This window comes from Notothenia rossii (genome assembly GCF_949606895.1).
Source record: "Notothenia rossii genome assembly, chromosome: 4".
Lineage (NCBI taxonomy): Eukaryota > Metazoa > Chordata > Actinopteri > Perciformes > Nototheniidae > Notothenia > Notothenia rossii.
In genome coordinates, this window is record NC_136902.1 from 75,683,346 (window position 1) to 75,971,703 (window position 288,358).

Consider the following 288,358-nt stretch of genomic DNA (forward strand, 5'->3'; position numbering starts at 1 on the left):
TCCACTGCGGGGAATAAACAGAAGGGCAACCAGGCTGGCAACCATGTCTTCTTCGCTGCTTTTTTTGTATTTTGTGGCAGAAGTACAGCGCCAATTACAGGCCCGGCATATGTACAACAGCGGGTCGAGCAGTGTCGTGTGAAAGGACACGTTTATTGAGCCGTATCCGTGTGAACTGAAGACTTTTTTGATATCGAATTTGGTTCGTTTCCGTTTCGTTTGCATTCCTGTGTAAATGGGGCCTTACCCCACAAGTGAGAAGAATCATTCAAGAGGAAAAAAGGGAATTTTGTTCACACACTCTCACTCCATAATCGTCCAGGAGCGACGTTTGGTCAGTGTCCCGTGGCGTGCAGTTGTGACGCTCCTAGGCTCCTTCAGCTTCATTAAGGGACGCAAATAGCTTTCAACTGATTGCAATGTATTCCCATCTGCGGCGGGATTTGACGCTCATGGAAGCACGGCATTCGTTTGTGTCGGCTGCCCTTAAAGAGCAACTTCCAGGTTAAAGACACCTGTGAATAAATGTGTAGGAAAATGATGAATACACTAGATTTTCCCAAAAAAATACAGAAATATACACTACAGTGACATCTGGCGTCGTTTTTGTAAGAAATGTAAACTTCCGCATAAAAAAGCCTCGGCACATGACCTCCCGCGTGTGACGTAACACGGGGGAAACAAGGGGGAGAGCGGCTAGTGTAACGTATTAATAAAAACATGGATCCCAATGCTAGTTTCGACACAGAAGACACATGAATATTCGAGTGCATATGACGGACCACAACCTTATAATTATGAGCCTGCTAGGCGTCCAAGAGACCAGGAGCAGCCAAGGATTAGAAGAAATAACGGCCACCGGAGAGAAATTGAGCTGTGGTGTGAGGAGAACCAGTGGAGAACTGGGCAGCTATCTTGGTGAGTGACCGGCGTTAGCTACAGAATGTTAGCTACAGAATGTTAGCTAACGTCACATCACAATATTGTGAAGTTAGCTATCATATATCAGGCTATAACCAGTCTATGGCTATAACTAACGTAGCATTGATAATATAGTGTAGCGATCTGCATTTATTGTTCAAGTGTTCTGTTAACTGTTTGTGTCAGGCTTCTGTGAGGAGAGCAGGTAGGGGCGGGGTTGGGGAGCAGAGGGTTTGGTGTGTGTGTGTCTGTGTGGGCGCGTGCAGGGGAGTGAGAGGTTGGCGCGAGAGGAGAGAGAGTGAGAAAGGACGGATGAGAGACGTTGGTTGTTAATAAACCTCTTTAACTTGAGAACGCTTCACTCGTCATTCCGACACGTCCGGGTGGACGTTACATTGGTGTCAGAAGTAAAAAAAAACAACAAAAAAAACAGAGTTTTATCCGCTAATCGCCGGTAGCCGCAGCTAGCACTGACTCGGCTAACGTTAGCTCTGCTTCATCGGCGGTAAATAATGGAAGCACAGATGAACCGGACCGGAGCTCGTCCGAAAGTCAAGGAGGAGATGGATGGCTTATGGCGTGACTCAGAAGACAATTTATGGCGTGAATTAAATGCTGCTGCCGGTTTCGACTCGGCCGGCGGGAAGCGGCACGTCGGCGCAGGGACCTCCCCCGGGAGTGGCGCGGCGCCGGTTGTAAACAATGATGGCGGCGCCCGGCTCCAAGTTAAAACACCGAAATACAACGGTAAAGCTGACTGGGAAGCCTTCCATGCCCAATTTGAACTGTTATCACGGGCTGTGGGCTGGTCTGAGGACAATAAGGCGCTCCAGCTGGCCCTGTGTATTACAGATGAAGCTTTATCCTGTTTGCTACTGCTCAGCCCGGCTGAAAGAACTGACTATGGGGCCTTGGTTGGGGCTCTGAAGCGGCGGTTTGGACAATGCAGCCAGCCTGGGGTGCTGCGTTCGGAGCTGTCAAGCAGACAGAGACAGCCGGGTGAGCCGCTCCGCATATTGGCTAATGACATTGAAACCCTGGCGAGAAGGGCATACAGCCACATGTCCCCTGAGGTGCAGAGCGAGCTGGCTAGGGACCAGTTTATCCGGGCCATAACCCCCAGGGAGCTGCGCGTCCAGACACAACTGGCACATCCCCGCTCTCTGCAGGAAGCACTGGAGCTGGCGTTGGAGAGAGAGGTTGTAGGAGGGGCGGCAGAGAGCACGCACACGGGAGGCGGCCCGGTTGTGAGAACGGTGAGACAGGAGGAGCCAGGACAAGAGAAACCAGCATGGGCGGCTGAGTTGACTGAGCTAATCCGTGCTATGGCACTGCAATCGCCGCAGGGCAGCAACCGTCCTCGTCGGGGTCCTCTGGTGTGTTGGGGGTGCGGCCAGGTCGGCCATATTAGCACAAGGTGCCCCATGAATGCTGATATTCAGGGAAACGCCCCCGGGTCTGTGTAAATGGGACGTCACAGACCCCCACCGTTGGGTCCCATCGTGCCTGGTCTCCAGTGGACAGAGCCCAGCTGCACGGAGGGGGGAGCGGGGCTCCGCTTCCCCCAGAAGCAAACGACATCGCAGAGTCTGTGAGGGTGGTGGGCTGGACTCACGCGGGGGATTTCTGCCATGTCCCCGTCACCCTGGCAGGGGCCCCATGGACGGCCCTTGTTGACACCGGCTCCACAGCAACACTGATGAGACCGGACGTGGTCCCAGCGGGGACACGGTTGACACCCACTCTGGTGAAACTGCGAACAGTAACCGGTGAGCTAGCCCCTATGCTTGGGAGAGGGGTGGTGGTTATACAGGTGGGGGGGCTGTCAGTGTCTGTTAAGGTGTGGGTTGCGGCAGTACAGGACTCCTGCATATTAGGACTTGACTTTCTGCGGGTTGCACGCTGTGTGCTAGACCTGGGGAGGAACACGCTGGCCTTTCCAGGGGGTCCCACAGTTGAAATGGTGCACCCCACACTTGCCACGACACCACACCCACCTACATCAAGAGTGACTGAAACACTTCCCCCACCCCAAACCCCCCCCCCTTCAGCCATGCCCCCTGTCATCAATGCTAACCCCAGCCCCAACCCCACACCCCGTACTCCAGTTGATGTACGGCCCCCGGCCCCGGAACAACAACCTGCAGCTCTAAAGGGGGACAGACGGGCGGCAGTGAAGGAGGTGTGGAAACGCAGCTGTGATGACTTAAAACCCGAGCAGCGGGAGGAACTGTGGCAAGTGCTGTGGGAGTTTAAGGACATTTTTGCTCTGACAGAAGAGGAAGTGGGCCTGACACACCTGGTGCAGCACGATATCGACACGGGCGACGCACGGCCCGTCAAGACACGCCCCCGCCGCCTTCCCCTGGCCCATCAGACAGCAGCAGACAGCGCTATTGATGAGATGCTGTCAGCTGGCATTATTGAGCCCTCTGACAGCCCCTGGGCCTCGGGGGTTGTGATGGTCAATAAGAAGAAGAGTTCAAAGATGAGGTTTTGTGTGGACTACAGACCGCTGAACAGTGTGACCAAGAAAGACTCATACCCGCTGCCCCGCATAGATGAGTGTTTGGACTTGGTGTCTGGCTCATCCTGGTTCTCCTCTTTAGACCTGCGCAGCGGGTATTGGCAAGTTCCCCTCAGCCCAGAAGCCAGATCAAAGACAGCTTTTTGCACTGGGAGGGGGCTGTGGCAGTTTCGAGTCCTCTCCTTCGGCCTGTGCAACGCTCCGGCCACGTTTGAGCGGCTGATGGAAAGGGTGCTCGCTGACGTTCCCCGACAGGAGTGCCTGGTCTACCTGGACGATATCCTGGTCCATGGTAGCTCCTTCCAGGCGGCTTTAGGAGCCCTGCGGCGGGTTCTACAGAGGATAGCAGCAGCGGGGTTGAAGCTCCACCCCGACAAGTGCTGTTTCTTGAGGAGAGAGTTGGAGTTCCTGGGGCACCGAGTCGGAGGAGAGGGCATCAGCACGCTGGAGGAGAAGGTGCGGGCAGTAAAGGACTGGCCAGCCCCCATCAATCTGCGGGAGCTGAAGAGCTTCATTGGGTTAGCGTCGTACTACAGGCGGTTCGTGCGTGGCTTCTCTTGCATAGCTGCACCCCTGTTCCGCCTGCAACAGAAAGACTGTGATTTTGCTTGGACTCCAGAGTGTGAGCTGGCCTTCAGCTCTTTAAAGAAGGCCTTGACGGAGTCTCCCATCCTCACTCCCCCAGACCTCAGCCTACCGTTCGTCCTGGATACGGACGCCAGTGACGTCGGGATGGGGGCGGTGTTGAGCCAGGTGGGGCCTGGGGGGGAAAAAGTGGTGGCGTATTTCAGCAACACCTTCAACAAAGCTGAACGGCGCTATTGTGTGACACGCAGAGAGTTGCTGGCAATTGTGAGAGCAATCAGCCATTTCAGGTACTACCTGTGTGGCCTGTCCTTCACAGTGAGGACTGACCACGCAGCCCTCCAGTGGCTGATGTCCTTCAAGGAGCCCGAGGGACAGATTGCACGCTGGCTAGAAGGACTGGCGCCGTACGTCTTCACAGTGGAGCACAGGGCGGGGGTTCGCCATACCAACGCTGACGCCCTGTCCCGGCGCCCCTGTGCTCCCAGCGGCTGTCGGTACTGTGAAAAGAGAGAGGACCAAGAAAAGGAGCTCTGTGCAGAGGAGGAGCGAGACCACAGGCATAAACCAGCCGAGCCGGTCTGCAGAGGTGCACGGATCATCGACTCACCCGAATGGAGAGCGCGGCAGGAAGAGGATGCTGACCTACAGCCAGTGCTGAGGTGGGTGGAGTCAGGACAAAAGCCACTGTGGAATGAAGTTGCTGGGTGCTCGCTTGCCACCAAAGGACTGGTTGCAAAGTTTGAGGCTCTCCGGACGAAGGATGGAGTGCTGCAGAGAGCCTGGAAAGAGCCTGCAACGGGGGAGGAGAGGTGGCAGGTGGTGGTCCCCAGGGCGCTGAGGGAAGAAGTGCTTAAGGCCTCCCATGGAACTACTGGGGCAGGACACTTTGGGGTCTCCAAAACCTTGCGTCGACTCCGCCAAAGCTGTTACTGGGGCCAGCTCAGGAGAGATGTTGAGGACTTCTGCCGCCGCTGCGACCTTTGTACGGCGTACAAAGGTCCCACTGATCAGTCACGTGCCCAGCTTCAGCAGCTAGCGGTGGGGGCCCCGATGGAGAGGGTGGCGGTGGACATAATGGGCCCATTCCCGTGCACAGAGAAGGGGAACCGTTACGTCCTGGCCGCCATGGACTATTTTACAAAATGGCCAGAGGCGTATGCTATACCAGACCAGGAGGCGGTGACCGTTGCAGGTGCCCTGGTGGAGGGCATGTTTGCCAGATTTGGAGCGGCCGAGGTCATTCACAGCGACCAAGGAAGAAACTTTGAGTCGAGGGTGTTCGCCGCTATGTGTGACCGGCTGGGCATGCAAAAGACGCGGACTACTCCTCTGCACCCGCAGAGTGACGGACTGGTCGAACGGTTCAATAGGACTCTGGGAAAACAACTCGCTATCCTCACCGCGGAGCATCAGCGTGATTGGGACATGCACCTCCCTCTTGTTCTTTGGGCCTACAGATCGGCTGTGCAGGAGTCCACCTCATGCACACCGGCCCTGCTCATGCTGGGGCGAGAGCTGCGGACACCAGCAGAAATGGCTTTTGGCCGACCCCCCGACACACCAGCGGTTCCTCCGGGACCGGAATATGCCAGGAGGCTCCAGGATAGAATGGAGTCAGCACATGCCTTTGCCCGCGATCAGCTGCAGAAGGCGGGCATGAGACAGAAAAGAAACTATGACACGAGGGCTAGAGGGGGGGACTTCAAGGCCGGGGACCTGGTGTGGGTGTATAGTCCAAGAAGAAAGAAGGGCCGGTGCCCTAAGTTGGACTGTCACTGGGTGGGCCCTTGTGAGGTGCTGGAAAAGCTGGGAGAGGTGGTCTATAGGGTCCAGCTGCCGCCTAGAGGGAGACGGGTGGCCCTCCACAGGGACCGGCTGGCCCCATACAGAGGCGATGCACATCCGCGGCCTAGACCCCCAGCATCGTCTAGGAGAAACCAGACAGTCACTTCCCCCGATTCACTGACTGTGTCCCCTGCTGACCCCCCACATTCACCCCCACCCCCAAACTCACCCCCTGTTCCGGGACAGGATGTTCCAAGCCGGCGAGCGCAGCCGCCTGTGTTCACTCCAAGGCGGCCTCAGAGACCAAGAAGAGCCCCGGGCCACCTCAGAGACTTTTTATGCATTCCCTCGGGGCGAGGGACTTAGTAAGGGGGGGGCAATGTAGCGATCTGCATTTATTGTTCAAGTGTTCTGTTAACTGTTTGTGTCAGGCTTCTGTGAGGAGAGCAGGTAGGGGCGGGGTTGGGGAGCAGAGGGTTTGGTGTGTGTGTGTCTGTGTGGGCGCGTGCAGGGGAGTGAGAGGTTGGCGCGAGAGGAGAGAGAGTGAGAAAGGACGGATGAGAGACGTTGGTTGTTAATAAACCTCTTTAACTTGAGAACGCTTCACTCGTCATTCCGACACGTCCGGGTGGACGTTACAATAGTAACGTTACTGGCAGGACTGTTGATACTGATCCATAACAGAAACTAATGCGCAGGTATCAGCTGTATCTCGCGTTACATAATGCAACTCCACACCACGGTGTTGTGTACCGGAGGAGAGACGCGAGATACGGCTGATACTTGACGATCTGGCGGAGAAAGGTTGTGGAGTCTCCGTTGATATGCCGTTGTAAATGGCTTGATGGAAAGCAGGTGTGTAGTCGGGGAGGGTGCACAGCTGATTGCAGCAGGTGAGTGGAGGTTGAGCCGGGAGCCAGCAGTGACAGACACCACGCACACACAAACAACACAGACAGGGGGAAACAAACAAACACAAAGGAGACGGCTGGAGCAGTACAGCCACCACAGCGTTACTTAATGCAACTCCACACTACGTCTTACGGTGCCGTGTACCGGAGGGGAGAGAGAGAGAGCAGCGAAGGTAGGTGGGGGGGGGGGGGGGGGGGGGGGGGGGGGGGGGGAGAAGTAATACGGTTTCCTGATAAAGCTGTGGAGAGTATGTGCTGCAGGGAGGTGGATGCACAACGCACCCAGGAACGAACGCTAGCTCCGGTCCTTTTTACTGTGGACTCGATGTCCTGACAGGCTGGTATTTGTGCAACCTGCACAAACACAATACTACACCATCATTACAAATGGTGAAATACAATGTAAAACTACCGAAAAATACCAGCTCACTAAAACACAACCGCTCAACTCAACGCAACTACTAACTATACCCGCAGTCAGAGAGCGGAGATGTTTCCCCTTTGTTATGTAATATGACGCTTTTGACGTATGACCTTAAAAAAAAGCCGTTTTTAAGAGCAGAGCTCAAAATTGCTCCTTTACCTCTGAATTCTTGCCCTTATGTCTCGTAAAACATATCAAATATTCACTTTTTTAATTGTAATTTTCAAGCAAGTTTAAGCATAAATGTAAAAAAAAAAAAAAAACCTGCAAGATGCTCTTTAAAGGCAATGTGAGCGCCCATTCCCATTGGAGAATTGTACACCCGGAAGTAATTTTACAGTGATATCTGCACTACTCATCAACTAAAAAACACCAGATTATCCTTGTCAATTACACAACATTGATTGGTTTTAATTGTGTGCAATGCTTTTGTATTTTTTCCCCTTCGATTTGGAGAAACAAATATTTTTTCGGAGTAAAGGATGGCAGAAGAAACTACACTACCCAGAATCCCCAGCTATCGTTTAGGACTACACCATGTGCTCTGTTTGACAAACCCCGTGATTATAGTTCTCAAGCTCTGTGATTGGTTGACCTCCAACTGCATTCCATATGAAAAAAAACGTTTCGTAAAAGATAAAATCATACTTTATTCAGCAGTGCTAGCTTTACTCTTTGAAAGTCATCACATTAATGCATTGTAATAAATGGTTTGGCTGCATTAAATATATTACACATTTGTCGTAGTTCTTTATTTTTATTTATCTACAGCGATCAGGCTCAGAATAGACCGGAAACTATTCTTTTACCGTTCAGTTTGAATTTCACAATAAAGTTAGTAGTAATATTTTGTTTTGATATTATTGTTTTTTATTAACTACTAGACCGCTGGGTCATGTTAAGACCATCTTTTCTGTGTTGCTGTGGGTTTTTTCCATCGCTTTTCTGTTACAAATATCAAAACAATAACTAAATATATCCGTCGTAAACTAAACCAGAAACAGCAGTATATGTTATTTTGTTAACACTGTAAACATGACAGCTTTTTAACCCAAACCACCTACTGGTTAAAGCACGTTATTACACGTTTAGAGTAATGCAATGCAGGTAGACTGTGTTGCTTATTAATGACTGTTTAAAATGCCTTTTTGTTAATGTCTTATTATTATTAACTACTTGTTACTTGTTGCTAGGGACGCTGCTATCGATATTATTTCTGTTATGTTGTGTAACTGTTTAATGGTGTTATCTTTATTGCTACCACATAGTGTTGGTCCACAGCGCAAACGTATTAGTTTAACAAAATCCGCATCTAAAATTGTGGCATAGATAGCCTACGTTATTTTCCCCTGTGCAATTCTCCATTTAATCAACAATAACACATAATTATCCTTGTGTTTATATATTTGTTTGATTAATAAACACAAGTTGGAGTCCGTCAGGACCGAGGGTCGGAGCAGCTCATTTGAAACTAAATACATTTGCACACATCTTGTGTCCATATCTTTCTGTTTTTGTGGTCATGCCACGGTGCATGAATGCGCGGGTCACGGTCAAATATCTGGATTAAGAGGTTGCTTTTTCTTTGCACAGCATGAAAGAAAGGCGAAATGAATGGGCTGTGATTTGAGTTTTTTAAGCAGACGTTGAGTTCAATCATTTGTACGGCCCTCGAAGGATGTTGTAAAAATTGAAATGGCCCTTGAGAGGAAAAAGGTTCCCCACCCCTGCTTTAAAGAATATTACACCCGGAAGTAAGTATTCTCTCCGCTTCGCTTGACAGACCCTGTGATAGTCCTCAAGCTCTGTGATTGGAGAGCGTGCTCCGAGGGTTACGCCGAGCGTCGAACAGCACTTGAAATGGGATGGAACCACGGCAGACTGTCCAAAACTGGATTTGAACGTTTCAATAACATGCTTTAACCACCAGGTGTCCCTTTCTATCAGCTGTGCACCTTTATGGTGTAAATACAGCCTATCTACCAATTGGATCAAACGTTTTCAGTGTTTGCGGCAGTTCCTCATGTTTGTCTAGAAGTCTTCTCATCAGGGCTCTATAAATAGAGAACTACGGCAGATATGTAATATTTAATGCAGCCGAACCGTGTATTACAATGCCGTTAGGTGATGACTTTCAAAGAGAAAAGCAAGCACACTCGGAATAAAGTATTATTTTATTTTTTTCAAATGTTTTCGGTCTGTTTCCGCTATTTGTTAATGACGATATGATGTGAGATGTGAGACTGGAATTGCACAGGGGAAAATAACGTATCTTTAGATGCGGATTTTGTTAAACTAATACGTTTGCGCTGTGGACCAACACTATACATTGACGGGGAAGGGGGTAGCACTAAAGATAACACCATTAAACAGTTACACAACATAACAGAAATAATATCGATAGCAGCGTCCCTAGCAACCACCTTGGTAACAATGAAAACGTCCTATGGACGCAATTTCCTGAAGTAATCTTCGTAATAACTAGCAAACTAAAGATCATGTACATCCACTGCACACATAATCTGAAATAACAACTCATATTTCTCACATCAAATGACATCAAAACGCATTTTGATGGCCAAACCAACTTTAAAATAGGCATTTTCCACCAAGAATAAAAAGAAGTTCGGCCATTTTTTTTTTTTTTCTGCAGGGAGATATTTGAAGATCACGTGACATATACGCCAGCCATTGGAATCAGCGCCATGCTGATTGGAATGAATGGTGAAAAAAAACGGGTTATGGCTAGAAAGGATCCGTCTAGTGTAAAACTATCGCGATAGTTTGCAAGTCACGTGGCTGAATGTTTACGTTTGGCAGGCAGCCTTTCAGTTACGATCGTTAACATCAGTGAGCCACAGCAAATGATGGTGAGAAGCTAAACCATCTATTAATTATGTCAATGACAGGGAGTGTGATTGTTGAAATAGGGTGTTAGCGGTATTGCTGTTCAAAGAAGAATGACAGCACTCTAGATCACCAACACTATGGTTTATTTTTTATTCACAGGCAAGTCAACGTTGTCGCAGTAAAAGTCCCAAGATGGCTCCTGGTGCAATACAATGTTTCCTTTCAGTGTTTTATTATTATGTCTGATGTTTCTCTATTAATATCACTGCTGCATTAATGTGTATGTTGCATGTTACTGCTGAAGATGTGTTTCCGAGCCGCTCCAACGAGAGTTACAACGAGAACATGATGTCATATTTATGTAACCGGCTGTGTCTGACTCTGCGTTGTGTTGTGTAGAAAGACGACGACCCAGACGTGTAGCTTCATTCAGGATGTACATTTATTTTCACTCCTGACGAAACAGCGACAGAAAGAAAACATTTCTCCAGTCAGTACTCTCTTTAACGTGCCCCTCTCCCACAGAGATCAGTATCAAAAGGGCATAACGTAAAAAGTAACACAACATACCTGACGAAACAGCGACAGAAAGAAAACATTTCTCCAGTCAGTACTCTCTTTAACGTGCCCCTATACAAATTAAACAACACAGAAATACATTGTGAACACCCGTGAGACACTACAACAAAAATAAGTAATAAAAAGTAACTTAAAGTGCATAAAGTCGACACTAAAACACGGAAATTGCTTCTGGCTGAAGAGCCGCCTACCTCTCCCACAGAGATCAGTATCAAAAGGGGAGAACGATGCATGAACCCCGCGAAAAAAAGGGGAACAGTGTCACATACATAAGGAACGTAGGGGTACACGCTAAAATTATAGTTCCACATACTGATGTGAGTCCTACTGCGTCAGGTATTAACACAAGATGAAACAAGAATAAACACAGATTTTGTGTAATTATATAGACATATTTACATAATATATTATATACAAATGAGACATAACTGTCCCTGTTACACTCACCCCGCTAGAATTATGCAAAATTCTGGGTCGCAAAACAATCCACATATAAACACACTGGCCATTACAACAAGCAACAAAACCATATGAAACAGCAATAAGAGCTTCCTACCTAAAGGATAAGAGAATGAGGGACTCGCTTGGGCCCAGCAAGAACCCACAGTACTCTACAGACAAGGTGAGGTGCAGTTTACACCCCACACCCTGGCCAAACGATGTGGATGAGCGAAAAATAAAATAAAAAAAGGCTCAATACAGCAGTATATCACCAGAGCACAAATAATGGCTAACACGCCACATTTCACACATTAATAACAGCACGCGGCCTTATCTCAACCCTCAAGAAGTGACTCAAGTTGTGCCATGGACTCAATGAAGCGGCGCACAGGTCTAATGACTCTGCCGAATCGTGAGGTAACCTGGCCATCTACATGTGATGCTTGACGCTTATTGGCAGGGGGCCGTTGTGGCAGAGGAGCTGGGAAAGCCATTGGGGTCTCTACAGCAGTTGCAGGGTCACTAGAAACGGGGGTGACCAACACAGAAGGAGGTGGTGGGTGGTCTGGATGAACAGAGTCATCAAAAGGGGACTGCTCAAGGACCCATGAGGCGGTGCGGCCATCCTCCCCGTCAACATCCGAGAGGGAACCAGCTAGGGATGGCCCAGCTGTTGCAGCTGCTGTGTCTAACTCGGACACCTCTGTCCCATGCCAATCAGATGCCGGAGCGGTATCGGTCATGCTAGGGGTAGGTGCGGGCACAGGAGCATCATCTTCACCATCCGAGGCCTCCTCCAGCGGAAGGAAGTTGACTTGCAGCAGCAGGTTTCGGTGAACAACACGCTCATGTCCCTCTGGATCCCTGATCCGGTATATATGGAGGGCTGGTTTTGAGGCCACCACAGTGTGCACAACAGGCATCCACTTGTCAGAAAGCTTGCATTTTCCCTTGGCGCCTTTGTTCGCCAGCAGCACCTGGTCACCGACAGACAGAGGTTGGCCCCTGACCCGTTTGTTATACTGGTCACTCTGATGTCTCTGCTCCGCTGTGCAGTTTTTCTGGGCCAGTGCCATGGCACAGTGCAGGTCTTCCAAGAGGGATTTCACGTAGGCATTGTAGTCACACACAGTCACATCATGAAGTACATTCCTGAACAGAAGGTCCACTGGCAGCCTTGGGATTCTCCCGAACATCAAATAGAAGGGCGCGAACCCAGTGGTCTCATGGACAGTGCAATTGTACACGAAAGTCATTGTCTGTATTATCTGCGGCCACTTCTGTTTGGAGCGAAGTGGTAGAGACCTCAACATGTTGCCCAGGGTGCGGTTGAACCTCTCTGTGCCGCCGTTCCCCATAGGGTGGTAAGGTGTGGTGTGGGACTTGTCAACCCCTGACAACTGCAAGAGCTCAGCAATCAGCTCACTTTCAAAGTTTGCTCCCTGGTCAGAATGAAGGCGCTGAGGGAAGCCATAAACACAGAAAAAGTTGTCCCACAGCTTCTTGGCTACTCTCTTAGCTGTCTGATCCTGGCAGGGGAAAGCATGTGCCAACTTTGTATAGTGATCGGTGATCACAAGAACATCCACAGACTTGTTGTGACGGTCTTCAGCTGACCAGAAGTTGATGCACACAAGCTCCAGAGGGGCAGAGGTCTTAATGCTCTCCAGTGGGGCTCTTGCGGAAGGTTCAGGAGTCTTGCTGAGAACACATCTGTGGCAGTGCTTCACATGATTGCGGACATCCTTCTCCATGTCGTACCAGAAGAAACGCTGGCGGGCCAGAGACAGTGTGCGGGGCTGACCTTGATGGCCAGCATGGTCGTGAACACCAGATAATGCATCTGCCTTTAGCGACTCCGGCACCACGAACTGGGACCTCTTCTGTCTAGTCAAGGGATCTTTCGTGACCCTGTAGAGGACGCCATTCAGAAGAGTCAGTTTATCCCACTGCTTCAAGACTCTCAGAGTCGGCTGACTCTCATTGTAGCGTTCCCGTCTGGAAGGCCTGCGCTTCCTGTCGACATAGAGAGCGACCCTGGAAATTACTGGGTCCTGTTGCTGGTGTGACTGCAGCTCAGAAAGAGATAGGGAATGCAACGTGTCCTGGCCAGGTGGTTCAAAGGTGGTGAGGTGATCAACCAGGGAGGCTGCACGCTCCCTAGGAGCAGAGTCCCACTCGTCCAAGGAGGAAAGAAGAGAAGAGACCTCATCCTCAGACATTGAACCTTCAATGGCGTCAGAGTGAGATGGACCCTCCAGTGACTGTGGTTGGCAGGTGAGGCGGAAGGCATCTTGCACAGACCCATCACTGACGTCACAGACCTGGTCCAGTAGCTCCAAGTAGGGTTCAAGCAGCAACCGTTCCCTCAAAGGTTTCACGAAAGGGTCTCTGCTGAGGGCATCCGCCACCACGTTCAACCTGCCGGGAATATGTTTGATTTCGAAGGAATACGGAGCCAACTTAGCAACCCACCGCTGCTCACAGGCGTCAAGTTTCGGCTTGGTCATGATATATGTGAGAGGATTGTTGTCTGACCAGACGGTGAATCTGTGACCCTTGAGCCAGTGGCTAAACTTCTCACAAACCGCCCACTTTAGAGCCAAGAACTCCAGTCTGTGTGCAGGATAATTGAGCTGGCTGCGACTGAGAGTTTTGCTTGCAAAGGCGATGGGTCTTGCCTTCTCCTCACCAGCAGAAATTTGGGACAGTACAGCACCCAGACCATCAAGGGAAGCATCGGTGGAGAGGATGAAAGGCCTATCAAAGTCTGGGTGTGCCAGCACCACGCTGTTGAGGAGTGCGTGTCTCAGATCATCAAATGCCTTCTCACAGGCAGGGGTCCAATCCTGAGGAGTCAGTTCTCGAAAGGTGCCAGCTCTTCTCCGACCGAAAGAGCCCTTGGCTTTCCTCTTCTGCCCTGCAGTTAAGGCGTAGAGTGGCTTTGCGATGGAAGAACAGCCAGGAATGAAGTGTTGATAATACAGCACCATCCCGAGGAAAGACCTGACCTTCCGCTGAGATGGGGTGCAACCGTCGTCGTTCATGAGATCCTCCTTCCCGAAAGCTGAGATGACCCTCACCTTCTCTTGGTCGACTGAGACGCCACTGCTGTCTATCACGTGACCCAGAAACCCCACAGTCCTGCGAAGGAAGTAGCACTTCTTCTGAGACAGCTTCAGGTTGTTGGCTCTGAGCCGCGAGAAGACAGTCTCCAGCCGTTTCAGGGCTTCCTCCTCGGATGGAGCAAAGACAAGCAGGTCGTCCAAATAACAGAGGAGCCTGGAGAAGTTCAAATCACCAAACACACTCATCATCATCCGCATAAAGGACGCGGGACTGTTGCAAAGACCTTGGGGAAGTCTGTTGTACTCATACAGGCCTAAGGGTGTTGTGAATGCCGAGTACTTCCTGTCAGACTCATGGAGGGGGATGTTGTAGAACCCCGATGTGAGATCCATGGTGCTGAAAAAGGCGTTTCCACCAAGGGCAGCAAGACAGTCGGCCTGGTGAGGCAGCGGGTGGGCGTCCTTGACGGTCTTGGCATTAAGCCAGCGAAAGTCAGTGCAGATCCTTAACTCTCCTGACTTCTTCCAGACAAGGACCAGCGGCGATGCATACTCACTGACTGATTTACTGATGATGCCTTTCAACTCCATCTCAGACAGCACCTCTCTCAGTTTGTGATAGTGTGCTGGAGGGACACGGCGATAGGGTAGCCTGAAGGGGTGATCATCAGTGAGATGAATCCGGTGGACGAACTCTTTCGCTTCCCCACAGTCCAGCTTGTCTTTGGAGAAGACATCCTGGTAAGTGAGCAACAGTTCAGAGAGTCTCTTTTTCCATTCATCTGACACCGCACAGCCTTCGAGGTCGATGTCTGCCAATCCACAGTCTTTAAGCTGCTGAGCGTGGGTAGAGCTGGCATCTGAGTTGGGAGGAGGGTCAGCTGCCTGACTGGTCTGTGGCCTATTCACACCCTGAGAGAGGGGAAGGTCTTCCATCGCGACACAAGTAAACACATCGGCCACTTTAGCATTGCGGCGTAGTGTCACGGGACTTTTGGTTGGGTTAAGGACCTTCATAGGGACCCAACGATCTCCCCACATGGGTGCCACAACCCGTCCCACAATAATGTCTTTGGGGGCTGAACGGGAGGAGGTGGGCTCCACAATGACAGTGCTCCCAGGGGACACAGGAACACTGCCAGGTAGCTTTCCCCACACCAGATACTCCTTCTGTGGTGCTAGAGTGATAGCTTGCCGTAGCTTGACCGTGCCAACCTTGTCAGGCAGTTCAGGACCAGACCAACGAGTGATGCAGCTGAGCAACTGAAGAAACTGCTCACAGTCGGGGTCTGAGGTGTTGGACTGGATGAGCTCCCAGTACTTCTCATCAGACTTCATCCTCTGTAATATGGGCCTGATGACGTTGCTACCAATAATGAGTTCGTCTCTCTGCCCTGGGACAAGGAAAGTTGGCACAATGAATTTAGAACCGTAAACCTCAATCTCCAGGTCATAGATACATCTGGGTTGTGTCATAAGGCCACCACAGCCAACTAGGACCACCTTCTCTGGCACAGGCTGAGGACAAGGGAGGACACCAGCAGCTCTAAGATTGGACTCTGCCTCTTCGCTGAGTGTGCATGACATGCTCCCTGAATCAAGCATCCCCCTTAAAGTTGACTGACCCCCTACTAACACTGGGGTATAAAACAAGTCATTGGCTCCTTCAACTCTATGTGAACCCACAGCAATCACAGTTTTGTCATCAGGAAGATTACTACAGCAGTTCACATATGTTGATCTTAAGTCATTTTCCTCACTGAGGGTGTCACTAGTGCCGCCCATGCTATCCCTCTCACTGCACGGGCGGGCTAGTTTAAACCAGCATTGGAGGGAGAAGGTGGCATGGCTGAGGAAGGAGAGGCCTGTGGGCACTGATTTCTTATGTGACCAGGACTGAAGCAGTTAAGGCATAATCTGTAAAGCCTGCAGTGTGCATGGGTTGAATGGTCCCTGGAGCCACAAACCTTGCATGGAAAGGACTCAGATGCCTGCTGGTAACGGGGTCGACCATTCTGACGGTGGACTTGTTGGTGGTTGCCTGGCTGACCATTCTGACGGTGGGCTTGTTGGTGGTTACCTGGCTGATGGTAGTCTGGCCTTTGACTGGTTGTAAGGGAAGCGTTGCACATAGCCAGAACTCTGTCAAACATTGCAACTACCTGTTGAACACCAGCGTCGGTAGTAGGTGGGTTGACGGTGGTAGGGGCTGGGTCAGAGACAGCAGAGAGAGGCAGGGATAAGGGGGACACTTGGGGACTCACCCTAGCATGGTCTGGCTGAGGCTGACTGTAAGCAAGGGCAGTGGCCGGTAGAGAGTTGGGAGGGGGGTCTGGTTGGTGCGCTAATGAGGCCTGAGACATCCCCAGATTGACAGGGCGAAAAGAATCAGTCACAGGGCTCTGACTATAAACTGACAGACCCACCACATTATGAGACTGCGCTGCTGTTTTTCTCACATTTCTCATATGGGCGTCCAGACGCTCCTGAACCTCAGCCATGGTCCACCGCTCAGGTGCCTTCAGTTGGAATGATATGGCGAGACTGGGGTCAGGACAGTGATTAATGAACATCAAGACCACTTCTGCACTGGGGTCATCTACACATTTACCTCGCCTCCGGAGGCACTCGTCCGCAGCATCTATTGACTTGTTAAGGCGTATCCAATAGTCCATAGCACTTTCACCAGCACGTGGAACAGTGCCGTAAAAATCTTTCATGGGCAAGTTAGAGTATGACAGCTCACTAAAGTTACCCTTTAATATGTCAAACAGAGCTGTGGGCAGGTCGGTCGCACTCAAGTCAGGTCGGCTGCGGATTGACACTTTCACCACATCCCTGGCTTTACCTGTTAGTCTTGACATAATCAGATCAAACCTTTCTACGTGAGTGTCACATTTCACTCTATTCAGGTAACATCTCATCATGTCCTCCCATTCATGAATAGAAAATACATCAGCACGATCACCCCTGAAGTAAGGCGGAGCCTTGGTGTCTGACTGCACCACAACCTTCAATTGAGACAAATCAGCCTGGTGGGACGGGTGTGGATTGGTGGGAGACTGAGGCTGGGCAGCACTGGGCTGGTGCATGGTGCTTGATATGTTCTCACCTATCTGTTTAGCCAAACTTGTTATCATTTCCCCAAAAGCTTCAACAGATACTACTTGTGTAAGTTTACGGTCTGGCTGCATAATAGGTGTGGAGCTTGCAGCAGGTATTAATGTCGGGTTGAAATCACTAGCGAACCCAAATCTTTCACTACCTTTAAGTCGCTGGCCCCTCCCCAACCCAAATGTGACATCATGCCCACTAACATCCATATTGTTAATGACAACAACAAAAAAATCCCACAAAGCAATCAAAACACAGTTTAAAGCCACCCACAAGAGATAAAACACTAAAATAAAATAAAATGATAAAACACAGATAGACAGATATACTCAGTGATAAGTGTCCTCTCAGACTCAGTGCATCTCTCAATTTGAATATGTACACTGTCCCTTTAACGCACCTGCCGTCGCAGCAAGAGAGGGGGAAAAAAAAAAAAAAGAGGAAAAAAAAAAACACACACTCCAGTCTTTCCTTCTTCCCGCCGGTGGGCAGCAGCTTTACCCCGGGGACCAGACGGCGCTGGTCGCGGATACAACGGGTCGTCACGGCACCAAGTGTAACCGGCTGTGTCTGACTCTGCGTTGTGTTGTGTAGAAAGACGACGACCCAGACGTGTAGCTTCATTCAGGATGTACATTTATTTTCACTCCTGACGAAACAGTGACAGAAAGAAAACATTTCTCCAGTCAGTACTCTCTTTAACGTGCCCCTCTCCCACAGAGATCAGTATCAAAAGGGCATAACGTAAAAAGTAACACAACATACCTGACGAAACAGCGACAGAAAGAAAACATTTCTCCAGTCAGTACTCTCTTTAACGTGCCCCTATACAAATTAAACAACACAGAAATACATTGTGAACACCCGTGAGACACTACAACAAAAATAAGTAATAAAAAGTAACTTAAAGTGCATAAAGTCGACACTAAAACACGGAAATTGCTTCTGGCTGAAGAGCCGCCTACCTCTCCCACAGAGATCAGTATCAAAAGGGGAGAACGATGCATGAACCCCGCGAAAAAAAGGGGAACAGTGTCACATACATAAGGAACGTAGGGGTACACGCTAAAATTATAGTTCCACATACTGATGTGAGTCCTACTGCGTCAGGTATTAACACAAGATGAAACAAGAATAAACACAGATTTTGTGTAATTATATAGACATATTTACATAATATATTATATACAAATGAGACATAACTGTCCCTGTTACATTTACACAAGACGGATCCTTTCTAGCCATAACCAAAAAAACGGGGTTTGTCAAACAGAGCACAAGGTGTAGTCCTAAACGATAGCTGGGGATTCTGGGTAGTGTAGTGTCTTCTGCCATCCTTTACTCCGAAAAAATATTTGTTTCTCCGAATCGAAGGGGGAAAATACAAAAGCATTGCACACAATTTAAACTAATCAATGTTGTGTAATTAACAAGGATAATCTGGTGTTTTTTAGTCGATGAGTAGTGCAGATATCACTGTAAAATCAATCGACAGTAAGGGGAATACTTACTTCCGGGTGTACAATTCTCCGTTATCCAATGGGAATGGACGCTCACATTGCTTTTAAGGGCAGCCGACAAAAACAAATGCCGTGCTTCCATGAGCGTCAAATCCCGCCGCAGATGAGAATACATTGCAATCAGTTGAAAGCTATTTGCGTCCCTTTATGAAGCTGAAGGAGCCTAGGAGCGTCACAACTGCACGCCACGGGACCCTGACCAAACGTCGCTCCTGGACGATTATGGAGTGAGAGTGTGTTGATTTAGTTAACTATCTGGCCAGCGTTTGACAGGAGGGGAGAGGGCAAACGTTCAAACAAGCCCCACACATACGGATACAAACAGGCATGTAGATTTGGAGCAGCAACATCCCACCCTGCTTCAGTTTCCTGTCAACTGCTACAATAGTATCTGCCTGCAAGCTGTGCAACCTAACCCTATCTTATCAACTGCAGGCTCAGACACAGCCACAATACTCTGCGGTGTGTGTGTGTGTTTGCCCCAGGAGGCATGGGGAATGAATTCACTTCACAGGAATGCACAGCTGAGTCTGAGTGTTTTTACATCAAAAACACCACTGTATGTTTTTAGTAAACGATTGCTGCTTCTCCGTATTTTTCTATTTACTCTTGTTTAGCATATTTTACTATCCTTGTTGTGTTTGAGGCTCATCCGACCCCACAGCTGTATGTGCAGAGCAATCATAATAACTGCAAAAGCAACTTTTCTTTTTTTAAACTTTTCTTCCTTGTATTCTGACCTTATTTAAACCCAGTATGTTGAAGCATCCACAAACTTGGCTTGTACATTTATAGCACTACACCATAACAAACTTTTTAATAGTAAATAAGTTATTTGGGCCTTATATGAACAAACATTCATTTTATTTGCAATCACAGAAAAATAAATCTGATATAACGCTTGAAGTCAGTTAAAAGCCCAGCAAGGCCTGACTGCCTATTATAGGAGTTGGGCCTGTAATATTTATTATTAAAACTTAAACAGAAATCTAAATCATGTTGTTAAACGTGTCATGATATAGAGAACCGCAGTGAGGCGTCCAAAAACCCGGAAGTAAGTTAGCATTTTTAGCACTTCCGGTTCCTTCGTCAAAAAGCAATGCATTTTTTTCCATAGGGTTTTGGAAAATAGCTCGAAATAAGGTCTGTGGTTGACACAAATTTAAGAGATGAATGACGTTTTGTTCTACGACATTAAATACATGAGTAGTGACCCCACTGGTGACTTTTGAAGAGTTTGCGTGTCTGAAAAACGATGGTTGTTACCGAGTGGCTGAATAGGACTACAGAAATAGTCGAGGCCGTTGTACGTCATTACACCTAACACGTAAACACTCCCGCTAAGTTTGTTTTCCCCTGTGTTCTGCTTGAAAGCAAGTACATGCCTAGTTTTACAAATTAAACAATAATTAATTACCAGTGTTTTCCAATTTTACTCGGCAGTTCGTTTCGTTAGCTAACGTTAACTAAAGCTAGCGCTACTAGTTAGCTACGCAATAGTTTGTTGCTTTGCTCCGGGTTGCAGCCACAGGTCTTCGCATGAAACGTGCTTGTTCTATCGTTTCCCGGCCAATGTTGTCCAAAGGAGAGTCTGGATTCGTGCCATGAGGTAAGCTGACGTTACATTTTTGTCCATGTCACGGTGAAATGTAAATGATGGGTAGTGACTGTATCGCCGTTTTAGAGATGGCGCTGCTGAAAAGACCGCAACACAAGTAAAGATAATGAATACATCCTATTAAAACCTGTGTGGCTTATATGATAAGTCTAATTAGTACAAGCAGCATAACGTTAAATCACATGTACATTTTACATTTATATTCAATTTAATATCCCATCCCTCACATACTTTTGTATATATAATAACTTATATTTTGTTTTTCTTGTTATGCTGCTGCAACACAAACATTTCCCAAATTGGGATCAATACAGTAATATCTTATCTTAATTAATTAAGAAATATAACTATTATAATTAGTGTAGCAGCTGACACCTATTTTCAATATGGATTAATCTACCATTTATTTCTTTAGTTGAATTTTGATCTATAAAATTGTCAAAATAGTGAAAATGTTCACGAGACTTATCAAAGTGCAAGGTTATATCTTTAGATGTTTTGTTTAGCCTATGTACTGTATGTCTTAATGCTCTTATATGTGACGGGGTGACTTCCATGAAACTAATATTTTATATCTTCCCAACAGACGAGCTGACAGGAAACCTAACACTCTAACAACCACAACATCCTCCACTGAATGCATACGTTTAGCTGCCTTTGGCTTCTTCCACTGACAGGGGGTGTCAGTGCAGCTGAAATTGTGGATGGCAAAGATGGCTCATGCAGCCACATGACTGCATTTCTATTCTCCACATGGGCATTCACACTTTGTGGAGAGAATTCCCTCTTCTCCTGTAGATACCTGTGGTGGTGGGATTGTTTTATTATTTACTACAGAAACAGTTTTTATCCACCATGTTTAAACGAGGCATCGCTATCATGTATGATACACTCATAAAACAAATCTATCAGTGGCCGAGGTACTCTAGCTGCTGCTTATTGTAATATCAGATGTTATTGTTAAAGGAAGCATGTTTATCTTGTCTTTTGTTCATCAGTCACAGGAAAAAGTGTAGAGGGAAAAGACGAGAAGGCCAAAACAGAATAAAGCAGTTTCAACAATGTTTTTGACAAGATGTTCTCTTTTTTAATACTGATGTTCTTTACAGGACTCAACACTCATTGACATAGTGTAGTTACAGCTCGTTATATTCATACTGAACTAAAACATTTCTATTACTCATTGCGCATTTCATAAAATGCACGAGTTGTGAATGCAAAAAGTGCATGACAAGATATGTTTACCTTCACATAAAAAGTGCTAGGTTAATCCTTTAGTAACTAGTACAAATCAATAGGGCAGCATTCCTATGAAGGAAAAACTGGACTTTCTATTGTAAACATTTTCATTCAATATAAAAATCTATCGAGTAGAAGGAAACGTGTGCCCGGGATAAAACCAACAGAAGAGCACCCTTGGGTGCAAATAAAAAATGTTAAAATTAGTTACAGTACTCTTTTTATCTTGTTTAAATATTTTCTAGTTCCTTCAGCAGCTCCCTAAAACTTGTCACGTACCACAAGGACTTCTCCTTAACCTGCGGCCTGATGACATTACCACCAAATCCAATGAAGGCGTCCTGAGGATGAAAGAGAACACTAGTCACAATGTGTTACAAAATATCATCAATCACTAATCAAGCAGGCACTTGCACACAAATGAAACTATGGAGTTTTCACTTACAGCAGGAGGGCATGCCTCTAGATCTGTGGCCCCATCTCCGATCATCACCACACAAACCATTTTGTTCCTTCAACATACTGATGACTTTCCCTTTTCCACCACCCTCAGCAGTGGGCTGGCTCTCATCAAGGACAGCATACTCTCCTAAAAAACACATGATTTAATTTAGTAACTTAAAGTGATTCCCCTATAACAAGCTGACAGGTGCATACTGACACAGGTCGAGTCAAAAATATATTTACATTTGTAATGCCTTCCCAATTGTCCCTTTAATTGTTTATAGCCTACTGTATGTTTATTTCATGGATATTTCTGTGTTTTCTGGTGTGTAATATTTGTAATCTTGGGGCCTCTTCTCTTTAACGTCTACATGCTACCACTGGCTCAGATAATGAAGAACAACAAAATAAGTTACCATATCTATGCGGATGACACACAAATTTACGTAACCATTTCACCAGGAGACTATGCTCCAATTCAAACACTGAGTAAGTGCATTGAACAAATCAATGACTGGATGTGTCAGAACTTTCTCCAATTAAACAAAGATAAAACTGAGGTAATGGTTTTTGGAGCCAAGGCAGGACGTTTAAAAGTTAGCGCTGACTGAGCTTCAGTCTGGAATGTTCAAAACAACAGATAAAGCCATAAATCTAGGTGTAGTCATGGACTCTGACCTGAGTTTCAACAGTCACATTAAAACAGTTACTAAATCAGCTTACTATCACCTAAAGAACATATCTAGGATTAAAAGACTAATGTCACAGCAGGATTTGGAAAAACGTGTCCATGCTTTTATCTTCAGTAGACTGGACTACTGCAATGGTGTCTTCACAGGTCTCACTAAAAAATCTATTAGAAATCTGCAGCTAATTCAGAACGCTGCTGCTCGAGTCCTCACTGACACTAAAAAAGTGGATCACATCACTCCTGTTCTGAAGTCTTTACACTGGCTTCCTGTGTGTCAAAGAATAGATTTCAAAATACTGCTGCTGTTTATAAAGCAATGAATGGTTTAGGCCCAAAATACATTTCTGACCTCCTGCTAAATTATGAACCATCCAGATCTCTCAGGTCTTCAGGGACGGGTCAGCTTTCTGTCCCCAGAGTCAGAACTAAACATGGTAAAGCAGCGTTCAGTTATTATGCTCCAAATATCTGGAACAAACTCCCAGAAACCTGCAGGTCCGCTGCAACTCTTACTACTTTTAAATCCAGGCTGAAGACTTTTCTTTTTGTGACTGCTTTTAATTGAACTATTCATATCTTAGACTGCACTGTAACTTTTATCCATGTATTTTTTCTTTTAATCTTTATTTTATTAGCTTTTTTTAAATTTTATTTTCTTAATGTCTCTCATTTTTTGTAAAGCACCTTGAATTGCCTTGTGTTGAAAAGTGCTATATAAATAAACTTGCCTTGCTTAATAAAGATTTCATGTGACACATAAAATGGATTTGTTGATGGGAATTAATGTGAATAAATTAACTCTAGGTTAACGGTACTCTTGCTATCACTACTCACCGACACTATAAACCTTGTCCCTCATGCTAGCCCTGACAACACCGGTAAGCACACCTTCATCTAGGCTGCACTGTTTTACGTGTCCTGACTTGTAGTGGTTCTCTCCTATCTACACTCTTCTTATCATCTTTGTAAAACGATATCAGACTGGTAATTGACACAGCCACGACTTCTAGTTAAATTCAGTGTGGCTAAAATGAAAAGCTTTGTTAAAATATGGAAGCGCGCGAAAGTCAAAGTCAGCTTTGTACATCCAGAAATCTGGAAATATCATTTCCCACAGTGTGACATGTATACATAAAACAAAACAAAAAGGGCCTAGATAAACGTGGTATACATTAAACAAAACAAAAAGGGCCTAGATAACCGCGGTATACAGATTAAAATGTTAATATATTTAAAGTGTTCAAGTCAGTTGAAACGATCTTAAGTTGGCGTGACGTTGAAGTCGTGCGACCCTGCTGCTGTACTGGCTTGTAGTTCGTCTATAGCATAACGTTAGCATTTTGCTTCTGGCGACTAGATTTATGATTCAAAAATTATAAAAGTAGGGTTGACATGTGGAGATTATCCGGCTTAATAAAACGTGATCCCTCTCTTAAATGTGTGTCAACCACAGACCTTATTTCGAGCTATTTTCCGAAATCCTATGGAGAAATTGCATTGGTTTTTGACGAAGGAACCGGAAGAAGTTTACTTCCGGCTTTTATGACGCGTCACTGCGGTTCTCTATTAGGATAAGTTATAAAGCATCAATCTGATTACAAATCGTTATGCCCGCAGCTTTGTCTTTTAACTATAGGCTGTACAAGAGTTTTACTGTGTTGTTAACAGGCTCCTTTCTTTCCATTAGTTCATTTTAACTGTGAATCTTATCAGCTTGTTGTCCTCTGCTTATGCATGCACTTCTCTGTAACTGCAGCTGTTACATTCTTACATATCCATCTTGTCCTGGCTTGAGTACTTTCTGTTCACCGCCTACGGTTCTCTGAAAATAGACAAATAACCCGTGCGGAGACTGAGAGACACATTCAGAGCTCTGCACCTTCAGAAACACAAAATTGCCATTTGCCAAACACGGTACCAACGCCTTATCTTCTTTCTCACATTTCCCAAATGTTTTGAAGTGTGCACCATCTATGAACATGAAAGACTGAAACCTGAAGAAAGAATCGTTAGTCAGAAGTTGAAGAGCAGATATGAGGCAAATTGTCGAACCACAAACCCTGTCTTCTATTTAAAGGTCTCCATACTCAGCCTGGAGCAAAATGTGCATCACATCACCTGTGATATAAGCAAGTCCTAATCAAATATAGTGCTGAACTGGTTGCTTGCATATTAATGCTTGTAATGTTTTAGACTGCTTGTATTATACAACATATGTGAAGTGAAGTATGTGCATAGGTTGCAAGTGTAAACCTGAACTAGCAAATTAGTTGGAAATGAGCAGCTAATTGTATGTCCAGTGACAACAACTTTACTGTGTTCAAAAGAATGTGAAACTATCACCTATTCTGTAACATACAAGGACAAGAAATGTCCCTATTCTTACACAGAACCTGAGTATCTTTTCCAACAATCTGCCTTGTCTGACTTTTCAAGAAGCATGTGGCTAAATGATATCCACCTAACCTTTACTGACTCATCGTAATGACTCTAATTGCTCTCAGAAGATCTCTCACATTGCATCCTTATTCCTTAAATGATGGCTGGTAGAATTAATGTGCTATCTATTATATAGAGTACAGGCACCAATTTTTCAGAATTTTGCACCGTACGGTTAGCCATCATTTCTGTGATCCAAAAATGAAAGCCTAATCTGAATTGGCAGTCCGAGTAAATTGAAACATATTACAGTATTACTTTACAAACCAAACACAGTAATATATACCATATAGTAGGCAGGTCTGTTCTGGTACATGATACCCACAAATCACAGTGTAATTATATACTGTACACGGAGGGAGTGGATGGAGATGCAACAGACAAGTGCAGACAGCACCAATTAAATGCTGGTTTAAATGTGTTGTTGTCATGGTGACTAAACTAGAAGGCTACCTCTGAAATTCAGTTTCATATTAAACGCCGTTGCTTTTGTTCCTGTGCCCGTCTCTTTATACTTCACCTCTGTGTGTGTGTGTGTGTGTGTGTGTGTGTGTGTGTGTGTGTGTGTGTGTGTCACTTCTTCTTCCCAGTCTTTTCTGTCTGAAAAGCATCAGGAACAGCCCCAGTTAACCGGCTTCAAACTGCCTCGTCTCCTTCTCCGCCCCTCTCTTTGTACGTCTCTTTCCATTTCTCTTCCAGCTGTGCCCTCATCCATGTTACCACGTCTGACAGTTAGCACACATTGTGGCACAAGATGCAGTGGGGGTGGAGGATTTGTGCCACGGGGGTTTACAGTCTGTCTCCCCCCGCTTTTGTAAAGAAAACACCATGTTGTTTACCCTCGTGTTCTGAGACAGAGAGGTAAATGTTTCTTTATGTAATCTGTCTAATCAGTGAGAGAGCCTGACTAGAGGAGAAGCGTGGGAGCTTTGGAGTACTTTGATTTGAGTGACCTTGCCTTTTCATGCTGTCTGGCTCTGCTGCGAGTCCACACAGGTATAGCAAATACACAGACACAGCCAGACAGAACATTAAAAAATCAAACATTAATGGCTCATAGCAGTGGTTTTATAAGTTTGAGTTTTCTACAAAAAAATCATGTTTGGTTGCTATTAACAAATGCATTGTCTGTTTTGAATGTATTGTTTTAAAAATATGCATGTATCCATTTCTTCCCATACAAAAATCACTTAGTAGGCACCTGCATACATTTTTGGACTCTAAATCATTGCACTTATACAAAATAATTACAGTGTATCAAAAAATGTGTGTTGTGTTGTTGCCGCTGTATGATTATTTAGCTATTGGTGGTTATTGCCACATTATTTTTCAGTGAAAACAAAAAAAAAGGTTTAAATGTTATCATAAGACTGACTTGATTTTCATTGTGGAGCATTACACAATCCAAGCACGTATTTTGAGCCAGCAAATTAAACCACTGATTTCCATGGAAACTTAAGGCAGAAATACAGGATCGTTTTCAAATGGTATGCTGTAATCGTAGTCGCAAACAGACAATGGGATATGCGAACCCATGATTTGGTCCCTAGAATTGTTAAGTTATGCAATAGTTTACGTTTTAATTTTTTAACAGAGAAAAATGTATCACTTCCTGAACCACCAAAGTAGATAGATACACTTCCATATGGGTGGTTACATGTGTGGGAGGAAAGCATGAGTTTACTTCAGCTCAGAGAAGGCTTTATTACTCAGGTCGGCTGGGGGAAGTTTGCCCTCAGAGAAAGGTGGAAAGCATTTGATTTGGACAAGTATAGGCAGGCAGAAAGCAAATCAGCTGAGGAGGAGGAGGAGGAGGAGGAGGAGGAGGAGGAGGAGGAGGAGGAGGAGGAGCAGGAGGAGCAGGAGGAGCAGGAGCAGCAGCAGCAGGAGCAGCAGAAAGACTGACAGATGAACACTAGCCAGGCCGTGTATCGCTGTTATTCAACAGCAGACAGTGCAGACTAATTACAATGCAAATTAAAAATACATTCTACTGAGGTTGGACAAAGTGTGTGAAGCATATGTGCATGTGTGCGTGTGCGTGTGCGTGCGTGTGTGTGTGTGTGTGTGTGTGTGTACACGGGTGTCTCTTCTGCCACTACATGTGGGGTTTATCTTTGCCCAGCAGGCAGTGTTGTACCATATGGTCCACAGACTAGATATTCCTAAAACAACACACAAACTCAATCCCTCACTCACTCACTCACTTAGACACACCCACACACACTGACTCAGAATCAAAGACACATAGGCTCACACATAAACGCCGACACACGACAAAAATAACTATTGGGAAAAATAAGAAGAGAGACAGAGAGTCATTGGTGAGCAAGAGGCAGCCATCTGCCCATCTTAGATTGCTGAGAACCACAGATCACAAACCAAGTCTTTATTACACAACAAGCTAACACTGTGCTGAGTCAAGCAATGCATTACATCCCCTTGCAAATGTGCAAAGAGTTAGGGATTCACAAGAAAAATGAGGAAGGCCAAAGGGAAGTGGGATAACGAAGTGATAACCCTTCAGACTTTTGTTTATTTGCCAAACAGGAAGTTTGCAGTACACGAAAACAGGACAACATGGCCCTCTGTATTCCCGTTACACAGCAGGACCTCCAAGGGGGGCTGGCTGGAGGGCCACTAAGCACCTCAGAGCCCATTATGGTCTGGAGGCTTACACAGCCTGAAGAAACAGGAATAAGAAAGGGAGGGGGGGGGGGTGACATGTTACGAGCATTCAGAGATGTGCACTCACTCTAGGCAGGCGTCATTTGCGTAGGTCCATTCGCATGTGTGTCGGAAAGCCCTTTGTCAAAGCTTCAAGGCTACTGCATGCGGGGGTTCATCAAATCCACAGGATAAGTGACATGCTGGAATCTGTCTGTGTGTGTGTGTGTGTGTGTGTGTGTGTGTGTGTGTGTGTGTGTGTGTGTGTGTGTGTGTGTGTGTGTGTGTGTGTGTGTGTCAGGGTAAATAAATAAAGAGCAGTAATGACTGAGTCATATGATCCCCCTGCGCAGTGACACTAATGGCATTAGCCTGAATGAGAGACCTGCTGCGTGGCCTCCTCCCGTCCCTCATATCCCTGTTTCCTCCCCTCTCTCTCTTCCTCTTCCCTGTTTCCTCTCCTCTGTCATCTCCAGCTTGTCTTTGAAACGTTTCCCTCACATGCATTTCTTTGTTTTTGGCCGACGGTTGCTGAAAAGATTTGGCCTACTACTAATTGGATGACATCTTATAATGGCTTACAATCAACACACTCAGTGTTAAACATCCGAGATATCAATCAATTTTTTCAGTATTGGAGTCAACTCGCAGTTCCAAATTAAAAGAGGATCAAGGGAAGCAATTAAGAGACTCAACATGAGATGCGCCTGTTAGGAATTATCCTTAGAATTCACAGGGAATTGTTGTTTTGATCTCAGAACAGTAGTTATTTTACATGTGTATAACAGCTTTGAAGACATACTGATTATGGATTTTCATCTTATGACTTATTATACAGAACACAAATAAAAGGAAACGTTTTTTTCTAGGAAATATGCTTATTTTCTTTCTTGCAACGGAGAAAAAAATGATACTTTCTGACGTGTGTGTGTGTGTACGGTAAACAGAAAGCCTGCAGCTGGTTAGCTTAGTTTAGCATAAAGACTTAGCCTTACTCTGTCCAAAAGCAACACATTTGATCTGTAACCCCCTCCAAAGCTGATTAATCATGTTTAATCTGTTCAAATTAAAACAAAAGTCGGGGGTATGCTGGACTTGGGCACAGGGAAGTTTTAGTGTTGTTACATCATGTGCACCCAAAAGAGACAATCCAGAACGCAAATTATAACCTTTGGATTAGAAACTAGTCTAGGCTGGATGTAGCCTTATATTTACCTTGTTGACATGTTAATAGTATTGATCTTATCCATGAACTGGTGGCTATAAAAAAAAAAAACCTGGAGGTGCAAGATGTAAAACATATGACTCTTGCAGCAAGCAGCTAGTCAATAGTTGACTTGCCAAAGTCTGGACAGATGGTCCTACAACAGGTAATAAAATAAATGAAGAGAGATGTGAGTGAGAAGTAAGTGGGGAGCCTAGGAGGAAGAAAAGAGTGAAAGGAAAAGGAAAAGAGCAGCACAAGGACCGACACTGAGTCACACAGCAGGACAGGAAGTCTTACATGGAGACACCCTTCCTTCCTGTCAGCTCACTGATCACCAACAGTGGACACCATTCAGTCACACATCACATGACACATGGGACACGTATTATGCTGGGTAGCAATGTGCATTGCACTTTGTTAAGGAGTTGTACTACTATGTATTACCCATAGTAGAAACTGCAGCATTGAGTCAAGCACTCTCACACACACACAACACCAGTCAGTAGGCAATCTTTTCAGGGAACAGTAGCATTTTCTCACCTTCTGCTTTCGATTGAAGTGATGATTCGATTGTGATGATGAAAAAATACCCAGGAGGTATATATTTTATTATTCTCAGTGTTTTCTTTTGGTAAAGGCCTACAGGCAGCAGGATTAGGACACACTGAAGTATTAGCAGCCAGAGTGCATTTGAGCCCATTGATCAGCAAAATACTTTGTAACCAAGCACAGAGTGCCAACGGCAGAAAGGGAAAGGAGCATTGAGTTCCATTTATGTGAAGCTCCCATCTGTTAACATGCTTTTCAGTTATCTCATTGTGCCTGTAGCCTAGCAATACATTTGCATACGAGCATTAGATGACTGCAAATATAATTTTGACAGCTTCGAAGAAAAATGAGCGGGATTTGATGTACTATTCACAGGCAGACACTGGCTAACTTAGCTCACACCACTAAGTGTGATCTGTCATAATTGAGGAAGATGGCAAATTTGATACCACGCTTCATTGCTCCACTATTGCACCCAATATGGCTGGAGATGTTGCCACTTCTTATTTAAGATACCTTGTCGAGTTATTGAAAATTATTAACACTTTGGAGAAATGTTTGATGAGTTTTTTTGTATGTTGTCTAGCATGTGCAATAAGGCCCAGCCAGGAAACATAAAAGAAGGGCAAAGGGCAGAGAAGAACAAGTCTGCAAGGCTGAGTAAAGTATGTTTACAAAGTTTCAAAAAATGTATTGTTTAAATAGCCTTTTTTCATGAGGAAGGAAACACATGTGTTGTGTTGTTGTAGCGAAACACTGAATATAACATAGATTTAAGAAAACCTATTTAAGTTAGACCAACATATCAATGCAACAAGTTTTCTGATCAATGATGTCAGAATTACGTCTTTCTTTCCGTAGGTCCTAAGTAAAACCGTTAACAAAGCAAAGCAGTAATGGAGCAGGATACAGAGCACAGGGATGTGGGTCAGCAGACTGGAGATTCCCACTGTCACAGGAGACTTCCCCTTCCATAGCTCCACACAGGATATGAGCAATTTCCTCGGAGCCTAGCTTCTCCAAAATTCCCAGAAATAATTTCAATGCAGAGGGTCATATCTGGGGCATCTGCTACATCTACCACAGAGTATAATGTAACTTATGTATGATCATTATGCTGTTGCATGTGTGAACAGTTAGCAATTGTACATGCAGGTGTGATTGCACACACACTCTACTTTGTCAGCACAAACATCTCCCAGTGGTTTCACTGAAAATGAAAGAGCCCAATGTGTGACTCATGTTGTAATAACCTGATGTCATGTGTTAGCTGCAGAGGTATGAATGTTTGCTCACTTCCTGCTGCAGTGTGTTGGTGTGTGAGACAGATACTCTGGCATTGTGGGTGGGGCTTTTGTGTAATTGTACAGGCTAATCTCAGCTGTGCAACACACTGATTTGTCCATGCACACTTCCTGTCATGACCATATTTGGAAAAAGTTTCAGAAAGGTAAATAAATATGCTTTGACACCTCGGCTGTTCATTGTGTAAATATAGATAATTACCTTTTATTAGAAAATAGTCTTTACGATTTACAAACTTTCCCAGATTTGTGTTATGTTTTTTAAAGATTACAGTTCATCTAAGAATGTTATGTATTGGAAAATAAGAAACCATTTGAAGTTAATTCTGAAGAAATAATACGACTGTCTATTTCACTAAATTGTAAGGGTTTATGTGAGTTGGTGTGCAGATTCAATTCATGCACATTTGAATTTGTTTCAATTATAGACATAGAATTACTACATGTATTTGCCTTTTTTGGATGCCACTGGATTACTTACTGTGTGAATGAGCCGATTTTTTTTTTTGGTAATGTGATGATTTTAGGAATGTTATGAACATGACACTTTGGCACTGTTAAGGCTAATATAACCATATGTTGGTTAGAAATTTGAGAGACATCCATACTAACGGCGACTATAAGGACAAAATGACCAACACATATATCCTGAGAGCTCACACAAACAAGGCAGTACGGGAAATACACACATACAGTACTTCTCACTATGACAAATTCGGCTCTTTCTGTAGCTGTTATCTCCCACAAGGTTTCTTTTTTCTACTCCCTAGTTGCTCAGGTTATAAAACAGTATTGGATAACAGTGCCTCAAGAGAAAGGTTTGATGATGAATCTGGACTCATAACTTGGGGGAGGAGGGAGGCAGGCAAAGAGAGGTATAAGAGGAGAAAATAACTATATCAACAAACCTAAACAGGAACAAGGTATCTATATAAAAATGCTCTTCCGGTCTCACCTCACCAAAGAAAACACACACCCTGAACTGAAAAAGCACAAAGTAACAAATTCCTAGAAAGGCATGTCAACCCAGATTGTAGTAAAGAGGTAGCGTGAATGACAGGATGTACCAGAGTAATGATGACAAGACGCATAAACTCAGTGAGGAGGGGGAAAAGATGATGGAATGAGAAAAACAAGTGGGGTTGAAAATGGGGGAGGAAGGTCACGGATGTCATAACGTGTTAGTCAGAATGCTGACATTGCCGTGGTGACAGGAGGGTAACACTAGGGTGGTGGGAGGCTGTCACATGACCCAGGACCAGGCCCTGGAGAAGGATGCCACAAACCTTTTCCTGAGCAGATAGGGGGAAGGAAAGGAAAGGAGGGCAGGAAGAAGAACCTGAGCGCAAGTTACGTGCACGTGATAAAGTTCAGCTCTGAACAAAGCAGGAAGCAGAATAATGCAGCGAGTGAAGACAGATTTCTTTCACAAGAAGGCCAAGGTTCAGATCACACTACATCAAGCATCCTGTCCTGCTATATTGTCCAAAGCTCTACATTTACTCCCTCAGGAGCCATGTTAATATTTTCACCAGCTTTTAACTGAGCCTAGTTATTACCCTGTTGACTAGTTTGAGGTGTACGCATCACATCAATACTAGAAAGGATTTAAATTCAGATAACTGCTTGAAGACAACCAACTGAAATGGCTAATGTTAGCTGGATTATAGAGTATCCCCTGACCTCGTAACATTCTTGCAACATTCCACAAAATAAAACAATTTACCTCAATTGACTAAACTTAAGGCCAATAACATTAGACCAAATAATAACAGCACAATTTGATTTTACCCACTGATTATAAACTGCATAAACTCTGAAACTTACTTTCCGACATGCATGTATAAGAGATTCACTCTTCACTAAAGAAGGTCATTACAGACTTAAGGGACTTCATTGGATGGTGCTACAGATAAACTAATGTTGACCAGCTATAAAGGGATGTAGTAAATCCCTTTAAAACTAGCTCCTAGTTTTAACCAAACTCAAACCCAATCCTCTGCCAGAGATGCTGTTATGTTGCAAAATGTGTTAAATGTCCTTGTAGTGGGTGTTGCATAGTTAAAGGGTGTTGGTATTATTATATCATACACAGATTCTCACCAAGGAACTGTCACAACCAATAGTTTCTAACTTTTCTCTTCTATCAAAATCCCTCACAAAGAATGGCCGGGTCCAAAGGATGTTGTTTGCCCTTCTCTAAATATGGCCTAATGCATCACTTCTAAACATCTGTTGACACAAACAAACAAGGAAGTATTCAAGGCCATTCACTTCTTGTAAGTCCTCTGACAAAAGACGTCAGACTGTCATTCAACTGAGAAACCATGCACACACAAACCTCAGGAGCTACATCTGAGGCCTGCTGCAGAGCACCAGCAGCAAAGTCACTGACGCAGTGCGTGACTCACTCAGACCAAAGCTAACAGAGATGTTATTGAGAATGTATATACATCTCTCGAAAACCATATATACCAATACAGAAATATCAAACTGCAGCCTGCCATGCCTTCACATGTATGACCTGGTTTTTTCCCACCATAATTAAAACCCTTATTGCAACTGAGCTCAATTACAAATCGAGTCCTTAAGCATTCCTTTTCCTCACAGTGAACAAGTGAACAAAAGCTATTTATCATCCACATAGGGGACTTTGCAAGTAATTAGTCCTGTCTGTCTGACTAGCTCAATTGGCCTAGTTTCCTATTCAGATGGAGCTTTGATGCAAACTAAGGCAACGGTGCTATGATTATCTAAAGATGGGTATAAAGAGCAGTTGGACTGCTTGCCAAGTGGGATCCATCTTGTGACAGAGCGGGGAGTGTCTGGAGGCCTGTATAGACAAACCATGCACTCTCGCTGTTATCCCTTATCTCAGCTGATCTCTCCTTTTCTCTAACTTTGTTTGTTGTAGCTTCTTGGTGATATTCTTCTCTTGTCTATCAGAGTGGTGATCAGAAGAGAGAAAAAAGCCTTGGGAACAACAAGGGCGTTATTTCCAATCAGACTTGAAGGACAACTGCAAGGCCAATGCCCTGAAATTAACCACAAAGAGCACATGAATGCCACTTCTTGTCACAACTTTCTCCCCTGATCCATCTCTCTTTCAGTTCAGGCTAAAGGCATGTCCAGACACTACAGTTGAAGGAATGACAGGAATGAGAGGAATTCTGGGGCATTCCCATCTCGGCACAGTCAGCTCTCTGAATGAGAAGGCCGCTCCCTGATTTACTGAGAGGTGAATCAAGACACAAATGGATAAACAGTCACGGCAGTTTTAACTCTTAACTGACACTTGCTATGTCCGGACGAGATATACAATGAGAAAATTAGTTCACACAATCAAGCCCACTCTAGTGTATGGAAAAAAGCAGCAGAGCAGCAACATTACTGTAAGATATAGTGAAATCTAGATATTAGAAGTTCCCTCACAATCTACTTTCAACTGTATGGTAAGATTTTACACTTAAATAAAGCATGGCCGAACTAAAATAAATAGTCAAAGTCTCATGGGCTAAGTAATAAATGGATAAATATGAAACTGACAACCATTGTTCCTGTGAGTGACAACCGAGGAGGTGAGTGACCCCTCTGCAGCTTGTGTCTGCACAAAAACTTGGTGTAGGAATGCTGCAGGAATCTAAACTGCAGTGGCCTTAAATGTGCACAACGTGGGTTAACTGCAGTGTGTGTGTTCATCTGTGACTGAAGGAGAGAAAAAACAAAGCTAATTCAGCCTTCTAGCCTAAGACAAACAACGAGTGAATGGTCATTCCTGTGTTGTTATGGTAATGGCTAACAGCTAAATGACTGTGACACAAACTATAAAGTTAACAATATTGCCGCATATAAACTAAATGGTCAACAGTCGAAATGCTTATAGAGTCAAATGGATTTCAGAGAGCACACTGCCATAGAGTGCATAACACGCACATCTGCCAAGAAAAACCAGGCGAAAACCACACTCTTGAACACAACAGAGCCTCAGAAATAGCATGATGACGCTGGGAGAAAGAGAAGTCTGTAATTCAGCAAAGAGCCTATATAGTGATTAAGTCCCATGTAAAAAAATGCAAACACACACCACCCACTCTCTCTGGCTGTGTAGACACACTTCCTGTCAGAGCAACCGCTACCAACAGCTAAATATAAAGAGAAACAGCAGACCCTTTGCAGCAAACAATACATTTATCCCTTATCTTAAACATTGAAAAAATAAATAAATATTTAGTTATTTGCAAACAAGGAAAGGCAATTATTTGTCTAAGGCTGTACAAATCTGCCACCCACAATTATCATCAGGAATAAGCTAAGAAAGTGAAATTGCACTCCCTGCCTTAGCAAAGAAAATATATGTTTATGGCAACGGAGTGGAAGATGATCAAAGAGACCGACACCCTCCTCTCGTACAGTCACCCTTCCAGCAGTGACTGAACGCCCATAGGTCACGAGGCCACCCCCAGCAGCCATACCACATCCCAACCCCCCTTAACCATGGCAACCACATCACATGACTATCTCCCATGACCAGCAACCACTGACAAAGCAGGCCATCCGTAAACCTGATCATAACCGATGTCCTGTTGGTTGCATCTGAAACCAATAGTTATCCTCATTACATCTGTTACATTAAAAATAAAAACAACACTGAAGAACGCAACTACAAAATACTAAGACCTAATAACTAATATGCTTAAACCTATTAAACTCAAAGCCACACGAAGAGTCTACATTGGCGCTGAGTTGTGCAGAATTAAAGGGCAGGAAGTGAAACTTTTACCTTCTCACTTTCTACAGAGATAAATCAAAGGAAACAGGAACTCGACAGGCCCCTTTTTTTCCAAAGGGCAAATTCTTCAGCTATCAGATGTTTATACCACAGCAAGAGACAGAAGCTGCGCAACAGTCAGAGATGGAGGTGTACACGTACAGTATCTGGGGCATAGCTGTAATAACTTCTCCCTCTTATCCACTAACAGTTAGCAATATTATTTAAAAAAGGTAGAGTTCCAGTTCAGGACGGTTCATGTCTAATCAAGCAACCTGTATCAGTGTCTTGGAGGAAACCTGCCATCAGTTTTGATTTTAAACAGGTGTGAACAAGCCACGGCTTGTGATAGGTGTAAGGAGGATTTGAGACCTGCTACTATCAACAGCCAGACAAACACAAAGCACATCTGGACTAAAGCTAATGCCGTCAGCTTAGGGGATAAAAATACAGTGTGGGAACATGGAAATGTTTTCTACTAACACACAGAAAGAATCGGCAATCACTGTAACATATGTCATCATAAAAATCTCTTTTTAATACCACAATACTAATGTTGACCCCATTTGCCCAGCTCTTATGTACATTACTCTTTAATTGCACCTGTTGGATGCCATATTCAAGCTGAATTGCTCCTGTACCCTGACCTCCTCATGCCCCACAGTCACATGGTGCAGGCAAGGCCAAAGATATGATAGCATCGCTTACACTGGCTAACAGGCACAGATACCCGGCCCACAGAGGGGTCCGAGTCTGTGCAGGGTGGTGACAGGCAGACACATATGCTCACACTCCTAAGACACATACCAAAACACAACATATACACAGTATAAAGCTTGAAGATCAGCAAATATTTACCCACAGAAAAACCGGACTCTATAAGTAAAGCTTGTGTTGTGTTTGTTTACTCCCCCGCCCCAAGCCATACTGCGGTCAGGCAGCCAGAAGGGGCTAAGTAATCCCTGTAGGTAAACAGAAGCGGATCGGGGCCTGCTCAGTTATAACGGCCTCTCCACATCACACACACACACACACACTGCACCCAGGCTGAAGCTCTGGGCTGAAACACTGCTACACCCACACAGTTAAGAGACATTTCTCTCGAGCAGCACAGCCTGGCTTTGGCTATCAATGCACTGATAGACTGACAGACGGATAAGATAGACGCATTTTGCTCTTGATGACATTTTGTTGCTGAATATGGTTAAGGTAAAGCAAATCTACGAATCTACTCGGGTAATTTACAATTATCTTTACACAAATTCCTGCTCTCAGGAACGGCACATGCGCTCCATAGCCTGACAATAACCATCCTTACATTACCAGTGTCATGTTTGTAAACAATGCAACATACAAGGTTACGAGGTTAGTTAGTCATCCATTTTAGAATTAGTCATAACATGTGCACACCTTAGTCTGGTTTCTTTCAGCTTTTGATTGTTCACATTCAACACATGCACAGTAATCTCAGCGTTAACCACACGGAAGGTTTTGTGTTTGTGAAAAAATAGCACTACAGGGCTTTTTGTCCGTCTGTGTTTAAGGGGAAGTCCTGTTACTGTAAACTATGCATACAACAACATTTCCTTTTTTATAAACTGTATTACTGTGTTTTTTTTGTAGTAAACTGTTATTGTTGCAGTATGTAAATATACTAAGCTATATTAAGTAATGATAAACTGTTACCTAAACTGCTCATGACATCTTTGTTTAGGATCAGCAAACTAGCAATTAGCAATTGTGGACACACAATGAAACAAGTGAACAAAGAGAAAACACAGCATGGTTTCTTTAAAAAAAAATGCAATTTGTATTAAAAGTCTTGTTTTTAAAATTGACAGCCCATCGTTAAATGGCTGGTCTGAAATTCATCTTACAATCAGGTTAGATTTTTCAACGGTACATCATCACATTTCCTGTTAAAAACAACAAAATAAACATAAACAGAATTTGATTTAAGTGGTCTGGAAGGTAAGCGTTTGGTGTTGTTATCGCGTCTAGGGTCATTCCAGTACCTCTGCATTTCAAGAAATGTTTGGCCAGACTAAGCAGACATTGCAAAATGAACACCTTAGACTTAAAAAAGGCCAACGTAAAACATACAGAAAACCGCCATTCCATTAACAAAAAGCCTATTGTAGTTTCTTTTCAGCCTCCACCCCTACGAGATTATCCAGAAGAACAGTTCCCTAATTTGTGGATTGCCATGTTGAAGGGTTCTTTTGGTGATATGTAGGTTGGCACTAAATCTGAACCGCTGATTTGTTTAGGAAAGGCACTCGACACAAGGGCGATCGGGTCCCCATGTCACTTCAGTTAAGGTCCTCTCACACACTAAAGAGGAGATGAAGAAAAAAAGTGGCACTCATCACATTTACTCCACCAGCAGATAAGTGGGGTCAATTTCTTTTGACTTTGAAAAAAAAAAAAATTGGATTTGGAGTGTTGTGGAACGTCGCTCCGATAATGGGTTAGGGAGAGATATCACCAAAAATCTTTACCCGCCCCAGACTTTTCAGTTTATTTAACAAAATATACTCTATCTCTCTGTCTTCTTATACAGAAACATCAATTTATGAGTGTCTTTTAAGTGTTGCCCTCCATTTCTTTTCCATTGGGGTTTAGCTCCAGTTGTGAATACAGTTGGAACTGGTGAGGGGGTTGTTGCTGAAACTCTGGATCTGACACTGTGTTGACATCAATGGTGGACACTGATCGTGCAGCAAAGATACTCCAACCCAGTAGAATTCCTGAAGAGTGGACCCCTCCCTCTGAGTCTCAGTTGCTCCCCTCCTCCTCCTCTCGTCCCCCTGCAGCATTCCTCCAAGGCCAGGGTGAGAAACGAAGAAGAGCTCAACAGTACACACTCGCTGCAACACACTGCCACAAACAAAAGATAGGAAGAGCCATGAATGAACTACAACAACCTCTGACAAAAGTAAAAACACATTTCATTTATGGCTTATTCTGGGAGTCTTGAATCTAGGCCATAGAAGAACATCGGAATCTCCTGACTCCTGTTAACCTCATTCTGGAAAGTACAATTTGAGCTGTTGTTTAAAAACTTCAGACTATTGGTGTAAAGATTAAACTACTAACCCTTATTTAAGTAACTCATAGCTTGTCCCTCCAGTCCAGACACTTCCCCAATCTGCTTGGCAAAACAATAGACTGCAAGGTTCCTACTGTATGTCACAAGTGAAAACTAACACTGAGCTTGTATAAACGAGCACTGACATTTAAATGAATACACAAAAAGGCTCAAATTAAGCCCAGTTGAGCATACATCCGGTATGTCGCAGTGCATTTATCTATAGGCTACTTAGTATGGACATGTGCTGAGAAAGGATTTCAGTAAAAGTAGCCTAGGTTACTGGTGGTTACATAGTGTCAATTAATATCATTCATGTCAGCTTAACATTTCAAGTGTATGGTGTCTCAACTTACCATTGCAAACTTAAAACCGAGCAAAGAATAACACTTTATGGTTGTCCTTTTTCTTAAAGAATGACACAAGACGAGCAGCACTGGTCGTCGCCATTTGGTGTTGAAGAATAGTTCATCTGTCGGACAATCTCTGCAAACAGTTCGTCCACCGACGTTTTATTTTTGGCAGAAGTTTCGATGAACGGGCAGTTCCATTCGTCCGCCAGTGCCTTCCCCTCAACGGACGAGACCTCCCTCTCCCCTTCCAGGTCCACTTTGTTTCCAACCAGAATCATGGGCACTCTCTCGTACCTTTTCACCCGAATGATCTGATCCCTCATAGGCTTGATGTCCTGGAAGCTTTGCTGGTTCACCAGGCTGTAGACCAGGATGAAACCCTGCCCGTTTTTGATGTACAGGTCTCGCATGGAGGCGAACTGCTCGGTCCCCGCCGTGTCCAGGATCTCCAGGACGGACGGAGAGGAGTCCACCTCGATCTCCTTCCTGTAGAAATCCTCTATCGTGGGGTCGTATTTCTCTATGAAGGAGCCCGTCACGAACTGGACGGTTAACGCGGATTTCCCGACCCCTCCGGATCCAAGAACCACTACTTTGTACTCTCTCATGGTTCTCAGCAGACAGTCCTGCTTCCTCTCCGCTGTGAGCTAGCCGCCCTGCTGGGTTTCAAACCGCTCACCGCTGCGCCTCCGCCAGCACTTTAGTACGGGCTCTGCTCGGTGGATACGGGGCGTTGCCCTCAACTATCGCTGTACAGGGGGTAAATACGGCTGTTTCGCACCCACGCTCAGCATTTCTATTGTGGCATGTTGAGTTCCCGACGACAGCCCAGCCGGTTCTTGAGCGAGCTTCCCCCGTTTTCGTTCAAGTAGCCACAGTGCGCCCGTTGCTGTCTTTGCTGGAGTCAAGTCAAACATTTCCGAAACAATCTACTTCCGGTTTGAGCTTTCACAATAAAGGTTTAACGACCTGATGTGTCGAAGTAAATCCCAATATGTAGAGCTAATTAAATAAAACAATTCACATGCTGCTTGTGTAGAAACAATGTGCGTAGTATTATCTCTAATTATTACACAGACGTAATAGCGGCTTATCACATTATTGAAATAAATATACAGGCTTTATTATATCCGGTATGGTTCTTGCTAACTTTAGCTAACTTGACGTCGTGATCCCTCTGTGCTTCCTGCCCACACTCCGCACGCAGTCTGCGTCCCACGTCACTCAATACATACAAGTGTTTAGTTAAAGGTGCAGTCCGACTTATCGCACTGTCAGCCCGGCTTCGACTCAGTACCCACGACCTGCTGCCACACCTTAGTTTCGACATTACTGATCCTGAGGTTGACTACTGCTTGACTCATTTGCACACAAGTTACTGGAAATACCTATTTGCTGCAATGTGGGCTGTGAGATAAGGTGTGTTGCTTAACCCCCAAAAGCAATTCAGGGCTTATCTTCTTAAACTCCTGGTCCATCATGAGTTTCAATATTTCCAAAAACACAATTTAATTCAGTGTGTATCACAAAACAATATTTCACCTAAAATGTTAAACATTTTCCCAATTGTGGGATAGTGGATATGCCTACTGTTAAAACATACCAGCAAGTTCTGATGAAAAAACAAGAACATGGAGGATGAACTTACAATTACAAATCACATGAAGCATGACCCCACATGACACATCATAAGGCTTTTGTCTTGCATTCCCCTACACTCGTGTGCATATTTTATTTTCTTGTTGAAACATAGCACCATATTTATCTTAATTTCCCTGTTCACTGACTTGTGCAATCGAGCCTATTTTCTTTAGTCTGTCAGATCAATATCTCTACCACAGGCAGACATGTCAGGAAGAAAAGTTTTTAGTTTTTCTCTCCAACTGTTCTGACATTTGAAGTTATTCCTTGACTCCATAATTGTGGTGTAATCTTTAATCCAAAGGAAAATACATTAATAATAATAACTTTAATTTATATAGCGCCTTTCATTAACCCAAGGTCGCTTATTGGTAATAAAATCAAGTATTTAAATCTTCAGATATCCCCTTGTGTGTGTTCATGTGGGTGTGTGTGCATCCTAACATCCACTGGTAAATAGTGAAACATTCACTGTTTCTAATCAATGCCCGTCAGCATAGCGCAGTGATGATTAAACCACACTTGTGACCTCATCACCCCGAGGGATAGCTGGGAAAACTCTGCTGGATCAATAGAATCTTAATTCATCCACAAATCACAAACAGTCATAAAACACACACACGTGCAGTGCGATTACACCCATAAATGGGGAAGCACATTTGTGAGTGAGTGCATTGATTGTTGAAGCTTTAAGAGAAAATATTTCCACACATCTAACACGGAAACAGACATTCATGGGATTTTGGCTCTAGTTTGAGTAATAGGTGAGACATGTGGAGCAGCTCCTCATGTGGGCTTTCTAAGTGCCCTGCAGCCAGCCCCTCCCTAAATTGTGTTAACAAACAGCAAGTCAAAGTCTATATGAAGACAATCAGCACTCTGCCCCATGGGGAGTGAGGGTAAGGTGAACTTTAGCCTTGTGATGTGTATTGTCACATCTGTGAGAGTGATCAGCCTGAATGTAAAACTAGGCCATCCTGTCAGAGTTTGTTTTCACACACCACTGATAATTAGATATGGTTACTTAATCAATTAATGTTATGCCAAAACACCAAGGTGCATTCTCCACAACAAACTAACAAAGAGATGTTTGATAGTGAAGGGCGGTCTCTCATGTAGTTGTCATGGTGTTAAGTACCTCACTCTGTCTTACATAAGTTTGGTGACAAAAGACAATATTTGCAGGGGGATTTTTGTTGCTGAATTATGACTTGATGTTATTAAAAACAGGTTTGAAGTTGTTCAACTTGTATTTGCCAAATACATTAGAAAGTTCAAGACTCAATACGTCTTTTTTTTTTTACAGTAACCATGTGAACATTTAAAGAGGTGTGACTGTCCCTCTACTGCTGCTCAGCAGGGTATCATTATTGTAAGTCGCTTTGGATAAAAGCGTCAGCTAAATGCAATGCAATGTAATGTAATGTATCACAGATATGGATTTTCAGAAAAAAGTAACTTTCATGTTGTAATGTTGAAGCATAAATACATGATTAGGCTAGTTCAGACTGCTGAGGCCTCATAATAGCTTTGGCCGAACTTAAGATTTTACTTGCAATTAACAAGGATTGTAGACATTTCCCCCCCATTTCTTACACTTTATGGTCAACTAGGAGGAGGAATGATAACAGCAACATTAAAAGACCGGTGGATGCACTATTTCAATGCACATATGGCCATGTGAGTAAACCCTATAGTCCTACATGTATTTGTCTATATTTTTGGTTGATTCAGAGAACTGGGAACAAGCTATAAACACACATTGTTGTATCATCAACTGTAAGTCGATATTGTAAACCTGTTGGCAAACACAAGCTTTTATACACATCCAACAGATAAAGCATCATCAGCTTTAACCTGAAGTTATTATAATAGCGATCTAGTGAAAGTACCATAGGTCCAATATTCTCTCTCCTTTTAATTTGAACTCTTAACATAAATCGTATGCTTTTTAGCTGCTTAATACTCCAATATGTTAACTTAAGATAGTCACTAACTCTTTCTGTCTGGCTCCTATGAAATAGAGATTTGTGTAATTCTCTTAATACTTTAGCTCTCCTTGTTACAGCTCCTTATAACCTCCACCAAGGGGCCTGGGCTCTTTGCTCCTGACCAGCACTTTAATCTCATATCGTCCCTATAGCATGAGCTAATTGAAATAGCCTGAAATAGCCCAAAGATGGCCCCTTTGTGATGTATTTAGTAAGAGGTGAACGTCTACAACAACAGAATAAGATGTAGTGTGAAAGGTCTTTAAGTCCTGTGAGAGTGACTGAAGAGACTAATTCAAATGTCTATGAGACTAGTGAGCTAATTAATGACAGAGATAAATACCCTCCAATGTTTTAATCCCGCAGGGACTGAGAGGCTTTTTAAACACAATGCAGGCTGTCATCTTAAAATAAAAATACTTGCGCCATTGTAAGGCCTATGTGGTTAAAATGCAATGTTTATGGCCTCCTGGCTTTGGATTATTTTATTATAAATTCTTCACAATTTTTCCACTCATCCACTGTGGCAATGTGTGTTTTGATTTATGAATAATTCAGATGGTGGGATATGCCCATTCATCGTTTCAATAGCATCAGAGCACAGTGTAAACAAAAATGATTCCCAAAGAACATACTGTGATTTAGCTGTATAAAACCACATGTATGAAAAAAAAAAATGTATGAAAGCAATCTTACACATATTGTTTCTTATTAAACAGTATTACTAAGTGCGATGGATGTTAAAATGTCTCAATGAAATCCTCTATTATCTTTTCCTTTTTCAAAAGATATTGTCTTCACAGTTCACAGAACCCATGTGATATGGATTTCTTTTTAGAAAAAGGGACAGTTAATTATTGACCTTGGAAATACTACACTGAACAAAAATATAAACGCAACACTTTTGTTTTTGCTCCCATTTTTTCATGAGATGAACTCAAAGATCTAAAACATTTCCTGCATACAAAAAATAACCATTTCTCTCAAATATTGTTCACAAATGTGAAAAAATCTTTGATAGTGAGCACTTCTCCTTTGCCGAGATAATCCATCCCACCTCACAGGTGTGGCATATCAAGATGCTGATTAGACAGCATGATTATTGCACAGGTGTGCCTTAGGCTGGCCACAATAAAAGGCCACTCTGAAACGTTGTGAATCGAGTGGCCCATGGTGGTGGTGGGGTTATGGTATGGGCAGGCGTATGTTATGGACGATGAACACAGGCCACTCGATTCACAACATTACCCTAACCCTAACCCTAACCCTAATCCTAACCCTCACACCAGATACTGACTGGTTTTCGGACCCCCCCCAGACCCCCCCAATAAAGCAAAAATGCATGTTTCAGAGTGGCCTTTTATTGTGGCCAGCCTAAGGCACACCTGTGCAATAATCATGCTGTCTAATCAGCCTCTTGATATGCCACACCTGTGAGGTGGGATGGATTATCTCGGCAAAGGAGAAGGGCTAACTGTCAAATATTTTTTCAGATTTGTGAACAATATGAGAGAAATGGTTATTTTTTGTATGTAGAAAATGTTTTAGATCTTTGAGTTCATCTCATGAAAAATGGGAGCAAAAACAAAAGTGTTTCGTTTATATTTTTGTTCAGTGTAGTTTGGCAAAATTATCTTAAGCCAAACACAGGCCTTTCAGCTAAAAACACATTTGTTTACCAGTATTAGCTTAGAAAATGTATACAAATTGCTTGTTAACACCATTTTGAGTTGATTAAATGTTTCTCTCCACTTCAACAAATTACACATGATTTCTCCTTTGGCCCTCAAAAGCCTCAGCAGTAAAACAAATGTCCTCTCCAATGCTTGTTGACCGTCCTTTAAACAGTTCTGACAGAATTTACTTGCAGCTTTAGACCTTTTTGAGATTTTATTAACCTCAAACATATGTAGCCCAATGTAAGATAAAATACTTTGCGTTTCTTAATTTGTTGGTGAGTTCCTTGTTGGCATACGAAAGGTATTTGTTATACGCATCCCATGTAACATAAAAAAAATATTTTGGGCAATTGCTTGGTGGACATTCTACAGGGAACACAATGTGAGCATTTAGAAAGATAATTTGGCTCTTATTATTATTATTTGTTATTGTTTCTAACTTTTCCTGGCTAAAAGGGTTGGCAGCACTGAAATAGAGCAGTTCTGCCTCTGTGTTATTCATTGTGGCTCTTTGTCCAGCGGAGGGCAGCAGAACTACATCCAACCTTTTAAATGCACTGGCATTTCCTCCATGAGTTCAGATGTTGTTCAACAGCTCAGGTGAGAAAGAGTCTCCACACTGAGATGAGAGGGCAGTGAAATGTGCAGCGTATGTGTCATTTTACAAAAAAATAATACCCATGGAACATTTCTGGGAGTTCACATGAGGATCCAACACTAATGTGTGGTGTTTTGATTTGAGATTATATAGCATTCATATGTAAAACAGCTTCACAATTCTCAAGGGGAGGTTATAAAATGCATTGCAAGGAGGGAATTGAGGGAATCTTGCTGGATTCAGTATTGTCCAAACAGCAGAAGGAATGAATACAAAAGGCTGTTGTTTTGTGTCAAATGCCATTATATTCTCCAACAGCCTGGAGGAATGATAGAAATTGAGGCACACCTTTTAAACCAAACTGATTGCAAAATAATAATAGAGAGAAAGAATGTGGGATATAAAATAAATTGGAGCAAAAAATATAAATCTAAGTTTGAAATAAAAGGAATGGGTGACAGAGAAAAGACACAGGGTCTTTCATCCAGCCCACAAAGGCAGCCTTTCATGTGTGGAATTTGGCCATCATTAATAATACATACAGTTCTATCCAGCTCAGTACAGTTGGCTGCTGGGGGTCAAAGTTTGGGGTTCAGAGTCACAGTAACCCTCATCATTACAGAGAAGAGCCTGACATTCACACTTCCTCTCACCGAAGTTGATAGGGGGTTTGTATTAATGAGGAATGCCGTAGGCTAAGCGAGTGTGTTCTTCTCACAAGTGGAGCTTGAATGTTGTCTATCAGGCAGATGTGAATATTCTAGTAATACCCAGATGACATTCTGAGGAGCCTGATGTCGACAGTTTAGTGTTGTGACCAGGGAGACATGGCAGAATTCCAGCAGCAACGTAATTACTGCTGCTGCTAACACAATGGGAGCAATTCATCCATTAAAATAGGAAGTATGTTAATGTGTGCGTGTGTGCGTGTGTGTGTGTGTGTGTGTGTGTGTGTGTGTGTGTGTGTGTGTGTGTGTGTGTGTGTGTGTGTGTGTGTGTGTGTGTGTGTGTGTGTGTGTGTGTGTGTGTGTGTGTGTGTGTGTGTGTGTGTGTGTGTGTGTGTGTGTACGTGTGTGTGTGTGTGTGTGTGCAGGCACTCATTCTCTAACCCACTCCACATACATACACTCACACAAGTTTTAGTAAATCGGAATTGAAATTGCAAAGGCTCTAAGGTCCACAGGGATTTTTCACGGAATACCTAAAATTAATACAAATAAAACGCTTGACTTCCCGCCTTAGGACTTCCTATTGCCATTCCATAAAGTGATTGGGTGACATTTGGAACATTTCTATACTTATAGGACAACAGTTGAGTGTTGAAGGATGTATGTTCACATGAGCACTTTGAGATTTGAGTTTTCTTTGTAGTTCAAAATTGACAAAACACAATTTAATTTCATCAGAACTCTTTTTGGAGCTGAATATATAGGTTATTTAGTGGGAATGCTGATACAGCATTCCCACTATCTGTTATGCTACGCACGAAATTCTTTATTATTCCGCCGGGTTATTTTGCACCTCTTCTTCTCCTACATTCCACATCGCAGAAACTCCGTTCAAACATTAAAACTTTCAGCTCGGTCGGGAATCGATGGCTATTACTTTTCTTATTCATAACTTTCATAATTCCAGAGATACATCCCATAATTCATCACATTTTTAACATGGAAGTCGATGGAGAAACTCTTCAGACTTGAACAATCTTCATGCAACTTCAACTGCTCACTGCTCCTTCATACTTTCACTCAGAAACCTGTACTTTACACATCTTTCTGACATTATTCGTGAAACACAACTTTTAAATCTGATTCATACTTTTAGAGATATTAAACATTGTTCAGACCTTGGTAAAAAGGCCTTCTTCAGATTTTAGAATGCGTGATGTCACAGCTAGATTGGAGGACAGATTTAATTTTGCCATCATATTTTCTTTTAAACCTGTCATAATTCCCAAACCCTACATTCCTGAGACATAGTTGTTCATGAGAAACGTAGGAAAACATCTCATAGCTTTAAAAAAAGAGAAAAGCAAAATAATTAAACAAAAGGCCTCTTGAGGGCATGAAGTGACAAAAACTTTCAACATGTCTCCATTAAACCCCATTGTAAGTTCAGCCTCATCTTTCCCCACCGCAGCAGCTGCACACCTTTAGTTCATCTGCCAAAAAGGCCACATTATTACAGTTATGTACAGTTATAGTTGTGACGCGCCGAGTCTCCTTCAGCTTCATAAACGGACGCAAAGAGCTTTCAACTGATTGCAATGTATTCCCATCGGCGGCGGTATTTGACGCAGGGAAGCACCGCATCGGTCCATGTCGGGGGCACTTAAAGGCAATGTGAGCGTCTATTCCCATTGGATAACGGAGGATTTTACACCCGGAAGTTATTGTTTTTTATTAACTAAGAGACCGCTGGGTCATGTTAAGACCATCTTTTCTGTGTTGCTGTGGGGTTTTTCCATCGCTTTTGTGTTACAAATATCAAAACAATAACAAAATATATCTGTCGTAAACTAAACCGGAAACAGCAGTAGCCTACATTTTATTTTGTTAACACTGTAAACTTGACAGCTTTTTAACCCGAACCACCTACTGGTTAAAGTAGGTGCAACTTTCCTGCAATGTTAACTATGTTGAAGTCACAACTGCACGCCATAGGACCCTGACCAAGCGTCACTCCTGGACGTTCAGGGAGTGAGACTGTGTTGTCTGGACTGTACACGTCATTAGCTCAAATATAAACACCTGTGTCATGGGTATGGGCATAGATATGTCTCATAATTATTTGTGTGAACATAAAAATAATTTGTGTGTAAATATGTGATTTGTAAATGTAAAACACCATCCACAAATGCATTTTAAAGATTTGCAAACTCACAAATACATTTGCAAGTGTAAAACGGATCTGTACGGAGCCCTGGAGGGTTCATTGATAGAAAAATAAATAAAACGTGGCCACGAGTTAATAAAGCGTGGCCTCGTTTTATTTAAACTGAGGGATTCCTGTCCGTGACTCACAGTATCTGCTGCCCACAGCTGTTTTATAGAAGGAAAACCTCCTTCACTTTGTGAAATCTCTGCGGCACCAGTGGCCTGTACTACGAAGCAGGATTTGCTATTTACACTATTCATTCATGAAGTATGACGCTGCGCTGTCAGCACGCGTCTCCATGTTTGCGATTGGTCAAATGTTGCTAACCCCGTCCCTCTCACGTGAACGCGCTCTCAGCCGGTCAGAAACCCTGGTTGATTTAGAGTTGATAACCAGCTTCGTTTGACCGCTTAGCGACATCGCGTTTGTTAGGGTTAGTTAAGCCGGGTAAATCGAACATATCCAGGGTATTTTGAACTGGCTTCGTCGTACAGGGCACTGGAGGCAGTAACGTGTAACTCAGCAGAATCTGAGAAGAGCAGCACCAGCTGCAAAGAGCTGTGCCTTTTACTATTTACTTCACTGCGTTTCCCTTCATTAGAACAGCTGAATAGAGATCGAGGCTGCTACGTTTAACCACACACACCTATACACACATCGAACTACCAGAGAATTCCCCCTCGTTTTATGAAGGAGATGTCCTGTCAACGGGTCCTGTGTGTGTGTGTGTGTGTGTGTGTGTGTGTGTGTGTGTGTGTGTGTGTGTGTGTGTGTGTGTGTGTGTGCGTGCGTGCGTGTGTGTGTGCTCAGCTACCACGAACAGTAATTTACACAAATCTGGTTCTCCATAGTTATATGTGTATTCCCAAGTGAAAGAAATTCGTTTAATCTTAATCTCGATGTGCTATAGTCCTGCCGGAGTGCACCGGAACGAACGATACTATCATAAACAAATGCCCCCACAGGCGCGCGCACACACACACACACACACACACACACACACACACACACACACACACACACACACACACACACACACACACACACACACACACACAAACGAGGCCGCGCTTTATTAACTCGTGCGCACGAGTTACTAAAGCGTGCGCACGAGAAGGTATCTCGTGCGCACGAGAAGGTATCTCGTGCGCACGAGAAAGTAAAACGTGGCCACGTTTTATTTATTTTTCTCTCTATGAACCCTCCAGGGCTCCGTAGATCTGCAAATACGCTAAATATTTTCACATAAAAAAAAGATCTGTGAATATCTCTTTAACATTTACAACTTTCGATCAGGCATTTGTGAATCCATTTTGTATTTGTCGACCAAAAATGCACTTGCAGATCTCAAATCTCTGCTCGTGGATCGTCTTTTTACACACACGGAATTTTGAGACATATTGTCCGGCGGTGGCTAAAATCTACTCGTGTCACTCGGTTATTTTCGGAAACCACGTGATGGCCTGCTGATGACGACATTTCCGCATGATTTCAAAGTAAGAGCATGATGGTTTGTTTAATGCTCTCTTTTTTTATTATAATGAACAGCGGAACGTTAGATGCTGTCTTTATCACCATCATCATCATCATCATCATCATCATCATCATCATCATCATCATCATCATCATCATCATCATGTTAATGTGATACAGTTAGTTTGTGTTAGTTTGTTGGTTCAATATACAATAGCACTTTCGTTGATGTTGAAGTACAGGCTATACGCCACTTTCGGGTCCCGGGGGAGCAGCTGGCAGTGAAGCAGCCCAGATAAAACTCTTTCTTCATTGTTTGTTGTGTAAGTCATCTAGTCAATCAGAGAAAATCAGGACAATCTGAGGTAGAGTTTCAAAATAAAAGACCTTTTAAGTCTCATATATGAGCTATCATCCCTCTGTTTTTAGATAAGAATAAAACAAAAACTATCCAGTATCAAAGACTTATTTCACTTCAGGGTGGTAGCAGGACACCCCATCTAATCACTCAGAGAGAATCTGGACAATCTGGTGTACAGTTTCAAAATAAAAGACCTTTGAAGTCTCATATATGAGATATCGTCCTTCTGTTTGTATCCAACAGTTCACATGTTCGAATTACTTTGAACCAGAATTGTCCCCCTTTTTTCTTTAACAGTGAAGAAAATTGGTTATGTTAATGATATATTGACCGCAAAACTCAAAATGTCCCCGGTTTTAATTTTGAAAATCTGGTCACCTTATCCTCATATCTGTTCAGAAACTAGACAAAAGTTAAACAACTACAAACCACAGACTGTCTGTATCATGGCGAATACAGTCGCTGGTTTATTTATGTCTGTATAGGCCGTTGTTGTGAGTGTGGACAGTCGGAGCATATACAACGTTAGCTTAGCCATTCAGAAAACACGCATTTTAAAAGGTTTTCGCCTGCCGTCTTGCCTGCAGACTTGTCAAAGCATTAATTCATGATTTTTACTAAGCGCTATCAGTATGTTGTTACTTCGGCATCATTTTGAAACGTGTATTACAATTAAATCACAGTAAAATATGTTCATTTTGTTGTAGTTGCCAGCGATTCTCTCACTAGTTTAGCATACTCAGCCCGGTTGTTGGTCCGGAAAGAACCTAGATTTTGGAGAGCCAGAAAACTGAAAAAGTACCCGCTAGCCGGAACTATGCCTAGTGGAAACGCGACCAAAATGGGCCGGGCACGGCACGCTTAAACCGCGCTCCGCGCTGTAGTGGCAATGCACCATAAAATGCATGATCTGTTTGTATTTTGAGCAAAACACATCATCTTTTTATATATTTTTATTTATCTGAGACCCATAATATATGCCTTAAAATAGCATGATAGGTGCACTTTAATACAAATGATCAGCTAAACAGCTTGAGGCTGTTGGATAAGATTACAGTGAGTGTTCAGGCTCCGAAGCTTTAAAGTGTATCACCCAAAAGGTAGAATGTTCCCTTTAAAGACTACAATATTAGTTAACAATCCTAGTTCAAGGACAACTTTCAAACCTTTTCAGGAGTTTTTAGTAAGCGTGTGCGGTTTGTACAGCAAGATGAGATATTGATCTGTTGACATGAACGCTTAGCAGCTGTTGACTTTATCCATAAAATCTATATGACTTCTCAAGACGGCTTAAAGTTATGCATGGGAGTATTCTTGACCTTGAAAATAACAGTTTGACAATGAAAAATCAGGGACCACCTATCAGCTTTTTCCAAGACTTTAAGCCTTGTTACACTGTCTATATTAGGAGGTCTTTCTGTAATACCTTAAATCTGTCATCTTAAACTCTGTCTGTGGTTATTTGTTGTTGTTGTTGTTGTTGTTGTTGTTGTTGTTGTTGTAACAATAATAGAAAAATGCACAGCATTATTTGTGATGACATTTACACAGTTGATCGTTTTGTATAGTTTTGCAGTTATCAAATAAGTTATCTAATTTCACAGAAGATTAAACATGCAAGGTTAATCTGTTAATTCAAGCTTTCCGGTGGGCCATGAAAGTGATGTACATTGCCAGGACCCTGATGCAGCCATCATTCCTTTTTCTTATAACCTCTGTCAATGCGGTTATGTTTTCAGCTCCGGTTGTTTTTGTCTGTTTGTCTGCAATATCACAAAATAATACTAGTATGACTTCCTACATTTCGAAATGGGAGTATACGAGGAGAATGTGAATGCACCATTGGCCTTGGTGGATGTCTGTTCTTTCTATACTAATATGTAAAAATGACTTTTGTCAAAAATGGCAATGGAAAGTAAAATATCAGTTGACTGGAATTTTCAAATTAATTGATTTCGAACATATTTATTATGAAAGTGGACCCAAACTAGACGTGGTTGGAGGTCCAAATTTGATTTAAAACATATCTAGGTTAGTATTGATGTGACCCCAAACCCACCGTCAGTCCGTCTAAATCTTGGAGTACAACTTCTATGACTCATGGTGCAGCCACCCACTGCTGTCCCCAGCCTGATCAATATTCATTTCAAGTGTGATATCAGCAGGCTAAAGCCACAGGTACTCAGGCCGGCTCCTGCAGCCTGAAAAAGAGAGCACGGCCAAGGCCAGGACCTGCTCAGTGAACCATGCGGATGGCCACTCAATCATTACCACAGTCCCTTGGCTAAGTTTAGCAGGGAATCCAGGACAAGTGGATCAGTTTACAGACACTCACACAAGCATATATACACACACACACACACACACACACACACACACACACACACACACACACACACACACACACACACACACACACACACACACACACACACACACACACACACGTAGAGGGGAATCCCAAACAGATTAATCAAAATGTGGGTACAAACTGTACAAGCTGTGTGAAGCAAACGTTAACAGGCTGTAAGTAGATTCTCTTGCAACTAATTTCAAGCTGTTATTGTCATCAGCAGCTGTTTCACAATTACCCTATATTCCTCTTTACTGATTCACAGCTCCTTTTTAAAGCTCACCACTTCCACTTCATTTGAACTACATCCCCATTTCACTTCTCTGTCTGACACAGGCCGTTGAGAGAGACACCACCTTGCACTTTTATTTTCAGACTGGCAAACCCCTCCAGACAAGAAATTACCAGAACACATGCGCAAGGTAAGTGTGTATATGATGTGTGTTGGTGCATGTGCCTGTATGTGTTGCCATTTTTCACCTCGCCTAACCCAAACCATTAATCATTTGCAGCAATTCAGTAGCCACTACACTCTCACACTTGCCAAAACAGACATATATGGACACACACACACACTGACACACACACACACACACACACACACACACACACACACACACACACACACACACACACACACACACACACACACACACACACACACACACACACACACACACACACACACACACACACACACATTGAGCTGCTAGAATTAATAGGGTGAGGCAGCAAAGCAGGACAGGATAATAGAATCTAAACAACAAGGCTGTAGGGAAAGAGAAAAGAGGAAAGGAGAAATGGGAAGGGGAGGCGTCTGGACAGAGACAATTTATCATTGCAGGAGGTCAGAGAAGTGGAGGTGAATTTGTGGCGGAGAAGGAGAGGTGAGAGGTCAGATTGATAACTCAGATTAAATGTTGGATGCAGAGAAATACAAATTTCGTTTTGTCCAGGTGGCATTCTCATAATGGCATTCTTTCCCTCTAAATGTGCATAGGTGTTGGTGCAGCAGTTTTAAAGAGCACAATGTTTTGTCAGCCATATTCTTGAGAAGACTACACACTCCACACATGTTCATATCTTTCTGCTAATGGAAAATGGATAAGAGTGTTGGCAAGTCAATATCTGTAAATGCACATGTGGACTATGGATCACAGAAAGAAAAAAATGTAAGAAAATGTGATTACAAATGTCAAATACAAATGTGGAAATTACTTTTGTTTTGTTTTGGTATTTTTAAAGTATTTATTGACTGGCTTTAATGGATTATTTCTTTTTGCACCAGGAAGCTGTCACAACCTTATCTCTGTTTGGATTGATAAGCCCTGCCTTTGTTAGACTTTTAACACACCCAAACCAATACAGCAATAAGATAACTGAGAGTCAGCTGCTAAGCATGCAAGTTGTATCTCTGTCGAATTACCTGGAAAACACGCCTCCCAATGGTAGCTGGATTCTAGATTAAAGCATCTGGCAGATCATTAGGCTCACATGCTGGCTGAAGAACAACACATAGGTTACAATGTAGAAGCATTCAAGGCCAATGTGCTGTAATCTACTTCCCAAGCACAAGTACGGTGAGGGGGAGTGACAAAACAATGGAGGCACAGAAAAATAACTTTGAAGTGATTGACTTTGAAGTAGCTAAATCACAACTAGAAAATGCATCTCCTGCAGAAAATGCATGTGAATGCTGTAAACTGTGAACATTTGTGGCTGAATTTAGCTGAAAATGCAGAAAAAGCTGAATATTTGATAAGTTGAATGTTCTCTGTAGCTGCTTTTAGCTACAAAAACCAAGTAAGTGTGTTGCTGAACTTAGCGGAGAAATGCAGAAAAGTGAAATGATTTGAATCAAAATTGTTACAGCTCAAATGCATTGCAATGACTTTGTTGGAAACTTGAAAGTGAAACGTTAAACTGGAAAAGTAGGAAAAATAGTGAAGAAGCTAAATATTTAAAAGAAAAGGTTTAAAAAAGGTATACACAACAACATGTATAGCCTCAATGTCCTGAAATAGCTGAATAAATTAATAGTTGAATGGTTTCTTCAGCTGAAAGTAGGCTGAAGGAGTTAGATATTAAATGTAAGTAGTAGTGAATGAATGTTTACAAACACCTGTGTGTGTAAGCCCAGAGGCCTGTACGACGAAGCCGGTTCAACATGAGAGGCAGGTGGCGCAGTGGATAGAGCCTTGGTGTTGGGATCAGGGGGTCACAGGTTCAAACCCCAGTGCAATTAGCATGTCGTTGTGTCCCTGGGCAAGACATTTCACCCCAAATTGCTCCTTTGGGGATTGTCCACAGTATTGAGTATGTAAGTTGCTTTGGATAAAAGTGTCTAATAAGTAACATGTAATGTAGTGTAACATAACCTGGATATGTTTGAGTTAGCCGGTTGGCCTAATCCAAAACATGCGGTCCTACGATGTGGGTTGTCAAGTGGATCGCTCAAGCCAGCCGTGTCCTATCTAGTTAGGTGCGCGTTCACATGAAAGGGGTGGTATTTGGAGCATTCGACCAATCACAAACATGGAGAAGCGTACTGACAGCGCAGCGTCATACTTCCTGAATGAAAATTCAACTATAATATTAGACAAATATTAAACTTTAAACATCCATGACTTAAACACTTTATCCAGGATAAAAGCCACATAGTTGCACCTGCAAGGTGAATACAGCTGGTAAAAGAAAAAGTGTTTGAATGCGTACATTAACAGGTTTATGATATCACTGCCCCGTTTAAGACACGAGTGGATCTGACTTTAATTACATTTGACTCGAGTGTTTCATCAACTTAATGTGTTTCTTAAAATAATACTTCTGCATACAGTATGTGACACTGTAAGTGTTGCACGGCCAGATACGGCTCAAGAAGCTGACTCAGATAAGGAAATATATGATACACTATTAAAACCTGTGTGGCTTATATGATAAGTCTAATTAGTACAAGCAGCATAACGTTTCACCATGTAACTAAAGATTGTAGTCAGGGAAATCAGTTTGACATATTGAACTAATAACACATCACCTCTGGCTGGCAGAGAACTCTCTGCTCCATAGCTTCTCTTGGACGTAAAATCACATGTACATTTTACATTTATATTCAATTTAATATTCCATCCCTCACATACTTTTGTATATATAATAACTTATATATATTTTTCTTGTTATGCTGCTGCAACACAAACATTTCCCAAGTTGGGATCAATACAGTAATATCTTATCTTAATTAATTAAGAAATATAACTATTATAATTAGTGTAGCAGCTGACATCTATTTTCAATATGGATTAATTTACCATTTATTTATTTAGTTCAATTTTCATCTATAAAAATGTCAAAATAGTGAAAATGTTCCCGAGACTTATCGAAGTGAAAGGTTATATCTTTAGATGTTTTGTTTTAGCCTATGTACTGTATGTCTTAATGCTCTTATATGTGACGGTGTGACTTCAATGAAACTAATATTTTATATCTTCCCAACAGACGAGCACCTAACACTCTAACAACCACAACATTGCAAAGGCGAGTAAATGTAAATTAAAAACAATTCAACATTTTTTTATTTCTTCTTCCTTGCAGTGAGGTGAAGCTGACCTTGTACTTGGTGCCAGTAAGGATGTTCCTCACGCAGGCTGAATGTTTCTCCTTCCTTACTGACACAGAAGCCCTTGATTTGCAATGCTTCACTAATTGTCATTTCCCTGGCTCCGTAGGGACACTTTACCTCCAGCACAGCGGAAGACCCTACCAGACCATCTGGAGATGCCCCCAACAATCCTGACAGGGAGAGCCACAAATCTGACTCATGGATCTGCATCTGAGTTGCAGTGGTGAATGCCCTGACACCCTCACATTCATTCATAGTCCCCCACTGTACAGACAAAACACCATCAAGGGCCTGTTGTTGCCCTAGCACCCTGGCAATAAAGGAAGCAGTCACACGCTTTGACCTCAGGACAGCTCCAAAGTTGCTGGCAGTCAACCTTCCTTTCCTGAACAAATGCCAGTTTGGGTTGGTTCGCTGACCAGTGGTAGCCACCTGAATTGCCCTCTGTTGCTCTTCAGACAATGCCATGCTTGCCACAATTGCCTCAGGTCCCTGATGCCCAACAGATTTGATAATTTCAGGAACAGTAAGTGTTTCCAAGCTGTAGTGTTCCTCTTCTGGCTCGGGGAAGAGAAGCCAAGAAATTCCTGAGAACCTGCCCCCGAGTCTGTCCCTCAGCCAGTCACGATCTTCGGAGGTGGGCTCTCTTGTCAGCGGGTTAAATTAGTTATTGGTTTCAACAGTCACATTAAAACAGTTACTAAATCAGCTTACTATCACCTAAAGAACATATCTAGGATTAAAAGACTAATGTCACAGCAGGATTTGGAAAAACTTGTCCATGCTTTTATCTTCAGTAGACTGGACTACTGCAATGGTGTCTTCACAGGTCTCACTAAAAAATATATTAGAAAGCTGCAACTGATTCAGAACGCTGCTGCGTGAGTCCTCACTAACACTAAGAAAGTGGATCACATCACTCCTGTTCTGAAGTCTTTACACTGGCTTCCTGTATGTCAAAGAATAGATTTCAAAATACTGCTGCTGTTTATAAAGCAATGAATGGTTTAGGACCAAAATACATTTCTGACGACCTGCTAAATTATGAACCATCCAGATCTCTCAGGTCTTCAGGGACTGGTCAGCTTTCTGTGCCCAGAGTCAGAACTAAACATGGAGAAGCAGCGTTCAGTTATTATGCTCCAAATATCTGGAACAAACTCCCAGAAACCTGCAGGTCCGCTGCAACTCTTACTACTTTTAAATCCAGGCTGAAGACGTTTCTATTTGTCGCTGCTTTTAATTGAACTATTCATATCTTAGACTGCACTGTAACTTTTATCCATGTATTTTTTCTTTTAATGTTTATTTTATTAGCTTTTCTTTTTAATGACTGATTTTAAATGCCATTTTCTTAATGTCTTTCATTTTTTGTAAAGCACTTTGAATTGCCTTGTGTTGAAAAGTGCTATATAAATAAACTTGCCTTGCCTAATAAAGATTTCATGTGACACATACAATTGATTTGTTGATGGGAATTAATGTGAATAAATTAACTCTAGGTTAACGGTACTCTTGCTATCACTACTCACCGACACTATAAACCTTGTCTCTCATGCTAGCCCTAACAACACCGGTAAGCATACCTTCATCTAGGCTGCACTGTTACGTGTCCTGACTTTTAGTGGTTCTCTCCTCTATCTACACTCTTCTTGTCATCTTTGTAAAACGATATCAGACTGGTAATTGACACAGCCATGACTTCTAGTTAAATTCAGTGTGGCTAAAATGAAAAGCTTTGTTAAAATCTGCAAGCACGCGAAAGTCCAATTCAGCTTTATTGTCAAAAATTCGACATGTGTTATACATCCAGAAATATCGAAATATCGTTTCCCACAGTGTGACATGTATACATAAAACAAAAAGGGCCTACATAAACGTGGTATACATTAAACAAAACAAAAAGGGCCTAGATAACCGGGGTATAGAGTTTAAAATGTTAATATTTTTAAAGTGTTCAAAGTGCAGTTTCAGTGCAAGTCAGTTGAAACGATCTTAAGTTGGCGTGACGTTGAAGTCATGCGACCCTGCTGCTGTACTGGCTTGTAGTTCGTTTATAGCATAACGTTAGCATTTCGGTATTGGCGACTAGATTTATGATTCAAAAATTATAAAAGTAGGGTTGACATGTGGAGATTATCCGGCCGAACAAAACGTGATCCCTCTCTTAAATGTGTGTCAACCACAGACCTTATTTCGAGTTATTTCCCAAAATCCTATGGAGAAATTGCATTGGTTTTTGACAAAGGAACCGGAAGAAGTTTACTTCCGGGTTTTACGACGCGTCACTGCGGTTCTCTATAGCGACACCATGTTTTATGGCGAGGGATGTGTTTCCATGGAAACGGTGAGATCTCAGATTTGGCGTAGAGCTGTTGAGGCATGGACCGGTGATATACAAGTGAAGATTGTGGGACGATTGGACCGTGTCGATTGGACTTACAGCGACATCCTGTTCCATGGCGAGTGGTCTTTTGCCATGGCAACGGCATTTGATGACATCCCATAATACGCTTAGATGCGTTGATGGCTGCATTGTTACCAAACCTGTGAAGTTTTGGGCTGTTTGGAGTATTTTCACTGAAGTTATGAGAAAACCATGTTTTATTCAACACGTTCTCACTCCCAACCCGTCACATGTTGACGGACGGTCAGGGCCCCTCCCCGTCACTCTATTACGTACAGGGTACCCCTTGGAAGTCAGTTTTCAACGGGCAGGGCATCCCATTGACTTGCAGAGAGCTCCCTGAACATTGGTAATAGAGGAGTTGGGATCGTGGCGAAATGCTCTCCGCAGATCCATTCTCACAGCGTTTATCAACCTTGTTGGAGATTTGGAGGATGTTGAAAACCAACCTCGTCTCCGCGTGTCGTTTGATAAGCTGGGTGAATTCGTTAAAAAGGAGGGATTAAGAAACACCAGAATACAAGTTAAACAATAATCCTGCTTTTAATGATATACAGTAACGATACAAAATACAAATACAAAGAAATCACGAAGCACTCTGCAGAGTACTCCGGGCTCAGGTTCTACCACGTGTGAGACAGGTCTCAGGAACGGCCGGTGAAAAACAAGAGCGCGAACCAAAGGAAAACACAGTCTTTCATACTAAAACACAGGAGGAGGAGGTGTACGTGCTTTCCCCCAGAGGTCATCTTATTGGCAGAGACCAACACATGGCCTGTCGCACCCAATCAGTGCGACACAGCAGCTTGTAGCCAGCACACACACATCTCCTTTATGGCCCTTGGTCCCTGAGTCCATCTTCCCGCCTCCTGACTGCCACACACAAGTTAAAAGTATGTTTTAAGATATAGTTGTTATAGTTGGCTAAATATACGTAATACATGTTAATTACTTTCATATCAATAACAACGAGGAACACATTACCTATGCTCTTAAGCAGTATTAGAGATGCTTTTCAAATAGTCAAACTTCTCACAGGCTTACCTATAGCCCCTCCATTTGTTTGAGCTATTGTTCACATCTTTACTTCAAATAAAAGGTTTCACATTGTATATTTCCAGCTTCCTTTACACATACTGCTATTATTAACACAAAGTAACTAACCACACACCTCTATTGAAAACAAGTCGATTCCCCTGACAATTGACCTGCTGAACCTCTTCGGAATGTGTCCCTCCCCCACCTCTCTCGTCCCTGTCATAAAAACTGCTTCCATTTCATATAGAGTAATAAAAGATGTTTAAGCTAATTTCTCCACAATGTTTGTAGCCATTTAGTACCCACACATGAAAGAATAAGAACAGAGGTATAGTTGACCAGTAATCATGTAGCAGATCTATTTACTGCAATGAAAACACACACACACACATCTGCTTCAAGCCTGTGTAAGCACCCCCTTCTTTTACGAGGGGATCATTCCAGCGTCTGGCACTATTCCCAAATATGGTGTCCCCTTCTCACCTCTCTCTCCATACACAAGGACTTCACCTCAATATATTGGGGGAGGGAAAAGATACTTTGTCCTTTCTAATTTAACACACATGAATATAAATAAGGTGGCATTAAAAGGAATATACCAGATTTAACTTTCCTGTCATACCACGTTACTTTAATACTTCAAATAATTCAAATAATCCTTCAATTCCCCCTTTTTGGTCTCGCATTAACGAGACCAACACACATAAGACATTTGAAACAAAACTACTGTCCTTCTTTAATACTGTGTCTGTCCCCCTTCATTAAACCTTTGAGAACAGAAAACAACCTCCAATGACAGTGAAGAAACTATCAGAGTGAGAGCCTGAGTGCCAGACGGCAGCATCCTTGCGTGTTGTTGAATCATCAGGGCCCCCCCCCCCCCCTCAGCGGAATACGCCAACAAGGGCAGCTGATAGGGAGGGGGAGATGCGGCCTTTCCTTCAAAGGTGGAACTGATGAATCTGATCAGAGAGAAGTAGACTCCTCTGCTGCCTCGAGAAGTCCCCCAGCCCGCTGACGCCTCCTTCCAAGTCGTCTGCTGTAGGGATGTCCGCGAGGTCCTTCTCCTCCAGTCCGCTGATGCCTGCTTCCAAGTCGTCTGCTGTAGGGATGTCCGCGTTGACGATAGCCAGGTCCATCCTGATGTCCTCCAAGGTCCTAGCCGGAGTGTTCCTCGCCGCACACTGGCTCCAGTAGTACCAGATGTCCCCCTTTGCTCCTCGGCGGACGGCATGAGATGTCCTCTGGGTCACTCTGTAGAGGCCGGAGAACCTGGGGTTGAGTCACGTAGGCCTGACGACCTTCAGCCAGACGAACTCCGCTGTGTCGGCCTCCTGCTCCTCGGGTCCCCCTTTTGGCGTCAGCAACCTGTGTGGAGAAATCTGATACCCACCCCTCCAGTCTACGCTCAGTGCTTCTGGGCCCTCAGGTGTTTGACCCACCGCTGGTAGGCCACTTCAGAATTCTAATACTTGGCCTGTGTCAACAAAATAAACCCCAACATCTTCAGGTGAACTAAATAACATATCTCAATAGCTCTGAATTCCTGACAAGCATCTGTGTTATTATAAATGAAATCTTTGAGATCCCATTTAAAATCTAAATATAATATGAACTGCTAACGTCTCTGGTAATGGAACACACTAATATTATGGATTAAAAACAACTAAAATCATGATACTGACAAAGTGAATAATTTCCAGGCGAGACTGCTTCTACCTGTCCCTGCTTGGATATTATCAAGCTGAAAAATGAATACAGAAATCCAACATACTGTCATCAAATGTCTTTCTATTATGACTTTAAATTAAATGTACATCCCCATAATGATCTAAACAGTCTATGGCTTTTACTTCTTTACCAGGCTAGTTACAAGATGTTGTCTAAATTAAATTCTATCTCATTACATTACTATGTTTTAACTTAGCTGTAATATGTTCTTTCTACATTTCAAACCTCAGTTACTTTAATACCTGTTGAAATATTACAAAATTGTTTTCATTATCACAGTTCACCCTCTCATTCTCATTCTGGAATGACATCTCTCTCAGTAGCCCCTTGGCCACTGATTCTGCATCTGTGTTACCTGTTATAACTCAATCAATATTAGGAACATGTCAACATTAATCAAACATTATCTTATCCCCAGATAGGGAGCAGGTTAAATCTAAAACTGTCAATCAATGGTCAGATTGAACATCTGAGTTGGGGCGGCAGGTTTCTTCCAGTCCCTAAATGAAAATATCCCACACTCCCCCTTTTTACACATGTAAACATGTGTAATAAAATCCTGTATGGGAAGAAAACCTTCAGGTAACCAGTGGTTATAAGAAAATACCAAACATCATTCACAAAAGTACATCCATCATTTTTCACAGTAAACACTCCAGGGAAAATAAGTGTTCATTTCCAGCTGGCAGTCCTAAAAGAAACAGAATCTTTAGATTTTAGTTTGAGTTTTACATTTGCAAACCGCCAACTCCTGTGGGAATTAGAAACGGGTCACATGTGCATTTTTCCAAATGTGTGAAATCGTAGGAAACCTGTGTTTCCCATGGAGCTCCAAAATAATGTATTAGTCTAAAAACATGCTCGGTTAGTTATTGTTTTAGAATCATGCAGTTACACTGATCACATGCAGAAATTCATTCACACCCACACTGTCAGGTTGTAAAGTCAAGTTTGGTCAGCCCCAGAGTCAGTCATTGATAGTGCTTTTCTCAAGTCACACTGTCAGTCAGGGTCAAAGGTCATTTGGTCTCAGTTTCATTGGCCATGTGTCGTGCTCTGCAGAGACTTTAATATTCTACTAGCTGGAGTTGTACTAGTGACATCATTGTGTTGATGTCAACCAATGCAACAAAGTTTTTCTCGTGTTCGCAGCACCATTTTCTTCAGATGTTTAACAAACAAATGATCAATACACTTTATTAATATACCGCCCCTAGGAAACACAATAACAAATGTTCTGACAAATGTTCATGCAAGGCATTCTTAAGTGAACCTGCAGAAAACGGCCTTTTGAATTAATATTCCAAATTAATCAATAATAATAATAATCCATTTTATCAATTTGTTTACCCTTAGAAGTGAACATACCTCATAATGTTACATCAGGATGTTAAACTAAGCTTTGGCCAAATCGATCATTATTACTGTTTCAGATCTAACTGGAGGTTGAACAAACAAAATCTTTTTTTTTGTTTTGTTTACATCATGTAAACCACTAACATATTTCCCAATTTCAGCATCAGCCTTGTTACTCTCAAATTACATCCTAAATAGGAATATTAGGAATGAAACAAATATTTAATCTTCAGAAATGTTCTTAACAAATAGAGAGTAATGCCATCTCTCTATCTAGTGAATAGCCAACATATTTAAAAAATGTCAGATATACAAAAATAAGCCTAAATACTCTTTTACTATCAAAGTCTAAAGCTAGACCTAAGCTGAACAGTTTTGGTAATTGAAAATGTAATCTAGAAAAAAACAAAACTGGACCTGTGTTCTTATGTGTTCTTCAAAATACATTAGTAAATACCTTGTGAAGTATTCACAATATAACTAATCCTCTCTAGGATATGAAATCCATTCATCTTTAACCAGATACTATTTCCCTATTTATTTTTAGTTCATGATAATAATGGTATAACGTCCACACGTTTACCCATAGCTAGTCACTATGTCAAGATTATCATGTGTGACATAATAATCAGATGTCTTGTTTGCCAAACAAGGATATTAAACCTTAACCCTTTCAGCATTCCAGACCATCATTAAACAATCAGCCTCCTTTCCTAAACACTAAGCATATCGTTCTACACCACCTTCTGATAAACTCTTGCACAGTTATGCTGTAAAATCATTGCATGATTTATTCAGAGTCTGAACAGACTGAGACCAGCCTGTCTCAAGATCTTGTCATATTGAGAACAGTCAATGATTCATTGTCCTCTTCAGCTGTAGTCAGTGGCAGGGCCCCCAAAAAGCTAGAACCGGCCCTGGTCAGTGGGCTCCAAGGAAACTCTCTCTGGCATTGTGATGTCCTGAGGGGGAAGGGACCTCTGGATCAATGTGATACAATCAGCAGACACACGTTGTCCTCTGTGCCGCAGAAATCCCCCAAAACTGCAGTACCTCTTCACACCACGGTTGCCTTGACAACGAGGCACAAGCAAACTTTGAAACCCTCCTCTGAGATGTGTTCTTTGCACAGTTCTTCTGTTTGCAATGAGCAACTTTTCACCAACACCCTGATTCAGAGTACAACCCAAAGGTGGCGCACAACTATCCAATGCTGCTGTAATCACAGCAAATCAGCTACTGAGAAAAACTCAATGTAAATCTCTCCCCCAGCGGGTGACAAAATAAAACAGCTGAGTGTCTATATGGTCAGGAATGCTGAAACATGTGAATGTTAAACCCATTAATGGTAACAGTCTTCCTATTCTTCATTACTTCAGTTCTCAGTTAATAGGCAAAACAAAAACTTTTCTTAACCACTATAGATTCATCTTTAATCTTCTTGCTTATTCTATTCTTTTCAAATTGTTTATCTAAGTTGTGTGTTACAAGCATGGTTAGATTTGTAACAGAATACAAAACTAACTGTATCCAGCGCTATATATTTAAAACAAGTAATCTGACTACAGTTAATGAATATATTTTGGAACACTTAAAGGAATTATTACAAAATGTAATCTTCATTATTACTAAAGCTGAAACCTAAATAAATCATCACGGAACATTTTTCTGTCCTTATTACTTAATTGTTTCAATAAAAACTAAAAGCATTGTGAAAACTCCCATTTTTGAGAACATCTCTCAACACTTTTATTCCATCTAAGCACGAATGTTTATGACAAACTCGTCCTATTAATCCCAAACGGTCTTTAATGGTATCTATTGTGAACTTTCTTAATATTAATTGTAAATGCAACGTACGTTCTCTTTAGAACAAAGACAGGATAGTTGCAGCTGAAACTGGTTAATAGCAATGTTCTGTTAACCTAGATAAGCCTGTTGTTCTTATATCTAGTAAATATATTCTTATTTTATGTTACTCCCAAAACAATATGACATTTTCCAGAATAGTAGTAACTCTATATAACCTGTACTCTCTCTATACTTCTTCAAACCGTCTCATTTCTCCTGTCTTTCTGTCTCACTGCGCCCTGCAGCTGCCTCCGCTCCAGCCCCTCACAAATCACCCCTTTGTGAAACTGTGTGAGATGGCTGGAGCAAAACCTCGTGCAGGACCTCTGTCATGCTTAAACATGAACAGATTCCCTCTGACTGACACATTTACAAAAACCTTATTTTTACTGTCTACTTCTTCTTCATAAACTAAAAAACACCATTGTGGTGAATCGTTTACGTTTTCCGTTTCCTATCTACTTTAAACAACCCTCAACTGAGAGTAACTGTATATGATAACAACTCCTAAATAACCTCTCAATATATATATTTCTTCCAATGAGTTCGTTATTTCATGTCTAACAAATGTTCCTCTTTCCATGTCGTATTCTAGATGGAAAAATCCACCTATCATATTTAATTTGAATAAAACCTTAACTTTAATGTACTTCATATTCTCAGTAAATCTCTCTTTACTTTCCCCTAAGGTTACTGTATGTAACATAATTTTCCTTGAAGTATAATTAAGTACAATCCTTAGTTAATGATAAATACCATGAAATTCACAACGCAATGCAACGGTATCAATCAGTTGTGAAAGACTATATTTAAATAACAGCAAATCATTGTTTATTAATTTCAATATATCTACCACTTCAAATCACACCTTGATCTGTTCATTTTCTATGTATTTCGCTCCAACTTCAGATCACTAGAGAAAAAAGCAAGCAGACACACTCCGGGCTGCTGCTGCTGCTCTCGAGAGGAAAAAGGGTGGGGGGAACTCTCACAGACAAATACTGACACCCCCTTCTCTCTCCCCCGCTGTAGCTCTCAGCCTCTCCTTTGGAAAAGGGGGGGCTTCTTTCAACAATTAACACTTCTGCTATCCTTTTATTCAATTTTTTTTGCTTGAACCCACTGTCCTCGTAAGCTCTTAACTCACGCTCCTCTCGTTAAAATTTTCCCTTCATTATGACTTCGTATCTATTCATCTGACTTAGGCTGTTTCTGTTACCAGTCAATATTCACAGACTTCATATCTATTGATCTGACTTACTGTCCTTGTTACCAGTAAATATTCACAGACTTCATATCTATTGATCTGACTTACTGTCCTTGTTACCAGTAAATATTCACAGATTCAACCCCCACAGAACAAAGGATTAATGAGGTCCGGTCACTTCAAAATTGCTTTTTGAAGGTTGCGTTACTCTCCTTTGGATTTTACTTATAACTCAACTTCGATTCCTATGAACCTAAGAATTGTTATTCAGATTCGTCTCCTGGATGCCGTCTGAAAACGGTCACTGGACGTCCCCCAACGAGTCTTCAGCCGTCTCCTTTCTGAAAAAAGTACGGGGCCTTTCACCTTCGTCTTACATACCTCGTTGATTCACTTTTATGTTATATAACTTTCCTACCTATCTAAAATATGTATTTGTATATTCCACCGCAACAACTATGACACCGGAATATGTCTCTGACAACTCTAAAATTTAGTTTAGCCAATTACAGACCTTCGATAGAAACAGGCTTGTCTGCTCACCTTTCAATTGAAGGATCCTCGTTTTAGTTGTCAGAGATTATTCTAGGCCTCTTCTCCGGACCATTCGTCCGCTTGCCGCTGGTGGTCTCTTCCCCGAAAACACCCCACTCAGAAACGTCGGGTCACCACTTGTTGGAGATTTGGAGGATGTTGAAAACCAACCTCGTCTCCGCGTGTCGTTTGATAAGCTGGGTGAATTCGTTAAAAAGGAGGGATTAAGAAACACCAGAATACAAGTTAAACAATAATCCTGCTTTTAATGATATACAGTAACGATACAAAATACAAATACAAAGAAATCACGAAGCACTCTGCAGAGTACTCCGGGCTCAGGTTCTACCACGTGTGAGACAGGTCTCAGGAACGGCCGGTGAAAAACAAGAGCGCGAACCAAAGGAAAACACAGTCTTTCATACTAAAACACAGGAGGAGGAGGTGTACGTGCTTTCCCCCAGAGGTCATCTTATTGGCAGAGACCAACACATGGCCTGTCGCACCCAATCAGTGCGACACAGCAGCTTGTAGCCAGCACACACACATCTCCTTTATGGCCCTTGGTCCCTGAGTCCATCTTCCCGCCTCCTGACTGCCACACACAAGTTAAAAGTATGTTTTAAGATATAGTTGTTATAGTTGGCTAAATATACGTAATACATGTTAATTACTTTCATATCAATAACAACGAGGAACACATTACCTATGCTCTTAAGCAGTATTAGAGATGCTTTTCAAATAGTCAAACTTCTCACAGGCTTACCTATAGCCCCTCCATTTGTTTGAGCTATTGTTCACATCTTTACTTCAAATAAAAGGTTTCACATTGTATATTTCCAGCTTCCTTTACACATACTGCTATTATTAACACAAAGTAACTAACCACACACCTCTATTGAAAACAAGTCGATTCCCCTGACAATTGACCTGCTGAACCTCTTCGGAATGTGTCCCTCCCCCACCTCTCTCGTCCCTGTCATAAAAACTGCTTCCATTTCATATAGAGTAATAAAAGATGTTTAAGCTAATTTCTCCACAATGTTTGTAGCCATTTAGTACCCACACATGAAAGAATAAGAACAGAGGTATAGTTGACCAGTAATCATGTAGCAGATCTATTTACTGCAATGAAAACACACACACACACATCTGCTTCAAGCCTGTGTAAGCACCCCCTTCTTTTACGAGGGGATCATTCCAGCGTCTGGCACTATTCCCAAATATGGTGTCCCCTTCTCACCTCTCTCTCCATACACAAGGACTTCACCTCAATATATTGGGGGAGGGAAAAGATACTTTGTCCTTTCTAATTTAACACACATGAATATAAATAAGGTGGCATTAAAAGGAATATACCAGATTTAACTTTCCTGTCATACCACGTTACTTTAATACTTCAAATAATTCAAATAATCCTTCAACCTTTTTCTTACTCAATATCAAGCCACACTTATTGTTTTTACTTCTTTATTTTAATTGAATAATAAGACTTTTGTTGCCGTCAGTTATGGGGAGAGTAGGGGCTCAGAATACTGAAATCTGTATTGTTTCATAGTTTTTTCCTTCTAATTTTGTATTCTTTTCTAAACCACACACTGTTATTTACACAACAATAACACATAATTATCCTTGTGTTTATTTGTTTGATTAATAAACACAAGTTGGAGTCCGTCAGGTTGCTTTAGAGAATTTTACACCCGGAAGTAAGTATTCTCTCCGCTTCGCTTGACAAACCCTGTGATAGTCCTCAAGCTCTGTGATTGGATATTTGAGTGTGCGCCGAGGGTTACGCCCTTCACGCCCTTCCGTCGAACAACACTTTGAAATGGGATGGAACCACGGCAGACTGTCCAAAAACTGGATTTGAACGGGTCCACCCCGTCCCCCCCCTCCCCCACCCCGTCCCCAGAACTACACATGCTGGCTATTGTGTGTTTTGCAACATGATATGGCACGTCTCTACTGGGAATTGTAGTTTTAAAAGACGTTTTCGTATTTCCCATTATAAGAAGTTGCCAGTATTAAACTGTGTACAACCCTGGAGGTTTAGGGGATAGGAAACACTCAAATTTAAAACATATAATTAATAAATGGGTGAAAATTGCTTGTGCCCATAATGGGCAGAATTAATATACCCACATGACAGCTAAGGTCAGAAGAGCTTTATTTAGCAGCTGGTCTTATGTCTGTGACTCCTCCTGTTGTTAATTGATAAGCCTGAAACATGCACTTGTCAAGGTTCAGAGGCAAATCTGGCATAGCCATCGATCATCTTACATTACATTGCATTTAGCTGACCCTTTATCCAAAGCGACTTACAATAAGTGCGTTCGACCAACAAGATACAAACTTGAAGAAAACAGAATCAGTAGGCCTACATCAGGTTTCATAGAGCTAAAACATTTCTAGTGCTACTCAACTGGCTTTAGATAAGCCAGCCCTTTATTAGTATACAAGTGCTTTGTTAGTAATTATATCGCTCAAAGTGGAGTCGAAAGAGATAAGATATACTTTATTGATCCCAAGTTGGAAACATTTGCGTTACATCAGCATATGTAACAGTTGTAAATATGCAGTGGTGTTTATTTGTAAATCATTTAGTATAATCACACAAATTCTGCGTTTTACATTTAATAATTCTGTGTTCTTTATTTATTGATTGTTCAATACCTGACAAGGTCGGAGATGAAAAACCTGGGTCGCAGGTTCCTCAACAGTGCATTCCAAGACATCTATCAATATGTGTGTATACTCCACCATTAAACTGTCATATTCTGCACATTTCTTATACTATCTACATACATCTTATAAGAGTATAATACATTATGTATAATATCAGTTAAAATAAGTGCTTAAACATACAGTAGGCTACAGTAGTTAGCATTGCAGGAAAGCAATATATTAGTACTTTGTCAGGCTTAATATGTATACCCCCAAAGCTTTTTTCTTATTCAAAATAAGACCTTAACCTAAAGTATTCTTTAATGTTTAAATAAAGCCTTATTAGTTTGTCTATCTGTGTCTCCTATTAATATCTAATAATAAAAATAATACATTTCAATAACGTGCTTTAACCACCAGGTGTGCCTTTCTATCAGCTGTGCACTGTTATGGTGTAAATATAGCCTATCTACCAATTGGATCAAATATAAAAGTCAGCCGAATTAGTATTGATACTGCGAGGAGACTTATTGTGTGAAGAGAAATTGAAGATTTTGTTTGATTGCTGATATATTTATGATCCACGTCACATATTCAGTTTCGGCGGCAGTTCTTCCTGTTTGTCTAGAAGTCTTCTCATCAGGGCTCTATAAATAGCGAACTACGGCAGATATGTAATATTTAATGCAGCCGAACCGTGTATTATTAATGCCGTTATGTGATGACCTTCAAAGAGAAAAGCAAGCAAACTCGGAATAAAGTATTATTATTATTTTTTTTAAATGTTTTCGATTTTCACATCAACAGGAGGTCCGGTTAACTATAATGTCCATGCGCAACAATACCCCAACCCATAGATCCGCGGGTGAATAATAATCACCACATTATACTATCCCTTCACATTTAAATTTAAATGTACATTAAAGTATTTCGTGAGGCCTTCTAAAATGTTTTAAAATATAATTAGGGTTGTAGTTGAAGAGTTTGTAAATTATTGCGTTGCGCAATCGCACAACGGCACGTCCATTAATTCCACAACCACACACATGGATTAACATCGATTTAATACATTAAGGTAGCCTTTGTTTCTGCTAAAAGAGGTGTCGACCAGCTGGGGCAACAAGAAAATCGACGAAATCGAGTGTGACTATTACAAAATAAATAATTATTATATTAATATTGACAATAACAACCGACTGTCGGGGAGCGTTCTCATGGCGTCTATTATCAACGCTATGGGAGGTCTATGAAGGTCTATGGGACGCCCTGCCTGTTGAAAACTGACTTCCAAGGGGTAGGGGGGAATGGGGTAAGTTGAGCCATTTTTTAGTTATGCTGTCCTCTAATCAAGGAGAAACGACACATAGTAAAAATGAAAACACACACCTATAATTCAGGATGTCTCCTAGCAATGGCAATGATAATAATTAATATTTGATCAAGGGCAGTAAAAATATTACTTCTTAAAAAAAAAAAGTCTTGTGGCTCAACTTGCCCCAGTATAGGGGTAAGTTGATCCAGGTCAGGGGGTAAATTGAACCACTGTTCAAACCTGGGCATACCTGTTCAAACCTGGGCATACCTACAACAAATCTTAAAGGTAACTATAAACAATAAATAACAAACCAAATACAAGCCTAGTTTTTCCAATATTTTTAATATACATTTCGATTGAATCGATTGATTTTTAAAGGAAAAGTAATCTTGGTGATACAATTTCATACATCTTACCAATAAAACACAGGGTAAATTCAACTTTAAATGTAGCCTACAATGAGCTCTTATTATCAACTTGGCCTACTTTCATTCATTTCTCCATTGAAAAACTGGCTCAACTTACCCCAAGGCCCATGGTTCACTTTACCCCATAGCCACCATTTTAGAAAAAATAGCCTAGCATTACAATTCAGAGTCATCTTTAGCTTAATGATTCACATGGTTTAATACGCTGCCAACACATCAACATATACAATATATGTCTTTAAACCTGGATACTTTTTTTTTGACATGACAGCCGATATAGCTGACATCTAGAAAATGTACTTTGACAAGCAAAAAACGTTGTTTTGTAAACATTTTTACTTACCAGACCACAATGAGCATCTCTTTTTCACAGGCAATGAGAAATGGGTGGAGCTTGCATAATTTCTGGTCACTTGATTACAACTATAAGGCGTTGCCTGGTTACAGGGGGTGGTTCAACTTACCCACTGGCTCAACTACCCTTCTCCCCTACCCTGTACGTAATAGAGTGACGGGGAGGGGCCCTGACCCTCCGTCAATATGTGACGGGTTGGGAGTGAGAAAGTGTTGTTTTATTACATTACTCTCTCTCTTCTCTTGATCGCCCTCTCTCTCTTCTCTCTCTCTTCTCTCTTCTCTCTCTCTTCTCTCTCTCTTCTCTCTCTCTCTTCGGCATATGATGATGACACAGGACGTAGAGCTGTTGAGGGCAGGACCATTAACCTTTATCTGAAGTCTGCTGCTCTGAGCATGTCAGTTGGAGCGATGACATCATCGTGTTCCATTACACAGGTGTTTATATTTGAACTAACGAGGTGTGCAGAGATCACAGGTTTCCATTGTTCTGAATGAGAGATAAACCTCTTACATGTGAATGTTTTGTGGAAGAACTGTAACAGATATCTGTGCAATTTCAAAACGTGAAGCATGTCAAGGAAGTTGAGTATCTGAAGTGTAATTTTTGTGTACTTTTGGGTTAATAATGTGGCCTTTTTGGCAGTTTAACTAAAGGTGTGCGGCTGCTACCGTGAGGAAATATCTGCCTGAAATTACAATGGGCTTTAATGGAGGCATGTTGAACGTTTTTGTCACTTCATACCCTCAAGAGGTATTTTCTTTAATTATTTTTGCTGAATTATTTGTAATTTCTCAAGCTACAAGATGTTTCCCTACGTTTGTCATGATAAATGATGTCTCAGGAATGTAGGGTTTGGGAATTATGGCAGTTTAAAAAATATATATGAAGGCAAATTTCAAGATTTTCTACCCTCTAGCTGTGACATCACGCACTCTAGTTAATGTTAAAATCGGAAGAAAACGTTGTGTTTTACACGAATAATGTCAGAAAGATGTGTAACATTTTAAAGTTGGAATGAGGTTTCTGAGTGAAAGTATGAATGAACAGTTAGCAGTTGAAGTCGCATGAAGATTTGTTGAAGTCTGAAGATTCCTCCATTGACTTCAATGTTAAACATTTGATGAATTATGGGATGTAACTCTGGGATTCTGAAAGTTATGAATGAGAAAAGTAATAGCCATCGATTCCCGACCGAGCTGAACGTTTTGATGTTTGAACTGAGTTTCTGCGATGTTGATGAGGAGAAGCGCGGCAAAATACCTGCGGAATAATACAATTTTCGTCCGTAAAATAACAGTTAGTTGGAATGTTGTTAACAGCATTCCCACTAAATTAGATTGAAAAGGATTTGTTAGCCCTTCACTAATATTTGGGACTTCATCATTTTTTGAATGAATAAAATAAGTTGGCATAAAAGTACTAATGCATACCAACATTTCGAATTTTAATTCGTGTTCAGTGTTAAGCCTTCACTAATTAACACCTTTTTACTTTGCTTGAAAACTTATTTTCATAAATATCCCTTCAGGGTCATACATTGGGCTTTATTTAAGATGCTTTGCAAACTAAAGAGTGGTTTTATAGAGACCGATCAATTCAGATCTAAACAAAAATGGATTTTCCTGGGATGTTGTAGCACAGGGTGTACTGAGGCCTTACAGAAACACAAGCTTTTGTCTTACCAAACACAGCTCTGGATCTGCATGACCGCAAGCAAAGAGTGGTGAGGAGGAGTGAACCTGCGAAGGCGAAAAACGACCCCTCTACTTCCTTAGATGACATATATGGCTATGTTTGTTCGATTCTTTCATTATTCACCTGCTGTATATAGAAATGCCTACACACCACTTGTTTTGCAATGCTCTTGTTCCCTTTTGGTTTCATAAACACGGATTCCCACTCTCTGTAACGCACACACTGACACACTGTGAACATGGAGCAGTGATGTAATCTGCCTGTGTATAAACTTTGTTCTTAAAAGATGTATCATCTCCCCTGCAGCAGGGCAGCAGTCAGACTGACTGGTTGCCAGCTTATAAAAACATTGGACTTTCAGTGGAGTGCATAGTTCATCACTGTCACAACAGACAAACTGCAGACAGAGAATAGCTTGAAAATAAGTGTCTTCTTTCACATTTTTAACAATGTATTTTTTTTGTTACGGTTTTCTTCATAGCGGGGTCTTCAAATGGAGCCCTTGGTATTCATTTTTTTCAAACTTAATTTTGGGCAAAATTGTTTTGAGAAAGTATTAAAAATGCTTGTTTCTTTTTAGCTTCGCAATGCCCAAACGATGGCCATTGGTCTTATTATATTTCCCTTGGATTTGAACATTTATTTGGACATACAATCTACAATTCAGGCCTGGAGAAAAAAGTTCCATATTTTAAATCACATATGATATGATTTGAAGGACTGATGATCAGCTTCATTAAGTAAAGGTTTGTTTGAACCTTTACTTCTCATAAAATTCTCTCTATTTAACTATTGTGACCTTGATCTAATTTCTTCCTCTCTCATCATTCACTAACTAATCTGTATTTCCATTTCACAGAACAGCAGGTGCCCTTTTATTTTTAGCTCTACACTTCCTTAACACTTCCTTTCTCTTTCTCCTGCAGCTGTTATTTTTATGCCCACAGCACATTTTCTTTCACATGGTTCTCAGCTTCTTGTTCTCACACCTTGTCTTATCTTTTCCCTCCTCTATCCTCCAAAGCAGAGGCCACATTTGTATTTAATCTCAGTTCATTTCAGAGCCAGCATGTCTGCGCGCTGTCTGACAACGCTCTGTTATCAAAACTGTCAATTCTGATATTAGTTAAAGGGCATGACCTTTACCTTGTACTAAATGCATATAACGAGGGGTTACATATCGTAACCCTTGTTATATAAGCACAGGCGGAGCCCTCTACTGGACTCTATGGGTACTACTCCTTGATCATATCATGCAAGCATTCATCCACTGAGACTTCTATAAACGTAGCCGGCCCCGGGGCAGGCCTACCTGAATCCGCGTCCTACACCTCTCTTCAGCGAGCGGCATAGGACCGACAGGGCCCCGAGTAGAGGGCTCCACCTGTGCTTATATAACAAGGGTTACCATACGTAACCCCTCGTTATGTCTCTCACAGGCTCCCCGATGTATACATGCGCTGTCGTCCAACAACACCATTCCACCCCACTGCCCATGACCGGCTTTCTGGTTAGCAGCCGCTGCACCGCACCCTCCTCTACCTCGGTTGTGACCGTGTAGAAGTACCAGACAATGAGGAGTCATCGTCGTATTCCTCCTCCGTGAACGTGGCCACCCGGCCCCTCGGGGTGGCGAACACGAATGGCACCTTGTCATCCTGTTCACCCATCTCCACCACCTCGAGGTCCTGATCCTCCGCCTCCTCCGGCGGGCCAAACTTCACCCGGAAATGATCCCCAAGATGTCGGCGGCTTAGCCAAGGGATCATCCGGCATGATATGATCAAGGGGTAGTACCTATAGAGTCCAATAGAGGGCGGAGCCTTTGAGAGATATAACCTATATTTCATAAAAAGCTTTAGTATGATTTTGACGAATGAATATCAATATTTAGTACATCAACAGCGCAAACACACTTTTAGACTTTCAGACATCTCAGCCTCTTTTGTTCAGGTCAAACCAATTGATCTGATCATACCCCATTGTATGAAATCAAAGGCATACTTTTTGGATGTCAGCCGGTAAGCCGATCGTTCAAGTTGATCGATGGCGACGCCAAAAAAGTGGCAGAAAATCAACAAGAAGCCAGACAGGAGTGGCTGCAGAGATATTGATCATAAACCTTCTGACAGCTGAAATATGACAGCCCCGCTCTCTCAGACTCCCACTCCAACTTATTCTTTCCATCCCAACTAATCCTTGCACATTATATTCTATATACAATACCATTAGAGTATTATTGTTACTGGCAGGGGCCAAAGCCTTAAGCACAACTTAACAGCAACCCATAGAGTTTATAATGATGCCATTTAGCATTAAGTGCAAACCATCTTTTAACTATAACAGAGCATGGAGAGTGTCTTTTTTTTTTTTATATCGGTAAACATGTTAGATCAAGGTCTATATTTAGCTTTACTTTATATACAGTAGGCCAGGGGTTTTCAAAGTGTGGGTAGGTGAGCCTCCCCTCAGAGAACATAAGAACAGCCGCGCCCCCCCTCCCAATTATTATTGATGTTATTATTATTATTGTTGTTGTTGCTATAATGCAGGGGTATTCAATTGCATTTCAAAGAGGTCCAGTAAGAGAAAATGTAATTAAATGCTCTGTTTTTACTGTCTACCTTCCGCCATTTGAAATTACTCCGACTGTTTCTCTCCTCTTGTCTCGTCTCTGTGTGTGTTTGAATCTATCGTGCTGACTGCACCGATTTGATTGGCTGAGTAGCGTCACCTCCTTAAAACATTAAACAATAACTTTTTAAAACATTTTTATTTTTATGTTTTAAACATATTGTATACAACTCCCCCACTACTTGGACTATTCCTTGCACCCCTCTAGAATAAGCCCGAATGGTCTCAACCATATTGCATCAGTAACGTGCACTTGTTATTATAACAAGATCGCAAAGACACTGGTAGCTATCGGAAAGTTGAGTGTTGTTCAGTTTGTGTGTTGTGGAACATGCGTGTCCGTGCATGAAAATATACCACACACCCAATTACAATTGCATGTTCAATTCACTACCCTGGAAGTTAATAAAGTTGTTAAAGTTGGAACAGCCTGTGGACAGCCGTTCTTCCTTGCATGTCAGTCGCCGACACATTCTTACAGAGGACAGGCACATCTAGCTGCAGCACGACCCGTATATTTCCCCACGCCGTGTTCTCAAGACATATTTTTTTTAACATTTTCAACATGGTGGATAAATCCTTATATGCTCCCGGCAACACACTGAACGTCAACTTTGCCTCCTTATTACACTCACCCCTACTTTAGTGGGAACAATGAGTCTGCGTCTTTGATGCACACAGGAATAAACGCAGATCAAACTCTGGCTGCAGCCTTGACCGGTACTTGCTTTTGATCAAAGTCAAAGCGGAAAAACTGCACAAACACAGGTAGGTGGAGGTGAAGGGAATGAGCACTTTTACAGCCTTTTTGGCGAGGTGGGGGAACTCGGTCTCCACAGACAGCCACAAGTGGGCAAGTGTCACTTTACTCGTCTTTTTCTCGTTCTTTTGTGTCTCACGCTGCGCCTCCCCTGAAGCTCTCTGGCGCCCCCCAGGGGAGGTGCGCCTCACACTCTGAAAACCGCTGCAGTAGGCTTTGTCTGACAACATGATGAACATGAAGTCATTACATGCGGTCACAGTAAGCCAGCCTCAGAGGTGACAGTGGACATATTGCCCTGAAGACACTCCATCTTTTGAAATGGCTTTTACTGTTGAGAGCGGCCACACAGGTCATCTGTAGTTTTGATGCGCCATTATTCATGCTGTACATTGTTTTTATCTTGGCAATATTGTTTTAGATTTTAAGCTTCAAATTCAACAGACTGGGCGGTCATTATTGTATTTACCCTATGCAACTTATTCAAAAAAGAAAACTTCTCACTACTCATACTGTATTTTCTCCCTGACATTCCTGATATGTGTTTTTTTCTTTTTCTTTTTTAACACAAGTAGTGGAAGATTTATTCAGATACCTCACAAAGTAAATACAATGTAAAAATACTCTGCACTTTCACAAATTACACATTAAAGTTGTATAAAAGGACCAGGTATGTGATGCTCAGTTTAAACATCAGGTTAACATCGGCGTCACTTTGTTTGAAAAAAATATTCAGATTTCAAAAAGCAATACTGCTTAGCGCTCCCACACACAACATACTGTACATATGTACATACATATTCTAACAATTATTTTGTGCATTATCTAGTGCAGTATCTATGGTACGCTGTTGAAAAGTGGGAGCAACAATTGCTTTACTATTCTCTATTCAATTATTACTAATAATAAACATGTTGCAGGTCCAAATTGCACCACTTGGGTTACCAGAAATACACCCAAAAAGTGTGAACAGTCCTCGAGATTGTACATGTTCTCTTGTGCAAATAAACCTGACTCAAAGTTTACAATTCTTTGCGCGCTATTTTCAGAACATTTTTAACAAACAATTCTAATTGCAAAATTGGCCATTTCTAAAAATGGTAGGGACATATGTCCCCAGCAACCCCAGAATGTGACATTTAAGTCTGGTAGCTTTTTCAATCATCATCTGTGAGTTTGACAATTAATCTTTTTGTATTTGTTCAACTGCAACCACTTTCTCACTGGTTGCCCCGCATTAATTTGTGTTGGTTGGCAAGTCCATAAAATGCCATGCACATTCTTACCTGTGGTGTTTAATGAGTGCGGTTCCATTGTCTCAGACTGATCATGCATTCGATCATGCATCAACAGCCTGTCAGTGAGATGAGAGCCATCCTTACCTGACAAGAAATCTTTGGTCTATGTCTTCCGCTACAAGTACACAACTGGAAGTGTTTTCACTTCCATACTGACTTTACCATATAAGTGCAATAACGCTCTGTTGTTGGTGTTGGACGGAAGGTGGATGCCTGATCAGGGAAAATAAACACATGATAATATATCTAGGCGTAGCAGTAGCACAGTGTCAAAGAAAATTTCTAACATGTTTACTTAACTGCAACAGTTTTAGAAAACATGTGACTTCTTTTGAAAAAACGGTATAGTTAAGTATACAAACACAATACCTTCCGCCTAAATAGTGCATACTGTTTATCTCCAAGTGCTGTGCATTGCCAAACAAAATTCAGTGTAAAGTAAGATGTAAAATCTGAAAAATGCTTATAATTTTAGGGTTTATTGGGGTTTTTAGGGCATGATTCACTATAATGCTGGCCATAGTGGGAACTTAATATTCGTATATCTGCTCCAGTGGTCTTTACAGCTCTGTCACATGGTGTCTGTGGACCCACTGAATTTTACAGCTTTCCCACATCACTGCGATCATGCTGTCCCATGATTGTTTGTATCATGAGTTCCTCACCAAATACGAAATGCTTTTTGATCATGTTCGGGTTTTGTGTGGTTAGCGGTAGTTCTTGGCGAAAGCAGGTGCCCCTGTGATAGATGTGGTTGTGCTAGCTCCCACGGTATATCTCCAAGAACAAAGCTCAGTATTTTAGTTTAGCTGTCTCTAATGTGGGCCCCCCTGCCACCAACCGTTTCCTCGGGAAAAACAAACACAAACTTTGTTCTCCACAGATGCCATTACTCTGCACACTTCACTCTTCCTTCTTTGTCTTCCCAACACTTATGCAAATAGAATAGGTGGAAAATTGCAGGGAAGAAAAAGGCTTTTTTCCAATTCTAGATTCAGAATAAAGCGAGGAGGATGTGAAAGAAAAGAGGTGAAAGGTGGCTGAGAAAGGAGGGAGGAGATACTGGCAAACATCCCAGCTTTCTGCAAGTCAAGATTTGACACTCAGGCTCAAAAGCTCTGATTTTGGCTTGAGATTTAGTTTTGTCTGAATATAACCTTCCTTTAATCAAATCAAATGTACAGGGCAATAGAATATGTAGCATATAATACAAATAAACAGATATTAATATTCCTGTAAACTATGTCCATGTCATGGCAACAACTAGTGACAGCTATAACAGTCACCTATTGAAGAAGGGCTGCATTGCCTTTCGGCTCAATAACAGGGGCGAAAAAAAACTTTCTCTCTCACACACACACACACACACACACACACACACACACACACACACACACACACACACACACACACACACACACACGCACACACACACACACACACACACACACACGCACGCACGCACGCACGCACGCACGCACACACACACACACACACACACACACACACACACACACACACTTGTGCGCCAAGTCCAGCCATGCAGTTTGCACCTCAAAGCCAGGAAATCAAAAGGCGTTTGTTTTCATGGACCCTGTTAAGAGAACGAAGGTTAGTTGGTTTCCTGTGCCCACAACATGGCGCAGCTCCGGGGTTCTGGCAACAGCCTCGCACACTTGTCTGCATCAATAACCCCACACTATTGTGAAAGACACAAAAGCTGTCTTAGGATAAGCCAGGAGAAAAAGGTGCCACTCTTTATTCCTCCCTCGTCCCTTCGCTTCCTCCCGGCTGTGTTGAAAAACAAAGTAAACAGAACCGTGGAGAAACTAGAGGAGCAGCGAATGGAGGGACTCTGCACGCATGTCTACACAACCAACAGTGTTTGTTCAATCGTAACAGTGAGCGGGCTTAAATAAGAACACGTGCAGCTGGCACAAACAAAGAGGCATTAATCCATTACATTTTAGACTTAAAACGAGGCACTAGCCTGAAAGAAATATGTGAGTCTCGTAAAATTGTCTGGCACAGTTTATAGAAAAAGTTTATTGACAAAGATACACGTGGCCCCAGATATCCTGTACAGGTGATTCACTTCCTTTCTTGACAAAAGGTGACCACATTACAGATTTACAATAGTATTAGTACAGACATCAAACACCTAGTCCAGGGTAAAACACACCCTGAGAGCTCCACGATCATTTCTGCAAAGTGATTACAACAGATGTAAAAGAGAAATGGTTATCTGTCAAAACACGGACACAGTGCAGTATTTACTTTGAGGTATTTTATACAAACATGTCTTCAATATGTTGGAGTCACAAAGCAGATGATTGAGTGTGTGTATCGTTTATGCTCATTTAAAATGCATTGTTATTCCCTAGACTGCAATAAAGACTACATTAGATACTGTGGTTATTTACTGATGGTATTTGATACTGGACTCATGCACTAAAGGTATGGATTGGTGGTACCAACTTGAAGAGTTACCGACACATACTAGTCTGAAACGTCACAACATCCTGTACAGCACACATCAAAGAACATTCAGTGTAGTATCATATACACAAAAAATACTGTAAGTATTATCTTCTCTTTTTCTCTGTAAGGAACAGGTTTACAAGGAGAGAAAGATTGTGGTAACAGAGCCGTTGCAGACCTTAAACTCAGTGCTGTCAAATTGAAAAACTAGTCGACCACATTCCTCGCCGAGTCAGTAATAGATGGAGAAATAAACGAGGAGTGATGGGTAGCTCTCTGAGCCGAGAGTCCCCGGTCATAGTGCATTATAATGTCTGCACGGCACATCCAGCAGTCTTAGGTTCAGTGCATTTAATTTTTCTCTAAGAGCCATTGCAGGTATGCTTCCTTAACCACATTCTCACCTGCTTAATAGCTATTGATTAAGTATCAGCCCGATGACTAAGAGGTGCCATCCGTTCAGTCCTATTTTTCCAGAAAAAATTGATGAACAGGACTGTGAAGCTTGTAGGGAAACCTAGTTCCCGCAGCTTGTCTGATCCTAATGTTCATTTTGTCCGACATATAGGTAATATAGAATATTTGATAAGAATAAAGAGTGATGGCTCTGACATTTAGAGTACAATACGTGTACGGGACAATACAGTACAATAGCTTATCATCATCGACAGGCTGCAAGCGAGCAATTGGTTAACACAGGATTAAATGAATGTATTTATCCTACAGTTCTATAAACCATCAGCCATTAAGTTTTAAACAGCCTTCAGTCCACACAGTGCATTCATGTATTCAATACAAAGTCCATCATGGTTTTCTAAAGTTAATAGAGATCCACATCCGTAACCGGGTACACAGGGGTGAGTTTTCACAGCCTCTGGTCCCCATTCTCCACATACTCTGCCAGGCTGTTGAGAGCCGTCTCCTCGCTCTTGGACTGGATGACATTGTCCCCCTTCCTTGAGGGCTTCTTAGTGGCCCGTGACAGCTTTCTCCGGAAGTTATCTCCAGCCAGGAAGTAAAGAATAGGATCCACACAGCTATTGAGGCTGGCCAGCCCCCGTGTCACCTGGTATGTGGCGTAGACACGGTTGTTAAAATCACACATGTCCGGGCTTTGGAAGTACAGCCTGGCCCTCATGTTGAGGTTCTTCATCACATGGAAAGGCAAGTATGAGACGGCGAAGACTGCAAGCACGATGATAACCAGGTGGATAGATTTCTGCCGCAGGGGAGCGTTGTTCATATCATTGTATATTAATGCGTTGACGATCATGCCGTAGCAACACAATATGATAAGGAAGGGGATACAGAACCCGAACACAGTCAAAGTCATGCTGTAGATAAAATAACCGGGTAACTCATCTTCAGTGGTGGTGTCATAACAAGTGGTGGCATTACGCTTCAAGCCAGTCCTAGAATAATATAAGATGGGGGAGATAGCTATAATAACCACCACCCACACCAACGCGCTGGTAATAACTGCATTTTTCTTTTTTAGTCTGCCCAGAGACTTAAGCGGGTGCACAACCCCGGTGTACCTGTGAACACTGATGCAGGTCAGAAACAGAATACTTCCATAGAGATTCACGTGGAAAATGAAACGCTGCAGTCGGCACAGAATATCCCCGAATATCCAGTCTGTTTTGTTGAAGTAGTAGAAGATGAGGAAGGGCAGAGAGAGGACGTAGCAGAAATCAGCCAGAGCCAGGTTGAACATGTAGACGGAGATGCTGCTCCAGGGTCTCATGTGGCACACAAACATCCAAATGGCCAGGCTGTTGCCCACCAGCCCTGTGAGGAAGACCATGATGTAAACAGTGGGCAGGTAGTAGAACTGGAAACCGGTTTTGGTGAGGGAACATCCTCTTGTGTGATTGTGGATATCTGATACATTCATCAGGGAGGTCAAGTTCAGGTCCGTGGTCATGGTGTCAGGGGCAGAGGAAGGTCCTTTTACTGCATGAGAGGTGGACAGAAAGGAAATAGTAGGTATTTAAGGGCAGTTTGAACACAAAAGTATAGGTTGAATATGTCAGTGATATGTTGGTATATCCGTAGTCATTATGTTTCAATGTAAAGGCGTTTGCATTCAAAACCGGTCGTGCTCAGACTCCACATTTAAGCTCCAAACTTAATTTTGCGGAACGCCTATGTTCAATCTAACAAACACTGGAGCGCGCACACACACACACACACACACACACACACACACACACACACACACACACACACACACACACACACACACACACACACACACACACACACACACACACGACCACACGCACACAGAGAGAGAGAGAAAAAAAGAGAGAGTAATAATAAACCTATTACAACACTCACCGCTGAGTTAGACTTGTTTTCCACATTCCTATAGCCTTAACAGTTGCAAATATTTCAGTCAACACGCGGATGGTACGTTACGAGCTGTCAGGTGTCATCGTTCAGTCTCCTAACTGTTGGAAATTGTTTAAAAGTTGCGATATCCTTCAGGTTTGCACTGACACCTCAAGGGGGAAATGGTTTGCGGAGCCTCGACTTCCCACAGCAGCGGCAGCGGGGCGAACAGAGACAGCTGCAGGCTCTGGCACGAAGATCAGGAATTGCAAGCAGGCTCTGTAAAGCGAGAGGCTCTGTGCGCTGTGGAGAGGGGAGGTGCGCACCACACTAAACCACAGTGCCGCTTCCCGTCTCCCGTGCGCGCTCTTTCAGTTCCTCCCTCCTCTCATTGGACCCTTATCAGATTTGAGCAGCCAGCACGAGCAGTAGCCTTCATACATAAATTAGATTTGTACTCAACAAAGTTATTGTTTGCTCTTCTTTGCCATCACACCAGAATAACAATGACACAATTTACATATTAGGCTTGTGATTTTACCACAAGGTGATAGCCTAATTGCGTTTCTACTACTTCTGTTTCAATTCAAAATATCATGAAGAAATACTAGACCCTTATATCACAGTGGGAATAGTGTACATTACCAGGTGATATTGTTGATATGGACAAAGCAATAATGGACTATAAGTCATGGTTTTAAGGTTTGTCATTGCAATTGCATTTGAAGGATTCAATGAAAGGCCCCTTCTCACAATGGCAGAAATTGCAGAAACGTTAAAAAACGAATAACTTTTTGTATCCAGACAGTCACTTTGTTTCTCCCAAAAGGCTGATGCAGACAGCTGGATGTGTGGAACCAAGGACAAGACAAACACTGGCTGAGGCAGCAGAGCGAGGGAGGATGCTGAATAGTGAAGAGAGCTGGCAGTAAGGAGAGATAGAGAAAGACAAAAGTTCAGTTAATTATGCTGTGATGCCAAACATTCGAACATTTTCAAAAGAGGAAGTTAGCCAAGACTGCAGCAAATGATCTAACGACCCCGCTAATAAATGTCCTCCATGAACTGATGTGGTCCATTAGGTGAGGTTTAGTTAAGTGGCTTTTTCATGCCATTACATCACTCAGCAACTTCTTTGGTTATTTTTATTTGAAACCACAAAACAAAACAAACACATCAGCAAAGCAACAGATAAAACAGATTGACTTTAGCATGTACTTCTAAACTAACCCGTAGAAAACAAACACAAAACAAAAGTAACATTTCATTTGACCATGCCTGTGGTTTCCGAAAAACTTTTTATGAAGGAACTGATATGTATCAATAATTTCTTAGCAAGTTTCCTGGAAAGGATGTAATAAAATAGTTTATCTAAATTCTGCTGGCTATGATTATTGTGCAGTGAAAATTTGATACCCCTACTTTCAATGCTTCGAATAATATTCAAAGGATATCTAGCTAACATGCTGTTTAGACTGAGCTGCAGAAGCCACCAAGACAAAGTTGCGTACAATTGTTATAATTACAAATCTGAAGAAACTCAACTGTACAATTGTACCTGTCCCATAAACGTGACATGTCATTTCTCATGATTACATCTATTTATATATAGAGGAACAGTCAAATAAGTCAGTCATGTGTAAAAGTAAGACAATAATTTATGTTAGGGAATAATTTGCTTAGGTATTCAACCTTTGACACAATTTATAATTTTTCTCTTCTCACTGTCTCCTTTCCCATGTCATAGGTATACGGCCTTGGGTATTGCTGCTATCTCTCTTAAGGAGGAGCAGCTTGGGCGCATTGTTGTTGCCAGTCCATGAGATAGTGTACTGTCCAGGGACGAAGGTTCCCTGGCTTTTCTATGGACGAGAGCTCTAGTTAGATTCATGGTCCATAATGTTTAGTCTCACTGATGAAGAATGTTGATTATTACACTCCGAACTAGTTAAAACCTTGAGCTACAGAAGGAGTTCTTCAGAATTTGTTTGGCAACCGCTGTGTCAACTCGTGACACACCACCTGTCTTGTCAACTCTCCGGCCGAAACTCCAAATAAACCATCATCAGTGTTTGACATCAAAGCTCCAACTCTCCTCGTGTCTCTCTGAGTCCTGACTCTCCATTGCTAAAGAAGTTTCCCTTACAATGTACAGTATAGGTAAAATAAACGAACATTTGAGCACATAACCCAAATTATGTTTCTACCCTACTAATCTGCAAAATGGGTGCAACCATTCAAATAGTTTTGGCCTTGTTTTAAATGTGCAGTGTTATAAACTGTCAGCATAACATCTCACTGTGGTACATAATTAGTTCAAGATATCCTACAGTGTGCATCTGCCAACACCAACACACAGTGTGATGAAATACGCCCCTTGTGGATTATCCTTTCTGGTGAGTGTGAACATAGCAAATGGGCATCTGTTGGCACAGAGGAAAATACTTCAATCCAAACAGATTTCTGCAGGCATTTTTGATTGAGCAAACTTATCCCTAAAACTTAGCTGATGAGAAAGTTTGACATTAAGATTGCATCTGTTCACTCAGTCCTCTTTTAAATCCCTGTCAAACTGCACTGTGTGTTGTCATATAAAATACAACTCAAATGAAAAGCCTCAAGGCAGGGTGAGCTTAGTTAAGATATGCTCAGTGCACCTGCCTTTACATTTCCTGCAAAGGACCCTATCCTATCTGGCTCTGACCTCCATTTTTCTTTCTCTGGAGGCTGACAGGGAGTGAGACATTTCGGCCACGGCTGGACGCGCAGTATTAGATTAATTTAAATGTGTTAGCATCAACACCAACATTGGCGAGGTCAGTGTTCCCCAATCTCGTAGGAGCTGCTGTATGTGGTCTATCTTTTTGTTTTAATTTTAAAACATATTCAATACATTTGTTTAGGTTTTTTATTTCTAAGTGAAGATGTCAAAGATTAGAAGAATAGTGTTTTAGAGACTCTCTGTGACACAATGTAGTTGATACAGACTTAAAACTGTGTTGTAAAAATTATGCACAAGTCATTTCTTAAATCCCAAACCACCAATGTTGTTTCAGTTCTTTATATTACAATTGTATGAGCCTATGCTGATTGTATTGTATGTATTGAATATCGTCTCATGCACAGGTGTGTACTACAAGAATGAAGGCATAGTGACAGTAAAAAACAACATTTTTGGAAACAAATCTTCAGTGGACTTGAATAAAAAACACCTAGAACAAAACTACCTTAAACAATTTCTAAAATATTCATATAAACATACACAAATAATCATTAGGAATGTATATCAAAATCAAGTCAACAATAGAAATCTTGAAATATATTACAAAGACCTGGATCACCAATGAAATAAATAAATAATTAATTGATGACAATATAATCTTAAGATCCATTTTGTTACAGTTATGAAGCTTTTAATCTTATCACATTGTATTCTTCACTATGAATTGTGTTGTCATGTTATTGATTAAATATAAATATATGATACAAATATATATGAAGATATATAAGTAAGTTATATTTATTAAATTACCTGGACTCAGTAAAGGTGACGACTCAAATACACAACTCAAAACAAAGATAACATTCAGGTGAGTTTAGTGAGTGAGTTTTTTCCTTCTTGCATTATATTTTAGCATCTACTATGATCAATTGTCACTAGTGGCTGCTGTCCAGCAAAAGTGACACAGGCTTGCCTTAAACAAGTCATACAGAAGATGTGACATTATGGACAAGTACATACAAAATAGAGTAAATTATATATTTATTAAAATGAAAAACACAGACGATGATTAATTATGGATAAACCTGGTCTGGCTTCTCTTTACTTGCTCTGCTCACAATGTCGCAGATTTTGGTGAGTCAGGTGTTCCCAGTCAGAGCAAATCCATGTCTGAGGAGCAGTGTTTCCCTGCTTATGCTTCCAGGTGTGAAGTTAGATAAGGACAGAGTTGAAAATGCCTTCTGCAGCTTCCATCCCCACACTATGTCTGACTTACGGATCACTGCATTCCAGTCCAAAACATCCTGACCGAGGTCGTCGGCATTTGGCCTCAAGTATGTACAAAGCAAAAAGAATGCACAGAGAACATTGCGATACTCAAGAGTTACAGCTGAAATACTTCAGAACAAATTCTTAACTTTAACAAGCCCTTTGGGTCCTGTTGTTTATCAGCTGCAACAGTGGATTTAGTCCAATATGCTAAAGTGTCTAAACTGATTGGACGTTCATATCCCAAATGTAATCATTTTTGACAAGTTTAAAGCACAGATGGGAATTTTTATTTGTCTCAGGTTTTGACCTTTATTTCTTTGTTTCCTGCTTCGCTGGCTCCTTAGGCCAGTGGTTCCCAACCTGGGGGTATGATTGGGTAATGATTAATTCATTTTAATAAAAATTCAAGTTAGTAGCTATTAAAGGCATAAAAAGACAGAAATGTATGATTTTTTCTTTAATAGAAATGTTTCTTCTGCCCGTAAAGTATCCAAACCAGGCTTGTCTGGATAAGCGCATTTTTAAAACATAGTCATTGTCCATGCCGGTTTCAGTTGGATTATTTGTCACAGTTGCTCCGATCAGATCGGTCTCCTCCATTTTGTAGATTATTTACGACTTTTGAATCCACATAAACACATTGGCAAAATCCGGTTTTGAGCATGTGTTTTAAACTGTTTAATCCCTTTGTGAATTGTTTCCACTTGCGCCATCCTTTCATTTATTCAGCGGGAATCCAAATGAATTAATCCTGAGTCCAATAACCATCAAAGTCAATCCAATAGTGCTCCTTAATTACGCTTTCGTCCTCCTTTAACAAAATACTTCCATTCCACTACTTACATTCATCCAGTTTGTGACAGTAGTTGTAGCATTTTTGAGACTTTTAAACTTTAATTACCGCTGTTGCGCCCCCCCCCCCCCTTGTTTGTGTGTGTGTGTGGCGGGTGGGGGGGGGGGGGGGGGGCGCAACTTCCAACTGTCTCATTCAATTAGGAACATCTTAATGTATACATTTGTGGATTTGTGAGAAAACCATTTTCCACTTTGCTGTTGAGTCTCTTGATCCCCAGCGCCCCATTTTATCCTATATTCAGTCACTCCATTCATTGTTTTTCTTGTCTGCCTTTTTTTCACAGGCTATGTGTAGTTAATGTTATTTTAAATAAACTCATTAGTTTCTTTATCTAATCTCTCTTATCAGCCGTCCAGCAGACTAAACTGTAATATAATAATAAAATAAATTCTGTCACTCTGCATCACTCCACCATTCTGTTTCCTTTCGCGATTCCTCTTTCATGTTTCCCTTCCTTTCCCTTCAACTCATCCTTTATTCCAGATGAACACCCCCCTCCCTTGTCTCTTTTCTGAATGACTTGAATTTTAAATGAGAGCTTTACCCACATGGAAACTCTCAGTTGCCTGTATTTTGCCGTGCTGTGTTTACCGCCTAAACTGCCATTACCACTGAGGTCGAAATATTTAGCCAGATTTCCAGTAATAGCATGTCTGATAGCGTGGCTGACTCTTCCCCCATGGGACTGTAATGGCACTGCATGGCTCACTGTCTAGAGTAGTGTGCTACTGTTGAGACCACATTGTTGACATTTCATAATCTTGACCATATGGAATTAAAGCATAATGTGTATGATATCTCTTATTCAAACTAAAGCTTACAGTATGCCATTAGAAAGATGCTTGGAAATACACTGTAAACACTGTGCAGGCTTAATGACCTGTTTAATCCACAAGATATATACTCATTCCTGGCTTTTGTAAACAGGTTAATGTACACTGTATATCTGCATTCAAACCATCATGAATCTTATTTCTGGGGAGATCATGTGTGTTTATTCTACAAGAGATCTGATGTCACTGATCCTTAGTTTTCATTGGACTGATTTGTAACCAAACAAGGTAATGGTTTACTTGAAGCTGCTCTACTGAAAAAATGTATTTATTAACAATAAATCAAATGCTGTGTGAAAGGTATTGCTCGTAGTCATCAACCGCTCAAGAATGATCACGTTTATTGTTTCTTCCAGCCGATGCAGTAAAAACACGTTTTGCTGCCTGTTCTGACACTGCAAATTGCCCAAGTTGGCATCCAGCTATCAAACACAGTGAAGCATTTATCTGATAAAACCATGGAGATTGTTTAAGTTATTCGAGATCAAAACTGAATATTGAACTTATGCCAGCTGGCCAGAAATATGGTTCCAAATGCACCATAGATGCTTAATGTGTAAATAGGCGGCAGTTTGCCAAAAACACCTATCAACTTGATGTTGTTGATGTGTACATTTTGTGTTTACATCTTGATTTTCCTTTCTACTGCCCGGAGTGGCCAAATAAAACCATATATTGAACAATTAAATAGCACGGGCAGGTGTCTGGGCACACTGAAACTTTGAAAACTTTGGTATGACATTTGTACTTCATCTAAAGTACCGATGCTCTCCTGATATTATAGCCAGATAACTAACATTCACACTAGATGGACCTTAAAAGAAAGGTCAAATCAGTTTAGGTGTGTTCCCTCTCACACACACACACACACACACACACACACACACACACACACACACACACACACACACACACACACACACACACACACACACACACACACACACACACACACACACACACACACACACACACACACACACACACACACACACACACACACACACACACACGTAAAGGTCAGCAGCTCCCTTGGGTTCCTCTGACTGGAGCTGTGATCAACCGGCTAAACGCTTTGACCATCCTAACGTGCCGCATAAGCTCCATCTTTTTCTTCATTCTCTATCTTCCTTCTGCCTACCTTCCCATCATTCTCTCTGCATTTCTCATCCGTCTATCTTAAGCAAAAAGCAGGGTATCATTTACTTTTGCTGGTCCACATTGAACAACTGACTTTTCCATAATCTGATCAATGAAACTGAATGTCAGAGAGGTTTTCTATCAAGCAGAGAGAAGGTCAGTGTGTCTGCCCAGGGTAAATAGCACAGTAATGTAGCTCCCACTGCCATTCTCTCAGGCACTTAACAGGGCGGTCAGTCAAAAATACGGTGGATATAAGTAACTTTTTGCGAGGCAACCGTGATGTGACTACAAGGTGATGTTTTTTCCCAAAGAAAAGAAAGTAAGCTCAATTCAAAGTGTTGTCAAAAGCTGCTAGCAATGTCAAGCAAAGTTGTAATGATGACCATAACAACCTGTTAAACATAAAATAAGTGTTATGACAAAATAATCATCTGTTTTGTCGTCTTCAAACTGTTACTGTCCTTGACTCAGTTAAGTGATTTACTGTTACATTTCCCATGCCCTTTCCAGTTTATTTTCAGGCTCCAGGTCACAAGCAGCTCATCAGAAGGAAAAAGAAGGTTTTGTTTGTAAACAGTTTATAAGCCCTCCAATGGAGAATGCTTATGCCACGTGTGTAGCTTCCAACAGTGGAATCGTTTTAATGAAATGTTACCCATCACACTGTGGTTTAATGTATTTACTGATTTTTTCAATTATTTATTTTCCTGCATCATTCTCCTTCATTCACAACATCCATATAAAGCCAGATGAGATACTTCTGGACCTAGAACAACCAACGTTTTCTGTCAACACATACTTATTACAGTGAATTCCAGAGAAAACACAAATGTTGAATAACAATACATGTTTACACAACAGTTCTTGTCATTGTTACGCAATTACAAAGTTACTTGAGAAACTAACAGTTTACCAACGTTGTTAAACTCACGTTTCAATCAGATTGCTCATTTTTTAAAGAAAATCCACAACAATGAATTCAAATGCAGCACGGAGCCTGTGATAAACAAGTTAAAGTATGAGATATATAAAGCTAGATTAAATCATTTTTTTAAATGACGAGAAGAAACAGTGTTCAAGTTATCCTAAATCCTTGCAATCTTCCTATCTTGTGTTTCTTATTTTAAAAATATACACATTTAATACATGTTGATAGGGTAGGTGGTAGTTGTTGCTTCAAGTGCATTTTAAAATGGAATTTGTTGCTGCAGTAAATTTGATTAAGACACAAAAGGACATGTGGATAAATAATAGTCTCACCAATCGTTATGGTACAAATCAAAGAACATAATGTGCAGTAGGTAATGTGATGATTGGCCTTTACACTGATGTATGATCAGGATACATCAGGACTAGCTTGATGTTAGTTATTAGATCCTAAAACAATCTTAAACCGTGTCAGACGTTGTATGTCATGGTGTGTTCCCGAAGGAGAGAACAAACCACTTCAACAACAATCATTTCAATTCAACAAGAGACACCTTTTGGAAATTAGTTTCATGCAGAGGGGAGCTCTTTTTCTCATGTCAGAACATTTTAAAATACATTATAATATAAATAAGTCCTGGGAAGGAATGAAGCTCACTTATTTGTTAAAAAAATATACAAGGTGTCAACCCAAGATTGGGTTTATAAATAAGTGTGTGCCTGTGCCTAAGACGGTTATATAATAATTATCCAATCAATATATCACAACATTTAAAATGTGTCTTACCAGTTCCTTACGTCCATTTAACTTGAGGAACAACACTTTCAACTTAGATGACAAAACACGCACAATTTCAACTTGAATTTGTAATGATGAAGCTGTAAAAACACACTGCGGACACTTAATGTGATTAATGAGAAGAGTGGAGTCAAATGACAAAACATTTTCAAAGTAGAGGGTTTTAAATGTCAAATGTGGAGGGATGGATGGAGAGGATTGCGGGGTTGAGAGGTTGTCTAATGGAAAGGGTTCTATGTTGCTCAATAATTTGTTGACCCGTGGCTGAAAACAAGGATGCTGAAATGCTGAGATGCTGAGAGCAAAGTGGGGTGAAAGAGTAGCTAATGGTGCACATTAGCGTAAAGCTCTTTGTGTATCCATATAGTGGGGCTAATAGTGACTCACAAGGACTCAAGAGTTTGGTGAGACATTCAGGATGTACATTACTTTACTTCCAGGAGAGTTCTACATCGATCTACACCCTGCCAGTATCCCTAGGAATTCAAATACAGTTTTAATTAAATACTTCCTGGATGACTTCCATCTGTATCCAACATAACTGTACGTGCCTGCAGCAGGGCTTAAGCCTTAGTGGAAGGTAAGGACCTCTACGTGTTTGGTTTTCTTTATTTTTATGAGAGTGTGTTACTTTGTGAAATATCCTTTCTTGTATGGAAGAAGGTAAATTAGTAAATGAATGGCACCATCTGAATGTATGGTGCCATACCATATTAACATTATTGTCCTGTGAACCGTAATCTAAATGGATTGTATTTACTAAATCCTCAAAGGAATGAAGCTCTTTGTGAAGGAAGATACTGAAAAATGTAAGAAAGGGAGGAAACATGTGAAGATTACTTTGTCGAAGTGTTCCTATATGGCAACCAAGCCACTGTAACGTTGTTGGTGTGTTTGGTCTATTTGAGAAGAATCAAAACATGTGAGCGGTAAAGCATGACTAAGAAGAGCGATCTATCATGCTGTGTTAACTAGCGTGTCTTAACACGTTAAGGAGTGTTGGTGCACATTTGGAAGCGCCATGTTAAACGGACCAAAAGAAAAGAGAGGAACAGGAAGACTTACAAATAAATGAAAAAATGAAATATGAGAGGCTGAAAATGAGAACTGCATGATTTAACAAGTTTATGCTGACTCATTCACTGTGTGCACACTCACACACACACACACACACACACACACACACACACACACACACACACACACACACACACACACACCACCCTGAAAAGAATACACACCTCATGGCACACCAATCAATTCATGTTTAAAAGTTTTAATTACAAAATGATTGTACGGATTAGAGCACAAGACAGCTTAGCAAAGCAATATGCCTAAGAAGTACAAATAAATATTAGTTTGTGTGAAGGTTTTTCAGATGTTTCAATGAATGGGCTCCCCTTGTCAGACTGCTGCTTATTAGTATTTTACACCATGACAGGAGAGGGACCTAAATGGAGGAGAAACAGGGGGGAGGAAGACTTAAAAGGCTGACTAAGGGACAGCACACACAAAAAAGAGAGATGTGACATCGGGAAGTGTTAGTGACAGAAAGAGAACCGAGGGAATTAATTAAAGAGGAGCAGAGAGCAAGGACAAGGGAAGAACACTCTGAACATAGAGCTGAAGACAGAGGGAAAAGTGACAGATATGAAAGGAGAAAGGAAGCAACAGAGTGTAACATCTGGGAGCAGATCTCGCGCCAAGACCGAAACAATCCATCCTTTCATGTTATTAGAGGCAATGAAAAGGACAGAAATGCAGCAGTGCGCCATGGGGGTTTTTGAGGCATTTATTTGGAGATGAAGAGAAGCAGGCTAAGAGTCAGGTTCAAACTGAGAGGCACTAAAGAAAAAAACGTGATGTTGAGTAGGAGCTGTTAACCGTCTCTCACATAACTTGCAACGTGAACTTTTAAGTTCTGTTTCAGCAGTTAGGAAAACGAATTGAATGCAAATGCACAGAATGTAAAAAATCCATCCTTGAAACATCCCTTTACTAAAATGCACAAGGATGAGCAGGTCGACAATGTCTACCTCAACAACTATTGGAGGTAATGTTAGCAATTTATTTTATACCTCAATGTTCCCCTGAGGGTGAATCATTTTTACTTTGGTGATAAATTAAGTTTTCCTATGATGTTATCATCAGGTCAACGTTACTATTTACCCAATGATTTTGGTTAGCGCAGTAACTAAGATTGTTCACATTATAAACATTATTCCAGCTAAATATGATCATGTTAGCCTTGTCATAAAATCACCTAAAAGCTCCAGCCTCACATGCCTGCAGACTCTCCTATTTCATAAAACTTTCATTTCTTATATAGGTGTATCAGTCTTTATCTGGCATTTAATTAACTTCCTTTTTTTCACATGAACGCAAGACAATCGCAGAGATAACGAGTATTTGTCAGGCCAATCAAAGATAATAGATATTGCTCTATAGAATGGGGTAGCAGCTGACTTGATAGTAACGTTTTAACTTTGTGACTCTATACAGAATGTCTAAAAGACAATTTTAGCCCAAAGAATTCTCCAATTATTAATTACTCTCCTGTTCTTAAAGAATGTCATCTCTCGATCTGCTGCCACTGCTGTATATTGATGCATAACTCTCTCCCTTAACTTGAAGGAGATTAACGTTTCCTCCTCTCTCTCTCTATCACGCTTCGGTTTTGGTACCCCCTCCTACTTTTCTAAGATGCATTGAACCAAAGAAAAGATATGCTTGAACTTTTTTTTATCTTCATATTCATGGTCTGGTGAGCACAGTTTTCCAAGCCTAATAAGGTGACAGAAAGGAATACTAGAGGAAGTCAGTACAACTTCAAACATGTGGCTTCCAGTCATATGGGGATATTGATGTTGTCAACCACACTTGTGAAGCTGAAAAATGTGCGGCCCGACCAAAGTAAGGAGGCAGAGACAGAACATCCAAATACAAGTCAGTGTGGGCGTTTATTAATCATTGGCACATGATTAACAGTCGTATTAACAGCATCAATCATCCATTTAAGTGTCTCCAGCACTATGCCCGTTCCAATGAGCCTAACACGCCACGTTTTATAGGCCCAACAATTGGACTGTACCATCAAAAGGGGTGTTATTTGCAAAGATGGTTAGCTCAGATAATGAAACCAGTTAAAGAAAACTAAACGTTACTTAAAAATAACAAGTTCCATCCGGAACGATAAAACAGAGTCCCCGGGGAAATGGCGAACCCTGTTTTATCGTTCCGGGTGGGGTTATTGAGCAGGATGGAGGCAGGGCTGGTTTTATATCATTGATGTTGTTTGTTTGTAATATTTTTCCTTTCATACATTAATTAGGTATAATTGAAGTAATGGATGTTTGTTATTTTCAAGTAAAGTTTAGTTTTCCTTAACTGGTTTCATTATCTGAGCTAACCATCTTGATTGATGCTGTTAATACGACTGTTAATTATGTGCCAATGATTCATAAACGCCCACACTGGGTTGTATTTGGACGTTCTGCCTCTGCCTCCTTACTTTGGTCGGGCCGCTCATTTGTCAGCTTCACAATCAGACATTAGCCTTTTGTTATTAGCTAATTAATATAAGATTAGGGAAAATATCAGTCAAGTCAATATCAGTAAATTACAAATCTGGTGCTACCTCACTGCAAAAAAAAAGAGAGCCTCCTGAGCAGCTGTTTGTTCTAGTGTGACAAAGCGGTTGTATGAGTCACGATGTATAAATAATTATTCACACAGGTTCCTGAGAAACTGCCTGTCTCAGTTTTGGCTGCCTTCCTAAATGCACTCAAGCTGAAGGTCACATGGAAGAGCATGGTGGTGGGTTGGGCACAGGAGCAGGAAATAGCACAGAAATGACACTGACGGCCCTGAATACAACATCCAGTCTCTATTTCTCTTTAGTGACCCTTAGCAGGTTTTTAAAATACATTTCAAGTGTGTTATGATACTGTAGCTTCAACATGATAAAACCTCATTTCGGAGGAAAACAAACTGTGCTGTGTGAGGAGAATAAAAAAGTAAATCGTCTGCACTGTGATTGCTATCTTTCTTTATAAATGGCATAAACATTCCCTGTTTCCTGTTATTTCAAAAGTATGAAGAAAATGTAATCCTGGAAGGCAAATGTATTCAAATGTGGTATGTGATCTGTTCACGCTATATTTAGAAATACTGTCATTGCTATCATGATGAGATTTTGATGAGAACACCGATACCACGCTACAGAAAATAATATAACACCTGTTCAACCTGAGCCTGCACCTGGAGACCATCCCGGTGCCGTGGAAGACGTCCTGCATTCCTAGACCCTCTGCAATTTGCCTATAGCCTCACCAGGGGGTGGACGATGCTATTATTTACCTGCTGCAGCGTGCTCACTCATACCTGGATGGATCGGGTTGCACTGTGAGAATCACCTTTTTTGATTTCTCCAGCGCATTCAACACGATCCAGCCTCGGCTACTGAGTGACAAGCTGCAGGCTATGAGGTTAAACTCGTCCACCATCTCATGGATTACCAACTACCTCACGGACAGACCACAGTACATCCGGCTGGGCAGTGTGCTGTCTGATGTGGTGGTTGGTAGCACTTTGTTGTTGCTGTCTCCTTTCCTGTTCACCTTATACACCTCTGACTTTCAATACAAGTCAGAGTCATGCCACATGGTAGGGTGTATAAGGGATGGACGGGAGGACAGAGCGCTGGTGGGTGATTTTGTAGAGTGGAATGGAGGAAATCATCTGCTTCTGAATGTGGCCAAGACCAGAGAGATGGTAATTGACTTCAGGAGGAAGAGGACGTGTCCTCAGCCCCTGTGCATTCTGGGAGAGGATGTGGCTGTTGTGGAGGACTACAAGTACCTGGGAGTGCACTTAGACAATGGGCTGAACTGGAGGATCAACACTGACGCTGTGTACAAGAAGGGGATGAGTAGACTCTATTTTCTGAGGAAGCTGAGATCCTTCCACGTGTGCAGTAAGATGCTGGAGATCTTCTAGTATGTTGTGGCCAGTGCACTCTTCTTTGCTGGAGGGGGGGGGGGGCATCAGGGCCGGTGACACCAGCAGGATCAATAAACTGATCAGGAAAGCTGGGTCTGTCATCGGCATCAAGCTGGACCCCTTTGAAGCTGTGGTGGAGAGGAGGACACTGAACAGGCTGTTGTCCATCATGGATAACCCCCCCCCATCCTCTCCACCTGCAGCTGGACAGTCAACGGAGCTCCTTCTCCAACAGACTGCTGCAGCTCCGCTGTCATAAGGACCGATGCAGGAACACATTCCTGCCCACTGCAATAACTCTGTAATATAAATCACCTCTGGCTGGAAGAGAACTCTCTCATATACAATCTCAATATTTAATATTCCATATTCCATGTCATATATTTTTGAATATATATATTTGTATATATAATATCTACATGTATATTTTCTATTTTCTTTTCTTTTCTTTCTATTCTTGTTTATTTGTAGTTTTGTTTTATTGTAAAATACCTTGTATTTTATGCTGCTGCAATAAAAACTATTTCCAAAATTGGGATCAATAAAGTACCATCTTATATTATCTTATCTTATAACCTTGTCTACATCTCAAAAGTACTGAGTGTATAGTTTGGATCTTTCTTTTGCAAGAAAGTTGCAGCTACTGGAAAAAATGAATTTGAAACTAATAACATACCCACTTGCTAAAAAGTAATCATTACAGATGAAACCTCAGTTAAAGAGTTGCGATAAAACATGGGAGACAAGATGCTGAGAAAAGGCGAGAGCTGCTTAAAGGTCCCGTATGCCAAACTGCCTGTCTCAGCATAGTCCCCTCTCATTCTTCCTAAATCACTGTGAATTAATTACACCACCATGATTTAGGTGCCAACCACTGTGCCGTGAGCCTAGTGATAGCCTCAGTGAACAGACAGCTTTATGAGCTAGACACGGGTGGCAGAGATGGACGAGATGAGGGAGGAAAAGAGAGACTGCGCTGTTAGTGAAACTCATTATTGAGAGGGATGGGTTAAGGGTGTTACACATAAACACTCACAGGAGCTGCATACTGATGATTACCCTTAAGTGCAGATTTATATAATGCTAGAAATTATATGCCTTTGGTTGAATTGGTTGATCCCAACCTTCCTTCGGCTTCCCTCCCAACCTTCACAAGCTGGAAGGTGAGGCTGAGTTGACTTGAATCCATTTTGGCTCCTCACACATGTGACTGTTCACTTCATCCTCCGAGCTGTCCACAGAGCCCCGTCACACACGATGAAGTATAGCCTACACCACAGCTGTTACAACAGATGTTCTTTCTTTCTTTCTTCCTGTTGGCTCTTGTGTCACAGTGGGATCATTCTTTAGGCTTTGTCTCTCTTTGTACTGCTCTCATTCTCCGTCTTCTTCCCTCACTGCTGCTTCACGATTCCTCAAATAGCATCACAGCCAGTAAAGACAAATGACTGGCTAATAATCTCACAATAAAGGATATTGCTTGGCATGTTAATAGGACCTACATCATGCCTCCCCTGACCTCCTCTCTCTTTCCGTTATTCCCGTCTTTGTGTGCTCCACGTAACGCCGAGGGACATCCTGTCACCATGTGAATAGTGGCCGTTCATCTCTGGGTACAGCTGTGCCCTCAGTACTGTCTTTGTATGACCCATATTCTGTAAGCAAAATGCCCTTTCAGTTGTTATGTGCCCCCGACTTGTTCTTCTTCCGTTTTCTGAGAGAAGAAATATTCAATAAACTGCTAATTCTGTCACTGGAGCTCGCTAGAGGCTCAAGGTTATAGCATATGCCTAAAAATAACATGTGGTGTTCTGATTGTAGTTTGAAGGCTGTGGCAAGTCTTTTGCAAGTATTTTTTACAAAAAAGCCTTTAATGATGCTAATTGAAAAAAATTGAGAAAACGTATTTTGTAATTTTCTTTTCATACTCCCGCCTGTTTTCACTAGATCCACACCAAACAATAATTGAGAATACACTTTTTAATGTATGTTTCATAATCCCAAGTGAACCTTTGCCGCCCACCAACATTTACACTATCTGAAACAGGAACTTGGATAGGACATTGTTAGGACAATGCATTTTTGAAAGCTAATCAGGCAGTTAGCATTGTGGAAAATAGATTTGTTTCTCAATAATTGCAGAAAATATGCTCTGTGGCAAACAAAAAGTTACGTCGCAATTGCCAGAAGTAAAAAGCTATATGAACAACAACATAATCGCACCAACTCAATTTCAGCATCACTAATGCCATGCTTCCACTGGATGGTACAGCTACATTTAACATTCTTGTGCACATTGTTGGTGTTGCTATAAGATACATGGATTTAACAAAAATGGTTGCGAATACAACATTGAAAAAGGGATTCAGTTACATGACTCCTTAAAAACACAACCAAACCACCTGCCTCATTTTGGCGGCGTATGGTGCTACTGTAGATTATGTGATGGACAACCTGCCAAATCGATACAACTCCTTTTCCAGGACCAGATGATATTACACTAACCTTCTACCCCCACTCTTTTTTTTCCATCAACACAGGAAAAAACACTCACAGTCACTTACGGTGTACACACACAAACACACTTAATGTAATCCCATACACCTGCATTCTCACACACACACACACACAGACACACACACCCCCACACACCCCCCCCCCCACACACACACACACACACACACACACACACACACACACACACACACACACACACACACACACACACACACACACACACACACACACACACACACACACACACACACACACACACACACACACACACACACACACACACACACACACTCCCTAATACATCCATGGGGAACATTGGATGTCTGAGCAATGCTCCAAGTAGCACTCACCGAAAGTCAAGTGGTGACTAAGCAGACAGAAAAAAAAAGTGAGAGAAAGACAGAAACAGGGTTTAAGTCAAGGTGGGGCGGATGGTGAATACACATAATGCAATTATTACTTTGAAGTAAAGGTGTCAAAGAGGGAAGAAGATGCTCATTTTAGCTGTCTAGCTTTTTGATCATCATGCATCACCCCTGGAATTTCCTATCCATCTCTTTTTGTTTGCGCATATAACCCTCCACGATGCCCACTTTCTCTGATCTGTTGTTTATGATCACAATGGAAACACATCATCATTATTTCTTTATGCACTATTATAACTCCTGCCAAATATACTGCTCTGTGAGTCTCTGTGTGAATGCATAGGCTTATTTCTGCCACCATTGCATTGACTGTGTTCTTCATTTTGGCTCCTCTTGTTTGTTTTTTTAAATTACAATTTGTCTAATGATCTTTCTCTCCCTCTCTCTCTTCTCATTATTGCCTTCATAATGAGGTCAGAGCACTAGTCAAGGGGTCAGTAAACAAAAAAAGCTCTTACTCTTTTATCGAAACAGCTACCATTTACACCATGGTGTTGTCTCTATCCAAAATTCACAAACCAAAGTGTTCACATTTTAATTGTATCTTTCTGTATTTTCTTCCCCTGAGAGCGAATCAATTATAGGACAATTATTCTGTATGATAGGACAGTAACGGCTGAGTGTTCACAGTGCAACTCCTCTTCCCTTTTTCCCACATTTCAACTTGGCTGGAGGATGCAATCTGTTTGTACTCAAACACCCAGAATCACTCACACACTCACACACTATTCAGCCATTGTTGTTGTTTTATAAAGACCCTAATTGAAAAGCTGGGCATGATGACGGGGCAGTGGTAAGTGAGATTCATGGCGCGTTTCGGACATAAGGTCGTACATCATACTTTGTGAGGCAGGCGACAGAAGCTGCCATTATTGGATCAGCAATGCTTCATTAAGTCTCCACACGACGCAGTCTGCCACTAACGCCTGTGGACAGAGAGATGGAGGGGAGGGAGAGAGGAAGAAGTTAGGACAAAAGCCAGGAGAGGGAAGAGATAATGAAAAGGGAGCTTACAACTGAGTGATGGAGAAGAGAGAATAAAACTCTAGTTGGGCAATAAGGCAAAGAAAACAAAAGATAAGAGGGAGATTAAATGTGAAAAGTAAAAATTGAACAAAACCACAGATTTCCACAATTTTCTGCAATTCAAGCTCATTTGGTGATTCTTCCGGTAGATAATATGATGTAAATTGGTGAGTTAGGAAACAATGCATTAGAGAAAATGTCCTGAAGCTTTCCGTTGATGCTTGCTTTGTCAACACTTTCCCAGCATCTCAGGCAGTGAGTTGGCAAACCCTCCAGCAGCTTACTTACTCAGAAGATAATTTCACTCCATCCATCATCCATCCATCCATCCATCCATCCATCTATCCATCTTTATGTGGCATTTAAACTGAATAATGTTGTTCACTCTATAAGATTAGAGGAATACAAAGCATAAATGTCAACTTATGACAGTAGATAGATAGATAGAATTGGAGGGAAGAAACCCTCTTTAATGGTCACACATGCAGAGCACACAGAGTGAAATTTGGCCTCTGCATTTAACCCATCCGAACCAGGAGCCGTGGGCAACTGTTGTACAGCGCCCGGGGAGCAATGGGAGTGTGGGGGGGGGGGGGGGGGTTGTCCATTGCCTTGCTCAAGGGCACCACGGCAGGGCCCAGGAGGTGAACTGGGACCTCTACAAGTAGCAGTCCACATTCCATATTTTAGTTCTTGTTGGGGACTTGAACTGGAAACCGTACGGCTCACAGTCCAAGCCCCTACTGACTGAGCCACTGCCGGGTATCAGTATTATTATATTCAAAATATTTACTCAATGTATCATTCCAATGACTGACAAACAGGTGATAGCAGATATCTACATTGTGTTCACTGCAGGAATGTGAGCTCACAATAGCAAAGACATGGTGCTATCTGCTGGCTGTTCTGTGCATCACATCTTTGAAACAGATGCAGGCTTTTTTTTTTTTTTTGGAGACCGATGTCTTGCTTTTGACGGTTTTCCGACATCATATGAAGCCGCTGCAAACCTGCACAGGTGTTTTCAACTATTTTGGCTAGTTAGAGAGAACTGTGTAGACAAGCACAGGAGGTTTGCTTTAGTAGCATTGACTGAAAACACCTGTTTTAGTGTACAGTGACATGGCAATACCCATACCAAACAATTTATAGTCAGAGAAATATTGAGTATGTCGCAACACAAGGTATGTTAAATATTGCATGCCAAAACCAGAATACCCTATTGCATCCAGACATATTTTGCATTATGCAAGCTCGCATTTTTTCTGAGTATTGTGTCCCACAATCCTTTGATCAAGAAGATCGAAGTTCAAGGAGCCAAGTTGGGACAAAGTACTCTTGCCCAATTGATTACACGCTGCATGGAGCAGTGCATATTTTGCAAGGGTAGCTTGAGTACAGTATGTACTTAAAATTAAAAAAGTATTGAATTTGGTACGCAGTATTTCATTATATTTTCAATGCTAAAATATTGACTTTGATATATTCTCCTCCACAGTTTGTGTATATGATGTTAACAGAATTAATTGACCAAATATGTCAAGGTATACCTCACCACTCACTTAGTTTGCCTTAAAACTTGTATCTAATGAAGTCACATTCAGATTTGATCAGTTCGTGTTTCTCAAAGAGATGAGACACATATCGCTATCTCAATTAAAATCTTTGTTCCTAATTAGAAGCTTTAGTGGGTAGGAAAAACTAATCCATCAAATTGTGAGGTATCCATAATAGAATTTTAATGAACACCGATATTGATATCGAATCATGAGTGCAAAAAAAACAAAAGCATTTAGAATAAATTTTGTCAAACGATTATGATTATTGGATCGGAGCAATTCTCATTATTAAAAGTCACTGCAAATAATTTGTATTTAGATGATAAAATGACGGATATCAATTATTTAGTGAATAAATCCAACCATCGTAATAGAAGAAAAAATGTATACATCACAATTGCACAGCTGCTTTAGTCTAACAGATAATTAAAAGTATCTATGTTTGACATATTTCACCAAGTTGGAGATACATGACTTATTGATCAGAGTGCCAGCCACCAGTATCTTCTTTAACTCTGTAATTGAAATGGGAAAACACATTTATTTCGTCACATTTGTGCAAATAATTAAAGATGAACCACTGTGATCGAATAAAGTCATGGCTCAGAGTTACGTGTTTTGCTGATTATTGATGACTGGTCGATATTACTTTGGCTTTGTTAAAAGGAATAGTTCAAAAATGTTTTATACTTTTGTTTAAAAGTACATAGAGCTACAAACAGGGCTTTACCCCCACCTAGTGGAAACCTCACACCATTGTTTAAGAGCCAGCTGTTTCTCCCTGTCTTTAGTTTTTGATGTTGTGTTTTGCTGTTTATTTAATTTTTTTCGAAAAGTAGAGATATTTATTTAGCTTGAAGAAACAACATTAAAAAATGAAATAATATGTCTGAAACAAATTATTCTTCATTTGTACATTTTTATTACATTTGATTCATAACAGCAAGAAAATAGCAATGCAGGCCCCGTGAAATAATTGACAAGATATTTTTTCTCTAAAGTACACATTTCCATCAAAGTAGCCACACCCCAGGTTATATTAGTTACGTTCATGACTTCAGATTTGGAAACATCAGACATGATGTTGAAGGTAATAAAAACCCCAACACACACCTACCAGCTTCAGAAATACCGTTTCCCACCTCCATTTAACTCCTGGTTTCTTCAAACACATTCCATTGTGATGAGATTATATTTATGGCTTTAGACTATGACAATCAGCGTTTTCTCTGCAGTCTCTTTTTGAAGGGGTGGCCAGTATACAATCATGAAATATCCTTTCAGGGGGCCTGGAGCAGGAAACCAAGCAGAAACAAACTGCAGCAGAAGACAGAATACATCATATTAGCACTATAAGCAGAAAAACAAACAAGAAAGGAAAAAAGTTTACATTGTATCATAAACGTAAGCATGCGTGCTTGTAGGAGATGAGAGATGACAAAGATGATCAGGACACAATTTGAAACGAACGACTTAATGACCAAACCACAAAACAGTATTTCAATCTGAAATGATTAGTAAATTCTGCCTGAACTACATTCCCTGTTTGGTCAGTTTCATCTACTAGAAGCACAGCTTACAGAAACATAAAGAACACATTTATAGCTATGGTGTTTGAGTTGCATGTACTCTCCAAGTGGTAAAACTTTAGTGAGTATATTTTAAGGAATCTTTTTTTTTCATTCTTAAATAAACCACTATTCTATTGTTTTATTTTTATATATATTTTATTCAATTACATTGATAGAATATTGTATACTTTAAATACATATTTCTGTGTAACACGTTTTCTTATTCAATATTACTGTTGTGATTTTTTTTTTACGGAATATGTATTGCCTTTAACATGCATTCCTCTCGGTGTAAAGTAAGGAGACAGGAGGTGTTGTGATTGGTTGGGCCTGTGGGCGTGGTCATGAAACACAGACCTGTCAGTGCAGGCAGGTTAGGGGACCAGACCCACCCAGTCAGGCCCTTACGCTGGAGGGTAGTGGACGCCTCCTCCGGAAGGTTACCTGGCAAACTACAAGCTGCTGACGAAAAAGAAGAGCAACACTCTGCCTTTTCTGAAACAGGTCGGAGAGTAAGAACTCAGTGCCCGAATTGATGCAAGCAAATTTGTTCAGCCTTTCATAAGATTTTTTTTGTTATCCTAGCAAAATTCCTTGTCATTATAGACATCATTTTTTTATTCAAAATAAGATCTCAATATACATGATTCTCTCTTTTTTGACTATGTACAGAGTGCAAAAAAGTCAACCTTTAACACCTTTATCGCTTCACGATTCCCCACCCACCCTTCTTGTTGGCAGATGGCTCAGTAAGAGACGAGTGTGCAGACTCAGTTTCCTACTCGCCATGTTAACCTGACCCCGCCAGTGACGCCCCCAAAAAGTGATCAGATATGCAGCTTGTTTTCCAACATGGCCCAATTTCCAGGGAGAGTAAAAATATTAAAACAATAGTTACTATTTGAAATGGATACAGTAGAAAATAACATTTTTCACTCTAAACATCTAAGAACTAGATTATTATAATAGTCTTTTTTTTCTCATGACTAGTTACAAACCTTACAATCTTTAAAATATTACTCAGTTATCGGTGATGGTTGCCACAGTGACAACTTAGCCTCTCTGTTCTATTATTTCATCACTGTTGGATACTCATATAAAACATCTTTGTTCAAAGAACACAAACAGACTAGAGAAATTGACAATATGCATACAGTTCAACAATATGCATAACGTAGAAAATATTCAGTTTACAATCATAATGATACTAAAATTAACATTACATGGAATTTCAGGAAAATGTGCATGAGGAACACACAAACACACCATTTTTTAACCTTATATTCATTAAAAGATAAATATGAGCAAAACTTAAATTCAAACTAAACATCAACGTACTATCCAAACAAAGAAAAGTAAAACACTCCTCATCTAAATGAAAACACGAGAGAGTTCAGAAAACACCGACAAAAAGTGACAATTACATAGTGCTTTGTGTGTGTTAATATGGCGTGGATTAGGCAACTGGATGGTTCAAAATGGCATGTTGCATTGTGCTGACCCGATGGTACATTCTAAGGCTTTGGATGAGTTATACAATCGTTTATTTTCCTGCCACTTTCCCTGTACTGTCCACTAATTAAATATGCCTGAAGAACACCCAGAACACAACCAAAACAAAGAGCTCTAGAGATCTACTCTGTACCCCCGATCCTACTTTGGGCTCACTTGTGCTACCCACACATTTTAAAATAGTCTACCCACACTCTAGTGACAGTCACACGAAAGACTTTGGCTGACTATCTGAAAGCAGCTCTCAGGTAAACGTATTAAACAACTATACTTAAATATGTCAAACTACATATACATTACACTTAATCTTCTTTGACTATCTTTCTTAAAATCTGCATAACCATAGAAATGAAAAACAAATCGGGTCATATTAATACATCACCAGTTGCCTCGTTTTGATATTCTGTCTCAGCATTGAACCAGTAATTTCCTTTCTAAACATCTGACATCAACCACAGAGTCTAAGCAGAAAATAAAAAAAAGCTATTAATTCAGTAGAAGATTTGATTAAAGCAGACATCTGGGTAAGGTAATCTAATCAGCAGTGGTGCTATCGGGGATCACAGGTAATGACAGGTCAAAACATTGGACACCACATACTGTCCAACAAAGAAAATAGACGTCTTAAAGGGAATTAATGAGTTTAACACTTTGTAGAACTGCTTTAATACCATTCATTTGTGTTTGAGATGTACAGTATGGTACTTTACAGGGATGCCTGCAAGGTTAAAGACATGTCTTTAAGAAATAGAAAGGTAGGCTACAAAGGTTTGAAAGACACCTTACAGACATTCAGTTGCTATCTTGCCTCTGATGGCACTCGTGTCATTTCCCTTTAACAAAGTAAAATCATAAACAAAATCGTTGTGCATGCATATGTGATTCAGTCAAGTTATTTTTTTTATGTCAAATTAAATACAAGGTGCACCTTTGTGTAAACATATAAACACATTTAGGTCAGAGACCGCAAACCAATGAACAAACAAACGTCATGGTTCTTGGTCAATGGACGTACCAATCCAGTCGATTTTTCTGGCGACTGCTCCACTCGTTTACCTCATGTTAACATTCAAAGTGTGTCTGGTGAATAAAGGTAATTTGCCTTCACAGATCGAAAGGCAGTCTCTAATACAAATGATGGTATTTTCTGTTGTGTAATAGTGTGCATGAAGTACACGTGAAAACAATCCTAACCAACTTTGCCTCCTATGTTAACATACAGATTTATCACAAACCCAGATTTGGTTTTCCGTTTTGCTCTTGGTGTTGCAGGCGATATCTTCCAGCTCCAGCTATCCAGCTCACTCCAGTCCATCTGCGAAAACACAGGAAAACAAATGTGGGAAAAACTGTAACAAAGCATAGTTTAGACAGTTCTCATCAGCTTGAAATTGGACTGGGATTTCTCATGGCAAGGCCTTATGTCAATGTTGGAAGATTCTACAAAACCCTGCACAATGTTAAATGAAAACGTTTATTTTACTTCAAATGTCAAGATTTTAATTTGAATATTCTTGCTTTTATAATATCTGGCTTAAATGCATAACTCTCTGTTAAACCACTAATGACCTTAGTTTTTCAGAGGATAAAGCAAGTAAGACAGGAAAGATAACAACAGTTAAAAAATAATGTGCATCCTCCCTGTTATTTGAAAATTAGATGGATTTTTTCTTGAACCACTGGAAGAGTGGTTCAAGAAAAAATCCATCTAATGGAAAAACTGTAACAAAGCATAGTTTAGACAGTTCTCATCATCTTGAAATTGGAATGGGATGACATATAGTCATGAAAACTGGGTCATACATTTTTCAATAATCTTGCTGATGAAAAAACAGAACCAAACTCCCAGTAACTGGCTGACCAAATAACGTTGTCAGCTGCTAAATATGAAGTGCGGCAAATCCTTAACTTATAAAGCTGGGTAAAACACATCAGTATTGTTCTAAAGCAAGAATGTGAGAGGTTAGAAGGATGTTCAGTACATACTGTTCTGATTGGGACTCCTACATCTGGGTCAAATACTTGTGACTAGTCATATGGTCTGCAGATATCATTGGAATCTGATTGAGGGGGAAGAAGAGAGGGGGAGGGGGAGGGAAAAAGGCAGACGGAAGAAAAGGGGTCAGACTGTAATGAGGACAAACGGCACTTCAAGTTAAAAAAGGATGTATCTAGTATCTAAATAAGATAAGAGTCTCTGGAAAGCTAGCAAATATTAGAGATGAGCCATTCATGTATTTTTTATTAAGAGGCACATGGGAATCATAAGATTTATTAAAAAAAAAACATATACTGATAAGTCGGAGCTGATACCAAAAGTGAAGAGAGAGCGAGAGGGAGAGAGAGAGAGAGAGAGAGAGAGAGAGAGAGAGAGAGAGAGAGAGAGAGAGAGAGAGAGAGAGCGAGATAGATAGAGAGAGAGAGAGAGACAGAGAGAGAGAGCGAGATAGAGAGAGACAGAGAGATAGAGAGAGAGAGATAGAGAGACAGAGAGAGAGAGAGAGAGAGAGATAGATAGAGAGATAGAGAGACAGAGAGAGAGAGAGATATAGAGAGACAGAGAGAGAGAGAGACAGAGAGAGAGAGACAGAGAGATAGAGAGACAGAGAGAGAGAGAGCGAGATAGATAGAGAGATAGATAGAGAGATAGAGAGAGAGATATAGAGAGACAGAGGGAGAGAGAGAGAATTAATACAATTAATGAATGAATTGTATTTTATGTTTTATTATCATATCACTATTGAATTGTATTATCCTTGACACTTTGACGATATTGTTCACCTGACATTCATGCCAATATGTGGCATATTGCATTGAATTGAGAGAGAGAGAAAAGCCAGAAGAGGAGCAAACCTGATTGGCTGTTGCGGTTGCAAAGGGAACACTTGTGTGAGACGTGTTGGCTGCAGACACAGTGACTGGAGTAGCACCGTGCATCATGGGTACTTGAAAAGAAAGATCACACAGGTAGTTGAAGCAGAGCAGATTTAAAGCTTTTCATGTATTCACTTCTACACATCTATCTGTAGATGATAACAAACATTTAAAACATATGTTAAATAGCTTTAAATCAAATCTATTTTAAGTGAACTTTAGAGTCCTTTCTTGTAATGAGGCGCTCTAGAGGTTAAAACACTCGGGATGGAAGTATAAGGAAGCAAAGGTCAGGGGGGTTTGGACTGCTACAAGCATTAGGTGACAGATCTGTGGCAGAGCAAAACGAGGTTCATTCAATACCACATACTGTAGATGTATTGCAGGGCATAATAAAACATATAACTTCTAATTAAAATTAGATAATTACATTGCATTCACAATTAACATTTTATCAGCCACACTGTCGGCTCCTTTGAAAGGGTTTACATTATGCCTTTCCAGTCTGATGTTAAAATCTAAATTCATGAAATGGCGATTGCGCTCACAGTATGAGGTGAGTTGAATGACTGACTGCAATGGGCTCAGAGATAATCAGTAAGGAATGCTGGCACCTACCAATACTTGTTGCTGGTGTCATGCAAAAAATCGAGCCTGCCCATCATGCATTGCAACAGGGAGTGGAGTGAATAGGGAGGAGACAAAAATTAAGAAAACAAATTACAAGTGTTATAAAAACAGACATATAGGATTTAACGTTGGGATGGATTTTGATTTACAGATAGAAATGTTACAATTTAACATTCTGAAAATAAGCTAGCATAAATCATCAATCTAATACTTGGCAGACAAGGATAGAGCTGTGAATACAAGAATGTTGCATAGTATATTGTCTTGAGATCAAAATCCATGACATTTTTCAAAAGCCATTGAATATATATATAATATGACATTGAAACTGATATTACCAGAATTATTGATAATCATTATTGTGGTTGATAAAAAGATCAACTGTAAAATAATGTAAAATTGCAAATACTACACAGATATAAATGCATAAAAGAGTAGTCCTAATACCTTTACAAATACTAATAATGAACCTGACTCGTCACTCCATGGTATATAGAGTGTGCAGTTAAGTCCATGCATGTATGTTCTGCCTTGTCATTAATAATTAAATCACACATTCAGACATCCACTGCTGATGTCAAAACATAATAAGTTGTGAGACATGTGATTTGACAGCCAATAGCAATGGGATCCAACCACACAAGAAGGCTTTGGCCTTACCTGACGGTATGAAGGCAGCCTGCTGCTGAAACTGCATGTTGGCCAGGGCCTGGTGGTACTGGAACATGCCAGCGTTGAACATAGTGGTGGCACCATTGGATTTTTCAAGTGCAGGTCTCTTTGGTAAAGGAGGCAAGATGTGAGGGAGCCCCTGAAGAGGGGACAACACCAAAATAAAGGGATGGGAGTGAGGGAAACCAGAGGATGGTAGCAGTGACATTCAGGACAGAGAGAAAAAAAGAATTTCATTAGAAGATTAAGTGTCCCTTTCAAACAGCTTTTACAGACACTTGCAAGCAAGCGGTGAACAGTGGAGCTAGCTGACAAACTGTGACGTTTATTTTGCTCATCATAACCAAAAAAGTGTTCTTAGCACAATGTCACAGATCTATAATATGATTTTGAATTAAGCAGTTTGTTCAATACATATTTCGCAGGCTAAGGCATATTTAGATCTTTCTTTTACCATAACTGTAATCACAGCTATGAAACTGGTTTTTTGTATTGATTGTTGGACCGACAACAGAAATGATGTAGTAAGAGAAAGCTGCACTGCCAGCTTCATGAGAATAGTACATTAAGCCATGTTGAGACACCTCTTTAACACTTAAAAATGCATGGGAAGTGACAGAATCATGCAAAGACTGTTTTATTAGCAACTAAAATGTTATATTTGCATGCCATCAATAACTTGCTTTTGAGATGCACTTAAGGTGATGAACTGACCACTGTGAGTACAATATGTAGGGGGGTCTACTACTTAAGGTCTTCTTTCTTTGTTTAGTCCGTCATCTTTCGATAAAAATTTCAAATGGACTTTTTACAAAAAAGAAAAAAATACGAAACGAATGGCTTCATCAGTTCATCGCCCCTTAGTGTTTTGTCATTACATCTACTTAGATTTTTACAACTAAAAAGGTATATCTACTACACCACAGCTACATGCCAAGCTAAAAGGTGAAAGGTCATAGTACCAGGTCAAAAGTTGCGTTGAGGGGTCGCTTCAGTGATTTGACAGCCGACTGAGTCTTAATTAGCAGGCAGCGAGCACATGATGGCAATGGGCCAATGGGGTTCAAGCGCATTAACATAAACCAGCAAGCGAAGGTGCATCATGGGGGCAGCAGTGCAGTGTGGGTTGGTGAAAAAAAAAAAACGAAAACAAACAAACAAATAAAAACAAATCATTGGAATGCAATATACATCAATAACAAGACTAAGGCATGCAAAAATAATTAGGGTTTGACATAGATTATTGTTAGAATAAAATTCTGTTAACGATAATGTTAAGTGTATGGTGTTCCGGGCCAGAAAAGAAGATCCGGTTCGAGATCAAGAGCCAATTAACCAGCATTGTTGTCAAGGCAATCCTGGATAATTGTATATAATAGATACATTAGTATTATGTCATCTACTGTATCTGACCCATGCTCCAGATACTGGCTTTATCTACAATCTGTACTGGGTTATGGCAACTTTTGCTCTAGTACTAAACTGCTTAAATAGCACGTTAACTTGATCATGACCTGCAGTCCCACACCATTTGACCACCCAGCTCTTAAACAGTCTTTAACAATTTTCATTTCCACAAAAAAAACGTAATGCTTAAAAAATACATATTTTATATCTATCAGTTAAAATAAAAGTCAACATTTGACTAGGCAAAGGGCTATAATAAACAATACCTGATTGGGACACATTTTAGAAAGCTAACACAAACAAGGTGGAAATTAACAGCAAGCTTTACAGTTGACTATTTAGAAAAAATCTAACAACCATTGACTGCAAACAACAACAAAATGTATAACTATCAAAGCCGCAAAACAAGGAAGAGCAGGAGAAGGGGAGCAGTAGGCCCAGTCACAAACTAGCATGATCACAGCCTGCTGCTAAACATACATCAACTCTGAATCTTCTCGGTGCATATTGGGTCAGCGCTAAAGGGAGCAATAATTTGTTTTTGGACATCGCATGATATATCAAATCTGGCTTAATCTATGGGATAACTATATGAACTCTACTCTTTAGGTTATACTTAAAGGTCACCTATTATGCAAAATCCTCTTTTTCATGTCTTTTATACATCAAGATGTGTCCCCTCACTTTTTGTCCTGATCCATTTATATAAAAACCTATCTGAAAATGAGCTGATCAGATTTTGGCCACTTTATGATGTCATAACGATTTTTTGGCTTTTGTAACCATTAGCCAATCACCAACCAAGGTAACACACCTTATCACCTGAATCTCCTCCTAGAGCACCATTGTGTTCTTTTTAACCAAATATCTCTCAGAGGGGCGTGGGGAGTGGCTCCTTATTTTCATCTAAAGTACAAGACAGAGAATCAGCACTTTTGAAATAGGGCTGAAACAGAGCGGTTTATGGGATGCTACAATGCACGATCTGTTTGGTACAGTATATCGAGCAAAACACTTCAGAGACATGTTTTGTATTATATCTGAGACCTAAAATATATTGATGAAAAACAGTATAATAGGGGACCTTTAAATGGTTTGAACTGAAAGTTATTCATCCTGTTGCATAAACTGAGGTTGCTATGATACATTAAATGTTATTTAGCTTGAGTCTTTAATGATGTTACAATCTGTGGACAGATACCTACCATGGCTGCAGCAGCCGCTGCCTGGTTAACTTGGTGTTGGGCAGCTTTGATCTTGGCCTGCAGGTGAGCCGGAGGGTGAAAGTACTTGCACTTCTCCCTCGTGCAGCGGCCCTTTATGTAGTCCATACACACGGTGACTGTGTTGTCGTTGGTGTCGATCATCGTGCTATCTGATGGGTGGGCAAAGCGACAGTCGTTCTCCCCACGTGAGCAGTTACCCCGCTGGTATTCCCGACACACCTGGTGCACAAAATTACACAAATAAACTCGCCTTTTACAACTTTTTATTGTTAAATGTTGAGAACACAACATGATAACACACCTTTATGCACACAAACAGCAGACAGACACGCACATCATGAAGTTACTGTTCACTTTACTTCAGATTTGATGAAGTAATCAATCTGTTCAGTCATTTCAGAACCTGACAATCACTTTACCAGACAGAGCTAACCAATCTTAATGACAGGTTCGGCCATTACTGTTGATTGATAAGCAGCACAGATCGTAACCAGTGTTTACAGACTCATCAATCACATAACATTTATCCATTATTCAAATGAGATGTGTTGTTGTTTTTCTCCATATAGACAGAAGGGGGCAACATCTGCTTGAGCAGTTCGGAAACTGGTTGCCTCAGCTAGAATGTAGAGATTCAATGAGGCTCATGGGAAATATGAGGCTGGTTGCCCTCAAGGGTGGCTGCAGCTGACGTAATATCCAGCCCACGCACAACAACACACACACAGACACAAGGTGGGTGCACATATCAATTATGAGGCAGCATTTTCCCCCCAAATTGACATAGCTAGATAACCTATAATCTAGATCTCAGGGAACAGTCAGCCTCCATTGTATCTGAATTGCATTCAGGATCCTACTCTAAATTAAACGTAATTTCATGGTGTGTTGTATCGATCTATCAGTTGTTGTAATACTGTAGATACAAGCCATTTACCAAATGTCTGTTTACCAGTCTCACTGTCTGTATGCATAAAGTATTTGATTTGTGGTGGAACGACCGACAGACAAAAGACCACCAACAGTGTAATCTACAAACTACCCCTGCTCAGTCTCCTGTCATGACAGCTCATCATCCCCAATCACCAATCTGTGTGAGCGATGAAGCAGGATTCTCTCTCTCTATCTGTCTCTCTGCTTTCTCTTTTGTATCTCTATCACATATTCATTCACATATTGATGTACACATACACAAGCACACTCATACACAATAATCCTTCACCACTGCAACCATCATCACTGCTGACACTGGTCTTATTTAAAAAAAGAGAAGAAAAAAAGGAGAGGGACTGCCTTGTTGTCAGGCAGACGTTTGAGAGGCAAGTAAGGGAGGGAGGAAACAAGGGAGGGAGAGCAAGTGAGAGAGTGGTTGATGAATAAAGAGTAAAGGACAGACGGATGGAGAACAAGGAAAGACAGAGTGAGAGTCATGGAATCAGGTGAGTGTGGAATGGAAGCAATTTAATGTTCTTTGCACCAGGTGTGGACCAGGGTTTTTAACTGCGGTTAAGAATGCATTAGAGAGAGCAAACCCAGTGGAAGTGCTTAGTTAGACAAACAAATAAAGGGCCCATTAATCATATTTCTGTCCCCATGGTAACTGTCCCTCTGAGCCATTTACATCACCATGGTTTCAGGTAAGCAACCTTATGATGTAATGCACAATGAAAGGCTGCAGTACAGCTCCATAAAGATAGAGACAGAGAGACTGTCTGGAAAGTATTTCTCAGGATAACAGTCTGAAGGTTTGTTTTTCTAAAAAAGGAATTTCTGTCAGCCTCAAGGAAATAGCCTGTACCATATCTGCGCATGTGTGTTGGTCCACCAAATTCCAGCTATGTTTATTTTGAATGACACACACTAGAAACTAAAATATGTCTGTCCCTTTTCTCGTACATATTTTCAGTAAACCTAACCACTGACTGTAAAAATGAGCAGATGTTTCCTCCATTTCCAATTATTGCATTTGATTGATAAATATGACATATTTGTTAGTCTGCTTACTAGACTTGGGGTGGATTTCTATCAATCCTTTGCTAGACAATTTATTGAATCTTTATATCATTCTATCAACAACTTCTGGCCTCTAGTTTTCCTACACCCTTATAACTTCTCTGCATTCATGACTTAGTTAAGGAATGTAATCACATGTAAAACTTTTACCCTTTTTTTCTGTTATATTTGTCTACTTGCCCCAGTAGCTCCCCTCACACAACAACAGGCCTACAAATTGATTTTCTATATCGCCCTCGATCTCTTCTTCCTTTCATTGAACCACTCTCTTGCTATGCATGTCATTCACTCGTTCATTTGGCCCAGAGACTTCCTCAGCCTCACCCCTGTTAATTACCAAGCTACCCAACGTACCATTTTAAATGTAACCTTCCCAACGTTCTTGCACGCCTCCTGGCTGCCTCTAACGATTTGCCCATTATTCCAATTTGTGTTTCCCGGGTATAGGGCTGCATAATGGAGGAGATTGACTTACTTTCCAATTAATGATTTTCTGAACACAGCTAGAGGAGCGGCACTCAGGTTTCAAATAACTGATTGCCCTCATGTAAGAATTAAAGATGTTTCTTAAAATGACATGATACAGTTTATCTTGAGCTCAAGCTAAACAAAGTTGTATCCTGCTGGTTGATGGGATGCAGCATGGAAAACAGCTGTGTTTGTAGACATACTCTCATTAACGTCTATCTTTGCTTAAGTCTGGGTAATGACTTTATTATGGTAATTGGATGAAGTTACTGTAACATAAATTGTGGGCCAGATACATAATTAAAGTCTACAAACAGAAACAGTTGAAGCAATACTTTCCAACCAATGTCTTTAATATTCAAACAGGCACAGCCCTATTCAAAGCACAATATGTTTGCATAGCTGAGGAAAAGGTCCGAAGTGAGCGTGGTGTTTAGTAGAGTCTTGTTGGTCTATATTTTAATCTGTAACTGATATCAAAGTGAACAAAAAATGATACAAATCCAACTATCTGTTTGGTTTTTGGAATATGTGCCATTGTTAACATTTAATCTCTTTAAACATACATCTGTGTGTGTGTTTGTGAATGTGTGTGGGTGTTGCTCACCTCCAGTCTGTCTGTCCTCATGAGTTTCTGTGCGGCAGCAGCAGCAGCTGGTATGGATACATTGGGGTTGCTGGTGACCAGTACGGAGCCACTGGGCAAGATGTCAGTGGGCATCAGGCCAGGCGAAACAGGGCCAAGGTAAGGGTTAAACGCAGCGGCTGCTGCCGCAGCAGCATTGACATTGGTTGCAAGGCTGGGTGTGACTGAAAACATTGGCTGTTGGGACAAGCAAAATGAGAGAGTTGGTCAAAGGAAAGCTAAACTATGTTATTCACATTTTCAAGGTCTATGTAAAAACAGTGAACATTTGAATAATTACAATGTCATCTTTTCTGGCTCCTAATCAAACTACATATTACAGATAAATAGCCCAAGAAAAGAAATGTGTGCATCATCAACAGCCAAGAAGAGGATAAGAACTGTGGTTGGGGTTGTGAATGCAAAGAAGGTGTCAAAAACAGGCTATGTGCCTTGATCTGAGAACAAAACATTATTTCTTCTTTAATGTCTTTGTCTTTCAATTGAGATTACACATGAAGGAGGCCTAGACTCCGTTTGTAGTCCCCTACTCCCTACATGTATGAGATGGAATCATACGCTTCACAGACCAGAGATCACACACATATAGGAGTAATAACGCTGAGGGATGTCAAGCTGTGTGTGTGTAGGAGGGGGAGATGGGTTATACTGTAAAAACATGTACCGCCTGTAAGGGCTTCAAGAGTTTGAAAGACACATTATGTGAGAGGGAGGCTAAGTAGTATGCTAGCTGACATAGTGAAATGCAAGTTTTCCTTGCACGTTCCTGACCTCAGCCCCAGTCTGAGGATTGTCTCTTGAGCCCCTGCCAACACGACACAGTGAGTAATAGAGCAGCCATGGCTGTACAGCTACATTCCCCCCCAAAACCTCCTCGCTGCTCTGGGATGACTCAGAAAAATCAGGAATAATGGCCTTGTGGATTTTCAGATTCTTTCTGGGCTTTCTTATATATATCAGTTTTATGATATTAGTTTGGATTATTTTCAGCTGAATATTGGTATGATGTCAGTGAAAAGACTCACAGTCATGAGACTGTAACAATACACTGATGTCATCCTGCAAAAACATTTGTGATCTTGCTAATGGCCTTTTCTGGAATCTATTTGTCTTTACTTTGCATCAATATCTGTCCTATAATGACCGGACATTGCAGATTGTTGCTATAAATAACAATCGCAATAGATTGAAAACAGTTATGTGAAATTGGGCATATTCACACAGTATGATAAAAAACACATATCACTGCATGCCTCCTCACAGCAATTTGTGTGTACATTTTACATATCCTGAACCCGTGTTAAAAAAGCATGTCCTACTAAATGAGCATGCAAATACTGTAGCTACATCAATTAATCGCTTCATATATTGTTTCAAAATAATTATATTATAATACATTTTTCAATAAAAAACGTTATCTTTACAACATCTTAGAGACAAGGTGTTTGAAGTGGATTGGAAACATACAAATGTTTATTATGAAACAAGTGTAATTGGTTAAGTTATCCGGCTCAATCCAAATGCACAAACTTATATAACTGGATGTCTTTAAGACAATCACAGCGTTCCCCATCATCTAGATTCTAGTGTAGGCCTACTGCAGTAGAGCCACACCCTAGCATCAGCCAGCATTTAACGATTATAATTAATCAATGAACTAAATAGTTACAGTAGCCTAGGCCTCCATACTTTGTGTTTAAGGTATTGTCGTATTTATAATTTAAGAGTGTATTTAAAGTATAATATAATACTGGTGGTGCCTGTTTGTAAGACTGGAATTGGGAATAATTATGATGATGAATGCATTTTTTTACCACTAAAATACAGCAGCATATCTTTGATTCATGTGGTTTATAACTGGACTATTACAATTATTATTAACTTTTTCTGTCTGTACAAAGTAGTCCCGTAAATATGCCCGAATCAACAAAAACTGCGAGCCGGCACGCAAGACGCTCCGCTTCTGAAACGCACCCGGTGGGGTATGACGCTGTAGGAGGTCGGAACAAAACTGTGGCGCAGCCGTAACGCGGCGCAGACGGATCCAGTACAATCCCGGCGTAGCCTTCGCATTATCTTTTTTTTACTGCTTTCTGGTCAAATTCAAATAACGAAAACCGAGTGACGGACTAGTTTCGACTGGGTTATGGTATTACTGTAGTAGTAGTTGTCTTTGACGTTAACTGCAATGCATTTATTCCTGATCCGGCCGCAAAGCACCAGCCCAGTAATCAAACCACCAATTACAATGAAGCAAGTGTAATTTTCAAAAGTATAGCTAGCTAGTTAGCTGTTAATTTCTTCTTAAAAGGTGGTTATACAAACATTTTTCATGGCAAACATAACAAAAAACCTGCATTGGATCACAGCTGGTGCCTTTGCTAGTATCGAGTCACCGGATACATGTACAGGAGGGTCCCGTGAGCAGAGACTGGAGCCGAGCCGGGCAGTAACGACATCAGACAGCTGGCTGATAGTGCTGGGAATCTGCCATACATTAGGCCTACTGCTACTGACTTGGGAGATAGAGGAAGCGACCCGTCTCAGCCCACCCTGCCGGACTATCCGAAAACTTCATCTGATAACTTCAAAACCTACACACTGAATACAGCAAAGATGCAGAAACTGTGTCCTGTTTTCTGTGCATGCAGTTTCAGTGCAACAGAAGAGATGAATGATGTTTATGATGCCACTGCCAAGCGTCGCATATTGTTGCATTAAGTTTAAGGTAAGATAATGAGTTGAAGTTATAAGCTGCCACATAATTATATTTTAATTACATTTAATAACTTTTAGTTCAATATGCTTATACTATTAAACACTAATGACGATCTCTACCAGCTCGGTTACATTTGCTATAAAAACATAACCAAAAGTTAAAAGCATTTTAACCTGTGCGAATTGGGTTTGTCAAACCACTCACCAGAGCCTATTTTTAAATTAAACTTTGTGGTTGGCTTAATTTGTCTCTGTTTCATTTTTTAAATAATTTTGTGATGGAAACTTATCCTACATAACATGTTTATTGAATAGTTCTACTTCAAATGCTAAGCTAACGTTAGCTTATCAGTTTAGCAGGTGTAGTTCTGTTACAGTAGCAGTCATTTCATTTTACTCTGGTTTGTTGAAGTGTCTAAAGGAAACAGTTTTGTAATGCACAACACCTCTACTAAGTAATGTTGACAATTTTATTAAAGGCAACAAAGGGGAATTTATTTAATTGTAGAGTTTGTAATTACTTAATTTGTATGTTGTAAGACTTGATGAAGTGATTTGTCAATCAGTATTTCTGATAAGAATTGGTAAACTACATAATAACGTTTCTAAAACTGACCTTCGTAAAAACTGTGGGGGTAGATTTAGGACAAGGCAGGGTTGGTAGTTTTGTTTGGATTTACTATTGTTATGAAAACATATTATTTTCTTAAACAGGTCTGAGGAAAACGTTGGAGGCTTCTGGAGAGGGAGTGTAAGAACCTGAAGCTGTCTGTTATTTGATTAAAGGGATGCACACTACAGAAGCACTACAGAAGCAAATGACAGGCAAAAAAAATGAAACTATGTGGAACTTTGCATCTCTTTAATGTATTAATCTTATTTTATACCTGCTGTTTTAGCCCAGCCCATTTTCAATATAAAAAGTAAACACTTAAAAAAATCACACCTGATTTTAATAAAACAACCATGCCCTGTTCATTTCCTCAGGAAATGCATATAGTCCAGGAGCATGGGGAAACCTTGTTTCGTCTGATAACGTTTTTTTCTCTGCTGTTTCTTGTAGCTTGGGGGTACCTCTTCAAAATCCAACAGGGTGCCCGGTGATATCCCTTGAGCATTTTCGGATATTAATCCCTGTATGCCCAAAATTCCCAAATCCCTGAAAAATAACGTTTTATGAGATTTCATGCAAAATTCTCAAACTAAATGCACCAAATGTTCTTTCTCCCATGTTTATTCATAAATGAGGTCAAGCGTTCCAAATTAATGACTATTAACCCTTTTATGCCAGCTTTTCATGTCACGTCTAACACATGTTGTCACCATTTCATCTAAAGTGTAATATACCCTGTGATTATGTCATTAAACCATAATTGCAAGATTTTGTTACATACGTATTCTGCCTCCAGATTGTATTTGGCAAGATGTATGTGGCACTATTGTCCCTCCAACTGCCAGTGTAGACAGTGCTGTAAAGATTGGAGAGGCAATGTTAGAACAATTTGAAAAGACCTGGCTAGAGGGATTTTACAACACCATCTCAAGCAAAGTGAAGACCATGGCAACAACAACCAAATCCATCAAAATTGGCGACTCCAAAATATATGACCTAAATGTGATCTATTCGAGGACCATTGCACTGTTCTCTAGCGACCACGATGTTGACGTGAAGGATGTCCTCGCCTATGAGCTGGCACCAGTCCCAACTGCCATGTTCACAGAGGACGGAATGCGAATTTGTAAAGCCAAGTCCACACTGAAGAAGTCACTCCAGGTTGAAGTCTCCAGGAGGAATGCCGGTGATGCAGATGTCACTGTCATTGATGGATCAGCACTTCTTTGGACCATACACTGGCCAGCTGATGGTACTGTCGCTGATTTTATCGATAATGTTAAAACACAGCTGATTTCATACCTGTCAGAGAGTGACGTCTACCTCATCTTTGACAGATACTATGATTACAGTATCAAGTCTGTCACCAGAGATGTCAGGGAGGCAGTGGTCAATAGGAAACATCATCTCCTCCTATCAACTAAGCTACCAGCCCAGAAGGTTGTCTTGTCATCCATTGAAAACAAGAAACAGCTCAATCTATTACCATTTAAGGAACTGACCGAAGACAGGTTTTTCCATCTACGGGGCACAAACAAACACAAGTTGGTGGTGACAGGGGAGGACTCATGCCCCATCGAGATCAGGATGGAAGAAAGAAGGAGCCGATATGAGCTAGAAAATCAGAATGGAAGAAGCTGACACCATCATTGTCCAACAAGTCCTGGGGTGTGCTGGAGAAGCCCATCAAATCTCTGTGGTTTCTGATGACACAGATGTGTTCGTCCTACTACTTCACCCTTACCATCAGGCAGGACTGGATGTACCACTCATCATGGAATCCTCCCGCAAGGAAAGAGCAATAGTGGACATCAAGGCGACACTGTCCAAGCATTCAGAAATTGTCGAGAACTTTTTACCAGCCCATGCCATATTGACACTGTAGCGTCTTACTATGGGTTGGGAAAAGGCTCTGTCATCAAAGTCCTGAAAGCTGGGTACGAACTATCAGCAACATGGATTCACCATTCCAGCAAGTCCTCTACCAAGCCACTGCCTTCATCTCTGCCTGTTATGGCATAAAGGAGAACACAGATATGTCACACACAAGTCTACTTGTCTGGGGGGAAATAATGGACAAGGACATATGTCTGCTCCAAACCTTGCTGCTCTACCACCAACAAATGAAGCCTTCATTGAGAATGTTAAGAGGGCCCACTTTCAGGCAATGTTGTGGCGAAATCTCAATGTAAACCTGCTGCCAGCACTGAACCCAGAGGAATTTGAATGGAAAAAAGATATGTGTAACAGGTCACTGATCCCAACCCATCTACAAGAAGATGCCAAACTTGTCCCAGATTACATTTTGGAGATGATCAGGTGCATGTAGCTGCAAGAGTGAGACCCCTTGCAACTCCAAGAAGTGCAGTTGTAAAGTGCATGGTTTGCCATGCACAATGTTCTGTGCATGTTTCAGGGTGGGTTGCTCAAGATCCTAACACTAGATGATCATCAGCAATATTTGTAATGTGTCATTTCTATTTGATAATGAGCAACAATCTGCTTGCCTTTCCTTTTTGTTGTTGGCAATAAATGCCATGCAGTTGCTTGCATTGTCTTTGCAGAATTCACTGCACAAAAAAAGTATGTTTTGCTGGGTCAGCTTGAAAGGGTTAATACTGTATGAACTAATTTAGAATACAATGCACTGTATGAATATACACATTGAGGAGGGCAAATGTGATGCAATTGATTTGAATATATTTCAATATTATTGCATAAATCCTTATCTTTCTGGGATTTGGGCGTGAAGGGGTTAATATCTGAAAATGCTAAAAGGTTATCAGTTGACACCCTGCTGTACTCCTATTGAATACACATTGGAGAAAGTAAATTGGGTGCATTTGATTTGAGTATTTTGCATGAAATCTCATAAATCCTTATTTTTCTGGGATTTTGGCGTTTTGGCCATGACGGGGTTAATATCCAAAAATGCTCAAGGGATATCACTGGGCACCCTCCTGTATTTTGAAGAGGTACCCCCAAGCTACAAGAAACAGCAGGAAAAAAAAATCAGATGAAACAAGGTTCATCCAAAAATCAGGCTTTGGCTCCTGGACTAATAGTGTATGTAGACAGTTTTTAAGTAGGATCGTAACAGAATACGTGTTTTTGCAGGATCAACTGTAAGTCCCCTCTCCCTCATCCTCCACTTTGCACCAAAGCACAATGGGTAGCCTTCCTTTGCATGTAAAGCAGGTAAATATTATGTTGTTGTGAAGGAATGATGATGACACAAAATAATGCAGTCTAACACAGAAGCCCAAACCCAATTGAAAAAATGAGGTTTACAAAACATAATAAACTCCCACTAGTATACAAGTCTACTGCGTAGTCAAAATAACCATAAAGTTGAATCATCGCCTTTGTAACTGTTTAAAAGTATGCACTAAAGTTCAGGAAGATACAATATATTGCAGGGCTTTTGTGTATCAGACTGCATGAGCTTTACATTGGTTTACCTAAACTTAGAACTTAGTACTGTGTTTGATTATTCTCCCCTTTCAATCGTTAATGCCACATTTGGATGAATAATCGGTAACTGTGATGGTAAGGTGAGTTTTATAGTTGTCTGATTGAATGTCTGTACTGAACAAGTGCAACAGATTTCTACTTTAAATCTATCAAACATAAACATTTTGAAAACTTTGTGGACACTTGTCACTTGTAACACCCTTCTTTAAACCTTATTTCGACACTTTTTCCACCAAACAAGTAAACCAACAGTGACTGAAGGAGTGATTAAAACAGTACTGTAGATAGATGTCATTGTAAAGTGGGCTGTCCACTGACAATGACTCTAATAAAAAGCAGCACCAATACCATCACTCGCAGATAGCTGTAATGGACTCTAATTACTTCACCCTCTGCACAGTTCCATGAATGAAATAAAAACACTCTCCTACACCCGTAGAGGGAGGGTTGACAGCTTTAGACAAAACAATGGGAAAGCAGCCGGTATAATTTGGTAGAGATACTGTGGAGGGGACAGGAAACTAAGCTACGGACACAGGGGAGGGATGGAGGAAGAAAGTCTGATTGTTGAAAAGGCTACTACCGGGTCTTAGCCTTGGTTCCCTTTGCTCACAAAATAGCTCTGTTTTCTTGACTTTTCTTTGTGGTGTATGTCTAAAGAACTTTCTACTCCCTGCTGGAGTCTTATCTCTTTCACTTTACCGACCTGTCTTTATTCTGTTCATTTATCTCTTCCTGCCTCCCTCCTTTCTTCTTCTTCTGCTCTGTCCTTCTCTGTCAAAATGTCTTCCTGCTCCTCTCCTATCCTTACTTTCTCTCTCCCCATGACTTTATATACATATGCCATCTTTAATAACTGTAATATATACCGGGCTGCTAAATCCTAATAACTGCTACAGGATTTGATTTGTAGATTTGATTTGTTTTTGAAAATTATGTAACTTTTTTAGTTTTTATCTTTTTTTAGCATATTGTTTATTATATTATAACTTAGTACTTTTTTTGCATATTGTTGTGTTGTTTGTTTATTATATTATAACTTAGTACTTTTTTTAACGCATGTAAGATATGCAACACTAAGCTGTCTGTGGCTCTTTCCTGCTGTAACGCTGCAAATTTCCCCTCTGTGGGACTAATAAAGGTATTCTGATTCTGACTTAACCAGTTGAGCCCCGAGCCTGTTTTTCAGGCCTCAGACTCAAAAATGACATTCCCAGAACAATTGACTTATATATCTTCACTTCTAAAAAGGGTACATTTATAATCTTTTTTCTCAAAGCAATGATAAACCTGTGAGTTGGATGTAAAAAAGTCAGAATCAATATAGTTTGTTTTTATTTTAAAGTAAATTCAGATTGAACATAGTAAAAAAATGTATTCATTGTGTCCGTCCAAAAAATTACTTATAGTGAAAATCACCCTTGAATGATGGGATAGTAGACTAAAAGCTTTAGGAATCCAAACTATTACATATAATGAGTACCCGGTATCAAGATTGATGCGAAATAAGTGACATTTGACCTTTTTAGAGAGATTTAGAGAAAAACATACAATTCTGGGGTCATTTGGGTGGATTTTCCATTTCTTTGGCCCCCCTCGGTCGATTTTGATGATTGACACCTTTTTAACCGTTAGAGCCAATCGAATCGAGGGGAAGTTCCTAAAATACATCTAAACATTACCCATTGGTGAATAGAGTGAACAGAATGCCCAAAACCGGAAGCTGTCATACACTCTAGTAGCTAGCAGCTAATATGAAATCTCCGTTATTGACATAAAAATGGAATGATGGATTGTCAGCAGTCATTTCAAAGTGACAGACACATTGAACACAACCTTTGATCAGAAAACAACAAAGATAAGACGTTTTTAGCCGTTTTGGCTCCATAAAGCTAATTTTTGTTGTTTGTTGTTGTTTCGCCGCGAGTTCTGATCACTCAGTGATGATACTTATATGTCTGGAATCTGTGGAATCTCAGTTTGCTAATCCATATCTTGTTTGTGCAGATCCGATAAGTAATAAGGGTATTTTAACTGTGTATTTTCTGTGCTAAGTGCGTTAGCATGTTTTCGCTCAGGGCTAATTCAGAGCCTTTTTTATTACCCTTTTGTGTCGTTTAGCTAAAAATGGTTAATATTGTCTGATAGCTGAGTTTCTTCCCGTTAAGTGGGTATGACACATTCATAGTTTGTTAAATATTAAGATGCCCTCAGACGATGTTTCTTGCAAGATGTTGTTTTACCCCCACCCGCGGGGCCGTGGGGTTTAACTGGATAAACAGAAAATGAAGGCTTTGCCGTCCAAGGGAGATCTATTGCTTCTTTAAACCCTTTCATGGTTTCCCTTCGGTTTCTCTCAATGGTCCTCTCAACTCAGCCCCTCTTCCCTAGATAAGGCTGATAAGCCATCGGCTGAGTGTGGATGTGCGTGTGTGTGTCAGCATGCAGCATCTGAAGCTCTTTTGAATAGTCTGAGAAATATTCACTCCACCACTCTAACTTTAGCATAAAGGGACAGAGGTGAAGACAGAGGAATTACTTCAAGCCTGACTGACAGGTCTCACTGACTCTGTAAGGTTTCATGGATCGGGGAAAGATTCATTTGAACTGGCTGACTGGAGCTCCGGCCATTACCTTCAGATTGTTGGAGCATGCAGCACAGTCACAAAGCCATTTCTGATTTACTGCAAGTGTGTCTGGGTGTGCATGCATTGATTTGAGCGTGTTTTGCATGACGGAAATATCATACTTTATCACTGTATATAAACATTGACGTTTCATGACTTAATCTTCCAAAGTTGTGATCATACTGCACTGAAACTTAAATGTAATAGTTGAAATGTGAAGTGTTTTATACATCATTTTTGCAGGACAAAAGTCAAATCTATATGTGTTCATGTTCATGTGAGCTGTGCATGTGTCCTCTCACCACTTGCTGTAGCTGTGTGCCGGGCATCATGGCATTGGCAAGCTGCATCTGCTGGGCCAGCATTGCCATGTTTTTCTGCTGGATAAGGTTGTTCCTTCCATTGATCTCCAGTTGGGTCTTTAGGTGGGGAGGAGGATGCAGGTACTTACAGTTCTCCCTCGAACAACGGCCCTGATGGGGTGTGGTAGGAGGAGGAGGAAGTAGGACAGAGGTGAGGAGGATAAAGGAGGGAGGGATAGAGAATATAAAGGAGGGATAGGGAAATAGAGACATGGAAAGAGCATGATTAGAAAAGCGTTTCCTTTAACTGTTGCCTAATGTAAAGAAGTAATGAGCCTTGACCAAATTGGCTGCCCTCCGATTTAGTCGGCTCTGACCCGACATCCCTAACATCTGGGCCTGCCACTGGCTTTGTCGTAAAGAAGACTGATCAGCTCTGCTTTCTCTTCCCCCCTCATAAACCTAGCTCTGCGCTCGCTAACTTTCCCTTTTTTAAGACAAATTAAATATATTAATAATGATAATAATATATTTATTTATATATATATTTAATATATTTAATTACATGTTTTAATTATTTTTATTTTGAATACACACCATTAAATTGTTACATATTGTGAGACATTTGTAGTTGCTTACAATACAGACTGCATCAAAAATATTGACAAAATTAAATATAAATCAGCCCACAGAGAGTAAAAATATTGGCATTTTCTGGAAATGAAAATGTCAGAAATGGACTCAGCATCCTCAATAACCCCGAAAAACCACTCGGAAATTGTCCAAATCGGGCCAAGCCATCTTTTAGCTATTGTCCATAGCATAGGCTATAACGGTAATTAATGCTAATCAACACAACTAATTGTTCAATTTGCTCAACATAGCATCCGGCAGTTTCTTATGTGCTGGGGACCTGTACTATACATTTCTAACATAAAACGTTGGGGTACTCAACACTTCTCAGCTGGCAACCTGAATGCTGATTGTCGTAATTTGTACATCTTTGGTGCAGATTGTGTAAAAAAGTAACTCTTTTCGACTTTTTGCCAATAGCTCAATAGACGATGATGATACGTTAGGAAAATGCCTGGATTGACATCATTAATGAAAAAATACAACAACATATTTTTCCTGTTGATGGAGTAATCGATCAGTAGTCGACCAATGATTGTTTCTGTCTTTTCATATTCAAAAGGTATTTCTTCTTTATGTGAGACAAATGATGGTACAATGAAAGGAGGCACAAGTTCAAAACATTGGCAATATATATTTTTGTATAACCATAAAGACAAGAAAATAAAAGTAAAGACGAGCTTCTCAACTGAACTTCTGCTGAATTGTTGCTCTAACACAGAAAAGGGATTGTTTTGAATTTCAATCAGCCCATAAGACCCACAATCCTCTATTATTTCGCTTCTGAAGCTGTCCTTGTTGATACTTGACATGGTCCTCAATCACAATTGATTTCTGCCCAATCGAGACGAATGACTTATGTGTCAATACTTAACATTATTTCAGAAAAGAACAGGCTGAAGAAGCAATGGCGGATCAACAAAAGATTGAAGAAGACTTACAATAAACAAACACATCATAGCACTTCATCTGATATTTTGCTAGTGTCTGTAGACAGTGCAGTGTGGGTCTGGGTCCTCTGAGCTGTGGGCGATTATGTTCCTCCAGCAGCCAGCAGCCCGAGGGGAGTAGGAGGGAATGTAATTTACAGTCTCATAATGCCTGCGCCACTGAACACTCCCCCAGATATGTGAAATATTTTATATATCTCCTCCTCTTTTTTTGCTCTCCTTTTCCCCTTCATACCCTCTTGCCTCAATCCCCTGTACATTTCCATCCCCATACTGATTTTTTATTCTCCTCATCATGAATACAGAACAGTCAAGGTGCTTCTGTGATCTGTGCATGCAAACATGTTCACGCGTGTGTGAAAAGCTGAAGCACCCTCACTCTTCTTTTGTTGCTTCCACCCTTTCTTCTTTCTCGACTCAATCTTTGCTCGTCAAAATGAATCCTCCAATGCGTCTTTTCCTATTACTTCTTTATAGTCATCTATTTTCAAGGGATGGGGAAAACAACCCGGGGACAACTACACAGTAGCACCTCCCATGGGGAATTAAAGATTGGCTGTCATGCTTCAGCTTATCTCAGTGAGATTATCTGGTACCCATTTCTGCCCACTATGACACCTGCTTTCATAAACCAACACATGCACTCTTCCGACTCTTCCTCTATTCTTCCCAGCCCCCCCTTATTCTTTCTCTATCTCGCCTCTCTCTATCTCTCATCTTATCTTTATTTCCGCATGCAGTATGTTCTGCCTAGCTACAGCAGGAAATATACTTTCTATTGGAGAGCAGCACAATGTCAAGAGTTCTTCCATTTTCATTGGCTGAGAGCTGAAAGTAATAGCACTCCCAGCATGCTGATTGGCCTATGAGGAACACATTAGCAGTGCTTACTCTGTCTACACCCCAGTGAGTGACTATTGATCAGCGCTAATTGGTTAATGTCTTTTGATTTACAATGCCACTTTCCCCCTGGGTGACTAGACTCTAAAGGCCCAGACACACCAAACTGACACCAAAGAACACGTCCCGACGGACCCGATTGTTGTGTCGCCTCACGTCTCCTGCATCTTGGCCAACAGTAACACCAGAACTCACCGCAAAGACTTCAGCCGACGGCCTTTAGCCGACAGCCTACCGATACAACATGTTGAATCGGCGGCGGAAGGTGTCGGCACGGCCGAAAAGACACGACGGTGCAGGACACACCAAACTGAGTAGGGCGACAGGACGCTCATCGACGACCAGACATCTATCGACGCCGAAAATCAGCCCAGTGTGTCCGGACCTTAACAACTCCAGCTGTGAGTGTATGTGCCTGTTGGATTCACTGTGACAGTTGAAAGCAATCTCTTTATTGATTTGCAATGGTCAACTTTAAGGCAGCTATATATTCAATATGTGTGTTATTTATATCATTTTTTTATATCATTTTTATAGCAAATTTGACTTAGCGTCTACAGAATGTGTGGTATAATATTATTATATATCATATATCATATTTCTGATATTTTAACATAAGTCAATCTGTGTTGGTTATAGTGAAGAGCTCAAACCTTTTCAACTGTTATGTTTAATGCAACAACATTTTTGAAATAATGTGGTTTGCACCAACAACCCTTAATAAAGAAATTGTCAAATTAAAGGAAGTTTAATTTCCATCATTTGAAAACCCTTTTACTGAATTAATTTTTAGAAATTGAATCAGAATAATAAATGTTCTTGTCCTGATATATCAGTTGTAGAATACCACAGTGGGATGAATTTGCTCATAATATAGTGCAATCTAAAATTGATTATTTTGTTCCTTGGGGACAGACACCACCAAGGTGAAATTATAATTAGTATGCTTAGAGTAATGAGGATTTCCCTCAGCATTTCATCAGCTGCATTCAGAAAGGTCAGAGCGTTCACATACTGTAGTCATCATACCCCTCTGTTTTTACCATAGCCCCAGTATCTTTTGCAGTGTTGTCTGAACAGTTCAATCCTCCATGTTTAGTCCCCATTGATCAGTGCCTGGGATGCTTATGTCCTTGCTTTCCCTTCCCCTTTTCTCTGCTGTTCACGGCTGTCTAAACAGTCTCAGAATAGGTTCATTGTGATCCTGTCTGATCCAAAGCAGTGCTCCCTCTGCCTAAAAGTGTTGACTACCAGACTCCACTCTTGTTGACTCTGTTTTACCTTCACCTGTTTGCCAGTCCTCCGCCGAGACTCTAATAGGCTAGCATACTACGTCTGTTTGTCATGCATTCTCTCAATGTTTCCCTCCCATCCTACCTTTCAGGTCATTGTCTGGACTGATCAGTTTTCCCAGTGAGCCATTTCACCAAACGACATTAACATCCTTTTTTGTGAAAAGCCTTCACATACGGGGATCACCAAATATAGACTCTGAAACTTGAACCTTATTATTTTGCCAGGCTCTGGCTCTGGCAAGGCATAGTTTCAGTTGGCAAACCGCTTAAAGAAAGTGAACCAGCTGTCTCAGTCCCACTCTTAAGAGTATGTGTTTGCATGTGCACACAGGGGAATGGAGCATTCTGCACTTATAAATCAACTTAGCCTCATTACACCAGATACCTTTCAGCCATATGTCAACTCCTGAACACATATGCACACACACTGGCAGGCAGGCAGGCACACTATGCACATAAACACAGACACACATTCACTAATTCTTACTTTGGGGTGACATAATGGTGTTTTTGTTATAATTGAATAAAACAAAAACACTCGGCTACATATACATAAATGTATAAATACACAAAACACACACATGCTTATACATGTCCTCACCTTGAATAAACTTTAACTTGAATAACATCGGCAGCCTTTCCACTGCAGTTTCAAGTTTCACATGTGGCTGGTTCTGATTTTGGCAACAGCATGGTTTTATTCAGTATCACATAATCCTCTATGAAAAGGTTATATCAACAAGGCTGTCCAAAAAATACTGTAAGGCAGAACAGTTTGCACTTGATTTTCTTAACCCTTTTATCCCCACCCAAGTCGATCATTCTTACTAATACATTTATAACATGTACTTTTTTACATGTATTGTTTTTAAATGACAGTCTGTGAAAGTTCTTCTTGTTGATAGTCAGCTTACAGGTTGTGGTAAAAAGGCTAATCGTGATTTGGGAAATTTGCAATGTAAAATAGATAATGAAAGACAAGGTACACAAAATAAATCACATTTTCAGCAAAGCGGTCATACCCTAAAGACACATTTTTACAAGTGTCTTAGATGCTGGTCATTATCATTTAGTCAATCTTTTATCCATCTATTCATTCATTCGTTTGGACTCAGAAAGCATAAGCTCAACTGCTTTATCCTGTTTTTTTTTTTAATTATCTATTTGATTGAAATCATTGAAACTAAATAGTAAGGAAGACCTGTTGTTAAGGGTCTCAAACTATGGTTGTTTATACCTTTGCTCCTATTTTGTGTATTTGTCTACTCCATACCACACTGTTGTCTGGAGTGAATAAAACTGAATTTGTAACCATATTTGCTAATTTATGGTCAAGATACGTTGGATCACATAATAATGAAGTCATTGACTCGTTTTCTTTTGTGTGTGTGGTTTTGCATTGTGGAACTATATGATGAAAACCTGTCTTATTCGTAGCCTGTGATACTTTGGCAGCTCTCTGAAGAATGTGTCTATGGAGTCCCATAATAAAAACTGTGACCAAATTCCAGTCACGAACTGGCAACAGAGACAAAAACAATACCAGAAGAAAGGAAAGGTAGACAGTGAGAGAGGGTTATAAAAACAGAGAGGGAGATTAATATGAATCAAAGCAGTCTGTCTGGCTGATTTCAGCAGTCTCCACTGGCATAAATCTACATCCACAAAGGGTTGAATGGCGCATATCTTTCCACTAGACTGTGTCCCATGTTCTCTCCAGTAATCAGTCATTGATTTGTAAATTATCATTTCATCTACCTGTCAAGAATGAGTCATTCCCATTTGACCACACATAATTCAAAAGCCTCTGATGTTTTACCCATTCTCTCTCTGCATACGCTGTGTCTCAGCTCCCTTCAGACTACCAAATACCGTGACCAGTGTAACAACTGTAGAGCTCGAGTCTGGACAGCCACCGTCCCATACCCTTGTGCTGCATTATTTATTCCGCCTCACCCTCCTGCTACCAAAGACAACCATCAGTCAGTAAAATGCCTTCTGGCTGATGGGAATGATGAAACTACATAAGCACACACACATTTGCTCTCTTGACCAAAGGTTCTTGTTGGCAAGCACACGTCCGACAAATTATGACATCAGACACAGCACAAAGAACGGCCTGTCTGAGGACTGAGCGTGCTGCCAGACTAGCCAATAACAAACAGACTCACTCACCAAAATACACATGAATATAGCACATTTATTAGGCAATCACTGAACTAGTATGCCACATTTTGAAAGAAAACCTGAAGTCATCAGGGAAAAACATCCTGTGATCTTTGTCTCTTCTTTCTCCATCTCACGGTGTGCCACTGCTAATACTTGATGTTTTTAAGTCTCATTATCTCTTTCCAATCATTTATCAAATCTGGAACACCCCTTCCGCATTGGTATAATAGCCTGGATCAGTTAATGACTTTAAAACCTAATTTAACTGGGCTGAAGGAGAAGCCTTAGAGACAGTGACAAAGATAGATAAAGGCTCCAGAATCATAGACAATGATAGACAGAAGTGACACAGCACAGCTATAGAGACAGTAACTGAAATAAAACAGCTGATGAATCCACAGAAAAACACTTCTCAGAAAAAAGTGAAGTTCCTTTATGTCACAAATGACGCCAAGTCTGCAGAAAGCTTTTAGCCGTAGTGCTCAATTAGCCATAACACCAATTACAGCTTCCAAAAGCACTACTTAGCCTGGCAATGTGTTAGCATGCTCTGGGTGGATGCGGGAACAAAATCGTTAGCACAGGAAGCTAACAATGGAGCAAAATCATTAGCTTTCATGGCTAATAACAGGAGTCTGCCACCGTCAGCTGGGCTGTTTCTTCCTTGTTATTCACTTTAAGGCTATGCATGGCAGAAATGTCTGGTTCAAGTTACCCATGTTTAACTTGTATTTAACTGTTTTCCATGGTTAGTTAAAGGATCAGTAAACTAAGGTGAATATAAAACAGTTATGTATGAACTTGAACAGGTATTCACAACTAACATTAATTCACATAAATTACCGGCCACTTTTGCAACCGTTTTTTTATTTTCCTAATATGACCTTCATTGTATGATAGCAACATAAAGCTTGTATCGACATGGTTGATCTCTGGTTTTCATAGCTGCGTACCATAGCATTTTCTTCCCACTAGTTTTTAATATAGTCATAAATAATTTAAGTGCCAGCTGTTTTATTGTCACAACATACATTATTTAGTTATTCTCTTAAGCAAAGTCATTTCAGATTTCCAAAGGTGTGCAATACTCAAAAACTCCATCTCAAGCACTTCCAGATTTCACAGTGGTGCTGCCATGAACCGATAATGACTGTTGCTGAATGCTTTGGACGTGAACATCCCCCATTGTTAGAAAAGTCAGTTAATAGTCAGTTGTTATAATCCCACTCCCTAGACAAGAAGACAAGCACTATAAAACCAGATGGATTTGGTAAAAGTCATTTTTTTCATTAAAATCATTTATTGGACTGGTCTTAGGTAACTTAAATACAAATTGTACTTATTACAAATAGCAAAGGAGACAAATTACAAAGGAAAAATAACCAGCTTGAATCTGTTAAATAAATGCAACTAAAAGATGACTACAAAATTAAACTAAAAAAGGGACCCCATACACTACATGCTTACACCGTAAAGGGTAAATCACACGGGTCAGGTGCTGTCCAAGGGCATAATAATTAGCTTCTAAAAGAAAAGAAGTTGGTGGTAAAGGGATTAAATGTAATGCCAAAGTCACTGAGTCAGCAGCTGATCCTCCTTTTAATCTTTGCTAACCATCGTGGGAGACCAAGCTCCTATAATGACCCCGCTGCAGTCATATAGCAAACTTGTTCATTTATAGGTTGCCTGTAAAATCAGCTTGAAATGTACAGTAAGTTGAAAAGAGAGTCTCTACAGCTTATCTCTGTCTGTGGGTGCAATATAGGTGGCAAGTGTTGTCCTGGCTCCTGTGGGAATGTCATTGTAAAATGTGTATGGCAAAGCCTCTAATTAGCTTTGCTCCTATTAGACCTACAACGCTATCTCCCCCTAAAACACACACACACACACACACACACACACACACACACACACACACACACACACACACACACACACACACACACACACACACACACACACACTGATGTAGAGAGCCACAGCCCCTGAGATCTGGCCCTTCTTCTCCATTTCTCTTTCAATTAACCCTCTTTCTCTATCCTCTTATTTGTTCATCTTTGCCTTCCTCTTTCCTTCACTCTGAACATAAGCATTCTCCATTGACATTATCTGAAGTTTTGTCTAAATAAGCTTTTCTCTTCCATTCAATGGCCGAAGCAGACCCATTAAAACTGTCTTAACGGAAGACTGGTGAATAGGCAGACAGGATTCAACAGCTTTTAGGCCTAATTATTTTCTGCCCATCTTTGTAACGCTCATTCTGCAGATATATGAGTCTGAATGGCTGCTGGGAATAGACCTCTTCTAAATCTCCCCCTTTTTTCACATCATGATCTTTCCCTAATGTCACTCTTTCCTTAAATTGCTTTTCACCCAATGTCATTGTGTGTTCAATCAAGAGATGGAGAACATTTAAATACAAATCTTAATTTGAAGACAGAGTGAACAATTGAAGATGAAGTTGTGAATGAACAAAAGATGCTCACTGGCAGCTGCCTTTGGTTTGTACTGTGATCTTTAGCAGCTACTCTAAATGCATCCAATGTGAAAACAAAAGACTCTGTTGGTATCAAGCACTCGGCTGATTTCAGTGTAAAAAACGCATGAGTGGACACAAACAACAAGACGCAGCCGCATGAGTGAACAGAAATGTGTATAATCACTGTTTTGTATGTTGATCTTAGGATGGATTCAGTTTCAAAAGAATCATTTTTTTCTCCTGATTAAGCAAGTCAGTATGAAATGCATTCGAGTCATTGGGCTGGAATGTTTTGTTTTATACCACGTCTGATGACTCATGGAGGACGTGGCAGACAATCACAAGACCACACTCTGAAGCTCTCAACTCACAAAAAGAGAGAAAATTGTCAGACGGAAGTAGAGACATCTTTTGTTGGATGCACACATGCTACATTTCTGCACTTATACATAGTGTCACACACTCTTATTCTACTCCAACGAAGGGCATCACTCTACTGGCATCAGCAGCTAGTGTCATTGCTGCGAGGTTAACGCAGATAAGAGAGGATTAGCATTCATTACTCCATAAAGTGATGATACCCATGTGCAAGCACACAGAGCAATGCTCAGATACACACAGACACAGGCCATTTCTTCTCCATAGCCATTTCACATTTTCTCTTCTACTGTATAAGACAAAGTATCAAAGCTAAAAACAAAGGGAAATTACAGTAATCTAGAGCTACAGCATGTAAACCAACAGCAACTTCAGAGCTGGAAGAAATTCTGCCTGACCCAAACAAATGAAGATAACAATTGATTGTTTAATTCATTGATATTTTCTATGACTTTTTTTTCATTGAAGACTCATCACAAATAACTGAGTACAGTGAACATGACATGTTTTTTGCCTCAGGACCACCACCACTGCATCGGACCATTCAGCAGGCACAATGCCATGTTCTCATAAAGATGCATAAAGAGACAGAAAGAAGGAGTAGACCTAGACAGAGTCATTTTAAGGTTAAGGATATATATTTTGGTGGTCTGTAGAAAAGCATGACAAAGTGTGTCTTAATTCCCTTCCACACACACGTACATAGACATAGACACACAAATACACTGTGCGACAGAGAAGAGGGCCATCATCACGTAGCGCCTTCGGGCTGCACACTCATCCACATTGATCTACATTGATCAAAGTTGGCTTGTACCACTTCAGCATAGAGCAGGGTGATCACCTTCCTTAAGCGTTTCTCTTAATGGATTCATCCGTTGTCACTGAGGCCACTGATACGTGGTGCGTGTGTATATAGGAGCCAGATTATAATTTGCAAGAGATAAAGGTCAGAAAACAAATGTGGTTTAAAATTCAAGTGAGGTTACACTGAAGCTTAAATATGCTTTGCATGAATACTCTGGTGGTAATCTCTGTTATTTAGATTACATATTTTGTGACATATAGTTCAGTACACATTAAACACGAGTAGGAAAGCTGCAGTGAGAAAGCGCTCTGGCAGACTCAACACAACACAGCGGCTCTATCTCTCTCTGATGGCTGAGCCTGATACCGCTGTAATCCAGTTAAAGCCTTTTGAGGAATGACAATGTCCAACAGCAAGCCCTGCGACATACACAATAACAATAAAGGGATATTACAGACATTCTTCAATCTAGCACGCAACAAACCACTCCTGTTCACCTCCACGCTGTTCTCCTCTGTTATTACTTTCTCTCCATCTGTCCATCACTGTCCATGTTACATCGTTTGATGTCTTTCCACCCATCCATCGTTCCCTTTCATTGCTGCATTCTCTTTTCCTCTTTAGCTGTAATCTGCCTGTTGACTCCACCTTCCTGTCTGTCAGTCTCTGAAGGGATCACGTTATTTGCCTCATATTAAATATCATGCTGATTCAATTACAGATGCCAGCATTTCCGCAACCAAATTGGCCTCTTAGGTCATTTACAAGAGAGCTATCTTTATCTTTGCATTTAACTTGCATGTTTCAGTAATGGTTGCTTGAAGATGGTCATTTAGGATTGATGTATCATCTTTTGGGAATGAGCATGCTAAACGCAGCAAAAAACATCCGCTCCATATTGGTGATCAAGGATCAATATTATATTGCATGGAGACAAAGTGCTGCTAAACAGTGTGGTTTCTGTTAATTTGCCCTCTTTTAAAAATGTGTCTCCCTCTCTATTTTCTCTCCTTCAGTATCAGAATACCTTTATTCGTCCCACAGAGGGGGATTTTACAGTTGTTACAGCAAATAGCCAAAATGTGCTTAATTTCTCTCAAGAAGCATGCAGAAGAAAACAAATATTAAAGATAAAAAACTAGAAATCACACAATTTACAAAATACACATCCAGTACCAATAACAGTTTAGCGAAATATCAATCAATCAATCAATCAATCAACAACATTATTCATCCCGCTAGGGGCAATTGGTTATGAGCATGCAGCTTATGTCAGGTACACAGGCAGGAACATACAGGAAGAAAACACACAGATACACCCGGGAGCACAGATGTGGATCATTCAAATTTACGCTATAAATAGTTCATAGCATCACAATAATAAACTAGAGAGTGCAATTCCTGAAGAAATTGCTAGTGGGAATGCTTTATGCTGAAAATCTGACGCTAAACTGCTATGCTGAAATGTAATGTGTAAGAAGAAAGTGAAGAATTGAGATTGAAATGATACATGAACACTGGGGGCTTGAATGTGTGATGAGAGAAGAAAAGAAAGTAAAAAGGCTTGGAAAAGCAGCAGAATATTTGAACTGCAAACTTCTGAACTAACTTGATGGCGAATGATCTGTCACCATGGCAACGGCATTTGATGACACCCCATAATACGCTTAGATGCGTTGATGGCTCTATCGTTACCAAACCTGTGAAGTTTTGGGGCGTTTGGAGCACTTTCACTGAAGTTATGAGAAAACCGTGTTTCAAGGCGAGTGTTGCCATGGTAACGGCATTTGAAGAAATCACAAAACTGTCCTGTAGATGTCTTCACGGCTGGACTTTTAGCACACTGCTATCTGAAGTTCGCTGCTCTGAGCAAGCATGTCAGTTGGAGTGATGACATCATCGTGTTCCATGACACAGGTGTTTATATTGGAGCTAACGAGGCGTCCAGAGATCAAAGGTTTCCATTGTTCTGAATGAGAGATAAACCTCTTACATGTGAACGTTTTGTGGAAGAACCATAACAGATATCTGTGAAATTTCAAAACGTGAAGCATGTCAAGGAAGTTGAGTATCTGAAGTGTAATTTTTGTGTAGTTTCGTGTTAATAATGTGGCCTTTTTGGCAGTTTAACTAAAGGTGTGCGGCTGCTGCCGTGAGGAAATATCTGCCTGAAATTACAATCGGGTTTAATGGAGGAATGTTGAACGTTTTTGTCACTTCATGCCCTCAAGAGGCACTTTGTTTAATTATTTTTGCTTAATTATTTGTCATTTTTCAAGCTACGAGATGTTTTCCTACGTTTGTCGTGATAAATTATGTCTCAGGAATGTAGGGTTTGGGAATTATGGCAGTTTTAAAAAATATATTAAGGCAAATTTCAAGATTTTCTACACTCTCGCTGTGACATCACGCACTCTAAAATCTGATGAAAACCTCTAAAACAAGGTCTGAACAATGTTTAACATCTCTAAATGTATCAGATTTAAAAGTTGTGCTACACGAATAATGTCAGAAAGATGTGTAACATTTTAAAGTTAGAATGAGGTTTCTGAGTGAAAGTATGAAGGAACAGTTAGCAGTTGAGGTCGCATGAAGATTTGTTGAAGTTGAAGAATTTCTCCACTTCAATGGTTAAAAATGTGATGTATTATGGGATGTATCTCTGGAATTATGAAAGTTATGAATGAGAAAAGTAATAGCCATCGATTCCGGAGTTTCTGCGATGTTCAATGCGTGAGGAGAAGAGGGCCAAAATACCGGCGAAATAATAAACTTTTCGTCTGTAGAATAACAGTTAGTTGGAATGCTGTTAACAGCATTCCAACTAAATAAATAAATAATCAAGTTAAAAGCCTTTCAAGAATTTCAAAGTTTGAGTGCACAAGGGATGAATGGTTTTGAATATAGCAGCCAGGTGAAAGTATAATAGGTGGTAGTATAAATTGGACAGCTATTTACGGTATTTATATATATACATAGCACATAAGTAGTATTGCACAACAGGAGTGTTTTAGTCTTTTTATGTGTGTGTGGGGGGTTTGTGACATATAGTTCAGTACACATTAAACACAAGCAGGTAAGCTGCAGTGAGTAAGTGCTCTGACAGACTCAGCACAACACAGCGGCTCTATCTCTCTCTGGTAGACCCCATATGTGTGTGTGTGGGGGTCTACCAGGGGCCGTGGAGGTTGTACAGCCTGACCACTGCAGGGAGGAAGGAGCTGCGGTATCTCTCCGTGAGACACCGTACTGCACTTAAAGAGCTGCACAGTGCAGACAAGCTGTCCTGGAGGGGGGGGGGGGGGTGACACACATTGTCCAGCAGGGAGGACAGCTTGCCATTATCCTGTCTCCCACCACCTGTGTCAACCTGACCAGTGTCAGGAGGGCTCCCCAGGACAGAGCTGGCCTTCTTCACCAGTCTGTTAATCCTTCCCCTACTCCCTCGCTTACAATACTTCCTTAAAACTCTTGCATTTTTAATGTTTCCCCATTTTTGTCACAGTCTGCTCCATCTTTCACCAGTAGTTTTCCATTCACCTGTCTCACCTGTTAACCACACCTACGTTTTTGCTCACTCTCTTTCTCTACTGCACCCATTAGTTTCACTGCCAGTATTTAAACCCTCACCAGACACACACCCGTTGCCAGATCGTACTTTGCCTTATGCTAGTGTCTATCACGCGTTTGTCACCAGATTGCCTACCCGGTTCCGACCCTGCCTGTCCCCGACCTGCCTGCTCTGCCTGATCCTGCCTGTCCTTGGACTATCGTGCCTTGCCTGCTGTCTGAGCCTGACTCACCTTCTGCACTTCTGGTTTGTTTGCCTGTACCTCATCCGGTATCCCTCTGCTCTGGTATTATTACCAATAAAGTATATTACCAATACTCCGTGGTTTCTCGAGTGCTGCATTTGGGTCCTTCATAAGATTGTGACACTTTTACTTCTCCCTTTCATTTAAACCCTGTCTGTCTTTTGGTTTTATCACTTGGTCATTGCTCTGTCTTAGGATGTTGAGTCTGTCCTCCTAACCAATGTGCAGTCTCTGCTGAGAAAACAAAACTAGAGAAGGTATTTATTTTCATAAGCGTGATAAATATCTCACTCCTGTGTTTTCTGCTGATGGCTCTCAAGGATGAGATTTAATGAACCTCTCATCCAACTCTTATTATTTTCTAATTAAAGGAGTGAGTGATGGGGCAATGACTAAATTCATGAATGCATGTTTATAACTGCGGGGGGGGGGGGGGGGAAATAAAAGGTGGTAATGACGGATGCAGAGACAGAAATCTCTCACAGTCTTGGCTTGTTTACTGCAGTCTCTCGGGAACAGACGTCGTTTGGCAGAAATAGATGTGCAAAACTTAAATGAATGAATCATCTAAAATAAAATGTGATTTAAGTTTCATCAGTTTTATTAAAAGAGCATGAGCTTGCTTAAAAGTGCTCTGTCTGCAAAGTGTTTGTTCTTTTAGCCGAGGTGCAGTCTTAGTCACAGATACCAATTTACGTGCGTGAAGTTTAGTTTGTCTCACATCTTCAGAAGTCAATTAAAAAAATATATATATTTAAGAAAAAACTGAGTACCTGAACATTACCATCAACGGACAGGCAGACATAGAGCCATACTGCTAGTCTCTCACAAGGTTATATAGAGACATTAAACATTCACTAACTAACCTTCAGTACATGTCTTTTCGGACAACATGTAAACTGCAACGAGATATTGTTAACCCCTCTATATAACATTCTCTATTCCATGACGTCATCATTTGAATGTTTCTTGCAGTGGCTTTCACAACGGCACACTCATACATAATCAATTAAAAATGCCTTGCCTATCCTCCAAAATCCTGTCTGTTGCATCCTGCAATAACATTAACCAGGCACCAAAGCCACTCTAATGTGATTACCTACCTGAGGTGAATGCTCATGATTTCACAGGCCCCTCTCTATTGAGAACTGCGTGTCTGTGTGTGACTGCAGTGGAGAGTAACACTTTGTTTGCTGTATACACAGTCAAATCCTGAGTGTTAATTTAACACTTGAAGGGAGTGTTAAGTGTTAAATTAACACTTAAAGAGTCCATTTTAACACTGAGCCAGTGAACATATGCTCCTTATCTACAAGTGTTAAATGAACACTCCGGATTGTACTGTGTATGTGTGTTTATGTGTTCATGGTTTTAAAGAAGGGGATCACACTGCATTGTGCTTGAACTCCAAAGATCAGATGAAGAGCAGAGGGTCAGAAACAGATGAAAGGAAAGGGGTGATGGGGGAAAGTCAAGTCAGGCGCTGCAGAACAACAAAAGTGAGAGTACAAGTACAAGTACCTAACCCTAACCCAGGAGACGCCGTGTGACTTACTCGAGGGGAATTTGAAGTTAAATGGAATTTGTTGCAAAACCTAATTCCACATTCACAAATTCACAAATCAATGAGGCGAACCTAGGGACTTGAATGAGCCAGTATGTCGCATTTGTTTTAAAAAGGTAGCAACAAAAGCTAGCAATACGACCAACCTTAAACTGAAACACAACCACCCCATTCCGTTTTGACCCAGCTGGGAGCGAACACGGCAGCTAGAGATGGAGAGCCCCCATCTTTCCGACTTACTTTAGTTTTTAAAAACATTTTTTACAACTGCATTTTCGCAATTGCGTGTTTTGGCCACAAAAGAGCTCTGTTTTCCAGCCTGAGTCTATTTGATTTATAGTTTTGGTTGTGTGTGATTTATTTAATAAATCTTTTATAATTTAATTACTTTGTTTTATTTATTATATATCATTTATATATTTAAATATTATTTCATATTTCATTTGTAATGTTGAATGTTCAATAAAAAAGGTTGTACTTGAATTAGTATTATATATTATCATGATGTCAGTGGTCTAAAATGGTCTTACAACAATATCATCGTTTATCGCAATCATTTCTGGGAAAATGTATCGTCCAACAAAATTAATTATCGTCACAGGCCTAGTGATCTAAACAGCTAGTGGACCCTCTACAGTTTGCTTACCAGGAAAACATTGGTGTAGAGGATGCTATCACCTACAAGCTCCACAGAGCCTATACACAGCTGGAGGAGCCGCACAGCTCACTAAGAATTCTGTTCTTCGACTTCTCCAGCGCCTTCAACACGATCCAGCCACACCTGCTAGCTGAGAAGCTGTCAGTGAGTGATGCAGGTGGATCACAGCATGGTGGCCTGGATCACAGACTACCTCACCTACAGACCTCAGTATGTCTGACTGCAGGGCAGCGTGTCTGATGTGCTGCTGAGCAACACCGGAGCCCCCCAAGGAACTGTGCTGTCACCATTCCTGTTCACCCTCTACACCTCCGACTTCCGCTTCAACTCCGGCTCATGCCACCAACAGAAGTTCTCTGACGACTCCTCCATTGTCAGCTGCATCACAGATGACAATGAGGAGGAGTACAGGGCCCTGTTTGAGAACTTTGTAGGCTGGTGTGACAACAATCACCTCAAGCTCAACATCAGCAAGACTATGGAGCTGGTGGTGGACTTCAGGCGGAGCAGGAAGAGGGCCTCTGACCCCCATCACCATCAGGGGGAAGGATGTGGAGGTGGTGAACAGCTACAAGTTCCTGGGAGTGCACTTAAACAATAAACTGGACTGGACAGACAACAGCGATGCTCTCTTCAGGAAGGGACAGAGTAAGCTGTTAATCCTGAGGAGGCTCAGGTCATTCAACGTGTGCACGAGGCTGCTGCAGATGTTCTACCAGTCTGTGGTGGCCAGTATGTTCTTCTTTGCCGTGGTGTGCTGGGGTGGAAACACAAACACTAGGGACACTGGCAGGCTGAACAAGCTCGTGAGGAAGGCTAGCTCTGTAGTTGGAGTACGACTGGACAATCTGGAGGAGGTGGCAGAGGGGAGGACGAGGAGGAAGCTCGACAGCATCCTAGAGAACCCCTCCCACCCACTCCACGTAGAGCTAGTGAAGATGAGGAGTACGTTCAGCCACAGACTCATCCCTCCACAACAACGCACCAAGCGCGGTGCATTAATAAGAGGTTAATGATGAAAAAGAAATACAATTAAATCACTGGACATAAAATACACTGTTTCCACAACCCATGTTAACATATTATTAGTAGTAGACTAAAAAGGTACATAGATATGTCACTATGTACAGATGTCAATTTTCACTTTTCACTTGTCACTTTAACTTATTCCGTACTTTATAACTTAGATGACCAAATATGTACATAATTATGTTGACAGTTACTTTACAGTTATTTTACTCTTATTTTTACTCATCTCCTATTTCATAGTCTTTTATTATTATTATTATCATTTAAAAAAAAATCTTGATTTTATTTATTTTTGATTTGTGTGAATCTTTGCTGTCCTGTTTTTTCACGCCTACCCTGTTGTACAACTGAATTTCCCCTTGGGGATTAATAAAGGTTCATCTTATCTTATCTTATTGATGGCTACTGCCATATTTGCAAAATAAAAACTTTGTTCGAGTCCAGTTTTGGATAGTCTGTCGTGGTTTCATTCAATTTCATAGAGCTGTTTGACGCTCTGCGTAACTTTAGCGCACTGCCACTCCAACATCCAATCACAGAGCTTGAGGACTAATCACAGGATTTGTCAAGCAAAGCGGATGTATTAGTCCCAAACGATAGCTGAGGATTATGGGTATAGTGTACTGTATTCGGCCATCCTAAACTCCCAAAAAACTATTTGTTTCAAAAGCATTGTACGCAATTTAAACCAATCAATGATGTGTAATTAACAAGGATAAACTGATGTTTTTTAGTGGATGAGTACTGCAGATATATCCCTGTGAAATCATTTGACAGTGAGGGGAATGCTTCCGGTTTTATTATGAACATTTCGAGACCGGAAATACTGTTTTCACCCCGTGAGGGTTGACGCCAACTTTACATGGACGCTGTGGGGAATGACGTAGTATATTAACATTCTTCTGACGAGACCTCAAATCATCTTCGTAATATCTATCAAACTACTGTATAGATCAGGGATGGGCAACTTTGATGATGGTGGGGGCCACATAAGTGATGTACTGGCCACCAGGGGGCCGCAGATTCACTTGGAACACACACACACAAACATTCCATGTGTTGTATGTAATTATTAACAAATATACTGTCGGACATCTTCATTGACATTTTACAATCAAAGGGAACATCCCCAAAAAATGGGAACATCCTCTAATGAGCTCACTAAACAAATATCGGTTCACAGAAATGTTATTTCATTTTTACAAGTGGCATGTTTGTATTGAATAGGTTATTAAACAGTGGAATAAAACGATTGTAAACTATTGGAAAGCACGGAAAATGTCTGTGTATTGAGATTAACCATTAAGATGACATAAACATGAAGTCATGAACACTAACCCAGATATTAGTTGTCTAACTTGAACCTAAAACAGTTGTAGCCAGTCTCTGCATTCCCCTTATTCCACAATAAGGGGAATGTCAACACAGACACCTGTCAGCTCGCACTCTGCTGTTCCTCAGCACCACTCCCCCTCCCTCCCGCTGAAATTATGAATGAAAAGCGTATAATCATAGATAACACGGCAGGGTCCGTGACAGTTTGTTTTCATCTGATTTCAAATAAACAAAGTCCTGGTTTTAAGAATATTAAACTTGTTTCGCCAAATTCAGATGATAAATACAACTTTTAAGCTTGTAAAGGCATAATTACAAGCGGCAACTTAAAGTCACAGCAGGCATAACAACAGCCGGTGTTTCAAACACAAAACACAAATACACAAACACACAAATGCGTCACAGATTATTTTGCGGTATTTGAAATCATGTACGCAGCTCGCGACGTAACTAGGAGTCTAGTGGACGGTATCAGTGCTACAAGTAAAACAAATTAAATATATATATATATATATATTTCTTTTTTATTAATTACGTTGTTTATAAATTAATCTGAGGGCTGCAAAAAGAGGAGGTGGGGGCCGCATGCGGCCCGTGGGCCGCCATTTGCCCATCCCTGGTATAGATCCTACACATCCACTGGACGTGGATTCTAAAAGTACAATATACACTATAAATCTAATCAAAAAGCATTTTAATGGCCAAACTATCCTACGATTTAGGATTTTCCAGAGAGGGTTATTTGTGAATATAAGACCCTCCGGAGCATTTGCAATTGCCGCAAATCGTTGTTTCTTACACGACCACGAGAGGTGCTAAACTTTAAAACGTGACTATAGGTCGTAATAAGCTGCTGAACAATCAACCCATTTGGTCGTTTTTTGGAGGAGGACAGGCTGGAATAAATGCTTCGTGGCTCCCGCTCTCCATCTACTTCCCCCTTCATCGTAGTACACCTTACTTGCCCTTAGTCTAATTTAAATGTTTGTTTTACTGCATCAATCTCAAATAATTACAAATGGTGTGCATCAGTGAACTTAAAGAAAGACAGGGAGTTCGATTGCTGAGGCAGAGAGGGGGACAACACTAAAGCAGGAATGGATATGGCAATATAAACTAATTAGATATTCTGTTCACAGCAGCAGTAGCAGTGGGAGCAGCAGTAGCAATGGGACATCACGATAGCACGCAGAGATCCTGATATTACCCTGAGACTGTCTAAACATCTAGGGCCCTCCAGCTGTAAACACATACGTAATCCTAGAAAAGTGTCAGTAATTAGAGGTTACTTTATTTGGTAGTTTCAGGATTAAAAGTGAAAGAATGAAGAATTCCAAAAGGAGAAAGAGACGGTTCCCTGTGGTGAGAGGCTTTTCCTGAATGCCCTTGTATGTATTTTGGCTCCAATGTTGTTATGTCATGGCTCCATGCTGATGCAGCATGTGTAAAGATGTGTGTGTGTATCTATGCTGAGGCAGCATATCCACAGATGGATGTAGAAACTGTGGCATCTCTGAGGACAGAGCGACATTTAGAGGAGATGTTTCAAGGGAGGACTTGCTAATGAATAGAGCCAGAAAAAGTTAATAGCTGCTAGCTGTGTTTTCACGTCTTACTTCATGGAAAAGTGCTAATAGAAGCCTCATTTCATAATGTCCTGTGTGGGCTGGGCTGAGTGAGAAATCAGATATGGTATGTCTTATTTTGGTGGGCCCAAAATATATATCCTATAAATGGATGTGCAGAGGGTAGATGATAATGGTTAGGAGTAAACCCACTTGCTATTGCTAACACTGATGTTTGTGAGCATGCATGAACATCACCTAAACTAAAAAGAAAACAGAGGTTCTCATGTTGAAATTAAAGCAGTATAAAGATACAATTCAACATACAGATGGAATCTGCAGTAACAATGGCTATCCAAATGTTATGCGAAGAGTCTCTGTGCCTGCCTAGGCTAACTAGCTTGCATTTTACAGATTAAGCAACAACAATAAAATAAAGAAAAGCCTTGCCTTGCCTTTATGTTTGTAAACAATAAAGTTAAGTTCAGTGAATACTTTTGAACGCTGTGCTGTCATTGTTGTCCGTACAGGGAAACTCAAGTTTTGGACGACAAGTTTAATGATGCACAATGAGGACAAGTAAGCAGTGTCCATCGTTAAAGCATGATTTATCTCTTCTTAATGGTTAATACTGCAAAATAAAAAGACATAGACAAATAAATGTCTCCCTAAAATGTGTTGGAAACGATAAAGGAAAAAAAATAAAAATCAATGGGTGTGAAATGGGAACAAAAGTGTGGTGGATGCCTGGGAAAGGAAAAAAAACCTGAGAGAGGAGGGGGGGGGGGGGTGAGTAGAGACCATACGTAGAGACAGATTAACAGAGGTAATGAGAGAATAGGATGAGAGTGGAGAGCATGACAGAATACAGATACAGAGCAGATTAACACTGTTGGAGTACGTTTACCTTTCAAAGAGTTGTTCTCCAATATACAGCACTGACACAAACACACACCTCTGTCTAATGCTGGGCTCTCATTTCAATACACATTGCATTACCTATTCTATATCTGTTCTTCTTGCTTTCCTCTCTCCCTATGCGCTCACCCTCAACGTTCTTTTGTCTTTCCAAGGACGCTCTAACTCTATGGTGTATGTAGTTCACCCTGCGTTGCTCAGGTGTGAGTACGTCAATATGAACATGTTCGTCTGTTTGTGGGTGTGTGTGTGAGTTGTACTCTCTCAAATAAAGCCTATACTTATTGATCACTCCGATGGATGAAAAAAAGGGCTACTCATATCTCTAAATCAGTGACCAGATGTAAATACACACACTGCATTGGTTAAAACGCTGGGCTTTTATGACACATACTGTACATTAAAGTTGCTTCAGACGGTACTTGTGGAGCTGCCGAGTTGTTATTTTATTTGTATTTGAACAATTTAAGTCTTTAATTATGTTGTTACTTATGGGAATTTTAAACAAATACTTTATATTTTGTTAGTAACAATATGCTTCTCTAATAATATCCCAGACGGTAGTTGTTTTTTTAATTGTATTTGTATATTCATCCCCGTGTTTGTGTTTTAGGAGTTATTACACTAAAGGGACTTGGTGGAGACCAAAGCAACACTGTTAACTACCTTTCCTAATGTTTCTACGCTAAGCCATACTTCTCATGCATCTAGGGAAATTGTGCTTCTAATGTATGCAACTTTTAAGAAATATATTTTAAAAAACACTGGTACTGGCAACAGCCATAATATCCTTGAACATGCTGTTCAAAGTGATTATGGGCACATCATTTCAAGCAGCTTCACCGTATTGACACTAAAAAATCCTCCATATTATTGTAATAATAAGGTAAATGATTCTCAAGGACAAGTGGTGCATCAGGATAATGGCATGTATAATGACCCCCAAACAATGTGGTAAGTTTAATATCAATACATGCATACACCGAGTGACCATTAGGCCCAGGTAATAACATCGCCTTTCCAAGCTTTTCACTTAAGGACATAGCTGTGGAGTGTCTTACACTCAAAAAACTGGACACTTTGATGTCTGAGTCTTTTGCTAAATCGCAAAGAATCCTGAAACGGTGTATGTGTGTTCATCTGTACACTTTCAAATTGGTTATATAGTCTTCATTTGACAGGGGCAAATCAAGGCAGGTCGTTCTTAATTTAAAAACAGTCTGGAAAACCTTTGAGAACAATCATTTTAGAACTTAAAATATAAGAGTTTCTTAGTTTTATTTATGTGCCTTTCCTTTCGGACAACAAAGCACTTTCTTCGACAACAAGCCAATAAAATATAATCTTTAAACACTTTATAAGTGTTTTTCCAGGCTTCATACAATGAGGTTAAATCTAAACTGTGCTGCCCCTTTAAGAGGGCCTGCAAAGGGTTTTGGGTTTTGCACTGTGTTTCCATAAATGCTTGCCGTAGTTTCCTGTTTCAGGCTGTCTATGGAGCACATGGGTTGTTTCCTGTCAACAAAATCCTTGCTCAAATCCTAAGGTCTTTATGTCTGTAAGTACCAAATCTTATATTGTCTTAGTCTCACCTTTAAACTGAGTATATTCAAAAAGCATGTAGAAACAACTGCATTCTTCCGTCATCAAAGCTACAGTCTACATCAGGGCTTCTCAAACTCCGGATCCGGACCGAACTACAAATCAATCCGGACCGAACCCTGTGTCCCATTATAAAAAAAAATTGATGTAAATTAAAGTGGACCTATTTTGCTATATTGGAAAAATATATTGTAGGGCCATACCTATACAAAAAATGTCTGTGGGCGGAGCTAATGCCTGATCAGAATTCTACCGGAGATAAAGTAAAATTCTGCTGTGATAAAACTCCATCCTGTTCTAAACCACATCAAAGATTATTTCTGAAACAGTATGGAGCTCAAATGCTTTTTCTCTTGCGGGTTTATCACAAGGTGAGTTCCTTTTTTTATTTCCTGCTTTTTAAACACATGTGCTCTCCAGTACAGGCTAGCTTTGAGTGTTAGCGAGGCTTGCTAATGTAAACAAAGACAAGATTACGTCCAAAGAAAATCCAATCCAATCCAACTTTATTTATATAGCACTTTAAAACCTCCAGACCAAAGTGCTGTACAGAGAGATACGTACAATATAAAATCACACAGCTCAGCTCACAAAACATAAAATAAATAAATACATTTAAAATAAAAGATATAAACGTAACTATTTCTATTACTATAAAAAAAGATTAAGAAGGTCCACAGCAACGACAACATGAAACAACCTTTAATGTACTGCAACAACGTGTCGGGAAAACCCCTCAAGGGGGCCCCATGCATAGCACACCGAAACTGCTTCTTCATTTCAGTTTCGTTGTTCCGCTCCAGGGGTGGGGGGGGGGTTGACTTTACTGTCATTGATCCGGGCCATTGACCTTGTATAAAATTCACAAGTGGACCTTTAACAAAAAAGTTTGAGTACCCCTGGTCTACATGATGGCAGACAACAATGATGAGTTGGAAACGCGATCACAATGCTCCATCACCTCACGTTCAAGCCGCATGTCCTCAGTCAACTTGATGCTAGCTAGAGCTCGTGCAAAAGCAGAGGCTGCACGTGTCCAGGCCTCTTTTGCACAAAGAGAAGCTGACATGATTAAAGCACAGGCATATATTGACGAGGAACAACAGAAGGCCGCACCTGAAGCTACAAGAATGAAAGCGGAGCTTAAAGCTAGTCTCAACACATTGCGGCTAGAAAGTGCTGCTGCAGTTGCCATCGCTGAAGCTGAAGTTCTCGGAGCAGCTGCTGAGGGTGCATATGGAGATCCAGATCGTGCAAGCCTAAAGAGTGCATACACTGAGTGGTACAAAGGGAATCCAGCACCTGACTCACCAAGACTCAAAGACACCACAACCCATACCCACACCGAGGCGCCAGCAAGCAATGGACGACGGTGAGCAAGCTAAAGGCTACATGGGAAGAGGTGCTGTACAGCCACGTGAGTTCATTGAAGGTGAATTTCCTAAATTACCTGCTCAACATGCACACAATCAGGAGCGAGATGCCAGCCAGATATATCGCCCTGCTGAAGTTCCATCCAGAAACATCTAGAGCCATCATGAGCAGTCACACGCAGAAAGACCATCCAGTCATGTTCATCAACCTGCTCAGCCACATGCAGATGTTTCACCCGGAGCCAATGAGTCTCATTCATCAGCTACAGCAGATTTGGCCAAGTATTTAATACGTCGGGAAATGGTTAGCTCCGGGCTATTGCAGTTTGATGACCAGCCGGAAAACTATTGGGCCTGGAAAGCATCATTCCTCAGTTCCACAGAGGGCTTGAACCTGTCATCAAGAGAAGAGCTTGACCTCCTGTGTAAATGGCTTGGCCCAAAATCCTCTGAACATGCAAAGAGAATCAGATCGGTTCACATCCATAATGCGGCAGCAGGTTTAAATATGCTGTGGCAAAGGTTGGAAGATTGTTGTGGGTCACCTGATGCTGAAATGCACTCCTCAAAAAAGTTGATGATTTCCCAAAAATCAACAGAGAAAATCTAAAGTTGAGGGAGCTGGGAGACATTCTTCTGGAGCTTGAAGCTGCCAAGGCAGATGGATTTAGACACATCTCGTGGCATAACCCCAATCGTCCAAAAGCTGCCCTATTCCCTGCATGACAAGTTGCTCTCTCTAGCATCAAGTTACAAAGAAACACTCAGAGTATCGTATCCACAATTCTTCATCTTTGCAAAGTATGTTTGTGACCAGGCCAAGATACTCAATGATCCAAGCTTTGCCCAGCTCACAGGTGGTCCGAGTATAAGCAAGATTGAGGAGCCTTTCAAACCCAACATGAGAACTCCACTCTCCGTAAGGAGGACAGACTTTGATAACAGCTACGAAAGCTCAACAGAAAAAAGAGCTGTCGACCAAGATAAGCAATGTCCACTCGACCACAAACCACACCCTCTCAGGAAATGCCGTGGTTTCAGGTACAAATGTCTGGATGAGAGAAAAGTCTATCTTAAGGATTCAAACATTTGCTTTAGGTGTTGTGCATCAACAGCCACCAAACCAAAGACTGACAAAAAGGTTCAGTGCAGAGAACGCAACAGTGACCGCCACCCTACTGCACTACATCCAGGAGCGGCTCCATGGACAACAGGGGCCGCAGTAACCTCAAGATATCAAGGCGGGGAGCAAGACGAATCTCCTCCTTTCGCTGTCACGTCAAAATGCACTGACATCTGTTGGACTGAAGTAAGGCCAAGATCGGGTTTTGCACTGTGTGTCCATAAATGCTTGCCGTAGTTTCCTGTTTCAGGCTGTCTATGGAGCACATGGGTTGTTTCCTGTCAAAAAAATCCTTGCTCAAATCCTAGGGTCTTTAGGTCTGTAATTACCAAATCTTATATTGTCTTAGTTGCACATTTAAACTGAGTATATTAAAAAAACATGTACTGTAGAACAATGACTGATGCTGAACTTGTTAGCCTGTGAACAGCAGTTGAAATGTTTGTAGCATTTATGCTAACAGGTACGCTGCTGTTTGGAATGTTTGTTTAGTCTTGCTTATTTGTATTTAGTGCTTAAAGCGACAACGTCTCGAGACTGTATTTGGTTTGTGTCTCAGTTTTACAAAATGGAAGTTGAAATGGAAATTATTAAGTAAACATCCAAAACTGAGCTGCTGTCTCCTGGGTGTTTATTTCCGTGTTAAGCTATCTGCCAAGCCTGCAATCCAAAAGTATCCTTGCTAAGAATATAAAATACCATCTGATTTTGTAATTACAATAAAATAACACTTTTTCACCCAAATACTACATATGTACATTTCTCAAACAGTATTTAAAAATATTGTTAAGAATGAGACATGTAATTTCATAAGTTGCTAACTTCTAAACACTGAATCCTAAAAGACAAAATGTGTGTATTTCAGTGAGTTCCCCTTATCTGTAACTATTTACTCAAATTTGCATAATTTGACACTAATAAAAAAACATTATTGTACAAAAAACCCCAAAAATGAATAAGAGGAGTCTGAGATTAGTATGATAAAACACATACTTTTGAATGTCAAACGTCTTTCAAACCTCATTGTAACAAAATGCAACAAATCTGGTCAGAAGAGAAAGAAAAAAATTATTTTTAATCGTCTTTCTGTGTCGTCCCTGAATAACTCTAAATAATCACCACTTATTCATATCCATTACGTTTTTAGTGTCGGTTAGTGTTACATGTATCATTCCTGGATGGGCTTGTTAGACTTTATGTTACCATTGAAGAACAATTTTATATTTATGGCTAATTTATAATCGGCACAGAAAGACATATTTGTAGATATGAAAACAATAATTACAGCATACACCCCAAAACAAATGAATATGTTTTTAACATTGTACAATTTAGGTAGTTTATAAGGGGTTCCTGTGATTTTCACCAATCCAATTTAAGTATTTAAAACTCATTTTTTGGTGAATCCAATGTAGCTCTTTGGCTAACTCTCACCTGTTTCCCGTCACGGCCCCGGTAATGCGTCAGCCTAAACTTTTAGCTTTTTATTCTCTAACAATGAAATGCAGCCTTATGCCCAGCTGCTAATAGCAACAAGCTGCTGAATTCCTGTGTCAGGAGCCAAAAGGACGAGCAATTAGAATCGGAGAGATTAATGGTCACACAGAGCACACAGCCCACACCGTGGAATTTGTTCTCTGCTTTTAACCCATCCTAGTATAGGAACAGTGCAGCTACTGTAGACCTCCTTGTTTTCTGTAATCACAGTTGTCCGTCAAGTCCAAAACTTTTGTTTATTTTTGCCTTTTCAAACTTGACTGCAGTCATAAATGTTTACTGAGTCAGCACCTCAAATTCTGCATTGATTTGTTCTAAGTTGTGCTGTGTACCCTGACAGATTCCTAAATGTTCTTTGGTGCTGAGAAATTCCAGACCTCTCCTTCTAACATATTTCCTATTTGCCTCTTTCGTCTCGCCACCCGTTGATTGAATCTTTCCACTATATTCACTGCATAAAAAACACATTTTTTAAAGTTCAAACAGTTTATAAGAGAGAAATAAAGATATCTAACCATAAGGACCAACTGGCAACTGAAAACTGAGGTTTTAGAATGAAAAACGATACAGAACAAAGTGTTTTTAGTAAATATGAGAAGGAAAACTGAATACAAAGAGAAAAATGAATTAATAGTATCCATATCCCTTTCCATTTCTCCAGCTGGCCCCCAGTTCTTTTGCCAGCCTGCGTTTTTATCAGGAATGAACGGTAGATTGTATGCCAAATTGTCTGTGAGTGCGAAGACACGTGTACCATCATCCATTCCTTTTTTTTTTTTAAATCTTCCCATCCGTCCTTCCAAATCCCCTTGCCCCTCTCTCCATGCCTAGCTGTGTATTATGAATCCATTTGCAGATAAAGCAGATATATCATTCTGTCATGGAGGCAGAGAGGGGAGGTAAACTGTGGAATGCCCTGGCACTGAGAGAAGGGAAGGGCGCTAAGCACAGTGCTACGCTTCCTCGCACATTCCCTGCTGCTCCTGCTCTCAGCCTCTCGGCTCAGCCTGCATGTCTGTTTTCATGATCCATGCGATTCCCTTGCAGCCTCCCGTTCCTATTCCTACCTTACCTTTCCCAACCAAACCCACCCAAGCCATCGGAGCTGCATCCAAGCATCCCAGAACTGTAATAACACAATGCCTGGATTATCAGTCAAATCTCCCCCCTGTTTTAAAACAAGGTAAGCTGGGGTCTGGATGGGCTCGACTGACTTCCAACTCTTGTCTCCATTTACAGAGAATAACACCCTGCTTGCCAATCAGATAGAAGACAAATTACAGCGCATGTGCACAGCACAGTGGACATACTTTAAGGATTCAGAATCATTGTGCTTAGTTGAGCCAAAATACTGAGATTGACTTTGCTGATGTCACTCGATCCAACACATTTCCATGATCTGGAATAATGAGGCAGCAGGCTGAAAAGCAGCAGTGTGAGCGTGTTAGAATGCCATGTGTGCAATTTCTCTGCGTGTGACTTGTATACACATGTACTTGTCCTCATAAACTATATTACAGGAGGCCAGGGTTTATGTTTGGCTCTCAGCCATGACACATGCTGCCACAGCTGACCCTTTACACTCTCTTCTACTGCTCTAGTAAATGAAGTGTGAGCAGATGTATTTTCACAGAGAATGATTACTGTAAACTGTGGACAGTCTGTTTATGGCTGAGAATATGAGCTGTACGTTGTTTTTGGATCTCATTTGCACATATGTGCATCTTTAAGTGAAAACTATACAGCACATTACACAGTACATTATACAGCCTCACAAACTGCTAGCGTGGCTGCAGGTCTTAGTCTCAAATGTAACTTAAACCACAAACCTTCATTAATTCTTGATTTTGTCTCTAAAAGCGAAATACTCATTGATGACTCAAACACCAGTCTTGTGTGTATGTTGTACTGTAGCATATACTGTATATTGAATTTGTAAGAGACAGTGTCAGATGACACCTAGCGTGACAAAATGACACAAAGATCTTGCCCATTATTGACACGTGTATATGTCCATATAGGATGCCACAATATTTCCCAACTTTTAGATTCTGTCCCTTTATTTTTCCTTTCTCATCTTATTTGTTCCCTTGTTTGATTTTCTGTCTCTTAGGGATCGAGGGAGAGAGTGAGAAAAGAGCTGCCTGGTGGGAGTGTGTTGTCCCAGTGCCAGGGCAAAAATAGAGAGTAAATTACAGAGCCTTCTGAGAACACCCCACTGTGTGGCATGACCTCAAAATAACACACAGACATACACTAGCAGGCTTACATACAATTATAGAATACACAGAGTGCTGCCCTATTTCTATATTTCCTATTCAGCCTGTTGAAGTGACGATCAGACAGAAAACCTCTGTGCCGACTGAGAGTCCTGTACTCAAATGATGTGCCAGTGAAGGAAACTCTGACTGTGATTCACAGATGTTATTGCGATTGCTGTCCCATCTCAGCTTACCAAGACACATACACCCAGTTTTTATATGTGCATGTTTTCATCCCTATCCCATGGCATAAACGTGCATGGATAAAGAAACAATATCTCACTTTTCACTAAATGTACTACATACTACTACTGTTTTCCTACTCCACCTCCTCTTTAGGTCTAACACATTCTGGCATCTGCGAAAACCCCAAAATAGAACTACTGAAAACAATTTCTTGTCAACGCTGCATGCTAGGAAATTGAGAAAAGACAAGTCTGTGATGAATGGACGTTATTGGTGTTTGTCGTACTCACCTTGAGTGAGTCAAAACAGGCAATGACTCTGCCGTTTTCTACTTGACAGCTCTTGGCAGGGTGGGCGAACTTGCACTCACTGTCCGGTCGTGAACAGGTTCCTCTCTGGAATTCTCGACAAACCTCCAACGTCAGCCACTTTGTGTCCCGCATCTGTGTCACATTTACCGCCATCTCGAACCAGGCAGGATGGGTCGATCAATAGAAATAGATATCCAACAAATGCAGTTATGTTTGTGTCTGTTTTTTTCTATTGACACTGGGACAAATATTGAGAAAGAAGAGGTAAAGGACATGGGAAAATGCTATTTTAAGAGGTTTTTTTGTCCCCAAGCTGTGATTTTGAGGTGAAGACCTGGGAATTGTCTACCACCTGCGCCCCATCCTAAGAGTCTTTGTGTTGCTGTATTAGAAATCCTTCACAGCATGTCACCCAAGGCCTGGGCTGGTGACGGCCTTCTTGGGTTTGCTTTGTAATCTCTTTGGATTTCCTTCTCAAACACACACACCAGTTCTGGCTTTTGCCTCGCTCCTCTGCTGAACTGTCAGATGAGACAAATGGCAAAACACATTATCGATCGAGCTGGCCCATGATGAAAAGCTGAAGGGCTTTAGGAGAGGAGGACGAAGGAGAAATATGAATAGGAGGATGAGGTTGAGAAGGATGAGGCTGTGGTGGAGGGGACAGTTATCTCCTTCCGATCCCAGTAGCCGATTAATGCTGTCTGTCTTCGGTGTCAGGCTGGGTCGGCAGAGGAGTCTGGGGGTGTTGACTTCCACAGATGAGGGCTGACTGGCATGGATGGTATAAGGTCTGGCTGGCAAAAAGCGGAGGGAAGGATGAATGTGGCAGTAGTGTGGAGACTGGATCAGTGGATGGCGGTAGCAGTCATGGGGCTTCGAGTGTGGCTGGCACCTCAGGCAGACATGGACAGGCACAGAGGCAGAGGGGCTTCAGTGAAGCCAAAGAGCCACAGGGGTCAGCGAAAGAAGGCACAATTCTCTCTGTGAAAAAGGAGGGAAGAGTGTCAGTGAGGCACGGCTTAAAACTTGCACTCACAAACAAACACAGCAACACACATACACCCTAATGTCAAAGCTCTCCCGCACACATTTAGATTCATACAAACTGCTTTATTTGAACATGTTTCCAAGTCATTATTTTGCACATCCTCTCTTACGTTAGCCCTCAGAGACCGCCGGGCTCTCAGCTTGAAAATCAAACACCATAGCTAACAGTAAAGCTCACGCATTCAGGCGCAGACAATTTATTACAAAGGGCGACAGCAAAGGAGAGAGAGAGAGAGAGGGGAGGAACGGAAGAACATTTGTCATTTTTAGTGATTCTTATTAACACATATCAGCCTCAGTCAACATTATTACAGAAACAAAAGACAAAACATTTGACAGACTTTAACACTTTCTTAGGACTTCTTAATGTCTGTTTTGAGCTTGTGCTTTGAAAGAAAACACTACATTTATTATACTTATCAATAACAACAAGCGAGTTCTTGAGTATCAAATAGTGATTTGATAAATAATACATCTTCCAATTAGCTGTTGAGATGGACTGCTGGCAGGTGGCCATGAAAGACAAAAGAGATAAGGACTAGATGATGACAGTATACGAGAAAAATAAGGAATGTGAACTATTTCTGCTGTTTTGCCACACAGTCATGTACTGTAGGCTCCTTTAACCCACTAATCCAACACTTCCTGACCTCTCTGCTCACATTTTCGGATATTGAAAGAACAGACTGCCCCCCAAATCTCATACAGCTGCTTCACTTATAGTAGGGCCCTGAACCCTACATCCCACATGTGGCTAGATTACTTCTAAGCCCCCACGCTCAGATGTAATGCCTTGAATATGCTGACATGCACTGCACTGTTATTACCCTTAACGCAACCAGACCAACGTGTGTAAGGGCGCATGCCTAAAATACAAATAACCTTTATAAAAGATGTGCAACATACAATGGTATGAACTTTGTTTCAGTGAAAAATGTAACACATTTCTCTGATAGTTGATACTATCTTGCCTGGGAAAAGTTTCAATCTTAGCAGACTATTATTAGCCTGCTGCAGGAGCTAAGGTTTGCTTCCTAGATGTTAGTGAAGTTAGTATATTTTCTCTCAGACTACTATCACAACACATTCTTGAAACTGAAAGAAATCATTAACTGAAGAGTAAGATTTAAAGGGTAAATTGTACGATAAAAATGATAAAGCTATTAACCAAAAAACTACCCTGAACACAACAAACACAAGAGTAATTATATGTAACAGTAATAGAGCATCCAATGATTGAATCTGGAATCATTATTACTGCATAAAACTGGTGATTTTGATTAAACTTGACCAGAAGTAAAAGAGAGAAGCAAGAGAGGAGGGAATACAAATAATAAAGTAAAAATACTCCTTTGTGTCATGCTCTCTTCTCGTATTCAGGCTGGTCACATTTGTGGTGAACTACTTTTTCAGCACAGGGTTATTTTAGGCTGTGAGTTTTAAGGCCAGGGCAGTCCACTGCATCTGGCAGGAAGACTGTGGTAGGGATAATACAGAGAGGGAAACCATCACCAATCCTTAAAATGTGGGGTACCAAATTGGTCTTCTACATCGTTTATTCTTACTCACTTTCTGACCTTTGCTATAACTTTTGAATTACACCAAAGATGACCAGATGTTAGGATGGTAGGAGCAAAAATAATGCTGTTCATTTGTGGCCGTTCTGAGTGTGGGTCATGCTAACGCCGCTATAAAACACATGAGGGGTTTCTGGCGCGTACTTCCAGATATGCTTATTTTTTATCCATCCATTTTCTCCCGCTTATCCGTGGTCGGGTCGCGGAGGTAGCAGCTCCAGCAGAGAGCCCCAAACTTTCTTTTCCCTGGCCACATCAACCAGCTCTGACTGGGGGATCCCAAGGCGCTCCCAGGCCAGCGAAGAGATATAATCCCTCCATCTGGTTCTAGGTCTACCCCTTGGTCTCTTCCCAGCTGGACGTGCCTGGAGCACCTCCCTAGGGAGGCGCCCAGGTGGCATTCTAACTAGGTGCCCGAACCACCTCAACTGGCTCCTTTCGACGCGAAGGAGGAGCGGTTCAACTCTGAGTCCCTCCCTGATGACCGAACTTCTCACCTTATCCCTAAGGGAGACACCAGCCACCCTGCGGAGAAAACCCATCTCGGCCGCTTGTACCCGCGATCTCGTTCTTTCGGTCATGACCCATCCTTCATGACCATAGGTGAGGGTAGGAACTAAATGGCCCGGTAGACAGAGAGCTTTGCCTTCTGGCTCAGCGCCCTTTTCGTCACAACGGTGCGGTAAAGCGACTGCAGTACCGCTCCCGCTGCTCCGATTCTCCGACCCATCTCACGCTCCATTGTTCCCTCACTCGAGAACAAGACCCCGAGATACTTGAACTCCTTCACTTGGGGTAAGGACTCATTCTCTACTTGGAGTGGACAGTCCATCGGTTTCCTGCTGAGAACCATGGCCTCAGATTTGGAGGTGCTGATCCTCATCCCAGCCGCTTCACACTCGGTTGCGAACCGATCCAGTGAGTGCTGAAGGTCGCAGACCGATGAAGCCATTATTTTTTATACAGAGTAAAAGGTGCCATTTTCAGATTTTTTTTCTTAAACTTTGTTAAACCTGACATTACCTATCCACAATTAAATACAGTTTCTTTGTGAAAATCATTATAATATTTTCATATGTTTTACCAGTGACATGACTTAAACTGTCGACATAGCTCATTAGCTTTACCACAAATGTGAGCAATGCTAATGAGCTGCTTTCAACGTACAGTATAATCAAAATCTCTTTTTGATTTTGACCACCCTGTTGTAGACTGTCGAGGAACACAACCAAACCAACCACATTTTTTTTGGGATGCAGCATGTTCCCCCTAAAGGCCCTGACACACCTAGTCGACAGTTGTCAGTCAATCAGAGTCAGAACGTTGGCGAGCATCTGTTGCTTTAGTTTTTGCGGTGTTTCCTGCTCTGTTGCCACTTGTCTGCATTTTTTGGGTTGAGTGAGTGTGAATTTGTGGCTTTGGAAGTGGAGAAGAGGCGACATCAGTCAGCCTCTGTTGCTGCTAGTTCTTTTGATGTCAATTTAGTTTTTGTCTGTGCTTTAAACATTCCAAGTGAAACATCAATACTTTTTTTTTGCATTTTTTTGACAGTGCAGATAAAAGAACAGGAAAGAGGGAGGGAGGCAACATCAGATTTGAACCTGGCCACCAGGCAGGCAGACTGACTAGAGCTACCAGGGTGCCTACATTTATTAGAAATATTTCAGATTCTCTAAATCCATCAGAGGTAATCAGTAAAAGGAGTATCTATTTGGTGAAAACAGGAATCATTTTTTTACTGTATCTATATATTCCTAAAGCAGATCACAAATGCATTTTAACGTTCACGATAGAAATTCAAGTCAGTCGTACTGAACCCAAGCATGCACTGACTTAAAAGAGAATATGCCCCATTTTTAATAACCGCATGAGTGAAAGAAAGCGAAAGCTGGAAAATGTACACAAATTACAAACCAAACGGACTCCTAAGGCAATGCCAATATAGTTTTCCTACAAGTCATATTTTATTTGGGTTTTAATACACTTCTTTCGTGATACCGTTGAAGCAATGACAAAGCTCACAGCCGTGAGGTTTGACATTAAATAAAGTAGATTTCATAAATGGGGCTCCACCTACATGTATTATTAGCCCCAGTTCTTGTGCCAAAGGCTTGAACTACATTCCCATCAGACAAGCACAACCCATTTGAAAACCCAGACTGAGCGAGGCTCATTAGACGAGGCTCATGTCAAAACAGAGGATTAAAATGTAGGCGTAAAAAATTAGATAAATTACTCTGGCAACGAGGAAATATATAAATATAGGAGTCATCAATAAGCATCTTAGCATGTATGAATAATGCATGTGGCCATTTCCCATAGCCAGAGGCAGGAGATATTATTACACCATCAGACCAACTAGCAAAGGTAATAAGTTGGAGAGGAGAGGTAGAGAAGGCTGGGGGTATTAGGCAATCCCTAATCCACATTAAAGACACTCTTTTTGACTGAAATATTAGTTCAACATTGTGTCTAACTTGTGACCAACTTCAGCGTTTGTAGTCCTCACAAAGCTGGGTGTAATGGCAAGAGTGTCACCTCGGGTCAAAGGGAGCCAGCTGATACTGTTCTAATCCGTCTGCAAAAATGTACTATTTCATGACAACTCTCTAAGAAAAACACAAAGATTTAGACTCTGTGACACCACTGTTGCTCAATTACTGACTGTTAAAACCCAATTACATACACAGTTAATGTGTTATAATCCTGTGTGGACCACAGGAAGAGAAGCTGTTTGAGTTACAGCTAATGATGAAGGGAAAGTAAATATAACAGACTACATGAATGGAAATGTTCCATTGTGGCGAACTGTCCCTGAGATTGATTTAGTGTTATTTTTGATAATCTATACTAGTTTTTGTCAAGTTTGTTTAGGTTTTATTTTCAAGTTTTACATGGTCGACAAATATTTTGCATTGCTGTTAATGAAAACACTGTTACACATAGTGAGATGTTTATGTGCCATGGTTAGTGCGAACCAAACAGAATACTTTCTTTGATGGTCTATCACACTGTTAACACAAGCCAAATCCAGAGCTGCATCTTAGAGCAGAGGGATACAGACAACGAATGAGGAAAGCTGGTGTAAACACGGGCCAGAAACGGGAGGAATTTATTCAACTTTAATGACTTCCAGGGAAGAAAAAAATGAGGGGAAATCAAGAAAAGAAGCTGAGAGGGCAGGTTCCTATACGTGTGAGATTTCTCCAACAGAGTCACACTGTCAAATCTGATTAGTAAACATATCATTGTACATGCTGTCTAGAAATGTGAAGTTTTGTTTAGGCGTCAATTAGAGACTTCAGACATTCCTTTAGTAGGAAAGCTGGAGGAGGGAAGGGAAATTCAGTAATGCTAGAGGTTAAAGGGCGCTGGCTGCCGCAGCAAAAAGCAGATGCTGGACCTTTCAAATTATAGCGCATCACGGGGTGACCAGGATATCATCTTCATATGGCCTGAGCTGCCCTTTATTCTGATAGGAGCATCAGGAAGGAGAGAGAGGGAGAGAGACAAATGAAGTGAAGGAGACCAGAGGTGGTGAAAGGAAAAGGATGGAGGCTTGAGGAAAAGTGATGGGAGGAGAACAGAAGCAAAAGTTGTTAAGAGACAGAGGTTAGTGTCAAGTAGAGAGAGGGGAAGAACAAGTTCAGCACTGGCATGTAAAAAAGGAGAAGTCAGAGGAAAAAGTAGGGTTTGGAAAATGCAGAATGTTGTACCAATTCAAAGCACTGCTGGTGTTCTCCTGTGATACCATCTTGACATGCTCATCTCTCTTCATTTATCTTTCTCAGATCCGAACCTGTTTCCTTTTATATTTCTCTTCACGCACATGCTTCAGTGCTTTCTGCTTCTTCCCCCTCTCAAAATCTCTGTGCTTGTCTTGAAATGTACTTTCTGCAGGGTTGCACTCTGAGTATCATGTGACATAAACACCTTTGTAAACATAGCTAGTCTTTTAATAGTAGCTGTCCTCATTTTGTTCACCAACTGTCTCAGCCACCTCTATCTTAACGTCCTGTTCCTTGTTCACACAACACCTTATGCTGCAGTAAACCGGTAATGTGCTGCAAGGTCATCATCGCCACGGTAAGTATAGGGAAACCTTGTCTAAAGCAAGGATAAAGTGGTTAACAGTATCAGTTCCAGCGTGATCTCATTGAGGCATGGTGGAAATCAAATGACATACACCATCTTATCAAATGAGCTCTGTGACATCAGGAATAGACAAGGTCTCACACCTGAGAGCCATATTTTTACAGGTCAGATGAGTCGCAGCCATAGTCTATGGTCACAGCCTGATAATACAATAATAATAATAATAATGCCTTACATTTTTTATTAGAGTGCTTTGACAGGTGCTCAAAGCACTTTACAATGACATATTACACATATTAGACATGTAAGAGTCATTACTGTGGACATTACCCACAGGAGCAATATGAAATAGGAAATATATAATATAATAATATATGATATTCAATATGAAATAATATATCATTGTCGACAAATACGTTGACCAAACGTTTTATGTTAATTAGTAACACATACAATTAACAAATTAACAAATAATTCACAACTTCTTGGAAAAATGCAAGATGTTTTTGACATGCATTTACGATCCTGTACCTTTTAAACTTGTTTTCAGTCTACATTGCGTAACATAAAACGTTCTGTTATTTGCTGTTTCTGTGTATGTTAGCTAGTGTAACTGTAAGCTCTGGCTCAACTGGTTAGTGCGCTGATCCTGGATCAGGGGAGCACTGGTTCAATCCCTTCTGCAGTCAGCATGTCGTTGTGTCCTTGGTCAAGACACTTCACCTCACATTGCTCCAGAGGGGATTGCTCACAGTATTGACGATTGAGTGTACTGTATGTAAGTCGCTTTGGGTAAACACGTCTAACAAGTGGTAATGCAACAGCAGCTATTTAGCCAATGATGTCCATTGGCAGACCGTTTCAAATGTTTGTTACACTCCAAATTTGTATGGAATGTTGAAGCAGAAAACCATATTTTACAATTGTTCATTTCATACAAACAACAAAACACTCAAACACACAATCTTGAGTTATCACGCTAAAATATTAGCCTTTTAGAAGCCGTCTTTGTGCTACCTTAGGATATATAGATGGCTGGCATTGTTACAGGGTGAGATCTTAGAATTATTTTTTCTTCAAATATAAGTCATATTTAATACTAAGATAATATCTCATCAATGATGGAGACATTGCTCATTAAGAAAACATCAAATCAATTGATGCTGATTAATGGATATGTTAACACTTAAACTTATTAAACGATAGTTTCTTTGGCCGCCATAAATCTATGCTATATCGTCATACAATAAAATCATTTCATTAGTATTACTTCCTGTTTAAACTGCCTCAGGAACATTGAATAATGGACATATCTGTGACATGAATGAGCTTGATGTGCTGGTCATACTTAAATGATGCTTGATAGACATTCATAGATTGTAACATCAAGGTAATTCTAGACCATCTAATGTCCCTCGCCTGACACACAAACATACACACACACACACACACACACACACACACACACACACACACACACACACACACTAGTATTGACCACAAACCATGAGACAGCAGATCTGCATCATCTACTAAGGGTATACTACAGAGATGAATGGAAGGTGAGTCCGTGCATTGATATTCAAGACACCGCCATATGAGTAATATGTATGCATATGCGCAACATCAACTATTTCTCATGAACGCGTCTTTATCTCACACATACACAAAAAACCCACCCTATGACTCCCTCCTTCGGCTGTAAGACAAACAGAGGGGAGGGGAGACGACAAGAGCAGGCAAGTGGCACGTGTGCAAGCTGTCGTCTGCACTGTGATATCAGCGCCAGTGTTTAAACAGCCTGACGTGCACATAGAGACAAGAGGGACAGAGGGTGAGGCACTTAAAGCAGACACCCACATGAATAATGATGTGAGATAATGTACGTTTTAGATACATGGTTACCTGTTTATTTTTGCGTGATAGAAAGGGGGGGCAGTAACATGATTGTGCATATATGGATACGTTTTGTTTCATCTATTCAACTGCTTTGCTCTCCACTGCAGTGGCTGTTGTAGTGCCAGTGTGGTGTAATGCAGTGGTGGGGTGTCATTGAGTTCATGGACATAAACCACTTCCAGACTAGTCTGCTCCTCTCAGGAATAGCAATGGAGGAGGTGTGTATGAGTTTATATTTGTGTGGGCGGGAGGGTGGGACAAGAAAGATTGAAAAACGGCGAGAATGACAGGAGAAGTCACAGAGACGGGAAGACATATAGACAGACAGATGGGGTGAGGAACAGACAGTGAGTGATAGAAAGGAGACGTCCAAGAGATAAAGACGTTTTGGGTGGATGCTTGGCAGACATGCCATGAAAAAGTACTCTGCCCACTATGGAAAAGCTCCCCTGTGTACATGTTCCACCTCCTCATTTCAAGCATGGGGGGCCTTTATCAGACATTAAAAAATGGCAATCTCACACACACACACACACACACACACACACACACACACACACACACACACACACACACACACACACACACACACACACACACACACACAAACACACATACACACACACACACACACACACACACACACACACACAGTCTTTCAGAGTGTCTCGCTCTTTCTCTCTCTCTCTCGCACTCAGACACATGCCGAGCTAGACAGACTCCGGGACATGCAGGCAGGGAATGATACAAATAAAAACCAGGAAGACAGACAGGTAGACAGAGGGCAGGAACAGGTGGCATGGCCCGAGAAAGACAGGGTGGAGATATTCAGCATGTAATGAAATGGGAGCAGAGTGAGACAGAGGATTTAGACAAAGAAAGATACAAGTGCAGCAAGATAAGGATAATTCATGGCAGTGGAAAATCCTTGACAGGAGACGGTTCAGTAACAGCGATCACTGATTAGAAACTCAGTGGCTGAGAAGCTTAATGGCAGAATTGCTGTAAGGAGTATATGCAGCTCAATAGATGGGGATGATTAACCCTAATGATTTGCCCTTCTGCTATTGTTTTTCTGGAGTCACGTAGTTTGGATCAAATCAGGAAATACCAAAGATGCAATCCAAAACGAAATATCTGCTATCAGTTTACAGAATCGCAGCCACACACACATGAATTGCAGTCTTCCTGACTTGTCATCAGAGCAGCATTTGGCCAAACGGGGGATAATCTGTGCTCTTCAGCTGTCTATGACCAGTGATTCAGTTTGACACCTTAATCTGTGGAAATCACAGAGGGCTCCACTGAGGAGCCAACTGTATTTACTATAGATTACTTCTTCCACTAGTGCACATTAGCCCAGTGACAGCTCTGTAGACGGCAGGGGAAACAGCAATCATACGCCATTGACTGTGATTTTGCCACTTGCCGAAGGACTCCCCTAACCATTTGTCGGAGTGACCCACTGTCCATCTGCCAGTTATATTCTCTGTGTTGGTTTACTGAAGCTTGGGATTCAAAGCCATCTTCACTCACAGTCTCCTGCTATCACCTTGATCACAGCACCTGCCACATTTTCCTTTCCCCTCGATAATTGAATAATGTAAATCAGGGCGCCCATTCCATTATTCACATTCACATTAATTGTCTCACCCACACACAAACACACTCCTCATCTGTATTCGATACAGACTGCCCTGTGCCTGCTGAGGACAGCAGGGAGATGACATCCCTTCTAAAGGACAGATTAGTTGCAGAATGAACAAAAAGGTGGGGGAGGATAAGAAAAGAGGACAAATTCCCTTTTCTCGTATTTTTTAAGAATCATTAGTCAAATGCAGGTAACTATGCATGTTTCCACTTCACTCTTTCTCCGCTATAGTGTTTTCTCCCACACAGTTGTTTAGAAAGAGTTGTGTGTGCAGTGAAATTCAGTATGTATCTGAGTGCCTCTGCGCTCTCGCTGTTCTATACTCTAATGACCTTGTAGATCTGACTGCTCTGATCTGCAGAGAAGCGTATTCAACCCACTGAGAGTCAGACACTGAAAAAGAAACGGAGCGAGCCACAACAAAAGCAGATTGACAGGGAACTAGACGCAGTAAGGGAATGAAACTGTGAGAAAGAGGCAGATGTGTTGAGATCAGGGTGCACACAAAACAACGGGGAATATTTAGCAAATTTCCATCAGCAGTCAGGCACCTTGACGTTTCTATTCAAGATTTTAATTACTTTAATTTCACTACTTTTAGTTTTCGGAGCCGCTCTGATTTGCCTGGGGATTGAAAGAAAAGTATTTTTCCAGCAAAACGCTCATCAATTTTTATTGTTAAATATGTAGTGTGTTGCCTCACTGATTTAGCGACCATGAAACTATTGTATGTATATGTACTTACAAATTCTTATTTTTCAGAAGATCAGCTTTAAACAATGTAAGAGAGAACTTTATAATAGTGTTGAGGCTCCATTAAGCTTTCATAACATTTTGATGGAGCCTCAACATGTAATCCATGCAGGAATTTATGGAGACCTGTCATCAGGAGCTCTGATCACAGTTTACAGTACACTGCAGCAGTCATAAACATATTGAAATGAGGCGACTGAGTTGTTCATGCTCTGTACAGATTAATTGAAAATAGTTTTACCTGTGCTGGACTATATGATTTGATCTATATGAATGCACCTGCCCATTACCTGATGAAGTTAGATGCCGCCTATCACAGTGCACTAAGATTTGTGACAAACTGTAAAGTATTAATTCATCACTGTACGGAGGCTCAGTCACTGGTACATGTTCAAAAGCCATGTTAGGTAAACTACCATCCTACATCTGCTCTCTGATCACACGACGAATTGAAAGTAGCTATTGCCTGAGATCTCATGCTGTGGTTTTGTTAATTAAATGTGCCAAGTGCTAGGACTGTTTTAGGGATGAAATCTTTTAGGTGCGCAGCTCCTCTAACAGTCTGCAAAAAGAATGGAAAACTGAGCAATTTGGTTACACTAAATGTTTTTAAAGCTCGGATAGATGCTATGCAATCTGATACTGTTGGTACCTGCAAATGTTGTATGTAAATTGTAAATCCCTATATCTATGTTGTATGATGTCCTTTTGGTTTTTCTGTTGTTTTCTGTTTGTATGTCTTCATGTGGAACTTGCTGCAGGTCTCCCTTGAAAAAGAGATCGATGATCTCAATATGATTCACCTGGTTAAATAAAGGTTTGAAATTAGTCAAGACCCTAAAGCTAATGCATTTCAGATACTTTGAACCTATTCAAGTAATTACTGTAAGCTTTTAATGCAAAACAAACACAAGGTGTTAAAAAATCCTGCTTTTGTTCAAAATTGAAAATACAGAGTCCTCTGTATAGTGCTCTATTTATTCTATTGTTTTCCCCATTAAAGTGGTGCACACATAGTATAGCCCTTTATACATATATCCTTTATTAAATATCACATTGAGATTAAAATCTATTTTACAAGAGTGGCCTGGCCATAAGGTAGTTCCCCCCCTCATCCAATATGGCTCACATACAGTCTTTTTTGGGACAGAAATATAACAGCATTTATGTACCTCGCTTTACTCATTTGTCTGTTTACTTTCCTCATTGACACACAAACTTAATAAAGAATATCAAGCCATTATATCCAAATTATGCTTACATTTTTGGCCTTTCAGCAATGATTTTGTCTGTGCCCATGTATGTGTGTTAACGTGTTTATGTGTCAGACTGGTATAGACAGCCTGGGAAAGCAGGAGTTTAATCATTTCCTGAAGGCAGCTGTAAACACCAGTAGTGCAGTCATTATACAGGAGGGTTGTTCGATATGTAAGTGTGTTTCTGATGAGGTCAGTGTGTGTTTTTATTCATTCATCCATAAACGCATACATGAAGCTTTACTGTTAACAGTGGGAGTAACACAGCAGGGATTTCAGTGTAGTACAATAGAGAAAGAAAGTTAAGCCTTCCAGAAAAGGGAATATGTGTCTGTGTGTGTGTGTGTGTGTGTGTGTGTGCTAATCATTCTGCGGAACATTAAACACTAACATTACCCATGTGTCTGCTCAGCTCTTTTCCACATTAAAACTGTCCTGCCTCAAACTACAGTACCACACATTAGCGGTGACGCACGGTGTCCATCTGCATATGTACACACACACGCTCCAGCAGACATATAACTCACTCAAACAACAAATCACACTAAACATCCAGATGGTGAATACAAAATCTAAAAGTGAAACAGCAGAACTGACCAGAAAATATTAGCAGGGATACCTCAGTCTTGAGTCGAAACACACACAAAGTAACACACATACTCAGAGAGTGAACAGCAATGACTTACTGTATCTCTGCAAGGACTCGTCTGACTGCTGCTGAGGGGAGAATGGAAAGTGAAAACCTCATGCTTACTTCGCGGCACTCCTCTCTTTCGCTTCCTCTGTCACTACCCCCTCCTCCCTCTTTTTTCATTCGCTTTCTCCCTCCCCTGCTTCTATTCCTTCCTCCTCCTCTTCATCCTTCCCTCCCTGTCCTTCACTCCTTCTCTCTCCCTCCTTCCCTCTTGGCAGAGCCCTACTGTATTCAGATACACGAGTCTCCATATACGGCAGCACAGCTAAACATGTCACACATAATTTATCCACAGCAGGCTGCGAGTTCACCTTTCACAGCTCGCACTTGGACCATATGCAAAAGAGGGAGGAGAGCAACGCCGGGGAACTTAACTCAGACAAACTTCTTCTGTCAACAGCCACAATTTCATACCGCATGAGTGTGTGTGCACGTTTGTGTGCATGTGTGTATGTTAACAAATGCAGACAATCAGACCTTGAAAATGCTACCCTAGACCAAAATGCAATTCACCTGCACTGTTTCAACACCTCCCTCTCCCCCTTTTTCTTCCACACAGTCTCTCCACCATCTGTATCTGCAGGCAGTAAATCTCATACAGATTCTGTTTGTGAGAGCTGTCCACCTGCACGTTCCCCCCCTCTTCTCCTCCCTCTGTTTTATTTATCTGTGCTACTACCTTTATACAACTGATGGGAACAGAGAAAACAAACTGCAAAGCAATACAAAAACGGAAGTAAGGGTTAAACACAGGCAGAAAAGACAGAGGAGTAAAATGAATTTGCTGTGTAATAACAGCGTGATGCAGTGAGTAAAAGTGCAAGGATGGCGAGATGAAAATAATATGTCAACAAATAAGACGTCATCGAGATTGCTGTCTGATGATTCCCTCTGATGTGTCCACAATCGATCGTTTTAAAAAAGACAAGCCTGCTGACCTCTCTTCTGCCTGCTTGACTTCCCCTGGTTGAGTTTTTTGTTCAACTCAGCCTTAATATTGCACTTGAATGAAAGAAAACCATTTGGTGAGAATATAGCAGTTGTGGTTAAGAGAAGAAACATTGAAAAGCGTAGAATAAAGAGAGAAAGACTGGGAATAATAATAGCTGCACTTGAGTTGTGGTGCTAGCTGGTAGCTTTCTCCTCCCTCCTCCACAGCTTCAGTCCACTCACAGGACAGCAAGAGTCACAGCTCTGTTGCCATGGCGTCTAACTCCATCAAACACTACGTCAGGTGCATGTGTGTCTATGTGAGCATGCGACTGCGTGGTGTTGTGTCTGTTCGCGGAGGTGGTTGTGTATGTGTCAGGTGGGTGTTACCTAGTGACTCAGAGCAGCATGGCTGACTTGTCTGCAATATATCAAGGTGTTTAGAATGTATCACTGTATTGGTGTGTTTGTGTGTAGTGTGTATTTGTTCTATGTGTGTTAGTTGGTACATTGAGGTCATACCACTCCCATTCCCACCTGAAACCCCCTTCTCACACTGATTTATGTACCATGGTCGAACAAAAGACATGAGCCACTCTGTCATTTACAAAAGACTTGAAACAACTGAGAGGAAGGGAAAGAGTCAGAAAAGAGTCAGAGAGGGGATAGCAGAAATGGTTCTGTGTGCATGTACGTGTGTGTGTGTGTGTGTGTGTGTGTGTGTGTGTGTGTGTGTGTGTGTGTGTGTGTGTGTGCGTGCGTGCGTGCGTGCGTGCGTGCGTGCGTGTGTGTGTGTGTGTGTGGAGGAAAGGTTTTGATTGAACTGCAGCCTGCAGCTAGCCCTCAAAAGCACATATGATGGATCTCCCTGCTGCTTCAACTGTTAATGTTAAGCTCCAGCTTCTATAAATATTTATCAATTTGTTCATAGAGTCAACGCAATGCACTACAGACGGCGGTAATATGACATTAGGATTTTAGACCTGACAAGTCACTGACATGTGCCCAAAAAAGGCCCTGCAGTTGTCTTCCAGGAGTAGAGTTGGGAATGGTGTCTCCATGTTTCTCCATGTTGTGTTGTGATTGTCTAGAATACAAACAGACTTCAACTGCATGGCCTGATCTGAGTGTTCTCTGGAAAAAGCGTTGTTTCTCAAGTATTTAAGGGTTATGGTTAAAAAAGCAAATTCAATACTTTATCGATAGTATAAAAAAAGTCTTAAATCTGCATGAACAGATGTTCTGTCTTCTTGGGAGCACCAGAAACATGCTGTAAACATTTCTCTCGTTTCGTCTCCACCAACCTTATTTATTTCCGGTTTGGTGCTGGATGGTTAGTGCACAGTCTTTTTTTTGTACCCTTTTTACAAAAAAAGCTGCCAACTGCAACGAAAAACAGCTGACAGAAGCGTCGAGAGTGAATCAATACAGTTGCAGGCCATAAAACCATATCAATATGCTTTAGGTTACTAAAAGGTTTCATAAGGCTGTGCATATATATACAGTACATACGTTATAATAAATATTAGATTATTTTTGCACAAGGCAGCATCTGAACCTTTTGAAATTGAGATGAATTTAAACTAGCTGATGTCATGTTGTTGTAGTGTGATTTGCTGTGCACTATTAAAATGTGAAAAATGTTAAAAAAAACGAAATTGCAAAACCCTTCTTCCCCCTGAGTCACAATGAAGTAGAAGTGAAGAGAATTAAATGGAGATACACAAGAAAATAACAAGCACTTTATAATCATACATAAGTACTTAAGTAAATGTACTTTACACAGGCAGGATTCTTGTCTAAAGAGAGAGACCCAGTGACGAAGAAACAGGGCACGGTGAAAGGTTTTAGACTGGCAGATAATTGCTGCAATTGCAGATAATTTAATGCACACTAAGGCTCCTGCTCACTGCTCTGCTGATGTCTGTGTACAGAGGAGAGACTGAAAAGGACTTTTTAGGCACTGCTTTCTCTCACAAGCCAGTGTCTCTCACGTCTCTGCTCATTCTGATCATATAACAAGGAGACCATGGATCCATGAACATGTGTCCCTTGTGTTCCAGATCATTAAAGACAGGAATGAGGGAAAGCAATTGAGAAAAATAACAAAGGCAGGAGGAGTTGGACAAGGAGATCTGGATCCATATATCACCTTTGATCCATGCTGCTAAGCAAAGCCAGAGCTGGACTGAGAGCAAAATAATATCCACTAGAAAATGTGGAGTAAGGATCTTAGCGAATGGAAAATCCAGCAGGGAGACCCTGTGAGTCTGAGATGTTCAACATTCATAACAGACCTGAGCTCTGTTGATGAGTGTCTTAGGTCAACAATGATCTTCAAACAACTGTTACTAATTTCATTCAGTTAAAACGATTACTTTATGTCTTTCTCTTTAGTCTGAACGGCTCTGTGTTCTGGTACCAATTCTGGGGCCCCAAAATGTGAGCTCACTGGAAAATGTGGGAATCTGTCAACACAGAGCTCTATAACAGACCAGCAGTGTAATATATAAATGACCATTGTTCAAAAAGCTCCTGAACCCCCAACTGAAAGTACTCTGGTAGGGCCATTGTTATTTTTTAACAAGACATCCATTTGTACAGTGTCTCTCTGCATCATCTTGAAATCACTTTAAGGAATAGCTAATGTACCCAGATGACTATATAGTCGTATATATGTACATACATATCAAGCAGCTCTCAGTCCCCTAAACACAAACACTGAATTATTAGAGAGCTGAGGCAGAGGTATACTGTATAGCTGCTACTGTCATATAGGTGTCTGGTGAATAATTATATCACACCACAACATTAAAAGTGGAGGGGGCTCTTAATAAAAGGAGATTAATGGAAAAGAGTAGCCTCTCCATTTTGAGGATTGACAAGTGGATTTCTGTGGGGGAAATGCCGATAGAAGCCCAGCTCTGTCAGGGCTAAATGGAGACAAACTGACAATTCAGAAGATTTTTTGTCTGATCTGCATTATTTCCTTTTTTGCATTTCATTTCCCAAGCCGCAAAAGCTGTTTGCATAGTCCGTTACCGTGTTCAGCATAAACAGCCTCCCATATCCACATAAAACCCATTATCAAAAGGTGCAACACACACAAGTCAAACAGTCTCAAAGCTGCTGTGTGTGATAATATTAATAATTACCTTGAGCAGTATAATATTTGAAAGCTGGAATTTGAGATAATGCAACTTATGTTTGATTGTTTTCTCCAGGGATCTTTATGTACAACAAACATTAAACTATGACCTTTTGAAACTAAGGTTTCATTTTGAAATCACTAAGTTTCATTTTGAACTCTAAGCTCTCATTAAGACTGTCTGTTTTTTCTAAATGACAGTGTTGAAATATGATTCCACAATTTGGTCCCATGGGTGGAGATTTGAAATTTCCCATTGGAGTCCTGGGGTAATAAAGTTAAAGACCACCATTCAGCTTTCAATATTTTCACTTGGCCGAACATTATACCCCAAAAACATGCATCGTTCATCAAAGTGTTTGTAATATTGTGAAACAAGTGCTTTATATTTAGATTTAAGAGATTTGAATCAGTGATCGTGATTATGAAAGTGTGACCTATAATTCATCATTAGGATACGTTTTTATTTTGACTGGCACATTAGGTTTACATTTGAAATACATAATTTGTCATAGTGTTACATTAAGTATATTGGCCAAAAAAAAGCACTGCAACATTTACTTTTAAACCTCTAAAGACCAACATTATATCTTACTTTTGAAATCCTTGTATCATTTTGTTAAAGTTTTAATTTTTTTTTGTATTATTCAATTGTATTAATTGTGTTGAACGTGCCCAATTTACATGGAAATGGAAATGAAGGACAAAGTCTGACTTGCTGTGCATTTTCATAACCCGTGATATCCTTAACATGAAGTTATATTATGTTCACCTGCTATCCGAGAATATAAGTACATGCAAAACCTTCCCAACCTATTCAAATTAGCAACACACACAAAAGAAAACTGCAAAAGAAAAAGAAGATATTTGACATGCACATTGGTTATTTCTAATCCCTCTAAGATAAATGCATGCTTTTAAAGAAATCCTGAACTCGGACATTTCCAAGTGAGAAAAAATGACAGCAATTCCTACAATAGCAACAGGCAGGGAAGTTGTCGGAATCATAACATGTCAAATTTTAATGACACCCTGTCATCCCCACAGAGCAACCCTCTCCTCCTCTCCAGAGCAGACAGATCAAGAGAAAAGCTTTCTTACCTGCCTGGTTGTCTGAGCGTTTCACTAACACTCGGTCTGGGTGTACGAGTATGTGTTCACTCACACAGAATGCCTCCGAACAGGAACTGATGAATCTGCACGACTTCAGCCCTGCAGCGTGCAGTGCATTATGGGGTTTCAGTCTCTCTCTCTCTCTCTCTCTCTCTCTCTCTCTCTCTCTCTCTCTCTCTCTCTCTCTCTCTCTCTCTCTCTCTCTCTCTCTCTCTCTCTCTCTCTCTCTCTCTCTCTCTCTCTCTCTCTCTCTCTCTCTGTTGGCACAGTGTTGGAGGGGGATGTCCTCACCTCCTGTCTGGAGAGAGGAGGGTGAACTGACACGCGTTGTATACACACACACACACACACACACACAATTTAGAAGGAGCCTCATGATGTTGAGCACCGCTGCTCTGGTTACCATAGCAACATCTCCCCACACCCTCTCGCTCCTGTATCTCTACAGGCTCCCTCGCCGCGTATTCTGTTTGAATTGTGAAAAACTGCGAACAAATATCACAAACTTGACTCATTGTACTCCTTTAATTCTTTCTTAATTCTAGCCTGAGCTTTACGGCTAACACAGAAAAGAGGAGAGACTGTTGGAGCCGTGTGCCGATAACTAACTGTTGCTTTTGCTTCTGGGAAGATGAGAGGCTGGTGAGTTGTCAGGGAATACAGACATACACAGATAATGAAAGTATTTGTGTATGCACATGCATCTCTGTGAGTGTGTTTGCGTTTCATTGTGTGCGTGTTGGAGTGTGTGGATTGATAAGCTGGTTCCTAAAAAGCAGACTTTAGTTCCTGTTTGTGGTTTCTTCTTGTCCCTTGTCAATTACCAAAAGGGAAGCACAGCTGGACCGACCAATGAAATGAATGGATCGTGTGCACACATGCACACAGGCAAACAGAAAGACTGACTGAGACCAACTGGTGTAATTATTTAATTTGTATCATTATTCACCTTCCTGGAGGCTTGTTCTACGTGTAACTGTTATTTAGTAACTGATTCAGAACGACCATAGCTTGGTGGTGAATTATCAACAAAAGGAGGGGGGGGGGGGCGTTTACAGGCAGAAAAAGAGCAGAGGATGACAGAGTTAGAGAGAGATGGTGCGTACTGTAAAGGAGAGAGAATGACGGTGAGGAAGAGAAGGAGACGAGACCTTCTCTCCGCCGTCTCCCATGACGACAGAGTGGGTGGAAGGCCTTTCTGTCCTTCAGGCCTGTAAATCAGCCGCTCACAGCTGGGTCCTGCAGCGTAACCATCGCACTGGTGACCCCCAACGCTAAATCTTTCAACATCTCGCCTTCCTGTTTTTGTCTCGCAGCCTTTATCACTGTCTCTTCCCCACTGTTTCTCTGTCGCACTGCCCCATTCTGCTGCCAACCCCTAACTGATGTACATTTTCATCATGTTGATCAAGAGTGTTACTATACTGTACCAGAACAAAATTGTAAAAAAAAAACTACATCTCCCATAGTTTGTTTGGTTTGTTTATTTATTTAAAGGACAATGCACATTGATCGACATTGCTGTAAACGTGCTAGGCTTAGCCAGCAGGCTAATTTTCAAGTGTTGTCCTTTTGGCAAGATGTTAAAATAACCACAACAAGACTAGAGAAATAAAGACATGATTAAAAAAAAAATACACACAGCAACAGACAACAACAGTAAAACAATAAATAGGAACAGACAAACATGCAAACAGATGAAATACTACCATATAGGATACAGTTAAAAGTGTTCACATTTTTGATTGCTTAAAAGCCAGTTCTTAAGATAGTGGTTAATTGTATGATAGGAGGTGTTATTCCTTATCTGTATTGGTGTTGTGTTCCAAAGTGTTGATGCCCTCACAGAGAAACACTGTTTACCAAAGGAACTGGACTTAAGAGGGACTGTACATTCCCCTCTTAGGGCAGACCTTGTGGTTCTGCTGTTTGAATTGTTCTGCTGTATAAAAGTGCAGAGTGGTGGGGGTGCCTTGCCGTTTACAATAGTAAATAATGTCTTCTGTCTTTCCAGTAGCTATGGGAACAGGTAGGAATTGGGATTCACTGCACATTGATTGTTTCAATTCTTGGGAGAGTGATTTAATCAGTGCACTTGGCAGCGGAGGAGAAAAGGAGCAAGGTGTAGACAATGAGGGAGGCAACAGATGGTAGTAGGTGTGCTTGTTTATCAATGCAGGGTGCCAATTAATACTTGCTGCTCTACTTTACTCTTTGGGTCCATGGAAAATGTGCCACTAAGTTAAAGCTACCCCTCCAGGGCGTGTGTTTTCTGTGGTAGAGAAAATGCATTGAATCAATAAAAGGGTATTTTCCATTCTGCATTTTCTTTGCTTCTGGAAAAGCATACATCTGAACAAGCTGGCAATATCACCAAATCCTCATGTGCTCCGCTTAATAAAGGGTCCTTGAGTTAAAGGGACACTGAATAACCTGATCAGATTCGAAAGCCATGGTGATTAGTCATGCTCTTTGTGACTAATGGCAACAGCAGGTGTCCACAGGCCCTGTGTGCCACATCTATTCATTAGAGACGTAGCGCTAACTGCTCACACACACACACACACACACACACACACACACACACACACACACACACACACACACACACACACACACACACACACACACACACACACACACACACACACACACACACACACACACACACACACACACACACACACACACACACACACACACACACACACACACACACACACAGACTGCACATAGTAACTATATATTTACAACATTGCAGTTCCCATTAAGCGCAATGACCATTGATTAGGATTGTGCATAATGATAGTGGTAGAGCTGCTGGTGTAACTAGAAAATGCATTTCCTACAGAAAATGCGTGTGAATGCTGTAAACTATGAACATGTACAGTATGGCTGAATTTAGCTGAAAATGCAGAAAAAGCTGAATATGTTATTAGCTGAATGGTAGCTGCTTTTAGCTACAAAAATGCAGAAAAAGCTTAAAATGTAAAAGAAAAGGTTTAAAAAAAGGTATAAACAACAACATGTATAGCCTTGATGTCTTGAAATAGCTGAATAATGTAATAGTTGAATGGTTTCTGCAGCTGAAAATAGGCTGAAGGAGTTAAATATCAGATGTAAGTAGTAGTGAATTAATTTGTATTAAGATGAAAAAATAAAGTAAAAAGGCTTGGGCAAGCAGCAGAATATTTTGACTGCAAACTTTTCGACTAAAACCATACGTCACCAATAATGTATAAAATATGTGGAACCTATTGAAGTCTGTATGAAGTCTCCATTAGACAGAAAAGAATAGGCTGAGACAGTCTGTTAAAGTCCAGTCTGTCAGTGTTTGTTTCTGTTCCTGAGCACCTACTCATAACACCCAATCATAACACCTGTGTGTGTGTCCACTCCAGAGAGATCAAAGGCAACCAACTGCAGCACTGCGTCCCATAAGAATGCATTGAGTTGTATATCTGACCATTTTGCCACCCGCTCAAAAACTATGGAGAGAGAGAGACTATGAGAGAGAGAGAGAGAGAGACTGTGAGAGAGAGAGAGAGAGAGACTGTGAGAGAGAGAGAGAGACTTTCTGTGACTGTGAGAGTGTGTGTCTTTCTGTGTGTGTGTGTGTGTGTGTGTGTGTGTGTGCGTGTGCGTGCGCGTGTGTGTGTGTGTGTGTTTGAGAGTGGGTGTGTGTCTGTGTTTGAGAGTGTGTGAGAGTGTGTGTGTCTGTGTTCAAGAGTGTGTTCAAGAGTGTGTGTGTGTGTGTGTGTGTGTGTGTGTGTGTGTGTGTGTTTGAAAGAGTGTGAGTGAGTGAGTGAGAGAGAGTGTCTGTCTGTCTGTCTGAGTTAGAGAGAGAGAGAGAGTGTGCCTGTGTGAGAGAGAGAGAGTGTGTGTGTGTGTGAGGGAGAGGGGCCGTACAGGCCGTAATTCATACTGGTCCTCTCACGCACATACATTCTCCTTTTACATACATATATTTTCACTCTTACATACATACATTCTCCTTTTACATACATATATTTTCACTCTTACATACATACATTCTCCTTTTACATACATATATTTTATAATATATGCATGTCTGAAGACAATATATGTATGCAAGAGAAGAATGTATGTATGTATGTATGAAGACAATATATGTATGCAAGAGAAGAATGTATGTATGTATGTATGTATGTATGAAGACAATATATGTATGCAAGAGAAGAATGTATGTATGTGAGAGAGAAAGTATAGTGGAAACGGAAGGAGTATGGTTGAAACGGAAGGCAGGTCATTCTCGCGCTGTGATTGGCTCAGAAGGTCGAGCGGGGCGGGCTCATGTTCAGAACTTCGGATTTCAAATCAAAATAACATGATGGCGGGAGATGAATCGCGTAGATTGCAGCAAGCATTAGGGGTTTTAAGGAACATTTTGTCAACCCCTGAAACTGTCACATCCCTGTCATCGTCCCTTGAGCGGCAGAGGACAGGCTCACAGGCACAGGAGCAGCACGTTACTAATAACGTTTCTCACAGCGCGGTGGAGAGTGAGCTGAGAGAACGTTTCAGACCTGCCAACTCCCAAGTCGCCTCGGCAGGCCAAGCAGATGAAGGAGGACAAACTGGAGGATCTTTGAGATACCAAACTCAGCTCCACTTTGGGAAGTGGAACTCGCGACCAAGGAAAAGGTGAGAACAACATACATTTTAACTTAAATGGAAGTTGTCAATCTACTAAATTCGAAATGTATGTTTGCTTATTTAGCAACACACTTTAGCATGCTGTGCACATGCTGCATCTTTTACCGCCTGGTAAACGTGAGGCGCGTCGCTCGGGCGCGTCGGCGGGTGCCAACTTTCAAGGCCGCTGAGGCAGGTTTTTTTAGGTGTTTATAAAAATATTGTCCTTGGAACAGCAGTGTTTTCCCTTGAAAACGACGTTTCTGTCTCTGCTCTACCCACATAATCACACCAATGTGTGAATGACCACCAGACTCTGGGACAGTTTCATCCGACAGGCCATAAGACTGTTAAACAGCTGAACTAAGAACATCCATAACATTCACCTGTGTGCAACTTACAAATTATGTATCACTTGTATACTCATATGGCACTATTTTATTGTGTTTAGTTGCTCTATTGATCTGTGTTATTGTGTTGCTCTGTTGGAGGAGCCTGTGACCTAAGATTTTCAACGACATAACTACCCTGTAGCTATGTACGCATGACAATAAAAGCCTTGAATCTTGAATAGACCTTAAAGGCTTTTATTTCCAATTAATACAATGACAACTAATATAACTGTGTAACACTTGTACACATGTCAATCGAGATGTGTAGAAAATTGAAGTATTTTTTTCTTCACACGCTTTTAAATTCCATGAACAATGACAAGTATGCTACTGTAATATTGAGCTACAACTTGATGAACTAACGTTACTAAATGTTGGATGAATGTTTAAGTTTACATATTTCTAACTATCACGCTAATGTTTTTAGCTTGCTCTGCTGTTGATTAGTCCCCAATCTGTTTAAGGTGGGGAATGTGAAATCATTTCCCTTGCTAGCCGACAGCTAGTCAGGCATACATATTGATGAACTTAATCTTGCTAGAAGAGGTTAATCAAAGTCTATGTTGTCTATGGGTCAATATCTAAAGCATTACAGAGCAGGTGAGGACACATGGCTGACACACTTCTGTATTGTAAGTTAAGAAGATAATTAATGTATTACTTCCAGCTCCGTCTAGTTTTGTCTTTCAGTAGAAAGAAGACAACACTTTATTTATGATATATGATATATCGCTTTGAGCACCAGGAAAAGCGCTTTATAAATGTAATGTATTATTATTATTATTATCTTTTAATGAATATAAAATAAAATATCTGCTTTGTTTTGTAGGGCCAAAACAGTTTATCATGACACTTTCAACAAAGACATCATCCTTCTTCCGGGACCATCCAGCACTGCCGTCATAAAGCATCGGACAAAGCAACAGTTGCATGAACATGGACATATATTGAATGGATTTGAATTCCAGAAATCCTGGGACCACAGGACTGTCACTGATCAAATTAGGGATGCCTTTGGAGAAAAACTCTCAGCTGATGTGAGGTAAGACCTTTAATGTAATCATCCAGTCCCAGTCCAAACTGTGATATAGTGATTCTATTCAAATGAAAAAAGGACCTAACCTATTAAGCCAGTTATTCATACTAATACATTTGATTTTGTGGCATCACTTACGTTCGTTCTCATTTATTTTTCTGACTGCCATCATCAAAAAGGAAATGGAAAACAGACTGTCAGAGGATCCGTTTCAATCTGTCTTGTGCATTTTTTTACCTTTTGTCATTTTACCCACTGCTTTTCAGCCTAGAGCTTCTGATGGCATGTGGCAACAGATTGATCAAGCCAAAACTGCGTGCTGGACAGGAACTGGATGCAAATCTCATACATAAATTGTATAAATCGAAAGCCCTATACATCAGACCATCAAAGTCAATTTTGGTATGTGATATCACATTTGAATTAACCTGCAGAACATTGTAAAAATAATAACCCATAATCGGTGTATAAACATGCCTGAAGATTAAATGTTGTCAGTTACCTCTGACATTTGAAATGTATGTTCTTCTTGAACTTTAATTTCAGCTTTGTAGTCATGAAAATGTTTACTAGCTATGTGTTTATTTATTTTTGTACTTCTATAGACTAATGCAGAGTTAGAATGCCTGTTTTAAATGTTATATCCAAGCACAGAAATTGACTTAATTGGCTGCTGCCTAGTTGGACTAACAGAGCTAATAATAGAAGGGGATACTGGTACTCGTCGGGAGATGTCACTTTTAAAGCATGGACAGTAAAAGTAATTGTTAGCAATATAATCATTACTCTTCAGTGTACAGTTGAAATGTAGTATATCTGAAAATTATTTTTATGTCTTTCCAAGGATGAGGTTACAGGCTATAGCAGTGAGGACAACATTTGTACGGAAAACACTGGTTCAGCAAGGCAGCTGCACTCCTCATTTCGACCACGAGATAGACAATCAAATGCATCTTCAGACAGTTTCAACAGTCCAATGACTACCTCCCCACCAAACTGTACTTCTGCAGTTCAACCTTTTGCCTCATCACTTGGGTGTGGAACGTCATTCCCTCAAACTCCTGCCTTGACCTACCAAAGCAGTATCTCACCCTATCACAGCAGCACATCAGCGAGCTGTTATTCTACTCAACTGCCAGTATGCTCGCTGGAAAGCTACCCTTCCAGCAGTCAGCCTTCTACATCATCATTTGGAGGAACAATTTCTGTTGATCCAGCTCCGGGCAGCACTCCAGCAAGCCATTGTCCTGTGTTACCCTCTACCTCAACACACCACCAATCAGCAATCTATGATAGCTACCTTACAATAATGTCTGCATTGTCTGACGAGTCTTCTGATGAGGAATTGAACCAGGCTATACTAGCAAGCCTGCAGAGTGAAAGGTTAGTACAAAAAAGATCTCGGAGGGCTTGCAAAAACACTGGTCGGTGTACAAAAAGCACATGTCAACACTGTTTTTTTAAATTACTCACTGTCGGAGGGTAGACACAGTTCCGCACTGTAGGTTTAACCATGTGGTATTAAATAATGATAAATTACATCAAGATTTATGACATAATTTATGACATTATGTGCGGATATTTGAATCCCCTGTGCGTTAGAGCTCTATTGTTGTCCAAAAACTATTAAAAACACAGTAAGTCACACCGCTCCACTGAGTGGCACATTCCTTCATCCCTGGTGAGAACGACTACTTTAGTTTGTTTAGAAATGGCTCCTCAAGACTAATAACAGCAATAAGATTGTTACTCTCAAGAGAGAGGTTACTTGAATGGCAGCTGCCACTGAGCATTCTCAGGAACGCAGTTTAGTTTGCAAGCTTATGCTACATATCACCACCTATTGACTTTCTACTATACTAGTATACTTTGTACGTGACAATTATGTACTGAAGTTCAAAATTGTCAATGATCATGAACAACACAGACACATAATGCCACTTGCTCAAAACTAGTGTGTGTGCCCTAACTTTTATCTATCTTGCTAGTTCCAGGATGGCTACGGGATGTTTGGTGCCGGTGAGAGATATTTTGCAAGATCTTGCAACAAAAATAAAACATCAGAAGAAATGCAAGTTCAACATCAACCGATCCACAGTCCTGGATGGAGCCATCAGGGGTTTAAACGAGGGACATACGATCCATGTCACACTTTTTTCTGTCAGGTTTTCTGATGATATGGGAGTACCTGAAGAGGCTGTGGACTTGTGTGGACCAAGAAGAGAGTTTCTCAGACTTCTAATGGAAGCTTTGCCCAAATCTCCAATGTTTGAGGGAGAAGAAGGCAAACTGAACTTGGCCTTTGACAGTAGTGGTATGTATTGATTGTAATCTCACATGATAAACTCCAGATAACCATTTATTACATGTATGTCACTGTTTTATATGATCTTACAGGCATTTTTCAAGTCTCTATACGCATGCATTGTCAAATATATAATAATTGTCATTTCCTCTACCCATGAGAGAGGACCGGTACTTTATTGCAGGCAGGGCCATTGCAGTAAGCCTTGTACATGGCGGTTCTCCCGCAGGCTTTCTGTCCCCAACTCTCTTCTCTTGCCTTGTTGATGGCCCAGAATTGGCTAAGCCAGTGTTGGAAGATGTTGCGGATATTGACCTGCACGAAAAAATTAAGAGGGTAATTTATTTTCCTCAGTTTTAGACTATGTTGTGCTGTAAGTGTGTCTCTTTCTACACTAGTAGCTAGTGCAGAGGGGAATATGTTCAAATGTTGGCGCTTTCAAATGTTGTTTTTTTGTATGTATTGGAAGGTCACGGAGGGTAAATCATTGGAAGATCTGCTAGCAACAACAGAACCACTTGATGAGTATTTGGCCAATGCTGGCTGCCTGAGGCCGCTGCGGAGGTTGGAAGACAAGAATCTGCTTGTAGATGACATCCTTATGTTCCAAGTGATACACAGAGTGCGTGGTCCTTTTGAGAGGTACATTTTTATCCTCAGTTTTTTTGCCTCTCCAATAAGGAATTGAAACCCATGAAGATTGCATTGTGTTCAAGGTTTTCTGTCGGCCATTTCTGTTGAAGTGTATGCGGTAATTTCCCGACTAAACCGCACCGTATATAAGCCACATGACAGTATTATGTTACATCATCGTGTCACATAGGCTAAAACTAAATGCCAGGTGGTTGTGGTGCGAGCGCTTCTAGCCATTTAAAAGTTGTTGTACAAAGTAGTTGTGGGCTTGGGTTGTGTGTTAGAGCAAAAATACTGTAAACCCTCCCCGCACGCGTACATACACACATATATTTTTCTCCTGTTTGAACAGCATCTAAGCAAGTCATTTTTCCTTGCCATGACGTTTAAAAAGGACTACATGTGAAGATGTAAAAGCTTCTTTAGTTCAAACTTAAGTCGCCAATCAAAACACTTTAAAAAGCAAGTGTGATTTTTACTCAGATTTCGGGATGGACTGAGAACACTTGGTGTGCTGGACAAAATCCAAGCTCACCCGGAGAGTTTTCGCCCCCTTCTATGCTGGTCTCCTACAAACCTCACAGCTGACCTGCTTGACAGCCTCTTCACCATCCGCCTATCAACAGTTGGCAGCAATAGAAGGAGTGCTGAAGAAGTTGTTGTTCCTTTCTGGAGAGACTACCTAATAGATGCAGAAGGTTAATGTATAATTGTTTAAAGCGTTTCTTGTATGAACTGAAATATCTCCTCGCTTGTAATTAACAATGCACTGCATCTTGACATTGTATCAGTTAAGTGCAGTGTTTTTTTTGTTTGTTTGTGTTCTTTCTAATTTCCGATGTATTGACTTTTCTCTAGATCAAGAGGGAACTGAGGTTACCTACTGTAACCCCAGCTTCTATGAGTAAATGGCGCAGCCCTCTAAGGCTATCGCTATTGGGTAATCCCCCTGCGCCCCCGCGCAGCACTGAAACACTTGTAGTCCACGCCCACCCGCAAGGTGGGCCCCACCCTCGGGCCTCCTTCCGGTATAAATAGGAAGGTGGCCCGGCAATCTGCTCCCATACAACATAACTTTTCTTCAGCTATTCGTAGAGCCAGTGGGGCCCCGCACTTAGAGGGCTGCGCCATTTACTCATAGAAGCTGGGGTTACAGTAGGTAACCTCAGTTCTATTTCGTATATGGCTTCGCCCTCTAAGGCTATCGCTATTGGGTTAAGGGCGAAGCATGATGTAGTCTGCGCCCCCCTGGGTCCGCCCGGCACTAGAAGCACAGACATACCTGCTCAATAATACCCCATGCCTGTTGTGCCATGTGTAATGGCTCCTCACCGTCCCTGGAACATAGCAAAACATGCCTATCTTCCCGACGGGGTGAAGGCTGGGAACAATACATACCGGCCGCTGTGAGAAAGTAGAGACGAAAGTCCCACCTCGTCCTGCGATCGTAGTGGGGGAACAGCAGCTCTCTGCGTGCAGACAGGCAGGAGAGCGCCCAGCTGGATCCCTGACGTCACTCACTCTGACCAGGCACTCCGTACAAAGTATGTCAAAGGAAGAAGGAACATCCCTCCTATAAGAGGGGAAATGGGCCGTTCTCCGTGTGCCAAAAGGCAGGAGAGAGAGAGGCGCACAGCCGGCTCCCTGACATCACTCACCCCGACAGGACACCCAGTACAGGGTGTGTCAGAGAGGAATGGGAGACATCCCTCAAATAAAAATGAATAAATGAACAGGGGGAAGACCAAGATGCAGACGTGCAAATATCTTCCACTGACATTCCTCCGTGCAAAGCCGTGGAGGAGGAAATTCCTCTGGTGGAGTGAGCCTTGATGTTCTCCGGGGGCTCCACCCCAGAGGAGACATATGCCTGTGACACAGCCTCACACAGCCAGTGTGACAGCCGTTGTGCAGACAGAGGTTGCCCGATCGAGCGCTCTCTATAGTGCACGAACAGGCGCTGAGAACGGCGCCAGGCCGCCGTGCGCGCCACATAGCAGGACAGCACGCGCACCGGGCAGAGGAGATGAGATGTGTCTTCTTCCTCCGATTTATGAGGAGGCGGAAAAAACCCATCCAGGGTGATCACTCTTGACCTAAAAGTGCTTGTGATGACCTTTGGCATAAAGGCTGGGTTAGGCCGTAGCACAGCCGAACTGCCATCTCCTTGGATCCGGAGGCATGACGGGGCCACAGAGAGAGCGGATAAATCACCCACCCTTTTTACTGATGTTAGAGCCAAAAGCAGTACTACTTTGGCTGATAACATTTTAAGGGGAACCTGCTCTAACGGTTCAAATGGGGCTTTGCTTAGTGCTCGTAACACCAAAGCCAGATCCCACTGAGGCACCAGTGCGCGTGACACCGGTCTGAGTCTTCGTACCCCTTGCAGAAAGCGTTTCATCAGGGGGTGACTGAACAACGTCCCGGCTCCGAAACCCGCTTGACAAGATGATATGGCAGCCGCATATACCTTGATTGTGCTGAAAGCCAAATTCCTGTCCAACAACAGCTGGAGGAATGACAGCACGTGAGGCAGGGGGCACGTAGTGGGGTCCAGGCTTCTTTCTACACACCAGCGCTGGAACGCTGCTCACTTGGCTGTGTAGGTCGCTCTGGTAGACGCGGCCCTGGCGCCCTGAATGGTGCGTACAACATCTTGAGAGAGACCCAACCTCTCTAAGTGTTCCCGTTCAGGGGCCATGCCCATAGGCGCTGGCCTATCACTGGGTGACTGTAAATCGCTCCCTCCACCTGCGAGAGAGCGTCCCCGCGCCACGGAATTTCCCACGGTCTGCCTGGAAACCAGGAAGCGCCCGTGCGCTCCGGGGCAATCAGGATCACTGACAACCCCTCCTCCTGCACTCGGTCCAGAAACCGGGGAATCAGCGGGACCGGGGGGATGGCGTACAGCAGTCCCCTGGGCCATGGACGATGTGCGAACGCTTCCACCCCTAGGGGGGGGAGGTCCCGCGCTGACAGGGAGAACCAGAGGGCGCATTGCGCGTTCCCGCATGCGGCGAACAGATCCGCCTCCGCCCTCCCGAACCGGCTCCAAACCTGGGCGATCAGCTCGGGGTGTAGGCTCCAGTCCTCCTGGCGAGGGCCTCCTCTGGACATGAGGTCTGCCCCTTTGTTCAACTCGCCGCGCACATACAGTGCTCTGATGGAGAGTAGGTGCGCGCGCGCCAAGATCAACAGCCGTCTGGCTGTGTTCAGAAGCTGCGCTGAGCGTACCCCGCCCTGGCGATTGATGTAGGCTGCCGCGGCTCTGTTGTCTGTGCGAATCAATACATGTTGATTCTGCAGCAGCGAGGCAAAATGCTGAATTACTCTCCGTACGGAGATCAATTCCAGCACGTTTATGTGGAAGGACATGTGAGTCAGCCACTGTCCCCCCACTGCCTGCGACATGCACGTTCCTCCCCACCCTGAGAGAGATGCGTCTGTGAACACCGAGATGTCTGACGTAACTCTGCCCAGGGCCACACCCTCTGATAGGACGTGGGGACTTTTCCAATAGGTTCAGTCTGAACCCACGGACAGAGGGATGACCACCATGCGCCTCCTCTGTCGCACGGGGTCGATGCGTAGGCGAATAAACCACCTCTGGAGTCTTCTCATGTGAAGGAGACCCAGGGGAATCACCCCGTGGTCGGCTGCCATCATGCCGAGCAGCCGCATCACGGAGAGGGCTGTCACCACGCTGCAGGGTGTGACGCGTCGAAGGAGAGCTGTCAGCGTCTCCACTCTCTGCCGTGAGAGTCGCGCTCTCATGCGGGCTGAGTTCAATTCCACACCCAGGTAAACAATACTCTTGGAGGGAAGAGGACAGCTCTTTTTCCAGTTTATCATGAAACCCAGCTTTGACAGATGCGATATGAGCTGTACCGTCTGTAAAGCCACTTCCTCCCTGGAGCGAGCCATCAGCAGCAGGTCGTCCAGGTAAAATAGTACTTTCATCCCTCCTCTGTGTAGCGGCTGCAATGCCGTCTCTACACACTTCGAAAAGGTGCGAGGAGCCAGGGAATAACCAAACGGCAGACGGTTGTACTGGTACGATATTCCCTGGAATGAAAACCGCATGAATTTCCTGTGTTGTGGGATGATGGGTACGTGGAAGTATGCATCCTTTAGGTCTATAGAGGTGAACCAGTCTCCCTGGTGAACACACTCTAGCACCCTTTTGACCGTCAGCATGTGAAACGGCCTTTTTTTTTGCCTCGTTGAACGCTGACAGGTCGAGGATGGGTCTCATTCCCCCCGTCTTTTTCGGGATAAGAAAGTAGCGGGAGTAATATCCCTGATTTTCTTCCCCTCGGGGAACCCTGGAAATAGCCTCTTTCAACAGGAGTTCCCGTACAGGGTATCTGCAGGATTCATAGAGATGAATTTACTACCTTTTACTACCTTTTTTACTACCTCCACAATATTTTTTACTACCAACACGACATCAAGCAGCAGCCCTTTTTGGACTACTAATTATAAGGTATTAGTGTGACACTGTCACACCCGTCATACATATCAGGTACACTAATGTTTAATTGTGATCATTAAGTATTGTCATTGTCAATTGTGTTTTTTTTTGTAGTGTTGAGTTGACCCTTAGCCCTAATAAAGTGAGTAATAACCTTGACACTTCTTAAACACATATCACTTAACAACCATAAATATTAATAATAAAGTGTCACATCACACACACTTACTCACAAACACGCATTCTCTCACAAACACGCATTCTCACACACACACACACACACACACACACACACACACACACACACACACACACACAAGCAGTTACTGGTGCGTATTAATAATGCGTATTAATGAAAAAAATTGAAAATCAATCAAATAAATAACTTTAATGAACAATATGCTCTGAGGACTACAGCTTTCAAAGATCTGCTTCAATATAACATTCACCATATTTAAACACAATAACGTGTGTGAGGAGTGCATGTATGCACATGTCTGTGGGTGCGCCTTTGTATGGATGTTGTTGTTGTTGCAATCTACATTGTATCTAAGTGAATCATTTAAAACAATAACTGTAGGGGTGTACGTGTGTGTGTGTGTTTGTGTGTGCGTGTGCCTGCATTCGTCTGTGGGTGTGCCTGTGTGCAGTTGTTGCAATCTACATTGTATCTAAGAGAAACATTTAAAACAATAACTGTGAGGGGTGTACAGTCACAGAAGTCTCAGTTGTGAGGACTTATCTTCAATTATTTTCTCCAATTTGCAGAGCTCTTCTTTTTTTTCTTTCTGCCTTCTGCGAAGGGTATTGGACTTGATTATCAGTTCAGCCATTTTGGACCCAGCCTTTCCCTCAGCCTGCTCGGCCAACTTGTCCGCGTCCTTTTCCAGTGAGTGACAAACACGGCGAAGTACCTCTTCCTGTCTTCTGAGGTCCAGAAGCTCCTCCCCCACTGCCTTCCTCCTCAGAGCATGGGCAGCACTCTCTCTCTTTTTCTTTTCACTGTCAAGGTACAGTCTGTACTGGGATCTAGCTGATGAGGCAGAGGCAAGGAGCTCCTTTGTGAGGGGCACTTTCAAAACACCACCACAACTGTTGATCCTGTCACAAACTAGTCTCAGTGATTCCAGTGTGCGGTCATGGAGATTGCATGTCTCCACCTCTTTGTTCACTGAAAATCCTCTTTCCACAGTGGCTTGGCCATGGGAAAGAAGGAGGAGACTCTGGCAAAACTGCAGCAAGTCAGGGTAAGGCCTGCTGAGGGTTGTGTAGAAGAACACATCAAGGCGGTCCTTCAGTGGCTTGAAAGCCAGGAAACGTTCATCCCGTCCTTCCACAGAGGTCAACGATTCGAACTGTTGAATGATAACATCACCTACAATATTGACAAAAACATAATCATTAATGACATTTAAGTACATTTCAAAGTAGAACACCCTTAGAACATGGCCTTCATTTGAATGACCTTCCCTGTCCCTAGACATACTGTATTTTTTCTTACCAGCTGGAATGCCACCTGTCAATCTCTTTCCCTGAAGGAATGTCTGCACTACACTCTTCATTTGCTTGATGCACCACTCCGGTTCTTGGTGGATTTGTGTGGGATCAAGGCATGCAATGTGCCTAACCATTGGAACCTTTAGGGGGGATTTGTCTTGCAATTTCATGACAACCTTAACAAGGCACTGCAAACATTCTTTCCTGAAGGTTAGCAGAGAGAGCTCCCCTATCTTGCCTCCTGGTTTGCTCTGAAGGGCCTAACAAATAGAGAACATTAATGTTCATACAAGGATATTTATTTGTCACATATATAGAGATACTTGTGTAAAACCTGTGGGGAAAAGATGTTGGTTGTCTGCTCTCTGGGTGTGTGTGTGTGTGTGTGTGTGTGTGTGTGTGTGTGGGTGTGGGTGTGGGTGTGTGTGTGTGTGGGTGGGTGGGTGGGGGAGTGATGGGATATGTGAGTATAGTTCAGGATGAGTTCAGGATGCATAAACATTCACTGCTATGATTGGAAATTAAACTATGACAAGTTACACATTTAAAACAATCCTAACAATTTAACCAGAGTGAGAAAGAGGTTTGGTATATCCTCATGGCTGTGGTTCAGTTTAAGCCTCAATGCCAAAGGCCTGGTGGTGAAGACCACTGAAGTTTGAAAGATAACCATTAACAACCACACAATTACGATAGCTATATTGCTTACCACAGAGGTGGTTAAATAATGCCCAATGTTACTCATTCATTTTCTACCCTAATAGTTCGAAGTAACTATTTATTTGTGCCGACAGCACATTTCATGTATGACATTGAAAGTATCTGCAGTAATTACCTTGATGGCAGATTCAGCACCCAGGCCGATGTCCACATTTTTCAGAGCCACCCAGTTCTTCTCCTCAGACACCTGGATTGTGATAAGTTGCAGTGGGCTTCGGTCCTGTATAAGTTCCCTTTTAACAAATCGCCGCAGTAAAGCCTTAAAAGAACAACAAAAACTGTTAGCAATCAAGTCACACCTGTCAACTGATACAGTTTAATCACATTCAAATAAAGACAGTTACTCTACAGGAATTACATTTCTTACCATCAGGAGTTCTTTCAGATCTTTAGCAAAAAAGGGCAGCACAGGCTCGTCGGTCTGATATTTGGTCAGGAAGGGGTTGAAGCTTCGTGCAACTGACAAGAAGAACTGGAGCTTTGGAATTATCAAATTATCATCCCGTGCTGCCAAAATGATATCATATGACGCCGTGTTTGGGTTTGTCACCTTTTTCTTCTGAACAGCATCAACATATGTTAAAAGCACAGGCCAAATGTCGACAGCTCTCTCAGCCACAGGGACATTTTCCACCCATCTGTGGCCACAGAAAGATCGGGGAAAGGTAGAAGATCCTGTGGTGGCGGTGTAATCTTCTCTACGGGCAGGAACATTGTGGAAGATGTAGTGCATAGCTCGCAACAGTTTGTCTACCTGCCATGTTGCGAATCCTGCCTTCATGGCATTGTGGAGGGTGTGCAAGCCACAACTGCCAACACTGATGAGTTGTGCATCCCCATGAAGCTCTGAATGTTCGTTCTGAAGGAGCTTCAGCAGCTTGAAGTTGACATTTGGGCCATCCATACTGACAGACAGCAGGTGTCTCAAGTTGAGTTGTGCAACACATTCCTGTGAATTGTCACAAAAAACAAAGTTTATTGAACATTTTAATCTGTCCTGTGGTTTTTGGTTATTCATAAAATAGACAATAGATAGACAGTAAATACAGTGCCAGTAAGTATAAGTCAAACGTGTTTCCCCCTTTGTAGTACCAGTATGCATCTTTCAGAAATATTAACCAAATCCTTCATCAAAATGTGACCCTGCAAGGCGAAACCAGTCGCTTTGGTAAAATGTACAAAACTAAGTTATTGTTCTCATATGAACGGCCATAAACTAAGCTTTCCAACGATATGTATATTGAGGCTATTGCTAGAACAATCGTTAAGATAACTGTATCCAAAGTGGCATGGTTCTCCTGTCATGATAATGCTAGAAGAGGAGAAAATCACCTTTTTAAGCGGCGTTGACAAATGGTATGACTGCTAATGTGTTGCATCTTCACCGGGCTTAACAGTCAAAACGTATGTTTTTCCGTGATTTGTCCACGATATGAAATGATATGTAGACTGTATACTGTCAAATTATGCGAAAACATGAAATTCAACATTTTAACCCGGATGTTTGTTTACCGTGGATTTTCTCAAAATAGCATTGAGCGCAAAGCGACTGATATCGCCTTGCAGGGTCACAAAACACACCCGACACACACGTCGTGTAGGCTAAAGCTTAGGCTAACTATGACATAAACATTTTCAAATGGGCATATAACGACAATAAGAAAGAACAAACAAGAAAATATCAACTCACTTTAATGCTTTGCAGCAAGTCTTCAGCCCTTGCATGTCCAAGAAACTGTGACCCAAAATATGAAGACGTCACGCGGTCATCTCTCCAGAACCGAACGTGAATATCCATTTGCTTCTTCTTGGCGGACTGGTTCAGAGACTCGTCAAACATGACAACATATGGCCCAGAAGCATTGATGCTATTTATAAGAAGCTTCTTAAAATGTGGAGCAATGCCAAATCCAAGGATATACGATGTCTTATCTTTGCCACAAACAAAACTTTTGGCTATGTCGGAGTCAGTGAACATGTTTTCGAACAATTCCCCAATGCCCTCATTCGAATTGAATGAATGATGGTTAGCTGCTGTGTTCAGGCACCAGAGAACCTCAGCCCTGAGGGCTGATGTTTGTGGCGGTAACGTCTGCTGTTTGGCTATCGCAGCCGTGGTGGTGCTGGTGGCACTGGTTTGCTGCCGAGGTGGTGCGACTGTTGCTGATAAGTTGGCATGATCTGCCGCGATCTGTGTGGTGCTGCTGCTAGCATCGCAAAACAACGAAATCGGCAGCTGTCCCCCCCTCACCCGAAGCCGCTGCTGGTGTATAGCCGATCCACTGTGGGACTTGATAGCAGTAATGCCGTTCCAGGTAACATTTATAGTTTTTTTGCAGACACTGCAAAATGCTTCACGGTCATTTCCTATGACGGGTTTAAGCCAGTCTTTATATAAGGGGTCATCAACCCATAATTGCGAAAACTTGCACTTCCCCATTTCACACTAAATTTGCTCGAATTTGCTAACATCAGAAAAAGTAGACTGCAACTGTGGCAAAAGGCGGCTCTGCTAACGTCAATTGTTGGAAAAAGGCGGAAAATGTTGTAAGCGTCGCTGATAGGCTATGAAGTCCACACAGGTTACCTCTACGTCATTGCTATCAACTACGCCTCACTCAGGTCCTGTTAGCACCGTATATATTTTTAAACTACGTAGGCTAGATGAAATTCAAACATGCAGACACAAATAATAAGCAAACAATGGAAACTCATTATATATTGAGGCAGAGTTTTAAAAAAATTACTACCAAGTCAAATTGCGTTTGTTACCTTTTACTACCTTTCAAGGGCCTTAATTTGGGTAGATTCTTTTTACTACCTTTTACTACCGCGCGGACACCCTGCCGTAGCTCTGCTTGGAGCGCCCGACACTGTTCCCGGGATGACAGGCGTGTCTCCTGTATCCCGTTGAACTGTGGGGGGGGGGAGGCGAACTGCAGGGTGTACCCTCTGCTGATCAGCCTGCTCGTCCATCAGACACACGCGCTGCCACTCCGAGAAACACTCTGAGAGCGGGCGCACATGCTTGAGATGTGTTGTGGTTGTCATGACGACGAGCCACGCCAGAGCCCTCGCCACCGCTGCCCGTGAGGCAACCCAAGGTTGGCCTAGAGCGAAAGGGCTGTGAGGGGGCCTCCACACGCTGCGTTTCACTCCGACTCTCATCGTGAGGCGCGTACACGCTCAGAGGATGAGTAGAGGTGTGTGCAGTAATATCCACATGAGGCGTTACCACGGCGCTCATGGGCTTATTGTGACCGTGTGTAGGTGGCAGATCTCGGACAGAGGAATGCCGCGAGGTCTGTGGTTTAATAACCGAAAAGTTATAACCATCAGGCTCCCGCAGCGAACCCCGCTGCCTACTAATCAACAGATTGGAGGCAGCTGGCGTAGTTACTGCGCTCTGTAACTTATTAACCGATAGATTAAAATGTGCAGGCTTTTGTAACGAACCCTGCTGGCTATTAACCGATAGGTCATAGGCAGCTGGTTCACCCAGAGTGGGGGATATGTGAAACCCATTTGAAACTGATGACAAAAGGTTGGAAATTAAGCTTCTTTTATTTCCTTCACACTCCCCCCCAAACTGTCAGGTTTGTACTGACGGGAGTACTTTTCTTTTTTCTTTTCTGGTGGGGGGGCGGAGGCTCGGAACGGTGCCCCTGCCGCCGCCGACAGGCGAGTCTGCCGCCTCGGCTGTCTCTCTGCCTGCCGCTGTGGCCGGGTTGGCCGCTGCTGCTGCTGCCGCTGGTGCCGCTGCGGCTTCGCCGCAGGCTGGAGCCAGCCAACGTGCTGGCGGATATCATCCGCTGCCGCTTTCATGGACTCTACCATGGCCAAAAACTGGGGTCCGAACAGCCCTTCCGAGCTGATCGGAGCGTCCAGCAAGACCTTCCTGGCCGGCTCTGTAACAGCCGCCTGTTGCAGCCAGAGGTGGCGCTGGATCTGCGTCATCCACGCTTCGATCCTCGCCTGGGAGACAGCCACGGACGCGCACAGCGTGAGCGCCGTGCTGGCCGCCTTGCCGATCTCCTCCGCCTCCTCTGGAGCCACGGTGGTGGACCGCTCCACCAGCGTAACCACCGAGTTTGCCAGCAACGCGATGTTATTCGCCGCCGCAGACGCCTGAACCGCACACTGGTGCGCCCGGTCAGCCTGGCGGGCGACATACTGGTCCTTGGGGGAGGCCAACACAGGGCGCCGTCCGGCGACCAAGTTGGCCTGCTTAACCCCAAAGAACGCCGTCAAGCTCTGCTCCAGAGCGGGGGTGGTTGCGAAACCCTCGTCAGTGAATCCCTCCACCTTAGTGAAGGGAACAAAGGTGGCCACCGGAGCCCTCAGGGTCCTCGGGTTCGCCGCAGCCCCCTCCTGGTACCTCCTAATCGCTGGGAAGCGCGGCCAGATCGGGTCACTCCTGCCAGTCTGAATGCGGGAAAAAACTCATCGCCATGTCATCCAGAGCTACCTTTTCCCATCCTAGGGGAACGAGGAGACCCTTGCAGGCTGCCGCCTTGCCGATGATCTCCGGCAGCTCCAGCATGATGCCCCCCAACGCCGGCAGTGCCGTGGCAACGGAGAAGGGGACCGCGTGCTCGGCCGCCATACCCGTACCTCGCTCCGACCCCGTCTCCCCAGTCCGGGGGGGGAGGGGAGAGCCGCATGGCGAGCCATGGAGGGAAACGGGGTAGGAGTCGTCCGACTCCTGCCCACCACTCGGCTCCAGAAACAGGCTGTCGTCCCTGTGCTCCTGGACGGGCCAGTCGTCCTCCTCAGCCGCGGCAGCTAGAGCGTCCGCTCTTCGCTGCCTGTCGGCTGATGGGAGACGGGCACAATGCGAACACGCGACCTGCTGGTTGAGAGCCGCGTACGCGTGCTCTGGCCCCAGACAGGATTCGCATATCGCGTGTAGGTCATAGCTCATGATGTACCCCGTTTTACAGGAGGGACAATCACGGACACAATTGTTGCTCATGACTCTAATTCCTTTCCTGTGCTTCAGTACTGCCGGCGGTTGCTGAAGAAAAGAGGGAGCAGATTGCCGGGCCACCTTCCTATTTATACCGGAAGGAGGCCCGAGGGTGGGGCCCACCTTGCGGGTGGGCGTGGACTACAAGTGTTTCAGTGCTGCGCGGGGGCGCAGGGGGATTACCCAATAGCGATAGCCTTAGAGGGCGAAGCCATATACGAAATAGAACACAGAAGCTGAGGACAATTCTTGCCTTTGCCACTGGAGCCAATACTGTTCCACCAATTGGCTTTGATCCACCACCTTCAATTGAATTTCTTCACCAAAATTATGACTCAGGAACCACTTCTAAACTTCCCATTGCAAACACCTGCATCAACTGTTTGAAGTTGCCACTGCACAGCTCTTACATAGACTTCCAGGAAAATATGGACTTTGCACTGGGAAATACCCAGGGTTTCGGCATAACTTAATTCATGGGCAGGCCTCCATCTCAGTATTCTGTTTAAAGGTCAAGTTCACACTCAAATAAATACATTTTAGTTCAAAAAATCCCAAACAGTTATTGACACGTTTTTATTGTGGATATCATTCCACAGTGTTTTGCTGGGAACATCTTTTAAAGTACAGTTCAGATTTTGAGAAAGTTCAATAAAGGCAAATTCAACTTTATTGAGTAAACTTCAATTGGCTTTGGAACTTGGCTCTGTATTTTTAGCCAGGACTAGGTTGCCAGTCATTTTGCAATCAAAGTTTTAAAAAGAAAAAGGTTTTATAAAGATGTACAATTGTTAGGTTACTGTTTAGGTTCATGGTTGCAGTTTTCTTCCAATTAATGGATCCTTGCTGTGTATAGGATGTTAAGACCTTTATGTGCATTAGTGAGCTCAAACCTCCATGTTTAACATTTCCAGCCATATGTCTTACTTTAAATGTTCAAATAAATTGTTACCAAAAGTAGTGAAACACGTGTGAATTGAAACCACATTTTATTAAAGCTTTTGGCTCTGGAGAACTTAATAAATTGACTGAAGTATTAATTATTTTAACATTTGATGTCCTTTGTCAAATACAATGATACAGCATCAGTGGAATATGTGAGAAGTCAGTAGGAGCACAAGAAGCAACACAAAATCAGCACACCATAGAACAGAAGAGGACAAAAGCTGAACTTTTTTTCCCATTACTCCACTGAAATAAACGCTTTTTCTTTTTAAGCAGTGTATGTTAAAACTGACAATATGTTTAAGTGTCTGTGAAATAGATTGGCGGTGTGTTTTGCTTTGCTTTACACTACTAAAGGCCGTACATATCCTGTGTGGACCTTTTCTATTTATGTGAATGTGCTCTTAAATAGGCCTATCTGTCGAGGGGGGTTTTGTTTCTTTTTGGTACGCCATTTGGTTCTATGATTTTAGGTATGCCTCTCTTCAAGAAAATACACAAGGTTGCAAGACAAATATATACCATGATTCCCATCATCTTCAAATGGATCAAAAGTCTGCTGAAGTGTATCCATTGTTGGGTCACTGATGGTAAGGTTAATAGATGGAACAACAACAACATTGTTAGTCTGTAACTCTGGGAGTGGTCTGTTGTCATCAACACCAAAGCCACTGTCTATATCATAAATACCATTCATACTTGGGTTATGCGTTCCTGCATTGTTGACTATGCCTCTTTGCCACAGCTGAAGAGGAGTTTGCCCCCGTTCTGTTGAAAGACCATGGTTATTCCACTGGTTCTGAAACTCAGTGGCAGCCCTTTGAACCCGTGGCAAATAAATATAGTGAAGACAAAATATATGGAGCTCATTAAGTGAATCTAATACACCGTGCTCCTCTATAAAGTTGAAAAAATTAAGAAAATGAAATGAGACTACTCGATTTACCTCTGCCCATAATCTCTCAATTATTTGGTTGTGCACTGACCTGCCAGTAATTACACTATGTCTGTTTAATCCTCTTCTGTAAAGCATGAAACGGGCAACACCTGTGTTTTCCAGTCCATGATCACATATCACCCTGGACGGTATTCCAAAGTTCTGAACACCGTCAATGAATAGTGACAACACCCTAGAGGCTCTGTTGTTGTCAAGACAACCAAGGTATATGATGGTTCGACTGAAACCATCAACACAGCCGTGGAACACCATTCTCCATCTCACAAGCTTGTGGTTTCCATCTATGTGCCTAAAAGAAATTAAAATCAGAGTAAATCATGAGTGGGAAAACTATAACTAGGCCAAGGTTAGATATGCATAAATAATTTAAAACTAAGAGAAACAATTCTTAATAATGACCTCTTTGTGCTTTTGATGCTTAGTCCATTTTGCTGTACACTCAAAGCTGTGAATGCAGGACATATACTTGTAATCAAGGGTTTACTTTTTACATTTACTTTCACTCAAATAAAGGATATAAGTACTTAAGGATTGTAAGAAACTGACAACTGAGTTTGTGCTACTTGATTCAACCAAAGTTGTTCTATTGGGAATTTACTCACCATAATTGATTGGGGGTTGGAACACTGTCAATTCGTCGACGTATTGCATGGCGTCTTCTGAACGGCCGTCCAATGGGGTCAACGTCTTGCAGACTGTCTAACACGCCACCTTTGAATGCGCAACCCACGTGACCTCAAGCTCCCATGCACATATCGTTCACCTGCATTTGTGGTGCGCTGAAGAATTTCACCAACAACTCTGTTCAAGTTGTCATTGGATAGTGTTGCATATGTCAGTGGCTGAACGCCAAGCTGCTGTCTATGCCTGTAGAGAGTCCGACAGCTTACCCACTAAGCATGTTGCAATGCTTTGCCAGTTCATTCCAAGGGATACCAAATGAGATATTTGCTCTCCTGAAATGCTGTATCGAGGTCTGCCTTGATGTCTAGTCATGACAGGTGGAGGCAACAGTGCTAAACTATTCTCAGACCTGGTTCTTTGTCTGGTTTCATAAGCTAATATAATAAGGATATATATAATAAGGATAGACCAGCTATCCAGGCCAGTCTGTATAGATTTTCCAAGGGGTACAAATGCTGCTGCCGGAGTAGGCCTACTGACTGGAAGTAGAGCTGATATCATGTCTACCATCCTCTTAAAATACTCTGTCCAACAATATCAGTCTCATGAAGAAAGGTGTTTTAACTTATTCAAAATAGCAGAGATTAGAGAAACTTGTTCTCAGGAGGGGACATTGACAGAGGATTACTCAAAAAATACACAGTACTTCATAGTATTTGTGGGAGTAGTTTCACTAGTCCAATAGTGTCAATCTCACAAAGAACTAATGACCAAAAAAAAATCAGTTTTTCCCTCATCAAACTTAGCAGAAGTGGCTTGATTTTGTTCTCAGGAGCGCGGGGACTTTGACAGAGGATTTCAACAACAACGAAAAACACACTAGAAGTAGGCTACTTCATTGTGGTAGTAGGTGTATGACTACTGAGTCCAGCAGTATCAATATCATTAAGAACTAATGGTAAAATTGTCTTTGTATCACTCATCAAAGATAGCAGAAAACATGCATTATGTAGGCTACTAGAGGACTTTGACAGAGTATTTCTCACAAAGTACACAGTAAAAGTACTTCAATGTATTGTTAGTAGCAGTCAAACAAGTACCGAGTCCAACAGTGTCAGTTTTATTAAGAACTTGTGGTAAAAAATATTTGTAAAAAGAAAATGAAGAGCTACTGATTTGAAAAAACGAGAGACGGCTCTCTGTATAGTTTAAATCTCCTAACAATGTTGTCCATTTATTCTTCTCCCCTCGAGTCCAACAGTGTCAGTTTTATTAAGAACTTTCAGTCAAAAATATTTGTAAAATATGAAGAGCAGCTGATTTGAAAAGACAAACGCGAGAGACGGCTGAGTGACCGCAGTGCAGAATCGCTGTATAGTTTAAATATCCTAACAATGTGGTCCATTTTAGACACGGGCTTATTATATATCCATTCTCTGGGCTCAATATGGGTCTTGGCCGTTTTCGCTGTGATCGCTAAATTCACCTTGTTTCCTCTTGTTTATAATATTATCAATGTTCCAAGCAAACGAGTGCTTTTGTTTTGAAATCACTTCAGCGAGTTTCGCGCCCCCCCCCCCCCCCCTCGCTACAATGACCATTAGACCATTTAGTAAGGTAAAAAACCAAAAGCAAAAACGCCTTGCAGACACTCTTCCGTTTACTTGTTTAATAAAGAAAAACAAATGGTCCGTAGATACCATGGTAGATACACGGAGTCATCTAACCCTAACATTCTCCCTCCATCATGTTGATTTGAATCAGAAGTTCTGAACATGAGCCCGCCCCGCTCGACCTTCTGAGCCAATCACAGCGCGAGAATGACCTGCCTTCCGTTTCAACCATACTCCTTCCTTTTCCACTATACTTTCTCTCTCACATACATACATTCTTCTCTTGCATACATATATTGTCTTCATACATACATACATTCTTCTCTTGCATACATATATTGTCTTCAGACATGCATATATTATAGAATATATGTATGTAAAAGGAGAATGTATGTATGTAAGAGTGAAAATATATGTATGTAAAAGGAGAATGTATGTATGTAAGAGTGAAAATATATGTATGTAAAAGGAGAATGTATGTATGTAAGAGTGAAAATGTATGTATGTAAAAGGAGAATGTATGTATGTAAGAGTGAAAATATATGTATGTAAAAGGAGAATGTATCTGCCCAGCAACACCATGACAACCAACTGCAGCACTGAGTCCCATAAGAATGCATTGAGGAGTATATCTGACCACCTGTTCAAAAAATATGGTTCCTATCAAAAAATGACCAGGCCTTGAGCATCAGGGAACCCCAATGAACTGAAATATGTTTTTTTGTTGGGTTTTGTGTGGTAATCGTGAAGAGGAGAGCAGTTTGTCTAAAGTACAGTTCACTCTGTTCTGAAGAAAGATCCGGATGTTCTTAACATGGGAATCAATTGGGAGCTAGCTGGACTTTTTGTCTCTTCATGCCCTCAAGAGGCATTTTGTTTAATTTTTTTTATAAATCTTTTTTTATTTTACAACCTAGGAGAGGTTTTCCTACGTTTTTCATGACAAAGATATGTCTGAGGAGTGTAGGGTTTGGGAATTATGGCAAGTTTAAAACATTTTTGGGGGAGAATTTTAAGCACTGCTCCACTCTGTTTTGAGATCAAAGCATTCTAGACTTAACAAGCTGCTCCATCCACTGTAATGTTAAAATCTGAAAAAGGCCTCTCTAACAAGCTCCAAACTAAATTCAATATCTCAAAAAGTTTAAAAGATATCAAAAATCTGAATAGGAATTGAATAGCTGACGGTCTTGGAAGTTGGAATGAAGTGTTTACCTGAAATTATGTGGAAGGAGAAGCATTTGGCGCAAAGTGTAGCAAAAGTGGATTTGAAGGCATCTCCCATTGACTTCAATGTTACAAAAAGAGTTTAAAAAGCTGAATATTTCCAAAGATGTGAAATATTTTGAAAAAGTTGAAAGTTTCCAATCAATTGCTGAAAAGGCTGAATAGTTTAATAGTTGAATGGTTTCTGTAACTGAAAGTAAGCTGAAGTTATGGAGAGCTAAAGTATTGGCTGATTTGAAAGCTCTTCCCATTGACTTCAATGTTAAAAAAAAGAGTTTAAAAAGCTGAATATTTCAAAAAGTATAAAATATTTTGAAAAAGTTGAAGGTTTCCCATCGAGTCCTGAACAGGCTAAATAGTTTAATATTTGAATGGTTTCTGTAGCTGAAAATAAGCTGAAGTTATGGAGTGCCAAAGTATTGGCTGAAATAAGGGGAAGAATAAAGATCCAAAGAACTATAGTAGAATGCTGTAAACAGCATTCGCACTAATTATTACTTCTACCAGACTTGTGTTCGTCAGGGTTGGGATTCTTTTTAATACCTGTACAGGCAAACAGTAGTGCCTTTTTCTTGTTCAATTGTAATCATACAGTGATAATGTGTGTATGCTTATAGCCAGTCTTGAACAAATGAAAAATAAATGCTCTTGCTCAATGGGATTCTATGGGAATTAACTTATCGGTAAAAATATTCATTTGCTAATATTTAGCACTAGTTTTTAAAGTATTTGCAATGTTACCAGATGCTTTTTTTTTTTTTTAAAGAACCACACACTATATTGACATTGATAACAGTGGTTAAATTGTGTTTTTACCCACTTCTTCAGGGTTGCAATTTAAAAATGGTTTAACAGATACCTTTAGAACAACTGTTTGATATTATATCTTTATTGTCAGCATAAACGGTAACTTCAAGCAATTAGCTGCCCCTCTAATCTCAGTCTGGCATGGTGCTCCTTCTCTCCAGTGCTCTGCTGTGTGTGGGTATCTCTTTTAGGAGGGATCACCCGCAAACAATCCCCTGAGAAAAAAAGCATTTTAGGATTTTCATTTTATCCTGAGTTTCCTTTACGCCTTTGCCAGATTGCCTTGTGCTCATACCAAGCTCTCTAGCCAGTTGAACAAGCCTTGTTTTGTTTTTTACCTGTTAGTGATATTTGCCCAGTTTTCATTGTCTGTACCTATGAATAACTTCCTGACCTTTTTGTTGTTGACCATGGCTTGCCCTCTGTTTTTGCTTCTGCCCTGTCCTTTTTTCCCCTGACTTTTTGCCATTACATTAAAACTCACCAAAGACAATTCTGTGTTGTCTGCGACTGAGTCCCCTCGGACAGGTCAGAGCACCTTTGGGTCAAAGATCAATACATTCTAAATGTGTGCTCAGTTTGAATCTATAAAACTACTGATGAAAATCACACATCCCGATAAGTGGATAACTGAATTGCCACTGTTTGGCATCATACCAGCATTATGAATGTTTCTCTGGTATTAGATGGGTGATGTTAGCATAGCAACCAAAGGTAATCTGATTATCTTTACTAATTCTTTCTATAATATTCTGGCATTATCTGTTTCTTACTGGCATATTTTACCGGTGTATTTGTCCTTATGATTTTACTTGTGAGAGTCTGACATGGCAACCTGTGTAGCCCATGTTTTGATTCCTCGTAATAGCTGCTATAATACAAAACAACAGGAATGCCGCTGAAGCAGTGTGCTGCTTTTCCAAACGGTCAATAATGGCAAACGGATAGTCATTAAAAGTAAAGAAAAATAAACAGCATCACACTATGCCTGGTAAGTGTTGCCTGACTTTATATATGTGTGTTTTTTATAAGTTTGTGGTCGCGTTCAGTCACTTTGCTCAGCACTACCGCTTGTTACAACTTTCTTCTCTTCGCCTTACTTGCCATTAACTGTTATTCAGGTTAGTCTCGCCACAGCCTCAGTCTTACAGCCTTACATATTCAGTTCTTGGTTCTTCAACAGAAGGTTTTTGGTGCCTTTGGTGGGAAAGGGGTCAATGTTGCATTACTTTTAGAACTTCATATTTTGTTTACTCTATTACTGTATATTGTCCACAGTAAAGAGAACGTAAAAACTGAAAAAATATTCTGTTGAAGTGAATATCATTAGTTTCCTTGTTGTAATCATATGCATATAGGCATTCTGAAAAGTCTAGGTTCATTTAAAGTGTTGTCTATAACCTCATTTAGCTTGAAGACAACATCATTGTAAAGACTATTTTTGTGGATGCGAGCACAGTACTCTATCTGAAATATTTTACATTAGGCATCATACAAGTGTTGTATCAAGAGGTCTTAGTTAGTTGCTGGTTGAACTAAATAATATTTACCCATTTATTTTTAAACACATTGCGTTGGGTTCAATGTCTGAGTCTTTTATAATCAATTGGTTGCCGCAGAGAAAGACAAACAACAAACAAAAAAGAAAAACTAAATTATTTGATTATTACTTGCAAACTATCAACTGTCTTCTTTGCATCTTTTCAACAATAAAGGCTTTTGTAGAAAAATAAGTAATGCAATATGCTTCCATCTTTGCTCATGGTATTACAAAAAACTGTTTATATTTACTGCCACAACCTGTTAAAAGGCGGCTCGAAACAATATTCAGCCATCTGCTTCCTGCTCAGGCTGGAACCGAAGCAGATTGTCGTCACCCTTGCATTTAAAATTCTTGCTGTTCGAGGCCGACACTACACAGCACCAATGAAATGCAAAGTGCAAGTCCTGGAAGTCATGGAAGCAAACAACAACAGTTTGGCAGAACAGAATCAACTTGTTTCTCGGTACTAACTTGTCGTATTCTAACAATTTGTTAGGAACCCTTTGGCGTCATTCTTTTACCCACTGAGTAGTCAACTTATGCTGCTGGCAGAATGCCATCTTTTAAAATACTTTTCCTGATTTCCAGAGGAATTGCTGAGTGTCTAATATTGCAACTGATGGGAATACATTGATGTTACATGAAAGCTTGGTGCGTCTCTTAACGAGGCTTGGAGTCTTGTGCGCCTTTATAAGATACTGATAGAACGCCTTTGACGCTTTGGGAATGAGAGTGCCTTGGCATACAGTGATATACTGACCAATAAATATTTAACCAGTAAGATCTCCTAAATACACAACACATAAAAAAGCCCTTAATGTGAAGCCAGGAGAAATAAATCAATAAAAACTACTAAAATCTCACTTTAACCTTGCCAAGCCTGACAATGATTGTATATTCTTTGGGCTAGTGCTTTACTCCAACGTGAATAAATAATAAAAAACCTCAACAACTGGATTTCAAAAATACATACAGTCTGCAGTGCTTTTGGACCAAACAAGAGTTTCTGTTTTTTGTGTTAAAAAAAATAGTCTGCAATGTTGCCTTCATGGGGAACACCAAACAGCAGTGTAACTTAAAGACAGTGTAGGATAATGGGTCAACAATGCAATCAAAAAGCTATCATTCAACAGACATTATAAAACCTCTATTTGTTTCAGTTAATAGCCATTCAGTCAAATATGCTTACTCTCCTTTGACAACCAGTTCATGCTACCTCTGACTGTGTGACACATGCCCATCTACTGTGAGGACAATAATCCGAATTGTTCAAAAATGTTGGATAGAAGAAAATTCCTTGTCAACGCCACTCAGAATACTGAAATGTAGCTGCAGACCTTGATCGTGTTTTGCTAAACTGAATGCTTACAGCCAAACCAGAGGGCAATTGACAGACTGACTACGTGTTGTAGCTACAGTTAGTTACACAACAATGCAAAACATTCTCATACTGTTGTGACATCTGTGAAAACATGAATAATTATATGAGTATGCAAAAAACACTTTGCATTTTAATCTACAGCGGTTCAGGCTCTGTACGTGGGAGAGATGTTCACATCACTGATAACATCTGCTACTCTGTGGTTTGATCCGAATGCCTGACCCTGCCTAGAGGAGCGGACTGAAATGGAATACACGCACATGCAGTCTGAAGTCCACAGGCATGCACATGCATACTCATGAAACAGACTGGGGGTGAACACATATCCGCCTATTGCCTTCAGCAACTTACTGTTGGTAAATATTCAGATGGACATACTTAGAATCATTGTGACTAGTAGAAAGATCTATCAATATGTGATAAGAGGAACTCTTGATCATTAGAGATTGTGTAGCGTGTTGTAGAAAGAGAACAGATGCTACAAAAGGGACAAAGGCGCTAACGGATAACTGTGTTTTCATTATTGGTGTTTATAATGTTCTTATCCGGACCTAAGAGCCGCAGACTTAACACGAAGTTAAATTCCACTCAAAATGAAGAAAAAGAGTCGTCGTCGTAGTTGGGAAACTTTATTGGTAACTCCTTCACCATGACATGGAGTGAAAACTGTAACAATAAATACAGAATGCAAAACGATCTTAGTCTTGTGTTGTCTATTCAAACACCCTTAGTTGCATTATAAATGTATACAATATAACATTACATGTTTCTTAAACATCTTTCCATCAAATAAGCATTGATATAGGAACTACAACATGTTAACAATGATATGTAATCACTTACGAAATTGATTTATCAGTCTTTTCATGCAGATGCAAATGGATCCTAACAGTGCCTAAACATGTGGCTTCCTTGAGTTTCTACCATTTTCTAACAGCAAAACAGGAAGTGATGCAAGATTGACAGGAAGTGATACATTCAAATAACTTTATGAACAGTGTCAAATAAACAAACGTTACAAGTCACCTGAAAGGTGCTGCAAGCAGTATTTTAACCTTACAAATTATATGAAGTGTTTTTGAGGTCACATAATACAATATACAAGCCAGTCAGGCCTTGTCCTCTGAGAGAAGTAAAATAATTTCGGAAATTGGTCTGAGCAATGTCTTCACAGTATCTCGGTCGGCTATTTTGACCTCGACCTTCCTGACGTTTCCGTCTTTTCCAGGGAACGTTGCGGAGACTCTAGCCATAGGCCAAGAGTTGCGTACATCCTGCTTATCTCTGCACAGGACCACATCTCCAGCTTGTAGGTTTCTGCGAAGTGATGTCCATTTCTGTCTGTTTTTCCACCATTCCTGGGATAAATCGCCTAGGGGTGGTGGAACACCGGCCTTTTGGGTGAAAAGCATTGATGGAGAGAAGATCTGGGGGTTGTCCAGGATGATATACTCTGAAAGTATAAAGATACCAGCATTCCTCCGCGTTCTTCAGTTGTGGTGCCACTTCAGCGTGTCCATTTTGGATGAGCTTGCCCATGAATGCAAAGTATTTTCCCCCCATGTGTGGTTTCCTTTACAGTACTCTGTGCAGAGATGTTAACCTGCTGGCGACCTCCTCTCTATTGCTGGGAAGGCGCTGATGGAATTCCCTGAATGGGAGGGGGGCAACCCACCTATTATCTCTGCTCCTGTAGACGCTAGCATCCATCATGTCCAAGAAAATTGTATCCTCGATCGATGGAGCTGGTCTCTTGTCCTGTTCTGTTCTGTTGAACACTGTTTTTCACAGTATCTCCTCTGTAGCCTTTGCTGCTTGGTTGATGTTGCCGTGCGTTCCTTTGACATGCATGTAACCTGTGCAGGGTGAAAAGATGGAATGACGGCTGTCTTCCAGTATGTTGGTTTTGAAGCTGTCGACTTTCGGCTTTTCCCAGGCACACTTTGCCTCCTACCACCCAGCCAAGGTCTAAACGTTGAGCGAATGGAGCGTTGTGTGGACCGTTGACTTGCTGTCTGACCTTATGAGCCCGCAAAATGTCTCTTCCGAGAAGCAGTAGAATTTCTGCTTTTGGATCTAGCTCAGGGAGGTGTTTGGCAATATGATGGAGATGGGGTTGTTGGATTACAGCACTTGGTGTCGGAATCTCCGAACGATTATTTGGCATATCACTACACTCAATGAGTGATGGGAGTGTAATGACCACTTTTCCATTCGATTCGACTTGGAATCCTTCAGCACGTCTCCCTGATGTTTCTATCAAACCAGAACATGTTCTTAGCCGATACGGGGTTCTTTTGCCTTCTATTTCGAAGAGGTTGAAGAACTCTGGTTTGGCTAGTGAGCGATTGCTCTGGTCATCCATAATTACGTAGGCATTGACAGCCTTGTGCCTAGCGTCCTTAGGATATACCTTGGTGAGGCAAATCTTAGCCCAGGAGCGACTCCATTGCAGTGTTTCCCCTAGGTTTACTGCCTTGGCAGGGTGCTGCTCGAAAAAAAAATTCGGGGCACCCTAATTTTTTTTATCCTCTGGAGCAGAGAAAGGAGCTGTGGATTATTTTTATTGATATCGTACAGTAACAAAGTATTTGTTCATTAAAAAGTAATACAGTACAGTGTTACACTGCACTGTACTTTTATTCAAACTGTATTCCCTTCTTATCATGTAGCCTACACTTCTTCCTTTTATTGATACATTTAAATCACCTGACTACAGCATAACATACCTGCTGCAACCCTGTGCTGCTGCTGCTTATCTTTGCCTCATCCTCTATTGCTGGAGGCAGCTCCACCTCGTCTGATCTCTGATATGAAAGCAATCGTGTTATGATCATATTGAGCTATTGGTGTGAGTCTAACATTAAACAAGCAGTCTGCTTGTCATACATTGCTGAAGATAAATCTTTAGAGGCAATTTGTTGAGTCACTGCCGCTAAATCCAGGTAGCATCAAGCTAGCAAGTCCTGCATTAGTCTCACATCAACAGGTGTAGACAGAACATCCAATTATCCTGAGCTAATTTACTGAATAAACCAACTCACATCTCAATACTGTAGTTCAAAACTGCGGAACCTGCTCACCATCTGTGAGCTATTTTTAGAATGCGCACGCTACGTTCGTTGTCGCGTTCGTGTGCGTCCACCTGGGCAGGCTGTGTGTGTTCTTCTCCCGTGACGATAACGGCTTGCGGTTAAAAAATAATAATAAACAAATTTGAAACTGGGGGGGAGACAGCAGAACTCGGGGCAATAAAGCAGATTTGTTTGACTTTTTTTCACTTTGTTGTGGTCCTCCTTTCCTCCGCTCTTGTCTCTGATTGTGAGTGTGTGCATTCGTGTGTGTGTGTGCGGAGCCCCGCCCTTCAGAAACAGAGAAGAGGGAGAATGTGAATACGCAAAGCAGTGGACACTGAAACATGCACACATTGGATAAATAACATGGTGTGTATTTAATTTAATAAAAGAGCACATGTTCTATGTGCAAAGTGACCGTAGATAGATTACTTCAGTTGAAATTTGGTGCTATATATATATTTTTTTTAAATAAAAACACAAACAAAAAACACCTCGAATTTCAGGCAGGGCGCGGGGTTCCGTTGGCACGGCGCAGCGCCCCGCCAAGACAATATTAGGGGAAACACTGCATTGGCCTTTGCCGCAAACCTCTGTGCAGCTTGAGTTGACATTATCGCAGCTAGCCTCAGCTTCTCCCTCCCCGCCGTCCTGTTGTGACGGTGAAGGAGCCTTAGGGGATTGCAATGGCGGGCCAGGATGCATGGCTGTGATAAGTGTGGTCACATTCTTGACACTTCACTGATGACTTACAATCCTTAGCAAGGTGTGAAGTGGATGCACAGCATCTGAAGGAAATTCCTTTTTCCTTGAGGAAGGCCTTTCTTTCATGGAGTGGTTTGTTTTCTAAATGTTCGAAAATCTTGTAGTGAGTGTGGTTTGTTGTGCACTGGGCAATTTTTGGCTGTGGCAACATCTGTTTTGTTTACTGAGAAAGTTTGATCAAATTTCTTTAAGACAAGTTTTTCTGGATTGACAGAGTTTTCAGCACTCCCTTGGATCATAAAGCTGGGATCGTTCCTCTTTTTGGCTTCGTGACACACACATTTGCAGAAGTATTCAATGGGAGGGAACCGACCGTTGTTATCTTCTTTGAAACTCGAGCCCTTGGACAACCATTTTTCTTGGAGACCAACGGGCAGTTTTTCTGTGATCGACAAGATACCTCGTGAGGTGTCCAAATATGACAAACCTGTGAGATAGCCATCTTCTTTGGCACCGAGGATCTCGGACAGCAAGTCACCCAGCTCACGGAGCTTGATGTGATCTCGGTTGTTGAGTTTTGGGAAACTCTCTAACCGCTGAAAGAGTGACTTCTCCATTATCTCTGGGGCAGCGTAACAGTCACGAAGACGTTCCCAAGCTTTGCGTAGCGCTTCTGTTGGATTGCCCACATGCACTGAACATATGCGTTTGACGTATTCACATGACTCTTTACCAAGCCACTTTGTCATCAGGTCGAGCTGCTGAGTTGCACTTAAATTTATGTCACTAATTGTGTCTGTGAATGAAGAGTACCACGCCCGGTAGTTTTCTGGCTTGTCGTCAAATTGGTACAAGCTCGCGTTTGTAAGATCTCGCCTGGCTAAGTACTGAGCCAAGGGTTCTGATACAGGTGTTGAGATAGCTGGAGAAGCTTGTCTCGGGATAAAGGGCTGAGCGTGCACATTTATTCGTTCTGGTGTGTACGGTCGGGATTTTCCATCCGTGTACTGAGATAAGTATGGTTGGTTGTAACCGTCAACTTTGGTAGGAAAAGGTAAGTGTACATCGCCGGCTGCTTTGAATTCTGTTTTAAGGCTACTTAATGGTGGTGGTTGTACGATGCCTTCAGCAGGTGACAACTGAGGTATGAATCCTTCTTCCAGCTCCATGCTTCGCTGGCCCATTTCACGTGAATGTTGGGGGTGAGCACTTTGTTTCAGTGTGTTTTGTTCACGGATATAGTCACTTATGCGTTCCATTTTATTTTCAGACTCTGGTGCTCGGAACTCATCTTTAACTTCGACATGTCTGTCATTTCCAAAACCTGTGCTTCAGCTACTGCGGCTTCTGCTTCACACTGTAGATTTAATACTTCTAGTTCTGCGTCGATTCTTGTTTTTTCGAACTGTACTTCAGCATCTCTCCTAGCTGACTCCAGCTTTAGTTTTAGTTGTTGTGATGCATAAGCTGCTCTAACCTTGGCTGCTTCTGCTTTAGCACGAGCACGTGGTGCACTGCTTGATGAAGAGGTTGAAGATCTTCCTCCAAAGGTTGATGATTTTCCACTCTTTCTGGAGTCCATTTTTATCATTTGTAAAAACTGATCTCTACTGTCTTTTCACGATAATGTTCTTATCCGGACGTAAGAGCCGCAGACTTAACACGAAGTTAAACTCCACTTAAAATGAAGAAAAAGAGTCGTCGTCGTAGTTGGGAAACTTTACTGGTAACTCCTTCACCATGACATGGAGTGAAAACTGTAACAATAAATACAGAATTCAAAACGATCTTAGTCTTGTGTTGTCTACTCAAACACCCTTAGTTGCATTGTCAATGTATACAATATAACATTACATGTTTCTTAAACATCTTTCCATCAAATAAGCATTGATATAGGAACTACAACATGTTAACAATGAAATGTAATCACTTATGACATTGATTGATCAGTCTTTTCATGCAGATGCAAATGGATCCTAACAGTGCCTAAACATGTGGCTTCCTTGAGTTTTCTACCATTTTCTAACAGCATGACAGGAAGTGATACATTCAAATAACTTTATGAACAGTGTCAAATAAACAAACGTTACAAGTCACCTGAAAGGTGCTGCAAGCAGTATTTTAACCTTACAAATTATATGAAGTGTTTTTTGAAAAAACCACAGCGTTGGTATTTTAAACACAGCACAGAATTAAGATGCTTTAGTCAAAAATATGCATCTATGTTTTTCAAACTAAATGGAGATTATAAAAACCCTATTGAGGGATAAACTAAATGTAACTTTGTGGAAATAAATAGTCAATTAAAGATGCATCCAGACTTTGAGATTTCATTATGCAGCATAACTGCAACACTGACTTTCTGAGTTTATTTGATCATGAGGTTAAATAGTTTCCAAGAGACCCATGTCTACAGTTTGTAAAAATCCAAAATTGCACTGGGAATACCAAAACCGTTACTTTTGTTACGGTGAAAAAACTTGAAAAGAAAAAGATCACCTACAGCAGCCCCCAGGCAATATGGATTGCAGATTTTCTGTTTGATTAGACAAACAAATGCAATGAAATAATATCGCCTGTGGTGAATGGGAGTCTTGGAAGCAGACTGTACATATTCATAAGGCAATGTTTTTCTCCAGATGATATGGTGTTTAATGATTTACACCTCATTTTTTTACTTCATAATTCAAAGTCGGAATGTTTTTTTTCCCTGAAGGCACACACTTTTCTTCAGCAGTTGGTTATAGATGAACAATGTACAATATACAGGGCAGAAGAAGCACGTACGAACTGCGCATGCGTGAGTGGCTTACCGGCAGGTGGCGGTAGTGTGTATTCGTCATTAAAAAGAGGCAACAACCAGAAGACAGACTGCGTGATAACCGAGAGAAGAAGAACAGACTGCGTGATATAAACAAACAACAAATAGCGTGTGCGTTCCATTTTCACTCTACAACGAGAAGCTCATGGGGCTTTCCCGAAACTATGTCGAGAGCTGGAGGTAAATTAAATCTCAGATTTGCCTTCTCAATAGTTTGTTTGGGTCCCTCACTTCCGTTTCACTTCTCATGCACTGATTCGCTAGCTGAACAGCCAATCAGAGTGATTTCTTCACACCGGAGTACTTTTCCCCGTACTTTTCCTGTTTAGTTCCGTTAGTGCCTGGATTTTTGTATTCACACCAAAAAGAGTACTTAGTCCCGAGAACTTTTACCCCCATTTGTAGTGCCTGCTAGAGAGGTGGTACTATTCTGGAGATTAAAAAGTACCAATTTCGATTGGCTGGGCGAATTGCAAACCACGCCCCGTAAAACTCTGAAAGTTTTGTGAAGCCGCCATTGTATTTGCTGGCATTAGCATTATTAGCATTAGCATTAGCCCTGTGCACCAACGGAGAGAGAATAACTTATGGCAACACAAAAAAAAACATGGGAGCGGTGGAGATGAGGAGGTGTCGGGGTTCTGGCGATTTACTCGGAAGGCTTCAGTAGAAGCTGCTGGGAGTTCCAGCGGCTTCTACTGAAGCCAGTCCCCAACTCCGGGGACTTCCGGCTGGGGACTTCGGGTGGCAGTATACGCCATGAAGTTCTTTGCGGCCTGCCAGTAAACCCAAGGCAGAAGAAGAAGAAGAAGAAGAAGAAGAAGAAGAAGAAGAAGAGACGTCAGCGGCTTCATTTGCGTGATCTTCCCTCAGGGAACTTATTCCGGTGTGAACGTGATCGGCTCTTAGTTCCATGGGGGTACTAAGTGCTGGGAACTAAGTGCTGGGAACTAAGTACGGCAAAGTACTTGGTGTGAAAGATGTGTGAAACATGCTGAATCGGCGGGTTTTCGGCCGAAAAGGCGTCGGCACGGCTGAAAAGACACAACGGTGCGGGACACACCAATCTGAGTAGGACGTGTCGACGCTCATCGTCGGCCTGACACCCACCGACGGCCCAAATCGGCTTGGTGTGTCCGGGCCGCCCGTCCACACGGCGGCGTGCGTTGAAGCTTCAACGCTTCTGCCCATTCACTTTGAATGGGTTGACGTCACGCTTTGCCGAACTGCATTGTGGGAGCGTTGCTTCGCTTTGCTCGGGTTGCTCGCTTCAGAGGTTGAGCAATGTTCAACTTTTGAAGCTTCGGCGGAAGCGTCAGCCAATCAAATCATATGCCAGTACAAGCTCTAGCCAATCAAACCGCGTGCTTGTGTGTCCGGTAGGGCTGCAACGATTAGTCGACGACGTCGATTATAAAAATTCGTCGACGCGGAATTTTAGTGTCGACGCGTCGTATAAAAACAATCAGAGAGCCGGTAACGTTAATTCAAAACTGCGCAAATGTTCATTTGTAACTGCAATGCACTACAGGAAGTGCTGGGGGCAGTATACTCTCCATTGTCTGCCATGACTGCATTCTGTACTAACAACAAAGAAGAAAGAATACGAACGATGGCGGAAAGGAGAGAGAATGAGGGTGATGAAGAGCTCAAAAAAGCGAGACCGAGAGTTTCGAAAGTGTGGGAGTATTTCACAGACGACAAGCCAAAGAAGTCAGTGAAATGCAGAATTTGTAAAGGGGAATTGGCATTCCACGGCAGCACTACAGTGATGCACGAGCATTTAAAACGCAAGCACCCTGGAACCGTGAGGACTGCTACTTTGGATCATGGGTAAGTTTGAGCAAGTTAGCCATAGTCATGTTTACGTTAGCTTACATGTTGGAAAACAGAACGTCTCATGGTTAATGCTTGCTAAGCAAACGCTATTTCAGTTATGTTGAGGCTGCGTGTCCACCAACGAGCTGCTAAACAGCGCCAAGCTTACAGCGTAGTAGAGCACAATAGAGCTTTATCGACGCTGTAATTAATTCCAAACTTAAAATAATAATTAACAAGGGTCTGCGAAATGACAAGAATAAAATGCGATTGAATTTGTATTATTTATTTTGTTTTCATTATGATTTTTTTGTATTTATGTTATTCAAATACATTTGATTAAACAAGTTCAAAGTTCAAATTCAAATGTTTCATGAGTCATTATTTTAATTTTCTATGGGATCATGTTATGTTAAGGCAGAGGGACTGGACAACAGGGTGACATTCACAGGTGTGCAGACTTGAGGTAAAACATGCACTGGAGCCCGGAAAAGGAGCCGTGCCCACAGGAAGCAGAGATGGAGGGTGTGACAGAAATAATCGTTAGATTAGTCGACTAATCGAAAAAATAATCGACCGATTAGTCGACTACCAAAATAATCGTTAGTTGCAGCCCTAGTGTCCGGGCGGGAGATTCATGTGATCGGTTGTTGGTCGAGTTTCAGACAAGCTTCAACGCACACCGCCGTGTGGACGCTGCGTTACATACGGGATATACTGTGTAAAGAAACCTTTAGCTCAGACTTCTGACAAGATGCTGACCTTCTGTCTTCCTTTCAGGGTCGGATATTCTTTTTGGGATATTGTACCTTATCTTAGGTTAGGATGTTTTTATTGTCCTTCTGTATTAATCTCAAGCATCGTACACGCTGTACAGTTTGCCTGCAACCCAAAACAAATATCTCCTCTGGGTTCAGTAATATCACTTACACAGACCAGAGGAGGACTGAGTCGTTGCAGAGGTGGAAAAGCACTATAATGGAGCATGCCATACAGTATGTGCTGAGATAATAGAGGATCAGAATTCTACTTCTGCTTCACATTTCAACTTTGTCCTTATTTAAGAAACACTAATCGCAGCATCCATCTCTCCTTTAGCTCCAAATAATGATGTTTCTAAAAGGTGCTGGCTGTCTTAATCGACTAATTAACTCAAATCCCAGGGGAACTGCAGCCAAATGGAATGAAAAAACACCTTACACAACACTTTGTATTAGATCCAGTGACTATTTTTTGTTGGTGTTGTTTTTGTTTGTGTCTGCATGAATATCCCTTTTTAAATCTAAGTTTGTTTCTCTCAATGACATGTACAAACATGCAAATCTGTCACTTCAGAATGCAATGGTATTTCACTTTTCACACCCTTTTCCCCTTTCCTTTAGAGACAGTAATCCCCAGCCACAGAACTAATAGCATTAGCAGAGCATATCCAATCCCCTTAGTACCCAGACAGAGAGCAAAGAGCTCAGACTCACACTGAGACAGACAATCTGGGGGACTACAGTATCCATGCTGCCTTGGGAAATGCATGCATGTTACTCGGAGCAGTTTTTATTTAAGAGCAAAGATTAAATAAAAAGTGAAACTTCATGCTGTGTTTTATCATTATCACAGATACACAGTGGGAGCAATATCAAAAAAGCTGTGCATAAGCTGTTAACAGAAAGAGATTTGTAAAGAATATGAGGGATGTTAAAAACTGGAAGAGAAAGTAGAATGTAAACGTACAACCAGCAGATAACTACCCTATAGTGATGATACCAACAATGTGACCACTACATTGATGTCTTATTGATAGGGCATACAGTATTCTAACTAAGCTAATTAGTGCTGCATAATGTTTGATTTAGTCTTGAGTTTTCCTGGGGTAGAAATATATGTTTTATTTAAATCCTCTTAATAATATATTGTATTTTTTTTTATTTAGGGTTTGCTTATGTGTAACTATTAAGACATGTGTGCTGTCGGTCGCTTCTTCTCCATCCATTTTAATGATCAAGTAACAACCAAATGTGGATATGAAATTGTAAAACGAATGAACTGGAAGAATCTTCTCTATTTCACATGTCCTCCAGCACCTATTTCCTAATTGTAAGAAACTGGGTATTGGTGACAATCACAATGTGCATGTGTGTGTGCATGAGTAAACTAATTATGAGAAACCTATTTGGGAATATTCCAAGCATGTTTATGTGTTTAAGACGTGTAAACACCGTGGAACGACGTTAACATGATTATTTCTGATTGGAATTCACTACAGCATCCTGGTGCGAGTGGGATTTCCAGCATTGTTGCTGAATTATTCATTAACACACAGAGCTGACAAGCATTTCAATGTAAATGTATTTATGGGTGCCTACATACATGTTGTATGTTTCTGCAAAGCTAAAGAGAAGGAAAACATGGATAGATGGATGGATACATTTGGGCAGTCTGAGAGGTCCATTATCCTTGCAGGGCAAACAACCCTTGTTCAAACACAGCCTTCTAAGGCAGAGCAACACAAAGCCAACCAGCAGAGAACTTGTCCTCCTTCCTCCTAGCCCCCGTTAGTCAGCCTGCCAACCACTCCACTTCTGACTCCATCTCCATCTCCCAGCCGTTACCCTTTGCTCACAGTGAGTCACTGACTTGAAAACAGGCTGCAGTCTGCTACAGCATCAGCTTTAAAGGAATCATTCTGCTATACAGTCAATATTGTTTTTCTCTTTTCGTAAGTGTGTGTTTGAGAGAGAGAAAGGGAGATAAAGAGAGAGAGAAAATGATGTAGACATAAGGAAGGAAAGAGGAACCTAGAAAGGAATAAAGAGGTAAAGAAGAAAAAACCAGAAGCACAAGTTGTGTGTCAGGCCTAAGAATGAGCTGTAACCTAATGAGTCTAGATGAAAGCTGACTGTCTGAGCTAACTCAATTCTTTGCTCTGCTAGTCACAGTTCTTAGCGTAATGATGTTTGCCCCAGACTACTAATGCCACGGCCAATTCTGGATTGCCTTTTTTTGGTCATATGTTTTTCTGTGTGCTATGACCCTCTTCACCGTTTGCATGCGTAGAATGTTGAATTTGGCTCAGGCCCGCATACAGAATGACATCATCCACACTGTGCAGCAGCAGACATCCGTTTAAGACGTGTTTACAGTGCTTAAAACCACCGGCATGCCTCTATCCCCACTCGTATAAACACAGAATGTGGCTGACCATGTGCACACTTGTTTGTGTACGTGATGTTTACACAGAATAGATAAAGAAATTGTACCGGAGCTTGATGTAAAGGCTGCAATATGGGAGGTTGTGGTTGAATACTAAACAAGATCGAGCAACACAAGGGCTGGGATGTTCAAGAGAAGTTTTGTAAAGGGTATCAAAGCCTTCGATGGGGAAGGTGTTTTATGTACAGAGGTGAAGAGAGGGCAGGAATGTTTTAAAGGTGATGGTAGCGTCAACAGGCCAATGAAAAAGCTGAGGTGTTGGAGCCTCGCCAAAGCAGCAATAGGAAAAAAGAAGAAATTACAAAAATGATAGAATAGGAATATAAGAAAAAAGGGAATCCATAGAGTGAAATCCCAGGAGTGTTGTCTATTGAGGAGAGTTTTCTACTCTCCATAAGAATTCAATCTCAGGTTTAATGAAATCTGGGAAGCTCTCTTTAGAATTGACTCAAAGCTCTTCCTGCCCTACTACACAATTTTTACCATTTCCAGCTCCGCTGCAGAATGCATTCATCCTCTCTGTTTCATTCTGCCTGTCTGCAGCACATCTGTTTCACACATCACTGTGGTTCCCGAGCACATTTCTATACCCATCTTTTCAAGCAAGGAGTATTTGAGTACGTTTCCCTCTATGTAGGCAAGTGAAATAACATATACAGTACATTATAGAAATTCTCCCTCTTGCAGTCAGAGGGAGTGAAATAATAAAACTGGGATAGTAGGAAAGTTTCAAACACATTCCAAAATTCCACATCATGTAGCCACTGAACAAAAAGGTCTAAGTAGAATAATGTCACAGCTTCTCCATCTTTGATTTTTAGTGTAGTATTTTAGAAAGAAAGATGTCTTAGGAAAAGTAGGCTGTTCCCAAATATAGTATAGAGGATATTTCAGCAGTCAGGAAGAAGACAAATGTTAGGACAACCAAGCATTAAAGGTCCCATGTCATGCTTTTCCGGTTATCACCCGTCCAACACATTCTCACTCCCAACTCGGCCTATGTTGACGTTATGTCAGGGTCCCTGTCGTCACTTTCCAACGCAAGGGGGGGCCTTTAGCGTCGAGTTTCAACTATCAGGGAGTCCCATTGACTTGCATAGAGCTCCCTGAACGTTGGTAATAGACGAGTTGGGATCGCGCAAAATACTCTCCGCAGATCCATTCTCACAGCGTTTATCAACCTTTGTCTAACTCAATATCAAGCCACACTTATTGTTTTTACTTCTTTATTTTAATTGAATAATTTCGGACTTTTGTTGCCGTCAGTTATGGGGAGAGTAGGGGCTCAGAATACTGAAATCTGTATTGTTTCATCGTTTATTCCTTCTAATTGTGTATTCTTTTCTAAACCACACACTGTTATTTAATCAACAATAACACATAATTATCCTTTTATTTGTTTATTTGTTTGATTAATAAACATAAGTTGGAGTCCGTCAGGACCGAGGGTCGGAGCAGCTCATAGTAGTTGCTTTAGAGAATTTTAAACCCGGAAGTAAGTATTCTCCGCTTCGCTTAACAAACCCCGTGATTATTCCTCAAGCTCTGTGATCGGATGTTTGAGTGTGCGCTGAGGGTTACGCCGAGCGTCAAACAGCACTTTGAAATGGGATGAAACCACGGCAGACTATCCAAAACTGGATTTGAACGGGTCCATCCAACACCCCCCTCCCTGTCCCCAGAACTACACATGCTGGCTATTGTGTGTTTCGCAACATGTTCTATGGCACGTCTCTACTGGGAATTGTAGTTTTAAAAGACGTTTTCTTATTTCCCATAATAAGAAGTTGCCAGTATTCAACTGTGTACACCCCTGGAGGTTTAGGGGATAGGAAACACTCAAATTTAAAACATATAATTCATAAATGGGTGAAAATTGCTTGTGTCCATAATGGGCAGCATTAATATATACCCACATGACAGCTAAGGTCAGAAAAGCTTTATTTAACAGCTGGTCTTATGTACAGTATGTGACCCTAATTGATAAGCCTTGAAACATGCACTTATCAAGGTTCAGAGGCACATTTTGCAAAAATGGCAGTAGCCGTCGATCGTCTTAAAATAAGATATACTTTATTGATCCCACATTTTTTCGTTAAATGTGTAACAGTTGTAAATATGCAGTGGTGTTTATTTGTAAATCATTTAGTATAATCACACAAATTCTGTGTTTTATATTGAATAATTCTGTGTTCTTTATTTATTGAATGTTCAATACCTGACAAGGTCGGAGATGAAAAACTTGGGTCGCATCATCAACAGTGCATTACAAGACATCTATCAATATGTGTGTATATGAAACACAACTGTAAGCAGATTTTCTTTTTCTTTATGGATATTTTACAAATCACTCCCCTTTTAAACTGTATTCTTGTTTATTAATAACAACTTTTCTTTACTGTCATATAGTATTTTATACCTGTTTACTTTATTCTCTTATTTTTGTTATAACTATAATGATCATATAAAGATGTGCCTTTACCTCACTGGTTGTAGAAAAAGCTTCTTATATTCGTTAGCATAGCTAGCTAACCAGATGCTAATAACAACAAAGTTATTGACTGTATGATCAGTATGACAGATGAACAGATCGCCACTGGGCTTTCAACTAAGACACAGCCACGCAAAAACTGCGGCATGTGTACGGCTCCTTATGGGTACTGCAATTTCTAGGGGTGGGCGGATCGATCCCAAAATATTGATACTTCCGATATTACGTTACGTTTCAAAATATCGATACTAGAGCAATAGGATCGATACTTTTATACTTTTTTCCCCCGTCTCCTCTACTCGTCAATTTCTTCAAAAAACTATGTGCAGACGAACACGAGTTTTCTTCTCTCTCCACTGCTGTCTTCCTCTCCTGGAGGCTCGCGCACGCGCAGCGCGCTCCCTGCCTGAACGCCGATTATCAAGCTGACTGACAGCAGCCAGCAGGGCAGGACAGCAGCAGCGAGCGACTCGCGAGTGCAACACACACGCGCATGATGGCTGAGAGAAAGAGGTATGGCGGCAAATCTCTGTCATAAATCGCGAGGGCATATGAGATCCACGCGAGCACAAGTCAAGCAGCCGTGGACATATATTATTTTCGCGAGCACTAAAACGGCACTCGCGCGAGAGCAATATTGAAGCCTGCAGGGGAGAAACATGCCTTGAGCATGTGCAGCATCTACATGAGCTCTCCTTGGTCTCCTGCGCTCTCGCGAGCAATTCCTGCTCTTCTGCTCGTGAAACTCTGGCCTGCTCTCGCGCGCGGAGAAATGTTAGGAAGTGGGCTTACCGTGTCCCAGTAACACCAAATCTAATTGGTTACACCTCTCCTCTTTTATGATTGGCCGTTTTCAAATGAAGAGGGATATCGGAGCGGGAAAGCCCCGCAGAAGAAGAATGGCTGACGACAAGGAGGTACGTGCAAAAACCGGTACTTTTAGCTATGCATATAGAAAACAATGGTTTAACATAACTATCATTTTATCTGCTTGACGGGCATTTAAGATATTGACATTGCATTATTTACAAGCCACGGTATAAGAAGAAAGTGACACAGCTGTCTGCCCGCAATAATAAAAGTTAGCTAAAGTTAACTGTTAGCAGATCTGGATAAACAAGACGACATGTCTTTGCACTGTGATTGTGACAATCAATTTGACTATTTCTTGTTTGTGTCTGTTTTAGATAGATAGATAGATAGATACTTTATTTGTCATTGTAACAATTACAGCGAAATTACATCGACTCAAAGTCAAAGTGCCAGTGCGCAACAACAAGACAATAATTTAAAAACAGCAAGACAGTATAGACAGTATAGTAAGACATGATCCATTTACACTTGAAGTGTTATTTGTCTAAAGTGTTTATGTGCATTGTCCCTATTGAAATAAATGATTAAATGAAAAATGCTATCTATTTTAACAGATAGAGTTACAAAATGCTGCCAGGCGTGTCGTTGAGTTGCTGAGAAGTGCCTTGGCTGAACCAACTTCTCAAAATCGTAAGTAAAACTAGGGGGAGATCACTTGTCTTCACAGATTCATCTAATGGTCAGTCGTTTACAAAAAATTACAGCTGCAGTCTTGGCCGGAGGAAGCACGCCGAGGTGTTTCAGTGACAGTTTTACCAACCTATATTAAAACCAGAGTGAAAAACTGAATTTCCCCATGGGGGATAATTAAAGGTTCATCTTCTTCTTGTTCTTCTTCTATTTATTTTCAGGGCTTGTGACTATCTGGGTAATGTTTAATTAATGAAGCCTTTATATATTCTAACTACTTTACGTATTTAGTACTCAGTTTATTTAGATTCTAGGGAATCATAGACATCTTTAAATTGTGTTCACAGATGAAGTACAGGTTCAGGGAGAGCAGGTGGAGGTGGGCAACAGACAGTCTACTATACAGGGACAGCAGCAGTCTGCTCTTGGCAACAGGCAGCAGGCTGGGACAAGGCAGCGTCAGGCAGTCCAGGGGCAGAAGCAACAAAGGACCCCTGGCTTTCCTTCTACAGCAGGAAATACAGTGGACCAAAATATGGCCAGGTTTGGATCCGTTAGGAAATAAAGATAGTTCTGAACTGAATTGCCATTGTAATAACTCGGCAATTGGCTATAATTCAGCGTATTTTTTCATAGAAATTAACGCTCTTCAGATTGTTTAGAATGAATATATTGTATAACAGCTTCTTAAATGCCTCTCTTACACATTGTTTTCAACTCCTCAGGGCTTTCCCCGGCCTATTCAAATCGGGTAAAAGTTATACCCCATCTCCCAAAAGAAGGGCTGTTAGGTCAACCCCAATCCAGTTCTTTCTGCTCAATAAGAGCACAGAAAGAACACCAAAGTCATCGGATGAAATGGTCCTTCTCCAGGCTGGACTCGGCAGGAGGACTCTCAATATCCCCGAAAATGCTGACCACTCCCAGGTAAGATAGAAAAAATAATAAGGGGAGGAGTCAAGATAATATAAGAAGCACTTTATTGATCCCAATTTGGGGAAATTTTTTATGTATTACTGTAGTTTCCCAATCCACTGAAGTACTACTGGTCACAAATCAGCTTCAACAGTGGTGACATGTGTGGAGGGTTATAGTTCTAACTGCACACTTGTTTTGCTCTTCCCACATAGATATCATATATACTTATGGAATCATATTCCAAAATGGTACCATTGGAAGGGGCCTGGATGCTACATAAAGCTGCTGGTAAGATACAATCTCCCTTATTAAATTCAACTGTGGTCTAGTATTTCTGCAGTTAAATCCTATTTATACCCTCTATCTTCTCCTACAATAGCTGCTCTTATAATAGCTCATTAATGCCCTTGATGGTTAGCATATTTACCTACCCTCTTGTTTTTAGCAATCCATGAGAAAGCCTAACACTGCAAGTGTGCATCTTGTTAAAATCAACTGCCTCCCCTAGAACATTCTGTGCATTAAATAACATCAACTTGTTTGTATTCCCACATAGGAGGATCAGGTCAGCGGAAATTAAGTGTTTTGGTACCTGAGGCAGAGGGTTACACGGGGGCCTACCTTGCCAAAGCTTTAGGTGGAAAAGGCTGTCTCTATATAATGCCCATCCAGGACACTTTGGACACCTCCCCCTTGCCCTACTCATCGAAGGAGTTCGAAAATATGCCAAAAGCCAGATGTGCCACGTGTCATCTAAGCATGCCTGTCCAGCTGTTGGCTTTACATGCACAAGAGTGTGAACCAAGCAGCTGTTCTGACCGCATGGATCTGGAACCGGTAATGTTATTCCACAAATAGCTATGCACGATCATTATCATCCTGAATCGACAGCTTTTTTAACTGGTTACGATTTTCAGGATCTGGACCCAGATTTAGATGAGTCTCCAGCTACAAGCAATCCTGGGAATGTAAGCTCACTAATATTGTAGGTGTTTGTTTCTAAACAATTTTCATTGTATGTGTCATTAATTGGCAGTCTTTCTACATTTTATTATAGGCTTCTCCAAGTGTGCTCCCGTGTAGGACCTCCTGTTCTAAAATCGATATTAAGGTAAAATCAGGGCATTATTTATCAATTACATTATTGCAGATGATGAAGGTTTCTGCGTCTCAGTAATTCACTTGAATATTTGCTCTGCTTTTCTGTGTTTTTAAAGGTGGCCTGTCCATTGTGCTCAGAGTTATTTCCTGAGTATTTGGTTGAAATACATGCCAGCACTTGTAGAGAAAGGTTTTTTTTTCTCCTATTATGCACATTCTTTATATAATTTTTTCTTGCAGTGTTAGATATTGTAAACCATGATTAAGGCATGCCCCATTGAAATATTTTTTCCCTCATCAGTACATTGCAGTCGACACAAATTATCGATTTGGAAGAACATGCCAGTGAAGAACTGACAGGGCGAGAGAAAAGGTAATATGCTTCAAATGTACCTGTAATTGCTTATTTTAAACAAAAACGTCCTGCAGTTATTGTGTTCACTATTTGTGTTAATTGTACTGTTCATCAGTTGCCCTGCATTGTTATTGTTATGCCTTGAATATCATTTAAAAGACGCCACTTTACATCAGTCAGGGGTCGTCAGTTTACTCAATGATACAAAAGGGGTCTCTTAAGGGAAAACGTTTTGGATCCAGTTGTCTAATCAACTTCTAATTGTTTCCTTCAAGTCTTGCTGAAGCCATCGAAACACTTAGTGGACGAGTGGACACAACAACACTCTTTAATGTTAGTGTCACTAGGGAGGACATGTTTGAAAGGGGTTTAGGGCAGTGGAGACGTCAGAAGAGGTCTTCTCCCAAAAACCCTCTCCGAGTGTCTTTCATTGGAGAGTCTGGAATTGACCATGGGGCTCTCAGGAAAGAATTCTTAACAGGTATATGTTTACTTCCTTATAATAAATGAAAATATTCCTCAGTGTGTGGCGGTTCTCTGGTTGCATGCAATTTCTGTGCTTGCACAGGTTAAGGGCTTTGCATGACGCATGCTGTACTTTAACATATACAGTGGTCTAATTGAGATTATCAATGTATTGATCCACTTTTCCTTTCAATTATAGAAATGATGGCAGGTGTTGAAAGGAAGTTTTTTCAGGGAGGGAGTACAGGGAAAACCCCCAAGTACTCAATTACTGACTACCACAAAGAGCATTTCAAGTATGTAGAATTGTGTTCTGCAATGTCTTTTCGATGTTTATTTCATTTATTAATAATGTCTATGCATTGATTAAACTTTGTTAATGCAGGACAGCTGGAGAGATTATGGCAGTCAGTATAGTACAAGGTGGTCCTCCACCTAACTTTTTCAGAGAGTGGTGCTATGGATACATATCCACTGGGGAGATTCATAGAGATTCCATTTCCAAGGAAGATGTTACTGATCCAGAGCTCAGCCAGCTTATGGAAGAGGTAATATTTGTCTTCTCCTCAGATATTAAGCGTCTTTGGGTCTAGAAAAGCGCTATATAAATCCCATTTATTATTATTATTATTATTATACTCCTTCATATAACATGACGTTTGTTTTAGTATGGTTGACACACACACCTCTTTGTAGTGTAATTTTTTTTTAATTCTTAAAATAAGTTAAGGCTCCCATGACTTACTGTGTGATACTGTTTTTCTAATTGCAAAGGATAGCTGAACCTGAAGCTATGTACGACCTTCTGGATCGGATAACAGCATGCGGGTACAGTGGTCTTGCAACGTGGGAGAGGAAGGAAGACATAATAAAGTATGTACATATGCTAAGTGATTTAACCCATAACAACCCATGTTTGAAACCAATCAATTATTCCTTTACACTCATACTTCATATTGAGTGTGCAGTCACTCTTTCCCTTTTTTATGTATGATTTTATATTATTGCTGTTATCTGTTACTGAATTATAGGGCAATTATCTTGCACTCATCGGTCCGCACTCTACCAATGCTGCAGCAGATATGCTCAGGCATGAAGCTGTATGGCTTGTGTGAGATGATAGTACAACAACCACAGCATTTCAGGGATCTGTTCGTCGCTGGCCTTCATGAAAAGGTCAGTATTATGTCTCTAGCTGATTTTACCACTGAATTTCAAACCTTAACCCTTTAACAGCCAGCGCCACCATTTGGTAGAGCAAATTTTGTGTCTTGATATCCCGTTGAATTTTTTTTTTAAAAGTTTAACTACCTGATTCAGCCATCTCTACTATTTGGTTGACATGTTATGCACAAAACAACCTCTAGATGTCACTGTGGTTAGAACAGAAAGCCATTCAGCTTTCCACTGAGAAAGTTGGCATGCTAAAAAAATCACTGCTGAAGAAATCACTCTTTTTGGTCAACTGTTGTAAGGTAACCATATCATTTTTGACATTTTAATGTCAGAGCACTGACTGAACATAATTAGATAACTTGATGCACAAAAAAAGTTTTTAACAAACTAAACTAGCAATATAACTTTTTCAGAGTTTCAGAGATGTTTTCCAATACAATATGGTAAATAGATAGATTCATGGTAATATTACTACATCTTATATTACATTATTACTACATCTATACTGCCTTATGAGTCTCAGAGTGAAAGAGTGATAATAATTTATATAGCAGCTTTCATGCATGGCATACAGCCCAAAGTTGCACACAGATGAGCAAGTTAGGCCAACACAGGATATAGACATTTGCTGTTAGGCCAGTGGTTTCCTGTTAGGCCAATTCAGCATCTACAGTAAGATGAGCACGTTTTTTTTTTGTATTAAAAACACTTAACATTACTTTTTATATCAATATCAATATTGATACCTTTTTTTTTTTTTAAATGTGCTATGTGTGTCCCATTTGATAAAAAAAAATGCAAACAAATAATTTTTCCATAGTTTTTTTTCTTGGTCTGGCAATTAAAGGGTTAAGCTCATCCAACTTTGAGCATACATCATTTTGTTTTTTCATCTCTCCAAGCCGGATGCTGAATTCCTGATGGGAGCCATATCTCCAGTCTTCAGCGAGCTGGGCTCGCTGCGACGCCAGAGTGAATCGAAGATTGTTAACTTTTTACAAGACTTCATCCAACACATTGAAGAAGAAGGTGATACTACTGCCCTGACATTTTATAAACGTATTTGTTCTTGAATTTTACCCCCGATTACGACAGGCAACTCAATGACAGCTTTGCATACCCTTTTTATTCATGTTTACATGTCTCAGTTTAAACACAACTTTGCATTCATGATGGTTGCGATGAAACAATGACAAGTAAAGCAGGACTGGCTAATGAGGTTTTTCTTCTTCAAAATATCCACATAAAAAAACTATTTAAAAACAATAGCCATATTTATTGACATTGCTTAGGTGAATATATGCATTTCTTTGTATTCATTTTCAACTTGTTTTTAGAGGAAGAAAAGAGCTTCGTGGTTGAAGAGAGGGGGACCCCTGTGAAGATAACAGAGAGTGATGAAAGAGACTCAAGAGAGACAGAGTCTACAGGTGAAGCGGCAAAAGATGAAGAGGAGATGAAGGAAAAACCCAAGATCACTGTTGGTTGCTTCCTTCAATGGCTTACGGGGCAGGCACACGTCCCCATCACCTCAACAGAGAGAGAGATGTTTAAAATCTTAATTGAGTTCGACCATGATTGCAGCGTGCGCTATGGTACACACACGGTATGCTTTCCCGTAGTGAATGCATGCTCCAACTCCATTACCTTTCCGACAAGGCACCTCGGCTCATATCCGGAGTTCCTGAGCATCATAACACAGGCTGTTATGAGTAGCAGGGAGTTTAGCCGCTCATAAGAGTCATAGAATCGATGTTTTCTGGATTAGGGTTAGACAGTCTTTATTGCACTTTATCTGACAAGGTTTTCATTTGTTTTCATTTGTTCAAGATGAGAATACAGTCAAACTTTCAAGTGACATACTGTTCTAGTCAAAATGTTTTGGAAACAAATGGTGAAGTTGGGGAACCATTATAGTTTTGAGCTGTATTTTGTGTCGATTGTTTCAATTTAATTGAATAAAAACCCAGTCACCCGTTGTGCCAAGTAACTTTACTCTTTCATGAAATCGGCATCATGACTTATTTTACTCTTGGTACTTAAGTAACACTTTGAACAAAGGAATTTTACTTTTACCTCATCTGTTTCATTCAAGGGAGCTGTATTTCTTAAGAGCCACATCTTTCAGCTACATACTCACGGCAGAGTAAGTACAGTTCCTTGACCGGAGTGTTTGGGTCAATTTGCTGAAATACTGATTGAAGTTCAGTTGTGTCTTCTGGACTCAAAGGGCAGTCGAATTCGGGGACGACAATCCCTGCATCCTCTTCTTCTCCATCGTGGTCAGCAGCAATTTCCCAGTCAACATCTGGCTCCTAATAACCATAACAGAGGTTTTGAACACTTTGGTGAAATAAATGTCTTATAAACAATATGGAACAATGACATCAAGTAATAAATTACTTTCTTTCCCTACTCTTGGCATGACCATTTTCTGGGCATTTTATTCAGTTTGTGTTATTTTAACTGTAAAAATAACACAAACTGAATGAAATGCCCAGAAAATGGTCATGCCAAGAGCAGGGAAAGAAAGTAATCTTTTGACAATGTATATTACACAAAGTAAATGGTAAGTAATTACTATCGTGGGATTGCCCACAGTACTGAGTATGTAAGTCGCTTTGGATAAAAGCGTCTAACATGTGACATGTATTGTAATACTGAAACGAGATCAATACCTCTGGGCTCTCCGGCTGATCAATGTTTGTCTGCATCAGTCCAAGTTGCCATAACTGCTCTGGACATTGGTTCCGTTCAGTGCTGAGTGGATGATGGTTCCAGCCTTCTGTAAAAATCCCCAAGTCCATCTGAAGTCGGGGAAGAATGATGTAGTGCACACAGAAGAGGTCGTCTGTTGATGAGATATCGAGCAGACCATCCTCTTCGAGGGAAAGTAGTATCGCAGAGTACTTGTTGATGACAATGACTCTTACATCACGCCAAAGACGCTCAATCCTATGGATGAAAATACATGGTTTAGGGAAAACCAGTTCAAGTGATCTATTTTCATGCTGGCCTAGCATGGGTTAAGTGCAAGGTGCTTGGTCTACACATCAGATAAGTTCACCTCACTAATTGAGTTACTAAAGATGCTGTAATTTACCTCTGGTTATGAACACTTTTACCAGAGATGAAGCTTCCACGGTCGGTGCCGCGAACCGAAAACATGAATCTCGCGATCTGTACGTTTTCTACTCCTTGGTCTCCTCTGACCCTGAAATGTACACAGTTGACCAAAGGACTGTCAAAGAAAATACTCATCCAAAAGTGTCACAGTATTGATCTAGTTCTCCAAAGACTGCTTTTTTCTGTGAATTCACCTTAAAGGCACTCCATGTCTTTGTGTTGCCTCTAAGAAGAAGCCATAGGCTGTTGACGCACAGTTGTTGGTCGAAGCACCCAAGTACATTACCTGCAGAAAAGCAGAGAATATTTAAGAATAGGGCAATTACACACAATAACTAGACAACATTCTGTTAAACTGTGTATTATAGGGAAAAAAAGGCAGAGATTAAAGAATTCCTGTTGCAATAGAAATAAGCAAACAATACTGACATACAGTATACTGACTCATAATACTTGTGCAGCAAAAATAGGCAATGCACAAAATCTCCTTTATATCTACTTTGACTTTGCTGCTTCCTTTTTAGTCCATACACTTTCTCCATTTGGACCAAATTCCTTAAGCAAAGCCAGGACACAGCGTTGGGACCTCTTTTGTGGTTTTAAGTAGCTAGTCGGAAACTCGTACAAAAAATACATGTTTGTTTAATGTGTGTCTACTGAAGTGAAATGCAGTCTTACCTTTCTCGAATACCCGTCCACTCCACCAAATAAGACAATGTTATAACTGGAAAACCAAAGAACACACTGTTATAGCACTCTGGAATTGAAACACTGATTCTCCAAAACTGGGACATTACAAAGAGATTATTTCTTAATCACTTAGCGAAATATAAATACCACTACCGTATCAATTTGTGGTTGGTATCCACGTGCACAAGCGACAGAGGCCCTCGCACTGAATATGTTCTCCTCACAACACAGCCCAGACTAGCCAGTCTGGAGAGGATGCCTATGGAATCCACTCGATGCATTGAGGCAGCCATTCTTGTCCATTGTACACGTAGACCAATGGATAACAACCGTCCTTTGACCATTCGGTATCCAGCAGTGGGCATGTCATTCTTGATGGATATGACCACGTTATCCAACTCCTCATCACTGATGGAGCTATACATTTCTGAAACAGATAAGCCAAACTCTCTCATCCTTCTAAAGACTGTGCTTGAAGAAACACCTAGCAGCTTAGCAATGCAAGGCACCGATAGGTTTGTCCCCAACATCTCAACCAACTGCTGCCTCTCAATTTCAAACTTAGGACGTCCTCTTAGACCAATAACTGATCCCACTGCTGTATTTGGGGCTTCTGAATCTAAATATTGCCTAAGTAGTCCAAACAGCTCTTGAAGAGCTTGGATTATTCCTTGCGGTATGTCAACATGTCTCGAAAGTGCTTGCAGGAGGTACAGCTCCTGGCGACATGCAAACTCCAGGAAATCCAGGTCAAGTGGTGCTCGAATGAGTGCAAGCTCAAACTTCGACAGGAGTCTCTCCAGGATCTGCCGTTTCAGAATATGCTGTGAAGAAAAATAAAGTATTAAATAGTATTTAATTATATTTTTAAGAAATGTGGTAAATCTTTATTGAAACAATTATGTCAAATACAGAATAAGGCACATAAACATCATCATAAACGTTCCAAAAAATAAACTGAGGGCGTTTGAACAGAAAAAAAAGAGGTCATTCAGAAATTAAAGTGCCAAGAAACTTGCAAAATTCTTGGTCTTTTTTACATTTGCATCATTTTAAACTTTTTTTGTATAGTATTATTTATTTGAGAAAGGCAATAAAAACTGGGGACATTTTGAAAAAGCGACATTTGTGAATAAAATATTTTGCTAGAGTAATCAAAATTGTTAATTCCAAATTCTGTTTTTGAAAGCTACATTTTATATTATCATGTCAAGACCGAAAAGTTAATTGGTTCTTATCTTTATAATAGAATTGTTTGAATACTTTTGAAAAATATGTATAAAAATGTATTATCTAAAAAACTCAATCCATTTATAAGTAAGGACGGCTCTTGTGGAATAACCACAGAATACAGAAGCATGCCTTTTATTAAAAACAATCATTAGTAAAGTAAAGTAACTTACGTGAGACGTTTCCACAGCCATATTTCATCACGTTGGAGGTTGGAGGGACTTTCTGGTTTAGGTTTAAATCCAGACAACGGCCAATCATAAAAGAGGAGGGGTGTAACCAATTAGATTTGGCGTTACTGGGACACGGTACGCCCACTTCCTAACGTTTCTCCGCGCGCGAGAGCAGGCCAGAGTTTCACGAGCAGAAGAGCAGGAATTGCTCGCGAGAGCGCAGGAGAGCTCATGTAGATGCTGCTCATGCTCAAGGCATGTTTCTGCCCTGCAGGCTTCAATATTGCTCTCGCGCGAGTGCCGTTTTAGTGCTCGCGAAAATAATATATGTCCGCGGCTGCTTGACTTGTGCTCGCGTGGATCTCATATGCCCTCGCGATTTATGCTCGCGAAAATAATATATGTCCGCGGCTGCTTGACTTGTGCTCGCGTGGATCTCATATGCCCTCGCGATTTATGCTCGCGAAAATAATATATGTCCGCGGCTGCTTGACTTGTGCTCGCGTGGATCTCATATGCCCTCGCGATTTATGACAGAGATTTGCCGCCATAAAGAGGACCGTTGTGTGGAGCAATTTCACAACTGGCAATTCAAATTTAGCGAACTGTGATGTGTGCAAGAAGACAGTTCACTAGTCTGGCCACTTTGCAGAGGCGCGGGAATGTATTTTGAGTGGGGGTGCTGAGGTGCTGGACTCCAGTGAACACTATTACGGGCACTATAGAGCACGCACAAAAAAACTCCCCACACGCAAACACACAGTAAACCCGCGACTGTTACAATGAAGGCTCGATAATCAGCTCACAGCACATAAGCAGGGGTAAAGTGCTATTTTTTTTACGAGTGGGGAGCGGACCTCACCTCCTCTAGGGGGGTCCGGGGGGATGCTCCCCCGGGAAGATTTTTTTTAAATATTGAAGTTAAAAGCATCAATCTGGTGCACTTTGAGAGCAACATGAAGAGATCTATGGATACATCTCTCAACACCCAGATGAAACACAACTGTAAGCAGATGTTCTTTTTCTTTATGGATATTTTACAAATCACTCCCCTTTCAAACTGTATTCTTGTTTTACTGCCATATAGTATTTCATAACTGTTTTTCCTTTATTCTCTTATTTTTTTTATAACTATAATGATCATATGAAGGTGTGCCGCGGAAATAATCTTTTGAATAATTTTTGACCAAACCGTTTGAGACCCACTGAGATAACTTAGACTAAAGTGAACTATCTAAACACTCAGAGAGTCCTTTAGCTCACCTGAGCCTCTCAGTCTGAGAGGAGAGCTCTCCTCCAGCTTGTTGTGGAACAAACAGCTCCGTATGTCCGTTGGTGCAGCTAGCTAACCAGATGCTAACAACACGGTCCCTGCTGCTGGCACCGGTCCCTCTCTCTCTCCCCCTCTCTCACACACACTAAATGCGCTATTTCCGCACACACACAGAGCCGCGAGCTTGAATGACACAAGCACACTTTTATTTCCATGCAACTCTCTGATTGGTCTGGTGTCTTGCCTCTGTTGCATTCACTGAACACGGGAAATTACAGTCCTGCCGTCCTTTCTAGTGTCTTGATGAGGTTCACGTAAAGCACGGTTAATGTATTATATTATTGAGGTAGAATTGTCCGTGGCTACAGAAAAAACATTCGGGGCAGGCCAAAATATTATTTTACCAACAATGTGGAATTTATTGGCTACATATTACACAGATTATGCACAGCGGGAGCAGCAATAACCGTCAAATAATAATTCAGACAGGGGAGCTCCGCACCCACTGCCTGCCGCTAGGGGGTGCTGCAGCGCCCTCAGCACCCCCCTTCCCGCGCCCATGCCACTTTGTGTTGTTATTTTTCATGTTTACACTTTAAATGTGCAAAAGTAAAACGTTTATTTGTCTATAAAAACTGTCCTGTCTTTATTCATGAAAATGAATTCAGATTGAGTCTATTTATGATTATTTCAGCTCAAAAATCCTGTCATGCAGCTCTCCCCTCTATGAAAGTACATAAGACGCTTTTCATTAAAAAAAAAGTATCGATATCGGTATCGGCGATACTGGCCCTGAAATACTTGGTATCGGATCGAATCCAGATTTTGTGATATCGCCCACCCCTAGCAATTTCTGAAGTGCCGTAGTGACTTCTGGTGCTCTCCGTCAGACCAGACATATACCACGTGATGACACGTTAGGCTCGTGTTGTGTTCAAGGACCCTGACCTTGGCCAGGAAAAACAGGCACTTGCTTGTTTAATTTTTTTTGCGGTCTAGATTTCTTTAATTTTTTTCTTTTTTGCGTGTGTTTATAAATTACCTCGAGGGCCGTACCAAATGGTGCAGCGGGCCGTATACGGCCCGGAGGCCGGAGGTTCCCCAACCCTGATCTACAGTATGTCAGACACAGGACATGAGATAGAGAGATATTAATAACGTTTTAGTAGTTATTTTTGATTATTTTTTGTTAAGTCAGGCAACTTCTTTTGTGTCAAATCTTAGTTCATCATTATATTCTTATCTATTGAAAACATTCAAATATTGTCACAGCTTCATGCATTGCTTTCCTCAAAGGGCCTATTGCCAACTCTCTTTTTCTTGAGTGTGGAAACAGATTTGTGTCAGTGACGTCCTCCGGGTGCTATGCAATTTTCCATGGCCCTGACACCATGTGACACCAATTAGGTGGCTGCAGATATGACAAGCCATTGGTCCAAACTCTGTAACTGACAAAAAAACTGTCAAGCTCTGTTTCTATGTGTCTGATATTATAGAGAAATGGGAGGGAGCAAAACGGAGACAAGTCGGGAGAATTACAATGATGATGAGGAGGAGGAAGGGGGGACGGCTGATGTCAGTGTTGTAAAGGGAAGCTTTTTGTCGTCAGCCCAAGCTTGGCTGTCAACAGACCAAGCAGCCGAGTCAGGCCCCAGAGAAACGGAGTGTCAAGAGAGCTGGTGTGCTGTTAAGAGTACATTTGATATATAAAGAGTCCTTCCCCCTTGCCGTTTGGAGCAATTTCCAGGATTTGACAATTTCCCCCAAGGTTTACAAGATGTTCACTGTCCATACTAATCTTACTTAATCATTACAATGTGTTTTACATATTATACCACGTTTAACGGATCCCAGGTGTAACCACAGCAGCGGTATGATGTCATCAAGTCGAGAAACAGAACAGGAGGGCCATTATATTCTGTGTTGTGCGTTAATGTTCACATCTGTAAAACCTTGTGATGCAGGTAATGAAACAGGAGAATACTTTGAAAAGGCCCTGAAGTGTTTGTAGTGTGTGTGCGTGTGCATGATCTTGGAAAATGACCCGTTAACAGAAGGGACAACTGCCACTTGCCGAAATGAACGGTGTTGATGCACGTGAACTCTGACAAGAACTGGGAAATCACACACAGATGTTGCAGTTTAGGAGTGCACCCCTGCGTGTCACACAACTCCCAGTTTAATGCAGGAAAGAAGTTTCATAGCTTGTGAAAAATCTCTAAAGCTACTGTTTAGGATAATTAAAAGTAGGCAGCTGCTTACTGCTATTCTGACTGTTCGTTAAGGAAAAGTCTCCATACACCAACCATGACCCAACACAGAATATTTTGTGCAAGCTTTACACTTAAAATGTAAAGTGTCTGAATATATTCACAGCATGCAATGAGTTGTGCTTCTCTGACCTGAGAGCCTGCTATGAGAGGCTGAAGAGAAAAACATGGCAGTCAGATATATAGGCCAGGAAGTCTTAGCTCTGCAAAGTGACCAGTGACTAGTGTGGCGATTAGCTGACCTGACGGTGGTTTTGAGTGTATACGTCCCAATAGACAGCAGAGGCAATCATATCAGTAACGCTGAGAACGCCTGACACAGCATACACCATCAGCGTGTGTAAAACAAGCCTCCGGAGCTGCCGTGACTGAAAATGAAATAGATCCACAACATGGCATAGAATACAAAAAAGACATGTAAAGGCACAGGGATTAAACTGAGGGGAAATGAAGGTCACAGCCCACTTACAAGTCTTAACCTAGTTCGCCATGGGGGGTCTTGGCTATTTAATTACCTTTTTGTATGTGATTAAAATTACCCTGACATGGCTTAGTGTCATCACTTTCTCAGCTGACTTTTCACCTTGTCTGTTTTCATCCGAGATTGGTATATTGATTTTTTTGTTTTGTTTTATAGCTTCCAAAGTAATAATGTGATTTATTTTATTCCAATTCACAACATTTGGGATATATATATATATTCTAAAGTGCTTTGATTTATAGCTCTTTTGAATAACATTATTCTTGTAGGTATGGACTTTATTAACCACAAACTGCAATTTTGAAACAAGAAATATCCCAGAAACGTTACCTTGTGCCAAAATCTCACAATTACTCCCTTCGTTAGGGTTGGGTTTTATGTTCTTTCTGAGTTAGTCAGTAAGAACAGAATGGGGAAATTTAATTTGACAGTTCCCTTGACAAAGATAAAACAGCATGAACCCAACTGTTCCTCTTACTGAAGTGAAAAACAAAATTGGCCAAAGAAGCAATAGCTGTATATTTCCACTGCTAATCGTCATGTTTCACTGAGGAAGGACGAATTGTCATGCACATCGGAAAAATGTAAAAACTGTTTTGGGGCTTTAAAGGACAATTTTATTTTTCGGTCCATGCTGTGACTTCGACAAAAGGATGAGAGCATGCAAAGCCCTCAGTATCCCCACTGTGTCAGTTTGAATGCTGCTCAAAAGGCACTGGGTGAATTATTGAAACACTATTTTCACTCAAGCCTATGCAAATACATCGGAATTTAATGTTTGGTTGAAAATAAGAGACATGATTGGAAAATTTGTAGAAGGTCTAAATGCCTATAAAGGACAGAAGATTTAAAACTCAAAATAGGGAAGAGAGAAAGGTCATACAGAGTGCAGATAATATAAAGGGCTGAAGGAGTTTGTGCTGGATCTATTAGGTGTAAATGAGCAACCTTAACACTATGCAGTAAAAAGATGCAGTCTCTCTCTTTCTCTGCCTCCATCTCATGTGAGACGCATTAAAATACTCTTAAGCCCGTGCTCTACATCAGCTTGTATTCAATTAACTTACTGTCAAATGTGAACCCTGGTGATAATTAGTGCAGAGCTGTGCTGAGCCAGCTGTAAGTGTGCCACCTTCCAGAACTAGGACACTTTAAACTTCACAGGCTAATGGGTTCACCCAATCACAACATGAGACACACAATCATTCACATGTGTTACATGACAAACTAATTGAAATAACACACATACATGTGTAAGAATGGCAGGGTCACATGGCAGACATTTCTTTTACGTGTAAATCTGTGCAAACACATTTCTGATTGTTGTTAACATGTTTGTGAACTGTGCGCACATATTTACAAATAATCATTTTCTTTCTTCAATTAAATACAGTCTTACTCTTTGAATGGCACTATATGTGCTGTTATAGAGCCTAATATTTCTAAAGGGATGTTATAATTAATTTATGTTAGTGAATAGTGGGCTTCATTTACTGACCTTACTACCCGTTGGCCATTGCTTTTTAATGCACCTCCATTCGTGCCTTTGTGCCGGGTCTAGGAAATGTATGAGGAGTATGCTAAACTAATTGGTAAGTTACATTAAAGAGACCTTTGTGTTATTTTGGCATTTTAAATTATCAATTTAAATATTGTACTGTAATTTAATAAACTAATAAGCTACATTATAGTGGCCTTACTGCATTTTAATCTATCAATTTAAATGTGGTCCTGTAATATTCCTACAAGGGTGTTATATCCGATCATGCAGTGTAGCAACTTTAAGTTTATTTATACGTTCATTAATTTACATACTTATTACATTTTAGCCTATGTTTATTGCAATGAGTGGGTTTCACCTGATGTCTGTTAGACTTTACCTAATAGTTTGCACTGATTGTGAATATGTTTGATATATATTGAGATTTTTTTTGGCCCGTGTGTGTTTGCGTGTTCAGGGTACATTTGGGACACATTACCCATATAAGGAGGAGAGTGAGGCATGAGTAGTTAATCACCTTTTTCATTTCTTTATTTCACACAAACGCTGACATGTGCACAAGAGCACATAAGTGATGAGAACACTGTGGTACTGATTTCAGCTCCACCCTCTACGAACAAGTCCATCACAGGATCAGTCATCCATTTATCTTCTTTCTCACTGGTCCTCATTCTGTCTCCTTCTTTCCACCTTCATTTCCATTTCCAAAACAATTAGGACTTGCTCTCATGCTTTGTCCACCAATAACCTCTCAAATTGATTCAAAACGTTAATACACTACTTAAGTTTATTTGATACAACCATATATTTTTTTTTTTTGTTGTTGCTACTTTATTTCATCAATATATTTTTCCACATCCAAGGCAAGAAAGACACTTGTGGAGTTTGGCCCACTAGCTGAGCTTTGGGATAATACTGCCCTCTGCTGGATATAATTTGTATCACATGATTTCTGTCGGGGCTGGTACATAAATTGCTAGAACAAAGGCGTTGTTTAATGTGGTCCAATACCCACGTCACCACTTTACAAACACGTACAGAACGAAGGTATCATGAGACTACTGTGTTATTCCTAACAGCATTTAAATTCAAATTCGACAGTCGTTTGGGAGGTAGTTTCGGGCCTCTGTGCCCAACTTGACAATATTGAGGATTGGAAGAGGGCACAAGACGGATGAGTTACAAATTACAGAAGCAACAAAAACATGTATGCTACAACCTGTGTTAATGTTTTCCTCTTCTCTTTTTCTCTGGCTAATTTACTTCTTCATTACGTACATTATTGAATACTATATCCTTTTGGTCGAACTGGTCTCAAAGATATGCTGCATACACTGTACGTTGTGATTATGGTGATGAGGTCAGCCTTGTTTAATGAACATAATACATTGTAGTTGTAGCTTTCAATTGTTAAGTATTAATACAATTGTACTACACATGCCTTGTGGCACTTTAGTTTTAAGGTAATCCACCTTCTGAAGTTGTGCCATATTTATCTGAAAAAGAGAATAAGAAAAAAGGCAGTGGGTGTTAGAGGGGATGATGAATTGGCCGGTGCCCAGACTCCCTCTGCAGGGCTAGAAATGATTAAAGGTCATTTCAGGTTTATAAAAAATATAAAAGAAAAACATTCTTTGGTGGTTCAAATCTTGTGACTTTCCGAGCCGCGGGCACTGTATGTTTTTCTCTTTTACCTCAAATATGAACATGGCACTGCTTTATTGTCAGTTAATCCTAAACATTTTCAACTGCCAAATGATGTGACAAACCATATGTAGTTAAATTTGACCTTTTGATATATTTACAAAAAAGAGTATCTTGAAGAGTAGACAAAAGACCAAGATAAGAGTACATTTATCCAATTTGACTAAATAGGGATTGTTCAAACCAAAAATACATCCAGAAGACTCCACTCTATATGTGCACAGGGTCACATAAACACCATGTAGTTAGTAAGAGTGTTTGTGTGTAAAATGACAAGCTTTTAGTAGCACTTTCTGTCCAGACGTTAGTATTTTTTCTACGCGGTCTTCCACTAGAGGGCACTCTTGTTACATAAATTGTCAGTTACAGTGAAATCACTTTAATAGTACCATATTAACAAATGTTATATAATGGTCACCTTTCTTATACAACTAATACAAATGCATTAGATAATCAGATATGTGACTAGATTATGTATCTGATTCAACCAAAGACATATTCTTCTCCCTCTCCTAGACAGTACTGAACTCTGCTTTTAAAGACTGTATTTAAATCACACAAACTATTTACAGACAACAAAGAAAATAATGTGTATTGTAAGTATTTACATTTAAACATGAGAGAGAGAGATGAGATGAGATGATGTTCATAACACAACAAAAGGTACATTGTCATTAAATCCACTGTACACTGCCTGTACTGCCTTACAACATACAGTATGAACCCCGCTTTCTTAAACTATGAGAAGACAGACCAAGGGGAGTACTGCCTAATGTTCTGAGAATTTGTTTGGACAATTTTGGACAGACATTGGTGTGTGTTATCTTCAGCAAGGCATATAAAGTGTAATCTTATTGTATTTATATATGAACAAATGATTAGACATCAATTATAAACCAAATGTCACATTAACATTTCATTTAATTTGTATTTGTTCCGTTCATGGTATGCACAACTTAATGTATAATACTTTATTACAAAATATGTCTCTATTAAGACACCATTGACCGAAAAGGAGCAGGGAGAACAAAATAATCTATGTTACCTGCCCCTTTCTAAACAAAACATGGAAATGGATGGAAATAGATCTGTCCTTCATATTTTCTTATTCACACTGTATCATAGGATAATAAGAGAAACACAAAACTTACTACAAAAAATACTTTGTTCCCACTTGACAGTTAAAGGAAAGAAACAAAACAAAAAACAACAACACCGAAACATCAAATTTACAAAGAAAAAGACAACCTAATGCTAACCAAAGTCAGTCATATAATATGTTTATAATCATTGCCCTACTGTTGACTTGCACTTGAACAAACCCTAACACTACTCAAACACAGGAATGCTGAAAGATTACTCTCCAACCTGGGGTAATATAACCAAACAACTCACTGTCAAGCCCCTGTCTGGGTTTCTTAAGGACATATCCATTCTATTCTATTGTACTGAGATTACTGTCCCTGCAGTGCAACGTAAAAAGCAAATAAATGAAAAAAGCTGCCCTGACTTTGTCTCACATGTCTCTCAGCAGTCGATCCTGTGCTTTGCCAAGGCTGACCAACATTGTAAGCTTTGTTGCCAAAATATACCGTAGGCTCCCTCTGAGAATCAACATCATCATAATGTGTTATGCAACCACAGGAAAGGCGCATGACAACTTAGATTAAAACATTAAAGCTAACACTGTGGTATTGTTATGTGAACTGCACATGTTCCAAAGCAGAGTGAACGATATGATTTTATTCAACATTGTTAGCGTTTCAAATTACAAACCAGTGGATTTTAATGCATTATTTACTTTTAATAGCTATTATAATTTGTGAAACATTCATTTATCAGGTAAAGAAAAAAATGTAAAGAGTTTTTAGATGGGTTTTATCAGCGTGTCAAACCACCTTTTTTCCCCATGCATGTCCCTTTAGGGCAGGGGTGCCCACACTTTTTTGGCTGGTGAGCTACTTTTGAAATGACCAGCCCCCCGAGGTCTACCATCCAAAAATAAAATCCCAAATTGCAAGGGTTGCTGAATAACACGTTTTATTTATACATGGGATAACTACAATAGGGCTGCAACAAACGACTAATTTGATAATCGATTAATCTATCGATTAATGAAACGATTAATCGACTATTCTGACTATTACTGTGTGCCTTGCACAATTTCTCAGACGCTCTTATTTAGCCATCAACTTTTAGATTTAGCTTGAGGTTGTTTTAGGCATGTGGAAACTAACAATGAAGAAAATAAAGATGAATACTTGATACAAAAATACATATATTATTCAATTAACTTAAGAAATTGTGAACAAAATTAACATTGCTTTTTATATAAATTAAATAAATAATGTTTCACATCAAAAGAAACAACAGTGTTTTAACAAATCGTATTAAATAATGTGATGACAGAACTGTAAACAGAATAGCTGAAACTTTAACAAAATAAATAACTCAGTTACCTCTAATCATTAACCCATGTTTGTTGAGTTAACTCCGTGTGTTGCTGCTAGCATACATAACACCTGACGTGGAAACGTTACTCGTGGACGGGGCTACAGAGCTACTAGAAAGACAGTCGAACCCGGTGCATTCCTCCATCTGAATGTGGTGCACTTTTGCTAAATGTTTAGACAAATTGTTCGTGTTACCGCCCTTACATGCTAAACTGTTATTGCACTCTTGGCAACGAGCATTGTTCACCTCAAGACGGGTAACATTTAACCACACCTTGGAGCGCTTCTCTCCGCTATCCCCGCCGTGTGTTGCTGCATGTAGCAGCCGCGTGTGTGTAAACTGCCCCGCCCCCTCGCACACAGACGGGAGAGAGATCTCGTCTGGATTTGTCGTGTTTATCGTGTTATTAACTCCTGAATTAAGTGGCAGGGAGGCCAAGGGAGGAGGGATCATGTTTATTTTAACGGAGCTGGATTTTTTTGTTTATGAATGACTCGCGATCTACCAGCATTGCCCCCGCGGTCGACCGGTCGACCGCAGTCGACGTACTGGGCACCTCTGCTTTAGGGGCTCCGTAGTTTAATGCTTATTGATTGAAATAAATAAATAGAAAATAAACAACCAAAATTAACTCCACACCTCCCACTTGGGCTCTCGATCACTAGATCCAGGGAGACCACACACAATTCACCCTGTACTCCCAAAACCAGAGTCTTTTGTAGTGGGGTTTCTCAGACTTCTTGGTTTTTTTCAAGCCAAGGGGGGATGTCCTGCCCTCCCAGCAAAGCGAGATGGGTCCTCCCGTCTCCACACAACCGGAGCCGGAACCGGTCGGCCACTGCAACCGTTCATAGACCTGATGAACTTTCAGGACAGGTCCCTGGCCTCTACTGCTCTTCCACGGGGAGCAGTACCACCAGCCTCCGTACATCCCTGAAGAGGATGGTGGTTGGGGCTGGGACTGTCCGTCTCTTCTGGGATCGAGCAGTGAGGGGGGCTCTATAGAACTACCGTCCCATGAGGCTCCTGTATCAGTGCCAATGTCTTTCCTGCTTGGGTCAGAGGTCTTCTTCAACTGAGTTCTGGTGACTACAGCTGAGAATGCTTTCCTTTTGAGGTCTTGTAACCTCATCGCTGATGCCAGTTGCTACAACACTGGCTGACTTCACTGGCCACTCAGCCTCCGGTCTTCTCAGGAACTCTGGGCCTCTTTGCCACTCTGACTCCTCATCGAGCTCCTCTGGCGGAGGTCCCCTTGTGATGATGTCAGCTATGTTACGACAGCCCTCGATCCACTTCCATTCATCCACTGGTCCAGCCTTCTGGATTTCTCCAATCCGGTTTGCATAGAAGGTTTGGTAGCCATAGCTGTCCTTCTGTATAGCTCCCAATACCGTTTGGCTATCGACGAGGTGAATTCAGCGCTCGATGTCCAGGCGACCGTGCTTCTCGACATATTTCCTCAGTCGAGTCGTGAAGACCGTGCCTCACATCTCTGCCTTGATCACTTCCCCCTTCTGATCGAGAGGTGCCAGCTTTGCTTCGGACTAGCCTGACGATCACTCCTTCTTGCGTCTCCCAACGCAGGTAGAGCACAGCTCCATAGGCATCCTCACTCCCATCTGAGAAAGTGATTCCCCAGGGGCGGACAGTCCATCATGGTGGCGTGAGACATCTGTCGAATTTGACCTGGCTTAGTCTTGCATACCCCTCGGACAGCTTCACTGACACCTCTCGGAGGCCTGGCGAGAGAGGGGCATCCCAAGTCTCCTTGGACAGATTACCTCTCCCTACCTCTTGGAAGGCTCTCCTCACAAGTATCGCCCCCTCCTGCTTCGCCGGAGTCACTAAACCAATGGGGTCGTAGATACCAACTACTTGACTCAGCAACATTCTCCTGGTCAGGATTGCTGGTGTCTTTTCCCTGACCTCGTCCTCTCGGAGATCCAGTCCCATCCTCATCTTCCCTCTTCGCTTGGAAAAGTTGATCGATATCATCATATGTAACTTGTCCTCCTCCACGTCGTAACCAATGCCAAGCGCTTTATTGTCTTCCTCCCAAATCTGGTTCGGCAGTATCAGAGTTTTCGACACAGATCTTCCGTCGCCACTGGTTCCAGTTACGGCTCTAGGCCTCCCACACTGACCAGACCGGATCCAAGGCTTGAGGGAGAAGCCTACAGCGTTGAGAATCTCCTCCACTCGGTTGGTGATGTCGTTCATTCTTTCTGGGTCATTGTGAGATGTTAGGATGTCATACACGTAACTGTCCTCCTCTAGGACTCGGCGCTCCTCTTCCATGGCTGTAAACTGGGGCAGCCTCGCTGTCTCTCTCATGGCAAGCTGGTCATGGTCGGTCACCGATGTTGACCATAGTGATCGGTTGACTACTCAGCTTAGTGTAGAATTGCTATTTTATTCAATGTGCTTTCTCCATTCATATTAGCACATGAGCTGTGTCCCAATTCAGCGGCCGCATCCTCCTGAGGATGCATTCGGAGACCGCATACGTCACTTCCGCCAAACGAAGGCTGTCCCAATAAAAAAAAAAGACAAGACTCCTCCGAATGCGGCCCGCAAATGCAGCCTTCTTTCCCCAGATTTAGAGGATACATCTGATGTACACTCCGCGGTCTACCATATCCCAGGATGTGACGGTGACGAATGAGTTTTAAAAAAAATATAAGGCTTGTAACGTCCCATCAACGGCTACAACGGTTTCAGCTGGATTCGTTTTTAAATGTACTCACCCAAATAGTAAACGACATGAAAGAAAAGTAAACCTATTTAATTTGTGTATTTAAATATACGGGCAATTGGAGATGTCTTCTTTATATTACATACATAACATATTATGAAGTGAAAATATTTCTAAACCCTGTTTGGTTTTCATATTGTTGGGATTCATTATAAAGCTAATTTATTTATTTAACTGCTTTTGTTATACAAATCTTACTGCAACAATTTTGTTTTGATAGGGAGCAAGGAGCAGACTGCGCAATTTATCCAGATGCGCGGGGAGAATGAAGCCCTCTTCACGGGGGCCTGTTGCGACCTCGGGAAAATAATTTAAACATAACACCAAAATAAGTACAGCTAGATCTGACTCCATATTGAACAGTTTTGAAAACAGTTTTGAAAACAGTTTGAAAACAGTTTGAAAATATTTTGCCTAGTGTCAGAAATTATTACCGGCACTTGTGACTGCAGCTGGTTGCTAGGTGACGGGGGCGGCAAAATGTAGGGGTAACTGCCAGTGACGTACAAGGACATGCTCCGTAGACCGTCTCATTTCGCAGTCCGCGGAGGACCCAAGCTGGGTCCTCCGCGGACTGCGAGGCTGGGTCCTCAGGAGGCTGGGTCCTCAGGAGGACCTAGCCTCTGAATTGGGACACAGCTATGGTATCACAAAGTTAGCTTCCTCCATACAAAGTTAGGTTATCAACCTAAAATAAAACACATGATACACAAATTACTTAAAGCATACACAACAAAAGTCTGTCACCATAAATGCATATTTAAACCAAAACACTCACCAGCGGCACATGTGCCCTGTGGCTGATCAAAACACGAGTGACAAACATTTTGCTGGCCTTTTCAAGATGGCTGGCGGTCCCTCAAATGAGTCCCAAGGGAAACAAAATACTGGAAACAAGGTTCCCTCCCAACTGAGACCTATTTTACATGATAACCTGCACAACTAAACAAGTAGCTTAATGCTTATTGATTTAAATAAATACATATAAAATAAACTAATAAACAACCCAAATTAACTCCACACCAACGTTCAAACCTTTTTAAAAAGCGAAAAATATTTGAACGTCTAGTTACAGAGTGAAGAGACAGAGTTTTATAGGACCTGGATCTAAAAACATGTTTTGTGATTATTTCTATATTTTTAAATTACTCACTTTACCTAATTAAATCAGTTTATATTGTAGATCACACAATACTATACATATTGCAGTCACCTGAGCTTGAAGTCTCAGAAGTAAAGAAAAACATGCTTGTGTTTAATTATAAATGAAAGTATAAAGGGCTCATGGAAAGTACCGAGACTGTGGTCAAGAAATGTTCTTGTAGTTGTTCACAAGAAAGGAAGTGCTGTCGTCATTGAGTCATTATCATATTTAAGAAGAAGTCTGACTTTAAATAATTTGCAACTGTCAGTGGAAATGCATCCCTCAACAAGTACTTTCTCATAAGCAGAGCGAGAGAAACATTGGAAGAAGAAAAACATGCTTGGACAGCTGGCCTCAAGCGAAGATAATGCTTCCTGAATTTATGTTTAGATTGTGTCAGTTTTACCAACAACAACCACATATTTCATTTTGTTCATTTTTTGGGATTCAATTTGGAAGAGACTTCAGCTCTTTGGAAATTGTAAGTACAACTCTAGAAGAAAATTCTTAAAAGGGTCAGAAATTATATTATATTTCACATTTAGGGCCTTTTCTTTATCACAATACAAAAAAGACTTGCATCAAGGCCATGAAGTAAAAAAAAAGATACAGTGTGTCTTAACGAAGTGCATAGATGGAGTCTCAATTGGTTGCTTAAAAATCAACATTTAGGCTGGCTCTATACAAGTATTGATTTATAAAAGGTGAATTTAACATATTTAAATGTGGATATTGCATTGTAATGACAATAAGTACGACATTCAGTACAAATCTGAAAAGTGTTTTAAGTGTTGCACTTTTCCTCTAGTGATGAAATAGGACATATTTTCCATGTTAATGCAAACTCCAGCTGTAACCAGACAGGGCTTCAGTTTGATAGGTTTAAGTAACCTATTAAGTCTTCTAGGTTGATTTGTTTAGCTTGCATCATTGTTCCATATTGTATATGCAAATCACATTCAAACAGCCTTTTGTATTCTCAGCCAGTATGTATTAAAGGCAGCAGTACCCTCACATCTCAGTGTTTACATGTCCACTCTGCAGATAGTGACTGCACCTGCTCATGGTCCTACTCTCTATTCACCTACCCACAACTACTAGAACAACTACAGCATGGTAAGTCTTATACACATATAACATCATGTGTTTAGTTATAAACCAAATATCAGTTTCTACTGAAATTCATTACTTGACATTGTTCTTAAAGTTTACATTTCCAATATAGGACTTTGTTTCTATCGTTAGTCACCCATTGTTTTCTCTTCCCTCCTCTGACTCCCCTTCCTATCCCCTCTCTTGTCCTTTTCTCTGTTTTCTTTTCTGTTCTCTTACCGTCTTTTCTCTAGGTGCTTGATTGTACCAAGATCAAGGATGTCCTGGAGAGGTACTACCTTTCACCGTTTTATGCCGTCGAGTTCTGCGTTGGTTTCCCTGGCAACCTTTTGGTTGTACTTGGCTATATATTTTGTTTGCAGGAGTGGCAGAGCTGCAATATTTACCTCTTCAACCTGGCAGTCTCTGACCTTATTTTCCTCTGCACACTTCCACGCCTCTCGTACCTCTATGCAAATGACCAACCGGAGAAGAGTCCCTATGGTTGCGTTATCAACCGCTATGTCCTGCATGTCAATCTTTACTCATCCATACTGTTTATGGTTTGGCTTAGCATGGACCGTTTCCTGCTCATAAGACATCCAACACGTAACCACTGCCTGTTGAGGCCGAAAATAGCCATGATCGTGTCAGGGCTGAGCTGGCTAGCTGTTAATGCGGAAGTTGCTCCGATGATATCACTGATGGTCCACGACCTTCAGAGAGGAAACTGGAGTAGCTGTAAGGATTTTGCCAGCTTGAAAGGAGAGGTCCATACATTGGGCTACAGCCTGGGGCTTACCCTCACTGGTTACGCTCTCCCTTTGCTTGGACTGTGTGGTTTCTCGTACCAAATTGCACATTTGCTCCATATCCAGGAAAGGGCCATACAGCGCAGGACAACCACGTACAAGCGTCCTCTCAGGGTTGCTGTATCGGCCGCTATCATGTTTCTGCTTCTCTACACACCCTACCATGTGCTGAGAAATATCCGAATAGCATCTCAGCACGACTGGACAGGGTTGCAGCTTTGTACAAGGATGAACATAGAGAGCCTGTACATCATCACAAGACCATTTGCCTTCTTGCACAGTGTCATCAACCCTGTCTTTTACTTCCTCATGGGGGACAAATTCAAAAAGCTCCTATTGGCTAAGCTCAGGAAGCTGATCAGAAAGACAGAGCAGCAAAGAGAACCAGCCTGAAAAAATTCAACATAGTGTCCCTAAATAAAAGAAACATCAATATAGCAAATCCAAACATGTGAATCAGCTCCTTCTTTATGTGTATTTTGTTATACTGATAAATAATGTGGATAATTTATTATGGTGTATATATATTACATTTTATTTTAATGTCGACTAAATAAAGTAATGTAAGACAACCGCTGTAAATGCATTTGATGAGTAGAGTCTTTAGCTATTTTTGTATTAACACTCTCTTAGGTGTAATAATGTACAGCGTGTGTTCCTGTTTTTATCTGTATTTGCATTTCCTGTTTTTATCTGTATTTATTAGACACTCATTTGTTGCATCAATATTGATTTAGAAAGTCTAGAGCCTTTTGGCTAAGGGACCAATATGTTAATAAGATCTATAAATTGTAATGCAGAGCAAGAGCAGTCAGCTGGATGTCCTCTTTCAATGCACCCTGCTTCTGAGATAGTAAGATGGGAATATCTCCTTTTGAAAAATGATCTGTATTTTGTGGTAAAACACTGTTGCAACTGAAACTGGAGGTTCATTTTTATAGAGTCAGCATTGTTCAAGATTCAAGTCTTGTATTGTGATGTGTACTATATTACTTCAAAAACGAATACAAAATAACTAAAAAAAGAAATGTGTCTTTTCCTTTTCTTTTTTGGAAGGTTAATCAATTGTAAAAAAAATCTATTATCTTTGGCGATGGATCGAGGCATTTTTGTTTTCTTTATGTATGCATTATCTTTAAATACAAATAATAATAATGTTGGCTAAAGCAGCACACTTCAATGCAAGTCAGAGTCAGAATTAATCTAGCAATCGATCAGATATATATATTTAATATTTATATAGCCCAATATATAAAATTTTACATTTGTCCCAAGGGGCTTTATACAGACTATGAATATGAAACCCTCTGTCCTTGGATCCGGATCTAAAAACATGTATTGTGATTATTTCTATGTTTTTAAATCACTCACTTTACCTATATTAAAGCAGTTTATATTGTAGATCACACAATACTATACATATTTCAGTCACCTGGGCTTGAACTCTCAGAAGTAAAGACAAATATGCTTGTGTTTACTTTAATTATAAAATGAAAGTATAAAGGACTCATGGAAAGTACAGAGACTGTGGTCAGAAAATTGTCTTGTAGTTGTTCACAAGAAAGGAAGTGCTGTAGTCATTGAGTCATTATCATACACTGAACACAAATATAAATGCAACACTTTTGTTTTTGCTCCCATTTTTCATGAGATGAACTCAAACATCTAAAACATTTTCTTTATACACAAAATAACCATTTCTCTCAAATATTGTTCACAAATCTGAAAAAATCTGTGAGAGAGAGCACTTCTCCTTTGCCGCGATAATCCATCCCACCTCACAGGTGTGGCATATCAAGATGCTGATTAGACAGCATGATTATTGCACAGGTGTGCCTTAGGCTGGCCACAATAAAAGGCCACTCTGAAACGTGCATTTTTGCTTTATTGAGGGGGTCTGGGGGGGTCCGAAAACCAGTTAGTATCTGGTGTGAGGGTTAGGGTTAGGGTAATGTTGTGAATCGAGTGGCCTGTGTTCGTCGTCCATAACATACGCCTGCCCATACCATAACCCCACCACCACCATGGGCCACTCGATTCACAACATTACCCTAACCCTAACCCTCACACCAGATACTGACTGGTTTTTCGGACCCCCCCAATAAAGCAAAAATGCACGTTTCAGAGTGGCCTTTGGATGGATTATCTCGGCAAAGGAGAGGTGCTCACTCTCACAGATTTTTTCAGATTTGTGAACAATATTTGAGAGAAATGGTTATTTTGTGTATATAGAAAATGTTTTAGATCTTTGAGTTCATCTCATGAAAAATGGGAGCAAAAAAAAAAGTGTTGCATTTATATTTTTGTTCAGTGTAAAATAATGTACAACTGTAGGTGGAAATGCACCCTTCAACAAGTACTTTCTCATAAGCAGAGCAAGATTAGTCCTTTCGTTTTTTAGCAGTTTGTATCTTTCCTATCTTTCCTATATTTTAAAGGCGGTTTCTACAACTCGAATTCAAAAATGTTGTATTTGTTATCATCAACACATTAAGAGAGGATCACCGTTAAAGACAGCCAAGAAAAACAGTTGAATGAATTGATCCCTGGTTCCCATAGTGACCCCTACTTGCTAATTATGCATTACCTTTGCTTCCTTCCTGATATTCATTTTCATTTCCTAGACGCTTGTCATTGTTTTAGAGTACCAAGGTTTGTTCTGCAATTTCCTTAGTCAGAGTCTTCCAATGGAAAAATGAAAGGTTTGAGTTTGCTGTGTAAACAAACATAATATTTTAAAATGTATAATATTTATGTCTACAGTTGAAATTATCTGAATGTCTCAGCTCTCACGAATGCTTCCTTGTATATTGCTCTGCCAGTGACCTTTAAGGTTTATTTAGGCCCTGATTTCCTATCAACCACACTTTACAGGGCTTTGCTGTCATACAACAGAGAGGATCAGGTGCTTTCCAGAACTTATCAAAACATGCTTTATGCCTCATTTCATTAACACTGGCATCCCTCCTGGAAAAGCACCAAAAAAAAGCATTTGTAAAGTTCAATAGTGGGCTGCACAGACAGAGCAGACAAGAAAAAGCAGCAGAACATTTATTATAGGAATGAAAACAAAACTTCCATTGTAAAAGAAAGAGAATAAACGTACCTTGACTAGTTTTGGTTTTTATATTGTTCAGTACTTAACCTTTGAATATGTGACATGATATATTTTCAAGCTGAACAGTGTTGGAGGAAGCCTTTGAGAAATCATGCGTTTTGTCATCAGCAGTATGTGAAAGCTTACTTACTGTATGCTTACGCACTTTTCTGTGTGAGTAAATATGTGTGCATTTTGTGTTCTGTATGTAGGTATAATCTGTGTAAAACCACTAAATATTAACAGTTTCAAGGAATCATTTGTCATAATCCATCTCACGTTACTGTTATTAGCCCTCCATAGCAGTGAAGGAATTCAGAGAAACAGTCCCACCATTTCTTGTCCAGAAGGATTACTAATAGTAATACACGGTATGTGTAGACGCACCTATACAGTACAAGTACATACTTGCACACTAGGCCAGCTTATAAAGGGAATATGACCATTACATAAATAAATCATTCTTTACCGAGGAGGCGTGAAGGGTTGTTGAACATGTCCTGACGAAGGAGGTGACCTATTTGTATCATACTATAAATGATTTGTTTGCACTCATGCATCATCTTCTTTGCTATCCAGAGATATAATAACTGCTTTTTTCTTTTACAACCGCCGACCTATGGAGCGTGTAGTCGTACGTTGTGGACATAGTCCTGCTTAACCTGTGGCTCCAAGAGGATTTGTTGTGTCTGAGTCAGCCTATCCAAAATATCCTCATAGCACAGCATCTTGTTCGAGGTCACTAAGTTAAATGTATCTTGTGACATCTTGTAACATGCCAAAACATTTGTGTTCCCCTTTTCCGTCTATTCTAGTATGTCACTCTCTTTGTTAATAGCAAACACATATACAATTGATCAGTAATTGCAGTTCAAGTGAGTTTATTGACAGACAACATTGAAATTCAAAGTGATTAAAATCATAAGTTGTCCAGGATGAATTCCAAAATTGAGCAGTGCTTCAGTTTTGCCGAAAATAACTCTGTTAGAGACCAGCGCCCACCTATAGCCCTCTTCAGGCAGGTCCTTTAACTTTAGTCTTTTGATTCTGATTGACTTATTCAATGTTGACTTCCATTGTTTATTATCAAATGTTATCATTTTAAAAAGTAAAGCTTAAGAAACTGTGAGACATTAAGAAACAGCTCAGAGATCTTTGTTTACAGGATTATGTGTTGTTATCTTTCAGATAGCTGTGCCATGTGATGAGAGTTTGCAGGGTTACCATGCCCACAGACAGAAAGATCAAGAAGATAAAAGAGAGGGACAAGGGAATTGTTTCAAGCCGCCTCATATGATTGTTGGGTCACAGGGAAAATAGATGCCAGTATTTTCCTTTTATGAATTTTGTTAGAGCAGAGTTTCAGGAACTTAAAGTGGTAATAAACTGAAGTAGTACCTACTCGAACCATAGAAACTTGGCTAGACACAAAATGTAACACATTTCATCGTAAAGCTGGCCCTTGCAGCTTTCTCTTAATTTGCCTATATCCATAACACAAAGGCAGGTCTATATTTGGACCTATAGTAGCTTATTTATTGATAACAAAAAGGTTACATTTACACACACACACACCCTATACTGTAAATATTATTATACAGAACTCACTTGATAAGTTTAGACTTTTGCTATTTGATTCTTTGTTATTTTTCTACATTCAATTCAGCTAAATTCAATCACAAACATGTGTAAATGAAATTGGTTAATATTGTTTGCTGTGTATGCACATTGTTGCTTTTTGTTGCGTGGAATTTGGCTCATCACATGTCATTCTGTGTAGATGTGCAGCGATTACAAAATAATTACGTTGTACATAAATATACCATTTACACTGCATTTTAAATCATCACTACACCAGCAAGCATCCCCCTGTGTACCTTTATTGATACAGGTTACACAACTAAGGGCTATTGTTCCGTATCTTGAACACAATAAAACTTGCCAATCTTTCATGCAATGCTAGCAATTGTTAAGCAGGAGTTATAGTTTTGCAAACATATCTTACGTTTTAAGTACCAGCTGTGCTCACTGTTCACGGAATGTAGGCTTTTGCTCAAACCCACCTATGTGAACAATTCAGACCTGCTTTTGTGCTGGTATCTTAACTATTTCAATACATGAATGAAAAACAGAAGAAGCTGATACATTGACAGAAAATTAGGATGACCAAAAAATAAGAAATGAACAACAATATCTTATAATAACAATAACTAATAAAACCCTTGCACCTAAGCAAACGCTGGTGCATTGTGTGGGAAAACTGGAATGAATACTGGTAGTCAAGAGTTTTTTTTATAAGTTTTCCTTGAGCCATTTGATATAGTTTTCCGTCATACGACGTCCAATCAGGAAGTCAGTTGGCCACACAGTGAACATTAGCCCTCCATGAAATCCTGTGTCATAGTGTTCATGAGTTACCTCAACACCAGCAGAAAGGAGCCGTGTAACATACATGATCCCATCATCCCGGAGAACATCATACTCGCATGTCAGAATGTAGGCCTTTGGCAGAGAGTGCAAGGCAGAGTCTGGAACCAACAGGGGTGATGCTCTCGGGTCAGCGAGAGATCGAGATGCTCCCCCCTTCCCAAATGCCTCCTCTCCCTGCAACACAGTAGGAGCACTATAGTTGTATTTTCTATGATATCTGGCTGGTAGAAAAGTGCTCCAGTTGACAAACTTCAGCAGGCTGGAAGACTCAGGGCTGTTGTGAGTGTTGGCCATCATGGCTCTGAAAAAGGCCCTGTCGCTGGTGAAGTACTCACTCCAGAAACGCACCATTAGGTAGCGGGGCAGAATGGGCATGTCCTGATTCTGCTGATAGGAAGGTGTGTTTAGATCCAGAGCCTGCAGTACGGGGTAGATGAGTGCTTGGGCCTTCAACTGAACCTGCTGCCCAGGCTCTTTCTGCAACTGTGAAGAGAGACAGAGTGAGATTGGCATGTATTCAAAGAAACGTTTCTCAATCCAATGAAATAGGCAGCGAATTAAGAAATACAGTAAAGCTGCTCACATATACAAGTCATAGTTGTTTACAGGAAGAATTGCATCATCCCCATTGTTCTCTATTTGTTTGTCTCTGACGATATCATTCTCAAGAATTATCATTCTTGAGTTATTCATGACTTTAGAGTCTAAAGCATGTTCTTGAAAAGCAAGGGGGCAGTCACTGTTTTGAAGACATGAACATTCTATGGAGACAAACCAATTGCCCAGCTTGACCACTTAGTAGTCTATCACCCTGTAATACAAGCAAATGGTATACAGTATTATGCAAAATGAATGCATTCAACCTGCATTAGCCTATGGGATGGCTCCCTTATTTCTGGTGTACAAGGAGATACTTTCACTATTAATTGCTTCAGCATGAAGCATGGGGCTTCATCCTGACCATCGGTGGTTTTGGTCTCCCATGCCAGCAGCAACGGGCTCCTGGTACAAGATGGTCATACAGTGGCATGTAGAACAATATCATAGCTGATAGAGGAATGGATTGGATAAGATTGCTATATTGACATTGCGAGTTCCAAAAAAATCTGAATTGGCTTATAGCGGCATACCTAAACATACAATGTGCATTACTGCGATACAAGTGGTGTTTTAACTTTATTGTCAATAACTTTATTTGAACTGTACTAAAGTTAAGGGATAGTATCAGGAAATTCACAATGTCTGTCTCAATCTCAAGTAAATTCCAAAGAGATTATTTTAGTCCTTGCCTTGTTAGGGCATATTGTCTGGACCTTCGTCGTTTTCTCTGTTCAGGTACCGTTGCCAATGGCACTGCTGTAAATGTACTGTTTGTTTTCATTTTTGTACTCTTTCATGAGCTTCCATGGACTTTTGTGAGCAATACAATCCAAGTCTAGTTTAATCAGAATTGTTTTATGCCCAAGGGGATTACAAATATGTTGTTCTTCCCCTGTAACCTGCCCACTCACTCCTTTAAGAGCAATTGCACTAACTCCAGCTCTACCCTCATACTTTTACAATGTAGTTTTTGATTTGTATTTATCTTTTCTCCAACTCCAACAATAAAAGCAAGCTCATTATTAGCTTAAAATGAATAGTTAAGAACTGCTGAATAGTTTAAATCTGTAAGACAGAGGTAAACATGATAGGCCATAGAATATCAGGTCATTATTGGTCACCTCAATTCATATTTTTGATGAACCAGAAAAATTGAGCTGAAGATTCAGTACCTGCTGGGAGACGGCAGCTGCCAGGTTCCCCCCAGCACTATCTCCAGACACAGCAATGCGTCCGGGGTCCACTGAGTATTGGGCTAGCACCCCCTTATGAAGGAAGTGTTTGACCACACGGTATACATCCTCATATGGGACAGGGAAGTGGTAAGCAGGGGCAAGGCGGTACCTGAGAAATCAGGGCAGATTAAAGATAAAACATAAATAAACATGAGCTTTGGGGGCCATGTGCACAGACAACATTTTGAGCTAGGGCAAAATAAACATGATGACATTTTGAAGGGGATAACCAGATTTTCCTATAAAGAGTTGTATTCACTGAACCACAATAGGCAACAGTTCACCAAAGTAAAAGAACATAAACAGATTTGTTCAAAGAAGCACCTTGACATTTTCTAACTGAGTGTTGCAACAACTTCCAATTGTACCTAAATTATTGAAAAAACGAACGTCAATAGCGTGCATTCAATTAAAATGTTATGTTTGTTGGGGAAATATTTTCCTAGGCCCATAACTTAGACCCAGTTTATCAGTTTGGACTGCCCTCACTGAGCACGGGCCTGCGACCTTGGAAGCTGTGCTCTCAGGGTGTTTCTCAATGTCAAGGACGCTTCCTTGGTAGGACATGTCCCTCCGAATCAGGTCCTTCAGAAGCGAGGCAAGAATCCTTCCTAGCCTCGGAAAACGAAGAATGGTGGAACAGGCTAACAGGTGTGCAGGTGTGCGTCATATGTGAGGCCCCGCCTTAAATGGAGCGCAATTTCCGCCAAAGATTTAGAAATTGGTCCGTGCGCAAAGCATTGTGGGGATTTTAAGACCGCGGAGGATACACATGTGCAGCCTCGAATTTTCCCGCAACGAAGGACGCTGGCCTCGGTAGAATTCCAAGCATCCTGGACATTGGAACAGTCCTTCGGCGGGACTCGATGACGTAGCTTCCTTGAAATAGTGGCCCCGGAGCAGCCTTCCTCGACATTGAGAAACACCCTCAGTGTTTTGTCTCCCTATTCCTGCCTGTTGGCGTCAGCTGATAGGTGTTTTCTTTGCCTGTTTTATCTTGATATGCAGCATGTTGATTATTCTCTCAGAGCTAGCTAAATACATGGGACTTGGGAAAGATTCTTCAGAATTGGTTTGGCAACAGCTGTGTCAACTATGTCTTATCAATTCTCCGGCAGTTTACTTTTTTTGTGTTTTACCAGCAAGCTCTCCCTGTGTCTCTCTAAGTGTTGTCTCCATTGCTTCAGAAATGTCCATCACAATGTTCTTAATTATTTTCAGTCTCCATCAGTACGCCACATGCCAGGTTTTGATAATGTACCATTATGGGATAACTAATTGATTACTTAACAGATTGAAGCCAGAAATGTGGATGAAGCAGATAAGGCAATATCCTCAAATATCGGACACCAGTACATGAATAACTCTGCTTCCCAAAGTCAAATGTCAACAAGCACAACCGCCATATAACACACACATAACATTTCTGATTTAATCAGAGAGTAGTAGTCTTTCACCTGTTTAATTTGATAGATGAAGTTGAAAAACTGTCATTAGGGGGTACATATAGAGACCAAAATGAAGTTACTGTTCTGATCGTCAGACTAAAAGCTGGAAGAGCAATAGTGAGTGGAGCTCTGACAGGGAAAGCCCTGGTTGGGCCTTTATGAAAACCTGTTAGCTTCACTCTACTGCATCCTCACTTCCTTTTCCCCTTTGACTAATGAGGGTGGACAGGCACATGACTACACAAAACTCTGTGTGAGTGGCTGACCGAAAGAGTTAGGGAAACAGTATATGAATAATACAAATAAAAACAAACATTTATGCAGAATTAAAAGTGACTATAAATAACTGGCTATAAAATATAAATTACTTACTCTACCGAAAGAACCACTGCATCTAGCTCGTTGACAATTTTTCTGGCCAGCAGATCATATGGGCTCATAACTGTATAGACAGAGAACACAAACATTTTAAAGCAATGGTAAAGCAACTCAACCACCATAATTATTGACATTCATTCAATCTAGAAACCTCACAGAACATAAAATAAATGAACCATGCCTCCTCTATCTTTCTGGCAAGATGTGAGTTAATGCAATTGCTACAGCAATTCAACAGATTGTCTGCAGCATGAGATGTGTCAAAAGGCATGTCATGTCTTTTTTTTTTGGATTAGCCAGAGTAACCACCCTCTGAGGCTCCGACTGCTTCGGCAGACGGTGTGTTATTTCCTCGGGAAAAAGTGTGAACGCCTTGTGGCTTGTGTTTGATATTTTTCGAAATGTAAGATCATGTCGTGAAAGCTTTCACAAGCAGTTTATATAAATCTGTAAAGCATTAGTTTCCCAATAAAATGGTAAGATTACTGTGTGATGAATACATTATTAGAATGTGTATTACCCATTCATCCATTTTTCCACACATCTTTAGAAGTCAGAGTCGGCAGTCTCTGTGATAAAAGAGGGGAAAGCCAGCCAATGGACTTACGGGAACTACCCAGACACCATCCTCCACCGTGCAGGTATATGACAGCCCTCCTGAGCTTAGTGTCGCCGTCACTCTTCTTTGGCTGGTACAGCACCACGTCCACTCCATCAAATTGCTCCTCTGTCACCTTAATATGCTCGTCAGACATGGGCACTATCTTTTCAGCCAGAGTTATGAAGTACATTACCCCCATGTAGTCCTTCAGCCCCAGAAATTCACTGAGGTCTGCCTGGCAAAGAGAAGCAGAGAGACAGCATGAGATAGAGACACATTATAGGATCAAACCTGAGCCATTAGTATTTCATCGTTCAGTAAAGCTATGTCAGGGAGTTTTATCTTTTGTAAACAATTTCCTGGAACAGAGCTCATAATATTCAAAACAGAAATGATTAAGGTAACAGAAATGCTGTATATGGCCTTGTAATGAATAATAAGGGAAAGTAATGGGAGTCACTCCTAGCATAGTTCCACCGCCCTTTGCCTTCATTTGTTTTGAGAAGTTGTAACTAAATTACATGTTGTAAAAGCATGACTCATACCCTATTATGTTTGCTGAGGTAGGCAGTCATTGGCTTTACATGAAGCTAATCAGTTGATGCTCTTCTACTGTTGCCACAAAAACCTTTTTTCAGCATTTAACATTTAACTTTAAAAATGGTGGTTGCTAACAAAAGCAATATAAGTCACATACTAACAATGTCTACTTCCCCCAAGAGAACCATCCCAATACAATGTAAAACACAACCTATAATCACTCCATGAACAAGTAATCAATCATATAATGAATGAGCCTGCTGGAGGGGCATACATATGGCTGTATCATATAACAATGAAGTCTAACATATTCTTTTCACAGTGATGCATTAGATACGTTCTAATAACAAATTAATTTCTTATTTAAATACATATTGTAAAATTAGCAATGTTATGTTAGAGGCAGTAGGCTGCACACATGAATTAAATAATTAACTAAGTTTGTTAAGCTTCCATAACTATTTAAAAAGGCTATTTATAATTGTTATACTAATGTCACAGCCATTGATTCCTTAGGGTTATAAACCCATAACAACTCATATTAGGCACCAGGATCGGCTCCAGTAAACCACAGGCTCTAACAACCATTAACAGAGGAGAGTTTCCTTAATATGGTCTATTATTAGAACAGATGAGCAAGACTATACACATGGATTAGCATCTGACATAATCTTGTTTATGAACCATACATATCCAATTCAGCAAAAAATATTTACATTTAATTTGCCACCTATACAAGTTAATACGTTTTCAGATATGATATGGCTATACTGTATTACTAAACCATGTAGGCTTTCAAATGTACGATTAATTTTGTAAGTATTCATTAGCACCGGTAAACATAATGTCAAAGTAGACAGAACGTGTTCCTTACCAGGTGGCTGAGAGTCCTGAAGAAAGAGTTGGTCAGCATGAGTTTCCATCTTTCTTCTATGTCCTCAGGAATGGGCTCATAAATATAATAAGCGGTAAAAGAGCAGAGAGCGACGAATGCAAGGATGCTTCCAAACCTCATTTTACAACGTGCGTTCCCAGCAACTGACTGCAGGGTGCAAACACGAGCAGGCTGATATCCAGTCTCTCCGGTGCGGGACAAAGCTTACGCTCGGAAGTAATTTTGGATCCAGTCCAGCTAAATATGTCAGCACGTGTTTGGTGTCATTTGATGGTTATCGGGGTGCATGTTTAGAGATTTTCTTCGCTGCTTGTGCGCGTTCCTTGATGCATGTTTGTCTCGTGTAGGCGGATAATTAATTGAAGTGTCAGTATGGAGACAAGAGCGAGCAACCTGTGAACTGCTCTCTACTCACGAGGCAGAACCGTCCCACCTTGGCTCGCTTTTCAAATTCCTCAGATGCCTTTAAGCGTGTACAGTTGCAAATCATACTTTAATTTCGTAGCTTGTGTAACACCCCCACCCCCCCAAATTTGAGTCCGTCATTAAGTTACTACTAGTACATAGGGAAATATTGTTATTTTTGCTGAACTACATTTACTTGACATATTCAATTACTTTGAACAGTCAGATTACAGTAATAACACACAATCAAATAGAAAGATTAACAATTAGCAAATGTTATTTATCTTATTATTATTCTGGGATGGGCATATGTGAAAGTAAGATTTGGGGTATTATTAGGCCTATAGTGATTTTTTAAAAGAGGTCTCCAGATCTATTCAGTTGATGCTAAAACTGCTATATGCGTTTTACGAGTGCCCATCTTGTGCTGATCTGTGGCACTCAATGATTAATTCTGCTGCATCAAAGTCTCTTTTTATCCAAAGAAACCTGCTGTATATGGGTGTAGCTGTACCAGTGACTGTGGCGCAGCTAAACAGCCATGGTTGCAAGGCAGCATAATCTAATTATATTATTGGTGACGGATGAGATATCTCATTTCCTGGCAAGCCTGGGTGTTAAAGCGATATGATTCTCTCATGCTCTTACATTTTGAAAGGACCCTGCAAAAGGGAAATTATTTAATGCTGCAGGAGTTTGACAAAGAAGTTGTCTGCAGGACAATCTTTTCTTCACTGTAGGCCTACAGGGATTTATTTTAACTGTGTCTAATGTCAGTTTTATTTCCACATATTTGTGCAAGAAATTCAACATTCATTAAAACATGTATATGAAACAGGCAGACTGAGGAACCTGATGCATTTATTGGATGCCCATGTGATATACAGTGCTTAAGATGTAAAGCAGTCAGTTTGCCAACCGAGGAGTTACAGTAAAAAAACAATTTGTATTAGGACAGCATTGATAAGGCAAGTCACCCTGAAAGTCCTGCAGAGGGAAACAGTTTGAGTTCTATCTATGATGCATGAAGTAAAGAGATGTGACTCATCATGGCAAGTCTGTAGAGGGTTAAAATGTGCAATGCACTCATTGACCACTTGTGTTTTTAGAGGGAGAAACAATGCAGTGATTAAACTGTAATCAATGTAAGGAACGTTTATCAGTGCCAAACACTGATAAGCTCACTTCCCAACATGAAATGTGAATTAGATACACAAGTTTGATGTGTTTACTCTGCAGGCTTCATATAAGAACCACATGCCTTCATGTGACTTTATGTTAACCTTTCAAACTTTCTCTTAGTCAAATTGGATTTTGTAATTCGTTGTTGTGTAGGAGCAGGCCACTATCTCCTTCCATCAGCTATCAAACTCCATTGAGATGCAATCTGAAGAACCAGGGTAAGGCGGAGGCTTGGTGAAAGCCTCTGAGACTGATCACTGCTGAGCAGTAGAATACTTAATTTCTGCTCTGAATACAGAAATACACTTCACACACTGCGGGATTCTCTCTGGAATTCCCTCCCTCCCTTTCTCCCCAAAACCACGGCCTCTGCTCAGCTTCTAAGGGAGACCACCTCACTCCATTAGTAAATCTTTCATGGAGCTCTTTCCACTCTTTGCGTCTTGTCAGCGGGGGAGATGGGTGTCAGAGCGTGCATGGGTGAATATGTTGTCTTCATCTAGGTAGAGCCATGCTGTGCAGTGCTATGCCACTTGGCTGCCCAGCTCCAGCTGCATGTGGGGGTTGCTCGAGCAGATATGAAAATGTCTGAAGACTTAAAAAGGAGTTCTGTGTGAATGTGTGTTCGAGCGTTAGAATGTGAGTGCTTGGCCATGTCTCATTCCTTTGTGCATGCACAATTTAGAGTTTACATATATTCAGAGGCACCTCAAACTCATTCAATAATGAAGGAAATCAATCCAGACGTGCACTGACAATCAACAGTATGAGAGCTCTGTAACCTTTTAAATTCACACAGCCCCTGCTGAGGTAAAGTAGATTGGATGTATAGCGTGAAGCATTTAAAGGCACTCAATTCTGACTTCACGCTGAGATGAATGGAAGGAACATTTTCTATTATAATAATCCAGAAATATAGGTTTGGATCCATTGCCTGCTTCAGTAAACTGATATATATTCGGCTACATGAGTTTCATGAACACAGTTTCTCAATAATTTGAGATCTGCAAACCACCTCATTAACTTGACAAATATTGGTCTCCATTTGCATGCAACATTCTGCCTAAAAAATGTATTTATGTTTCTTTTTCAAAATTAGTTAAAGAAAAGGTAGACAAAAAGTCTATATTCTTTATTGTGTTTTCAATGTCATTAATTTGACCCTTGCCACATTTGACATCTCATATTAGTCAAATGATTGCATGTAAAAAAGACTCAAAAGCTTAGTCTACAGGTCTTTTTGCCATCCATCAGACAGCCAATCAATTATTGTTTAAATTAAATACATGAAATGGAGTAAATTAAGATCAAGGATTTGACCTCATCATCCACCAGAGCAACACACATACACTCTGATAATGATTGAGGTATGCTAACGTGATTAAAGCTGGGGGCTTACATAACAAAGTGCTACAGTATATTACATTACATTACATTTGTTAGACGCTTTTATCCAAAGCGACTCAGTACTGTGGACAATCCCCACTAGAACAATTTGGGTTGAAGGGTCTTGCCCAGGGACACAACGACATGCTGACTGCAGTGGGACTCGAACTTGCTACCCCTGATTCGAAGTCCAGCACACTACCCGTTGAGCCACAGCCTCCCTATATAAATGAAAATAGGCTTAAGATGAAATATACGTGAGCAGTTCACAGACAATATTAGGATAAAGCCAGTCTTGTCCCTAAAAGCTCCAACAGATTTAGAAACCCACCCAAAGGCGGTTAGATATACCAAAATATATGAAGTATTGTATTTAATTTAGGAGGCAATAATTATATGTCATAATAACCAACCAGATCTGAGAAATACTCCAACACAAACAATCCCTTGTGGTAAGACACATTGCATTGTATTTCATTTCCCTTTGAATTGTAATATTCTTATCTGCTAACCAGTTAAGGAAAGATATAGTCTGAAAGATAACAAACCTCCATTGCACTTTGCACTGTAGAATTTTACTGTGAAGGGTTTTACTGCTTTCATCACGTTTCTTCAACACATGTTCCCTGCGTGACTAGTAACTAAAACAGCACTAAGGATCTTGAGGTTTAATATTCCCACACTGTGCTTCATGGTCATGGGACTGGGTGTCGGAAACCTAAGCTCGTGATCAGTAGCCGCCTATGCAACACTTATGTCATTAGGAATGTTGGCCCCTCACTCATGTTATCACCAAACATAACGATACAATAAGTAATTTGGGTTTGGTTACACATTGACAGATACAATAGGTATTCAAGCACAGGTATGAGCAAGTCAGCATGCTGACATGTTCAAACAGACATTTTTGGAGACATTTAAATAAACCACCAAATTCACTCTTACACTGACGCTAGAGGAACAGGCAAGGGAACACCAAAGTCAGTATAACTATATCATTCTGGAAGTATTGGGCCAATCGACATTCTATTTCCTCTACCCAATCTAACAGGGTTAAAATGCTACAACCATTTTGTCTCCTAGTAATGGTGAGACATGTTCTATGTTATCAAGTGTCTCCACTTTTAGCAACTCCAGTGATTGTTAAAAAAGGTTAACTGGTGCTTTCACTCTGAAACTGATTTTCATTTAGTTTTTGTTCTACCAGCATGTCTCCATTTGCACATTTTCCCTCAATACTCATAAAAAACGTAGAATAGCCTATTCTTCCTTTTTTTCTTCATCATATTGTGTTATCCAATTATTGCATGATTTATTTGTTGTGACATTGCTGTTTTGATTATCTTACCCAGTGGTGGTTGAATTACTCAGATCCTAAAATAGAAGTCATTATGCACAATGGCTCCTTTTATAGTCTTATCTAGATAATATCATTTTGTTCTATTTACCATTCATTTTGTAGTTTGTGTGGATCCAGTTTTATAGACGTTGTATTCTACTGGGAGGGTTGGATGTGTACTGTAGTATTGCATTATATCATACCTGTATATATCATATATCATATAGTATTCTAATCCGTTATTTGCATGTTTAAAAAGTTCAAAGTAGCATAACATGACAATATGTGACTATTAGTACCTCAAAACTGTACTTAAACATAATTTGTTCTAGCAAAGAAATTCAACACAGTTCACAATTTTACAGGATTAATATGACTCTATAGAATATATTTGAAGACTGAAAACAATGTTTTATCTCATGGGCGAAACATACCAACAGTTGTGGTGCTTTGCTACTAACTTTAAATATGAAGCACGTTGAAGGGAACAGCATGACTTCATTGTGAGTTGCAGTCCACTTTACTTTCCACCAGGTGGCAGTATGACCTAAATCATCAGATACATATATAAGACATATTTCAGTCATATGGTCAAAAGCTTGTACCTCCAAAATGTTAACTATTAAGAAGCGGACAGAATAACCATTATTTAGCTGAATTCTCCAGGATGACCCTAGGATTATGAAACATTTCTCAACACATCAACAAATATAATACATGCAAACTACCAAATCATCATCAACAGTGACAATCAGGTACACATTTGTTATACTTTTATCTGATGCGTTGTAGCCTACTGATCAATTGGATACAAGAGAGATCAGTACGTAGCAGCCATCTGCACACTGCTTCTGGCCCATAAAGTGCAATATTTTACATTTGAACACACTTTTGCCAGACCAGAACCTATATCAAGCTCTCAGGCTGCCCATAGGTGCCTTAATAGATTTTAAACAATGTATGGACCCCAGCTATTCATATCATCTACATCATACCACCATTAACATGTCTCTATACTGACACACAGTGTTGTTGTTTATATACACATAATAACTCATCCAGACTTCCTGGTCTCTAGCAAGGGCCTGCAAAGTTCCCTTAGGTGCATGGTGTGTTGCTTTGCTGACACCTATAGTCAAATGTCATAGGTGTGTAAATCACCCCCAAACACTATCGCATAGGTATTACACACACATAAACATAAATGCATACACAAGCAGACAGAGGTAGGAAAAGTACTCAGATCTTGTACTTAAGTAAAAGTAGAAGTACACTGTTAGCCCAGAGTTCATATCTAATTAAATAATGAATTACAAATTACTGACATTATTTAAGTTTGATTGCATTTCTATCAAATGTAAGCATATTCTACTTGCTGACTACCAAATGTAAGCATATAATACTTACATGTGTTAGTTAAGCAATATGTCAATAATTTTAAGTTAAAGAGCAACTTCCAGGTTAAAGACACCTGTGAATAAATGTGTAGGAAAATGATGAATACACTAGATTTTCAAAATAGTATACAGAAATATACACTACAGTGACATCTGGCGTCGTTTTTGTAAGAAATGTTCACTTCCGCATAAAAAAGCCTCGGCACGTGACCTCCCGCGTGTGACGTAACACGGCGGACACAAGGGGGAGAGCGGCCGGTGTAACGTATTAATAAACATGGATCCCAATGCTAGTTTCGACACAGAAGACACAGAAGAAGTTGAACATGAATATTCGAATGCATATGACGGACCACAACCTTATAATTATGAGCCTGCTAGGCGTCCAAGAGACCAGGAGCAGCCAAGGATTAGAAGAAATAACGGCCATCAGAGAGAAATTGAGCTGTGGTGTGAGGAGAACCAGTGGAGAACTGGGCAGCTATCTTGGTGTGTGACCGGCGTTAGCTACAGAATGTTAGCTAACGTCACATCACAACATTGTAAAGTTAGCTATCATATATCAGGCTATAACTAACATAGCATTGATAATATAGTAAAGTTACTGGCAGGACTGTTGATACTGATCCATAACAGAAACTAATGCGCAAGTATCAGCCGTATCTCGCGTTACCTAATGCAACTCCACACTACGGTGCTGTGTACCGGAGGAGAGACGCGAGATACGGCTGATACTTGACGATCTGGCGGAGAAAGGTTGTGGAGCCTCCGTTGATATGTCGTTGTAAATGACTTGATGGAAAGCAGGTGTGTAGTCGGGGAGGGTGCACAGCGAATTGCAGCAGGTGAGTGGAGGTTGAGCCGGGAGCCAGGAGTGACAGCCACCACGCACACACAAACAACACAGACAGGGGGAAACAAACAAACACAAAGGAGACGGCTGGAGCAGTACAGCCACCACAGCGTTACCTAATGCAACTCCACACTACGTCTTACGGTGCCGTGTACCGGAGGGGAGAGAGAGAGAGAGCAGCGAAGGGGGGGGGGGAGAGAGAAGTAATACGGTTTCCTGATAAAGCTGTGGAGATTATGTGCTGCAGGGAGGTGGATGCACAACGCACCCAGGAACGAACGCTAGCTCCGGTCCTTTTTACTGTGGACTCGATCTCCTGACAGGCTGGTATTTGTGCAACCTGCACAAACACAATACTGCACCATGATTACAAATGGTCAAATACAATGTAAAACTACCGAAAAATACCAGCTCACTAAAACACAACCGCTCAGCTCAACGCAACTATTAACTATACCCGCGGTCAGAGAGCGGAGATGTTTCCCCTTTGTTATGTAATATGACGCGTTTGACGTATGACCTTTAAAAAAAAGCCGTTTTTAAGAGCAGAGCTCAAAATTGCTCCTTTCCCTCAAATCCTACACTCACTTTTTTAATTGTAATTTTCAAGCAAGTTTAAGCATAAATGTAGAAAAAAAAAAAACCTGCAAGATGCTCTTTAAGCAACTTTACATTATCAAGGTTTAGTCATGTTCACAATGCATTGTGGGAAAGAGAAGGATCTTTTAATGTGCCGCAGCCACGTTTCCAGCTCACAATTTCTCAGTTGGACGCAACCCCACTTTGAACGCCGGACTTGCACCACTTGCACCCTTTCACCGCACTGTCTACGCTTCCAAAGGAGGGAGAGGAGGGTGACGCTGCACGGCTGCCTTATCTACTGAATCTGGTGAGTGATTTAGATAACAGGGCTTGGTTGAATTCTCGTACTTTTGGGTGTAACACAGCCACAGGAAGTATCAACTGGCGGGAACACGGTGTGGGCTTCTCTCGCATTGTTTAAGTACTTGTTAGAGGAAAATAAAATGTTAACAGACTTTGACAGTTACAGGTAGATTCGAATAAGGCTGCCGTTTATTTTCTGAATTAAAGTTCCATTCGTTGGTACGCCGTTGAACAGACTTTTTATTTTGGCGGAAGCATTACGATCGTTTTCAAGTCAATGAAATCATTTTAAAATCGATATTATGAATAATTTGTTTGTTTTTTTAGTATGTAGCCGTGTAATAAGCGGTATAATGTGCTGCTAGGTGGTCATTAGGGGGGGGGGAAATCCCTGCAGTGTGATCATGGAGCCCGCGGAGGGATCTAGATCTTAATAGCGACCACATTAAGTTTTCAGTTGATTAACGTCACTTAACTGCAGCACTTCTACGCTACTGCAGTCAGGCAATGTGTGTTTCCCTCGCTTTTGTCAACTTTTACTGAGCGATAGTAGGCTACGAGGTGCAGATAGTTTTAAACAGATAGTGCTGTACTTTTTTCACTTGTTCGTGTTCACTGAAAGACGTAGATTTATTTTTTTCACCCAGTTGCTGCTTTTGTCACCTTTCTTTTAGTCGTGTGAGTCGGACACCACCCCACATTGAACGCCGGATGCTAGAACCCTGCCACAGGCTGTCTCAGGCTTCCATCATAGGGAGAGGAGGGTGGCGCTTGGACGGCTGCTTTGTGCTACTACATCAGGTGAGATGCCATTTAGCTAACATTAGCGAGCACATTACGTTTTCAGATGTTGTTGATTAACGTTGCCTAACTGCAGCACTCCTAAGCTACTGCGGAGTCATGCAATGTGTTTTCCCTCGCTTTTGGTAATTTTAACCTGAGTGAGAGAGTAAGAGGTTGAGATAGTAATTTTCTCATAGTCATTGCTGCATTTCTTTTTCCACTTGAGGGGCTGTTAGTGTGCACTGAAAGACATTTTTAGTCCGTTTTACCGATCATTGTATTCACCAAGAAGCCATTTTTTCTGTTATTCTGGTGAAATTGTGCATATCACATAGTAACCAATACAACATCAAATCGCCGTGTTTCAAACTAAATAAAAGTGTACAGCCTTAAAATAACCCAGTTTAGCAGTTCAAAATACAGAAAATACAGGCAACTACATTGTGGTAAACTAGCTAAACTGAAGATTCTCGTCTGTTCTCTGTCTTCTCCTCTTGTCCTGTCAATTTAATTTCGTCTCTTCATGTCTCATTGTTTCCTCTTTTCCCTTGTTCATTTTGCTTTGCTCTCTTGTTTTGTTTCCTATTCTATTCTTTGGTCAAGAAGAAGTTATGGAGTTCTGTTCTCTCCCTTTTCTATTCTCTCCTATCATGTCATCTCCTTTTGTCCTCTCCTTTACTTTCAAGTATATTTGCAATAAAGTAATTGTGTAGAGTTTGTAGAATGTATTTGATGAATATATGACCATTCTTTGTTATCTCCACTATATTCCAGACCACCTCTCTGAAGAACCAGCACCTTACCGTGGTAGAGAGGTTTGTGTGCCCTGATGAACCTGGGGGCTGTGTTGTCTGGAACCTTGTGTTCCTGGTAGGGTCTCCCATGGCAAATTTGTCTCAGGCAAGGGGCCAGACTAAGATTGGTTCACAAGACCTCATGAAAGACGACACACAAAGTGAGGATGCCCGGCCCGGAAGAAGCCCGGGGTCCCCTTCTGGAGCCAGGCCCAGAAGGAGGACTCGTCGGCGAGCTTCTGGTGGCCAGGCTTGCCACGGAGCCCGGCCGGGCACCGCCCGAAAAGGCAACGTGGGCAACACCTCCGCTTCTCCGTCCCGCGGGCCCACCACCTACGGGAAACAGCGATGGGGTCGGGTGTGCTGCCAGAAGGGTGGCAGTGAAGGCAGAGGGTCTCGACGGACCACACCCGGGCGACAGAAGCTGGCTTTGGGGACGTGGAACGTCACCTCCCTGGGGGGGAAGGAGTCGGAGCTTGTGCGGGAGGTGGAGCGTTACCAGTTGGATCTGGTTGTGCTCACCTCTACGCACAGCGTCGGCTCTGGAACCTTACTTCTGGATAGGGGTTGGACTCTATTCTTCTCCGGAGTTGCTCAAGGTGTGAGGCGCCGGGCGGGTGTGGGGATACTCACAAGTCCCCGGTTGGGTGCTTCGTTGTGGAGTTTACCCCAGTGGACGAGAGGGTCGCCTCCCTACGCCTGCGGGTTATGGGGGGGAAAACTCTGACTGTTGTGTGTGCTTATGCACCCAACAGCAGTTCAGAGTATACAGCCTTCTTGGAGACCCTGGAGAGAGTCCTGTATGGGGCTCCTGAAGGGGACTCTTTAATCTTGCTGGGAGACTTCAACGCACATGTGGGCAATGATGGAGACACTTGGAGGGGAGTGATTGGGAGGAACGGCCCCCCTGATCTGAACCGGAATGGTGGTTTGTTACTGGACTTCTGTGCTAGTCATGGATTGGCCATAACAAACACCATGTTCGAACATAAGGATGCTCATAAGTGTGCGTGGTACCAGAGCACCCTAGGCAGAAGGTCCATGATCGATTTCGTTATCGTATCATCGGACCTGAGGCCGTATGTTTTGGACACTCGGGTAAAGAGAGGGGCGGAGCTGTCAACTGATCACCAACTGGTGGGGAGTTGGGTCGAGTGGCGGGGGAAGCCTCTGGATAGACCAAGTAATCCCAAACGTGTAGTTCGGATGAACTGGGAATGTCTGGAGGAGGCCCAAGTTCAGGAGGGCCTTCAACTCACACCTCCGGCGGAGCTTCTTGGGCATTCCTGTAGAGGTTGGGGACATTGAACCAGAGTGGTCGGTGTTCAAAGCCTCTATTGCCAAAGCCGCGGCGGGGAGCTGTGGTCTCAAGGTCCTAGGTGCCTCAAGGGGCGGTAACCCTCGAACCTCCTGGTGGACACCGGTGGTCAGGGAAGCCGTCCGACTGAAGAAGGAGGCCTTCAGGGATTTGTTATCCCGGGGGACTCCCGAGACAGCTGCAAGGTACCGACAGGCCCGAAGGGCAGCAGCCTCAGCCGTGGCCGAGGCAAAGCAGCGGGTGTGGGAGAAGTTCGGAGAAGACATGGAAAAGGACTTTCGGGCGGCACCAAAGTTGTTCTGGAAAACTGTCCGACACCTCAGGAGGGGGAAGCAGGGAACCATCCAAGCTGTGTACAGTAAGGATGGGACGTTGTTGACCTCAACTGATGGAGTGTTAGGGCGTTGGAAGGAGCTCTTTGAGGAACTCCTGAACCCGACAACTCCGCCCTCTATGTCAGAGGCAGAGCTGGAGTATGACGGGGGATCGACACCAATCTCCTGGGGGGAGGTCACTGAGGTCGTCAAACAACTTCACAGTGGCAAAGCCCCGGGTGTGGATGAGATCCGCCCAGAAAGGCTGAAGGCTCTGGGTGTTGAGGGACTGTCATGGTTGACACGTCTCATCAACGTTGCGTGGAAGTCGGAAACAGTACCGAAGGAGTGGCAGACCGGGGTGGTGGTTCCCCTTTTTAAAAAGGGGGATCAGAGGGTGTGTGCCAATTACAGAGGCATCACACTACTCAGCCTCCCCGGGAAAGTTTACTCTAAGGTACTCGAAAGGAGGGTCAGGCCCATTGAATTAGTTAAAGACAATATATAAAAGGAATTGTGTAAGTTAAATTTAGTTCCGTATTTTTTTTAACTCCGAATAATGTCCCGGGTCAATTTCACCCAAAAATTACCAAAGGGTGCAAAATGTGAACATAACACATAAAAGTAACTTACGGTGCAGGTCTTGAAGAAGGCAGAAGGCTCATCCTCCAAGATGATTGGCAGTCCCCGAACACAAAGGCATCTGATATCTGTTGGCTCAGTGGTCTGGAATATCCATCCATCCATCCATCTTCTCCCGCTTATCCGTGGTCGTGCCGCGATCTCGTTCTTTCGGTCATGACCCATCCTTCATGACCATAGGTGAGGGTAGGAACGAAAATGAGACAGAGAGCTTTGCCTTCTGGCTCAGCTCCCTTTTCGTCACAACGGTGCGGTAAAGAGACTCCAGTACTGCTCCCGCTGCTCTGATTCTCCGACCCATCTCATGCTCCATTGTTCCCTCACTCGAGAACAAGACCCCAAGATACTTGAACTCCTTCACTTGGGGTAAGGACTCATTCCCTAATTGGAGTAAACAGTCCATCGGTTTCCTGCTGAGAACCATGGCCTCAGATTTGGAGGTGCTGATCCTCATCCCAGCCGCTTCACACTCGGTTGCAAACCGATCCAGTGAGTGCTGAAGGTCGCAGACCGATGAAGCCATCAGAACCACATCATCTGCAAAAATCAGTGGTGCAATCCTTAGTCCACCGAACTGCAGACCCCCTCCCCCACGACTACACCTCGAAATCCGTTACTGCAAAGTAACCAGTACGGTAATAGCCTTTCAGTTCCCCCCAACAATTTGTATTGAAATAAATCAACATGGAACCAGTAATCACTGACTTTGTTTCCCCCGGCCCCTTATCGCAGAACACCCAGCTAGTAACCTAGCAACCAAGCTTCAGCTAGCGGCAGTCAGAAACTCATGTCTCTTCGAATCTACTTACAAATAAATATGGGGAAGTGTAAGTTCAACCGTATTTGGTTGGAAAACATCAAATGTAGTGCTTGGTTGAAACCAGTGGAGGGGAACGTGTTTGTAGCCTGCTGCACCTTTTGCAAAATAAATCAGCGTTTGTTTTGCTAATGTAGCGTTCGCTAGTTTAGCGTTAGCTAGTGCAGCAGCTCCCGCAACAACACCGGGGGACCTCCGGGCGACGTTTGGGTCTACGTCAACCCTAAAAGTGGAGGTGCTGTAGACGCTAAATACCGTAGTTAAACACCAATCATACAACAGCAATGATGAACGATTGTAGCCAAGGCAGCAGAACTCTGAATATAGAATATATCTTGTTACTCTCACTCACACACACACACACACACACACACACACACACACACACACACACACACACACACACACACACACACACACACACACACACACACACACACACACACACACACACACACACACACACACACACACACACACACACACACACACACACACACACACACACACACACACACTAGGGCTGCTCGATTGTGGGCAAAAATCATAATCATAATTATTTTTGGTCAATAATTGATATCACGATTATTACGATTATTCATTGACTTCATTGACAATTATTGAACTTTAAAACAAATAATAATTTGAACATTATCTTTTAACTGTTGCTTACCCTGAACGTATAATTCAACTGAAAAAGCAATACAAAAATTAATTAAATAAATGATATATTTAAATAAATAATATCAAAATAATAAATACCAATAAACAAGATCAACAAATATTTTGGAGCGCATTTCCACAAGCTACTAAACAAATATGATATATAAATATAAATTAGACTCAAATTAATTAGATTAAATATGTTGTCACTGTCACAACCTAGCAAAGCTAAATAATTATTTATTTTTTATGTTGTTTTTGTAATTGTGGCAGGCCAAAATCGTAGTTGCGATTAAAATACGATTAATTGCACATCCCGAACACACACAAGCACACAGAGACACACACACACACACACACACACACACACACACACACTTTTTGGCTAACACAGTTCTGTACTGTTATGCTGTTATATTCAGTCATTGTTCTTATTTTGAACATTAATACATTTATTTTGTAAGTAATTGACCTTTCGCAAAGCCACGCCCCCCCTTGGTTACTGTTGCTAGTCCGACAAGCTGAGAGCCAGATGCGTTAAACAAAGCCATAATGGAGGGTCTCCGTAACGTCGGAGTCGCCTTAACAGACTCATTTTGGAGCAATAACGCAGCAATATCCTCCAGGTCCCAACAAAAGGGGCTACAATACGCTATGGAGGGTTATATCCACAGTATAAACATTAGAAAAGAGGGAGGCACAACATCAATAGAGGCACTTGCATACAGGTCGCAGTGCAAGAGTGAAAAACCACATGAGCTGTATGTCAAATTCGACGGAATTATTATTATTATTATTATTTTTGGAATAAAACAATACAATCACAAGAGGCATTAAATGTTGTAGTTTGTCTAAAGTTAACTACCGTTTCCTTGGTGGCTTTCTGCATCCACCTTGTTGTTCCTTTGTGGGGGTCGGGGTGCCCACTTGTGCAGCAGGATTAGGGAAATCGGCAGTAGGCTTTCCATTAACAAAATGCTACAAAGATTAAAGCTAAATATAAATGAATGATTGCCTGTTGGCTTTCTTGTTTGTACTTTGACCACAGGTAGACTAATAACGGAGCTCAGCTGTTCAGACATTATTATGCATCAAGTGATATACATGGTCAAAACGACCTATAAGCACACAGCTTACAGCTGTAGTCGTGTGACTTTAGCTAATGTTAGTTAGTGAAATTAGTTAATTAAATTAGTTAGTTAATTTGTGAATGTAATCTTTGCTAGCTAGCTAGCTACGTTAGCACGTATTTACATTTGTGTTTGTTGATATTCGCCATATTCAGCTGGGCATGGGGCCTGCCGCATTTCTTTATCCACTGGCGGCATCTCGCCTCTCGGGCTTTGGGTTTAGGAAACGGGTAAAATATCATCACCCACCCCCCCCCCCCCCCCCCCCTCCAAGCTTATGGGATATCTGCTATCCGATTTGCAAAGACCATAAGCACAACGCTTCACCATTTTCGCAATTAATTTGAACGCTAAGCTTGTCGGACTTCCACAGGGAGCCGCGCACGTGTTCGAATATGATTGGACAACGGGCATTTAGGGGCGTGGCTTTGCGAAAGGTCAATTATGGGACGTATTTCTTCTTTCATAGCAATTTTCCTTCATACTTTCTTGCCTTTAAATAGGTCTTAAATTCTATTCAAAGTGGTCTTAAAAAGGACTTAAAAAGTCTTAAATTTAAGTTGGCGAAACCTGCAGGAACCCTGTGAACAATGGAAGTGTCAATAAGAATGTAATTTATGTAAGAAAAACTAGATTTACATGTTCATGCTTTTCTAGGAAAAATGCAAATTCATTTTTTTTTCATTCATGTTATTATTTGTAATCTTTGTCTTATAATAATCAAAGCCTTCGAGGAAATATAGCAATTTAACAGCAATTGAAACACAAGAACCACACATCCAAGTGTTTGGCTGTGAAATATCTATAGATGATGAAACATCCATATAAATGACAGAACAGATATAAACACAGAGCAAATATAAACAATTAACAGTCACTGTTCATAAAATACAGTAAATCCCAAAAATACATATATTTTGGCCATTTTGCTGGTAGATAATTGTAGTTCTGCTCTATACACTGTAATGTGAGGTTATGTGTCTGTTTAGTCCTTTCGCGAGGGGGACAGTTCGTTAAAATGTTTATAATGTTCTGGAATAGTTTTGTGCACACACCACAAAGGGTAAAGATCAAGGGAAAACAGGTTAAAACTGTGTGTGTGTGTGTGTGTGTGTGTGTGTGTGTGTGTGTGTGTGTGTGTGTGTGTGTGTGTGTGTGTGTGTGTGTGTGTGTGTGTGTATATATAATTCCACATGTCCTACACAATAAATAAGCCCCATGGAGTTTCAGGTTGAACAAAAATATCCTTATATTTTTTTGTACTCATTGAAAATGGAAATCGGGTAAATTTGACCCGAACACCAAATATGTTGTAGGTGAATAATGAAGATTTTCTGCATCAAATGTTCACAAATTCATGGAAGCCAAGCTACATACAAAACCATATTTGGTGCACAATTTGCAACTAGTACTTGTAATGTACAGATCCAGTTATGGCGTCTGACGTAAGGCCAATTTAAGGTCCAGATTGTCCTTTTATTTATTACTTTTGGTTTTTATGTTGTATGATGCTTTTCATTATAAACAGTGGATGCTACTTTTTGGTGGACGATGTCGAATTATCTGTCAATGTCTTTATTTCTCTGTTAGGATGCGGCTGTTAAGGAGGTGTACAGTCAAACTCCACTGTGTCAGAGAAAATCCTCAGCTCAACCCATCCAGTGTGGCAATCGTCTTGGAGGGGAATGTGGTGATGGATAGACCGGCTAACCTGCCTCAGGCCTTCTGTGTCTTGTTCGGACTCATTTATGCCCTGCAACTGGAGTATCCCTAGTGCATGAAAAACTCTTTCCACTTTGTTCAGCAGGTGATGTTAAAACTTGGTAAAGTTGAGCTGGCACCCAAAATTCAGACTTTGAAAAATCAGCTTACATTGTGAAACGGGGTTCTGAAAAGTTGGCTACTGTTACATATGGCAAGTATTTAGGCTTCCATATTGCATTTTGTTGTTGTTGCATGTTTGCACTGTTTGACCTATTAAGCTTGTTGGCATTTCCATTTGTGTTTTATTCTATAAACTACAACATCTCTCCCAAAGTCATTTAGAGCATTTATTTGCAGAACATTACAACTGGTCAGAATAACAGAGAAAATGCTGTGTTTTCAAACCTCAAATAATGCAAAGAAAACAAGTTATTCATTATTAAACAACACAATACTAATGTTTGAACTTAGGAAGAGTTCAGAAATCAATATTTGGTGGAATAACCCAGATTTTTCAATAACAGCTTTCAATGCGTCTTGGTTGCTCGCCACCAGTCTGTCACATTGTTGCTGGGTGACTTTATGTCTCTCCTGGCACACAAACTCAAGCAGCTTGGCTTTGTTTGATGGCTTGTGACCATCTTCCTCTGGATCACATCCAGAGGTTTTCAGTGGGGTTCCAACTGTTCCATGACAGGGTCTTGATCTGGTCTTCCTCCATTCACACCTGAATTGAGCCGAGGGGGGGTTTATCCAGCAGGACAATGCTCCATGCCCCACAGCCAGGGAATATGAAGGAATATGAATGGTCACAAGCCATCACACAAAGCCAAGCTGTTTGATTTTTTTGTGCCAGGAGTGGCTATAAGTGACCCAACAGCAATGTGAAAGGTGGTGCAGAGGAGCCAAGACGCATGAAAGCTGTGATTGAAAATCTGGGTTATTTCACCAATTATTGATTCCTGAGCCCTTCCTATGTTAAAATATTAGTGTTGTGTTGTTAAAAAAGGAATTTTAAATTGTTTTCTTAGCACTTTTCGAGGTCTGAAAACACTCCATCTTTTTTGGTTACTTTGAACATTTGGTATTTTTTGTAAATAAATGCTCTAAATGAGAATATTTGGAGTTTGGGATAAATGTTGTCAGTCATTAATTAATAGAATAAAACACAAATGTTAATCCAGTTTTTACCAATAGTAAAACGAGAGAAACTGATCATTTTACAGAGGTCTCTTAATTTTTTCAGAGCTCTACATAAATATATAGATCTATATATCTATTTTTATAGATATATATTATAAATATAACTATATATCTTTATATATAGAGAGATTGCTATTGTTTCATGTGAAAAATGTTCTCAGGAAAATGTATGGTACAATATTTTTGCCACAGTTTGTATAGGAAGCTCATTTTCATTGTATCCAAATGAAACACAAGTTTTAATAAAAGGTAAAACTTTATTTCTGTGTCTTTTTTCTTTTTTGTAGTTGATTGAATAAAAATATGAAATGTAACCACTTTCCACAAAAAATTCTAAGTTAAATAATTGGGAAAGCAATTGATATCACACAATATTTTAAGTAATATCAACTTCACATGAAGTGCATTGTACTTCAAATAACAATTCAAGTCCTTGATTATTTTAAGTTTAATTGACTCAAGTTTTCATAATGCTTTACTTGCATTTTGAAAGGCAACCACTTTCCTCTATTTTTTAAAGTAGATTCAACTTATCCGGGCTTACAGTGTACCAGAGTGTAGGTATACTTGTTAAAAGTAAAAGTACTGCAATCAAAATGTTACTCAAGCATCAAAATATACTTAAAGTATCAAAAGTAAAAGTACTCATTATGCAGATTGGCCCATTTCAGTATCGTGTAATGTGTTGATCAAAATGATTAATGCATTAATGTGTTTATCAAAGCTGGCAAAGGTGCAGCTAGTTTAAATGACTTTGTATACTGCAGGGTAGCTTGTGAATGTGACTCCAGGTGTAACTAAAGTCTTATATAAGTTTTGATAATATTTCATATCATTAATCAAAACCTGCAAAGCAGCTAACGGTATTAAATAAATGTAGTGGAGTAAAAGTACAAGATTTACCTCTGAATTGCAATGTAGTAGAAGTACAAAGTAGCACAAAATTGAAATACTCAAGTAAAGTACAAGTCCCTCAAAATGTTACTAAAGTACAGTACTTGAGTAAATCTACCTAAATTAAAAAGCTAATCAAAAATAGATAAAAAGTTAGTTCACTAATCTTCTTTGACATATTTCAAATTAATAATCACACATTAACGTTGGCCCAAATCAATACTGAAAAACAGATGGAAGGAAGGATGTGAGTGATGGAGCCAGGATGCATCGACACACCGAGGGGCCACTGTTAATGACTATACCATACCATAAACATTACCCCCTTGTCGCTTCTGATTCATCTTTAAATGATTAGTTTGAATGTTGATTCTCAGTTTCTGGACTTCCACAGTCTGGCTTTCTGTCTGAGTTGAGCAGATGGAAAAACAGAGTCATGATTCTGGAGAACCGAGACAAATTGAAACAGACACACCTACATGTGTAACACAACTGTAGCCATTGATGGTGAAGGCACTGCTTGCCATGTCAGTTTGCTGCTATTAATAATTGTCTTAGATTTAATACAACATTTTACAGATTTGACCAAATCATGGTAGGAACAAAGTACTGTATACTATACTGTACAAATCACAGCTAATGCAACTCGATGTCAAGTTTTCGAGCATTCACTTAAAAATGTGCTATAGGAATGGCCGAAGACCTATAAGGGTTTGAGTCAACTAGCTGATACAAGCCATAACAGAGGAGATGAATCAGAGTGTTTCAGAGAACCTCTCCCTTGAGACAAATAACCATTTTCCTCTGCTCACGGTATATGGAAAGAAAGATTGGACACATTCAAGCCCATGACACGCTATCCGTCCTTTCCTAATCCATCTTCTTTACTCATCACTTTTTAAGATCAAATCAGATGCAGACAAAATTAGGAATGTTAAGTGCAGAGTTGTGCTCTACACTTGAATTTTAACAAATATTAACAGTATATACAGCATGTCCTAAATTGTTGTGGACCAACAGGACTTGCACTATTCCTTACATTCCTATTTAGACTGCATGGTTACTTTTGTAACTAGTTTTTCTCTTTCTCCTATCGAAGTCTTGTAGGAGGTCAATATTGTCAGTTCTCATCATTGGAATTGGGTCCCTTAAAAAGGTTTTCTCATTCCCTCCCTCAAATGCGCGAGGAAATGTGGAAGTTTGCCTTATATTGTACAATGTTTAATGTCGAAATGTGAACAGAAATATAGATTGTTGAGTGAGAAATGAGGTCTAAGAGGATAACTCAGACTCATCTCTTCCTGCTTTAGACTTCTGCGCCTTCCAAAGGTAGAGGTTTTTGGATGCAGATACTAAACTTGTAAAACACTCAGATTTGTTCCTGTGACATATTACTTGGCCAGCACAGAGGACAGAGAAATTGGAAAGCCCTGCTGGGTCTGAAGGAGTTCACTGAGCAGCATCTTGGATTGTGACTGCCTCTTGGCATTACCTGAGACACTGAGGGATCGTTAGAGTGCCTGTGGAAGAGTCAGCAATAAATTAACAGCAAAGAATATCCAGCGCTGCGACAGGTATGCATATTAGGCATCGCAACTAGTGGAATCAGCAAGCAATCAGGGAATTGGCTAGAGGTAATCAAAGAAAAAATAAGGCATATTCTCTAGATTACAAAACTGATTTTTGATGTGTTGAAGTTTTATGAAACATGCTTATCAAGTATGCTGTTACTAAACAATATAGTACATTATTTTCTTGTAGATTTACTGCCTGCATTGTATACCAACATCCCATTTGTATTTAGCCTGGCCAACAGATCTTCACATAGCCCTCAGTATTATACAATCCTGCCGTTCTCATGTTCATTTTACTTGCTGCATTATTTGACACACATCTTGTTTGCATATGTAATGCAAAATGGCTTTAATATAATTCCTTGAATCGAATCTGTGACTACCAGAGAGATCAGTCGCATAACTTCTGTCATTAAAGCCTCAAATGTATGCTGTCCAATAAGTGCACATCTTGCTTGTTATTCCATTAGAAATGAAATGACAGCGTAAAAGCACAATCATGGTATTAATGGAAACTGAAGCTGTTCATCATTAATGGCATCCTCGTTCAGTGAATTAAGTCACACATGTGTGTTCAATGTGGTGCTTTTATAAATGTGCAGATGAAAGAGGAAGATAATAAACAGTGAGCATGACATTTAGGACTACCAGCAGGACCTTGATATCCTCTAATGGCTCTTATGGAATGTACTGTTTTTATTGGGGCCATTAGGGCCCAAAGGACCACTAGGCACGGAAATAAATTGGTATTTAAAAAAATATATATATATAGGATAGCAGGAGACTCTCACATTTTCAAAGTCCTGGGTCACCCGGATCAGAAACATATGGTGCATGAGATCTTTGTCTTCAGTCAATGAGGCCTATGGCTGTAACTTCTGGAATCCCTGCAGTTACAGCAGCATAACATGACAGGAAGCACAGCGGAGGGCTCGGTGCTCCTGTATTCCAGAGTCACTCAGCCCTGACCAAAAGAGGCAACTAACGTGCACCGCAGAGTCCTGCTACACCAGCCAGATCCCAAGCTTGTGACATCCTTCGTCCTGTGTATGCTCTACTTCACAAATATGTGACTTTTTTATTTAACACTTACTGCAGAGCGATAAAACATACTACTGTACTATGGACAGGACATCCTCTTTCTCCTGAGTATCGATTGAGTGAGCACATGCACTGTAGAATATGTGTATCCAAACAAGTGATTGAAAATAGTAGGCTACTTACTTTTAACTGGGAGTGTTAGGCAATAATTTGCTTAGGTATTCAACCTTTGACACAGTTCATCATTTTCTCCTCTCACTGTCTCCTTTCCCATGGCATAGGTCTACGGCCTTGGGTATTGCTGCTATCTCTTTTAAGGAGGAGCAGCAGGGGCGCATTGTTGTTGCCAGTCTATAGGCGCTTTCACACCGCAGTACTTTTCCCACAAAGGTTCATGAGAACTTAGTTCATCAGAACTCTTTAGTTCTGATGAACTAAATACAGATCGCGTTCACACCGGAATAAATCCCTGGGGGTGGATTAGGCAAATGAAACGGCTGACGTCACCTCTTCTTCTTCTGCTATGATGTTTATTGGCAGGCCACAAACATCTTCACGGCGTATACTGCCGCCCAAAATCCCCGGCCGGAAGTCCCCGGAGTTGGGGACTGGCTTCAGTAGAAGCTGCTGGGAGTCCCAGCAGCTTCTACTGAAGCCTTCCGAGTAAATCGCCGGAACGCCGACACCTCCTCATCTCCACCGCTCCCATGTTTTATTTTGTGTTGCCATAAATTAGTCTCTCTGCGTTTCTGCGCAGGGCTAATGCTAATGCTAATAATGCTAATGCGAGGATAATAAAATGGTGGCTTCACAACACTTTTTTTGAGTTTTACGGGGCGTGGTTTGCAATTAGTTCCGGCTCTTTTTGGTGTGAACGCGACATTTCGGAACTATTTCGGAACTAAAGTGGGAAAAGTACTCCGGTGTGAACGCGGCTTATGACCACAAGCCGCCATGGGGTAGTTTACTGTTCAGGGACAAAGGTTCCCTGGCGCACATTCTTTTCTATGGACGAGAGCTCTAGTTAGATTCAGGGTCCATAATATTTAGTCTCACTGATGAAGAATGTTGATTATTACACTCCGAACTAGTTAAAACCTCGAGTTACAGAAAGAGTTCTTCAGAATTGGTTTGGCAACCGCTGTGTCAACTCGCGACACACCACCTGTCTTGTCAATTCTCCGGCCGAAGCTCCAAATAAACCATCAGTGTTTGCCATCCAAAGTCCAGCTCTCCTCGTGTCTCTCTGAGTCCTGACTCTCTCCATTGCAACAGAAGTTTCCCCCACAGGGAGCATTAATGTATTAATATGTAATAATTAATAATATGAGTGCTATCAAGTGATCATTCTGTCTTGCTCCATGATATGGCTTGATAATACAAATACATACCAATGTTTAACTGTAGAATTTTCTGTAACAGTGGTTGCTTACTTGTGTTAAATGTTATTTCACAGCTAAACTTGACATTGGACTATTTTTGTTTTTGTAGTGTAACACCAAAGAAAACGTTTGTGAAAAAATACTTGATTGCAGTGATGAATTTACTGTGGTACCATGGTAACCCCATTACTGCAATCGCAGCGATAAACAAAGCAGTAAACACACAAGTTTACAACTCTCCAGAATGACTGTTTTCCTGGCATGTTTATACAAATCAAGAAATGAGGTCAGATGTACGTGCACTAACAACTGCACACCAACCAAAGGCCACATAGACACACCAGAGAAAGACACAACAGGCCTCTTTCAGAAGTCTCGAACAAAAGCAAAATGATTAAAGGTGTGAAAGACATCATAACCAGAGGGAAAAAGCAATGGTCAGCAACAAAGATAAGGTGAAGTAAGGTGTTTGGAAAATATCAGTTTCGGCCTGTTATTGGATCAGATTTCTTCCCCTGCAGTAGGAATGACTTGAAATGTGATCAGAAACTGACTCACAAGTTCCAGGCGGAGGTAAATGAGAGATGCATGAAAGAAAAGCAAGATGAGAAGAAGGTTAAAAAAAGGACAAATGGGTATACGTTTGCGAGTTTGTTCTCTATTTTTGTGTCCCACTGTGTTTTGCTAAAAGTGGCCCGTAAAGAGAGTAGGTTGAGCATGTTAATCTGAAGCATTGTTGAAGAGCTTGAGACGTACACAGATCGGAATGAATGCACCAAACATACAGAAAAGAGCAGTGGATGCTTTACAGCTCGAGGCTGAAGTGATTGCATATATCCAACCATATTGTTTCTTAAATTATAAACGTCCCCCTGTTCAGGCACAATAACAGGCTAAGGTATTTGTGGACAAATACTAAACTGTTACGGTGGGTGAAGCAAGCAGGACCCAAATGCAGATTACACTGATATTGCCTTTAATTCAAGGATAAAATAATAACTTGGACAAAACAGAACACTCACCGGTGAACTCAGTCACAAACAAAAGACGAACCAACACTGAACAAAGGAAGAGACAAGACTAAATACAGGGAAGGGTAATCACAAGAGGAGAAACAGCCGGGCAGGGGAGGAGAAACACAAGGACCACAGGTGAACACAATCAGACAACTAGACACACCAGGGAAACTAACGACAGGAGGAAAAACACAGGAAGAAGGACTAGACAATAAACCAGGAGGAAAACATGACAGGGAGAACAGCAAAGCACCCAAAACAAGACATACAAAATGTGACATAACACAATAATCGTAACACTAAACACCACAAATATAAATCAGACAAGAGCTGTGTTGTGTTTCTCGCTATCACTTTACGCAGTGAAAAAATAGGTATATGTTTAAAAAAAAAAAGTGTGACAGATTTACCTTCTTGTCACTGCCTGCAAAATGTTAATGATTCATTTAAAATGGCTTAAACATTGGCATATCAACAATTTTTACATAGACCTCTCTGGTTTGTTTTGACTCTCAAAATCTTTCTGTATTTTCATACACAAAGAGCATAGTTGTCAAAAGTATTTAAGAAAACCAAGGATGTGCATCAGTCAGTCAAATAACAGAGCAGTATTTAAAACCATGTAATAAATATATATGAGTTGCAGAAATGTACCACACTTAATAACCATGAAAGCTTTCTCATAGTACGGTCACAATTTTTATGAACGAGTCTGTGCCTCTTCCGGGATCTGTCGTTCTTGAATTAGTTCTGGCTTAGTCAGTAAACTGACTGCGAAATAACTTATAAACCATCTCCACTGCTGATCTGCATTACACAAAAACGTGTTAACCCATTAAAAAAATAGGATACCTCTCAGTTTATTGTCTCAATGTGTAAAGGGTATAAGTTCCACAAAGCACTTTTCCTGACCTCTGTCCTTATGTAAGGCCAATATCCAACCATCTGGTTTTGTTTAGTCTTAAACACTACAATACTTACTGGCGCTCAAACACCCATACAGTCACTACAATGAGAACATCGTGCTGATTTCAGTGTTGGAAAACAAACATCTATCATGAAGTCATCGGGCAGCCAGACAATAATCTCCAGCATTTGTTTGGTATCATAAGCTTTCTCTGTGTAGACATCACTATTTTCAACAGCTCCGGGATCAACATGCTCACTGACAGTCAGTGACATGTTTGTAAATCAACAACGGCTAGATCAATGCCATACAGCCCTGTGAATCTTGAGGGCACCAATAATATCACCAAATTCCAACCTCTAACTATGACTCAGCAGAAAGCCACGTTAGCAATAATCTGTAAAGGTCTATCTCCATACTGTTTGGCAAAGAGTGTAATAAACCCCTGTTTTTATACCATGATAATCATTAAGATTATGGTTACGCAAATAAAATGTACTGAAGTGAAGTACTTAGTAAATAAATGATTATTACTAAGTACATCTTATAATCATTAAGTTATTCGATCAAACATCAATCACTACAATGTCTGATTACAATTGGTGTGAGAAAACCTTTGAAGAAATGAACTTGTTCTCACATATTTAAAATATAAATAGAGTGAGCAGCTTCCTCAAGAACTGGAATGTGTTTCACACTTCAAAGCAAACCTTACATGAGCGTCTCTGGCTTACAGGCAGAGGCTCTAACACACACACACACACACACACACACACACACACACACACACACACACACACACACACACACACACACACACACACACCCACACACCCACACACACACACACACACACACACACACACACACACACACACACACACACATACACACACACACACACACACACACGCACACAAAGACAGTATGCACACACTTAAATAACACATGCATGACTTTCATATATATATATATATATATATATATATATATATTTTGTTAGTGCTTTTACAGGTGCTCAAAGACGCTTTACAGATATAGTGAAAAGAACAGAAAGGAACAACAAATAAATATATAGTTAAAGTCAAATAATACAAAAACAGCAATCGCCAACAATTATCATCATATGTATCCTTACATTACCACATGTGGTCATAAACAAGCATACACAGAGATATTCACATTCAAAAGAGGAATGAGAATGTGGTAGGCTTACTCTCGAGTCTACAGAAATCCTCACATAAGTCTTCTCATAGCATCTGAAGCCCACTGAGAGCAGAGGATCAAGCTCATAACAAAAGGTCAGTGCCCCACAGATAGAGGACTTAGAGATGCTCACAAATAACTGGACAGTCTTGCTTTGCTTTCTAACTGAGCAGCTCACAAGCAACTACACTAATGCAGCTGTGGGGTGATTTAAAAAATATCCAAGTTAACATCCTGATAAAATAATGTAAAATCAGAGGATATGTAATGGAAATAATGTCATTTATTTTGTTTGTTAAGGTATGCTTTGAAATAAATTATAAATCAATATTAATCCTTTCTTTGTACAAACGCAATGCCGCTGTTGAGATACATTCAAACAATCCAGTGTTATTCAACATAGTCACTATTTCAGTGACCTTGTTTGTTATGTTATGTCATGACCCTGAGAGGCCAAAGGTCACATCAGACTCACAACAAACAGCTGTTAACACGTGTGACTAATGCCACATGGATCAGAGCTGGGTTTCTATTATAGTTCCCGTTAAATGTCTATGAAACCTGAGTCAGGGCGTCCGCAGGAGTGAAATCACAACACTGAATTCCAGAAACTAGATTTATCTGAAACTCACACAACACACACATTCACACACACGCTTAAGGACTTTATATTATCCCTCCGAAGCATCTGTAAATAATGATTTGTGACACTTTAGATCAAATGTACTGAGAGTGTGAAGCTCATGCTTGGCTGGAATGGTTCACTGCACAGTTCAGAAACCAAATTGTTGTTGGCCCCTTCTCCTGAATCCTCATGGTACCAGAAACGTCAGAATATAACATTTAACTGTCTGTCCACGAACCGCCTTATGTCTGCTGGGCCTACATTTTGTAATTTCTTTCTTAAACGAGCCAAATTTGGGCTAGCAAAAAGAAAAACAATAGTTATCTTACATACATACAAAGTAAATCTGAATTAAACTTTGGAGGGAAATCAGTTTATACTGTAGATTACAAATATTTGAACATACATGCCAAGGACAGAAACAGAACATAAGAAATGGTGAATTATAAAGAAAGAATGTCCACACATGAGGAAAAACCTCTGAAGGATGTTGAAAGAGTAAGGCGATATTTTTTTCCCACTATTCCTGTCATTCACCTCCCACAGAGTTGGGCCCCCATTCATACCAGAGGTGAGAGTGGGAGCTGAGGCTGAATGTGTTTACAGATTCCTCAGAGCCTACCAGCTAGCTGTGACTTTTAACAGCCGGCTCGTTCCTCCACACTCCGTAAAGCCCACACCAAGAGGACACAGAAGAAGAGAGCAATATCAGATTATGGTCACCAGCTGTTGTCCAGTTATCGAGTGGTTAAACCCAATGTGCAAACATGTGGAATTTCCTTAAATCGAACAATATGCTACAGAATCACAGTCATTTAAAGAACCACCAGGAATCCCAATATTTCCTCCACAGCATTAAACTTTTGAAGTTTGAAGAATAATACAGCTGCTCTTGAAGTACTCCATCATCCGCAGTCAATTAAAGCCACATGGAAACGGTTTCCTTGGCCGGAAAGAAAACACACCAGATGACATTTTTTGATGAGCAGAATCACAAACAAACAAATCATATTGGACTGACATAATCACATAATTCACATGCAAATACACACAATACCTAGCTATGCCCCTCCCATTATCTCCTCTCGCCCCTCTGAGTCACTTATCACTGTGATTGGTCACATGTAAGAAAAGGTTTATGGTGATGACTAGTAGTGGTGAAAATAATCTCTACTTTGTGCAATGATTCTCTGTTAGTTAACAAATCCTCTTTGATGGGATTTTATTGTTTTATCTGGGTTATTTGGTAAGTGGCTGTAAACAAGCTTCTAACAATATAGCCATCTCTCATCATGTTGGTGAATCAAGTGTTACACGTTTATGAAAATGTCTTAACCCCATCGACTGTTACATCACTCTTTATCAGAGAAACAGTGGCTTCTGGTTGAGAAACATCACAAATTGAAGGGAAAAAAAGGAAATAGAAGAGGTGGTGTTGTCCACATGTGTTGGTGTGTTGTGTCCAGATGTTCAAGGAAACAAGCATGTGTTCTTGTGTGTGTGTGTGTCTCTTTGTGCATGCATATCTGTGTAAATGTTTGTTGATGTTTAATAGTGTAGATGTGGTGAACCAGCTGAGAAGGAATGTAGAATTTGAAGGCCAAAACACACATCATATGGTTTAAGACAGATTGAGCTATGCCATCTATGCTGCTTAAAATTAACAACTCAGACAGGTTGATGGTGACATCCACAGTGAGCTATCTTTGCTGTAATATTGTTAATCACTCTGCTGTGGGAGTATAAATGAATTCTGATTCTGATAGTCTACATGCAGAATTTATTTATTTAAGGACGTTTTCAAATTCTAAAACTATATCAGGGGTGCTTTCAAAACACATTTGTTTTTCTATAGCTGTAAATGCACCATAGAGTCAGAAAATACAGCCATGTCAAATGTATCTCTGTAACTACCAATAACTGTAAAGCAGGAGCATGTGAAGAAAGAGCCTTTGGCCTGTATAGGCTGATTTGTGGCCGCAGAGGAATTCAACAAACCAGTAAAAGAATAGGATTTTTGGGAAAAGACAAAAACGAACTGGGCGCCACATGCCTGGATTGATGACTGGTTTGTGGTTTAACATAAGCAAAAAACAAACATAACAAAGGGATTTATAGGTTCCATTTGGTGTGAGAGAAGAAAGTGAAACGCTTATTAAACTAATCTGGAACACATTTGGACATCGTAACTGAATGGTTAGTTTGTCCGTTTTTAGGCACTATACTGACACATGGCTACTGTGTATATGTGATCACTTATTACTAGAGCCAAGCAAGATCATGTATACATTATTTCAGGATCTACTGCTTATGTTATGAAACCCATCAGTAAAGCATTTATCTTCTAAAATACGCTTCTGTGTAGCTACTTCTTAAATGTTATCACGTTAATCATATTACTGTTTTTTGTAGTAGCCTACTTAATACTCGTATCCCGATAAATGCGTTAGAGTAAGTTTTAAAAGTATAACACATGCGTGGCATTTGCAGCAGCCCACTTCTCTGAGTATTTCATGGTCGCACATAGGATTACATTTCAGCAGATTACAGGGGGGCGGAGGAGACCAACGTGTGCGCTAAACTGCAGGCGCTCACAGAAATTATCCTGTCCCACTGCGCCTCAGACACAGTGGACTCATCTGAGGATCAAACTGGAGAACTACTGAAACGGAATATTTACCATTTACTATTTCATTTGTATTTTTTGCATTATAAGTGCAGCAGCAACTTTTCAACTGCGGAAAAGGAATATCGTAAGTAAGTATTGTTTCCCCTGTATTGTCTGCTAGTAATTACAATTAGACTAGAGAGAAAATATTTCTCATCTTTGCAGGAATTTATTATGTTTGACTTTATCAACAATTACTTTGTGCCATGTGCGTATAATAATGATATATTAATATGCACGTCATTTATAAAATACGAACTTTAATGATGGAGTGATGTAAATGTAGAGAAAACTTTCTAAAAAACGTTTCCCAGTTTATTTATTTGTATCTATCTATGTTTGTTTGTTATTTACATTTGGATATACGCTACAACACTGTGAATCTCTCCCAGGTGGTGGTTTTATTCATGTTTAAGGACACAGTCTAGTCCCCTTGTCCGTGCAGCTGAAGCCTCCTCTCCGTGCACAATGCGCGTGTGTGGCTGCAGCGCTCCGAACCAGCGGAGATTTCTGCTGAGGGCTCTGTTCTTCTTGGCTGCTGTGCTGCCGACAAGCGGTGACTGCCCCAAATCATGCGCCTGCAACATTCCCACTGAAGTGCACTGCACCTTCAGATACCTGACCGCAATACCTGACCACATCCAGCCAGCTGTGGAAAGAATTAACCTCGGGTGAGCTTTCGTTTTCTTTGCAGCTTTTAACAGATTGGAGAAATGCAGATTGCCTACTCTGGGGAAGGACTTCTTTTGATGCATGTTTTTAAACTACAGACTGTAAGCACAAAGGAACTAGTGTTAGCTACTGCCTTTAGAATTAACTTTTAACAAAAGTGTAGTCTAATGCAAATGTCACCACAACTAACAGTAACGCCAGCTTCTCATGACTATATCGTCAGCTTCTGGAAATTGTTACAGCTAAATGGCCCACTTCCTGTAGCCAAGGAATAGCTAAAGTCCTGCCCTGTTATGTGGCCCATTAGCAAACCTTCTATTAGCTGGCCTGCCAACAAAATGTTTACCCCGGTTGTCTTACAGATACAAAAATATATTTTAAATGGCCTTACCTGCAAGTTTGTGCTTTATTCCTTTCTCCTTTCACCTGTCAGGGAGGAAAACACTTGCAACATTTTAATTTGCACATCACCTGTAGTGACCTTTCATAATTGTAATACAAATCAATAGCTTGCACACTGCAGGGCTCCATTGTTCACTCCAATGTGTATTTCAAGGTGATGTTCCTAACGTTAAACTTGAGGAAAGGTTCAATCAGCCATTTCAACTAAACACCTGTGAGGAAGTGCAGGACCTGTAACTAAAGTAGCTCCATGCTTTGGTTAAAGGTCTTCTTGGAAAATATATGTTTAAAAGTACATATCAATTATTTTCCTGCAGAAGATATTTGAACTATTACCAGTACCTTTATGATTATAAATGTGATGATAGTTAGAATGAAAAACAATCATTCATAAATAATAGTTCATATAAAACAGGGAGTGATAACAGAACCATTTTTAATTGATAATATTACAAACTGGAATCAGTCATTAGTATAAAGCCCATCACTGATTACCAATATGTCAATGGTAAAAGTAATAAATAAACCCAAAGTTATCTCTCTGATTATCCCTTAATGACTGTATGTGCATCTACAGATGGTTTGATTGACATATCCCATACTTTGTTTATCTTTTAGAGCAGCACAGCTTAAACTCAGAAATGTTTCTTGTCAAAAGAAAACATGCATTATGGTGACATAATCAGTCATGTACAAGCATAGCTCTCTCATCTTTAACACTTAAAGTAAATAGTATGTGGTTCATTTGAGGTGATACATTGAAGTATGTCTTTGATTTTCTGTTTTTAGGTACAACAGTATAACTGTCTTAAGGGAAAATGATCTTTCAGGACTTGGAAACTTAGAGTTGTTGATGCTACATAGCAACACTATCCACAGTATTGATGACAGAGCCTTCCAAGATCTCAAGTCCTTACAGGTAAACTCATTTGTTTTTCAGTCCTTTGAGCACACATAATCCTGTCTTGAAATATTAAATTAAAAGTTTTCTGTACCATCAAATAAATGTTGTCTGAAGCCACAAAACATATTTGATAACACAGCTTATAACGTTTCACGTAGTTTTGTTATTTATGTACAAAAACGATAGTTTGTTGCATGTTGCATTTATGAATGACAATAAAGAAAACTGTATAATAGTCAACACTCTTTTTCAATCATGGGTCCAAAGGTCCTGAAGGTGTCCTTTAATAAAGTAAAGGAGATCAGGAAAGAGACGTTCAAAGGTCTAGACAGTTTGCTGAGACTCCACATTGACCACAACAACATTGAATTCATCAGCCCAGAGGCCTTCTACGGCCTAACCAGACTACAGTTGGTCCATCTGGAGGGTAACCACCTCCAGCAGCTCCACCCGGACACATTCATCACACTGAGACACAGCCAGGTGTTCAAGATATCCTCCATGAGAAACATCCACCTGTCGGATAACCTCCTCACAACTCTGCCTGAGGGTATCTTCTCAGGCTGCAGCGAGTTAGAGAACCTCTTCCTTCATGGCAACCCATGGACATGTGATTGCCGTACGAAGTGGTTCTCAGTCTGGGCACAAAGGAACACAGGTGAGGAATAAGTGTTTGCTTTATAAAGCAGAGATGTACAGTACGAGCACCCCCTCTTTCATTAGTAAACCATTTTCCCATTCATACATGCAAAATAAAACTTAATCTAAACCTTTTTGAAGCTACATTTTCTAGCAGCTTTGATAAGACACATCTGGTAACAAGTAGCACTTTAATATTATTCTACTGAGACAACAATTTGTATGTTTTTCTCTTACTATAAATGGTGATAGTGCATGGTATTGTATCCAAAGCACGAAAAAACGAAACACTTAAATCTTATATCTAAAATAATAATTGTCTTTTTCAGGTTCACAAGTTTTCATTTTGGTTTAGTTTGCCCATAATTTGGAAAATTGTAAATGTTATTTTCTTACATGCCAGTAACTAAACACTACAACTCGAATAAAATATTTCCAGGTGTGCTGAAATGCAAGCGAGACAGAAGATATCCCAGAGGCCAGCTGTGTCCTGTTTGTGAAAGTCCTGCCCCTTACCACAACAGGCCTCTATCTCTTCTCACTGGTGATGCCTTCACTTGTACCAAACCATGGATCCAACCCCATCTAAAGAAGAAAAACATCAGCCTGGATGAAGGAGACTATACTCCAGTTTCCCCCAAGGATTTCATTGCCCCATTAGGCTCCATACAACTGAAGCTGACTGACCAGTTACACAGTGATGCCAGCTTGTCCTGCACTGTCCAGAGGCCCTCTGCTTTGGAGAACCTGACACAAACCTTAGAGGAGGGGGAGGGGAACAATGCCACCATGCTTACTGCGAGCATAAGTACATATTTGGTGTGTAACGTTGACCATGAACACATACAGCAGCTGTGGCAGATGCTGGCCACCTACAGTGACTCTCCCCTAAGACTGGAGAGAGGCTTAATGCTGACGAGAAGCCCAGAAATGGTGTACAGGTATAGTCAGATGAAGAAAACAAATGAGGGAGAGGAAGGAATTTATACAAACATTGAGGCTGAGATTAAAGCCTCACCTGCATGGTTGATGCAGGGAGAGGTGAGCTTCCAGCTGGACCGCACTACTACCACCTTCTCTACTCTGCACATTAAGTACGAGTCTGTGGTCAACCTACGTGTGGAAAACACATCACCTAAGAGGGACCGATATTCCTGGACCATGATCAAGCAAGACAATAAAACACAGACTGAATACACTGTAATTACAGGTAAGAATTTCATGCTAAATAAATTAGCTTTTGTTGATATGACCTTCAATTGATTCTATAATGAAACTGTTACTGATGCATACCAATCTACTGAGCATTTCAAATGGTAAAAAATAACTCCAAAAAGAAAATGTGTTATAGTTGTCCTTTTAAAACATTTATTTGATTTTGATGTACTGTAGGTGGTGTGGTGCAATTGAGCTGTCAAATCCAGGGTGAGCCAAAGCCTTTGTTGGAGTGGATTTTACCAGATGGAAGTAAGGTCAGAGCTCCTTTCTCCAGTGATGACAGGAGGATCATAATCACTGCTGAGGGGAAGCTCACTCTACGGGGTGCAGATGCTTCAGACACTGGCCTCTACCGGTGCATCGCCACAAACTACCTGGATGCAGATGTCCTTGTTTTTCGAGTGACAGTTCTGTCCCCCGACGTGGAAGAATCTGATGTTAACGGTGTCCAACTCTCACAGCCACTTGGTGAAAATCTGTTTTTTGACTGTAGCTCCTCAGGAAGTCCTGAGGCGTCACTCCAATGGATACTCCCTGACCACTCAGTAGTGGGCAGTTCTCATGGGAACAGAAAAGTGTATGATAATGGAACCTTGCTGGTTAATGGTCTCACAGCAAGGGACAGTGGATTTTACAGATGTTTAGTTTCGAATCACCTCGGATTTGATCTGCTCGTGTCTCAGGTGACAGTGACTGGAGAAAAATCTGAAAGGGTGACAGTTTTGGACAGTGAAGGATCCGGGCTGGAAATGGATAACAAGGTTTACCTTAGCCTAACTGAAAACACAGACCCTCTCAATGAGATCCCCTCCTCCAGTTCCTCGGACGGAACAAGTCAGGAATCCAGGACCATTACCTCAGATCGGCCTTACCCCAGACTCAGGTCACAGGTTAGGGTAGGTGCTGGAGGTAGACTCGGAAAGAAAAGGAAGGGCCCAGTCAGCAACAGACGCATCTGGAGTAATAGGGTGTTTGATAAATCTTCCAGGAAAGTGGATCCGCAGAAATTTGCTGAATTTATGAAAAAGGCTCAAGATGGTTTGCGAATAAAGGCTGGCGCAGAGGAAAAGGGGATACAATATGATCACTTGAATACCATCCTATCTGGTGATGGTGAAATTGGCTCTGGTGAAGGTCATAGTGAAACTCATCTGCCAAGAATAGTCAAAGCAACCACAGAAAATCCACAAAAGGGTATGATGATTGGACAAGAGAACAGGCTTCCTGAAACTATAACAACTACTCAGGATAGTAATGAAGCAACAATGGAGGCACATCAAACATTTGGCACGGAAACCACAGTCAACAATCTTATCGATTCAAGTCACGTGACAGAAAACACAAACACACTTACAACAAAGTCCTATATGCAGTCAGATTCGACACCAATCAAGTCCACATTTACACACAATCCATCAGGAAAGAGGCACACACAGAGTGACGCAGCAACACCACATAGCACCATTTTACTCAACACAGGGCTTTCAAGTTTTGATGACACCACAGATTTTTATGCTAAAGAAAGTACTTCCAAGCCAGGCTCAAACAGGCACCCTGTCACACTCCAACTTACTGTGACTGACACGTCACAAGAAACACAGCTCCAGTTCTCAGGAGCACAACATGCAGAGTCAGAGACGTCAACTGGGAGGTCGCTTTCATTTACCACGGACCCTCATGTTACTCCCATGATGGATGGTCCAGGACCATTGGAGCTCATTGTTCACACATCTACAGACCCAGAAAGCCAGACAACATTCACAGCCGTCAGCACCACAGAGAGGCATCAAGATGAGATAACCTTCCACACTACCCAAACCATCAAATCCCCCCGCCTGCCGCCCGGATCAACCATCATCTCCCGTCAGCAAATTCAAATCATCCCAAACAAGAACAGCAGAGGTGGGGGGCGCAGGAGAACCTTTCATGGCCGCCGGAGGGTCATTAAACCCAATAGGATCACTGACATACAGTCCTTCATCAATAAAGTGAAACAACCCTCAGTAAAGAAGGAAGGGAAGTCCACAGTGCCATATAGAATTGAACTGACCACAGGTGAGGAACCTTGTTTTGTGAATTGTCATCATTCACTTTATGCTTTTTTCTTTAGTGTATACTTCTTGAGCTAATCTTTTGTATATATTTCTTGTCTTTTCATGTTTTCTTCATTTTGCCCTCAGCGTGGGACTGGGATGAAGACAAAAAGAAGACCGAAACTACTGATTTGCAGATGGTTACACCAACAGCTCCATCTGATTCATCTTTACACAGGACAGAGAGACCTTCCTCTGCAGCTTCTACCACAAACTATTACATTACTTCAAATTCTCCATTCACCCACACTGAGTCTAAGTCAGAAGTTTCTAGTGGTTACATAACCTCTGCTGATGCCCCTGAGTTTGACTCTACAATAGATCCATTTTTTACCACAAATGAGGAAGAGTCAATCTCCAGCACAACCACTACTACAATCGCCTCAAATGTTATCCGTGGAAGAATTCCATGGAACAGGGTGTTTGGAGGCAGAGAGAGGGAAAATATACATGGCAGGCTTAAGAAGCCACTTAACACCCAAAAAAAAAAAACTACAGTTGACACAACAATAGTGACGCCAACCACGACCCCTGCTGCTCTGCCGACCACTACTGCAAACTTCCTATCAGACCCTGAGTCTGAGTCCCCACCCAGACACGCAGAAGGCAAACAGGGCTCATTAGATGATGACTATGGAGATTTAACCTCTGCAGTCTTTGAATTAACAACACTGCAACCTAGCTTTCACCATCTAACCACTCCCAGCACACACTATACCTCCAAGTCTGCCACCACTGCTGAAACACTACCTAAATCACAGACTCTACCTTCCCCCCCTCCTGTCAAACCACCTTTACTTGAAAATACTGATGAAGACTTATCATCTGGGTCTGGGGGACTTCCTGATAATTTGGTTGTATTCAGACAGACGCCTGGTGGGACAAGAAGACAAAAAGGTCGTAGAAGGAGGCCATTCAGGGGCAGGAGGCCCTTCAACAAACCTGCAATCACTAAATTAAACCCTACTAGCACAACTGAGGCTTTAATTACAACTTTGGAAACTACAATGGAGACAACCACACTGCCACAACATACTTTTTCACCTTACAACCCCCTTTATACACCACCTAGGAAAGAGGACAGAACTCCAGTAGTTATTTCTGCTTACCAAACATCAAAGGAGGAGACTGACTTATATGAGGAATTTGATTGGAGTACATCTAGCAGTTTATCTGCCTTTACTACAACCAAGGCACCCTTGATCCCTTCAACTGCATTAACCCCTACCACCTCATTCATGCCAATTACCACAAAAAAATGGCCCTACACAACCGCTCGGACCAAAGTGCAGAGAACACCAATACAGAGTAACACTGGTCAGGCCACTCTTAGACCACCAGTGAGGAAAATAAGACCAACTGTGCTGAGTAGTGGTGCCAGTGACATTGCCGATAAAGAACTTAATGCAATGACCATCCTGACAGATGAACAGGGACCAAACAACAACAAAGGCCCACACTATGACATCTCGAGTGCTCATGATCGTGTCACTGGCAATGAAGCTACACGTGCCAATACTGCTGGCTTTGAACCCACTACAAATATTATGACCAACAAACCTAAGATAGTTGGGGGCAATGCAGCTAGCTTCACCGTGTTATCCAACTCTGATGCTTTCCTGCCATGTGAGGCGGTTGGAAATCCTGAGCCAGCTATAACTTGGAAACGCTTCTCCTCAACCACAGGTACTGTACATATGCAATTTAATTAATGGAAGGTGAAAACGTCATTTAAATGTGAAATGTGAAAAAAACAAAAAAATACTGAAGTAAAAACAAATCATAAAAGGGAAGGTAGTTTTAAGATGCTCCCCTAAAGAGGTTCTATAGGTTTTTGTGTGTTTTGAATTTGTATCTGTTTCATTAATGGTGCAACAATTTAAATTACATTTGTTTATGAAATGGTATGTTTTCATGTTGCTTAGAATAACATATTGTTCTCTCTCCTTCAGGAAACATCGTTACTGTTAAGGGGAAGATGGGCAAGTTTGAGGTATTGAGCAATGGTACGCTGTTTATCCAGAATGCCAACATTAAGGATCGTGGCCAGTACATCTGTTTAGCTGAGAATGAGTATGGATCAGATAAACTTTTTGTTACCCTGTCTGTGGTGGCCTACCCCTCACGCATCCTGGAGCCAAAAATACGTGAGATAAAGTCTCATGCAGGAAACACTGTTGAAATGAAATGTAGAGCAGAGGGTCGCCCCCTACCCATGTTGTCCTGGATCTTGGCCAACCGAACCCAGGTCAAAGGTCAAAACACAGAGAAGGGAAGGGTATCAGTGTCTGCTGACGGGACTCTGGTCATTGAGGAGGTGTCTG

At 41.2% G+C, this 288,358-nt stretch overlaps 10 protein-coding genes and 6 long non-coding RNA genes across 36 annotated transcripts in view; 8 read left to right on the top strand and 8 right to left on the bottom strand.

The window, feature by feature from the left end:
- The first annotated feature begins 20,205 nt into the window (after nt 1-20,205).
- Nucleotides 20,206-21,410, top strand: LOC307035861. Its single transcript, XR_013807228.1, has 2 exons — nt 20,206-20,337; nt 20,933-21,410. It is a non-coding gene; the product is annotated as an uncharacterized lncRNA (long non-coding RNA).
- A 1,409-nt stretch (nt 21,411-22,819) lies between these two features.
- LOC307035860 lies at nt 22,820-37,703 on the top strand. Its single transcript, XR_013807227.1, has 3 exons — nt 22,820-26,155; nt 30,169-30,247; nt 30,444-37,703. It is a non-coding gene; the product is annotated as an uncharacterized lncRNA (long non-coding RNA).
- On the bottom strand, nt 37,441-40,022 carry LOC307035858 (ras-related protein Rap-2a). 2 transcript variants are annotated; one of them, XM_079675672.1, is made up of 2 exons: nt 39,102-40,022; nt 37,441-38,475 (listed from the first exon to the last, which is right to left on the bottom strand). In XM_079675672.1, exon 1 carries the CDS (start codon nt 39,704-39,706, stop codon nt 39,155-39,157), a length of 552 nt encoding a protein of 183 aa, XP_079531798.1. In that variant the 5' UTR covers nt 39,707-40,022; the 3' UTR covers nt 37,441-38,475; nt 39,102-39,154. The 2 variants fall into 2 exon arrangements, with proteins under 2 accessions (XP_079531798.1, XP_079531797.1); XM_079675671.1 differs by having other exon boundaries at nt 37,441-38,534; nt 39,102-40,020.
- A 12,211-nt stretch (nt 40,023-52,233) lies between these two features.
- On the top strand, nt 52,234-57,147 carry LOC307035859. Its single transcript, XR_013807226.1, has 2 exons — nt 52,234-52,493; nt 55,564-57,147. It is a non-coding gene; the product is annotated as an uncharacterized lncRNA (long non-coding RNA).
- Nucleotides 57,148-58,618: 1,471 nt separating this feature from the next.
- LOC307038064 lies at nt 58,619-61,143 on the bottom strand. Its single transcript, XR_013807876.1, has 2 exons — nt 59,139-61,143; nt 58,619-58,967 (listed from the first exon to the last, which is right to left on the bottom strand). It is a non-coding gene; the product is annotated as an uncharacterized lncRNA (long non-coding RNA).
- A 4,914-nt stretch (nt 61,144-66,057) lies between these two features.
- Nucleotides 66,058-67,219, bottom strand: LOC307038315. Its single transcript, XR_013807959.1, has 2 exons — nt 66,578-67,219; nt 66,058-66,406 (listed from the first exon to the last, which is right to left on the bottom strand). It is a non-coding gene; the product is annotated as an uncharacterized lncRNA (long non-coding RNA).
- An 11,770-nt stretch (nt 67,220-78,989) lies between these two features.
- On the bottom strand, nt 78,990-82,099 carry p2ry1 (purinergic receptor P2Y1). The gene is made up of 2 exons (XM_079674710.1): nt 81,788-82,099; nt 78,990-81,400 (listed from the first exon to the last, which is right to left on the bottom strand). The coding sequence occupies exon 2, from the start codon at nt 81,369-81,371 to the stop codon at nt 80,310-80,312; it is 1,062 nt and encodes a 353-aa protein (XP_079530836.1). The 5' UTR covers nt 81,372-81,400; nt 81,788-82,099; the 3' UTR covers nt 78,990-80,309.
- A 20,548-nt stretch (nt 82,100-102,647) lies between these two features.
- LOC307035863 (muscleblind-like protein 1) lies at nt 102,648-227,256 on the bottom strand. Of its 10 annotated transcripts, none has more exons than XM_079675677.1 (10): nt 226,529-226,731; nt 152,443-153,447; nt 123,615-123,785; nt 113,842-114,057; nt 110,733-110,972; nt 108,109-108,259; nt 107,437-107,472; nt 106,798-106,889; nt 105,931-106,004; nt 102,648-105,259 (listed from the first exon to the last, which is right to left on the bottom strand). In XM_079675677.1, exons 2-9 carry the CDS (start codon nt 152,614-152,616, stop codon nt 105,948-105,950), a joined length of 1,137 nt encoding a protein of 378 aa, XP_079531803.1. In that variant the 5' UTR covers nt 152,617-153,447; nt 226,529-226,731; the 3' UTR covers nt 102,648-105,259; nt 105,931-105,947. The 10 variants fall into 10 exon arrangements, with proteins under 10 accessions (XP_079531803.1, XP_079531802.1, XP_079531805.1 ...); XM_079675676.1 differs by lacking the exon at nt 226,529-226,731 and adding an exon at nt 170,618-170,774; XM_079675679.1 differs by lacking the exon at nt 226,529-226,731 and adding an exon at nt 165,431-165,597 and having other exon boundaries at nt 108,109-108,226.
- LOC307035866 lies at nt 115,042-126,968 on the top strand. The gene is made up of 4 exons (XR_013807229.1): nt 115,042-116,608; nt 117,313-117,349; nt 120,329-120,409; nt 126,179-126,968. It is a non-coding gene; the product is annotated as an uncharacterized lncRNA (long non-coding RNA).
- LOC307037163 (G2/M phase-specific E3 ubiquitin-protein ligase-like) lies at nt 173,465-180,564 on the top strand. 3 transcript variants are annotated; one of them, XM_079677940.1, is made up of 8 exons: nt 173,465-175,294; nt 176,507-176,719; nt 176,980-177,115; nt 177,558-178,096; nt 178,702-179,027; nt 179,182-179,354; nt 179,488-179,660; nt 180,135-180,564. In XM_079677940.1, the coding sequence occupies exons 1-8, from the start codon at nt 174,876-174,878 to the stop codon at nt 180,352-180,354; spliced, it is 2,199 nt and encodes a 732-aa protein (XP_079534066.1). In that variant the 5' UTR covers nt 173,465-174,875; the 3' UTR covers nt 180,355-180,564. The 3 variants fall into 3 exon arrangements, with proteins under 3 accessions (XP_079534066.1, XP_079534067.1, XP_079534068.1); XM_079677941.1 differs by having other exon boundaries at nt 179,203-179,354; XM_079677942.1 differs by lacking the exons at nt 176,980-177,115; nt 177,558-178,096.
- LOC307035243 (uncharacterized protein) lies at nt 184,502-188,786 on the bottom strand. The gene is made up of 5 exons (XM_079674341.1): nt 188,036-188,786; nt 186,713-187,294; nt 186,461-186,604; nt 185,630-185,885; nt 184,502-185,503 (listed from the first exon to the last, which is right to left on the bottom strand). Exons 1-5 carry the CDS (start codon nt 188,783-188,785, stop codon nt 184,842-184,844), a joined length of 2,394 nt encoding a protein of 797 aa, XP_079530467.1. The 5' UTR covers nt 188,786; the 3' UTR covers nt 184,502-184,841.
- LOC307035865 (uncharacterized protein) lies at nt 215,055-222,032 on the top strand. 8 transcript variants are annotated; one of them, XM_079675688.1, is made up of 15 exons: nt 215,055-215,445; nt 215,956-216,031; nt 216,379-216,958; nt 217,162-217,786; nt 217,867-217,917; nt 218,007-218,060; nt 218,167-218,240; nt 218,352-218,423; nt 218,681-218,886; nt 219,070-219,166; nt 219,256-219,418; nt 219,650-219,743; nt 219,902-220,046; nt 220,949-221,075; nt 221,384-222,032. In XM_079675688.1, exons 4-12 carry the CDS (start codon nt 217,610-217,612, stop codon nt 219,686-219,688), a joined length of 933 nt encoding a protein of 310 aa, XP_079531814.1. In that variant the 5' UTR covers nt 215,055-215,445; nt 215,956-216,031; nt 216,379-216,958; nt 217,162-217,609; the 3' UTR covers nt 219,689-219,743; nt 219,902-220,046; nt 220,949-221,075; nt 221,384-222,032. The 8 variants fall into 8 exon arrangements, with proteins under 8 accessions (XP_079531814.1, XP_079531816.1, XP_079531811.1 ...); XM_079675690.1 differs by having other exon boundaries at nt 216,757-216,958; XM_079675685.1 differs by having other exon boundaries at nt 215,055-216,574; nt 216,757-216,958.
- LOC307035862 (uncharacterized protein) lies at nt 221,675-226,522 on the bottom strand. Its single transcript, XM_079675673.1, has 8 exons — nt 225,266-226,522; nt 224,016-224,686; nt 223,851-223,896; nt 223,367-223,458; nt 223,150-223,260; nt 222,725-223,001; nt 222,187-222,361; nt 221,675-221,805 (listed from the first exon to the last, which is right to left on the bottom strand). Exons 1-8 carry the CDS (start codon nt 225,284-225,286, stop codon nt 221,771-221,773), a joined length of 1,428 nt encoding a protein of 475 aa, XP_079531799.1. The 5' UTR covers nt 225,287-226,522; the 3' UTR covers nt 221,675-221,770.
- An 11,830-nt stretch (nt 227,257-239,086) lies between the features above and the next one.
- LOC307037164 (succinate receptor 1-like) lies at nt 239,087-241,598 on the top strand. Of its 2 annotated transcripts, XM_079677943.1 has the most exons (3): nt 239,087-239,331; nt 239,895-239,966; nt 240,197-241,598. In XM_079677943.1, exons 2-3 carry the CDS (start codon nt 239,964-239,966, stop codon nt 241,145-241,147), a joined length of 954 nt encoding a protein of 317 aa, XP_079534069.1. In that variant the 5' UTR covers nt 239,087-239,331; nt 239,895-239,963; the 3' UTR covers nt 241,148-241,598. The 2 variants fall into 2 exon arrangements, with proteins under 2 accessions (XP_079534069.1, XP_079534070.1); XM_079677944.1 differs by lacking the exon at nt 239,087-239,331 and having other exon boundaries at nt 239,570-239,966.
- Nucleotides 241,599-244,710: 3,112 nt separating this feature from the next.
- On the bottom strand, nt 244,711-252,396 carry aadac (arylacetamide deacetylase). The gene is made up of 5 exons (XM_079674342.1): nt 251,958-252,396; nt 250,550-250,778; nt 249,937-250,006; nt 248,054-248,225; nt 244,711-246,764 (listed from the first exon to the last, which is right to left on the bottom strand). Exons 1-5 carry the CDS (start codon nt 252,096-252,098, stop codon nt 246,144-246,146), a joined length of 1,233 nt encoding a protein of 410 aa, XP_079530468.1. The 5' UTR covers nt 252,099-252,396; the 3' UTR covers nt 244,711-246,143.
- A 27,676-nt stretch (nt 252,397-280,072) lies between these two features.
- Nucleotides 280,073-288,358, top strand: part of igsf10 (immunoglobulin superfamily, member 10) — a 12,153-nt gene continuing 3,867 nt past the window's right edge. The window contains exons 1-8 of the mRNA XM_079674343.1: nt 280,073-280,195; nt 280,499-280,777; nt 281,970-282,099; nt 282,352-282,742; nt 283,163-283,933; nt 284,116-285,996; nt 286,122-287,720; nt 287,987-288,358. The exon at nt 287,987-288,358 is cut by the window's right edge and continues 526 nt beyond it. Coding sequence (XP_079530469.1) covers nt 280,575-280,777; nt 281,970-282,099; nt 282,352-282,742; nt 283,163-283,933; nt 284,116-285,996; nt 286,122-287,720; nt 287,987-288,358 — 5,347 coding nt within the window. The 5' untranslated portion in view covers nt 280,073-280,195; nt 280,499-280,574. The remainder of the gene's footprint in view (nt 280,196-280,498; nt 280,778-281,969; nt 282,100-282,351; nt 282,743-283,162; nt 283,934-284,115; nt 285,997-286,121; nt 287,721-287,986) is intronic.

What these genes read in the sequence shown, in the direction of transcription:
- LOC307035862 (XM_079675673.1), bottom strand. Translation starts at nt 225,286, where the DNA reads ATGGCTGTGGAAACGTCTCAC. An exon ending in ACCAACCACAAATTGATACG is followed by an intron (nt 223,897 to 224,015) that starts GTAGTGGTATTT and finishes TTGGTTTTCCAG; the next exon opens with TTATAACATTGTCTTATTTG. An exon ending in GGAACTGTACTTACTCTGCC is followed by an intron (nt 221,806 to 222,186) that starts GTGAGTATGTAG and finishes ACCCTAATCCAG; the next exon opens with AAAACATCGATTCTATGACT.
- LOC307035858 (XM_079675672.1), bottom strand. Translation starts at nt 39,706, where the DNA reads ATGAGAGAGTACAAAGTAGTGGTTCTTGGATCCGGAGGGGTCGGGAAA.
- LOC307035243 (XM_079674341.1), bottom strand. Translation starts at nt 188,785, where the DNA reads ATGGGGAAGTGCAAGTTTTCGCAATTATGGGTTGATGACCCCTTATAT. An exon ending in ACTTGCTGCAAAGCATTAAA is followed by an intron (nt 187,295 to 188,035) that starts GTGAGTTGATAT and finishes GACAATTCACAG; the next exon opens with GAATGTGTTGCACAACTCAA. An exon ending in GACAGGTGGCATTCCAGCTG is followed by an intron (nt 185,504 to 185,629) that starts GTAAGAAAAAAT and finishes TCAATATTGTAG; the next exon opens with GTGATGTTATCATTCAACAG.
- aadac (XM_079674342.1), bottom strand. Translation starts at nt 252,098, where the DNA reads ATGAGGTTTGGAAGCATCCTTGCATTCGTCGCTCTCTGCTCTTTTACC. An exon ending in ATGGTGTCTGGGTAGTTCCC is followed by an intron (nt 250,007 to 250,549) that starts GTAAGTCCATTG and finishes CTGTCTATACAG; the next exon opens with TTATGAGCCCATATGATCTG. An exon ending in GCAGTGGTTCTTTCGGTAGA is followed by an intron (nt 248,226 to 249,936) that starts GTAAGTAATTTA and finishes CTGATTTCTCAG; the next exon opens with GTACCGCCTTGCCCCTGCTT.
- LOC307035863 (XM_079675677.1), bottom strand. Translation starts at nt 152,616, where the DNA reads ATGGCGGTAAATGTGACACAGATGCGGGACACAAAGTGGCTGACGTTG. An exon ending in GCACACAGCTACAGCAAGTG is followed by an intron (nt 114,058 to 123,614) that starts GTGAGAGGACAC and finishes TTGTCCCAACAG; the next exon opens with CCAATGTTTTCAGTCACACC. An exon ending in GACACCAGCAACAAGTATTG is followed by an intron (nt 106,890 to 107,436) that starts GTAGGTGCCAGC and finishes TTTCTTTTCAAG; the next exon opens with TACCCATGATGCACGGTGCT.
- LOC307035865 (XM_079675691.1), top strand. Translation starts at nt 217,610, where the DNA reads ATGCCCATCCAGGACACTTTGGACACCTCCCCCTTGCCCTACTCATCG. An exon ending in CTACAAGCAATCCTGGGAAT is followed by an intron (nt 217,918 to 218,006) that starts GTAAGCTCACTA and finishes ATTTTATTATAG; the next exon opens with GCTTCTCCAAGTGTGCTCCC. An exon ending in TACCACAAAGAGCATTTCAA is followed by an intron (nt 219,167 to 219,255) that starts GTATGTAGAATT and finishes TTGTTAATGCAG; the next exon opens with GACAGCTGGAGAGATTATGG.
- LOC307037163 (XM_079677940.1), top strand. Translation starts at nt 174,876, where the DNA reads ATGGTTGAAACGGAAGGCAGGTCATTCTCGCGCTGTGATTGGCTCAGA. An exon ending in AACTCGCGACCAAGGAAAAG is followed by an intron (nt 175,295 to 176,506) that starts GTGAGAACAACA and finishes TTTGTTTTGTAG; the next exon opens with GGCCAAAACAGTTTATCATG. An exon ending in AAACTCTCAGCTGATGTGAG is followed by an intron (nt 176,720 to 176,979) that starts GTAAGACCTTTA and finishes ACTGCTTTTCAG; the next exon opens with CCTAGAGCTTCTGATGGCAT.
- p2ry1 (XM_079674710.1), bottom strand. Translation starts at nt 81,371, where the DNA reads ATGACCACGGACCTGAACTTGACCTCCCTGATGAATGTATCAGATATC.